This window comes from Poecile atricapillus, chromosome Z (assembly GCF_030490865.1).
Source record: "Poecile atricapillus isolate bPoeAtr1 chromosome Z, bPoeAtr1.hap1, whole genome shotgun sequence".
Taxonomy (NCBI): domain Eukaryota; kingdom Metazoa; phylum Chordata; class Aves; order Passeriformes; family Paridae; genus Poecile; species Poecile atricapillus.
In genome coordinates this window covers 51,823,491-52,043,437 of record NC_081289.1, presented here as the reverse complement: position 1 = coordinate 52,043,437, position 219,947 = coordinate 51,823,491, and the positions used below count along the sequence as shown (strand labels likewise).

At 40.0% G+C, this 219,947-nt stretch overlaps 3 protein-coding genes across 4 annotated transcripts; 2 read left to right on the top strand and 1 right to left on the bottom strand.

The window, feature by feature from the left end:
• Positions 1 to 8,556: 8,556 nt before the first annotated feature.
• LOC131572575 (ankyrin repeat, SAM and basic leucine zipper domain-containing protein 1-like) lies at positions 8,557 to 49,443 on the top strand. The gene is made up of 15 exons (XM_058825825.1): positions 8,557 to 8,684; positions 10,247 to 10,343; positions 13,265 to 13,387; positions 16,303 to 16,414; positions 23,792 to 23,903; positions 24,147 to 24,281; positions 26,646 to 26,758; positions 29,638 to 29,713; positions 30,094 to 30,150; positions 34,990 to 35,102; positions 40,295 to 40,400; positions 40,815 to 40,928; positions 42,710 to 42,851; positions 44,179 to 44,296; positions 48,846 to 49,443. The coding sequence occupies exons 1-15, from the start codon at positions 8,580 to 8,582 to the stop codon at positions 49,441 to 49,443; spliced, it is 2,121 nt and encodes a 706-aa protein (XP_058681808.1). The 5' UTR covers positions 8,557 to 8,579.
• A 524-nt stretch (positions 49,444 to 49,967) lies between these two features.
• On the top strand, positions 49,968 to 65,258 carry LOC131572840 (protein Wnt-2). Its single transcript, XM_058826229.1, has 5 exons — positions 49,968 to 50,047; positions 51,471 to 51,694; positions 54,665 to 54,942; positions 57,777 to 58,041; positions 64,951 to 65,258. The coding sequence occupies exons 1-5, from the start codon at positions 49,968 to 49,970 to the stop codon at positions 65,178 to 65,180; spliced, it is 1,077 nt and encodes a 358-aa protein (XP_058682212.1). The 3' UTR covers positions 65,181 to 65,258.
• Positions 65,259 to 71,269: 6,011 nt separating this feature from the next.
• LOC131573411 (suppressor of tumorigenicity 7 protein homolog) lies at positions 71,270 to 206,880 on the bottom strand. 2 transcript variants are annotated; one of them, XM_058827353.1, is made up of 15 exons: positions 206,694 to 206,880; positions 136,031 to 136,113; positions 126,744 to 126,903; positions 122,499 to 122,553; positions 121,790 to 121,905; positions 120,554 to 120,629; positions 118,624 to 118,778; positions 115,474 to 115,571; positions 103,877 to 103,991; positions 95,375 to 95,447; positions 93,714 to 93,816; positions 85,391 to 85,541; positions 79,442 to 79,534; positions 76,358 to 76,497; positions 71,270 to 71,586 (listed from the first exon to the last, which is right to left on the bottom strand). In XM_058827353.1, exons 1-15 carry the CDS (start codon positions 206,842 to 206,844, stop codon positions 71,491 to 71,493), a joined length of 1,665 nt encoding a protein of 554 aa, XP_058683336.1. In that variant the 5' UTR covers positions 206,845 to 206,880; the 3' UTR covers positions 71,270 to 71,490. The 2 variants fall into 2 exon arrangements, with proteins under 2 accessions (XP_058683336.1, XP_058683337.1); XM_058827354.1 differs by lacking the exon at positions 206,694 to 206,880 and adding an exon at positions 170,672 to 171,024.
• Between the last annotated feature and the right edge of the window lie 13,067 nt (positions 206,881 to 219,947).

The following is a 219,947-nucleotide window of genomic DNA, read 5'->3' as shown; positions in this document are numbered from 1 at the left end:
TTTAACACTTCTGTGAAAACCTGTTTTCCAATCATGTATTCTTTATACAGGACACCAAACATACATACAAAAAATTACAAATCTCAACTTAAACTAATCAAAAAGAGACCTGGAAAGACTTAAAGTTTATGGGAAAACAGAATTTTCCCATACTGGCCACACAAATCTATACACAATGTGCAATTTCAAGTGTTTCTTTCAGCACTAGCTCATTTCTGCTACAAAGAAATTATTAGCCCAAGACCATAACAAGTTCAATAACGTATTTACTTTCTCAGTATGTCTTCCCCTGCCTCTAAACAGGTACTTTGATGGTTTTAAGACCACTGCTCAATAGAACACATACTTAAGAACATGTGACAGACTAAGAGGCATGCAACATGCTCCGCTATTGTTTTTGGGTTTTTTTAAATCTGGCAGGTTAAAAAAGCAGCAGAAATATCACGAGCTGCTCTAAATAAATGAATGTAACATACTGCAGTGTTTCTTATGACTGAAGACAAGAAAACAATACAATCACATTACAAAGATTGAAGCTAAATCTCAGAACTGGAGTTCTTAACTACTGGAGTGCCATCTATTTCCATCTCCATGGCTGACAATCAAATTTCCACTGACTTCAGATCATGGCATTTTTTTTGTGCTAGGGGCTAATGAAATACTGTTGTAGTACAAGACAAAGCTACATCACACACCCTATGTGCTTCATGCACTAAAATTAGTGGCAAGCAGGCCTAAAACCAAATTATCTTATCAAGAAGTAAGCAAATATGTTGCCATTTCCTGGTACACTACACTTCAGGAGAAATCTATGTGACTTAGTAGAGTTTTAGCTATTACTTGTTAAAAAAATCAGTGCATTTAATTTAGTATCTTAGAATTCCACAGTTGTTTAATTTGAAGATCTCAAGCTGCTTTGCAAAAGTTACTAGACTAGGTAAAGTACACACAAGCATAATGGTGTGCTTAAATAATATTTAAATACTAAATACTGTTCCTAGGTGAGTACATAAATCTTAACAACAATATCCATCAATAACTGGTATTTGATGCTTTTCAGTCACTCCAGACTAGAATGCTTGTGTCTCTGACCACAACAGTACTAAACATACGACACTATAACTTCAGTATGAACTACATAATTTTTCTAAAAAAAGCTGTTACGGAATGATAGAAACATTTTTCAATATATTTAACCACCATGCAAACAGCTTTCTGTAAACATTTAAATCTCTACAAGTATTTGAAATAGAAAATAACTGTCTACTGTGACAGTCTCGGTTTCTATTTCCTTCTCCAGATTGCCATAATATTCCTACCATCACAATCTATTGAACATTTTTTAAATGTTTTTTCAATATTGTATTTCTTTTTGTGCTGGTTCCTGTAAAAGATTTGGTGTGTAAAGGCCTTCTCAGTTCAGCATAACAGCTTAGTAAAACATTAAAATTCCATTTTTAACATATTGATCTAATTTTATTTTAGCCAAAGCAAAGCCTAGAGAGGAGTGTTGCATTTTTAACAGTATTTTGTAAGTACTGATGCAACAGAGGGCTCAAGGAGAAAAGGTGATGACTTCTTAAGAAATGGACTCAAAGTCTCAAAGGTCTTCCAAACAAGCAGCACTACTGAGCTGCACGGTTTTCCTTGTCCACTGGCCTCCTCCTGACAAAGGGAACTTTCTCTGCCCTCAGTTTGGTAGAAATCAAATGTTTACCTACCTCCATGATGAGTGCAAAGAGTAACTTAGTTTCCTTCCCTACCCTGTCTTTTTTCCCCTTTGGATAAATCTTTGTGCAAACTGAACTGGTATTGAATGATCAACACAGCTTTCTTTCTTGCTGTGATACTTTTAGCTCCTGGTAAAACTAAGCAATATCAACTGTAGAAGCAGTAAAATCTCTCATGTAAAGGAGGGAGTGGAATAGTATGCCTTGTTCTTCAGAGCTGGAATGGAAAAAGGATGGTTAAAAGTGGGAATAAACAAGAAAACGGGCTAGGTAAAAGAGCAGCATATTTGTATCTCTGCTGAAGTCCTCTGATTTATTTTTACTATTTGCATATACAGTGCTTGACTGAAAAATCCAAAGCCTAGAAAGAACTATAATATAAACAATTCTAAAACCTATGTAGTAAATATGTGAACATTGCAAAGAAAAAGAAACAAACACACCAAATTCCTTGTTATTTTTTCCTCCACAGCATTATGATACTTTAATTGCATTGTCACTTCATCTAAATCTGTCCATCCCATTCCAGATAACAGAAGCCAAGTAAGTCTAACAAACAGAAAACCAAACCGAACAGACAATAAAAGATGCTAGCTAGAACCATTAGTTTCCCAAGGGCTCTGCTAAACTCAGAATCAGAGGTTAGATATCCTGACACCCAGATGAAATTTCCATGTACCAGGAAAATCTTATTTAAAGCACGCTGTCTTTTGTCTGCTCTTCTAGATGCTGACAATAATAAGAATCCCATCAGTGTCACTCCTGCAAGTTAATTCTATCACACCATGAATTATTTAAGTAGAGATACTAGCAAATTATGAAGCAGGTTTGTAGGAAAATTTGCCTGTCCTCTCCACTTGAAATGTCCAATAAGAGCTTGCTGCCAAAGGAGCATATGGAGATTTTGCAGGAAGTTAGCCAGAGGATTAACGGGAGGTTTGTTACAATTGGCTGATGTGGACAAGGAAACCTATGAGCATGACTCTTTAGTGCAAGCCATATGGTCCATTTTTCCCCCCATATACATCTGGATTTCAGATACATTCCATGATGAGTTTAGATGACCTGGTTAAAGAAATGGGTGTTTCAAGAAACACAGAAAATAACTATATGGAACAGAGGTAAATTCAATTATTGCAACGCCTCATAGGCAATTTGATTTCCAGAACTTTAGTGCAAGGTAAACTTTGCAGGAAAGCATTATGAGAAAGAAATCTAGATCAAACAGCTGGTGGCAGCTTATATTAAGAAAGAAGGAGCTACCTTCAGTAGCCTTGACAGTTCTGGTATATAGAGTTATATAGGACTCAGGGAATTTTACAGTATCAAAGTAGATAGAAAACCATTGGTAGAAAATGCTTAGTATTTTACTGCACCAGTTAGACAGAAGGTATAGTTTTTATTATACTAGTGCCTGTTGATTTCATGCACTGAAACTAATGAGGTTTTTGTAACAAGAGAACTGCTATATCTATGGCAACACCAACTTGAATCAAGAAGTTACGTCAGTGGTTAGAGACTTACGGAGAAAAAGCTGCAGATACATTTACAGAATCTTATGTGAAAACATGATTCTATATGAGCACACAGGAGGCTGGACTGTGGCCATTTAAATATTAGGGATTTACTAGAGGGAAGGAACCTTTTAATATAAGCTCAATAATCATTGCTTTAGAATCATAGAATTGTTACATTTGGAAAAGATCACCGAGTCCAACCATTAACATAGCACCACCGTGTTTACCACTAAACCATATTCCCAAATAGCACATCCACATGCCTTTTGAACACTACCAAAATGGTGTTTCTACCACTTCCCTGGGCAGCCTGTTCCAAAGATTTCCCACCTTTTCAGTGAAGAAATCTTTCCTAATATCTAATCTAAAGCTTCTCTGGTGCAACTTGAGGCTACTTCCTCTCATCCTATCACTTGTTACCAGGGCGAAGAGATTGAACCTCACCTCATTACAACATCTTGTGAAACAGTTGTAGAAAGCAACAAAGTCTCCCCTGAGCCTCCTTTCTGCCAGGCTAAGCAACCACAGTTCCTTCAGCCACTTCTTACAAGATTTCTGCCCCAGACCCTTCACCAGCTTTGTTGCCCTTAGCACCACAATGTCTTTCTTGTAGTGAGGGGCCAAGACCAAACATGGGATTTGAGGCCTCACCAGTGCCAAATACAGAGGGATAATCATTGCCCTGGTCCTGCTGGCCACATTATTTCTGATCCAAGCCAGAATTCCACTGGCTTCCTTGGCCACTGCTTGGTCATGTTCAGTCTGCTGTCAACCAAAGACAATCAGAGCATCCCCAGTGCATACCTGCTCCCACATGCTCAATAAGGAAGAGTTATGGTCTCCTGTTACTTGGACCAGCTGTGACAGAGTAGCTCAAATTATCATAAAAGTCTCTTCTATAGGTAGACACTTCCGCACTTAAGTTTGGAAAGTAGAATAATAATGCAAGTACAGGACAGCTAGAAAACAGCACAACATCTTAGAATGGTTTTCCCTCACAGCATGTTCTCATGATTCAACTATTGGCATTTGTAACAATTTTAGTTTATACCACTGGGGATGTGGACAGTATCACAATTACTCTTGAAGAGAAGATCTTAAAGCAGATGTAAAGGAGATGCTGACTTTGCTGGAAGAGATGGATGAGATTAAAGGAATTGGTAACAAAGTCCAGTTAGCAATCCTAGGAATTCAGTGAGGGGCTGAACAGTTTTTCTCAGAAGAGAAACTGAGATTTTAGGAGCTCTTACTTACTAGTATCACTTTGGAAAGCTAGAATCATAGATCATAATATAAAATACCTCCTAACTTAAAAAAACTCTAACAAAACAAGTCCAGAAGACAATATATGTGTGGGAGTTTCACAATGCCCAGAGACTACTGGTGAGCAGCCCCAGCAGCTGTAAGAGATAACCAAAGACTTAACATGCTGTGGGAAACCTATGATAGCAAGGCCATTCAGTATAAAAAAGTGACAATTAGATTGTATGCTTTGCTAACAGAAGAAAAAAGAAAACAACACAAACCACCAAACATGATAAAGCAAAACCAGCTTTTGATTCAAAATCAGTTCCTTTCCCAAGAAGCCATATTCCTTTTGAATTGGTTAAAGCAAAATAAGAATGTGGCAACCAATAAAAATATTACATATATGAATATACTGAAATATGTGGATAATCTTTCATCTTGATAAATGTGGTGAGTCAAAGTGAGATATCAGAATGAAAGGTGAATGGTGTAGAAAGCTCAAAGCAGCACTTGATCATTAAAAACTGCCTTTAGAAAATTCAAACATTTGAGTTTCTAAGAGACAGGCAATACTATTACAAGTGGTTGCCTGAGTACCAGCAGAGAGTCAACAGGCTGAAACAAGAAGGTACTCACCATGATAACGAAGTGGGAGTACTGCCAGCTAAGATTAAGGGGACGAAACAGCATAGAACAGACTAGAGATAGTGGAGGAATGAGGAATTTTTAATAGAGAGGTTGCATCTAGTAATATCAGGAATCATTCTGACATGGACGCAGACCAAAGCTTCTAGGTTATATGGAAAGAAGCTAAAAACAGTGCCTAAGTGACACTAAAAGCAAGTATCTTCAAAATCCTAATTCTTGTTCTAGGTTTTTTTATTCATTACTGTCATAGTAAGAGATATTTTCACAACAGGATTCAGGTTTACATCATATCCACTAAGTATGGGGAATTTTGACAATGGTTCAATGCTTTTACCAGAAAACAAATTTTACAAAGAGAAAACCGTTGGTATGCAATTTAAACTCGTGTTTGGCAGCAGGTTGAAAGTTCTACATCAGGTACCATCCAGATAGATTTGGTAAAGTGAACAGGAAGAAGAGTTATAAAAATGTTGTAAAAATGTATTATTATAAGCAGAACAGATAAAATGAAGTGCTTCCCATCTTTTTAAGACCATTAGAATGATGACTGAAATAATCATGAACAACTCAATTTGCTGCAGTGCAGCATCTCATAACAAAATTTCAGGATGGCAAAACTAAAACTGATTCAACACTAAGGGTGAATTCAGATCACAGAAAGAATATAGACCACTTCAGTGCTTTTTAGAGAATAAGTATCCATCTTTTTACTTGAAATACCTTAACTATAAGGGATGATACAGCTATTTACAAATCAGCTGAAAATTCATCCAGCACAATGTAAACTATTTTGTTTCCCATTTGTTTAAAGAATGTGACCTGTTGAATTACAATCACTTGTGCTACTTTATGGGACTTTTTTCAAATTATGCAAATTACTGGATGTACTGCTCTTAACCATGGAGCTCGTACAGCTGTTAGTTCACCATCTCCCAGCTGAATATTTACTGGTAATTTGTCAATTCTGTAGATCCAGAGTGGCTAAGCCTCTCTGAGAATGAGGATCTCTTACAATTTTCCCAGTTTGAGCCTTTCTATAATTACCTCTTGCATGTAAAATGAGCACTGCACAGCAACAAGGAAAAGATGTTGGGAAGTGTTCCTATAGTAGTAAGTAAAAACACACTGATATTTGGCAAATATGGATGACAGCCAGGACTTACCAAAATAAATCTGCCTAGCTGAAAAATGAAGACAGACTTCAAGGCCACAAAATAAACAGGAGTAAGAAGAATGCGAAAAATAATTAGGCGAGTCTACATCAACAATAATGTCTGATTTACAGTACCAAGCAAACACAAAAGGAAACATCACCTGCTATCAGCTTCTGCATGATTGTCTTCTTCAGATTTGAAACAGCTATTGGGTACACTGGCTGCAAGGCTCTTCTACACCGTGAGCCTTTGAAAGGAGTTGGGATTTTTTCTTTTAACAGTAGGTACTATCGGGCTTGTTACTGAAAATTACCTTCCTAGAGTGGTGCCCTTTGAGAATGCAACAGCATGCATGTTGCATTTCAAGCGTCTGTCGTGACATTTTAATTTGGATGGTTTATAATGCAGAGAAAAGGAAAAAAATCACAAACCAACCATGTCCAAATCAGAAACCTAAACCACTACAAATAAATCACATTTGTCAAATACGAAACAATTGGTAGTGTATTAAATGTAATGAATTTATTCAAAGTAGCAGCACCAGTTAGAAATAATTCTCTTGGAACATGTGATGTCAGTTGTAAAATGTCACACTCAGTTGTCTTTACAGTTTAGCCTCTGGAGATATAAGTTATACTAGAAATCCATCTTCTGTAACACAGCTAAGCCAAATGAATAATGATACGGAAGCTTGATTCTGGTTGTGGTTATTATAAAGTTGAGTACTGGTAGATTCAATACAGATACAGAGAAGCTACACAAAAAAAGGTATAAATACTACTTTTCCTCTGCAGAAAATAAGAAATATTCAGACCACTATTCAGACCAGAATAAAAGTTACAATTTTATAAGAACTGACATGGCTACAAAACCATTCGATTATTACACATAGTAAACATTATTTCTTCATTACCAAAATATTTTAAACAGAGATTTAGTGTATACAGGTAAATCCAAAATAAGCATATAAAGCTAAGCCTTTATATAGAAGCAGGTATTACAGTTGAGTCAGTTTTAGCAACCTTTGCTCTAAGGAGGCTGTGTGAAAAGAAGGAGGTTTGCATTTCTATCAAGTTTCCAGAAGTAGAAGTTTCTCTCATGGGAGTTCATTTAAAATGTTCACTTAGTTCTTACACCAGAGTTCCTTGTGGTTAATAATCTGATTTTCATTATACTTTAATGCAAACAGGCTGTTATATTTAACAGACAAGCAAATAAAATCCAGAAAATGCAGCTGTTATAAGTGTCAGGCAGGCACAATTGAAATATGCAGACTATGCAGTTTTCTTTTTTAATAAGTGCAACTTTTATAGCACTTAGTATGTTCTAAGCATAACTCTAGCTAACCCGCAAATCCCAACATAGAAAAAGTTGCCTTACACATTGCATTGCGTTAAGAAACAAAAGTTAAGCAAAAAATTCAAATAAATAAGAAAACCTTCATAGCCATCTTCTGATCGAGACGAGGGTAATTTTTTGTTAAAATTAACACGCCAAAATTACATTTTTACAGTGTGATGGGCATAAGGACTACACTTATCATTTTGTACTCTTCTCCAAACCAGAACTCCTCTTCTGTCAGCGGATGATCAATTTCATTTCAACCAGGGGAAAGATCTACGATGAGCTCAAGGAGCAATGAAGCCTGTGCATAAAATACAGAACGTCATTCCTCATTTGTTCTTCAGAGAGTTTCACACGAGCCTTGTGATGGATGAGACATTATTATCGGTCATTAAATAGAACTCTAACCACAGCTCTGAAATTTAAAGCAATGCCCTACGTAGCCAGGCTGGAGGTCGAAAGCCTGGCTCATTAAGTGCGGCTGCCGTTCAGCTTTCCCACCGCCGTGACCCTCTGTGACACTGCGTGTGACACAAGTGACGTCACTGGCTGCTGCTAGGGGAGGTGGCGCGGAAGCAGCATGCTCATGACGTCAGCAATTAAAGAGAGGAACTCGTATCTTTTACCTTGAATCCACACATACAAACCAGCCATAGATCTACAGACACAACTTCATACGCGGCTTTGCTGCGTCTCCTAGCACCCACAAAGCGGCGGTGTCGCAGTCCCACGTGCTTAGAGCACCGCTGTCACCGCTCCCTCGTACCCGGCCCGGAGCTGCCCGGCCTTTCCCCGGCTCCCGACGGAGCTCCCGCCCTTGGCGCTCCCCTCAGCGCCCGGGGGCGGGGCCGGGGGCGGAGCGCGGGAGCGCGGGAAAGCGGGCGCCTCAGCCACACGTGACCGCCTGCGCTGAGGCCACGCGCGCGCGGGAAGGCGCCATGGCCTCCGTGGTGTACTCGTCCCGCGTCGTGGCGGGCGGCGACGAGGGCAGCGACAGCGACGACGGCGATTGGGACATTGGCGTCGTGCGGCAGGAGCCGCTGGTGGGGCTGAGCCTCCCTGCACCTTGGGCCGCGCGGTCTCGGGCTGGGGGGCGGCCTCGGCCTGGAGCCGTGAGGGGGAGCGGAGCGCGGTGTGGCCCAGGGGAGGGTGTGGCTGGTGCGTCCTCTTAGGCTGTTTCCTACCATGGTCGTGCTGGTGTACCCTCAGTCCTGTAAATGAATCCTGAATTGTAGAAGTTTATCTCGTTACCTAAGTTTATCTTACTATCTAAGCTCTTAATGTTTATTTTAAAGCTTTTCCCTTAAGTAGCGGACTCTAGTCCTAATCAGCATGAGAGTAAATTTGAAAGTGGCCGGGGGCCTGTAAAGCTATTTCATATTGAGACTGTTCCTTGCTTACTGGATGATTTCAGTAGTTTTATTGTATCTAACAGGTGTGAAGGCAAATCAAAAAAAGGTATCTAGCTCATCGTTGTGAGGTAGATTCTGTGAGGGTTTTTAACTGGGTTTGTCTCATGACTAGAATTTAATAATGGAAGTACAACTGAATTCTAGAAGTCTTAGGCTGAAGGTTATAGCCAGTGTTTAAGAGGCCTTGATCTTTAAATAGGTGCTCCTATCCAAAGATGTGCATTGTTTGAAAATTGTTGTCTGAGTAGAATAAAAATAGGGCCAAATTGTTCTATTTCTATTTTTCTTTCTCCCCTTTGGTTCTCTAGATACTTTTGTTAGTTTTTACAAAAGTTACTGGAAAGATGGGCCACAGTGTGCTCTAAAAATTGTGTATGTCTAAGTTATAATGTTGGGAGTTAAAAACTTACGATAAAAGACAACTCTTTTTCATACCCACTTCTGTCTAAGGAAACTAGTGAATAATTAGTCCTCTGCTTCCCAGTGTATGTAAATGTTTTCTACACTTGGTACAGCTCCAGGAGCAGTCTTCAGCTGCTTCTTTAATGGAGAACAAATCTATGATGCTTTTGAAGGCAACTTAAATTGGGCAACTGTCTGATGCATAAGCTAGTCTTTTGGTCAGTGCTTTTTTCAGCCAGAACGTTTATGATGCAGCACTACAAATGCCTCTGCCACCACAGAATTAGGATGACAGTTCACAGCAGTGGACTTGTGCTGTTAGGCCAGACAGATAGTCACTGAAGTCCCTTGACTCAAGCTCAAACTTTCATCTCTGATAGCTGTACTTCACAACATGTGAAATGTAAAAAAAAAAAGTTAAAAGTACATAAATGCATTGCAAAGTTTTTCTAGTGTCATAAGATGAAAAAGAATCTTAATTGAAATCAAATTATGGTACGTAAAATTGAGAGCAGCGTGGGAGGATAGCAGGTCTGTTGAGAAAGAAGATATTTCCATTTTCAGAGAATGGAACTTCTCAGAAAAATTGATTTTAAAACTTAGGCTTTATAGTAGACCCTGAAAAGATCTACAGAGATGGAGGAACAAAAATTTTACCGTGCTTTTTACCCTCTTCTTCTGTGCTATGTCCTTTCAGAGGTTATTAATGCTCTTATACTAAAACCAAGCTATATTGTTTTTGCCTTGAAATATTCCCCAGATTTTGATTTAATTTTTCTTTGTTTATCTAGCAGTTGGATCAAATGTTGCAGGCAGAGAAGAATGAGGCATTAAAGAAGGCCCTATTTCGTGGTGATGTGTCATTAATTGAAGATCTCTTAAACTCAGGTGGGGAAAGTCAGTTACAGAGTTGAGTATTTTTTATGGAAGTCAAGAATACTAAACTTTCTCATTTAAAACAAGACATTATATCCTTTACTGATAACATTCACATGTTCCTACATGCACTCAACACATTTTGAAAGATTAAATTACTTTTTCAGTGACTCAGATTCACATTCCTTCTAATTTATGTTTCTTTTGTCAGTCAGGAGCCCTTGAAATTGAGAAAAATATAATGTTTGAACTATGAAATAAGGTGTTTCTTTGTTTTCAGATACATCTTTAACATGCAAATACCAATTACAAATACTGAATTAGGGGTGGTTTAAATTGAGGGGGAGAATTCAGTGGGTGGTCTTTGGTGTTGAAGGTTGTACAGCATGGGGTAAAAAGGGGAGGCTAGCCTTTTTTTATTTTAATGTTCCTCTGGTTTGGAAATTCCTTTTCTTTTTTTTCTTCTTTTTCTTTTTTTTTTTTTTTTTCCCCTCCTTCACAGCACTGTTAAGTGTCTGGTATGTGCCCTGTGTAATACTGCTGTCCTGGCAACATCAGCTGAACAAAGATTTTGTGATTCTAAAAGGTCTAACAGGCTTTTTGTGGCATTTCTCACTAAAAAGTAGTCTGTTTTAACACTGAAAGCCTTTTCCCCTGTTCTGTTACTCAGTATTTGTCTTTAATGTGTTTGTTAATCAGTGTTAGGAAGATTGGATCACTTATTGAAGCATCCAGGGCAATCAGAAACTGCATAGCTGAGTTGACTTGCCTAGTGATAATTGTCAGGAAGTTCTGCTTCAGCAAGCAAGGAGAATATAGTAACCAAGAGCTTGTTCTCTGAGGAAAATCTGTCTTAGGGAAGAAAGTAATTTCTTGGTTAGCAATGGGCTTTTCTGAGTTTTGAAACAATGACATTATTTGCCCTTTTAGAAGCCAACTGTTTCTCAACACAATAAGGGAATGGTTTTCTTTTTAAATTAAGCAAAACTACTGCGTGGACTGAAACAAGAAGTGCAGTACAAGCATGAAATACATCTGTCTTGCTTTGAGAAATTAAATTCTTATTTATGGGTAGATGTCTGTGCTTCAGATTTCTTAATTGTTTTGCTACACCACCCATTTTAAATTATTGTATTGTGGTCAAACAGCAATAGTTCTCTTTCTGTGCTGATGCCTGCTGTACAGAGAACAGTTTTGTGCTGTTGGAAGATGATAATAGGTTTCTGTAAGAGCAGAGGTTCAGGCTGAGGGTTCATGTAGTCTAGTTTCCTGTCTTCTGAAAGGAATAAGGCAGTATTATAAAATAATATATAATTTTCTTAAAATGGAAAACAGTAAATTCTGATCTATCCAGTCCTGTTCTGCAAAGCAGCAGAGCACAGTATCTATTATGATGACCTTTCTGAAGAAAGGTCACATTGTCCTTCAGGGGATCTGTGCTCACATTAAATCTTTGCCTCCAGAAGTACCTTTAGTATGTGTTTGGTAGAGCTTGTAGGAGGCTGAGTACCAGCAGTCAGCCAAACTCAAGGTTTGTGTTGGAAGTGGATTTCCTAGCAACAGTTGGGACTCTTCCTTCAGGTAGAGTGAGACTGTGTTGTCTTCTGGCTTGGTTAGATGTTACTGTAGTATTTTTGATGCCGAGGCAGTTTCACAGAACTTCTTTAGGAGATGGACAAACACAATGTTTTTCCTTACCACTTTGGTTAAATAGCAACATAGGAAAAAGTTCCCAAAGTACGTGTCACAAAAAGTAATGCAAGTAAGTAGCACCTTCAAAGATGATTTGGACATCTTGGTTTGCTTTAGGAGTAAAATACTTAACACTATATAATTCATGTGTTCTGTTTCCAAAAATGGAATTGAAAGTTATGACTTCATGACAGGTTAGGCTGATTAAAGATATAACTACAGTCAGATCTCCCATTTTCCTTCAACAGTTTGTTCCACTTGTATCTTTGAATGAGTGCTGGAGCTCACCTCATCTTTCATAAGCCAGTTCAGGGAATTTGAAGTAATAGTAAACAACAGGAGTGGGAGGGTGCCTAGTGTGTGAAAATAATTTTTAATAATAAATGTCACAAATTTCTTAGGATAATTTTGGGGGTTTTTTTTGAGCGATTTTTCCTAAAGAAGTATTTTTAATTATCTATGGTCACTGTAGGACTAACATGGAACCAAATGATGGAAACTTTTCTAGAGGAAGTAGTATTTGTTGAAGGATTGAAAAATGCATAAGAGGTTCTTATTAGAAGGTTGTCAGACAAGCATCTCAGTCTGGTACTTGGTTCTCAGTGCATTTGGGAGAGTTGGGCTTTCTGGCAGGTATGCTTTCTAGCCATTTTAGTCATTGTGGCTATTATAAAGAGTAACAAACAATTGTGGTGATCGTGTTTGAACCTTGCATAGTCTCCTATTTCTTCTTATTATAGTGATAATATTTTGGTAGTAATGAACACAGATCTGCTAGATAACTGTCTTGCAGGACAGAGAATAAAAGGAGCTGTGAAGCAGGAAACCCTAGATGTTGTGATCATAGTTGCCTGACAAGCAGTTTGCTTCTACAGCAGTCTTCTTGGTTTGGCAAGAGTCAAATTTCTTCATTTTGAGAACTAGAGAAAACTGATTCTGTGTGCTTATCAAAATTGCTTTTGCAGCTAAATGTTTGAGGTTTTTAATGTAGTCTTTCTGTGGTACTTAACTCCTTGGATTAAGAACTGGGCTACATTGATGTCAGTTTTGAAAGTTGTTTTCTGGTGTTCTAAATGAAGCTGTATTTAAAAAAAAAGAAAATGTCAAAAGAGATTCCTCTCCCTTGTACTAAATGCAAACCGGGTGTAACCTTTGTAAAGATACACATTGAGAATAAGTTTTATAAAAAGCATGTTTGTTGTGATGCAGTTTCTTGATTTTAATTTCTTTAATTTTGACAGGTATCAGCATAGAAACTAGCTTTCAGTTTGGATGGACTCCCCTGATGTGTGCAGCCAGCGTAGCTAACTTTGCAGTAGTACGTCTTCTTCTGGACAGAGGTGCTAATGCATGTTTTGAAATAGGTAAGATGGGAATGAAAAATACTGGCTGGTAATGCTCAGACATTGTCCCTATTCTTATTCTCATTTACAGGTGTAGGGAAAAAAAAATAAAAAGTTCACAGTGGAACTGAGACTCACTCTACCTCTCACAGTTCTGAAGGAAAAGCAGTAGTTTTAAAGTAAAAACTCTGTTGGAATTGATCTGGAATTGCTTGATGCATTTTCTTGTTCTTTCTCTCTCAATTCCATTTTCCCTCACACCTCCCAAATCCCAAGTATTTTTTTAAAAAGTGTTTGGAAAGTACTTGGCTCAAAAATTGTAGTATAAAGTTGTGTGGGTAAAACTTGCTGTATTTGATCCTGTTGTGAACTATGAATATGCAGAATCCAGGTAGCATCTCAAATAACATGAATAGCTTTCCAGTTCATGGGACACTAATGTAGAGTAATCTAAAACTAGAGTGCAATTTTTCTATTTTCTATTAAGAAAACTGTTCTTCAATGTGTTACTAGATCACCTTTTTCTGCAGGAGTTCAGTGTAGCTTCTAAGTAGTATCAGTTCCTCTGTCAATTTTTTGGCCTAATAATAACTTTTTTCCTACTGAAATTGTGGTTATTTTCAATCACTTCCATTGCACTGCAACACATATTTATCCCACAGTACTGCCAAGTACGTAAGAGCAGTCATCATACTTTCCAGTAACTTGCTAGTGTTTCCAGTAGTAGTAGTAGTAGACTGCAATGCAGGTACAAATCTGGCTCTGAAAATTTTTTTTAACACCTTAGCACTTGATCAGAGTGTGAGATTAGAGTAAATTGCCTACACCAAAACCAGTCATGACTTCTTCTATTCACTGTCCTTGTAGCCAGTTTCAGAGAACTTCTATGTGTCTGCCTACACCTCGTACCTGCTCCTTGTTTATGGCTGTAGAAAGCTATAAATGGGTCAGAAACTGCTATGGGCAGTAGTTTAGGCTGACCAGGTAACCAAATGCATGGCATTTTTTCATTTGTGTGATCAGCTGCCTTTGCCCAAAGTGGCACCTCGCTAGGATCAGATTTCTTGGTTTGCTTCCCTGTTAGACTGTGTAGGGAAACTGTAACTAGGGCATCTGGGCAGCAGAGCTCCTTACAAGCCAGGAGCAGTCTTGTAAGTCATTGATTTGGGTCAGACCACGTATGTTCAGTAAAGCTGTGCTATCCTAAGGGGGTGCTAAATCTCACCGCCCTCCTGCTATTTTTTACGTCAGCAGGCAATCATACAAGTGATCCTATAATAATTACCCTTTAACGCTTATAATTCTAATAAACAGCTATACTGTTAATCACCTTGAGTCACTCTTCAATCATTCTTTATGACTAGTTACTTAATTTTACCCTTTTTGGTAGTTGACAAGAGCTAATATATCATTCGCTGTGTGATAGGTTCAAAATGTTGCATCCTTGAGGAATAATTTCACCAGAATTACTGGAGTTTTTATCTAGCCTGAACATAAAGCTATCTCTTTTTACAATCTTTTAGCAGTTATTGTCTGTAAAAGAGAAGTCTAAGAATTCCAAGGTGTTTCTTCCCTTTTGTCTCTTGCTCATATGTATGAGCTATAGGTAGGCTAACAGAAATTAATTTCCCAGTCTTTATCACTGACTGACATAATGAATATAAATACAACTGTAGGTTCCTCCCAAATACCATTCCCAGACTGACAGTGCTTTAAAGTCCTACCCTCTCTCCAGTCATGTTCTAGTTGATAATCAGGTTTAACATCTTGGGTAAAAATTTGTCAACATATCAAATAATTTTTACATTGACAGTTGAAAATAAAAAGATGGTAGATTAAAAAAACAAGTGAATTTAAATGTAGAGCTAAGCTGTAGAGGTGAAGGACAAGAAGTGGTGAGAGCAGTGGGCATAGCATCCATAACAAACTTCATGTTTAAATATGGTGAAATCTGACCTCATTGAAGAATGAAGATGTTAATTATACACAGTCTTAAAATTTCTACAAGAAAGTGACAAAATATGTTGTAACACTTGGTAAGATGTGAAGTAGGTGCAGCTAATATACTTCTTAAATGGATAAAGGCATGTTGGAACTTGTGAACAAGTTTGTGCAATAAACAAAATGGGCAGTTACTCAAACGGCAGTCTTCTAAATGACACTGGGGCCAACTAACTAAGGTCTTTGAGGTGTTATGTTTCCCCTATGGAAACCATGGTAATCATGGGAAGGGAAGTCTGTTGTGGTTTGTGGGCAAACAGCAGTTGTAGTTTTGATTTGTGAGCTAAGGTGATATATAACACCCAGCTGGTTTCAGAGCTGGAGAAGTAAATATGCTGGTATTCCTTATGGACTGTGTAGATGCTCTTTAAATCCCCATCTAAACCAGTACTTTTAATACTTCTCCTGCCACTACTGGAGCGTAGTAAGTTAATAAATTTAATTCTTCCTCCTTGAGACCTATCATGAAGCTCTTTTGCTTCTAGTGTCTTTTGTATGGGCCTCTGTTCTCCCCAAAATCAGTGTCACTATGTATTCACAATACATTCCATTTTTCTGTCCATCACAGCCTTTACATCCATTTACTAGCAGGGAGTAACAGGGAGTGAATCTACTGGTGTGGGTTGTGTTTTGGGAAATAAGCATCTATAGTTAAGCTCCTATCGTAGCTTTGGAGTACTTTCAAGCTATTATAAACTTCATTAGGAATAGATGTTTATCTTTCGGAGTTTCTCCTCAGGTGCCTTTGTCTAAACTGGTCATTCTAGCGATTTTCACAGACAGGAGAACAAGATTACTAGCATTTTCCAAATATCATAGAGTATCACAGTTTCAGTAGCCACTCTAGCAAATATGAAGACTTTTAAAGGAACTTCTGGATTAGCATGGTATTTACATTTACATATGTAATTCTCTAACTACAAATTTCCAAACAGATAAATACACTGTGTTGATGGCAGCATGTACTGCACAAGCTTCAGAGGAGAACATCTTGAACACTGTCGAACTGCTTCTATCAAGGAATGCTGACCCTAACCTTACTTGCAGGTATAGAAAACTCCACATCTGTGAATACACTACAAAGTTTAATTATCTCTGTGTAATGTAATGTGTTTATAGACATAGCTGTTGACGGTGGTTAAGATGAAGCATACGTACTTCTTGTAATTTCACTGCTGTTTGTATAAGAAAAGATTAGTATCCTGACAGTTACATCTATTAGTACAATTGTTAGTCTGAATGAATAAGACTGTGATCAGCTTTATCAAGTTGTAAATATATTCTTCAGCTGAAAAAAATAAAAATCTTAATTTTTCATTTGACTGAAGTATAAGGGCAAGAAATATGTCCTCTGTCTTTCCTAAATTATATTGTTGCTTCCGCATAGGAATGGCAGTTAAATCAATTAATTTTTTAATTAAATTTATATCCTACTTTTGAAGTTTTTGTGGATATCTGGCTATATTCTTTTCACAGTGTTTCCTGTAGAAAACAAAATTCTGTGAATAAAATACATTTATTCCACTGCAGTCTAGAATAATTTTGATTAAAGAGATTAAGCTCCTTTTAGAAACAAGTAATAACATCCTTCTTCAGTTACAACTTTATGTCTTGGCAGTTTGAAGCAGTACATTGTGAGATGTCTGTAGTTATAAGTCCGATTAAATATTTTATTTTACATGAAAAAGAAATAAATTCTGGACTGACCCCTGGATAATCTGTCTTGCCTCTGCTGAAAAAAAAAATACTGTTTAGGTCAACTGGTTTTTCATCTAACAGAATTTTTTATCCCACACCTCTTTCATGACATTACCTGGGATATATAGACTGAGTAGAATAGAATTGAAGGCCTTTGGTTTACCCAAGTAGAATTCAATTACTCGAGGCCCGGAGCCTCACTATGAGTATAGTGCTGATAGATGGTAGGAGGAAGAGGAAGGAGGAAACAGAGTTCTGCTTAAATGCAACTGATGTCTGATACCAAATTTAAATACCATTCTTTTATTCTTATCAGACTAGAAACTGTTCATGAGAAAAGAGAAAGCTACGTACTCTGAAATAATTACATGTTGTTGTCAAATAGCTTGGTGTTAGAATAGACATCCTGTTTTAAAATATAGGGGAATCTGCATTATTAATGATGCAGAAAATCAAAGACCTAAAAATAGGTCTTTGCATTATTAACTTTGTCTTGGGTGTTGGAAATGTGAGTGAGAGTGCAGAGCTGCAGGTTTGCATTTGGACAGGCCTTTGGCTAAACTTTGGGGGAAAACAGTGTGAATGCTGACACAAGAGGTAGGAATTCTAATTTTTAAATTTTATTTGTAAAATTAGAGTATGTTTTGCATGGTTGATCTTTATATACAAATATTTATTTACTATCTTTTTTTGTTTTTAGACCTTGTGCTAACATGAGTTATTCATGCATCCAGCAGATATGGTTGTAAATTTTTCATTTTTGCAGTAGTAGTCTTTCTCAAATGAAGACATAAATTAAGTGACAATCAGAAATGTCATACTTGTGCTAAATAAAAGCAGAGGCTTGAAAAATCCAGACCTTGTTATCTCAGATCTTTGAGCTGCCTTTCCAGTATTTGGCATATGTGGATCCCATTGGGTCTGCTCAGGAAACAGCTGCTGTTTCTCATGGACTTCTTACTCTGTGTTCAGAAATGAGAATAAAACACAGTAAACTGCCTTATGTGATGATAAGGGATCAAGCAGCCTCTTTGTGGCACTGCAGTCCCATTTCACCTGTTTCATTAGAACAAGCAGGATGTCCTTGGGTGTGATTGGAACTGTCCGTGTATTGAGATTATTGTGAAAGTACTTCCTGTGTGATCATCTTAGCACAGGTGAAGAATTAAGGTTCTCATTACTTGGATTTCTCAGCATGTAAGAACCAGAATGATTCTGGGAAGCTTCTCTTTTGTCTACCACCCGCTGGAATGTGTGTGAATGCAAAACAGAATGCTTAACCTTCATGTAAGGCGGGGTTGAATGTTTATCCTTCCTCTGTTGCACCATCAGGGCAACCAGTAGGCTCTTTTATTTCAGGTCATCTGGAGGTGGTAATACCTGGAGGGAGTGGGTATAATTTGTAAAGCGTGTGTGGAGTGGGAAAGAAACTGATTTTTGAAATGCAGAGAAAGAAGGTGAGTGTACGAATGGGTACGGAGATGGTTTCTTTGCAAGGGGATATGGTTCTGAAAAATGTTCAGTAGCATAACTTCTGATATTTTTGCTAAATCAAAATTGGAAACTGAGTACTGGTGGCTGTAAAAACAGTTTTGTTGATGAGAATGTAATGTATCAAAGCGTAAGTGCTAGCTAAAGGGTTTTGAAAGTCAAACAAGCAGAGTAATGGCGAGGTGAAACAAGAAGGCATTGTGAGACCCGCTCTGAATAGCCATTGTAGAGCTACTATAGCCTGAATGCTTCATTTAAGCAAGTGCTACCTTGAGAAATTTGTTTTGCTTATCTCATGTCATTCACCTTCCTTTTGCTTCAAAATGTAAATTATATGCTTTATCCCTATCTAAGGCCTGGAAATCTTTAAGTAGTGTGTTTTAAAAACCTTTTTTAACCTGTAGTGCTTTCCTAAAATTTTACTAAAGTTTGTTCTTCCAATATTACTTGTTATATAGAGTTTCCCACTTCATCACTAAATCCCACTAAGCCAGAAAATGGGCAGATAGATTATCTTCTGTTGCTGTGAGCACACTGTTGCCACTTAATTTCTCAGTTCCAGACTTAATGGGCAGCAGTGCTGTGGGGAAACTGGCTCCAAAAGCTTCTGAAGATGCTTCCTGTTTATCTGAAGCATTGTACAGTTTACAGATTAATAGACTAAAATAGTGTCTTGCAGTATCATTTCCTTGCTTTGGGATCTCAAAAGATGGAGACTAAACTCTGGGTTAAATTGTTTTCTACCTGCTGTACTTTTTTTTAGTATTATTGATACACTGGTCTTGTTAATAAACACATATACAGTTATGAGACTTCACTTAAAACTTGTCAAGACCACCAACTTGAAATAGTGAATTTTCTATAGATGTCTCCCCAGTGGAAAGAAACCCGTGTATAAATAGGAGACATCTCTCCTTCCTCTATTGAAATTTTCCAGGAAGGTGAAGTTTGTCTTGCTTGAGATCATGATCCCAAACATAAGCATGTTTATTTGTCAAGTGCAGTGAATTCTGCACCACAGATTCAGTTTAACGATGGCTATTCATTCAGTACTTTTTTGAGTCATATGCTTGCCATCTAGGAGATAAAACTTTATCACCAGTTCTGTCATGTCTCCTGATCATCCAGGATAGGAGGCTTCGGGGTAGTAGGTCTGTTCTACTCAGCTTGTTTTGTGATGTAAATTTTTCCCTGTTTTTTCCACAAGGTGAAGTGAGCCTGTAAGAACTTCTGGTTGTATCTTTGTGTGCACATCACATACTAAGTCTTGAATGGCCCTAGAAACTGAAAAAGCTTCCATTTTTGTCTTTTTCTCCAGTCTTAATATAAAAGCAGGGAGATTTAGAGCGTGAAGCTGTGTTAAAGGATGTTTACATTGGATATTAGGAAAAGGTTCTTCTGCCAGAGGGTAGTTGGGCATGGGAACAGGCTGCTCAGGAAAATGGTCATAGCACCAAGATTGAAGCACCAAGCTCAAGAAGCATTTGGACAGTGCTCTCAACCATGTGGTGTGATTCTTGGGCATGTCCAAGTCCAGGAGTTGGACTCTGTAATCCTTGTGGGTCCCTTCCAACTCAAAATTTTCTGTGACTCTAAAGATAAAAACAAATAAACAAAAATCTCTCTTCATTTGCATGGAGCCCTGTTTTTAATATAGGTGCTGAAAAACTGGATGCAAACATAGATGTTTTATTAATAAATAGCTTACATACCTTTTAAGATTTTATTTATTTACTGACTATGACTTGAGTATCATATTCAATATGGAAAAATGTGGCAAATCGTACCATACAAAAGGACTTAATGGGTATTTGGACAAGAAGGTCATCTGCAAGCCAGACTGCTGAAACGCAGCAGTTCCTCAAAATGATGAAAGAATCCTTAAGATCTGTCTGGATGATTATCATAATACTCTATGAACATTTTTAGATTGCACTGAGATGTATCAATAAGCTTAGTTTCTCCTCAACTGAAGCAGGAAAGCGGATTTGCCATGTTAAAGCTTGCTGTTGTGGTTGTGGGGGTTCATTTCAGGGTTAGGAAAACAAGGTTTGTTTTCCCCAATGCTCTTGTCTCCCTCCTGTGGCCGTACATGTAAATGGACGCTGCTTTCATGGGGTGGTTCAGTGCCCACTCTTGCACATAGAGGTACAACTTTGTGCAGCAGTGTGTGTGTTTCCATCCTAAAACAGCTTGTATCCTTTGAAACTAAAAATCAAGCCCTGAAATTAAATGCTTGCAGTGCATTTGATGGACCTTTTAAATTTTGTATGTATTGAGTTTTACTTGTAAATGGAGCAATCCTTTTAGTAGCTTTAGTGTCATTGAGTTGTTGGGTTGATTTCTGGTACCATGTCTGCAGTACTATACAGCTGTTAACTACATCATATTCTTTGGAGAACAGACTATTCTGTAGCCTCAGGGCTTTTGTTTAGTATTTTTCCTTTGAAAAAGCAGAAGATAATTGTGAAGTAGTATCGAAATTAAAAAAAAAAAAAAGGTTGAGAGCAGGAGAAATGAAAATTAAATCGGGCATGATTGGACTGGTTTTGCATCAAAGGTGATGGCATGGGAAGTTTGTCAAAGGCTACCTATCGCAGAAAAGAAATAAGCGTGGGAGTGAGTGTCCATGTTAGGCAAACAAGTTTGAATTTTGTTGCTACAAATTATTAGGTTGTAATCGACTTCTGCTCGTACTTTAAAATATAGATATCTGTAAATGTCTCTGTATAGACATATCCATACAGACCTATAGAGATAGTGCAATGTGTAGATACCAATTACTAATTTGAAGATGAAGATTATAGTCTTTCTCCATTTTTGTAGTAATCTTCATAGGTTCACAGGGTAATTCAGGTCAGAAGTGATTTCAGAAAGTTTCTAGTCCAGCTTCTTCAAAGCTACATCTGCTGTAAAATTGGGCTGGGTTGCCATCTGGTCTTGAAATCCACTAAAGATGGAGACTAAAAAACTTCTCTGAGCAACCAGTTCCACTGACTGGCTGTGCTCCATGGTGAAATGTCTCCTCACATACAGTCAGAACTTCTGCTTTTGTAGTGTTGATAAACTAAGTTAGTTCTAGACTGATGCAAGTCTTTTTGCTTCATTACCAAGTTCCTTTATGTTGTTGGCTGTATGTCTTGAAGGTCTCATTATCTTTCATTTTGCCTATCTCTGTGTGATTGACTCTTTTCCCCTAGCATAAGGTTGTTTCAAATTTGTAGTGTTACTGGATTTCATTCAGTATGTTTTTAACTGTGTTTGCATAGGACAAAACATTATCCTTGTATGAATGATCAAAACCAAAGAAAAATGTCCAAAGCCTTAGTTCTAGAAAAGCTCTCTGGAAGGAGACAGAAATTCTAAGGCAGTTGCTTGAAGACATGAATTTGGGGATCCCTCTAGTGGTCAATGAACTTAGTATTAAGAAACACAGTATTGGGAAGTCCTCCCCCCTCTCAGGTATATCCTAGCAAAATAGAATAATCTTTATTGACCAGATTTTTGACATGGAGCTATACATTACAAGCAAAATCTAGTATTTTTTCATGTAAAACAGTTGCTTTTTAAAATACAATAGATTTTAATTAAAAAAACAGTAGTAAAATATTTTGGTTTAAATCTTATTACTTAGTAGCAACCAGAAACTCTACAATCTTTTTCCTCCAGTACTGCTTTTTTTTTTTCCTTAATTCTGCAATCTTGTTCCACCAAAGAATGTGTCATGGATCTGGGAAGATACTTTGCAAACAGAAGCTTTTGAGCTATATTTTACAATGGCTTCATCTTGTAAGCATATCTAGAACAATAAGATCATGGCTTGGTTTGAGACAGTTCAAAGGAGAACACTTTGGAATGAGTCATCTCCTTTAAGTATTCCAGCAATCTCTCTCCACCAATAAGAGATGAATAATAAGAGATGAAAGAGGAAAAAACATTGGTTTATTAATAAACAGAATGCTTTAACAGAAAGGCATGGGGAAAAAAACTAAGTGCTAGACCTCATACCCCACTGCAACAAAGAGAGACCTGAAATGCTGGAAACTACCTGTTCCCGAAATGAGTCTGGCAGGAGAGCTTCAGGCTTTGTAGGACCGAGTGACAGGATGGCATGAGAGCCTTCCCTGGAAGGCAGGAGCCTCACAGAGCTGTTTTAGCTGCAGACAAAGAGCTTCCCCATGGCAAGGCACGGCACAGTGGGCACAACAGGTGAAACAGCTGGGCTGGAGCCTCTTAGTGCATAAAAGCAACCTCCACACACACACACAAGGTCCCCTACTGCAAGATCTTAAAGATACTGTAATAATTATGGGGCACAGATGATTATGGGATATGATATGCTTAAGAAACACCCTAAGACAGATCAGTAGACTGCTGTCCTCATGGTTTTGGGATACAAAAAACCGAAGTAATGGGAAGGGTGGTGTCTTAAGTACTCTTTCAGCAGCTGTAGGAAACAGTAAGCTGTGTGGGAAAGAAGGTATCAACAGATACACTTCATAGAATCGTAGAATTGGCAAGATTGGAAGAGACTTTCAAGATCATGTTAGACTGACCAACAACCTGGCACCACCATAACCACCCCTAAACTATATGCCAGAGTGCCACATCCAGGCCCATTTTGAGCATTTCCTGAGACGGTAACTCTGCTGCCTCTCTGAGCAACTCTTCCAGTGCCTAACCACTTGTTCAATGGGGAAAACAAAAAAAATTAATATCTAATCTGAACTTTCTCTGGTGCAACTTCTGTGAGCAGAAGACAGAAATGGGATAAAGGGCAAAAATATTAAGATTGTGTTTAGTTTTAGTACTTGAAAAGTTAAGATCTTTAGTATTACCTGTACATGTAATTCACTTGGGCATACTTGGGGTTACTGTTAGTAATAGGTGTGCAGCCTCTGCTATTGCATCATGCCTCTGCACAGCAGTAAGAGCTGTATGATCTGTGATTCTTTTGCTTACACTGATTCTGCCAGAGAGGGTTTTGCATTTATGAACATAGTTGTTGTTTGCAATACTCGTTTTCTTGTGTATTCAGTTGTGATTTATATCTTGCCCTTGATGAAACTGCAGATTTTTCCAAACTTTGGATTGAAATTATTCTGCATGTAGAACACATCACTTAGACTGTGCCTTTTAAAAATATTTTTTTTAATGAAAATTGAAGTGTGGAACCTTTATTTTTCCTTTATGCATTTTGGTGTACTCTATTTTAACTGGCACCTTTTCTTTCAGGAAGCAAATGACTGCACTGATGTATGCAGCTAGAAAAGGCTATCCTCGGGTTGTTGCTTTTCTTGTTGCTCATGGATCACACATAAATGCCCAAGATGAAAATGGATATACAGTAAGTGATTTATTTTGTGTGTTGTATTTAATGATAAAGAATTTAAAAAGAGAGTATCCACTAGCTTGTTTTGAAGTACAGCTTTCTGAGAAACATTCCTCATAATTTTCTGCTTTAACACTACTTTGAGATCCTCTTGCATTAATTAAGTCTTTGTCTCCGTATTGCACCATGCTTTATTTATTGAAACTGTTGGTGTTTGCTTCATATGTAAAATTGGTAAAACAAAGTTGTTCTTTGCAGGCATTAATATGGGCAGCACAGCATGGACATAAAAGTGTAATTTTGAAGTTGCTTGAGCTAGGAGCTGACAAAAATCTACAGACCAAGGATGAAAAAACAGCAGCAGAGCTAGCAAAAATCAATAAACATTTAGAGGTATTTAATTTCTCTTAGAAATGCAAATTCTGTGTTTTGTGTCAAAAATCTGTTAATTGATTGTATAATTTTCAGTAGAAGTATTACTTCAATAACTACATTATAGCAGCTAGTTGAATACTATCGCTTTTATGTTTATAACAGACTATTTTTTGTGATATCACAGCTTTTCACAGTGCTGTAAAGGCTATACTGTAGTGTTTTGAAACCTTTTTTCTTTATTCTTTCAGAATCATTGACTTTAGACGTAGAATGCAAAACAAGGGATTATTCATGTTTGCCCTGTTGATATGAGAAGTAGAAAATTGTGTTGTTTTTTACCTATCTGCCAAAGTACATGAGAGAATGCTGATATCAAACTGATCTGTAGAGTATAGTTTCACATTGAGTTTGGAAGTGAAAAGCTAAAGCCAAAAAAAGTGAAGTTGGTATTAGCCATTTTCAAAATCTGTTCTCTGGAGGAAGGTGTAAAATAATGTAAATTTGCCCTCAGATCATGGAAAGAGCCGCTGCTAATTACCAATGTAGAGAGCTACTGAAGACAACATGTGTTCTCCTAAAATAAATACATTTACTGCTGTTATCAGATGATACATGGTAGATCAGTCAGACCATATTCCTGTGTATTTTGTTCTGAGTTGCTCTTACCAATGATGTGGCTTTTTACACTGGCTCTTCAAAAATGTATAATTCACTCTTAAGAATTGCAATTTACAGCTTTTTTTTTCTTACCTTTTCTTTCTTTTTTTTTTTTTTTTTCATTTCCCTGCCAGACTCAAGGGCTAGGCAGGAGCAAAAATGATAACTATGCGCAGAGCTGTCAGTGGAAGCCAACAAGATCTGTGTCTGAGGCTCAGTGATCTGCTAGCTCAGGTTACTGGAAAGGGTTACAAATGCTTTCTGCCTTTGATAAACAACTTGTTCAGCAAGTTGCAGCCATAGTCTTTATAACATGACTTTCTCTGACATGGAGGGAATACAGGCTTGTCACACTTGAGAGATGGCTCTTGCCTCTTGACCTGAAGTCCTGACTTTCACACAATTGGTGCAAAGTCTTGCAGATGGTATTGAGATATTTAATGGTCATGAGCTGCTTCTAGCTTCAGGGTCTGCTTTCAGGCTGTTGACAACCCATGGGGCTGTCATACAGATGATGTCTGCAGAAACTTTCTGGGACGAAAAATATTTTTCTTTTGTGTTATTCTGGATTTGTCTGGGAGTTACTTTTCTTCCAAACAGCCTGTAGGATGTTGTGGTTTAGGATTGTCACCAAAACAGTGTTGATAACTCAACAGTGTTTCAGCTATTGCTGAGCAGTGTTTGTGCAGAATCAAGGCCATCTTTGTTTCTCACTCTGCTCCCCATTTCTAGCAAGTAGACTGAGAGTGAGCAAGAGGTTGGGAGGGGGCACAGCCCTGGGCTGCTCACTCCAGCTGACACAAGGGGTATTCCATGCCCTCTAACATCATGCTCAGCAATAAAATTGGAGAGTGAGTGGCCATTCGTCTATTGGTGGGAGGTGGCAAGTTCCTGCTTTTGCATCACTTAGCTTTTGGGTTTGGGTTTTTCTTCGCCTTCACGTATCAAATTGTATTAGCTCAGTCCATGAAGTTTTCTCACTTTTCCATGTCTCATTCTCCCCATCATGCTGGCCTCAGTAGGGGTTTATTTGCCAGCCAGCATCAAGCCACATACTTGTGTGTCTGTATATAGAACTGGCTAGTCCAGTTTTAAATTTCTGGCAAGTGGTTTCACTATTCTTTCAGCTTTATTGAGGTTTTATTTCTTTTGCTGAATTTTCTTGTAACTATCTCAAAACCCACAGAGAGGCAGTTCAATGTCTGCAATCCATCACTACTGCATAGTGATGCCTAGCAGAAGGCTTCTTCTTTGATCAGTTAGAAGAATCCCTTTCTGTCAGATATGGTTAACTTAGATTGTCAGTTGTAAATTGATAAATGTTATGTTTATATATGCACTAGAAATGGAGACATTAAAAGAGTCATATGACTTGTGTTCTTTAGAGAACTTATTGTATTGAGTGTGTAGAATTCTTGCAAACAAGCAGCAAAAATTACTGTGTTGGTGTTTGGCTTTTTCTGTAGTGGCAGATGCTTTTTTTAGACCATATGATAGACACCACTCTGCTCTGTGTTCATCGTTGTGCTGGAATTTAGTTAATTCAGAAACACTATTGGTGAACTCCTAGTTTAGTCTTGTTACACCTTGTTATAGGTGTATGCTTTAGAGAAGTGGCAGATGTTTCATGTTCCCTGTAAGTAGTAATTGATTGTAATCTTACTCCTATATAATTTTTTTACATTTTGAGTTTTAATAATAATTAATTCATTTTGACTGTTCCAGATATTTAGTTTGCTCTCTTTGGCTGCAAATCACATGCAAGGGAGATACCATAAAACAGTTGAGCAAGAGGCTATCTGCAAATTTCTGACTGCTGTCTCTGACCACAGTGTTGGGTAAATACAGTTGTAGTGTAATTTTAGCTTATAAAAATTCCTAAGAGATTGTATTTGTTCATATCAATGCTTAAGTTGTTTTGATACATAATGTGTTTTGTTTGGAATACTACCAAGAGTCCACAGTAAGTATATTAATGTTCGATCAATTTTTCAAGATTACAAAGTTCCTTGGCAATATAAACAAAAAGCATGCTCTAGATTTTTCTTTCCTCTCATTTAGTGTAAAGTATAGGAGAGCCAGTGTCGCTTCATTTCAGCTCTGTTAAATTTGTATGCTCCCCTGTTGCATACTTCTTGTTCTGTGCTTAGATAAAATCTTCATTATCACGTTAAATTTTTGATGCTTTCACTGAATGTCTGTTCAGCTTCATTGCATCAAGAAGAGCTATGCCATTTTCTTTTTTCCTGAATCAATTGGAAAGTCATAATTAAGTATGAATACCAGTTGAGCTCTGGAAGTTTTGGCAGTGTGCCCCTGACACTGAGGATTGAAGGTGCCTTATGCCTGAAATCAGTACCTGCTTCAGCAACTTCAGAGATTCCTGATATGATTTTGTACAAGAGCATGGCTAAGAAGTCCTCAACAAACCAACCACTTGTGTCCTTCAGCTTGAGCTGCATGGTCTTAAAAAGACAGCTTGCAGTGCCCATAGTCTGTTCTGATTGGTCATAATGCCCCTGCTCAGCTAGTCCTGCTGAATTTGAAATGCTCCAGTTTTGTAGCATTAGGCTGATGGGAGTTCACAATGAGGTGGTCTCAGACAGAGTACTTCAGGCAAAGCCTCACCAGATTCTGTTTTTAGAATCATTTCGATTGGAAAACACCTCCACGAGGCCAACCCTTGACTAAACACTACCAGCCAACTGAACCTTAATACTAAGTACCATGTCCAGTCATTTCTTGAACTCTTCTAGGGATAGGGTGGCTCAACGACTTCCTGGGCAACCTGTTCCAATGCTTGACCGCCCATTCAGTGAGGAAATTCTTCCTGATATCCTGCCTGACCCTCCCTTGGGTCAGCTCTCATGTTCTGTTGCTGGTTGTCTGGGAGAAGAGGCCAATCCTCACCTGGCTACAGCCTTGTTTCAGGCAGCTGGGAGTGATAAGGTCTCCCCTGAGCCTCCTTTTCGCTGTGCCAAAGAACCCCAGCTCCCTCAGCCGCTCCTCGTACAACTCACTCTCCAGACCCTTCACCACCTTTGTTGCCCTTCTCTGGACACACTCCAGCGCCTCAATGTCTGTCTTGTAGGGAGGGGCCCAGAACTGGAAACAGAACTTGAGGTGTGGCTTCACCAGTGCTGAGTGCACAGGGGCAATCTCTTCCCTGGTCGTGCTGGCCACACAATTTCTGATCCAAGCCAGGATACTATTGGTCTTCTTGGCCACATGGGCACACACTGGCTCATATTCATCTGTCACTGAGCATGCCAAGGTCCTTTTCTGCTGGGCCACTTTCCAGACACTCTTCCCCCAGCCTGTAGCACTGCATGGGGTTGATATGATCAAAGGGCAGCACCCAACACTTTGCCTTATTGAACCTGATAGAGTTGGCCTTGGCTCGTTGATCCAGCCTGTCCAGGTCCCTCTGCAGAGCCTTGTAACCCTCCATCAGATCAACGTTCTCACCCTGCTTGGTGTCATGTGTGAACTTACTCAGGGTAACCTCGATCCCCTCATCTGGACCATCGATAAACTATTAAACAGGACTGGCCCCAACACGGAGCCCTGGGGAATACTACCAGTGACTGCCAGCTGAATGTAACTCCATTCACCACCACTCTCTGGGCCTGGGCATGCAGCCAGTTTTTAACCCAATGGGCTGCCAGCTTCTCCAGGAGAATGCTGTGGAAGACAGTATTGGAGGCTTTACTGAAGTCCAGATAGATAAGACAACATCCACAACCTTTCCCTCATCTACTAGCTGGGTCACCTTGTCTTCAGAGGAGGTCATGTTGGTCTAGCGGGACCCATCTTTCTTAAACCTATGCTGGCTGGGTCCCTTTCCTTGGCTGCCCTGTACGTGCCATGTGATGGCACTCAAGATGCTCCTTCAGTTTTTGAGGGGAAGAGGAGGCAATCCTTCATTTCAGGGCGTACAACAAGAGAGAGCAAAGTATTGTCGTAAGTCAGGATTTTGGATAGAGTTTGTTGTAGCAAATGCAGTAGTCCTTTCAGGATTTTGTAGGATTTGCTCTTCCATTTAATTAATTTCATTACAGTTTATCTGATTGTTTAGTTATTTTTCCTCATATACTTTTATATCCATTGGTAGAGTGGTGAACAACATTGATATTTTATATTTGTTTACAAGTGTTAAACTCTGAACCTATAGTTCAGTGTTAACTACTTTCTCAGTCTACCTTTGGAACATCAGTCTTCTGTCAAGTTTCTTGATGGAGTAATTTCCACTATTTTTAATTACAGACAGTCCTGTTTTCTTGTTAACATTTCTTGGCTTAAGTGGAACCAGAAGGGTATCAGTTGTGGACTGAATCCAATTAATATGAATGTTGTCTGATAAGAATACATAGTTACCTTCCTTAACCCCACTTCCACATTTTTCAGGCTTTTGTGACCCAACTTTAAGGTTCATTTGGAATGTTTTGTGACTTAAAATGACCTTTATGTACAAAAGTCATCTCCTTTGGGCTCAATTCAACTTCCTAGACAGAAAAGACATCTATAAATTTTTGATAGATTAAGTTATATGCTTATAAGGTACTTCTGTCGTCAGCAGATGTGTGTGCCAGCTTCAGGTTCCTCCCAAGTGCTATGTCTGGGAAGCTTTTCTGTAACATTTGTTACGGATTTATTGTTTTTTTCTTTTTTTAATTTCCACTGTTTCTAACTCCAATCTCATTAATTTTCTTTACAGTTCCTATTCAACTTTTCATGACATGGAAGTGTTTTTACATGGTCTTGGTCTAGAACACATTAGAGGATTATTGGAGGTAATTTTGTGGTATATTTGCTACCTGTGAAGTAATCTGTGAAGGCAAAATGCACCTACTGCATAATAAAAAAGTTATATTACCATTAATATATTAATTAAAGTAAATTCCTTAAACAGAAATTTATTTATAAAATGGGAGGTTAAACTGCAGTGGACTGAATTGGATTTCTTGATTATGTGCATTAGTCACAACAATTGATATTTCTAAACTAGACAGAACTTTCATTGCTTCAATACTGATGTTTTGTACCTAGTTTTGTTCCCAAAAACTGAAGTAAAAGAGGGAAGAAAATCAAGTTAAAACTGTTTTATTCTTTTTGAATATTTTGAATATGTTGAAATTCTTTTTGATGGCAGAAACCCCTTTTTTTTCTACAGGAACAAGGTATAACTTTAAGACAACTTCTGATCATGCAAAAAGATGACTTAATACAGGTCAGTTTGCTACTTTAGAATTTAATTTAATTTTGCCTCTTTTTTAAATGTTTTTAATGTCTTAACTTCTCATTATAAATGTCTAACCTTGCAAGAATTCTTTCAGCATCTTCTACAACTTTTTGAATTTTAATATTAGTATAGACAGGGTTTTTCTGAAGTGTGTAATCTCACAGACCAGTGAGTGATTGGGGTGAACTGGAAATAGTTCTAGTTTAAGTTTTAGTTGTTACCATTTTTAGGTTTTAATTGTGATTTCTCTGAAGGAAAATCAGTGCTAGGAATAGCAGTAGATAATACTAAACAACTAATTTAGATGTGCTCCTCCTTTGTGAGGTGGTAATTTTTGTTGGAGAAAAAAGAGCTCTTTTACATTTAAATTGTTTAAATTGTAGAATCTTATATCCCATGTAGGTTTGTAAAACCTTATGCCCCCCCAAAAAAGGGAGAAAAGAGAAGATTTTGTGTCTTACAGTTTACCGTAACTGGGAAGGTTGTTGTTTTGCTGTTTGCAAAGGTTAGTATTTTGGCTAAACAATGCATTATTACAAGGCTTCAGTTCTCAGTTGGGATGTGGTGGTTGCTTTTTTTTATTCTTTGTTGGAATTTTTCTTGTGAGACGTGAAAGGACTTCCTGTGCTTACAGGGGGGTGCTATAATAAAATCCAGTTATAGGAGTCTGATTGGAACAACTTAAGTACTTCAGGCTGCAGGATTCTTCTGAGCACCCTGCACTGGGGAGGTTTGGAATCTCTGGTCTGGGATTCCAAAGACACCTTGTAAAAACAGCAGCTTAAAGACTACTCCCTGCTACTGGAGCTAGGCATGTCTTAGTGTCAGCCTTATTTTCTCCTAATCCTGGTACCAAGGAGATGTGTGTTCTGGCAGCTGGATCCAACGTTGTATTCCTTTAGAGTGGACAAGTTACGAGGACAATCAACAAGGATTGTTTTTCTTGATGTTTTGTCTTGTAACTGAGTAATTCATTTTTCTGACAGAAGTCACAAGTAATTCTGTATTCTCAGGGGGTGTTCACATAGGGAGCTTTGTCAATGAAGAGATTTTTAGGAGTTGATCTAGGGCAAAATATTGTAAGACATGTCAGTATGTTTTCATGTTACTGCTTTTCTGAGGCCTCAGAATCATTGGACAGCATCCTGGTGTCCTGGAATTTTTAGAACTCTAAAGCCCCTATTGATAGTAGTTTTGTCATTTAAAGAGACTCTTGTGGATTTCTTCTCAATATTTTGTGAGCTGCTGTGTTGAGCATGATTGCGTTAAACTGGTCTGAGTGTATTATCATATTGATCACTTGCTTTAGTATTGTAGTTATCACTTGTTTTTGTTCAGGAAACATTGTGGGAAGAGGAGAGAATTGTGGACTTCAGTGAATGGCTAAGCTTTATGGTTCCCTCTGCAAAGACGTGTAATTTCATTCAAAATAATAACTCTGTTTCAGTGTTCTAAATTGTTTGAGGCTTGCTATTATGAAAGCAAACAAAGCTTTGAACAAATTGAAATAACTACATGGATCAGCTGCTTCTACACAGGAAGATAATATCTGTAAGAATTTAATTGCTTTGTCTGCTAGCTGTGCAACAGCAGGAAACAGGAAAAATAAGTCATGCTTTGTGCATGGACATAAATTAATTAGTGAGTCTTCAATTGAGGAGACATTAAAAAATGGCATAACACTCCTGGCTTATTAGCACTTCATAAGTTATCCTAAATTCTTTATGCAGTCTAGTTTTAGAGCTCTGCTAAGGGTTTCTCCCCGCACTGCTGATAGAACAAATCTAATCTGTTTCCTTGTAACTTCAGAGTTGAAAGTTTTTACTGTGATAGCAGACCTTCAGCTAACAGCCAGCTGTTTTAAAGAGCCTGGATCTTATTACTACAAAGATTAATGATGACCTCTGATGAATGCCTCTGAACCAAGCTGCTTTGTATCCAGAGAACTGGGGAGAAATCCTGTCATTAACATGATATGCTTTCCTCCATCAAACAATATAGGAAGATATTTTCTCTGTAAATATCTTTATCTGTGTTCCACAACAGAGCCTAAACAATGAGTCTATCAAGCTGAAATCCTTGCATTCCTTAACCTTATAAACTGTTCCATTCTGGAAAAAATGTGTTCAATATACTGGGACATGTCTATTCAACATTTGGAGGTTTTTGTCTGCACTACTAATGAGGCTCACATTTTTTATTTTGTTTTAAGCATTTTTCTCGTAAAATAACAAGAGAAGTAATTTTACTTCTGGATGCATTTAGGACTAATTTTTTTTTTCTTACATTTTATTTAGTTTAGAATAAGAGAAATTGGTGTCTTGTTTTGGATTTGAGAATGTGTAATGAAAACTTGACACATCAAAATTCAAAATATAATCCAGAACTTTAACTACATAATTGGATAATTATCTGGTCTATGTATGTCTATATCACAGTTCCAGGACTCATTCCTCTGTCCCCACTCTGAAAAAAGCATTTAATATTTGACAGAAATGTGTCAGATTATTAAAATTAGTGGTTACTTGGGCAAAGTGGCATTGATGTCAGGTTTGTGCATAGCTTGACTGGTTTTATCTGTGCAGTATATAATTTTTTAGGTGTTGAGGTAATCTTATTCACCTCTTGTCACATTCATGCTGGAGTGAACTTGGGACTTGGATTTCAAGGGGCTGCTTTGTATGTATTTAAGTAAAGAAAAAAAATAGGTGTTCCTAGAGTTGGTCTGGCTAAAATTGACAGTGCTTATAGTCTGTTTTACAGATGTAGCCAAATTATTGTACAGCACTTGTGCGTTCTTAAACATGGCTACTTCACAATAATACTTGCATAATTTGGACTGTAGAGCACAAGTGAACCAACACCAACCTAAAAATTCATTTAACCATCAAGAAGGGCTTATTGCACTTTGGTTGCTCCATGCATTCATTATTGCATGAACTGTCAGGTTCTGGCCCACTTCATGTTCTTGCAGAGATGCTCTAGAAATTGGGAAGTAGTTTGGACTGATCTATCAACCTTCCGTCTCTTAACATCTGCACCTTTTACCACTAAGTGCAGAATTACTATGGTGGTAGAAGGCTATAGTGACATTTATCACATTCTTTGCTTCCTGACATGTATTTTGAAGATGTGGTGGTGCTTAGTGATCCATTTGCAGAAGAACAAAATGATGTGTTATTTCTAGGGGAATTGTATCCTGACTTGCTGGTTTTGGGAATGAGGAGGTAGAGTCAAAAGCAAAGGCAGTCTTCACAATAGTTTCCTACGTTAAGCAAGACAGTTTTAATTCCTCAAGAATAACTGCTATTGTAGAAATCTGCTTACTTATTCATGATAAAATGACTGCTGTAATGCTTTGTAAGCCTTAAGAAAATATTAGTTCATACCAGATAGGGCTTCACAAGGCAAACCTGAGAACTAATGAATTGAGCAAACTTACAGCTCAAGACAAGTGAAGCAAATTATTTATTGGAAACCCAGATCTTTCTGTCTTAAGGCTGCTAGTGGTATTTGCTAAAAAGACTTCAGTACAATTTATTCAGGGACCCATGGAATCCTATTACAAACTCAAAAGTTCTTGACACCTGTAGTTAAATTCCCAATTAATCTTGTTGGGATTTTTCATTACTGAAGAACTTACTTGTCTATAAACCTAAGATGGTTTTGAAATGCTTAACAGTACACTGGTGAGCCCATACTTATTTGTTGCCTCTAATTGATGGAGAACCTGGAGGACAGTTTTTTGCAGTCACAATGAACAATGGGTGTCAGAACATTGTGTCTCAGATAAAAGCAAGCATTTCTCTAGGCACAATCTCTTCCCTAGAATGTCGATCTGATGTGGATTATCAGCTGTTCATTCAAAATTCTTTGTGACAGAAATTTGGGAGACTGCATCTTCCAGATTTCTGGGGGTGCAGAAGGTAACTTCAAGTCCTTAGAATATCAGTGAGGATCCCATATAGTCTAAGTTTGGAGACTCTGTGATTGTTGAGTCTCAAATACCAGAGTCGTCTACTCCTGTAGAGTCAGGTACTCCAGCTGGCACCTTAGGAGCAAAGTCAAGAGATTTTTCACTTGTGTGAAGGGGCATCTTAGGGCTGCTAACACCAGAAGTCCTGCATTGCACAGCAGCCTGTCAGAGGAGCAGGGGAAATACTGAATGTGTAACAGAAGCATTTCCCTTTTAACAAATGAGCTGTTCTTATTCTTTAAGTGTTCTACAAGAAAACTCTCAGCCTAGGATTTAAATATGACTTAAAATTTAATCTGAGATACTTGATGGATAGCACATCTGCCAGTGTTTTCTGCTCCAGGCATCACTTGGAGAATCTGTTACACAGTATATATCTTTTGTGTTTTCCTCCAGTTAAAAAAGATGTCTTCCTGTAAAATTCTCCATTTAATTCTGATTTGATAGTTTCTACTCTTTCTTTCTGAGTTAATTATTACCATCATGATATTTTGTTATATTGCTGTCAGAGATGACTCAGATCATTCTGAAATGGGGAGCCTAACAAGACTGGGGTAATACTTAGGCAAACTGCTATTATTTTTTTCAATCAGCTCTAAACCAATTTTCTGAGTAACCTGTGCAGTTTCAGTTTGGCAGTTCCTTATCTTTTGTCATTTTGTTCTGCACCATTGAATATTTTCTGTGGTTTTATTTTTTCCTTTGTCACTTACATACATTATAGCTGGTTGCAATAACTTAAAAAGAACTTTTAATTCTTAATATTTAGAAGCTAGCAAAATGTGTTACTGTACTGTTGTGTCTAGTAAAATTAAAAGTAAATAATATTTGGAATTGCTCTTTAAATTTAGATTGGCATTACAAATGCTGGAGATCAGCAGAAACTCCTAGATGCTATTAACGATCTGCAAACAGAAGAAAAAAAATTTGAAGACCTCTCTGAAGTGATGAAGCTGGAATTGAGGTATTAACAGTATATCTAAGGAAATGGAAGTGAAATATTAACTATTTAAGGTAACTGTGTTATTTTCTGTGGCTCAAAGGTAAAATTGTCTCACACCCTTATCTCTTAATGCAAAACATTCATGAAAATATGCAAATCAGTGGATTATGAGAGTTGGTGGTGGGTGTGTTTTGCACAAAGAAAGTTGGGAGCATAGACAAGGTGGGCTCTGTTAGTCTTCAAATCAAATCTGTCTGATTGTAAGATGCAATTAAAAAAAATGCAGGAGGGAGAGATGCATGCAACTTCTGCATAGGCCTTTAATTTTCAACTCATAAAATAATACCTTATACATGTATATCTTAAATCATAAATGCTACTTCTGTTTAGATTCCAGATTTTGTCATTGTTTTCCACTGGATGCAGTTTTAACTGCTTTTTAAAATATATCATCTTTTTATCTTACCAATTAAGCAGTTTAGAAGCTATTTTCCCTATCGTAGATTATATAATTCAGTAGGTTTATAAGGAAAAAATTTTTTAAGAAGGTGTTACTCCTTCAGACCCCCATTCCAGCTTGATATTTTTTCTCATTATACTATTAAGGCATCAACTCTGCAACACCTCTCATTCTTTAGTATAGTCTTGTGCAGCACCATGAAAGCCAGGCCATGGAGCTGAGAGGTACATTCCTCAGCAACCTTATTAAACTTAGTAAGTTCCCTAAGCACTGCTAGAGCTCTCCACATCCAGTACAAAATGAAAAATTAAGAATATGGTAAGGAGTCTTAAGGTTTCTGAAATCTCTTATCCTGGAAGTACTTTTTTTTTTCCTGGAAGATACACCTAGACCTGCATTTAAATCCCATGCCCATATCTTTCCTCTTCTAAGTTCCCAAACTTACAGAAGTATAGCTACTAAAAATGGATTAAATAGTAACAGTTCAGTTCCTCTTTGAAGTGTGTATATCCCTCTTGACTAGTGATTTGGCAGCTGTGCTGGAACTCTCAGATACCCCTTCCCTCTCCAAAGTACTGGGGAGAGCTGTCTGTACGATTTGAATGCTGTAAGGCTAGAGTCCCTGTTAGTTATGTTGTTCATCAGCCCAAAGAATGTGCTTGGGTTCAAATTCAGTCTGTGCATGTCTCCATGCTTTGGAGGGAACTGAATTGCACCGACACTGCATTAGCAGTCATGTTAATGATCCTGCCATTGTGTTGTTAGAGTCCCAGTTCCATGAGACTGTCCAGTACGTATTCCACTCCCAACCAGTCGTTCATACAGATTGCTCCCAGTGCTGGTGCTGTGCTGGTATTTTATCCATTACTTGGTTTATGAAAAAGAGACTTTGTGGCCTGCTTGAGGAACATTTTTGCAGCACAATGCAAAGTTTGAGCTGTTGGACTTGAGAGGATGTACAAGGCATTTGAGGAAGCTCTTGAAAAACTGAGATGGGCTGGGAGAGTGGAGAGTTCATGTCCTGATAGAGGACTTTGATGTTTCTTCTGGTCTGTGAAGAGATTTCATTCAGAGACCACTCAAAGATGAGGAATTGGTTGGATATTCACACTGGGCAAGAGCTGTAGGCAATGGCTCAATGTCCAGATGAAGACTAGTAACAAGTGACACTCCTCAGGGGTTGGTGTTGGGACTGGTGGTGTTTAACATCTCTGCTGTAGACATGGAGACTGGGACTGAGTACACCCTCAGTATGTGTACCAATAACACCAAGCTGTGTGGTGTGTTGGAGGGAAGGGATACCATCCAGGCAGACCTTGACAGGCTTGAGTGGTGGGTGCATGAAGTTCAGCAAGCCTGAGTACAGGCTGGACAGAGAATGGATTGAGAGCAGCCCTGAGGAGATGGACTTGGGGATATTGGTTGATGAGAATCATAGAAACACAGAATATCCTGAGCTGGAAGAGACCCGCAAGCATCATCAAATTCAACTGCTGGAAGAAGCTCAATGTGCCCCAACAAATGCACATTTGCAGCTCACAAGGCCAACCATATCCTGGGCTGCATCAAAAGAGGAGTGGCCAGCAGGTCGAGAGGGGATTCTCCCTGTTTGTTCCGCTCTTATGACATTCTACCTGGACTACTGCAACCACCTCCAAGACCCCCAGATGAGGACATCAGCCTGGAGGGAGTTCAGAGGAGGGCCATAAAGATGACCAAGAGGGCTGGAGCACCAGTCCTATGAAGACAGGCTGAGAGACTTGGAGATGTTCAGCCTGGAAGAGAGAGGACTGTGGGGACACCTTAGAGAGACCTAAAAGGGGCCTACCAGCAAGCTGAAGAAAGACTTTTTACAAGGGCATGTAGTGATAGGACAAGGGCGAATTGCTTCAAAATGATGGAGGACAGCTTTAAATGAGATGTAAGGAAGAAATTCTGTACTGTGAGGGTGGTGAGATACTAGAGTAAGTTGCCCAGAAAAGCTATGGGTGTTCCATTCGCAGAGGCGTTCAAGACCGGGTTGGATGAAAGCTTCAGCAATCTAGTCTAGTGAAAGCTGTCCCTGTCATAGCATTGGCAGAGGCATTGGAACTAAATAATCTGTAAGATCCCTTCCAACTCAGACTATTCTATGATTCTGTAATTCTCCATCAAAACACCTGTGTACTTTCAGAAGAGCTGCAAACATGTACATGTGCTGCAAGAACATCTGCATGTACTGCAAGAACTAAAGAACTAAAGTTCCAGCATACAGGAGGATATAAAGCAGTATGATATGGAAACAGTATATATACTTTAACACCATCTAGGCCGTTTGTATTAAAATGGAGACTTTGCTGCTGAGCTGAAGTGGTAGACCAGGAATCTGTTAGTGCCTTTGGAAACAGGTATTGACTCTTCAGCAAGCAAAAATTAGCTACAGTTTAAGGGGACTTTTCCCAGTTTAAGCTTTATGCATTTTTTTTTTTGTTAAAATATATGTTTTTTTCTGATTGTTCCACAGTAGTGTTTAGTACATTATATTCAAGCAGAGCAGCTTAAAAATTTGAATAGAGGGAGTAAGTAGAGAAATCCAAAAATTACCCATTCACTGTGTGTGGCCAAATACAGTGAAATACCCACGCAGTATGTGGTGCAGTCTCACACACCAGTGACATACCTTATTCCTAGTATAGTGTGGGTGTAGATCATATGTAGTTCTCAAAACCAGAAAATAATTGAAGATTGATATATGCAAAATATTCCAGCATTTCAGTCATGGCAAGCACTGCATAATTTTCTAGAAAATTGTCTGACATGTATTCTAGGTATCTGACCTTTAGACTAAAATCTTTGGCAATGTTTACATGCCATTATATAAAGATTTTACTTCTCACTTGTTCAAAGTCATTCTGTGAGAAGGAGAATCAGTCATTAAGTCATAGAAAAACTAACATAGTAGAAAATCTTGAACTGATTGATTATAAACTTATGGAGTGTCTAGCAGTGTTTAGCCACTGATGTTTTGACAGCCTTTAATTCTTTTTTAAAGTGATAATTTTTTGAAGACATTATTTCCATTTCTAAATATAAGAGCATGTCATTGCAACAGGTATAAAATTCTGTGTTAAGATGGGGAGTTTTTTAAGAGCTATGGTTTAGTGAAGTAGTATGATAGAATAAATGTTTTTTTCCCCCCATCCTAATTCAAGCCCATGACAGACTTTATATTTGCCAAGAATCCTTTCAGAATTCCAAAAGATAATTTCCTTTGTGATAAAACACAAAAGGTGCCATAACTGATCCCAGCCAGCTAAAAAGTTATCTCTCTAAGTAGAAGAAAATATTTGTAATTATGGCTTGGCTATAGTAATGTGGGAGAAGCTTTCGGACTATCTCCAGATGTTTAGTGTTTGGGTTCTTTACCTGAAATACTCAGTTTAATTACATTTTTCTGAAACAAGCAATAGTTTATTTTATAAAAACAAACCAATAGGCTTTTGTACTTCCCGATCTTCATGAAAACCACATGCAGTATTGGTTTTAAACCTCCAACATGCCTATTAATGCTTCTATATATTTCTGTTTTAAATGTTAAGTTTTAACAGTTCAGCACTATTGCAAATCACAGATGTCCTGAGCAGAGGCAGAAATTCTAATGATCCTGTGCCCAAAGTTGAAGGAAAGCACTCAGTTACACTCTATGGCCTAAATTCCATCTTCATTTAGATACTTGCACTGCATTGGCCTGTAGATTAATTTACCTGTTTCACAAATTTCCTGGATACCATTTTGCCCTCAGAAGCAAGAAGCCAGTGGTGTGAGTATGTTGCATTTAGGTTTAATAGCAGATTACCTGGACAATGGAGGAGAACGGAGTCTGAATTAGTTTATTAGATCCTATGAATCTTCAGAACAGGAAGTTCTGCAGTAAGAAGTGTAATTGTCTCTTGTTTTGGCCCTGCCTGTCATTCCCCCAAATAGCTTAGAGTCAGCAGAAACTTTCCTGCTGGAGATACAGACACTTCTCAGGAGTTTCAGGGTTTTGAGAGCTCACTCTGTAAAAGCAATTGGATGATCTTCCTTGCCTTTCTTCCCTCTTCTGGTGAGTGGCAACAAATTTCTGGCCAGCACCATGACTTATGACTGAAGTTCTCAGACATTACAGTAGAGTCAGTGTCATGTGGAAGCTCTAGAAACTTAAAGCTGAAAATAATCTGTTAATTTTTTCTATCCTTCATTCCACTTTTTGGAGACATGGGTCAAACTAATTTTGAGAGTTATCCTCCTGGTTTATATTTGAGTACCAAGTAAGAATTTTCTTCAAAATAGATAACATCAGGTATTTTAGGCTCTCAGTTACATGTTTCTGGATCCAAGGGCCAAGCCAGTATTACTGAATTCTTATTTTCTTCAATTCTGTTGGAGACTAAATGACCCTAAACCTAGTCATTTCAGTCCTAGCTCCAAAGTACAAACCAGACTTTTTCCCTCTCATCTACCTCAAAAATGTAAGCTGCAGATCAGAAATATTGTCCTTCCAAAGTAAGGCAGGGGAGGGAAGGGATGGGACCAACAAGAGGAAAGAAAAAACCGGCTGGCTAAGATGTTAAATATCTTTACCTGCTCACTTCTAAAATGATACTGGGTTTTTTGCATATTATGAAACTGCATGTCTAATTCACTAACCAGTGTTGGAAATCCATAGGTAATATTCAGATTGCATAAAGTTACAGCATTTGACAAATAACAAAATATAATTTTATTTTTCTAGTGAAGATGAATTGCTCAAGTTTCTTCGGAAGTTGAATAAAGAGTGTAGTAAGCTGATCATTCCTGTGCAGACCATGAATAACCATTTCCTCAAAAATTCCCACAAGGTATTAAAACAGAAGATTGATTTTGAGTTCATTGTTCCACCTTGTAAAAAAAAAAAACTATGAATGTTCGTCAACCATCTTGGTTATTATATAGTTACATAAAGCTGTCCAATGCTCTTTCTCTAAAGGACACTTCTTAAAAATAATTTATTTCAAAGAGTTGGGCCACACAACTAAAAGAGATAGATTTATTTCTTCATGTTTCTACTGATAGGAGAGTTAAGATGACAAAAGTTTCCAACAAAGGCTGCTAGGGAGTAGTAGCTTGTTATGCATAAATCATACAATTAAAACCCAGCATAAATGCAGTTATAAACCTTTTCTGGCACTGTCATTTGTGATACATTAAGTGTAGAATATTAAATTATAATCTACAATTATGTAATTATGGCAAATAACTGTAATTATTAACAGATGGTACTGCAGTGGGCACCAACTGAATGTTATATTGAAGTCTGCAAAGATGTGATTTGCAGTGTTAAAATGTTGGGAGAAGAAGTTGGCAGACTGAAGGACCTCGTGGTGGAGGTGGGTGTGTGTGAATGAGGCTGTTAAATACTGTGTATGCATTTCTGATGCAACCTCAGATGTGACATCTGTCAGGGAAATGTTTCATACCTTGTTCTGCCAAAGGCTGTTTAGCCTTAGCTTGGACAATGCATCGATCTCTCCCGCTTCCACCTTTCCATGGACAGAATGAGAAATAATCTCTAATATTCCATGGCAGTGTGGAGAATCTCCAAAAGAGAAAGCACAGTCTACCTTTTTCTTTCAACTGCATGAAAGAATTAATTGGAATGTATCCCTGTGCTCTTGGGCAACCACTGTGGGATAGATGCCATGCTGAATACTTACACTTGTACTTTTTAATTAAGGAATCTTTTGTTTGGAATTATTGACTCTCAAGGAAGATACTAAGGTTTTATGGATTGAATGGGAGGCATCCCAGATAACTCTGCAGAGTGACAAAAGAAGAGGGTGGGAGAGGTCAAGGCTAGATGTTAGCACCACATCAGTCATTCTCAGACCAACACAGTGACACTCTCTTGTCAGATGGGGTCATTTTAAGTAATAGGCTGGTAAAATGAACGGCTGCTGGGGTAGGGTAAATGGAGCATCAGTGTCAGAAAGGAATCTGTTGCTGAACGAAGCCATGTGGAACTCGGACCTTGAGTATAAATGCTACTAATGCAATTTCCTGTAGTTTAAGTAAATTTAATGTAATATAACAGCTTTCTCCCAATAAATCACTTAGCACCAAATATATTAACTAGAGACTGTGGCAAATAACTTATTAGCTATTTATTCATTTTTTGCATATGCAATCATCAATCGTGTATATATTTGCCTCTTAGATATGCAAGCCAATTATAAGGGCTGGGAGGGTTCCAGGTTTGGTGCCACTTGACTTTATCTGTATGAAAGTTTTTATAGCTGTCAAGACAAAGCATGGTGTCTTTGTTTCCTGTGTGAAACAGCCTTCTAATTACTTCAAAAATGTAAATCCTTCTTTTTAAAAATCCTGTTTTATGAATTTCACATATGAATACTTTAATACAAGATATTTTTGTGCTGGTTAATTTATGATGGAGCAGTTTTGAATGTAGAGCACCCAAGTGTTTATTATGAGCATGTGATTCTAAGTGAAACAGTTAAACCTCTTACATAAAATGTTTGTATAAATTCCCTGGAAGTCTTCTGTGCTGCTTTCTAAGCTTAGTCATGACAAGACTTTGCCAGCAGTACATGTCTGTAGCATGTAATTTTTGAAAGTACAGTAAATGAGATCGTCTTCCAGGTATTGTGAACTGAGGTAGGAAATCAGAACTAACCCTGGCAGTTATGACAAGGCTTCACTCAGGTTCAGCATGTATTGTCAGGTACTTTCCCCTCTCCCTTTAATTTCAAAAAAATCTGATCTGTTACATATTTAACTTCCTTTTTAAATAAACAGGTTTTTTAGTAATTAAATGGCAGAAGTTCTAGTTAAAGCATTTGATAGTCTGAGTTAAGTTGTTTCATTGTTGGATTTTTGTAGCATCTAATAATAACAGTGTTTTAGTCCTGAGTAATTAAGTTTGTAAATAAACAGTTGGTTTTTCTAATACACATTGCAGAATGGTTGAATGTCAGATAAGATGAACATTTATATACATTTATTTCAAATTAAGTAGGACAGAGACAGAAAGAAGTAATAGCAATCCTAGATGCATGCAGATTTGTAGGTCTGGGTACTTTATAATCTACTTAAGAAGCTTTCACACTAACTTTTTTTTTTTTTTCTTACATGGATTTAACATCTGTCTCAGTATGAGGAGAAGAATAAACCTAACCAAGTGAAACTTCCAGAAAAAGCAGCCACCTTGGAAAAAAGATTAATAAAAATGGGAGGGGTAACATTGCTTGGATTTGGTTTTTTCTTCTTTGTAATTAAATTAGTAGCAAAGAGAACCCGAATTTCAGTTTAGAGCTGTTTCTCATCATATCTGTAGTATTTGTGTCTAGTATGTACTTTGATCTAAAAATGAAGTTATTAAAAATTAAAACTGTTACTTAAGAGTATCTTAGGGTTTTATTTTGAAATTCATTGTTGGTATAGAATGTAAGTATAAAATCTTGTCAAAGCTGCTTTTTTTTTTTGGCATAAAACTGTGATTATTGCTTACTAATTACTAGTTTCAGTTTTTTACTTTTACCTGTTCAGAGCTGAAAATAAGCAAATTCTGGTTATATATCACGTTTGTGTATAATGCAGATAAGTTTTGGGGTTTGGGAGGGTTTAAAATATTCTAAGTATCACCTTCAGTTTTATGTTGATAAAGATCTTTTCTCTTGCAGAAAGATTCGCGTGGGTTTTTTCTTTTCAGAATCAAGAGAACTGTGGTGATCTTGTTACATATTGTCAAAAAAGTAATTTCCCACTGAACTGTGATACTTAAATTATTCCTGAAATCTGCTTCCATCAGAAAACTCACCTCTATTAAGAGTTTCACATCTATTAAAAGAATTATAGTAGTCCTTTGCTATAAGAACAGAGACAACTTAGAAGGCGTAACAGTTTGGTTTTTCTTGGTCTGGTCTTTCACTACATATTTTTTCTTAATATTTTCTCCGCTTAAAAATGTGTTTGTAATCCCACAGTGAAACATTTGTAACTGGTTTTGAACTGCTTATCAAACCAGCTGTTTTGGGAAAAAAGGAAATTGGTGTAAGTGAATTCAAACTAGTTATGTTTTTGCACGTTTCAGTAAACATCTGTAAAAATGCTGAATATTTGGGAAGGAACATTTTTCTTTCAAAACAAAATAAAAAGAGTAAAAAAAAAACCTGTAAACCTGGATGGGTGTGTGCAGCTTTTGGTCTTGTGAAACTTTTGGTCTCTGGGTTGTCAGAAATGTTGTGTGGAGTCAACCTTTGGTATTCTCTCTAGAGACTAGCAAGGAAAAGATAAAAACTTGAGTGCTATTCTGATTACTATTATTGCTATTTTCTGCTTCTTTTAGAGAATTGCACTGGGCATTAGTGTGTTTCCTTGTTACTGCAAGTGTTTTACCTCCTTTCATCCTTCAGTGCCAGGAATATCCCACAGAGTGATAAGGCCAGAGGCAAAATCAACATAAGTTGGGGAGGTTTTTTCTGGTTTTTTATGCTCCCAACCTGGTGTCAGAGGGGATAAGCTGTATTCAGCCCCACCATCTACCAGAAGTGAAAGTGAACATTCTATCAGCATGAACAAAGTATATAAAAGGAAATACTTAAAAAATAGTTCTATTTCTTCATATTACCTTAGAATTAATCCTAAACTATCAGGGTGCATATTGTGAAAGAAGAACCTTTTATATGCGCACCAGTCCTCCTATAATCAGCTCAAAATATGGTTCAAATGCAGCTGCTCCGTGATGGGTTGGCTCACAGGTACTGCTAGAACTTTGACACCTAATGTCCACTGTGAGTTTCTGTTGGGTGAAGCTGTTTGGGGTTTTTGGGGTTGGTAGTGGAGGGGGAGTGGCCAGGCATGTTGTTCAGACTGTTTCCTGCCTGTACTTTTGCATTAGTTAAGTGGAATTATTTCAACCCCTAGTAGGGTTTCTGCCCTTCAAAAGATTCTGCTTCTTAGTGCTTACTTCTCCACTTAAGTGACAATTTGCATTAACAAAGCCACTTCAAAGGACACTGAATATAGCTTTAATTTCAAGAGATGCATTTCCTGCCACTAGTAGAGCGTGACATTTGAGACAACAAAAATTTAAATTTTTTTTCCATCAATTTGAAGAAAAGATCTGGTCAGATGGAGGCCATTTAAGCTTAACTTGAAGCTCTTGTGGTTAAGCAGAAAATCTGCTCCAGAAAAGTTTTATCAGTATCTAACTAAATTATTATGCCTTTGGTGTATAATACTTAGGAGGGAAAAAGTAATGCATGATAGTTGCTGCTAATTTTTTTTCAAGTGTGAGAGTTATAATAAAGTGGTTTTTGCAGAAGTGAGTCAAAGGCCTGAACTTCAGGAGTTTACCTCCAAAATACATTTGGAAGAAGGTGGTCCTTTTGAATTACCTTATGGATCACCTGTTTCTGATGCAATAGTCACTATTGCAAACACATGTGTGAATGAACATCATTTGGGTTAAACATAGGCTTTGTGCCAGCAGAATCCTTGGTATCCTACACTGTTCAGGTATAGTGTTCAAAATTCCATGAGCCACTCACAAGAAGCAAGGGTCTTGGAGTAACCACTTTAAGCTGTTTTCATTAACTGGTCAATCAGAAACTGTGTTGCATTAGGAGGGCATTTTAAGAGCCAAATGAACAAAGATTTTAACATACCATATCATAAAAAAAAAATAAAAATTGCATTTACCTTCTTGGGTTCCAGACTCGGGCTTAGATTATGCATTTCAAGATCCTTTATTCACTTTCATATTGTTGCAGTGCCTCTTTCAAATTCTCTGGCAAGGTGTCACAGTATGGTAGTGATAGGGCAGGAAGCAAAGAAAAAGATTCCTTCAGCATCTGGCCCTTGAGCTACACTGTCAGAATTCTTACCCCACCAGCACCTCCTAAGGGGGCCTTCATATGAAAACATCCCTGCTGAGAGGCCTCCTTCTGCAAGTCATCAAATTGCAGTCATTATCCCAGAACAGTAAGAATACACTGATTTGCACATCTATGAGGGGATTGGAGGAGAATGCTAAAGAGCTTTGCATGTATTAAGCAGGTAAACTGGGAAACCCTGCTGCTGTTGTTCTCCTCCTACAGTAGTGCAAATTGAGATGCTGAGGATTGAGTGAACCGGACCTCGGGCCAAATCCTTCGGGATACCTGGTTGCTTAAAGATGCAGCGAGGTTCCTACTTGCAAGGTCATTGGATACCTAACTTTTCTTCATAGGGATGGCTATTCATACCGTGGCCTTTTCTGAATCTTCAGGCTGTTATGTAAAATTAGGATCACCTTGGGTGATCCTGTGGAGATCTGAAGGAACTGCAAGATTTTTTTTTAAATTTTCTTATCTAAGATATGTTATGGCTTGTGTGTCCTGTGTATCTCTTCCGTGCTTTGGTATTTGCCCTGTTCTTTAAATTTGACTTGTGCAGTACCTGGCCTTTCATAAGGCATTACCCTTAATTATTCTTGCTAGCCAATTACAAGTGATAAAGCTTGGGGTATGTGTATTCTTAAATTGAGAAAGAGTGAGCTTTTTTTTTCCATTATATTCTCCATTGATCTTAGTATATGTTTGGTTTCTCTTCTTTTATTTCATCCAAGTGCCTTATTGAGGACAAGACTTAAAAATTGTATTTTATTCTTCTTTATTTTGTTGTCTTCGAACCCTTCAAGGTGTTTCCCAAAGCTGTCACTTCCTCTTTAGTAGGTGATTGTTTGCACTTGCCTTCTCTGTTTCACCAGTTCTGCAAAAGCTAAAGGTTGTCTTTCCCAAATAAAACTTCTGTGTTACTACAAATGTAGTAATACACACTGTAAAGTGTAAAGCTACAAATGTTGCTTTGGATCTTTATGTAGAGAGACTACATACTAGTTCTGATACCTGTTAGTAGGTAGCAAGGCTATAAAGCCTTGAAGGTCTAACAGGTATTAGAACTGCAGATTTCTGCTTTTAAAGATGTGTGCTGTCATTTCTTTGTTCTGGAGGCAGGGGAAAAGTATGTGTTTGAAAATTTAAATTTCCCTATTCCAGAAATAGAAATTTTTAGGTAATGGGGCTGTATTGAGATATGAATGAGATATGACAGTAGGGTATTACTGATACAAAATGAATTGTTTGATCTCAACAGTTTTAATAGCTAATACATTGCTTCTAGTTTTTATCCTGATCCAAATACTGTAGTTTCATATAATGTAGAGCCATAATCCCTTGAAGTGGGACTTACAAAGATACCTCTGGGGAAGGATTTTCAGTTTTTTTAAGATGTGCTAGTGGCTGTAATATATATGGGAAGATATGTTCTACCTAAGATTTTGGTGGGGTTTTTCTTTAAAAAAAATTCAGATGAGACTTCCATGCTTTCAGCTCTCCTGAAAACAGTCTTTGTAGAAATACAGGTTTAACTACATTATTTTCATTATTGTATTGAAAAACCTCAGCTTGATTTCAGAAGGTATGGAGAAAATGGGGCTTTCAGTGCTCTGGCTACACCACTATTATCTGTATTGTACATTGGTGTGATTTCTTAACTGTATGAAAAAATGTACACTCTATACTCATTGAAGACACCTACAGGTTTCTAGATTCAGTCTGTTCTTGCAGCAAGGGAGGCCAGCAGCCTTTCCAGGCTGCGTCAGGAACCAGCACTTGCTCATGAGAGACAGTCCTTCATGAACTTCTTCAGCGTGCATGAGTCCTTTCCACAGGCTGCGGTTTTTCACGAACTGCTCCAGTGTGGGTCCCCCCTTTCCCCCCGATGGGGTGCTGTCCTTCAGTAATCAAAGACTGATCCATTGTGGGTCCCCTGTAGGGCACAAGTTCTGCTATGACCCTGCTCTAGCATGGGCTTCCCACAGGGTCACAACCTCCTTCAACCCACCATGGGATTCTCCACAAACTGCAGGTGGAGTTCGCTCCACCATGGACCTCTCTGGGCTGCAGGACAACCTGACTCACTGTGGTCTGCTTGGGAATCTCTGCCCAAGTGCTGGAGCACCTTCTCCCTCTTGTTCTTCACTGGGCTGGGTGTCTCCACTGTTCCTCTCACATGGTCTAACATTCTTAGGCACAATTGCTGTTGCAGAAGGGTTTTTTCACATTCTCAAATAGTGGTCCCATAGGTGCAACTACCATCACTGATGGGCTTGATCTTAGCCAGTGGCAGGTCCAGCTTTGAGCTGGCTGACATAGGCTCTGTCAAGACATGTGGGAAGCTTCTGACACCTTCTCACAGAAACCATCCTTATAGCCCCCCTAAACCTAAATCTGTCCATGCAAAACCAGTGTGGTCTCCCAGGTTCCTTTCCAAACTCACATGTCTTGTCATTCTCTATAAGGGGAGTGTGGTTGTTAGTAGAAGCAATGGATCCAAGGTGAACTTCTGTATGGGTGGCATGAAGTGGAGGGGTTGGAGAAAGAATCTGAATAGCAATAAAGCTGGAATGCAGATGGGGTAAATGACTTAAGGAGAAAAGGGTATCACTGATAAGCCACTCATGCAGTAGCCACAGGTAAAGGACCTCCTGTTAATACTGAAGGGCATGAGAAATTCTAAGTCAGCTTTTTACTGCAAACCTGAGAAAGATGGTAGCAGGGAGGATTGCAGCCTGTCTTTGTATGGGTCTAAAATACTGCTGGAATTTGCTGTCCTCTCACTGGTGTTTCTCTGCCCTGGTAATTGATCCAAAGTGTATTGTAAATGTAAGAAGTGAGTTGGCCAGAAGCTAAAAATTGGGAGTGTTTTTACACTGATTGCATTTTATCAAATAGATGAATGCTCATCTGTTGCTTTTAAGACCTGCTGGAGTTAGTAAGAGGAGCTGTAGTTACCTCTGGGCAAGTAGTACTGTTGTAGAATCATTCATGTGTCCCAAGCTTAAATTATTCTTACTCAGAAATCTTCACAGTCAAAAGATTTTGCCATTGGAATTGTGGGTGGGTGTTTGGTGTTGGTTTCTGAGGGTTGTTTGGGGTATTTCTTTCAAGTTAAGTTGGCAAGTGGGTGAATGTTACTACGTCAAAACTTTACATAATTCTACATTTTGCATTTTCTTTCTGAAATGGTGCTTATGTCTAGTTCTGTGTCTGTGATCTTGAGAAGTTATACCGAGAAACGGGAGAATAGCTTTAACATGCAGCCAGAACAGCGGCTCTTAAAGGGTGCTTCCTAGCTTGCTCTTCCAGGATTTTCACCTGGAGTTGACAGCTGCAGGCTTCTTTTAGTACCAAGAGCCGTGTAGTCCCTAACTCACTTAGCAACCTTGGGCATTTGTCTTTTTTCAGCCAACGAATGCTGTCTCGGAAATGGGACATCTCCAGCTTGATAATGAGGGTTCGTTGTTTGGAATACGCGTTAGCCTGTATTTGCTTTGCAGAGAGGACACGAAGTGAAAAAGTTGCTAAATCCCTTATTCTTGAGTTTGCTTCCAGCCCCGGCCGCATCGCCCCTCTCTCGGGCGGGGCCCGGCAGTCGCCTCTGGGGCCGGGTTGCGGCGGGTTCCCCCATGCCGGGCTGGGAGCGCGATGGGCCGCGCAGGCTGCCCCCAGTCGGAGCCCGTGGGCCGGGAGCTCCGCGGCGCGGGGCTGCGCCGGGACGCCCGGGGCGGAGGCGCCCTGGCGCCGGTGCCCGCGGAGAAGCCGGCCCGACTCTGCGGGGCCCGGGGCGAGGGGAGGCAGCCGGGCAGTGTCCACCCCATACCGGGACTGCTCTGGTTCTCTGCCTCTCCTCTGGCACCGGATCGCGGTTCCGGTCCGTGCTCGGTGTTCGCGGTTGCGAACCGAGCCATCAATTGCCGTCGTGCCAAACCCCGAGAAGTGCCAAGTGCTGCCGGTCTGTAACAGCCTGCCGGGGCCGCCGCCGGCTCCGCAGCAGGTCGTGTAGCATCTGCTGGCGGGTTTGAACTCACTGTCTGCTTGTAGGGTTACTGGAAAGCAACTGGCTCCTCGGGATTCCTTGCCTAATCAGAGGTGTTACCTCCTCCTCTTCCCCCAGTGTCTCTTGACATCATTTCATCCATCAGAGTTTCAGAGGAAAAAAAACACCAACCAAAGCAGAACCCACCCAGTCTGAGAGCAGCCCACACCAGCCCCTCAGTTTTGCCGTGACTGCAGGGAAGAGCTGGATCGGGGCAAAGATGAAGCATGGGAGCGGGGCTGAACTCCATGTCCTGAGGGATTTGGTGCAGGGCGAACCGAGAGGAATCCAGAGCGATGCACCAAGCGGCATGCCCCGTATCCCGGCAGGGGATCACTAAGCCCCGCGATCTCGTGTGGGGATGTGGAGGTGCTTGACCCACGGAAAAGAAGCAGCTCTCAAGGTGCGTTTGGCCCTGCTCGTCCTTCTTGCTCCATGGGATTTCTTCTGTCCCCCGCAACTGACCTGATGTGGACCGAAGCGTTTCTAACATGAACTTTCTCTCTGGGATCTGGTGGTCTCTTCCCTTGGTCTTGGTCTGGGCGACCCCACCAGTCACCTCTTCATGGTGGTAAGCTTACAATTCCAGAAATTTTTATTTGCTCTTGGGGAAGGTGGGGTCGGATTAATTGTGAATTAGGGGAGGTGGGGGAAGCCTCTCCTTCTTAGTCTCGCAGAAGCGGAGCTCGCTGCTGCCAGCTGCTCCGGTCCAGAAAGTCCTGCCTTAAAGCGAGCGGATTTAGACGGTCCCGGCACCTCCTCCCACACCCCGTCCCCGCTCTCCTCCTCCGCATAAGCACAGCGCAGCTGCGGGGGCTACCCGGGGCTTTGGGCAGCGGTGTGGGGGCACCGCCCGGCAGGGACAGCGGGCACCGCCCGGCCGGCGCTGCCCGGGGCCGCGGAGGGAGCGGGACGAGCGCAGGGGGGCGGGAGGGGAATACGCCCGAGGGGCGCGGGCGAAGCGCTGCTGCTGCTGCTGGCAGCCGCCCCTCCGCGCCCCGGCGGCGCTGGGAATTGGCTACAGCGGCGCTACTTTTTTTATTATTAATTTATTTTTTCCTTCTTCTTCGCCCTCCCCCGCCCCTCCCTCCTTTACAGTTTCTCCTCCCTGAACTGCAAGCTGCCAGGGCAGAGGGCTGAGAGCCCGGCGGGCAGCGCAGGGCCTGGCTTCAAGTGATAGTTGATGTCGGCGTGGGGCGTCTCAGGCAGCTCGCTGCAAAACGCGTTAGAATGGAAACATAAGTCTGCCCCTCCAACTGGGGACCCCAACCAAGCCCAGGCTGGAAAGTCTTGGTGTAGGAGAGGAGTTAAACCTCTTCTTGTAATTCTGGGGAACGTTTAACCTTGCCTCTGGCTGATGCGCGATCAAAGCCCGATTTATCAGACTGAGCATGTTTCAATAAAATGACTATCTGTGTCCTTAGTCGTATAAACGTTATTTATTGCGGTATCTTTTTGTCATGGTGTCTTCTAAATGCCACTTAACTATTTATTTTTTGGAAGTCACGGCTTTAACGATTTTATGATCGTATAAAATAATGAAAATTCAAGAAAAGGACGTTTTCTGTTTGATCCCTTCAAAAGACACCTATGGAAGTTTGGATTTTATGAAAGGTACCTTTCGAAACATTTCAGGACTAATAGAGACCATCTGGATACAGATGATGTAATTTAATTTTTTCAAGATTTGGTTTGTTGGTTGTTTTTTTGTTTTTTTTTAAAGTACTGCACGGATCTGCAATAGCGGGGCTTGGGGTTCTCCTGAATGCTCCACGTTATTAAAAAAAAACAAAACAAAACAAAACAAAAAAAAACCCAAAAACACAGGGTCGATGACTAATTGTAAAGGATTTCCACCAAAAAGGCAGAGGTAGCTGCGGCTCGGGACCCGCCGGAGGAAGGCTCCGGGGCGCTGAGGACCCTCCTTCCCTCGGAGTCGGTGCCCGGGGCTCGGCGCGGGCCCCCGGCGCTGCCCTGCCCCTTCCCTCCCGCAGGTACATGGGCGCCGTGGGCTCGTCGCGGGTGATGTGCGACAACGTGCCGGGCCTGGTGAGCCGGCAGCGGCAGCTGTGCCGCCGGCACCCCGAGGCGATGCTCTCCATCGGCCGCGGCGTGGCCGCCTGGACGGCCGAGTGCCAGCACCAGTTCCGCCGGCACCGCTGGGACTGCAACGCCCTGGAGCGGGGGCAGCGCCTCCTCGGCCGCGTCCTGCTGCGCAGTGAGTCCCGCGGGATGAGGGAGGGGCTTCCCGAGGGCTTGGGTGCGGCCTGCAGCCTCCGCGGGCCGAGGGAAAGGGGGTTTGCAGAGTCGGCCCGAGGGCAAAAGTGTTTCTCAAAAGGGTTTGAGAAACCTCAACAGGGGCTGTTCTGGGGCTGGCAACAGTGGGCAGTGTGCGGGAGTGATGCGAAGGGTGGCCATCCACCTGTATCCGTGGTCTTGGTTTTACATATCAGGAAGAAAGGAAGAGGACATGCCAAGTAATTTTAGGGTCTCAGGGACAGCAGAACAGCATATATGATAATGTGAAGGTCTGTATTGCTTAAAAACCTGTATCAAATCAGGGAGATAATGTGAGGTTTTGGCATATTCGGTGCTGGCTCTGCAGTTCTCGACTTTTCTCCTTTTTTTTTTTTTTTTTTTTTTTTTTTTGGTGTATAGTGGCTATCAAGCCCACATATTAAGGCCTACAGGGAAGTTGAGGCATCAGAATGTGGCAGCAGGACAGAAGTCTTTCCGTCACAGCCCAGCCTGAGGATACCAGTACTCGGGATGGGGCCTGCTGAAAGGGGCAGCTCAAGAGCGGACAGGAGCCCAGTGCATTGCGATGGCAGACGACAGACAGTCCCTCCTGCAGGCCGCCTCCCGCTGCAGCGTTTCGTGGGGAAAGCGCAGCAGCAGGGTGCAGTCGCCACAGGGCTGTGCTGTGTGCGGGGTGAGGGCTCTGTTCCCATGCCGGGGCAGCACTGCCGACCAAGGCACTGCGACATTTCAGGTCAGGCTCCGGGGGAGAAAGAGGCAGGGCACACACATCTGATTGAGGTGAACCAGGCTTGTGCAGACCCCGAGCAACTGAGGACTACATTGTGCTTCCCGCGCTGAGGGAGGATGGTTAAGCAGGGTGTCATCTGGTGGAGGTCGGAATTAGGCAGCCTAGTGAATCTTCAAATCTCAAACATGGCCCTTTCGACTCAAAGAAATGGCAGTATTTGTTCCTGTGTCAGAATGTCCTTACCCGGGGAATAAACGTGCTGAGGTTCTTGTTAACTGCAGCTCTTTCACCAAGTGCCACACCCTGTGCACATGGCCTTCCTTGGTGCGCAGCCAGTGGGGCTGGCCCTGCCCTGGCACTTGTGTCCCTGGAATGTCCCCGGCATCATTCTAAGCTGTGAGCAGCGTGGAGGGGAGTAGGAAAGTACCCTGGGACCATTGCCCCAGCGGTGGGGACAGAGAGGAGAATGGCAGATAGTGGTGCTGACCCAAGCAGGGGGATTTTCATTCCGCACTAGGTTCCACTGCTGGTTAGCCATTGGTTACCGTGACCAGCTTCATGTTCCCTCAGCAATTGTTTGTGAGTAACCAGTAACGTAAGCCATCGGCTGAAGTTTTCAATGAGGTTTTTCTGATATTCAGAAAAACATGTCTGGCAGAACATAGCCTAATAATGATGAGGCTATTTAAAAAAAAAAAGGAAACATGCAGTTTTTCCAAAAGTGAAGTTTTCACTGTTGGCTCATGTGAGAGAATGACAGCATCAGGCTTCTGAGCTCTGCAGTGAGCCTGATCAGGCTGTGAATGCTATGGAAATGTAGCAGGATGGTAGTCTATTAAAATTGATTAGTTCAGTAAACCCAAAAAAACCTTTTCCAACAGTATCAAGTGTTTCTTTTTAATTAACACTTTACAAATTTTTGATATTTCTGAAGAAGTTTTCTCAGAAATAAGTCTTCAAAAGAGCATGATTTGTAACAAGCCAGGGTAACTTGTGCCTGATTTTGAAGGCAGTGTGGGAAGCATGGATTTCCCAGTCCTTTTGTAAGCTTTTACTTGCCATTTGCGAAAGGCTTGCACAGCATGTGGAAGTTCAGTTCATTTGTAAGTTAAACATATTGGTGCTACTGCAATTGAAATGCTAAATAATAAGTTCTATGATGTAATTCTGCCTCTACAAAAAAATCACACTTAACATTTGTCTTTGGGGTCTTCTTTTACTGTGCTAACATTACTTAAGGCTAACAAGCCCTGCAAAGAGGCCCTTCTCACTGCGAGTCTTGTGCAAGATATTGCACAAAATTCTACTTGTCATTCTTCCTATGCTAAAAACCTTAAAAGTAGGAAAATATTCCATTTCCACAAATAGATTTGTGGTAGTGTAATGTAGCTTTGTATTGCAAACTACTAAATCTTAAAATAAAAGCAATTATTACATTGAAATATGTACCTAATCACCTATGAGTGGGCATAGTCTACAAATTCAGATAATCTTTGGTATAATAAAGTATCTTGATTAGGAGATGGGAAAGCTGCCAGAGCAGCTGGCATGAGGAAGTCACAGCTGCCAGACCAAATCCTGCCTCAAGTATGACACAAGCGCTGCCATTGATTTAATGGAACTTATTTGTGTGAATTATGGTCACGGGCTTGATTCTAGGCAGAAAACCTAATATTAACTTATTTTTCAGAAGATAACACCCAGGTTTTCTCCTTAGCATGTTTTAAGCAGGGAAGTCTATTTCAAGAGCTTCGGGAGAGGAAAATCTGGTTTCAGGAGTTACTTCCAGTATTTTGCAATGTACATGATGTTTCAGTTTCCCTATTTAATAATTTCCTAAACTTATCTCTCAAATAGCACTTAATATATTCGTCTAAATTCTTGAAACATGATAGGAATGCCAGCTGTCCTGTTCACATATCTGTATAAAACAACTGATCCATGAAAGTATATTAATCAATATCAGAAGCAAATCTTTAATATTTTCCAACTCTAACACTATATTGATGAAGTTTTACCAGGGAGGGGTCCAAGTTTAAGCCATGACTAATTCTGGCTCCAGGGAATGTGCATTTGTGTGATTTCAGCCTGTTTTATCTTTTACTCTGCAAAAAAGTCCAGACTAACTGTCTGGATATAGGACAGCCACTCAAAGTAGATACCCCAATGATATTTGAAGTGACTTTTTTTTTGTTTCAGGTAGTCGAGAATCTGCTTTTGTACACGCCATCTCCTCTGCTGGAGTTGTTTTTGCCATCACCAGGGCATGTAGCCAAGGGGAGCTGAAATCCTGCTCCTGTGATCCCAAGAAGAAAGGCTCTGCCAAGGACAGCAAGGGCCATTTTGACTGGGGTGGCTGCAGTGATAACATTGACTATGGCATTAAATTTGCCAGAGCCTTTGTGGATGCCAAGGAACGGAAAGGAAAAGATGCCAGGGCGCTGATGAACCTTCACAACAACAGAGCTGGAAGGAAGGTGGGTGTTCAGGAAGGTAGGAAGGAAAGTAGATGCCTAGAGACGTTCTAGGACAGCTCTCTTGTGTCTGGGGCAGTTAATGCTTAGCCCTTGCTGTCTGGGCTCAGCAGTTATGAAGAAATATGGGAAGAGCAGGAGCCTGAGCTGCTGTTTCTGTCTCCCTTGGAGGTTCTGTGCAACAGAGATCTACAAACAGACTGCCTAACAGTATTCCTGTTGGAGTCACTTCAGTCGCTCCTTGTGTGGAAAGTTAAGCAGGAGTCTAAGCTGCAGGACCAGTTTGGATGGAGGTCTTTTTTTGAGCCTAGTTCTTATATAAGCAGGAGTTTTATTTTTGGTTAATACAGAATACAAATTCCTAAGAGAGGCTGAAGATCACACTGAAGAGCAGGCTTGACAAAAAGCAAATTCAAAATAACTCTTGAGAAAAAAGTCCATTCTGCCCATTTATATATGTATATGGTAAACCTAATCACAAAGTGAGCAGAGATAAAAGCTAATTACTTCACTTTTTAAGAAAATAAATTCAAAATACATGTCCCTCCAAAAAAGCAATGTCCTTGGAGCATGACCTACAATCCCTTTTCTAAACTTTGTATGAAAATACCATTCCTGAATTGCCGCTAAAAGAGTCTTTACTTTCACATTGTAGATAAGTAGGAGTAGTTGCCAGGTGTGTTGCCCATCTCTGGTGCAAGGGCTGAGGAATATCTGCACTAACATTTTGTGGTGGTAGCTATAAAAAGTAAGAATAGTGCATGAGACTGGAATATGCTGTTTCATTATTTAAAACATGTTAAAAATTTGCTGCTCCCAGGACATCTGAAATAATAGAGAAAAAAGTTTTATTGTGTAGACTGAGCACTTCTGGAATAATTTGTATAGACTTTTTGTGTCTTATCTTTGATTTTCCTTAATGTATATTTAGTAGGAATTAAGTTGTTTGTATTCTGATCTTTCTTTGTACTGCAAGTAGATGATTTTCCTGAAAAATTTTTGTTCTTCAGCATCTTTCCTCCTTGCTGTTTATTGCCAGCAAGTGTAACTAATATTTAATGTAGGCAGATGAAGTTGTTCAGATCAGTGATTAGGCACACACAGTACTGTGGTCATGTTTATGTTACTGTCCAAAAGAGGCTGAAGTCTACAACACAAACAAAGATTTATTTTAGGGGTGAATAAGTTCCATGATGGGAAGTACTTTCTTTAGTATTTTAGCATCTTATAAAGTTTTAAAAAACACCTCTGCCAAATACTAAGGTAGTACTGGTAAGGTAGATTTTTAGAGAAAGGTCAAGAAATTTTAATAAATATATTCGATTAAAAATAATGAATATGTTCTCATATGCTCTGTGACGTGCTTTTTTGACAGAGACACTGTTTCATATTCACAGTGCAGTGTAGTGTAGGTTTAGCTTTGCAGGGATCTCACCACCTCAGCTGCCCACAAGCCTGGCATTTTGACCTGGGTAAGACCATCTGTGCCCTTTTTATTTTCTTGCCCCCAAAAGGGGTGTTGATAGATTTCTTTTAAAACAAGACTATTCCAGCTGTGTTAATTAAAAAATAAATAGAACAAATATTTATAATATTCCCATTTGTATAATAGAACATAATATGCTGTATATCAGTATAGGTACATCACTGACAAAAAGAGACCTGCATTCCTTATGTGTTTCTTCCACTATTCCAGCAAGTTGTTTTAAAAATACAAATAGTTACATTGATTTCTGTTCAGATAATGAAAACCAAACATCTGCTTAAATCCCAGATTTGTGATATGGCAATGAAGTGGGGCTGTGGGAATGCCAGTGACTTCTTTGAAGTAGTCATATCATTTACAAGTTGGAAAGAAAATTAAAAGTAATTTGGTTTTATAATACATTCTCACTTTATTACTAAGCGCTTGACTGAAAAAGGCTGCCCCACTGTGCATCAATCTCACATCTAATCATGGAGATTTCTTCTCTCTTACTTTCCTCCCATGATGACATGCCTCTTGGACAAACTCTAAAATGTTCATATTTCATGAACCCTTAAGGCATAATATTTATAAATCAAATATCCATATCTACATAATTGGGCATGAATTATTTACTGTCTATGAACCCGTGCATTGTTCTCCAACATCATACAGATAGCCTAAATGTCTGAGATGAAGCTGAAATGGCTTTAATGCTATCCAGATGTTAAATTAATTATAAGGGCGATCTCTCCAATACAAACTAATGAAGGTCTTATACTAAAATGTTTGTTAAAAGCTGTATAAGCATTTTAAGTATACAGTATTTTGGAATTTTGCATAGATCTGATGCCTACCACAGGTACAATGCTTTACACAGTCTTTTAAAAATAATTTAAATATGAAATGCCTATGAATTTCTGGGCAATATTTGAAATACTGTTCAGGGTAAAGGGCAACTTCATGAAGCTGCAGAGGGTCAGAGGGTCAGTGTGGCGATTCTGCGGCTGGAACAATGGGGAAAGGGGGCACCTTTGCCTCCTGAATGGTTCTGGCCGTTTCTGATAATTTCCTTCTGTCCAGTGTGTGTGTCCTAGCACTATAGACCACCTCGATCCTTGGGATGAGTGGCAGGAGCAGGAAGGTAAGCCCACCAGTGGGAGGATTGTGTGTAAGGTGAGTCAAGCAACCAGAGCAGACCAACCACATGGGGATGACTTGATGCTACCAGTGGGTGTCACTACAGACCGTAATTTGGAGACCCATCACACAGGCCTGGCACTACAGGATGGATGGAAAAGGGCTGAGAAGCAATTAATTACACTTTGTTTTACCTGTGTATATTTACATTTACCTGTGCATTTCTAAACAGGCTGTGAAGCGGTTTTTGAAACAGGAGTGCAAATGTCACGGTGTGAGTGGATCGTGCACTCTAAGGACCTGCTGGCTGGCCATGTCAGACTTTAGGAAAACAGGAGATTATCTGTGGAAGAAATACAATGGAGCAATTCAGGTGGTCATGAATCAAGATGGCACAGGTTTCACTGTGGCTAATAAGAAATTTAAGAAGCCAACTAAGAATGACCTGGTATACTTTGAGAGCTCTCCAGACTACTGTATCAGGGACAGGGATGTAGGTAAGCCTCTATCATTACATGTGAATGTTTTCATTTAAGACATTTGTACTTCAAAGGTCAAAAATTTTAATTTTACTGAGAGTGTGTGTATATGTGTATATACATATATATATTTATAAATAAATAAATAAATAAATTAAAAAAAATATATATGTATATATAAATATATAAATCCATGCATGTAACCATGGAAGAACTTTCAGGAAACATGAAAGATGTTTTGGAAGAACTCAGTACAAGCACAATAGTTCCTTGATGTCTCTAGGTGTACAACAGCCAGTTGTTCTAATATAATTCAGCAGTTTCTGCCAGATGCTATAGGGCCCTGGAGCTGCCGTAAGGCAAAGCTGCTTTCAGTACAAGTTTGAGTTGTGCTCTGGAGGCAGGTCCATACTGGGCACAGCCACACTCACTCTTGTGCCACGCAGCTCACTCCAGAGCTGCCCCAAGTTCCACGGTGTCCCTGTGATGCCACCTCCTGTTGCATTGCTTCCTTTCCACGTTGTTATGCTACCACAGTGGTGCCCTCCTTCACCTGCACGTTCCCACAGCTCTCTGTGACTGTGAACTGTGGGACTGGACTGTGTCCCCATCTAATGTGGGAGGTACAGCTTGTGCCAGCCCAGCCCTGCTTGCACCAGTCAAGGCAGCTGTGGGTAACGTGGGGTGAGGCAGCTGGAGGACTGCAGGTGGATGAAAGAGGAGAGGCCAGTGGGATGCAGCACACTCGGCTGGGTGACACAGCTGTTTATTCCTCTTTACGAGGCAGTGTTGGCTCTGTCCATGACAACCATCACGTTTTTTGAAGAGTTGTGCCAGACCCCGTGGGAAGAGATAAAGTATTGGTGCTGCTGTTAACACTGGATTTTCCTGCTTCAGAGATTCAATAGAGACAGACTTAGTGTTACAGAATTCAAGGCATTGCCAAGCACCAGGAACCCTGGTGACTGCTCTTGACCCATGTATAGTATTTCCTGCTGTGGAAATTAAAAACTAGCAACTAGAAAACCAGAAATTTGGAAAAGAGAGGCAGACTGAGTAATGTATGAGAGAAGTTGTGGAACTAATTAATAGGACCAGATTGCACCCCATATGACAAATCCTTAAGTATCTGGATAGCAGTGCCGCTCAACTCCTTTTGGCACTGCTGCATGTTTACAATCCAGGTTTGCTTGGAATAAACATTGCAAAACAGCTGTACTTAAATAAGAACAATATGTGAATTCCTTGTCATGTACTGTATTGACTTCAGTGAATCCAGAATTTCATCCAGTACAATTACATTGTACAGTGTTTCTGGTTAGTTAAGTTGTCAGCATAATTTTAAATGTTATTTATTCTTTTGGCAGGGGATATTTATTACCTGCATGAACACATAACCATTCCTTGAATAGTGACTGGTACTGTAAAGTCTAATCCATGTGAATAAATGGGCATGTTGTGGAATCATGCAGATATTAACTTTGCAGACTAGGTTTTTTTCATTGTAAAAAACATGATTTCCCCTGGAAGAAGAACTTTTACACTACCTAATTCTATATCAAAAATCCATTCAATAATATCTTTGTACTAAGCCTAATCTCTTCTGTCAGTCTTGTTATTGTGGAGGAGAGTGGGCACTTTTCATCATAGTGTACTATGTGCATTTGCCAGACACTGACAAGCCTGGCCAGAGATGGCAAAGTCTGACATGTTCTTTGGCTCAGCTCAATGTAAGGCTGCAGCTGAGGTGGTGTTTCTTTGCTGCCCAGAATTCAGAGAATGTGGCTGTTTGGAAGAGCATATTTTTAGAAAACTGCGGTAAACCTTTGATGGGCTGTGGGATGCTGCTTGCATGGAGCAAAGAAAGAACCACACAAACAACCTGATCTGTCTTTGAGTGAGATGATTTTGGTAGCTGCACAACATCTTTTTCATTTTTTGGTTTGCCTTGTTGAGGATTGCAGAGTGCCAGCCCTGTTAAATGACTGCAAATGAAATGAGATTATGGAAGTCTGAGTTTGGAAGTAGGTGGGGAGCATCTCAGTGTCAGCTGAATCTAACACCACAATGTATGTCCTTAAATACAGCTCTGCCTTTCATTCTCCAGGGAATTCAAGCAATTTAGTGATTCAAGAAAAAAAAAAAAATTATCTGGAGATTGGTTAGTATTGGAGCTGAATGAAGGATTCACAGAGTAAACCTTATGAAGCATCATGACTTGACCAGGAGACAACTTCACAAACTGTAAAATGTCCAAGCCAGTGTCCTCTGTGGCTTGATTGTGCTAGCACATAGGACATAGGAACCAGGGAGTTAAAAGTGCTCAAGGATTCTGCCATCAGCAGCCTACCCAGGAAAAAAGCAGATACCTTCTCTTTTCCCACTGGAGCTTCCACCCTGGGTCTCCCATTCTCTCTGAGGGTGCAGCTGGACATAAATACATGGAACACCCCAAAATGTGGTTTGTTTGTTTTTTCTCTAGAAAGGAAAAGAGGAGTAATTGACTTCAGGAGGGGTGTAATATGGGAAATCACTAATAGTAACTCAATAGCAAGATAAAGTAATAACCTGACCACCTCTTTTCTTGCCTTAAGATTTCACAAAGGACAAAATGGAGATTTTTCAGAACTGTTCAGAATTCATTTAACCATGCACACATAACTCTGCTGAAATAATTTTTGCTCATAATTTCATACTCAAAATTAGATAGAAACAGAGATAGAACATCCCAGAGGGGTTTTAAAAATAATCCTAGGTAAACTTCTGTTCTTATCAACACATGGCCATCTCTTCAGTGCTGGCCTGGGAAATCCCAGCCCCTCCAGACAAAGCTGCCTCCAATGTGTACTGCCTGTTCTCTCCAACCCTTCTGAACTGGGTGTTGTCCATAAGATCCAGTAGCTTCAGAGCTACTTTTATGTGAACATTTCCTTTAATTATTGTTTCCCCAAGAACACTTCTGAGGAAACTATTGTTGGGTATTTCACTGGTTTTGCACCTTTTTTTTGCTTTTGTTGCGTACGTTTGTGTGTGTGTGTGAAAGTCTAATAATTTATGTTATTGCTTGACACCAGATTTTAATCAGTAGAAGTTGAAGGGAAAAGCTCTCATTATATACTAATAAATACATTTTAGGGCTTTAAGAATGGAAAGAAAATATTTTTCAACATAACACATGTTGACTTCCAAAAATAACTGTGCAAACCAAGAAGAAAGGACTTGATGTACAGGCTGTGAAGTTGGCAGTATGAAAAGCTGTGGATGTTTTGGCAGGTAGAATGTGTGTAGGCATGGCAGTTCCAACATTTGAAATGAAAAGAAAGAGGTTGTACAAAAACTTTTTACAAGTTAGAACCTAGTCCTGCCTCGTAAATGCTGAGGAGGTGCATTGCAGGTAGCAGGCAGAAAACTCTGCCTTATTTTGTGCAGTGTCTTCTGCTGCCTTCATCACTTGGGCCTGCCAAGGAGCACAGTAACGTGTCTGGCTCCTCACTGCTAGTTATAGTTCATTTTCCTTCTCACTAGAGAAGCTGCAGAGATTCTGAAGATGCTGTTTGAACTTTGAAAAAAGCTTGGTTTTGCTCAAAAACTAAGCCTTCATATGAGCTTGTTTTCACTTCTGTCACAATCTGTGGATTAATCCTGAGTTAAGTCTCCTGTCCTAGCTGTGTAGTAAATGTTGATGTTTTGTGGTCAGCATCAGATGATACCAGTTTCTGACTGTCTGAAATAATTTTGTTTTTTAAGCTAGGACATAACTCCTGTTGAAAGCAGTGGATACGTCCTGCTTAGGTTGTCCTTTAGTGCTGTGTGATTTCCCCTTACATCTGGAAATAAGAACATTGGACTTGAAAACTAACTTGTGCCTGGGCTGTGGAATATGGTCAGACCTTTCTGAGCAGCTCCTGATGGATGTGGGGGAACATGGGGTCTTCCTTCACCTCCAGCAGCCAAATGACACAGCCCAACTCTGCTCCTGGTTGGGAGTTGTGCTGAGGTGGAGGGCAGCTTTGCTTTTCCTCCACTGGTGTGAATTTCTGATACAGAATGTTAATCACGTGGGTCACAAGCTTGGCCTTCGTACTGTTTCTTTGGTCTGAGCAGAGAGAGCAGGACAAGTGCCTTTAAAGGTTCTTCATGGAATTAATTAGGTTGAAAAAGACCTCTGAGATTATCAAATCCAACCTTTGAGCGAACACTATGTCAACTAGATCACGCACTAAGTGTGACACCAAGTCTTTCCTTAAGCATCTCCTGGGCCAGTGATTCCACCCCCTCTCTGGGAAATCCATACCAGTGTCTAATAACCCTTTCTGTGAATTTGGTTGTATTTTGCACAGCCTGGCCTGTGATGCATATTGCTGTGGGCTGACACAAACAGCAAAACTTACATTCAGGTATCCCAGCTGTTTGCTCAGCATCATGGATGGAGGAGAGTGTGATGGCTGGGAAGCAGGATCTGGCTTTTATTCTGCCACAGGCTTCCTGTGGGACCATAGGTGCATCATGTAGTTCTGCATGGCCAACTCCTCAGCCTCTGGGGGCACTGGGGGCCATTGGAAGCCTCTCTTCCCCCATAATGGAGTGATTCCTGAAAAAAAGATCTGGGAAAAGCTTCTTGGGATCACATATGCCATTAGTTGCCACGGTGCAGCTGGCTCTGCAGGGAGAAGTGCACAGCTGAGGGCTTGCTGGGAGTAGCATGTGCCCATGTGGGTCACTGCTGGGGGACCCTCTCCTCTCTGGGCCTTCCTGCAGGGGATCTGGCACCACCTATAGGGACAGTAGGCCAGGAGAAGGAGTTACTGCTGTTTTCCTGGTGCAGGGTGTCCCTGATACACCACATCACTGGTTGTTATAGCCAACTGAGATGCTCCCCCAAATACCAGGGGCTTATTTTAAAGCCCATCTCCCCAGGGGAGATGTTAGGCAGAGCATTGGTCCATAGGCAGCAGCATGAACATGCTCAGACCCCAGAGGAGACTGGGGATTTATTAGGCTGCAGGTGCCTGTTTCTGGCTCCATTCAGTGTGTTTTTTCTTCCCTCTGTCAGTTCCCTCTGGGGTGGCATGGCAGCACCTTTGCAGCTCAGGATCCTGAGCCAGGGCCAGGGGCTGGTGCGTGGCTCTGGGATGGGCAGCCGTGGGCACCTGTGCTGAGCTGGGGGGCTGGCAGCCACCAACACCCTTCTGCTCTGCCTGCAGCAGACATGAGCCAGCCACTGCATAGAGAAGCTCTCTGGGTGTATACCTCTACCCAATGAATATTTAAACATTTAAATAAATACAGGAATCTAGGCCATTGGAGGGAAGCTGAGACGTGTTCTAGGGGCTGAAGCACTTCTCCAGGGCAGCAGTTGAAGACTGTCCTAAAATTGGTGCAAAAAGAGGAAAATTTGCACCCCTCTGGCTGAGAGGCTGGGTGATGTGTCAGTCCCATGAAAAAACAGTTTGAGAAGATGACTTTGGTTGGATCCCTCATTGCATTCATTAGTGGTTTGGGGTCAGCCCCTATATAATATGGAGTCTTCCTGATGCTGGGGAGGCAGCCAGGGATGGAGACACAGTGAAGACTTGTATGTTATAAACTGCTTTGAGACAGCAGCATCAGTGCATACAACCATAAAACCACCATAGGGAAAAAAAAAGGAAAATTGGAATTTATTCAGCTTAAATTATTAATAATTACAATTTAACTGCACTTTACATTTTTATTAATTAAAATTAGTTTGCTATCCTAGCTCATGCAAATTTTAATTAATATTTGCATGTATTTGTATTCCTTAAGAATGTAAATTGTTCATGTTTGGTGTGCACCTGCAAATACACATTGTAAAATATTTTGTTAATTTACTGACCACAGCCTTTACTTAAGGAATATCACCTTGCCCAAGATGAGAATGGAGTTGTAATCAGGTCTATGGAAAATGTGAGAAGAATGTTAATTTTTTGGATATATCTGCATTTGATTCATAATAGCAATACATAGGAAATTAGATGAGCCAATCAATTTTTATAAAGTTTCCAGATTGGTGGTACTAACCTGTCAGCAGCTGTAGTATTGAGCTTAAAATGTACCTTAAAATCAGTTTGTGTTAGATGAACAGTGGCTCCTATGTGGTACAGTCACTGTTCAGACTAAGATATGCCTTACAGAGACATTTTACACCACGTGGATATATAGGCACAGGCATTTCAGCCACTCCTCCTGAGTGTTTCAAGAACGTGACAAGGTGTGGTATGGTTCCTCTCCTTCTTTTTGTCCACAGCAAGCTGTAATTTGTAATTACAAGTTTCTTGTAATCTCATGAAAGGAGGGAAGAACCCTTGGTATTACCCCACAGAGACCTGAATGGGTGGAATGGGGCCTGTGGGTGGACACAGCAGTGATGCCAAATGCTTCTGCACTCACTTCTGCGAGACTTTACTCATTGGCAGCACAGTTACTTTACCCATTGAGTCCCCCGCAACCACCAAACTTTGTGGTCCTCTCTTTCCTGCACACCCAGAGCTCCTCAGCGAAGCCCATGAGATCCCAAGCACCATGAGGATGCTCCACCTGGGCATCCCATTTCAGACAGTCCTGGGTGCAGGGAGCAGGACTGCCTTGGGAAGGATGTCTGCTCTCTGGAGGGGGAGAAAGTGCCAGGGAAAGATGAAGCAAAATGCGATGATATTAACAGAATCAGGCAGACCCTTTAAGTGTTTCACCCATTTTATTCCTCCTCATCTCCAGGCCTGATTCCTAGGGGAAATATGGGAGCAATTTTACATTTATAGGCATTTCTCTGGCTTGATATTGAAACCTGGGTGATATGATGTTAAAGGATCAAATACATCACAAATTATGTCTCCTATGCTTATTTTCATATGCTTACTGTCCTTCCTTAAAATCCACCTCCTGACCTTTGCTGCACTCCCTTTGCAGGGTCCCTTGGCACAGCTGGTCGGGTGTGCAACCAAACCTCGCGTGGCATGGACAGCTGTGAAGTGATGTGCTGCGGGAGAGGCTACGACACCTCCCGTGTCAGCAGGATGACAAAATGCGAGTGCAAATTCCACTGGTGTTGTGCTGTGCGCTGCCAGGACTGCCTGGAGGTGGTGGACATTCACACCTGCAAAGCGCCAAAGAGCGCTGGCTGGATTTCCCGGACATGACGCACAGGCTACTGATGCTGAGGACCACAGCCTTTGCCCTTCCTGGTCCATGCAGGGAATGCATCAGAGGTCGTTTTTACTTTTATGCCTGTTTTGCCTTTGTTGTTCATTGCACAGAAGCTGCTGAAAAATTGATATAAACCCTGCAGCATTTACTTCGCATTTCTACATGACAGTGTTGCTGCAGAGTTGTCTCCGCATGAACTGATGCAGCTCTGGAAGGATGTACTGATGCCAGGACTGTTCCACCCACCATGTAACTCTCCTCCAGAATCCAAGTGGCAATTCTTTCCTGCCATCAGGAACACAAGAAGATAGAAAATATGGCACTTTTACAAGATCACCACCACCAGCTGCATGGACTGGGCTTGCTCGAGCATCTTCTGAACAATCTTGGGCAGGTCACAGTTGAGTCCTGAATACCAAATGGCTCAGGAGTTTGAGCACTGCTTGGTGATTTCCCCATGAAAGAAAATTTGCAACCAGATTTGTGAAAAACTTTACTGGAAGGTGTTTGTTCATCCCTGGCGGACTGGAGTTTCCAGTAAGGTGGCCACCTGAGGCCACCCTGGCCACCATTAGCACACTGTGGCTTCCTGTGGGGCAGGAATTGGCCCATGGCCTAAAACAAAGGAAACCGCAGGAGATGTATTCAGCCACAACACTTGATGAACTATTGGAATCAAAGAAAATGTCATAGTTATGTTTGTGAAAACTTGCCTTAAAAGCTTTTAAAAGGTAATGAATATCAACTGCTGAGGATTTTTTGTTTCCTGACCTGAAGGATTGAAGAGAATGGTTTTTCACCCTAGTGAAATCTGGGTACAGGACACTTGACTACCTAAGGATAAGGTTTCCACTTTTTCACCTACACAATAGTGGAAAAATGTTTGCGAGCAGTGTTGGAGAAGGAAATGCCTTGCCTTAGTAATGACTTGGATTCTAAAACAGTTACCATCTTCTATGTTCTTTTAAAGTTAATAGATCTATTAAATGTGCTCAAAATTATACTTTCTACTCAGATGGCAAATTTGAATTAGATTTTTTCTGCATATTTTCTGCAAAGCTGCATGCCTATGATTTAGAGTGTATCAGCATATCAGCTTGCGATGGAGGCAATTACAGGTTGTGCCAGGTCCATATGCTGGGCTGGGATCAGCACAAAACAACAAGTTGCTGTAAAGATGTGCAGGCTTATGAGGCCCAGAAATTGCAGCCTTGGTGGAAAGGAACTGGGTCAGAGAGGGACCAGCTGTCTCTCCTCAGGGCAGAGATCAGCAACATGAACCAGAAGAAAAATGGGCTCTGTACCAGCAAGTATAAGGCTCTGAAAAAGAACCCATGAAAAGTAGAGACAGGCAAGGTAATGAAAAAATAACATAGGAAAAGGAGATTGAATGAGTGATAGAACACATTGTAGATGAAGGTGAAATTTCCATATGAAAACAAAATAGACTGGAAGAACCCTGCAGGTACAAACAGTGCAAGAAAAAATAATATCCAAGTAGCTAACCAGGGCAATAAAGTGAATACTCTGTGTATGTTCTGTTTTTGGAACTTTCTTAAAAGACTATTTAAAAAGAAAGAGGTTTGGCATTAAGTGGTCTTGAGGGAGCAGTCATTTACATCTGCAAGGCTTTAGAAAAAGTTTATATAATTAAAACGGGCAATTCATCTCCAGAAGGCACAGCTGGTGTTAAAAGATTAGGAGGCTCCAGAAAGTTCTTTTTTGGACAATAAGATAATGTTTCAGTTACTGTATATGGAAATGATCGTGGCTAGAGGTAACAATCATCACACTTCTGTCTAAAAACCAACTGCTGGTGGGAACAGCCCTGCCCACGTGTCCCTGCATGTGCAGTGTATGTATAATGTGTATTTATGTGCCCACAGGCAGCTCTGGGCTTATACTGCTGGCCTCTTCATTGCTGCCAATTCTGGCTCTGGGCTGGATAAGGAAAAATTCATATCTAATTGTATTTAAAGGTGAGCTCCAAGGAGAATTTTTATTGGGATTTCACTGTGAAATGAAATCCACATGTAGTTTGTAGCCTCAACAATATCATACTTTAAGCCTTAAGGAATTTAAAAGAAGTATAATAATTTTTAACCTTTTAGAGACTTTTTTTTTTTTTTAAAGATTCAGGGAGCCTGAGTGGTGTAGAAGAACCTATTTAATAAAACCGAAAATATTTCAATGTTTAGGAAAAAAGAAAAAAGGCTCATTCTTACAAGAGAACTTGTTCTAGGCAGTTGAATGAAGGGTAATGAAATCAGATCTCTTCTTAAATATTCCAGAAAAATCAACTCACCTGAATTCTGCAGTCCCAGATAAAGTGTTTTCGAGTCACTGTATTAAAAATGTATTAACTTTTATTCCCAAACCTGGTCCTCCTCCACTAAGGCACATCTTCCTGTTCCAAACCTTCCTCTGGATCAGAGACCTGTGGTTTCTGAAGGCTGGTCTTACCAGAAGGACCAGGACAATGGGGGCATTGAGTCCCTTGGCCTTTTCAGTGTCCTTTGTCACTCTGTCCAGCAGCAAGCCCACCCAGGTGTGCACAGCAGGCTGATGTTCCCATTCTGGGCACGTGATAAACCATGATGCAATGCCTGCATCAAAACCGCTTTACCAGAAGAAACCCAGAATGCTTCACAGCATAACAAGTGGGTAAATGCTAAGCTTGTCACTTTCTTGATGATGGTTTTTTCTGTATGTATGTTTTTTGGAGCTTTTAAGAGCTCAAGGTAACTTCTTACAGTTGTAGGCATTTCTGCTGCCTCTTCCACAAAGAAATGCACTCCCAGAAACTTCTGTTTCTTATTGGCAAAAGACACTCAAAGATGTAAATATCGCTAGAAAGGCCCCTCCATGATCTTAAGCAAATCCAACAAAGAATTTAAGCCCTAAACCAAGACAAGGGGAAATAAAAGAGGAAACAAAAAAAGAAGAAACAGAAATAGGCATGGCAAATGAAATAATACTGTAGTTTTGTTCTATGGAATAAATTTACTCATGTATTTAGTCATGAAGAGGAAACAGCTGTCTCTGGGTAGACATTTTAGTGTCAGAATAATGTTAGCTGAACTAAAGGTTGTAGGATTATTTTTTTAAATACACAGTCCAATTTTCTTGAGGGAGTTCCCTTTAATTTGCTGCATGAACTCAGGATCTAGCAGCGCCCTGAAAAGCCGTTAGCCTGCCAAGCATTTTGGGATTGCTCCCTCCCCACTATTTTCAGCAAACTTTACCCTAAAAAGTGTGTTTGGCTGTTATAGGTGAAATCTTGTAAAAAAAAAGTTTAATTTTCTTTTACTACATGGAAAATGAGGAATGACTTAGCAATGGTGGTGTATATTAGGGCATGTGGGCATTGAAGGTTGAGAGATTGCTTCTTTTTCTTTTCCTGGAAAAATAACAAAAATCAATTCATCCATCTCATCCTGTCCTCCCATCCCTGTGTGTATTTGTTTGCAGATGTGAATTAGAAATAAAAGGCTGCATTTCTGGTCCTGTGCTGCACAGCTGCCGAAGGGCATCCAGCCTGCATGCCCACACCACAGCTGTTGGTTGCTGCCTGCGGGCTTCATGTCCAGCTTGTTCAGTGTATGGTGGCAAGGGGAAGAGGAACGTGTGAGGATTAGTGAAGATCTGGATCTGGGGAGAGTGCTTTTGCTAAGAAAAACTAGCTCTTACTCCACTGTGGCAGCACAAATGTACCGATGCTTGCTCTTCTCCATGGCGTTTGTCCTGCACTCTTGGGAAGGGCTTTATGCAGGTGGTGGCTGCATCCAAGGGCAGAAGTGGTTTTGTGGTCACATGTCTCAGCCTGCAGGTTTTACCTGCCACTTCCAATGATAGAAATGAACTTATTATCAGAAAGACAGAGGCAGCGCATGGGCTGTAACCACAAACGTGATTTTGGATTGTTTCTTTTGTGTAACAGCTCATTTGCCTGGGGAAATGGATGCAACTTCATAAAGTTAAGATCTCTTGTGAGAAACGAGCAAATGCATATGAATCAATACATTGACAGCTCCCTCTGTGGTGGGAGCTGGGCAGGAGCCCTGCTGGAGGCTGGGTGGAGCCAGGGGCTACATTTTACAATCTGCTGTAACTACAGCCACTGAGGTTTTCAGGGCCACCACAGGGTGACAGCCAAGGGGTGTGTGCGGCGTGTGCAAGAGGGGCAGCTTCCTTTAGATGCTTAGCTTCTGCGGATTTCTTCAACGTGGCAAAACTCCTGATAATTTTCCTCCTTTCTGCTAGGGTAAGGACTTCCATGGTCTGGAAAAACAGTCCGTATGTTCAGCATACACACCAAATGATGAGAGGGAAAGCAGCAGCTCTCCCCTTGGTGTAGCACTCTGAGTGCAGTTCCTGCCAGGGAGCAGCTGTAAATCTATCCAGTGGGAGGAAGGGACAGAAGGGGACCAGATTGACTTGGCACTCCCAGGAAGGTCCTCTCCTTTTTTGTTCTATGCAGGTTATAGTGTAAAGAGAGAATGTGCATACAAATTCTATTAAGTTGTCTTTAAAGAAAAAAAAATCAGGAACTGCTAACATTTGAAGTTAAAAAGCTTCCTCCACCCCTAAATCTGAAGATGAATTATTATCTGAACCAGATTTCCACAAGGTTCATCTCTGCACTAAGCCAGAGGCTTTCCATCATTATAATCATGGGCTGTGTTTGCTTTTTCATCTAAGCCATACTGAACTTCACAGGAAACATGTCAGAGGCAGCAAAGCCTAAGGCAATAAACTCTGCCCAATGAAAAAGAAAATCCTTTGTCTGTTTTGCCTAGTCTTTCAGATGCCTAGAATTATAATTAGAGATTTTTCTAGATAAAAAATCCATGGCACATTACTGCTTATTAGGGAGACAGATACTAGAAATAGTAGAAATAAAACTGCATAAGGATATTTTTGAATTCTTAAATATTCCCCATAGTTTAAGGAAAGGATGTGATTCTTCCAGGAGATAAGCATTCCTATTTATCAGACTATTACAGATAGTAATTCCTACACAGATCATAGTATCTTTGAGCAGAAGGCCAAACTACTACCAGGTCTCACACAGCTGATTTCTTCTAGAATGGGGCTGCCTTTTTAAAATCTCATAGCACAGCAGTATTTACATGGTACTTATGCTCACTTTAACAAACATCTGTCTTCTACTAGACTAATGTGTCTGTGATCAAGGAAACAAAAAAAATAACATAATGCATCTTCTATTGTTGAGAAACACTTTCCTTTTATACCAGTTCTAGTACTGGGAGTTTTGTCTCTGCTCACTCATTTCCTCATTAATTAACAAACCTATCTGCTAGGGATCACAGTCCCTTAAACTGCTCAGCATTTTAAGAGCAACAGCAAAGTTGAAATGGTAAAGTGGCATTTTTGATCCTCTGCATCAGGGTTATGCTTCCTTATCTGGAAGGTCAGCTGGAAAACAAATTCTTGAGGCATCTGTAAGGATGCACTTTTAATTCTTGACGGAGGACTATTTGCTTCAATTTCCAGATCAAAATCTTCATTTCAGAGCTGGCCTTGGAAGTTTCCATGGACAGTGGCTATGTCATAAATGAATACTTAGTCTAAACAGTCACGGCACAAGGATAAGATTTCCTGAGGTGAGCACTAATAGTGAAACACCAGCCTCTCTATTAATTGTGCATGAACACCCATTTTGCTAATGAGCCTTCAGAAGGTACCTGAAACACCAGGGGTGTGAAAAAAATCTGTCAAGTACGTGGGCTTGAAAATTCAAACGAGGATACAGTGACCTCTGTGCAGCGAAGGGAATCGGAAGCCCAGTGTGCCATCCAAACTGCCTGGAGAGCCTAAAGCTGCTTTAAGCAGGAGCTTTAACTGTCTAGAAGCCTCCTCTAGACTGCAGAAGTGAGGGCCTCACCCTAACTGAACTCCAAAAGAAAAGGCAGTGACAATGTTGCTTAATTATAACATTATTAGTATGTTTCATTACCTGAATGTATAGCTACACCCTAGATACCTTGAAACAGATGCCACACGTTTAAAAAACAAAATGTAGAGTCTGTGTTCTGAAAAAGTCAAAAGACAGCAATGCTACAATACACAAAAGTTTATTTTTTTCTTTTCTGAAGGCAAAATATAATAGAACCTAACATCAATGTATTTTGTACAACAAAACAGTTTTTATATGAGAACAGACAATCCATGAAGAATTTTTAAGTCTTAGAACTGCTTCCCTTTTTATCATGCTTTCTTGTGGTCAACAAAAAGTTGGCACAGAAGATGTCATGGCAGTCAGTCAGCGGGCATGCTCCCTCAGATCCTTGTCAGCTGGTGCCACAGGCTGGAGGGCAGGATACTTTCTACTTTTTCCATCACAAAATTTAAAGGGGCAAAGAGGGTGCTGAGAAACTGCAAAGAAATCAGATACACATTCAGAACAAAATCCAGGAGACAACACATCTCAAGAGAAAGTTGTTCAATAAGATAAAATATTCTTGCTGTGTTCCTTGGTAAAGTCCTCCAGCATGATAAAATGACATAATTAATTCATAAAGATTTTTAAATTCTTGAGCCTTGCATATACAGAGATTTCTGGATTTTGCAGCAAAGAAAGCAAGAGCCTCATTTTTACAAAGATCAAAGTGATGAACTGTGAAAGTTTTCACACATCTCACATCCTAGATTGGAGCTCATACTGAAGCCACCAAAAGGTCAACCCAAAATCCACTGAAGAGAGGCTTTTTCATAACAGGGATCTGCCAGACCACCTCACAGAAACAAAAAACTTGTCTTGAGATTCAGGTTTAAAATGGTTCAGGGTTATCTACAGATCTGAGGCATCACTAACTGTAATTTGTCCTAACGTACTCTGCATCACTGACTAAAATTTATCTTAACATCCTCTCTCTATTACAGAACGCAACATTCAAAGAGACTTCAATATATTAGTGTTCAGACAGGCATATGAAAAAAATCAAGATGGAGAACATTTTATCTCAGCAAAAAAATACTGGCAGCTACATAGGCAGAACTCAGGTATTCAAAACAGTCGTGAAATATATATTGAAATACATATTAATTTTAATTAATTATTAAAACATTTGAGAAATACATATTAACTGTGATTTACATTGCCTGCAGTTCAACTCTAAACATTACATATGTCTATGCTGGCACCCTACATGTGTACGAGAGGGCACATCATTTATGAAGCTTATGCATTTTAAAGGCAATAGTAAGCACTCTAATTCTTTTTCCTCTTTGATGTGTTTGCCTACACTGCAGACACTACATCCTTGTGCATCATGGGAAAACCAGGTAAAACCAGGAAAACCACTGGTAATGTCATTTTGTCGTAAGCACAGGTCAAAAAAAAAACTAACTGAAGCAGAACAGTTATTTCAGTTCTGGTGCTGAAGGTCAAGCTGTATGGCATGAGCCACAGCTGAATCAATGAAACACTGACTTACCCAGTCCTAGAGACTGCTCTTTCTGTTGCAAGTGGCTTAGCCCAAGGAGAAACGTTCCCTCTGGTTGCAAGTACTGCAAATTACATACTTGTAAAATCAATGAAACAAGAATAATTTGCCTGACAGTGACTTTTATTGCAATTCATAGGAATTTTTTTTCTCAAATAATTGATTGTATTCTATAAGAAAGTCAGCAAATTATCAGCAGCTTAAAACAAGCCAAGTTTTTCTCCACCTGGAGAATCAATTTTCTACAAAATACATTTAAATTCATGGATACCAAAACCTGACTTCCGTAAAGTCCAAGCAAAACCTGTGTGGACAAGAAGCTGAGGATGCCACCTAATCTCTTGTGCAAGGTGATGTAACAGTACCTGTGCTGGGGCATTCTGGCCCTTGGAATGCTCCTGGTGCTCCTTTCCTCAGGAGCAGATGCTTATCCAGCTTGCTGGCAGCACCCAAGAGAGCTTAGTCAGCATGATACACACCAAGGTTTCTTCTTAGGGTTTGGTTCTTGGATTTTTTTAACTGCTTTGCATTTCCTTTTGACTCTGTCTTTTTGCACAGAGATCAAAAAAAGCAGCACCAGCAGAGTAAGAATTCAGGGTGGCAGAAGGGGTGGTCAGAGACCTGGTTTCTATTATTATTTTGTGTTTGAAAAGAAAACCATCAACCTGGCTATTTCAAAGCTGCTTTCTGGTAGCACCTTCTGAATAGCACCATTTGATTCAAATATGCATGTAGTCTCTTTTCAAGCTTTTCCATAGTGTGATTGGTGTTTTCATGGAGAAACTGACTATTCAGCACTCAGTCCCAGTGATCAGATCCATGTGTTCCCTATCTCAGCATCTGTAGAGGTCCAAGCAGATGAAATGCCTCCCAGGGCAAACCCACCTGCTGAACTGCGGTCTCATCCACCACACAGGAAATATTGAGACACACTATGTGAGTGATCTCAGGCAAACAAAGGAATGAAATCAGAAAAATTAGTCTTTCTGAAGTTTGCCTTATTTTAAAAATTTAACTAGGCAGTACACTTTTAGCTACATTTGTTGACTTGAATTATATAGTGACCTCTGTGTTAATACATCTCTCAATTTTAAGATAAACTGTTATTGTTACTAAAGACCCTGCACTTACATATTTTTAATGATTTCCCAGATTTTATTAAATTTCTGCATGTTAAAGAAATTTGATACTAGTAACTGTGGTCTGGCAATTTTATCCAAGCCATGCAATCAGAATTTTGCCTATATTTATTTCTTAATTGACTTCCATAAGCCTTTTGTTAGAAAGATCAGCAAAAACTAAAAGCACAAGCTATGAAAATGTTTTTTCCTAGCCAAGAGAAAATGCTAAAATCTGCTTTTAATTTAAGATTACTTAGTCTGACAAAATGTCAAGGTAGAACTGGATTTGATGGAAGAGTCAAACTTATTTCCAGGTACAACATAATGTGCATACATGCACAGTTTCACAATGTAATATAGCACCATCACAATGACTACCAAGCAGACAGGAATATGTAATTCCATGAACATAGCCACAGAAACAGCACTGTTTTTTCTTTGAGCTATTCATCTTTGAGCTATTTAGGGAATTAGTTACTTATGAAATGATCTTCCCTAAATCTGAAAGGGAAGAATCAGGGCTGGCCCAACCTGTTCTATTCTGACACAGCTGTATTTCAAAGAGATCTCTGCCACGATTTTCTTCAGTCTCATGCACCTGGGACACTTTTCCCAGAGCAGACAACAAACATGAGCCTTCTGAATTGAAGCCTTTCTATGAGCTACTAAGTCAATGTCCCAGGCTCTTAAATTCTGTCCTTCCCATGGAAAAACCTCAGTTGCTGCATGGTTTATGAAGATCAAGATATAGCTGAACCAAGCCATAATACATGTTAACTGACACAATAACTTCATCATACAAGTTTGAAGATCTTGAGTAATTTTGCCAGCTTTATGCACATAATGTAGCTCACTTTCAGTTCTTTGTGCTTACTAACTATAAGCTTTACTCGTTTTCATTCAGAGCCTTGGGGTATCTATCTTAATATTAACACCAATGGCAGCTGCACTTACACATCAGGGGAATAGATCCTTCTGGTCTGATTCTATTCACCAATTAGCTTTAGAACCTGCAAGCTCCAAACCATGGAGAAACAATTACCAACATGCCACCAGTTCCATTATCTCTCTGAAATCAAGTCAGCCACTAGAGACAGGTAATTTAAGCCCATGAAAAGAGTCTCCAATTTTCTCCAATTCCAGTAGCTCACTGCCTGTGGCAGCAGAACTAAGTAAAAAATCTCCTTGTGCTGCCAGCATATAGTCTTTGTTCAGGAAGGATACAAGGCTCATAAACACAGGAACAAGGAACAACAAACAAGATTTGGGATCTGCAACTGTGATAGTATCAGAAAACTAAAGATTTGATTGAAAGAGCTGAACAAGGGTCATACATTTCAGTAACTTCAGTAACTACAGAACAGAAAAAGACCCAACCACCAAATACAAGAAAAGCTTTACAGAGAAGTTTGTGATCATATGCCCAAGTTAAACACTTACTGTCTACCTAGCACCTATGTACAGACTAAAGAAACAAGAATGAGTAATAATATTTCAGCACTTTTTGCTGAGAGAAGAAGTATCTTCTGCTACAACTGATCTTATTTTCTGTCTTCTAGAGATAATGAGAGAAAATTCTTGTTGCATGAACCATCGCTGTACCAAACCTCCATCACTCACAGGCCTGGATTAACAGAACACCCGGCTCCCCTGCAAAGGGAGTCTCTTGCCCTTTGCAAAAGGGTTTGAAAGAGTACTGACAATCTGGAATTTGCCAAAACCTTTCAGCCTGGCCTCCTCCACCCCATTCCCTACACCCCCAAATCAAAAGTACCAAAGACATTAAAAACAAAGCCAGGAGGCCAGTTTGGAAAATGAGACCTAGAACAGAGACAAATATTTTTGAGAAAATATATTACAATGGAAGATATTCAGCTTTAATGGAAGATATTCCAGATTTACTGGAAAAGGAATTCTTTACTATCCTAGAGCTTTTCTCTTAGTGGATTTTTCATCTCCTAGCATGCTGGAGCAGTGGTGTTCTTGGTTTTGCAAAGAAAAAGTTTAGTTTAGGATAATTCATGGCTTTTCCCCCCTCATCCTCCAAAATTTATTAATCCTTGGTGGATTAAAAAAGCACAATTAGGAGAGACTTGTCTAAATCTGGTTCAGAAAAGTTATGAGGGAAATACTGAGACTACTTCCTCCTTGGCAGTTCAGGGGAAAAGGACAGAAATTTGTCCTGGTTAACAGTACACTCTATTTCTACCCATACTAAGAGTTTCTATTGCATTGGAAATCACAACAGCCATTATGACTCCACACAAAATAGAGGGATTCTGCAAGCTGTTACTAGTTTATTTAGGAGATGATATATGAAAACACACTTCTCCCACTAAGCCTGTTTTCTGGCAAAATCACAAGACATCAAACCTACCAAGAGAGCCATATAAACCAGAAAATACAAATAGCTGTGTCTTACTGATTAGCAACCTTGACAGCTGTGTATGAGTCTCCCCACTCAGATATGGACTGATGCTTCTGAATATGGAGATATTTAATACCTGGCAGTATTTAGCTCAGCTTTTCCTCATTGGTGTCTTTATTTACCAGAAGGGAGCAGCAGCAGAGAATACTCACAGCTTTTGCAAAGACCCCCATAAGCTCTGGGAACTGATGTGTCAGGAGGGCGAGCATGGCTGTGAAAGAACAGAGTCCAGCAGTGAAGAGGATGAAGAAGGGAAGCTCTTTCTTGGGATAAACTGAAACCTCATGAAATGCTGTAGAAAAAGATATGAGAAGGGGAAGGCATTATACATTGAAAAAAAAAATCAAATCACAACAGCAACCAAAACCAAACCAATGTTCTTACATAGTTTAAACAACCAGAGACACACAAAGATGCTTTTGAAGTAAGAAGAGGATGGAAGGTCTGATGCATCTAAGGATATTATTGTTGTGTCTTTTGTCTCTGCCAAGTAATTCTCTCTAAAGACCTGGTTTACTGGTTTACTCTGGCGCTATGTACTTTGTCTTCCTTCCTGTGTCAGCAGCTCTGCAACAGCTAATCCCAGAAAACAGACTTAGAAATAGAACACCAATTTTTTTAATGTACATCATTAACTAATCCCACGGCTGCATGTTTGCTAATGCTGATACACAGAGAGTGCAGCAACATGTGCCCAGGAGCAGCAGTGAGCCCAACCATATGGAAGCATTGCTGCAGAGCAGCTAAAGCAGGCTGTAAAACTACAGTCTTTGTAACTGTAAATTCTGAGTGTTTTATCTGCAGAGCAAGAAAAATTATCCTAAAAGCAGGACATATATGCATGTATTTTAAAACTTGGAAATTAAATAAACAGTGAATTTTTAAGATGTTTGTTGATATACACTGATAGGACTCTGGTATAAAAAAATCCCTTGACTCTGGTATAAAAAATCCTTCACTGGACTTTGGGAAAAGCAGCACTGAGATGACTAAAAGGGTTAGAAGAGGATAATGAATATTTTACCAGAAGGATATATCCCTTAAACTTTTATGGCAGCTCAGATTCAAGGTGAAAATTCCTCTGGGTTGGCAAAAGGTTGGGTGGACTCTTACCTGTCTGTTTCACTCCTTCAGTCTATAGTTTAGAGCTATAGTCAAGATAAATGCAAACTTTGAAACATTTTTTTTCTCATATAGGACCAATCACAAGGCTTTCCATATACTCAAATTCTATGGCTATTCATATATATGAAGCATTACTCTTCCATTTTGCCTACTTTCTTTGCTTCAGTGATCAGCTCCAATCTCTGTACTTACAAACAACATAAACACAGGGTAGCATGCAGGATAACATTCATGACTTCATTCATCCAGAATGGAGTGGTTCTCAAAACCAAAAGCAGGAATTAATGAGTTTAAATTAGAATATTAAAAACTAGAAATATGTATGACTCTTAAGTCTGCTGGTTTGACCAGTTAAAAAAACAGAAGTAGGGATAGATTTTGTCCTCTTTGACTTAAAATAGAGATAAGAAATACCAGAATGTGGACTTTGTAAGTCTAGGATCTTTTGTGCTTTTCTTGCACTGCCTTTTCACACAGACTCAACTCTGCTGTTCCAGTCTGTTATCCAGTCAGGGCAAAAGTTTTGTAATTGACATTTTTAATTCAGAAAGCCTGTCCAATTGTTGTGTTCTGATATAATTCCAGTTGACTCTCCCATAAAACATGCACAATTAAAGGGTGTGGACAAGTATGCAAAACCTCTCTAACCCACCTGCATCTGTCACGGTATGCTAAACCCTTCCCTCCTCTAACCCAGGAGATTTTGCAGTGAAAGGCATTTCCCATAACTGCCTGAGCAGAACACACTGCCTGCACACGCTGTTAAAGAGTCTCACTGTTAGCTTGTAACATTTGACAAGAATGATTAGTTTTGCATCTAAAAAGAGAATGCTGAGCTATTCTGCATGACTTCCGTCATTCCTAAATCTCCTGACACTTCACCCTCCCCAGCTCAGCATCCCTCTGAGTAAAGCAAGCAGAGCACTGTGAGAGGTGTTGTTATAATTAGGATGATTATAATGGGGTGGGGAGATACTGTCAGTTGCCAAGGATTTCTGCGTAATATCAGCAAGAATGTGCTGTAAAGGAGAGACTTGCAATGAGTGGATTTTCGCTGTATTATTCTCACCTAATGTTTACTCATGTAGGCTTATAAAAAGAGGCAACACATTTTTCAGCCCAAAACAGGGAGGTTCCAAATGAAAGACTACAAAGGGTTCAAATGCCCTCAAAAATAGCCTTCCCAGCAGAAGCAGGCTTCATTTTTACTGTTCAGAACAAATTTTTCTTTATTCCTTCTGAATAAAGGAGAAAAAAGGTGAGAGAAGAATCTTCTTCCTTGGATCAACTTTCATTTGCCCCCTCTGCCCTGACCCTGCAAACTTGTGTGTGTTCCACTTGTGCTCACACAAAGTCCCACAGAGAGAACACATGTGGGAATGAGGTGTAACTGCAAGACTGGCTGCTTTGGCTCTTCCTCTGCATTCTTGTGCTTCACTGAATGCACTGCAATGAGTCTCATTAGTTTGCACTGTAACACTTCTTGAGGGCTGGATCTCTCCTTATATCTGTATCTGGGAACACTGCTGGCACTTCCCTAATACACGCCATCAACCCACATAAAATTGACAGAGATGACTTCACCTCAATCTCTTCATAGCAGTACACATGCCATAACATGAATAAAACCCTTTCTTGCTATTTAAGACTGCTTCTTGGAAAACATGACACAGCCTGTCATGAGTACTAGCTGCAGTAATGATCCAGCTGTCCTCAAGCAAGTTGGATCCTGCCTCAGAATTTAAGTAGCCAGTGCGCGTACCAAAGATTAACAAGGCCTTGACACTGTACTTTTGGTTTGATGGGATGTTAACCTAGATGAAAGATTAGTGTCTTGGCAAGAGAGAATAGGAAGAACTAACTGATTTGGATTTCCTTGGTAATCTCTCTCCCTATCTGTAAGCTGTCAAAAATAATAAATACAGTGAATTGTAATGACCTATGCTGAGAAGCTGCCTCTGGAACCGTCACAGGAGCTCCAAGGCTCACTGTCAATCTGCTTATTCTAATCCAGTGTACTCAGTCTAAAAGGCATCAAAGGAGACCAGTGCCGCAAGACTCACGTAAACAATTCTTGAGTGTCAATCATAAGAAGAAAAAGTTGAACATACACGGTAGTAGTTCTCTGTCTGCAGTTTCTGTACAAATAGGGTAAGGGTAGAAAAGATGTCCTTTTTCCAGTGGATAGGGGATCATTCTGAAAGCTGAAAAGAAAACATGGTGCATAAGTCACTGTGAGTGTGGCAGTCATACTTACGAATACTTGCAATTCTGAAAAACAAACATAGACAAAACATTTATACTTGGTTGCAAACAACATATAAATTGCTTAATGAAGTGCCAAAATAGAAATCTACATTGAGCTTTTAATCACAAAACTCCTATGTTTATTTTTATTCTTGAGACGATGTTCATGCATGTCAGTTGCCATCACATTACAAGGGCATACAAAAATGTTTGCATAATCAAAGCCCATTATACTTCCAATTCCATAGGCAAATTTACACATTTTGTCTTAGGGTTTTAGGCTGCAGAATTTTTAAATCTATGGGGAAGGAAGTGCATCTGATATAACAGGTATAGCCTACAAAAATTACCAACCAAGTCTGTAGAGTCAGACCAATACAGTCTCTGTTCATAAAAAATAATAGAAGTTTTTCCTGGTAAAAATACACTACTCTTTTTCCATCACACTCTAGCAAGCCAGGTAACACTGATGACATGAGCTCTGAGGACCAGTTTTCCAACACAGTCATGTTTTCATTTTCTATTTGGCAATCAAAGATTAATACTAAATTATTAAATCCATGTTCCTCTCATGCATTCTTTCTAAATTCAGCAGATCAAGTCAGGTTTCCAATATAAATCTTCAGGTCATGGATTAAATAATACTTAATCTTACAAATTTTTAAAATTGAAAATAATAACAGAGAGGGAGGGAAATGGATTACTAAAACTTGATGGTGCTGATGTCATAGGCCATCTGAGTGTGGTTTATGGAAACATCAGAATACTTGACTGAAATACAGCTTGCAATCAAGGCATCCTTTTCCATTATCCTATATATTATTTTCACTGTTAAAATGTCATCAGCGTGTTATTCTCACTACTCCTATGAACATCAGTCACTGAAGCAATATTTTCCCCAACAGATGTCCTAGAAGCACTGTACACTTGAGTTGTTAGGTACAGCCCACTGCCACACAATAACACTCCATTATCTCTCGCTCACAAGGCAACTTAAGAATTTGTTTAAATACACAGTCCCCCAATATTTTCAGCTGTGCACACTGCATTTGAAATTATTAGCTGTATTTTTTTGTGAAATTATATTGTTGTATCTTTTCTTGATTGCTGCTTTTAAAGCAATAGTAAAGAAGGCAGAGATCTTGAAAGATTCTAAACTAACCTGGGCTGTAATGCTCTTCCAGCATTAACTACCCCTCTCCATAGCAACCCAAAAAGCCAAGTACAAATACAATAATCCAAGCTGTGTATGATCTTAACACGCAACAAATTGAGTGTCTGTACAAAAACATATGTTGAATGATGTTCAGTGCTCATTTCTTCAAAATCCCTAACACAAGTTTTACCTTTCAATTTGACTTAATATTGAAACAGAATCAAGCCTCTTCTGCCCTACCCTAAGCCACAGTAATATTAAGATTTTAATCAAAATAAAAAGGGAGGTAAAGATGTTGTTTTTACAAAACAAGTGAAAAATGTCTGGATAGATTTTACTCAGTTTAAGCAGTCATGGTTGACATGAGATCATGGGATATTTACAGCAAAACAGCTTTATTTAGCAACGTTATCAGCCATGGAAGGAAGTGCTGTGGTTCATCTGGATCAATTTGTGTCTATGTAGGTACTTCTCTGCCTTACTCCCTACAGTATTATCTGATCCTATTTTACATGAATTGACCCAGCACAGAGGCAGTTTGCCACTCACCCACGTACTTGCTGCAAGAGCTACTGGAGCATTTGGTAACCCCTAGGTTTCTCCATGCAAACAACAGGAATTTTGACACAAGCTTAGATATTGATGTGCAAAACACTCGCTCTCAGTGAGAGACTTCTCCAGGGTCAAGCTGTTCAAGTATAAGCAATTTATTATAAGGGTAAAGAGAGGGAGAGACCCGTGTCCGCCACCAGCCTCGGCGTTCACATGGTCGGGGGGAGGGGAGAGAGCGAGGAGAGCAGGAGAGAAGAGGTTAGAGATGAGGACGGAGGGGTCAAGAGAGCATGAGAGAGATTGGGGAGAACTAGGGAGGTTTAGGAGAGAGGAGGAGGACAAGAGAGGGGTAAGAGGGGGAAAAACCAAGAGGGTAAGAGTAAGAGAGGGAAAAACAAGAGTGAGAGGGTAGGGAAAAACAAGAGGGTAAGAGAGGGAAAAACTAAGAGGGTAAGAGTAGGGAAAACAAGAGGGGTAGGAGCAGGGAGGAAGTAAGAGCACAAAGTTCTTGTTACAATACATCATATGCTTTCCTATAGTGAATATTCTAATTCCCAGTAACCAATCACTACGAGATACACCCACTAAAGAATTTACATACAGCCTATGAGAATTACTACATTAACATACAGCGTTGCATTTTAAACTCTAAAAGCTTTACAAATTCTTCCCTTGCTTCTTGACCTTTGGATTCTCTATCAGCAGAAGGACATTGTTTCATCAACAGGGATTCTCCTTTAGCTGGCTAGGCTATTGTTCTTTGGTTATATAGTAACTAGTACTCAGCATCATGACTCAAAGCAGGCTTTAATTTCTACTTCGATTCTAGGCTTCATATTTTCAGAATCTTCTGCCAAACAATCACATTCATAAGGTTTCCCTGTTTCATCCTCCCCAACATTTAGAAACCAATCGTGACAAAACATCACGCCAGACACTTTTGAAACCTGGTTACACTTGAAACTACAGACTTCCTGCACAGAGAACCTGGCCCAAATGCAGTGGTGGCACTTGGGCTTTTATAGTTTTACTATGAATAAAATACCTACAAACACGTAGAAAGAAAGAGGGCAATTGACCATGTATTATATGTAGACGGTTAAAACTAATATTTAATTACATTTAACTTCCCTGGCATGTCTTCACTGGTTTTCACTTAGTTATGCAGAGATGCCAAGATATAGACCAAACATTACGATTACCACACTAGACACTGTGAAACCATTAGAACCCTTGGTTGTCTGCATGTCTGAGCAAAATTTGAACAAAAATTTTGAGGACTTGTGCACTGTTTGTATTTTTCTGAAATCACTGTACAAAATGAATTAGGGATTTTTCTGCAGAAGTTATGCAATGATATTCATTTACATCTTTACAGGCTATTAGACAGCTATTAGCTAATAAATTAAGTGTTCAGATTGCTGAATGTGGCAATAATAAGAAGGGGAATGTAGCTAGATGAGAATTCCCTATGTTGCCATCAGGCACAGATGACTCGCAGGAGGACTGCAGACTCCTGTGCCAAAACCTGGTCCTGGTACAAAGCTCTTTAGGGGCTCCCCAGCCTGACAAAGTAAATGAAGGTCTGTTCAGGATTCCCTGCAAAATACTGCTTTACTGATGGAATAATGAGCCCTGAGCTAAAGGACTTCTGCAATAATCCAGAAGAGAAGGAACACTGCGTAAAAAGCAAATCACTGAAAATAAGCCATTAGGAATGAACCTATGACAGAGAAAATAATAGACTGGGAGAAATAATGGGAGAAGAGCTAGCAGATGTGACAGAGAACAATGCAGCACAGCAAACCCCAGGCAGCACTGGTATGGATTACTGAGCAAGGTGTTCTCTACACCTAGAAACAAAACCAGTGCATCCTCAGGGAGCCTACATTGCAAATTAGGCAAGTTCAGGTCATTTCATACTGTAATTGAGACAGTAAATCACTTTTACACTGGAGGTATTAAGTGCATTTCTATAGGGATTATAATAGCAACAAAATATCTTTTCTATCAAAGCTAAATGAAGAAAAAAATGATGAAACACACACACAATAAAAAAATGGTATAATAACATATAGAGAGGATGAAAAAGAACAGAATAAAGCAGAGCAGAAACAGGGAACTAGATTACATAAAGGAAAAACTGCATCAGAAAATAGGCCAACAAAGGCTGATTTTAAATTGTACTTTTAAATTCTCTGAAACTTGGTAGAAAAACACATCACAAAGACAGGATAAAACATATTAGAAGATTTGGAAGTCATATACTCCAACCTCCCACTCAAAGCAGGGTCATTTCCAAGTTAGGTTGGATTGCCCAGAACTAAGTCAAGCTGAGCACTGAATATCTCTGGGGCTGGAGACCCCACAGATCCCTCTCACTATGAAAATATGTTTCTTAGGTCTGGATTAAATTTATCTGGTTTGAACTTGTGTGTATTGCTTCTTGTCTTTATTCTGGGCCATTCTGTGAAGACTGTGACTCTGTCTTCCATATCATCTCTCTATTGGGTGGTGGAAGACAGTAATTGGATCATCTCTTTGTAGCTTTTCTCTAAAAAATTCTTTTTCTGTTTCTCTGTTCTGTTGCATCTCTTCTGTATTTTTCTTTTTATTCTTGGATTTTTCAGCCTCCTTTGGACTGAATTCTTTTGGGATCCTCCCTCGTGGGGAGCCCTGCTTATCTCAGTTCTTATGATTCGAAGAAAACTCCCGAGCTCATTAGAATCTTGTTTCTCGTGTTTATTAAAAGGTCATCACAAAACTTGACAGGTCTCTCCAGGCTGGCTACACAAGGTTAATCTTTGTAATCTGGTACATTTCTTTCTTCTGATGGTACAAACAAGGCCTTGTGGCACACTTCATGTCTGATGCACAAAATGGCCCCAAAATATGCAGTTCTTTTATCTTTATACCTATTTTTACTCAATTAACAATAGACACGTATATTATTTTTCTTAATGACCCAATGACCCGTCACCTCTGTGATGCACTGCGGCATTCTCTGTCCAATCACTTACTACTACCCAAAAAACTCTAGGAGAAGAACATGAAGAAGAAAGAAGAAGGGACAAGAGACAGCACCCTAAATCCTCCATCTTGTCTCCTGTTCTCTAAACTAACTTTTTCACCCAGTGATTTAAAAAAACTTTCTAATCTACACACTTACACTTTTAGCTTTTTCCCTCTAACTTCAATATTTGTTTTCATGTATCACCATGAAAATGTGCTCATGAATTTCATATTATATGAAATTCAGTGTTTTTCTGGATCTTATAACTAAGTATCAAGGGCACTAATTCAACTAAGAAACAAGGGCACACACTCTGTATTCCAGACTCCAACACTCTTCACCCACCTTAAGGTTTCTCCAAGTTGAACAAAACCAGCTTCCTCAGCATTTTGTCCATATTCCTTTGTCCACAGATTCCAGTTCCCTATGCATCCCAGTAACCCTTCATTGAATTCACTCCAGTTTGTCAGTTGAAAAAAATCCATAATAAAATACAGTATTGCTTTATACTACACATTAATATATACCTCTCTATAAGGCACACTCATCAGTTCCAAATATCAAAGCATTCACAGAATCACAAAGTGGTGTGGGTTGGAAGTGATCTTTAAGATAATCTAGTTCCAACTCCACTGCCATGAACAGGGACACCTTTCACCAGACCAAGCTGCTGGAAGCCCCACGCAACCTGGTCTTGAACACTTGGAGGGATCGCACATCCACAGCTTCACTGGGCAACCTGTTCCAGTGCCTCACCATCCCTATTGCAAAATATTTTTTGTTTATGTCCAATCTGAATATACTCTCACTTTGAAACTATTCATTCAAATAATGACAAATCTCTACAATCCTGGAATGAAATAAGTTAATAATTTATCTCCTTATCCATGAACAAGAAAATACGTCTCAAAGAAGTTGGGAAATTTTGTTCAGTATTACACAGCAAACACAATACTCATTATTTTACTCATTAAATGGTTTGTGTTTTCAGTTCAAATTTCAAATATTTCAACTGACAAAAACTATTACTTTTTTCATGACATTCAATAAAAATATTTGATTAGCTCCTTTGTAAGAAAAAGGATTACTTACTGCCTTCCCATGTACAGTGTAAGAGGTTCAATGCCCCCTCTACTCTTTTCCAGTGTTGAAGATGAAAGAAAGCATATGCTATTGCTTCACTGTCCCCTCTCTTCAGAATATGTTCAGGGGGCAGAATTAGGCTTTTCATTTCTAGTAGGTACTGAAAAAAAAACAGAGCACAATTATTGCAGAGGTAATGCAAAACATAGAAAGCTGACTGCAATTCTGTAATGCACACTGGAAGGTCTATTTCCCTAAAGTACTTTTTCTCATAAGGTTTCATCAAATGTGTAACATCACCAGCTTGAAGACAACTACTGAATTATTCCCAAACACTAAGATATGCTGTCAGATGCTTTACAGCAGTAGTATGGGGACTACAGAGACATTTAAAACTAAACATCTCTTTTATTGAAGGAGATGAAAAAAAGGGCTCAAAGCAGAAAATGGAATTTAATTAAAAGAGCTTTTTAATTAAAAATGTTTATAATAAAATGAAGAAGACTTTAAGCATTTTGATGCACAAAGTCTTTCTATAAGGAAACATATAGCACTCATAGTTTGCACACAGGTTGCTGCATTTACTGCACTGCCATTAACTGGTTGTGAGGTTTATGAATATGCAAGCTTGGCAGCCAACAAAGTAGCTAAGAACAAGTTACAAAGTAAAAATATTACATAATTTAACAACCGCCTCATTTCCCAGGATGGGATGGGGGTAAAAGTATAAGACCTTTAAACTTGCTACTAGAAATAGCTGTTGAATGTATCATTAAAATGAAAAGTACCACTGACTGAACACACAAGCAATTTTCACAGAAAATTTCCTGGTAACTGGCTCCCCCCACCCAGCAGAAGCAGATGAAACACACAGAGGGTTCATGACACAGGAAAAGACAGATGATTCAAGCAGGTGATTTTTCCTCCCTCCTCAATCCATGAGCTAGACTAACAGTTAACTAGACAGACAACTAACAGCAGCTCAGCAGATATCACTGGTGTTACTGCATTCCAGCTAGTGGAGGGGGAAGAAACAGCAGAGGGTAAAGATGGCATCCTTTACAGGAGAAGGAGTAACAGACAGAAAACAAGTTGCTGAATCAGGTCCTGTCAGCTCTCCTGAGGAGTGTAACATTTCCCAGCTGTGTGCTGACTGCTCACCACAGCACAGGGAAGCTGTCGCTCTCTTCCAGGATGCCCAAGATCAAATGTTCTCCCCACCAGACTGTTCAAGCCAACACAAAATGCAGCAGGTGAGCCAGGCCCTAGCATGAGGCTGGGAAAGGAAAGGTATGGGTGATCACTGGCAATGAAGGAGGGAGTGCACAGCCCCTCCATTTCACCCTGTGCTACAGCCCGGTCTGGAAGGAGGAGACCGCAGGACCTAGGGACTGACAACTTCCCAGAGCAGGCACCTGGGAGGAGAAAGGGAGGCATGGGTGGTGTCAGCCTTGCACAACCCATGATAAATGCTGACTTTTGTGAACAGGATGTGCTGATGCAGAAACGAAGGCAAAAGAAAGGAATGAGGACTGGAAGTCAGCCTTGTGGAAAGGAAAAGGACAGAGGGAAATGAGCACCAATGAGGATGTCCTAGAGCATGTCACCCCTTTGTCTTAAAGAGTTGTCAAGCAGGTAAAAGATTTGGAGAGCTCATGATCAAAACACAGAACTGTCAATCCTGGAGAATAAATAAACACCTCAAAGAGAAATCACATTTCTGACATGGGTCACTATTAAAGGAGGAAAAACTGAATTAGCAGTGGGAGTAGTTGACTGTGATACCTGGATTTTCTCTAAAGCCTTTCAGAAAAATCTGAGAGAGTTGCAGAGCAGGTGGATTAATGGAGGAAGTTGCAATTTAGTAGGCAATCCAGGGAATTAAGGATGATAGAACAGAAAAAAGAGCTGACAAGAGGGAGGGAGCTGTCAGGCTTACATGGATACAGCAAACATTCACTGCCCTAATGAATGCCTCACCCTTTTAAAAACACATATCTGTTGAGCAGAATGGAATACAGCTGCAAGAGCTGCAGGTTTCTACTTGTCTTATTAATTTAGAACATTAAACTCTTATCTCCATATTTTCTGCAAAATTAAATGAGAAAATAAATTCTCAATATTCAAATGTTCCAAGCAAAGGAAAAATCATCAAGAAACCCAATGACATGTCACTATTAGTAGGGACAGAAAAACCAGGAAGGAATGTTGTATTTCTAGGAGCATTAAAAGTAAATGTGTTATTTTGATTCTTATGTATTGCTTGTTATCAGCAATTAAAAAGAAACCAAGAGGAAATACCAGATGGAAGGATATATATATATATATATCTTGACACTTGCAATCAAGCTTAGTCCTCACTCAGTTAAGTTGACTTTTCAGTCTGCATTTTTCTCAGTTTCAGAAAGAAATTATTTTTAGAAGTGCCTCAGATGAAAAATGTGAAACCCTCCTCCCTTGTTACTGTATCACAGCTACCTTCCCAAACAAAAATCCATAACCTGCATTGGTGATACTCAATAAGACTCGCACACAAAGTTGATAGGTGGCTCAAGACTCATTTGTGACTCATAGATGTTTTTATTTTATGCATAAATGTCAGCCACACCTCTTGGGCATATGAACTGTCAATTAATTTATTCTGGAAGCATTTCCAGCAGGAACACTGACTGTTCACAGCCCCAGAGAGACCCTGTCTGGAACACTTTGTACAGTTCTCATCAGGCACTTCCCAAAACAAAGAAGATTAAATTTCTCAAGTACACCAAGAAATGGTTTTTGGAGATGGTACCTGAAGGCCTCCATCTACTTAAGTTCTCTAAACATCAGTAAAGGGTACCAAAAAGCTGCCTAGACGTAAGTAGGGCTTGATTATTATGGAAGGATAGATATGACTGTCCATGAAAATTAGGATGGTCTTGATGTCCTAGAATATCATATCCATTGGTGCACTGCAGTATTTTCAAGGAGACTTCAGGAGCCCAGAGGGCATTTGAGTTCCTGGAGGTTTTGCTGGCAGGGCTCAGGGAGACAGCCAAGGGCAGCCCTCTTTTTGGTAACTACAGGCTACTGGTCGGGTCTTTCAGAGGCAGGACTGAGCCCCAGCAATCTGCTGGGTTTCTAGCAGATTGTCTGTGAAACCAACACAGTCCCCCTAAAACATTTTGTATTGAACCAGCAGACAAATTCCAATCAAATGAACTAAATAATAAAAAAATTAAAATCTTTCCCTAAAAACCATCCAATGAGCTGTAGTCATCATGCTGCCCATATAATGCGTGAACTACAGTCCTGATGATCTTCTGCATGCAACAAACATCTTCGGCTCTTGGGAAAAATCAGTCAAAGACATCTGACTGTAGTTTCCAAGAGGCTGCTGCTGCACTTGATCAAAGGCTAGACAGGTGCACTGTACTCTTGAGCCACCAAAGGCTTCAGGTGGGAATCTGACTACTCATATCTCAAAATTTCCAAAGGCCTTATTCCAGAGCACAGCCCTTGTTGTCACAGAACTAACAGGGACACAAAATCCAGTCATAACACTAAAATTCATACTAGTAACCTACATCTGTTGACAGACTCCCTATTAACTCTAACCCCTGATACACTGGCATCCACCCAGACTGAATCACAACCTTCACAATTTAAGTGACAATTTACTTTATCAGTCCTTTGAACACACAGGGAAGAGGGGACCCCTCTGTCATCCTGACAGAACTCTGAACCCAAGCATGATTCCACTTCAGAGGGAGAATCAAAAAACAGGCTAAATAAGAAACCTAGCTAAGAGCTAGGCATTCATGGAGGAAATCTAGATGGTAAGACCAACACATCTCCAACTGCATTTGTTTTTCAGGAACAAATGAAGAAGTTTAACTAGAACAAGAAATAAAACGCCATCACCATCTGGGCTTATCATGTTCCTTCAAAAAATGAGCCAGCTCAGAAACAAACAGCCAGAATGATCTCTTCATTCTTGTGGCCAGTTGCAGGACTTCTTGAGCACTGGAACAGGCTCCCCAGGAAAGTGGTCACAGCACCAAGCCTGACAGAATAAGCTTTTGGTATCTTATGTCACATGGTATCTTGGGAATGGCGCTGGGCAGGGCCAGGAGTTGGACATGATGATCCTTGTGGGTCCCTTCCAACCCTGGCATTTTCTTGGATTTGATGATTCTATGACCCATCCTCAATAAAGTTAGAAGGAAATACTGGAATTGCACAATGATTTCTGCCACCATGAGGTAACTCAATTAGCCCTTTGTCACTGCGGGCTCGGATTACTTTTTTGGGTTGTCCTTTTTTAGCTTTGCCTGATCTCTCTCTTCTCAACCTCTAATCTAACCTTTTCTTTTGTCAAATACCTATGTTTAGGAGTTACAAATGTAACAGTAGTTTTCATGTACCTTTACAGAGGGCTTCTGGGCCAGGTACACACCGCTGTGATAGATGCAGCTCAGCTACAGCCAGTCTGTACACATACAGGAAAGTGTTTTAATGAGCATGTTGAGAATGACAATGCACCTTGCACACATGAAGTGCAACAGGGTGGAATTTATACTTCTCTTGCTTAACTCAATCGAGTATACATTATCTATTTCACAATATTGACAGCTCTTTGGCTCCTAATTATCTCCTGCTGGGAGTGCTTTTAGCATTCCACATTACTTCAGTGACCTTTTATAAAATAAATCAACCTAACTCAGGCAGGTTTCCTTTTTTTCCTCAATCGTGCAATTTGACTCTGAAATTACAGGTCAGGTTGCAAACAGGCAACAGTCACTCCTGCACCTGTGACAACATCCTTCCAGGCCAGAATATGAGAATTTAACATTGTCTGAACAGGAACTCTCCTCCTCCCAGTGGGATGAACAGCATAAGCTTAAGAAAGTTCCAAAATACTGGTTTCTACATGCCCAGGGAGGCCACTTTTAGATCACCTTTCAAATTCTCACTGAATTGATGTTAATTAAGAAGTTTGGCCTTTCTGCTGGAAATACAGCAACAAATGACTGTCTCACTGAAGAGTTAAAAACTCTCTGAAACATATCTCACATAGTTTCTCTGTAATATCATGGGGTGTGTGGAACAGATTAATTTCCCATCTGGTCTATGAATTTGTTTGCATTATTTGTTTCTATTAGCAACTACAACTTACTAGAAACCACACAAGCATACGGACAGACACAGTTCTTACCAAGAAAATCAAAATAAATAAGAAAAAAATGAGAAGGGATGCAACAGAGAACAGATGAATCTTTTGAAAGTGTTTAAGTCAATGGTTTATGACATCCTTTTAAGAGACCGTTTATGGACAAAATTATTATTTCTTAAAGCAGTATCAATATTTAAGTTGTCTGACTGAAATGCAGCATACTTCAGCAGAGACTCTCTTCAACTCAGCTCCTGGCTTACATACAAACCCATACAACTGTGCGCAGGACATACTTTTGACTCACTTCTAACAATCAGATATATGGACCATGATCTGTTTACTCTTTAATGAATACCTTTAGTCTCACACATCACAGAAAGGATGGGGATGCTTTTCAGGAGGAGTTTGAATGAAGGGAAAGAACTCTGCAAATCAGTTCAGGAAGGGTGTTCCACAACTGAGAAATGTCCAAGAGACAGCTGTGGTAGCTTATCAGCATTAGTTTTTTCTAGTCCTGTTACATACAAGTAGGGAAGCCCCAAACACATATATAAATAATATTGATGAAATCATGTCTGAGTATACATATACCTTTTCCCCCAACTACTCCACAAATTATGTACTCTTCCTGATACCCCTTCCTCTGGAATTACAGCTTCAGTGGAAACACAACCCTCTCTGTTTAACTCCTAAATTTTTGTGCAGTATGTTAAATAATTTGTCACATTTTTAGTTTATTTGTTCCTCACTCTGAATAAAAGACTCATTAACATTTAAATCCTAGAGAAGCTCTGAACACACGTTAGTTTTGTGGCCCTGTAAGATTTTTTTGTGATGCTGCTTGCTAAAACTTATCCTCATTTCATTAAAAACAAATGGGATATGACTTCAATAACAACTGAGTGGAAACTGAGGTGTAATATCCACACAGTAAAACTGTGTAAAACTGTAACCAAAATGAACTTTCACACCTTAATATCCTTTAGCTAATAGCAGCAGGAATGAGTGTGAAATCAGCACTGCTGTATAACTGTTTTAGGCTATTCTGGTTTAAAGTTAAAATGTGAACTATAAAAACCTCTGGAGTCTGCTCCTATTACTACCTTGTCATCCTGGTAATTTATGTTTCACAAAGGTTTTCAATTTCAGAGTGTCAGACTTTGAAAAAATAGAGGGAATAAATTAACAATATGAATTTAAGGAGGAAGAGGACTGGAATTTCTTTAAACCAAAAGTAGAGAAAATAATATAGAACCCGCATTTCACACACAGGCATACTTGTGAGAGGAAATTTGGCCTCTTATTGAACAGCCACCTAACCAGAAGCTGCCTAAAAAGAAGGAGGTGATAAAGGATGAATGAAAGTACTGATCTACAAGAAAAGCAGGATTTTGGAGGTCTGGAAGTGCAGAGATTATGGAGCAAATGCCACAACTTACAGTAAAGTGGATTTTGAAGAGGAGGCCAAACCAAAGAACATCAAGGTCTTAAGTAGAAATAGAAACAGAAAAAGCAAAAAGGTAGTAAATGAAGATTTGATCTCAGTTTTATGGCAGCACAGAGCCTGGAGACAATAGCAGGATGGACATTAGGAGCATGCAAAGAAGTAGAGGCCAGTGCACTATCTCTGTCTCTGAACAGTGAATAAACCAGTCCCAGAAACAGTCTAACAGTCCCAGAAACAGACCTAAGGCAAAAGATCCCCACTCAGGTAACTGATGAAAGACATAAATGCAAAGCCATTAATTTATAGGGGATGGAAACACTGTGTGTTAATATGGGAACGTTAGTATGCAAATTGCTAAAAGTGATTGTAATGGAAACATTTATCAGTAGCATGGAGATAAGTGAGGAAAATGGAACAGGCTCCCAAGGATTGCACATGACAGGCTAAACTGGTACTTTTCCTTGGCAAGATCTCCAACTGGGTTTCATTAAAACATGAAGGTTCACCCAGAGAGTTAAACTGGCAGCTGGGCAGAAGAGAAATACCAGTGGTTGTGCTGTTGCAAGAGCCATTGGGATGGAAGAAAGTAAACAGGGAAGGCCTGGAATCAAGCTTTATATTATATTTTCCTTTTATAGTAGGGCACATAAATAGAAGCTCAGCTAATATTACAAAAGGGCTCATTCACACCTAAACTTTGTTGTCTAAAAATCAGGCCTTTACTGGAAAAGAGTTACTCCTTTCATAGTCAATGTAGAAACATTGAGGAGGAAAAGTGTGTCTAAAGATGTCCAAGACAGTTCATTCTTTCCAGTGCCTGTAGAGGAAGTCTAGATGATTTTATTAAGCAAACAGTGTAACTTTCAGACAGCTACACCATGCTATTTAGTGGCTGGATTAAGAGACAAAGATCACAGAGAAAACATTTAATTCCTGCAATACAAGAGAATTAACTTTCTGCAATCCATGTATACACATGGAAGAGGGTTTGGGTTTATCTTGACCAGACCTGGTATTCAAGTGTACCTAATAAATAGGATCTCTCTATTAACACATCCCAGTTTTCTGCTGCCTACTTTCAAAGAGCAATGCTAGCCTAAAGGTTTGTGGGGTGAAGTTCAGAGGCCAAAAAGGTCCAATTACCAAAAAACATCTGCCTTTAGCCTTCGGCAACCTCTCAGCAACTTTCTTACTGCTGAGATACAAACCTCAGAGAGCAGGTATGGGAATTAGAACACAAATCAATTTTTTTTTACTTTTCAGTTCTCAGCAATTCTTCATCTCTGAGCTTTGCACTCTCAGAACTTAATGACAGGTTGCTGCATAAGGAATTACTAATGCAACTTATATGAAGCACACCATGAAATCCAAAGGTAAGTTCTTTTGTACAGCATGCCAAAACCATTTTCTTACATATAATCATCGAAACAAATAAAATATGCTACTTTGAACTAGAAGATCTTTAATGACTATTTTGCAAATAATAATGTATCTTTATGCATGATCTGCCTGCAACACAGCATTTGGTGAAATCCATGTCAGCTAAAATTTCAAGCTGCACAGTCCTGAATGTGACATCGCAAATGAAAAAACTGTGCATACTATCAGTTTTTTTCCCCTTCCATTGCTTGCTCTCTTTTCCACAACATCACTCCTTTATTCAAACACAAAAATCAGGAGTTATATCCTCAGCAGTGTTAGTGCTACAATAATGTTTTCTCAATACTCACTTTTGGCACATGTGGATTAAATTCTACTGCTCTGTGTATAGCTTCTACTGCATTCATCTCTGCAGTACTCAGCCCTCGCCTTGAGGCAGCCTCTGGAGAAAATCTACAAAAGCAAAGAAACAAACAACATTAGGTCAGAAATGCTAGTAAGAAAAAGTTAGAAAAGGAATCTAGAACATGGGCCCATGTAACCAAACTGAGTAATTTTCCTATGCTCTCCAAACTTCCATAGCAAGTGGAATCTCTGAGTGATCTATTGCATCAAGGCCAATAAAAATCCAGCAGAAGCGGAAAGCATGTTTGTATCTAATCATGGCAGAAAGTCAGTTCAAACAGTCCCTTCTCTGTCACTAATCTAAATTTGCTCTAGGTACCTTGCTAGGGGCATATTCAAGGCTAATATTGCAGGAAAAAAAAAAAAAAGGAAAGAAAAGGAAAAATAACAAGACCAAAAAAACCCCCAAAAAACCAATGCCAAATTATTGTTGGAGGGTTTCTATTAAAAAGAGGTTTGGGGAAGTTTTAGGAAGGTTCCCAACCCAATGCCCCTGGGTCAGGTTGAGATGGAAGCACGATGCAGCAGCAGTAGCAGGTGGTCTACTGGCTGCAGCACCATTGAGGGTAGCATGCCCAAACTGTGGGCAAATCATCTGCCCCAGTGAATAAAAAACCAGACCATGCAATCTCTTTCTCACCTCACACCCCACGGCTAACTCCAGAGCTGTACTTGGCAGGCAGACACCACAGGGAAAGCTGTGACAACCTTAGCCCTGCCCTCCCAAGCTGGAGTCGCTGTGTAGGGAGGAAAGATGTTGCAGTAGGTACTGGCGATCTACAGGATAAAAAGAATGAAAGAAAATTACTTAGATCTTGATGTGTACATACACTTTAAAAGCAAAAACTGTCAGGATGTCAGTCAAGAAAATGGCTTTCCACTCCACTTGCTTTTCAACTTTAGGGGGCATTCGACCCTCAGGTGCACAGACACAACTCTGCCTGGGATTTGTGTGAAGGCATCTGAGAGCAGAACGGGGATTTTTGAGCTCCATCTCACAAGGAGCTGAGCACCCTTTCAGACTGGGCCAGTGCTCTCAAGTCCACAGGCATCAAAGAGATGTGCTCAGCACCTTGGAAGGTTGAGACCCAAGAGAAAAACATAAAAGGAATGAACAGATATTTGTGTCTCTAAAAATATGAACGTCATCTACCTCTCAGAATCCCTGACATAATAATGCTAAATCTACCTGCTGCTATTTAGTCTGCTGACAGTACTTGTAAAAAGACATTGTTACCAGTGCATCCACATTTAGTTGTTACCTTTTTGTGCTCAGGTTTACACAAAGTTGAAGAGCTTCAGCCACACAACCCTTTTCTGTTGCATCTTCACTATACTATCTAGGAAGCCAAAGCTCACCCAGACAGTATATATAAAACTGAAACAAGAACTTAATTTATGCTATTTCTCTTCTTTTCTTCTTCCTTAGTATCTCAAGTGCAATGTTTGATCACTACAATTTTTTTATATATAAGGTAATTTTATCAATGTACCGCAGGTCTTAATTTTCCTGCTAAATCAGCAGATTGTTAGGGTGTGGGCTCAGCTAAGAAAAGTCTTACATTAGATCAGGAATTTCGCTGGACAGTGGTTCTTAAGCACTTACTTGTCAGAGACAGCTCTGGCTTTGAGCAATGCAGCTGTGTAACATATTGTTGCTGATTTTGGTAAACTTATATCTGTTGAAAAGAAAGGAAAAAAGTAAACATTTGAAAACTTAAAAGCATGCAGAAAGAAAAGTGTTTGATACTTATGAGTAAGCATGACATACAAAAAATTAGTATGTGAACTCAGAATACTTTCTCATCTTGGGACTTACTCTGCCACATCACATGGATTTTTAAATTTTCACCTGATATACAGGCTTTAAAATGTGTGTTAATGACCTCTGGAATTGCTATTTAAACAGCAACTAGTTTCATTAGAGGACTAATTCAAAGAGTGACATGATAGAGACATAATGAAAGAATTTGTTACTTCATATAGAAATGTATAGATAACTTGGAATACCTGAATTTTACCATAGTTTATAAAATATTTAAGTAATAGGTAAGGGCTATCTTACTCTTCATGTTTTCACTGAGAAGCAGTTGTCTAATATGAGTATGTGGCAGCTATACAAGTTAAGACAGCTATTCAAGTAATAACGAATTTGATTTGCAACCAACCAACCAGTAGATTGATTGAAATTAAAGATCAACAGTAAAATAAGGTGTTTTGCCTCTTAAGAAAATATTGGATCAAAACACACATTCACCAGACACTCTCAGGCCATTTTATCCTGTTCCAGAGACACGCAGGAACCATAAACCCAGCTTAACCCATTAGTTAATTTATAAGTGTTTTCTACCAGCAAATTGGCACAATGCATTCAAAAGGTAGAGAGAAATGCTGTTTAACAGACTTGAGTGATATACTTGTTCTCACTGTTACAGAGAATTCACTTCCACATTTTTAAACTCATGATGTGACCCCTGGAGATGTCCTGCGCAGGACTAAGAGTTGAACTTGATGATCCTTGTGGGTCCCTTCCAACTCAGCTTATTCTGTGATTCTGTGATCTACCCAGCAGTCACATATTGAGACTGAAATATTCTAGAATTAAAAATTTAAAGACTACAGCTACATGAAAAAACCCCAAACCACAACAAACCAAACCCACTAAAGGCTGGATTCTGGAAACCCTTCTGTACATGCTGATAATTTCCTATAGGGAACAGAAAACACAGCACAGCAAAACACAAGGCACTGAAGTAGGTCCACTGTAGAAGTGAGGAGCAGCTGATTTGACTGTTGCTCTAAGAAACTCTCTGTCCCTTGGTTTGTCATTAAACTTGATTAGAAAAAAAAAATTATCATAACTTGGTTACTTTAGGATTAACAGACACTTTTTATTCCCTGAACTCATGTGCCTAGCAAGATAAGGCTCCAGAAGGGAGTTAAATAGGACAAGCAAGTCATATCTCAGCAGTCACCATCCTTCTCTTATTAATAACCAAGCAACCAGGCATAATGTTATTCTATGAGACAGAAAATATTGCCAGAACAACTGAAACACTTTGAAATGGCTACCTGTTAAATCATATAATCTTTTTATGCACTTGTACTTCAAGCATGAGATGCACAGATCCTGCTGGATGTTTCCTTATAATATATTGCAGCTATAATTTCACTGGAGTATGCAGCTGTAGTGACTAAAGTAATTAAAATCAACAGCATGCTGAGCAGTTTGGATGACAGATATGTTAATTACTCCACTAATAGAAGACAGCTACAGACACAGGCATGAACAGACCTTCAAGGACAGGAAGAGAAAATATTTCTGAACACATCCAGTAATCCTCTTTATACCAAGTTATCAGGAGTTACAAGTTATTTCCAGTAAAAATAAATGCCTTTTAAATACATTAAAACAAAATACAGTATCACAAAACACTTTCTTCTAGTAGACAATAAGTGTTCCTGAGTTGGAAACATCTGTGCATATAGATTGCAAGATGATTCACAGTGAACAGCTGGCATCTGCAAGGAAGAGGAATGTGGTGAGATGAGCTAAGGCTCAGATACACCATGTGAGTCCTTTCTGCAAATGAAATGAGATTTCTCAGAGAATGTTGTGTTTGCATCTGATCACCCATGGTCAAGAACAACAAAAGCAAACAGAAGGACTGGACTGTTTTTGTATCAAACCGAATGAAATAAAGACAGAGAGAAGATCCAACTGTTTCCTATGCAGACCCACACAGAACACCAGGAGAGAAGGATTGCTTAAGTAAAGGACAACATTGGCACAAGAATAAAGAGTTCAGAATTAAATTTAGGCCACAGATTAAAAGGAAGTTTCTGTGAAATGAACATTTGAGGGAGATTTCCAGATAGCACAGTGGGGCAGAACCAACTAATTCTACGATGGAGCTTGCTCAGCTCATGGAATGGCAGCATCATGCAGGGAATGCAACAGCAGGGGCCCTGATTCACCCAGAAGGCTTCTTCCAGTACTATGCTCCTGGAGAGCAATCAGCATTTGTATGAGGATAATACCTATAGACCCCTAGCAATGGAAGAAATAGATAAAAATGTTTATCACAGAATCACAAAGTGGTTGGAATTGGAAGTGAGCTCAGGACATCATCTAGTCCAACTGAGTCAACCCTAATAGGTCCATGCCAGCTTACTTTCAAAAGTGTTTTTCTTTTTGTTTAATACTTTTGTTTAAGTATTTGGTCCTGCTATATGCTGGTCTATGACTACGATACTTTTAAATCTTCATATAATTTTGGCTTCATCTCCAAAACTGCACCCTGATATTTTAGAGAGAGGTATAAACAAGTATGTCTGGTAACAACTTGAATTTAGCAAGAGAATCGTATCCAAACCAGCCCTAGGAGATATGTACTCTGTCAGGAACCAAAGCAAAGTTTTAATAAATGACTGTGTCCAGCTCTGTGAGCCATCTGGCAAAATATCTTCACATACACTGTTTCCCACCCTCCTGTGATTTCTTGGGGAGCTCCCACAATGTGCTGAAAGATGTGACTGCTATTCTGCTGTCAAATCCATAAGAACATTTTTGTCTAATAGAAACTGATGTGTCAATCTAGAAAAGGCTCTCCTTCTTTCCTATTGCTTATATAATTAAACAGAATACAAAAATCTAGACTAAATTTATTAGCATTTTCTTTCAGTAAGCCCCAGTCATGTATGGTGAGGGTTGGGAAAGTGTATTCTTACTATTAATTTGCTTCTTTAGCAGTTGCTTATGAGACTGAACCAATGGAAAGATGCTATGGATATGCAGAGTATGCCATGTATTATCTAAAATGGTCACAGGATCTATTGTTCTTATCAATAGCAACTAAACCAAGAAGTTATGAATCTGGATACAGAATGATGGAACATTCCCTACTAAGTCAGCAGAAGGCTCTAAACATGAAGAGACAGGCATGTTGCAATTGCTTTAGTCATTAATAAATGCAAAAATATAAGTCACTATTCACAAAGTATTCCCTATTTTGCACAGGTGGTAGGAAGAACTCCTTATCGATTGAAAGCACTCTAGCAAATAAATATGTGCAGGCTGGATCAGTGATGACAGAATAGAGATGCAGTCATCTATAAAGACACAAGCATTTAGAAAGGAAGTGAATTAAGCTGATACAAATGGTTAAAAACAAGAGTAGTGTGATGGAAATCATTAAAGAAAAGTATGAGCTGAACAGCAGGGGAAAAATACTATGAGAAACATTTAATATCCCATTAGAACACTGATCCCATTTTCCCACAAAATGTAGTAGAAAACATGCTGGAGGGAGCACAACTATGCTTATGAAAACCAGTTCCGACTCTCTGTACTTTTGGCATTCTTTCTCAGTAGAGGGAAACACCCCAGTCAAACATACATAACCACCATGTTAGAATGGGAAAACCATTGCAGCACATACAAGGAGTCTTTATTTTGCCATGACCACAACTAAAACTTACACTCTTCAGATATGGAAAGATATACAACTGCTGATTTTAAACATTTCATATGCCACTCTTGTTGACATGCCTATCAGTGACCAAGCAAGTGTCAGCCACTATAACTTGACTGAGTTCAATCCTAAATGCCTGTAGGGGGGAAGGAATAATTTCTGCCAAATTAAGTTGAAGAGAGCAAGACTAGTACAGATACTTTATATTTCTTGTGCTTTCGCACAAATAGGAAAAAACAAAAAATGCCCTAGAATCATACGTCAAAAAAAAGAAACCAGATGGTATGAACAGACACAGAACTGATGCTGAAACCTAGCTGAAGGGACAAGTGATTTTGATATGGAGAAAAGAAATCAGTTCTTGCAGGCAGAAGCTGGAAAAGATGTGATAGGAACAAAGACAAACTATTCTCTGTTTCTATTACTGTTACACAAACTGGAGGTCTTGATTTGTGTCTCTTGGAAAAGGTAGATTAGGTTTTGGTATAACCACAATTAAAAGGAGCATTCTCTTAAGATGCCTCTTTCAAAGAAATAAATGTGTTATAAAATACAGTGTATGAGGGAATGCCTGTTTCCATACTGCCACTTGCTACATCTTGGAAGAAAACTCTTCATTGCACTTAGAACACCTACCCAGTTAGCTCCACCAGGTAGAATATCTCCAAAATGTCAAATATAAATATGGCAAGTAATGAAACTATCTACAAAACCCCTGGAGACCATAGCTAACCATAACTGAAGTCTGCATGCAATTGATTCATCTGCAACTCTCTACAAAAGGATTGCCTTCCTTATAAATAGAATTTACGTGCATAATCTGTAAGAACAAGAAGAAATTGGACAGAAGAGCGAAGAGAAAAGAGAGTAGCCCTGAATAGGATTCATTTTAGAAAAATCACTTCTCTGTGGTAACTGTTTGGATTTCACCAAGTTAAAAGTATTCCAGAAAAAGAAATCTCTATTTCTAAAGTGTTTCTTCGACGGCCTGCGTTTTGATATAACACTAATTTAAGCAGGATTCTGCTCGAGCAAGCTGTTACCAAATAAAGAAGTGTCAAAGCATAGAGCAGAATGAGATCTTCTAGAGCAGAATGAGATGAGACATCCACATTCGGACTCTGGCAAGGTAACATGGTCTTTCTCCTTCTCTGCAAAGCGGTATGTGAGAGAAGAATCTGTCTAAGGTGTTCATCCTGCAAACCAGGCAGCTTATAGTCTCACTGGAAAACACTGTACTTTTAAAAAATGAAAGCAAAGACAGATTTAGAGAGGAACCATTGCATCACTAAGATTAAATACAGAGGCATCCATTCTTTCTAAACCTGACTTTAAATTGCCAGAAAAGTCTTGAGTTTTCACACAGTGCCCAGATATCACTAAATATCTATCAAAGCAACAGGCTGCCCAAGGAAATTAATAAATCAGTTGCTCTAAGCATCACTACAAGCAGACCAACTTCTGCAGCCATAACTATTTCTGCTGTAAATAACATGGATATGTGTTAAATCAGAGCCAAAAATATTTTCAGAATTCAACAGTATTTAGGTCATCCTCACTCTATTGACAGACACTGAACTCTGAAACCATAATGATGTAGCTCAGCAACAGTGCATGCTGTTCCATTAATGAGACTCTTTTTCCATGAATAATGAGTATGGACATCAGCTCTGTTGCCAGGTACATAATATAAACACAATTTAACACATGGCTTTTGGTAAAGCAGTGCATCTGCTAGCATAGGCTGAGGTTTCACATTATGTGGTCCAACATTTTAGCCCAGGGTGGGAGCAGACTGCAAGGAAATAATTTGTTCATATGTTATCAAAATACAATAAATCAGGTTTGGTCTTAGTCAAAAAAAAGCAGTGGAGTGGGACCAACAGAAACTGCAGATAGGAAAGTATAAATGAGTTCAGTGTTTTATTTTCCAATAAATCTTACAACACATGAAGCTGATGAGTTCTAAAATGAGCTGAGACTCCCTGAGACAGGCCTTCTGAGACTTATGAACTGTAAGGGTTATACTGGTTAAGCCTGTGTTTGCTGAGTCCTTTCGCAAACCTAGTGCATACGCACACCATACCAAAGTGTGAGCTGAAACTGCCTGTATTCAAACAGCCAAAGTAAGAGCTTGATTTTTAAAAGTCTCATTTGTTCTGACTCTATCAGATGCTTTTGAGAAAATGAAACACACTTTCAAGTTTTATTGGCTTCTATGACATAAACTGCTGCCATGGTATTGTTTAAAATCAGGGATCAGTGCTTTTAGTATGCCAGAGTAGACCTTGCACTGGAATTTAGTCTTGAGATTTGAGAATACCCTGTTCTGTCACAGTTCTGCTATTTCCTAGGACTATTACCTCGTAACTACATTGCATACTAGAAGGTGCCAACATACTGTGATGCCTGGGGAAGAAAAACCAGCATTTCTACTCACTTGCTTTTTAACATGGCAAAATAAAGAACACAGAAATCTCTCCCAGTGTCACAGGAATTACTGAAATACAAGGAGCTACTAGAAAGACTCTGATGTTACTTTAACTGCCAATTTCTTCAACCAGACTAAGTACAACAAAGATCTCTCCCCGAGTCATTACTGCTACTGAATGGCAGTACTCAAGGGCCTGGGTGACATTTTGAGTTCAGCTTAGAATGATTCGACTCCAAAAAGAGTTGAAAACATTCCAAACTGGAACTGGTAGGAGTGATTATCACTAACTTTGCTTGTAATCAGCTGCTTATTTATCTTTTTCTTAAATAGCCTCAAGTCTGCCACAGTCTACACAGGAGTCTGAAATCTGGCAGGGTGATTGTGTTAGTACCAAGCCAGTGTTCTATTATGAGCCTCATTTAAATTTATCTTAACTTCCTAAGTTATAAGATGTTAGAAGAAAGCGGTTAGCACATATTCAGTGGGAGCTACTGCATTTTTTTTGGCTATACCATCCAAAGATTCATTGCTCAACAAGTACCAGTCTCAGTACTCCAGTGAATGTTCTCTGTCCCTTTACCATGGCTCTGTGTGATGATATGGGCCCAAGTACTGGGGCTGACAGCGAGAGGCCTCTGCGTGAGCTCTTACTGCTCTGCTTTTTGGCGACCAGACAATGCAACAGGGAATAACAAACACAGAGGAGGCAGAAGCCACAGAGAAAAGGGCAGACGGAAAAGATATTAAGGCAGAAGTTGGAAAGTGGAGGGCAATGTATCTTGACCATCACTGCCCTGAAGAGAAGATTTGGATAGGTAGCTAGGAAAAACAGAAGAATGGAACTGAGAATGTGCGGTAATGGCTGAACAAAGAGCCTCTGGTAGGAAGTGGGAGTAATTAAAAGCTAAAACTAAGCATGCAGAAGAGAAGACAATTCAGTAAGCAAATGAGACAAAAGACCAGCTAATTCCTTAAACGAATCCACGAGAAAGAGAAATGAGCACTGTGGATATAGGTTCCAGTGTCCATAATGGTAGACATTTATGTAACAGTAGCTTAAATAATGTCCATCTATCCTTTCCAAAACTGTGGATGTTTCAAGCTTTAAAATCTTTGTTCAAAGAACATCAGAGATAGTAAGACCTAGCAGTTAATAACATTTTAAAAGCTACAAGATCAACCTGGCAAAAGAGTTAAGAAACATCAAATTAAGGCTACATAGGTTTCACTTAAGTCAGTTAGTTGATCCATGCAGTTTATGATCTTATTTCTAGTTATATCATTATGTAATATTCCTTTCATAAACTCCCATAAGCCAGTGCATAGAATGACACTTTTCTGAGGATGAATGAAGACTGTGTAGTAACACAATAGGAAACTGACAGCTGTAGGCTCCCTCCCTGACCTGGTGCAGAACTTGGAAAGTGGCTACTGAGTAAGCCAGGGACTGCAGTAAGAGGAGGAAGAGTGGCACTGTGCAGGCTGAGCAATGCTGCTCTGGAGAACTGAATTGTATTCCTGCTTTTGTCACCAAGTTTTTATGCAATAGGAGGAAAACCCAGTTAATTTGAACTAAACAAAGTGTGCCAGTTTGTGCTTCTACCTCTGCCTCTCTGAAACCCTGGTATCTTCAAGTTTAAAGAGCTAGAACTCCAGCAGCTGTGATTTGAACATCAAGAGTTGCAATGCTGCATAAACCAATGTTTACTGAAAAACAAAACAAAATAATTAAATGTCCACCTAGTCTTCAGAGCTTTCCAAGGTTTCCTTATAAGACATGAAGTCTGCTACTCTCTAGACTGCTATGTAGTTAAATCAGTGTCTTCTTCTATGCTACCAAGTCAACATTCACAGGTAAGTCCACGGGGGAACTGATAATTTTTTCTTCAGAATAGGTTTGAATAGTATGCAATAAAAATTCTGCAGAACCTAAACAGTCATTCTTTAAACATCAACAGAAAACAAAGAAAGCACAGGGAAGCTGCTAGAGTACAATCACCCTCTATGATGATTTCAGCATGCCTTGGCAGAAAAAAATGCACAGTATTTAATCTTTGGATAAAAGATTGTGTAAGGGCATGTATGAAGCTCATGCCTAACAACTTAATTACAATGTTTCCTAAATTTTAGGAGCTTGACTTACATATATTTTATCTGTGTGTATCACCTACAGAAAATAGGAATAGGTATTTGAACTTACCATCATACTTTGCTAAGACTGCCTGGACATCTGCATATGCTTGCAGTTCCAACAAAGCCTCTAGCAGGTTTTCGTGGATGTTGAACATGCTGAGCAGGGGAAACTCCTTCATCAACTACAATCAATAAGATATGAAAGGGTTAGATTAATAAATGGAGAAAGGTTTCTTGTTCAAAATGCATTGAAATAGACAACACCAAGTTAAAACTCCTCAGCTCCCCTTGCTTTTAATTAATTCCCTGAGTTCACTATTACCTCAAATTTCTGAGCTCATAATGGATACTAGGTCAGGTTCTTGTCAAGACATGCTTCTATAGGATGTAATTAGTCAAATCCAACAACGTAGCTATCTAAACACATAACTCTCCTTCAATCAACAGGTTTATTCAAAGTGAAAAAAAGTTATTGTTCTGGGAAAGAATCCTCACCAATGTAGCTTCAGTCTATCAGTAGTACATAATCCAGCACCTTTCTGGTATATTAGTGGAAAAACCACAATAACATCAAATGAGAGAAATTTACATATATGCAACCATATTATCAAGCATGTGATACTTGATATGATTTGATTTGTAATTGTAAAAACTTTAGAACACAATTGCAATTGTGGGAAACAAAAAAGAGAAAAGGGAGGGGAAGGGAGGGGAAGGGAGGGGAAGGGAGGGGAAGGGAGGGGAAGGGAGGGGAAGGGAGGGGAAGGGAGGGGAAGGGAGGGGAAGGGAGGGGAAGGGAGGGGAAGGGAGGGGAAGGGAGGGGAAGGGAGGGGAAGGGAGGGGAAGGGAGGGGAAGGGAGGGGAAGGGAGGGGAAGGGAGGGGAAGGGAGGGGAAGGGAGGGGAAGGGAGGGGAAGGGAGGGGAAGGGAGGGGAAGGGAGGGGAAGGGAGGGGAAGGGAGGGGAAGGGAGGGGAAGGGAGGGGAAGGGAGGGGAAGGGAGGGGAAGGGAGGGGAAGGGAGGGGAAGGGAGGGGAAGGGAGGGGAAGGGAGGGGAAGGGAGGGGAAGGGAGGGGAAGGGAGGGGAAGGGAGGGGAAGGGAGGGGAAGGGAGGGGAAGGGAGGGGAAGGGAGGGGAAGGGAGGGGAAGGGAAGGGAAGGGAAGGGAAGGGAAGGGAAGGGAAGGGAAGGGAAGGGAAGGGAAGGGAAGGGAAGGGAAGGGAAGGGAAGGGAAGGGAAGGGAAGGGAAGGGAAGGGAAGGGAAGGGAAGGGAAGGGAAGGGAAGGGAAGGGAAGGGAAGGGAAGGGAAGGGAAGGGAAGGGAAGGGAAGGGAAGGGAAGGGAAGGGAAGGGGAAAAAAGAAAGGACAGCAACAATAGGGAAGGTAAAGCTTATGCAAATCAAACACGGTAACTAAGGAATACAGTTTACATGACAAACTGAATATAATATGGAATTCAAATATCTAATCTTTTCACCTGTAAATGCTTTTACTTTATGAACAAAGCCATTGAGAGATACCAGGGTTTTGGTTTCAGATATCCTCAGTTTCAATATCTTTATAGACTCAAATGGCTCAAGCTGATACTCCAATTGCATCTCTTTTTTTTAAGTCACGCTTATAAGAAGCATCAATGTTTTTTACAGCAGAATTGATGAAACAATATTTTTTGTTGTCAGAGTGATTCTCTAAAGAACTGAAGTGTTAAAAGATCCTTACTTCCTTGTGTCCCCTTCATGGTTGTTTAACTGCTTTTGTGATGTAGATTCAGCACAAAAAGATCCCTGACAGTGAAGAACTGAGGTAGCTGATATTACCACTGCTTCTCAGGAACTTGCAGGGAAATACTAAACTTTGCAGTCTCTCTGATAGGATTTATGAGAACAGAAATACTGTAACATGCCAAGTAAATGATAAAAAGTATGATTCAACATCAGCCTTGCTCTATTTGAAGATAGTAAGCCAGATCTGAAAACTCTGATACTTAATAAACCTACCTTTCAAGATGTAAACGGCAAAACTAATGAGAACCAGCAAATCTTAATCTCTCAGATGAGATAAAAGTAAAAAGGACTGAAACAAGAGGGATGGATATTCACCAAGAACTTAAAAAAATGAGAAACAAGTAATGCACTGGAGCTTCTTCACTCTGTTAAGAAAGAGACTTTAACAGGTAAACAGAGAAGAACCGCACAAAGAATTTATTTCTTGTGAAATGGTCTGGTATAAACTAATGAAAGAACTATTCTGACTTTAAGACTCTACATTTGTCTGCCTGGAATAGCATTGACTTCACTGCAGTTTCAGGATTATTAGAAGATGAAAGGCATGAATGGCAGTGTTTTGTTTAATTGATTATATAAATTTCTGGTGAGAATCAGGATCACTGAGAGAGCAGCTGAAAGAGGCCACTGAACTTTTAATGTTAATGGCATGGGGATGACCATAACTCCTGGTTTCATTGTTAGGAGCTGAACCTGTGAAAAAGAGCACAAACAAAACTGCATAGTTTGCAAGCTTTTCTCCCCCATTTAAAAAAAAGAAAAAAAAAAAAGACTACAGATCTTGAGATCATGATGCTCATGTAGGTTAAGTGGAATGGTTTGAGAATAAAAGAAAAAGTTTAAGTTGCTCGTGAAGAGACGTAAGTGCAGGTGAAAATTCACATAGCTGGATTCATTACTTAAAGATCCAACACTAAGTCTACTTTTCTTCATTCTTGTCCTTACTCACTATTGCATTTTTAAGAGAGGAAGCTACTATTTGGCAGGAAAGAGCATGACAGAATCTGGCTCTACATAAATGTGATTTAAAGTTCAGAATGAACATCTTGCAAAGAAACCCCTCTAAAGGATTAAGAAAGATTATCCCTGCTCATTGAGAATGAATAACGGCTGGCAAAATAACATTCCCTCCATCAGTGAAGAAAAGGGAAGAGCTGCAGCTAGTTATAGATGTACTCTGGCCAATAAAAGTTCTTACTCTGGTTCTCCACCTCTCACTGACATCACTCAGTGATTATTTTTTTTTCCTATTTTGATTAGGTTCTGTCAAAGTGATAAAGCCTGTCTCAGACAGCAGAGGAATAAAGGTCACTGTCTGGACTGCCAGGTCTCCAAACTGGAAAGTGTTAATAAAGGTTTCATCTGGGAAAGGTCAAGTGTTAACAAGTCCAAGTCAGTAATATTGAGCTCAACTAATACTCCAGCCTCAAAAAAACCCCACTTCTAAGTGGCCACTCAGCTACTTGAACACTGACTGTGCATAAATGACAGCATGTTTGCTATTAAAAAAAAAGAAAAAGAAGACATGAACTCATTTCTCTGTCATATCTGGATGTAGAGTTTCTAGTACTCACTGCAAATAATTTCCAGCCACAGTAAAAATTTGTTTACTGATAAATTTACCAGAAAGTAAAGACACTTGGATGGAAGGATATTATGACAGGTCATCTTTCAGGTCTCATAGGGAAAGCAAACACTGGGGAAGAAAAAAACTGCCACACAGGTCTGGTGACTGGTCAGGGCAGGCCACATACTGAGTCATGCTGAGGAGCAATGGGGAGCAGACTGAGCTTGCTCCCCTCCCTAGCAGATGGAAGGGGAGCTGGCTCATACTCCTCACAGAGACGTAAAGATGGGCACATTATTCCTGAACACAAGATGAAAAACACACCCTTGAGTTCCCCAGATCTGTACATCATTGAGCTCTAATCTGGACTCCAGTTCAAGAGATACAGACATCCCTTTGCACCCAAGGATTTACTTTCTGTAAAGTTACAGACCAGTATTTGCCAAATCATTTGGCTTATAATTTTTAATTATTTTTACTTCTTTACTGTAACCTGAGAAATAATTCTATTTGAGTGGCATGCACTGCACTTGAAGACAAGATGAAGGCTCTGCTATCATCTTTCTCCACACCTTCAGACCTCAAGAGACAGCCATCAAATTCAGGAGTCAAGATTTTCTGAGCCACAGAGCCACTACGGCATTTCACATATACACTACTTAGGTGTAAAAATGCCCCTGTGAAATTCCAGTTAGTTTGTTTCTTGGCTGGCATTAAAGAGAAGTGTTCCACTGAGCTAAACTAATTTTCACACTGTGTGAAAACAGACACCACATGGCTATAAATGTATTCCCTCCTTACGACATGAGGATATTCTAACGGCTGTTGAACATATCACGCCAAATCTATGTTCTCAAGGGTTTTACTTTGAGCTTATATTGGTCAAAATACTTTCTAGCAGTCAAAGTCAGACCTGGAGCTGGGTTAGGACATATTCTGTTCCAATTCCTCTGTGTGTTTGGGGGCAAATAGGTACAGGTGTAGAAAGTGGAGCTGCTTTTCTTTGAAAGAGTCATTAGGTATACTGCAAAATATTTTGGGAATATAAGTTTGCAGAAAAATTCTAGAAGTCTGATACAATCCAAACATATCTGAACACTAGTCCCAGAAGCAGCCCATTACCAGATTCACTTCAATTCACATTACAAGGTGTAGGTTCACTGATTTTGTGATGGATATGAAAAAAATGATGATCAGAAAAAATGCCTTATGGTACAAAGAATTCCACATCGAATTTCTTGGATGTGGAACAAGTTTTATCTCCCAAAGGACTTTTATTGAAGAAGATTCCCTAACTGACAGTAATTCAGTTATTGGCATTTTCATTTAGTTCTAATTTTTTAAACATTTTCAAGAAATGTAGCTTTAATGTCTGCATCCATTATTCTCCCTGTGACAACTTTAACATCATGAATCAATTAACCAAGAAACATTATTTATGTAGAAACCCACTATAACCTGCAGCTTATGCCTACAATTAGACCCCAGGACTCAAGGGAAAGGTGGATAAGTGGACAAATGAATAATGGTATATATAACCTGCTGTTGATACATTTATTCTCCATTTGCACTAGGGTTGTATGCATGGTCACAGATTTTATGGGCAGGGCATGCAATCGTTCATTGCTGCTTGTACTCCTATCTTCTCCACAAACAAACAGGAACATTTGCCCGACCAATGTATTCAACTGAATGCATTCAGAAAAAGGAAGTGTGAATTTATCTCAAAATAAAGAAACAACAAGAGAACAAGGGAAATTCAATGAAAACAGTTAAACTGTTACAACCTTAATGCATATGTTCCTGCAGTGGGTATCTGAAATGGAAAACTGTCTCCTAAAAAAAGAATGACCGAGGCTACCATCTTTCAGGTGCAAGTGTCCACCAAAACTGAAGGACCAAGCACACAGTATGGATAGCATTGGCATTTTCATTTTGTGCTTTGCATAAACTGCTTTCTGGTATATGCAATCTGTTAACTGAACAAGGCAGAAAAGATAAAACTTCAAGCCATTTCTGAGTAGAAAAACAGAAGCCTCAATTTCTGTGGGCTTCATTGTCTCTGCAGGTGACCTTCCAGATGTCTAAGATCTGACTGAAGCTCACCCTGGGCTTGAGGCATTTGCAACATGTCACTCCATATTGACCTTCTGATATCTAATTAGATACACTAATTCTTAAGTTGTTCTCCTGGCCAGCTCACCTGGCAAGAATAGAAGGGCAGAAACACTGTCAGTAGACTAAAGTTAGCACACAAAAAGGCCCTCTTACCAATGTCAGATGCTTAAAAATTAGTCTAATTCCTGGTCCTAAAGGTACAACTCATTCCACCACTTTCTCATGGTGAGTGGGATTCATGTGATGCAAGAACATCACAGCTCTTGGAGCTCTTCTTTTTTTTTTTAAACACAAAAATTTTTCCACTTTTCTCCAAGGAAATCTTTTCCTGAACCAGCTGGGGGAGGGGCCACTTGAATCTGCTTTCTAGAGGGACTCCATTTGGAGGTTTCCTCCCAAATTTTCCCTAAACCAGGACAACAAGTCTCTGAATATGGAGTGATGTAAGATGGTGGACAAAAAGGAATCCAGTTACCAGGGCTCCCACCAAGACTATGTGACTACATTCTATCTTAATAGAATGACAATGCTGGAAGCCTGTAATTTATATGAGAAACATTATTGTCAGTTTAGGTAGCAGTCACCAAATTTCTATCTTTTGAGAATTCTGGGCAGAATCACAATCATGACTAAAAGTGAGTGGTCTGAGTCATATGAAGATAAAGGAAGGGATAAACATCACTAGGGCAATCACGGAAGTCTCCATTTTAAGACCCACTGAAATGAGGGATATTCCAACCTGCTCTACCCACTTGCCACACCATGTGAATCTGTGACCAAACAAACTGTATTTGAATATACAGATATATGAAAATGTTAAAATTAGCATTTATCACTTGCCATTATTGCAGTGCTTGTGTATCAGAAAAAGGATTAACTGAAGATATCAAATATCACTCTGTGGTGAAGATTGGCAAATGTCACCATTCACAAGAGTAGCAAAATTTATGTACAAGTACAGTAGTAGTAAAGAAGAGTAAAATCTATGAGATAACATTTCATCTCATTGAACTAAGTACCTTCCCTTCAAATTTTAACTAATGGTACTTTTAACAACTGCTACAGATATTAATAAAACTAGAATCCCACTCAAGACAGAGCAGCCTGCCTAACCTGACCTGTGTAACACAAGCCAAAGAGTCTGACTCACTAATCCTTGCCTCAAGCACAGAAGCATTTGGGAGAGACAGACAGCAGCTGACGATGCAAGTAGCTGCAGAAATTGTGTTGTTAAGTTGCTAGGGATCATAACATCTTTATTAGGAATAAGTACTCTCTTTGTTCACACAACTTGATAATTTGAGGTGCAGAACACTGTTCTGGCTATGTATTTGTCTTATTCAAGAAGCAATCAGCAATGCACACAAGAATATAGAATTCAATAGAATATTGAATAGAAATCCTCATTCAAAGCTCAGCAAAAGAAGTTGCCAAAAAATTATGCTAGGTTTGCAGAACTATCACACCAGCAAAAATCTCTAATACAACTGATCAGAAGGAGATAAAAACCCAACCTACCCATATCATTAAAATTGATTTAGTGTGGTTGAGTACCCTTTCAAACAAGTGACATAACCTCTTAAACTATTTCAGATGATTAGGGCAGCCCAACTGTTTACAGAACTTTTCATGCAGTCAATGGATAATCACGCAGCACTCTTGACAATACTAGCTGCTTAGGTGTCTTCTGTGGCATAAAATATGCATATAATGACTGCAGGTGAGCACCAAGATGAACACACAAGCCCATTCAACTGAAATATCCTTAGCAAGGTTCTCAGACCTAAAGATGTAGAAGCAGACTTCTAGATCCTTTATTGTGATCTGGAGAATAATTTCTCAGCTGATATGACTAATACTAGAAATAAAATACGCTTTTCTGACCCTGTATAACTGTTTTTCTTTCTATCCTTCTCCAGACTTAAGGAAGACCTGGAGACCGTCTTCTCTCCATAGACCTCACTCAATTCTGAACAAAGTTGCTGAGCACAGAGCAAGCTGCAATTCCACTGTGTCTCAGAAATATATACTTAATAAGAACACAAAGCAATCTTAAAGAGAATGCATGCCCATGGGGCAGGAGATAAATACACTCTAGAATTAGTTTCTTTCATCTTCCTGAAGGAGGAAGCAATTATGAACTTCCACTTGCTTTGACTACTAGCATACCTTTTGCCTGCCACCCTTCTCTTCTAGAAACACACATCTCCCTTCAATTAAAGCTTGTTCCACCAAATGTTGTCCATAACAATCCCAAGAAGCTCCAATTAATTTGACAATTCATTTTCTTTCATGGTACTTTTTCATCTGGATATTCCAGTAGACCCAGTTAAGAAAAAATGACTGTATTGGCCTGCTCCTGAATTCAGTGGTGCAGTCACTGATTCAGTTGCCCACAAAGCAGAGAGGGAAGTGCCTTTGTGATACCCTCCACATCCTCTCTGTTTTCAATCAATGAAAAACACAAAATGCAAATCTAGCACATTCCAGTTTTCTTCCACTGTAATGGTGAGGGAATCTGAAAAGAGCAGATGGAAAGCAGGTGGCACAAAAGGCTACCCTTGCTCATCACCACTACTGGCTTGCAACATTGTCCAAGAAGAAGATTCAACATGAAGGGATACTAAAGATTACTCACAGCCACCATTATGGCCTTTCGCCTCTGCACATACTAAATTCTCTAACATCATTTAGAACAAACTACCTAAAATCCTCCTAACATAATCAGCACAACAAATAAAACAACCAACACTGTAGCCTTTCTCCTCGGGGGCAGTAAAAGCAATCTAGTTCCCTCACAGACCATATCATGCTCTGTATAAACAATAATAAAACTGGAATAATTCTGTTGACTACATTGGAGTTATTCCAACAATACACTAATCAAAATGAGATCACAAGTTAACTCAGTATATACAAATAGTGACAGCTGCTGGTTTCTATAGCAAAATATAGTAAATAATTATCATCAGAAATACAAGCAAAAGCAACACCTATGTATGACTCCATCACATGCCTCCATGGAAACAACAGGTTTGTAATTCTCATTAATTCAACTCAACTGAAAGAATTACATCCAAGCAGCAAAGCCAGAAAAAAATACCATCTCAAAATCAATCATAAAAGCAACAGAAATTCCCACCTAGTTTTTTAAAATTAAAGCACCCTTGATTTTAAACAGTTTTTAGAAACAGTTTTAAAAAAAGCCCCAGGTTTTAAATACCTTCAATATAATATTAAGAAATATGATTTTCCTATCAGCAGTGTATATAACCATAAAATCAAACTCTTATTTAAGAGTCTTATTTATTTAACTCTCATCACCAGCAGCTCAACTTCCTTCCATTAATGTGCTTTAAGTAGAATCTCAGTCTTTTCTTACACAAATTCAAGCAAGACAATCTAATCCGTCAGTAATGTCCTCAAGATGGCCTCATATATGCGATAAATTAAACACTCTCAAAATATTTTATTTTTTCGAAGTGGCAAAGACTCACTACATCCCAATCATATTTCCCAGATGGTGTCATGAACCTCTTAACACTTCATTTCCATCATGTTCCATGTCTTGAGAAACCTGTTTTCAATCTTTCAAACACAAACAGGACCTCCGCCCTCTGTTCCCTAATGTTAGATTCAGCAGTCCCTAGCCAACATATTCTTCATATTCTTTTTAGGATGAATAAATTCATCTCCTTCCTCATCAATCACAAAGAAACCTTCAATGACAGATTCATGTTCTTCAAACCTCTCTGTAAGTGTACTATTTATGACTTCTATGAAGATATGGAGAATATGCCTTCATCAGAAATAAGTAGCTCCAAGCCAGTCTAAGAGAAGCATATGCAAAGCTGACTTGACCCTAATCTTGCTCCCAGTGTACTGGAGCTGTGACCTAGAGTTACTACTGCTTTAATATTACATCTAGAGACTTGATAATTCTCACCTCTGCTTGCTTAAAATGAAGAGCTCTAGAGGCATCTAAATTCAGTTCTGAGGATTTGGCTCAGTGCCTGTATGTGGAAAAACACAGAATGCATTGATCTGAGTTGAAACTCTCTAAGATGAAATTCCATCTTTATACTTTCTTCGTCTTGCATCCAGTCCTTTTATTTTAACAAAGCATTCCTGTGTTTTCACAAGACTCAAAACATTGAGTGTTTTCTGTTCTTCAAGTGTCTAATAATTGATGACTTTGGGTCTCCCTGTTATTGCTGCTTCTTGAGATCCACACTGTACTTAATTTCAACAATTTTCTATTTTGCTTATTAATTTCAGACAGTTTTATCTCTAGTGAAACAATAAGTCATTCACTAATCAAAACTGTTTCTCACTTTGCAGAAGAAATCTAGGACTAGACAGACCACCCAAGTCCCTAAACTAAGTGTTCTGCATACACAACTATCCATACATATTGACATCAGCAGAAGAATGCTTCACAGAGTATCCAATCCCCATAGCCCTATCTACAAATCACAAAACACATTCAGCAGCCCAGAGTAAGCTCCAGAATTTGCCATAATTATGATGTGTGATATTTGAATGGGTAATTCAAAATTTTATCTTTCTTGTGTATTAATGCCAGAACTTAGAATTCCAATGTCTGTCCCAAAAACATTTCAGTATTCATCCCACAGTGCTTGTGTAACAAAATTCATAAAGAATAGGCGGAGCTGGCTGGACTGAAAACAATGTTTTTGAAATCAACATTCTCCCAGCTGACCAGAAGACTGCTAAACCAGGTCCTTCTTCCTCATCCCTCTTTCTCACACTCCTAGCTGTACAATGGCTGTTTTTTTGACAAGCTCTTTTTCAATACCTCTGTCTGGGTTTCCAGTGATTCTGGAGATTGAGAGTTGTGTGCCTGAAGAGTCCCAGCAAGAGTCAGAAAACAAAGTTACTCACCACTTGCCATCTGTAGATATTTAGGATGAAAACCTGCATTATCATGGTGAACTCTGCTCAGTGTTTTCAAAAACTACTCATGAGTGCTCCAGCTGCAGGAGGAGGAGTAATGGATTCCAAGCTGGCAAACACACTTGCCCTATTGCCCCTGATGCAAGTGCCTCAGCTCCAGAGAAAGTCACTTTCCTTTTTACATAAAAATTCCCACTGACGTGTAACAAGAATTTCTCTTTTCACTAGGCAGGTTCCTGGACCATTCATCCGAGCTGCCTAAAGAACACGTTACAGGTGCTTCATTCAGATCTGGGATTTCATTTTGTCCATTTAAAATTTAACACCTGAATCCTAATTTACAGAACTATGTATCTTGCTGGATTAATCTCTTCTGTTTTGTTTGTTTGTTTTTTTTTTTGTGGGAGCTGGAATATGAAGTGTAAGAAACAAAGGAAACTGGGAGGCAGTTTTACCATCATTGCCCAGAGCTGCAGGGCTCCATTCCTCCTTCTGTCACAGGCTTGCTACCTCTGGTGATATAAGTCATCTTCTCAAAGAACTGTGATCCTAATCTGCATCCTGGGAATATCACTGAAAGAAATGCTTGGCATTCACTGCTACATCTAAACTTGAGCATTTTACATATTTCAAACATGTACATTGCCTAATGTGAACTGCTGCCCCTTCTGCCATCTCCAAAATAGCTCCTGTTCAGTGTTTCAAGTCTGTAGTGTTGCAGCTTTCTGACTGGAAATTGGTAGCTCCCCTGCCTACAGAGACAGAATAGTCAGCCCCCATCTCAGAGGGGGTTCAGCTAATTACAGATTCATTACTTGGGGCTTGACTTTTCAGTGATAGGTTTTGCATTAATAAATAACACTGTCCTCAGAGCTGAATAGTGTGACACAAACAGAGCCAAACTGCAGCTTTGAAGGAGAAAACAGAATACTTAAGACCCGCTTATGAAGTCAGCAGCATTCACCACATGGCCCAGAAAAAAAAATATTACTAACTTAGTGATCAAACAATTAAAGACCGCACTTCATTGCACATGTACCAGGATGGGAAATTCAGTCTGCATGGGTAACCATCCATCTGGTATCTGATGTTGCTTTCATAACCTTATAATTAAATGATCACTTAAGTTAGTGTTTATGAACATTACACATACAAAAGAACTATCAGCAGTGCTAAATGAAGCAGGAATGCTTGCTTGTTAATTCTTGCTAACTAATATAAAATGTATCATTTCTATACTACTATTATGTAAATCACATGTGCAAAAGAAATCCAAACTCACATCTCTCATCATTTTCACTGCTTCCCTGGTCCTTCCCAGCTTCCTTGCACACATTGCCAGCCTTCTTTTAATATATACTAACACATTGGTGTCCCTTCCTGTGCAAGAGGAAAAAGAAACAGCATTAAGACAAAAAAGATAAAACAAAGGTTCATTTAGTATTCCAACACAGAAGGAAACACAGTTTACTTTCAATCTTTTTCTTACTACCATCAATGCCTTCACAAGAATTTTAATAAAACATTACCAAATTCTGAAGATGTAGATGTACCATAATAGCACTAAAATCAGTGGAAATAATTCAGATATACAGTGGTATAAATAGGTACTCTTAGGTTGACCTTGCACTAGTGAAATATAAGCAGATCTGAAGGTACAGTTATGTACATGTTTATTAACAAGAAGTATTAAAGCAAATCTTCATCCTCCTAACAATCTTCTTCTTAATGATTAGAAGAAAAGTATACTCTGAACTTTTTGTTTACAGCCTTTACCCATTACCCAATTATCATCTTCAAATTCCTCACACCACTAATTACAGATGGCAAATTAACATATTTCAGATATGATAGTCCTGTGTGCCAGAAGATTCCTCAACAGCAAAGATGACAGAAACTAAACAACAGTTATAATTATTCTCTTGGAGAATTCCTATTCCTTTCACTTCTCTTTCATTTGCTTCGAATGCGAGCTCTTAAAATACTTCTTGACCAACAGGAAATGAATAGACAGATAATCATCTATAAAATTACTGAATCATGAAAATGTAAGACACCTGCTACAAATTATCTCTGTGTATATAGCATGTGGTTTGTAACGATTTTAGCCTATTCCTAGTATTTTCAAGCCTTTCATAATAAGAACAACATGTGTGCTGAAAACATTCCAAATACCTACAAATCGTTTTTAAGCTGTGATTAAAATTTTTAAATAGATTAAGCAGCAGCTCGAAAGGACTTAATTTAGAGGAAAAAATAAATAAGGAGAGAAGAATTTCTTTAGCTGTATTCTATATTACCTAATTCCTTATCTCTTTATTGATTCTTATATATTCAATACACAATTTTATTAGTTACATCTGTTTTGACATGTTTATGTAGTGTGCTATGAGGTATACATTTCAGTTTAAGCTTCTTTTCAGGATTTTAAACAGGAATGGTCAAAAGGCATCTATTTACTATGATATCAAGATAATTTTTTGGGCCAAAATTCTCTGAGGTTGCTAATGATGTGGGATGCCTAACATGAGCAACCTTAAAAATAAAATTGCCCTTGCTTCCTATGATCTATCACCATTTGAAAGATGGCAAGTTGGGTACTCAAAGTCATTATTTATTCTTAAAAGTCATTATTTACTGTTTATGGTCTAACAAAATATTTTATGAAGGAGGTGAAATATATGAATAAACAGAAACATAGAACAATATGTTGTTGTTCAAGACATTACAGTGTATTTCACCTTTAAAAGATGAAATGCCCACTTTTCATCCCAGAATTAACTCTGAAGACCAGAAATGGAATGCAAGACTTCTCAGAACCATGGAACTGCAGCACATGTCTCTCCTCCACAGTCCCTCCTCTCCACCTTCATAAACCATGCCGAAATCCAGCATACAATTGTAAATATTCTACAAGAAGCCCCTGTGTCCAAGGCAACATCTGATGCTGGAGATTCTCTAATTTCTGGGGGTGCACACTGACATTTTCAAGGGCAGACCAATTGGTACAGAACAGTGGGATGACCTAGCCCCTCCTGAAGACACAGTCAGAGCTGGCAGTCACTTTTCAGCCTCCCTGCTCTGTGACAATGCACTTAGTTTTGTGATTCAATGGGTTACTTCCTCTGCTGCAGTACTGAAGGTTCAGGGTGTCGAATCTGATGATGACAGCAGCCACCTAGTACACATGGGTTACAGAAATACCATACTTGTGTCTGCCTGCACAAACTTTCCCAGGTTACCTTGGACAAAAACACTGTGACATTGCTCAATAACTACTTATTGTGTACTTTTCATAGAATTGCTGCACTCAGGATGGATTGAGTGCACAAATTAAGGTTTCACATGGAACCATAAACCTGCTCAGCTTATAGAGCCCAAAAATTGCTTCAAGGGCTCAGCTGCCCTATATTTTTACTTTCACCAAAAATGAACAAATCAGCCTAAATGTGATTTCACAACCAACAAATGTTTAAAATACTACCCCCCCCAAGCTTTAGGAAACCTTGGGTTTTCAGGTATAGACTTACATACACTTTTAAAACCAGACAATTTTACTATGTACAGTTTTTATCAGTAATCTTCAAATTATGTAAGATAGCCAGAGCCTGTGAAATCAGGTCCTCAGAAACCTGAAGATGCCCAAAAGTATCCTAGTGCTTGTATTTATGTAATTAATTTGAGTTATTTTTGCCTAAGGTATCCATTGTAGTCTAGAAATAACCTTGACTGTTTGCTTTATTATCTTTTGGTCGTTTACTGTCAGTGAATGTATTTTCTTAGATTTAAGAAGTATCTAATAAATAGCACAGCAGCTAAATCTGCTTATTCAAGACTTTTAAGAAAGTAACAAAAATCTAGACTTTCAATTAAAACACATTATTATTCCAGTTATTAAATTTAATGTTTCTGTGACCTTTCTTAATAAATGCAACTAACTTCAAATGTCCCACTGGCTAATGGGTCTCATTAACTTTTACACAGAACAACACAGTGTAAGCATTTACCCCCAGAGCTGATGGAAAAAAGCTCTGGCAAAGCATCACTTCACCCCTGTTTTCACCATTCTATACTGCCTTTTCACAATATGAGCCCAGGTTTGCAAAATGGCTAAAGGCAATTTCTTTAAAGGGTGCTCAGCTTTTTCTGAATGTCATATTTCTTTGGCTCTGACACCTTTTCTTTTCTTTTAAGTACAAGCTGAATTATCTTCTGCCATAACAAAATAAAGGCACATCCGTAATCTGAAAATTGACAGCTCAGCAACAGAATCAAGCAAAAAGACTAAAACAGAATAGTCTGGCTCAAGGGCCACATTCCAGCCAATGTCAAACACTGAGTGTATAGTTCTTAGGGGGAAAACAAAAAAAAAATCCCAAAATCCCAAATCCAAAGAACTCTTTGGAAGATCTCTCCCTCCTGTAAAACTTACTGTGTTGGGCTTCATATTGGGCACCATGGTGCTGTAGCTGCTGACTGCGCCTGTAACAGCCCTCTCCAGCTTTCAGAGCCTGCTTGAACAGTTTCTCTGCCTCTACAATTGTTGTTGCTTCCTCTTCAGCTAAGAGAATATAAGCAGTAGCACACCTGTAAATATATCAGAGGAAATACCATGAGAAAGGTACATGAGTAAAAACTATATGAAGACTTGCAGACTGGCAAGGATGTTCTAAATACAGAAGTAAGGAAATTTTGTCCATGTACCTTTCTGATGAACTATTCTGATGAATAAATATTCTGTCAACAACACCATAACTCATTTTTAGATATTGTCTCACTCAGCCCTTGAGTACACTGTACATCTACAACTGTCCCAGAAAGGAAAGCACTGTCTCACTGAGCCTGTATCTCTAAAACTCCTTCTGGAAATCAAGACTAGTTTTATGCACTAGTGTTTTAATATAAACCATATCCCTTAGTGTAATGATATAGAAAGAATCAATAGAACTGTATCACCTGCTATATAAATATAATGGATTATAAATTTAGTTGTAAAAATAAAACAACAATAATAATAGCAAAGAAAACCCACCCCAGACCAAGCAAAAACCAAAACAGCAATGTGCTCTTGCAGCAGAGCTGTACTAGAGTGTTTCCACTCCAGTTGGGGGAGTTGATCCTTTCTCTAGAGAGGAAGGATCATCTCTCTAGTCAGCCATGATGACGCCACATGTGGGTGTGCTATGTCCACTTCTGGGCTCCCCAGTACAAGGGGGACATGGATGTACTGCAGAGAGTTCAATGAAGGGCCACGAAGATGATTAGTGGCATCTCACATATGAGAAAAGGCTCAGAGAGCTGGGACTTTTCAGTCTGGAGAAGAAAAGGCCTGGGGGGGAATTTGTCAAAGTTTGCAAATACCTGCAGTGAGGGGGAAAAGAGGAAAGTGACAGGCTCTTTTTAGTGGCTTCCAGTGACAGGACCAGAGGCAATGGGCACAAAATGAGACACAGGAGGTTTCCCCTGAACATCAGAAACAACTTTTTTTATTGTAAAGGTGACTGAGCACTGGTACAAGGAAGTTGTCAAGCCTGCTGGACATGGTCCTTTGCAATGCACTGTAGGTGGCCCTGTTTGAAGGGTGGGGTTAGATACTGACCTCCAGAGATCCCTGCTAATCTCAACCATTCTGTAATTCTGTGAAATGTGAGAAGGACAGACTTATAGCTCACTTTCCCCTTTCATGCTGCATGTTAAATCATTAACAAGAAAAAACAATTCTTTTTCTTCTTCTGATGAAACACATGAAGGACAATCTGTAAAGCACCAGTTTATGGAATTTTAGAAGGTAGAAATCTCAGTTCAGCAACCTAAGGGATTCCCTTTATGCATGTTAGCAACATTTATACAGTTTGCCATACCAGTAAATCATCACAGCACTGAGTTTATTGTGGGATCTCAAAATACACTTCTCATTGAAAAAATAACAGACTCAAGAACCAAAAGTCACAGCAAATTACATCATATTCTCTCATACTATGAAATAAGTATTTCAGAATGTGTTTATGAGTCTCTTCTTTCCTGCTTCTGTTCTTGACAACTGAGAAATCCAAAAGGGAACTCTCCATCTTGTAAATGCATATTTCATATGTTCATCAGGAGGTAACTTAAGTACCATTTTTCTATGCTGTTCCAAAGCTTGCTGACATCAATGGGAAGACTCCCATTGTCATCACTACTGTAAGGATCTTCTGGATAGCTAGCACAACATGCAGCCGTGCTGTTTTCTTTCTGTTGTAGGTTTTCCTTTTATAGGCCTGTAATTGTGGCTAAAAATTACTATAGTAAACCCCTGGCCTTAAAATATCATCAAATGGATTTTTAAAAGACAGGAAATAAATGTTAATGTTATTGTCACTCACTCATTTAATTCCAAAGCTTCATGTGCTGCAGAAATTCGGGCTTGAGGGTTTCTCTCTCTCCAGGCTTTTTGCATTACTATTCAATAAACAAAGGAGAAGAGAATAATATGAGTTATTACAGGATTAACAAGGAGAATCTACTGCACTGTAATAACAGAATTTATTGATCTCAGCCTAACTCACTATAGAGTATTTCATACAGCTCAGTGATCATTCAAAAAGACACATAACAAACAGGAGCTTTTGTCCCAAACACTCAGTGTTTCTTATTCTTCCATTTAATTAAACTTCTTTCCAGAGAAAGTCTGGCTGAGAGATCAGGCTGTCTGCACTGACAAGTATAGAGGTGACAAGCAGCTACTTCGTCTTGGTGTAGTAGATTCCACAGGGAACAAAACAATAAAGGGATAGTTGGGATTCTTATTCTAGCTCCTTATTGTGCTACTGCTTTATGTGAATGCTAAATGGAAAGAACTTCCAGGCTAATATTACCACCTCATAATTACACCACTGCATTCAGAAAATAGGATTAATGTTTATCAAGCGTCAAAAAACCACAATATGCTCTCCTACCTTACTATGCCTTCAGAATGGAGCACCCAACTATTACTATCTCTCCCTTCCTAAGAGACAAAGATTTATCTCTTCAGAGGCAAATTCTAACGACTGAAATAATTGTTGCACATTTTTAGTAGAATCAAAGTCTGTGTGTGGACTTCCCAGTACAGGCTCAACACAACTAAAGCTGCTTATACAAATTCAGTTGTAAATGTGCTGTTCCCATTTTTTACAGACCTAACTACATCAGGGAATGAAACACAGGTCTCAAACTTTGTATCAGCTCTCTCTCTTCTGTCAGTGTAAGCTAAATGGAACCTGAATAATGTAACTCAACCTACTACACTGCAACTGGAGGCAAATTAAGGTATACATGTCTGAAGCCACTGCAAGATAGAGGAGAAAAGGAACAAGCCTTTGCACTTTTAAATGGTATTTTGAATGACTCCAGCAGCACAGCAAAACAACACAGCAACATAAATTAGATTGTTTACATATATAGACACTTGTTCAGACCTAGAATTCTATAAATTCAACAACAGTGGTTCCCCAGCATGATCAAACTTTTGTCTTTTCTTATCTACGCAAAAGAACTGATGTCTCACTGCATTTTCCTTGCATCAGATTAAATCAGTTGTTAATCTATTAGCAAAAGCATTTGTTCACAAGGTCTCTTACTAGCATCTGCAGGCCGTAAATGATCTGTGTCACACGTAAAGAATGTCTGATGGTCCTGTGCCGAAAGATTCATATCGTAGTAAGTCAAAGGCTCCCTTCCTGTCACCCATGTATACCTGCAAACGTGCCAACAAGGAGACATTTTGGTTAATGAGGTAACACTTGGCAAAACAAATCCAGAAAATAATTCTAGACCTTTGAGATGGGCATAGCCAAGTAAGTACACCTGGCCAACCTTCCACCCCATATACACTGCATTTCACAGTACTGTGATGGAGCAACAGTAGCTGAGCCTAAGGAAGTAAGGATGTGGGAAAGTACACAAAGGAACGTGGTAACACATATATTCAAATATTAGGACTCCATGAAACCTATATGGAATTCATTAGGTTTTTTTGCTATAATGGATTTGAACAGAATTGCTGCATTAACACCAGGTACAACACACTTAGGTTACTCCATCTTTTTTTAATAAGGTTGCCAAAAATTGGAGAAATAACAAATATTAGACAAATAAGAAAATGCATCAGCATGAATTTAAATTCCTTTTTAATTCAGAAACATTTTATGAATTACAGAAAAACCTGACATGAGTGCATGTATCCACAGTTGATTTTGTTTTTTCATCTCTTAAGTTAGATTAAAGGAAAAGCAGTTAAGCTCCTTAAGCCAGTACTATGCCTGAAAAATGTAATTTTGCAGCACCTACCGATTATATTCAGCTCCTCTGAACAGATTTAAAGGATTTCGCCAGACTTTGCATTCTGGAAGAAGCAGACATACACATAATGAATCTCTCCCAAATTACAATGGTACTTGAGGTTTATAAAAAACATCAGTTACCATACGATGAGCCTTATTGAATGGCTTATTTTTTATAGGTGCAAATGAAAAAACCATCAAGAGCACTGAGATGGAAGTAATCAGACTGTTCCTTCTTTCTTAAATAATAATTTAATTATAAATTAGTGTCAACAAATGCAATCATTCCAGACAAATAACCACTAACAAAGCCCCAAATGCCACATGAAAAGATAATACTGATTAGTTCCAGGACTCACATTTACCATAATGCAGAATTGAAGAGGGATCCCACTGGGTTATTGCACTGAAAAATAGCAATTAACTCAGTCCCTATGGACTTGTTATTTCTCCAGAAAAACATCACTGTCCAGTTAATGCTGTAAATCACCATGAATCTCAGCTACAGTTGCCAAATTTAATTCCTCTTTAGTTTGTGAAATAAAATCCATGGAAATATCTGCTGATCTTACTTAAGATAGAAGCAGATGCTGAAATTGATCGGCAGAGGACAGTTGATTGCATTGCAAAGGTTTCAGAATATTAAAAACATTTTACAAATTTTCCTTGGGGGAAAAACTGTGAATTTTTCACACTACAAGAAGTAAGAGATATGGAAATCAACAGTGTAATTTAAAGCAAAAATTTTAAAAATATAGTCAAATTGTACAGCCTTTGAAACAGTGAGGTCTTGATTCTGGACTTTCCTTTAATTTAACACCAGATTTATTCTCTTAATTTTAACAAAGACAATTCACTCCAGTGAAGGTGAGACCAGAATAAACCCCACTATTTGCACAAAGACTCACTGAGAGGCAGCATGTCACTCCATCTCAGATCTGCAACTGGATGACCACTCACATGGTGCTCTGCAGAAACTCATCAGCAGCACTGGCCCTCCAGCATTTCACTGGGTGCTTTCCACTAAAAATGTTAACCAGCACATTTCTCCCTAGAAATTTTTGTTACATCATTTCTAAAGAGATCAAACCAACAGTTTTCTGGCAGAAGATTGAGTCTGAAGGGTGTCCTTATGGCAACAATATGCCTGTTTCCTTTATGCCTGTTCTGTTACAAAAAGAAGTACTGAACAGCAAGTCAAAGCCTCCTCTTTTCTCATGGACATAGCTCCCACATCTGAGTATGGGGCTACAGTGGCATGGACAGAAAACATTTGACATAAATTATTCCCAGTAACAGAAGGACACCCTCAGCAACACAGAAACTAGTGAAGGGGAATAGAAGGTGGGCCCTCAGTTTGCTGCCTACCCAGCAAGTGCACGGAACAGACACAGGAACAGGCGCGCTTTAGGGAAGAGTGTATCTTTCAAGTACCCATTTCAGCAGGCAGCTAATATTAGAAAGTTCCACTGGTTTACTCAGCAGAAGTGCTTGACTGACGTTCAGCTGCTCTGTTGTGCAGCCAGAAGGTATGGCTGTTTGACAAGCTTTAATCTGACAGCTTTTACATAATATGACTTTCAAACCATTGTAAATATTAAATCAACATCAGACTCTTCAGTTCCAAAGGTATAATTCAATGTGCTGACTTACTCTGTTTGCAACCAATGAGATTGGTAACAACTATGTGATTGCAGTGACACTTTTTGTTCTTATTTGAACTCAAGTGGTTATGCTTTATTATTTATTATGAAATATTTTGGCACTGTAGCTGGGAAAGGTTGAACTGGAGAACAAAAAGGAGAGGTAAAGAGGGCCTTTCATTACCACCTTCATGTGATGTTTTGGCTGTGTGGCTAATTAAATATGGTATTCTGTAGTTCCTTTTGTCTTGGTATCTGCAAACACCATGGTCTCAGTACAACATCATTTTTCTTACCTTTCTAAAGACAAAGGTATCTACTGCAACATTCTACCATAGTCAAACATCTACATAGGAACACGTGGTGAGCCAAGAGAAAAAGCCATCTCCATCTTGTTGAATAGCAAAAGAACTATCCCAGTGTTAATGCATGGAAAACCAAAAAGGTTGCCTTTTCTGCTACATTACAAACTAATAACATCACTATGTTCTTATTTTAACCTTTCAGAGGCTTTTTCCATGATCACTTTTTGAGCACTGATACTTTTCTGAAGGCACAAATAACAGGCTATCCATTAAGACACACTGTCCAGAGACATCGAGTCCCAGCTCAGTGTCAATGCACTGAAAGCAAACACAATCCTTGATTATTTCTTTGTATCAAAATTGTCAAGATGCTTGTGTGAACCTCATTAGTCAAAATATTGTGCCTTCAGCTTTAAAATGACAGGAGTTATTTCAGAGCTACTGAAGTGACTGAGCACACTGATGAGTGCACACAGGTGTTCCTAAGCCATCCCATGCTTTCTGCCAGTTCACCCAAATCTGATATCCCTGGCCATGCAGTGCTGCTATTCACAGCCTCCCTTCAGATGAGAGTGACAACAGCTGAATTTGCTGTGCTATATGGAGGCTTCCTTGACTAGACTTAGTCAGTAAATAACAGGTTTTGTGAGGCCACCTACATTATTTAACATGTAAGTTCAGAGCTAACTTTTGTTTGTCTGTTGTCATGCACACTGAGGAGCAGAGAGAAAAATTTCTCAGGCACAGACAAAGGCAGCTCTGTTGTAGAACAACGTATTCTCCATAAATGAATTTTTTTCCTTTCATTCACTTTTCTTCACTTGTAAATTCTGATATATTCTGAAGGCCTGGTGATGAAATAAATTTAATACAATTGTAGTTGATTCTAGGGGCACATCCCTAATTGATTTCCAATATTAAGATTATGGCCTGTAAGCCAATGTAGGGCATTGACAGATAACCTTCGTTTTACAGATGAGGAATGCAAACCCAGATGTTCCTGCCCTGACTTTTACAGGGAGTATCTCCCACTCAAGCCAGAAGCAATAGCGTAACAGCATTTTCATCACTTATGGGCTAATTTTTCAATTCATTCTCCCCAGGCAGCTAAGACACCCAACTAGGGACACAAGTTCCCCTGTGGCTCCTTCAGTCCACAGATTTCAGTGCTTGGGGGGGCTGATTCATTTTAGGCAGGCTGGTCTGTCTCTCAGAGGAAACATCGCCCAGGCAACCAGGCACCTGACTAGTGCCTCAGGCTTGAATGACTTCGGGTCAGACACCTTCACTCCTTGCACTGAAACTTGTAGGAGCTGTGAGTGCCTGGAAGCTTGTAAAAATCAGGCCACAAATGCCTGAAATCATGCCTCCTAAACTGGAGGCCTTTTAAAAACGCTTGACTATGTTAGGACTTGCCCAAAGTCACAGATCAAATCCATAGCAGAGTCAGGAACATAACAAGCCTTTAAGCTGTTAAAAGTCACCATGCTTCCACTTACTAAGGTGGAATCCCAGTGTTGTTTACATACTACTTACAGTATCTAAAAAAAAAAAAAAAAAAAAAAGTGATGCAAAACCAGATGAACATTTCTGACTTCTTTGTCTGATTTTTGTTTTTTTTTTTTAATAACTTTGTTATTACTTATTATTTCAGCAAAAATACTACCTGCCTTTTGAATGACAGAATCAGAAAATTGGTTGAGCTGGAAGGGACCACAGTGGCTCACCTTATCCAGCCTCCCTGCTCAAACAGGGTCAACCCCAGAGCACATGGCACAGAATTGCATCCAGACAGTGCTGGAATATCTCCAGGGAGGGAGACTCCACAGCTTCTCTGGGCAACCTGCTCCAGTGCAAGTTCATCTGCACAGTAAAGAAGTTCTTCCTCATATTCAGGTGAAAGCTCCTGTGCATCAGGTTTTGCCCACTGCCTTTTGTCCTATTGCTCGGCATCACTGAGCTCCATCCCTTTGACACCCTCTCTTCACATAGATACCGATGAAGTCCCCTCTCATCTGTCTTTTCTCCAGGCTGAACAGGCTCAGCTCCCTCAGCCTTTCCTCGTAAGAGATGCTCCAGCCCTTTAATCTCTTTGCGGCCCCTCCGCTGGACAAAGGACACTGCAGAAAGGCCACGTCAAATTTCGCGGGGCTTTCAGAACAAGGAGAAAACAAATGCATGAACCGCGCAGCCCGAGCAAGACACAGTGCGTGAACTCGGAAGGGCGCAGTTCGCGATGAATGAGGCAGCTCAGCCTTTTGGTGGGCCGGAGCAGGAGCCCGAAGGCAGCGCGGCGCCGCTCACCTGAGACGCTCTGGCGGTTCGAGTCCGCGTCCCCGCCGGCGGCGCTGGCGGCGCTGGGCGCGCTGTTGTCCACCCCGCCCAGCAGGGGGCGCAGGTGGCTCACCGAGACCTGCTCGATGAAGGAGGTGCCGTACTTGCGGAAGTACCACCACTCGAAGATCTGCAAAGCACACACGCCGTCAGGGCTGCCGGCCTCCGCCCCGACTCCCTCCCGACTCCAGCCCCCGACTCCAGCCCGCTGCCCGCTCCCAGCCCCGACCCCAGCCCGCTCCCGCCTCAGCCCGGCAAGCGAGGGGGCAGCTCCGGCGGGCCCGCGGCCTCCTCCCCGCGCACCCCGGCTCCCCGCCCGGAGTTAACACGGGGGAAGTTAAATGTGACCCGACTTTAGGTGGAGAATCTCAAATCTTCTTGTCAACGCAATTATTTTCAATTTGTTTTTTTAAAAAAAAAAAACCTCAAATTATTTCAGCTGTTAGGCCTCTTTCTTTAAATTGCCTTCGAGAACAGCCCCCACCTTCCCCCCACAGCCCCTCACTCGGCCCGCTATCAGCCACGCCGATAGGATGCTGCAGTCACGGATGAATCCGCCTCGCCTTGCCTCAGCTCCCTCTACAGGGAATGTGAGGAAAAGCAGATCTGCTTGTTTCCCCATTAAATGCTTCCAAAGACATTCACCAAGGTTAATTAAAAAAAAAAAAAAAAAAAAAAGTTAAAAATTCCAAACAGACTCCAGGAAGTTGAATCCTGTTCCTTTTAGCAATTTTTTCCCCCTAGCTGAACTATGTTTTATTTTTTTTGACTGACTCCAAATTAATTTTATTTTCAGGCATTTGTTTGAGCTAGCAAATAATAAAAAAACCCCTATTATTTACAGAGCTCTACTTGGAAAATTATTTCACAGCCTAAGAGAACACCTTGTAATTGAAGTTATAAACATATATCTGTGGTATTTTCACCACAAAATATATTACTCAGTAAGAGTAATTCAGGATATTTCATATTTCAGGAAACCACATAAACCTGGAAATGAAGACTATTTCATATAAATATGGAAAAGGTTTAGACTGTAAAAATTGTAAAAAAACACATGCTTATAATGAATAATAACTTAAGTTGCACTTGAATCATCACCCAAACATCTACATATCATGGGAAACAAAAGCAAATCTAAGGAGTTAGAGAAATTTGGCAGGACTTTGTAATACTGATTGCACTAATAATTGGGAACGAACAATCTCCCCCGTTTCCATTTTCCTCGGTATCTCCATGTGTTACACCAGTACTGAAAGCTTTGATAAAATCTCTTCCTACTAGGCACAATCAACAGTAAGGGGAAGGATTGTGGTCACATCTTTGCCACCATCAGTGTGCTGTTGGGCAGGTTTTGGTGGGTCAGACTATAGACAGCAAGCTCTGGAAGGCCTCTTCAGGGTCTACCTGCTCCAGGAAAGCTCAGGCCAGGCTTCACACACTTCCTCCTTCAATATTTTTTTTTACTTTTAAGTTCTCTTGACTTCTTTATATAGTTGAAATTACTTCTGTCTCCATGAGATTGGATTGTCTGTAGACAAGACATACTTTTTACTGCACCCCCTTTAAAGTGGGGGGGAAATAAATTTTCTGACATAGAAGGAAAATGTTTCTCTCCAAAAAATGCTCCCAATGCATTCTGCACTGGGACTTCCCCTAAATTCCAATGTGTTGTTAAAGCATCTAGAGGATTCACATCGAAGGACTCTATCTGCACAGGAGTGAAAGGGAATTAAGCTGGCATCTATTTGAGATGAGTTGACACAAGATTTCATGGCAGCTCTGGAGGTCATTCCCCAAAACAATCTAATGCAGTTTCTGGGAGACATCAACAAGAATGAATGGAGCAGTTTGATGGGGAGAAGATAGAAGGACTATGTGAACAAATAGCATTTGGGAAGATAAACAGATGGTCACAGAGAAACCAGAGCATCAACATATTCCTATCTTTGTGAGCTCTTTCCTACTCAAGTCATCAAAAACCCACACAACCTGGACAGTTCCTCCTTACGCAGATTCTGAAGTGCATTTGTCACTGTTCTGGTTCCACCGGCATGTGCCTGCAGCAGCACCCAGGTGCGAATGGCAAGTGCCAAGGACAGAATGCTGCTGCAGTGTCACTGAACACTTGTTCCACACTGCTGATAGGCTTCACCTGGCATGCACCACTGCCTCTGAATGCTGGAGATGGTGGATAGGGAGCTGGCACAGGTTTTAGCTGTTCTCAAGCTCTTAGGCACACCACACTTTTTAAAGGGGTTAAAGTTTATATCTTATGATTTAAGAGAGCATCATAAGCATGTGCCTGACCATAAGAGAAAGGCCATAAAATACCGTCATAGATCTGCTGTTCTATCTTTCAAAACCCTGGAACAAATCAAGGTAGAAAAGCCACAGTTCTACCTGTCCAAAGTCTCAGAGGTAGAGGGTGTAAATGGTAGGAATGAAATGGTGTAAGAAGTAGGAATGAAAGATTATGATATTGCACTGAGGCAAGGGACACTCAGAATTTCACTACAGCCTAAGTCAGGGACTCAAGCACAGCTGCCAGTCTGGCCATGCAAAACTCAGACCACATCTAACAAGCTTCATACTTTCTCTAAGAGAGGGGAAAAAAAAGGCTTTGCAAAATGTGCTAACAAATTCCTGCTCATTATTTCAACCATGATCAGCTTTTAGATGAGGTCAGTAAAACCCAGAGAGGGAGTGCACAGCACAAAAGCACACTTGAGCCCACTTGTCCTGCACAAATATATACCAGCTGGAAAGCTGTCACACTGAATATCAATGAAACTGAGGGGACAATCACAAAGAATGTACATATATATAAATGTAGTCTTTGCTGCAGTTCAGCTGAGTGACAGAAACACACATGTGACACAGCTCTAAGTCTGCCTCCTTAGACTTACAAATACATTATTTATTTTTAAAAATGCCATTAAAGCTCTTAAATTGTTTAAAGCAGCTTTAAAAAATATTTGCTATGTTGAATGAATCCAATGCCAAGAAACATCAGCCAGGTTTCAATCCATATAGTCTCTTAGAAATTAAAGCCATAAATCATCATGATCATCATCAGCCTTTGCTTGGAGTGATTTGTTCAGCATGTATGAGGAAGTAATCTGTAATTTGGTACTTAAGTCAAAACAATAAATTCTCTTTAGAGAATTTTTGCATCTTTCTCAGACAGCATCATCTGGTTTGAAACCTGATTTCTATAAATCTAATTTCACTTCTAACTGCATCATCCATTTGAAAGCCATGCAAAGTAAACAATCTTTTGACAGTTCAGCAGATGAGAGATCATCTGATAGAATAAATTACTCTTAGGATTAATTACCCATTGGCAGAGATCTGAAGTAGACAGGAAATTAATCAGAAAGGTAATTTCTGCACCACTTCTGAAAGAAAAAGCCACCTCATTTCTGTCATATACATACAGTGAGAGGGGAGCTCCCCTAGTGATCTCCCCTTCACAGCAGTGGCAAACTTCTTGGGGGTCTTTCTAGTTGTTTCCTGTGCTTTCAAACTGAATCAGATGAAAACATCTCCAAACCCTCAAGGGATTTTTGGGACCATAGTATTAACAAGTTAAAACCCTGTTCTGAACATGTCCAGTGTCGCATGTTAAGAAATGCAAATTAGAATTTTTATTTTTTAATCTGGTATAGGTATTGCTTAATATAGGAGTATTTGATTTTGGACATGTTTTCTTCTTAATGCACTTCTCTTCCCCTGTGCAATGAAAATGTTATAGCCATCTCTTATCTCTGCTCTCACATACAAACAATCCCAGATAATTTTACAGTATTATCTCTGTAGTAATGAATATATTCTGCATCACTTGTCTAACAGATCTGATCTTCCTTCACAGTTTTTCAGAACAGATATTCCATTATATATGCATTAATTCACAAGGGATGGTTTTGGTGCAATGGCTATCAATGATTTGAATTGTGCTTTCCTGTTTCTCATATCTGAGACGCCATCCTCTCTTAGAGCAAACACTCTGTCATTCCCTCCTAGTGTTTGTGTATGGAGTCTTCAACAGAAGCAGTGAGGGATTTCATTTGCCAGCAACTTCCACAGGTCAGATTTCTCTTTCAGCCTTGTAATGAGACTTTCAGGTCTCAGAGGGGTAAATCTGGAGTACTCTTCAACCAATCTAATGGGTTTAAAGGAAACTTACTCTCTGGAGGAACAGCATAGTGATAGTAAGACTTGATTCTATGGTTAAGCCTATTTTATAAATAAAAGGGACCACAGCACAGGTTTAGCTCAAGTAATCCATGCTGTTGGTTTGCTAGCACCTGTGTCAACTCTCCCAGGCAATGACTGCAAATGTTCTAGGTGTATTACAGCCCAGGGGCTATTTCCAGTAGACAGTATGGAAAAGGTCATCCATGTTTTGGGAGGCAAGAATGTTTATTCATATGAGTGCGACTATACAATGCTACTTGCCTTTCAACAAAGCAAGATGCTGGTCTGTTTTATTTAGCTGTTTGAAGTAGCCAGTGACTCCAGGAGATCCTCCAGTCCTGCCCATCTTGGATTTAGGAAACAGCATGCCTCTGACCATGCTGACTGTCCTTAATGACAGCCTTGAAGGATAAGCACCCCCATTCCTTCTGGATTAAATACACCCACTCAGCATCGTCTTAGACTCTGCTCCTGGTTACTGAACCCCCATTTGTCTTATCTCAAAGAGTCAGCAGGAGAACATACATGCAGTGCTAGTGGGCATCATATTCAAAATAAATAGCTATTTACTTCATCCACCTCTGGAAATACAGAAACGCAAAAGAAAATAATTTATTGCCTGCATTAAGTGTATTACTTCTCTCCACACTGTGTAGACCCCACCTAGTTATAATACCATTTTCTTGTTTGTGGTCTGGGTTACAGCCTACTTTCCAATAGATCCTTCCTCTCTCATCTGCTCCTTGGCAAGGGTTTTCAATTTCTTAGGAACTCTCTACATGATATGTGAGCCTTCTCTAAGCAGAGCAGAAACTTTGAATGGTTACCATGTATTGCTTTTCTGCCCACAAAGACTGTCCCTGCACAACTGTCAGACTTTCACAGAGTCTGTGGCAGCACCCAGAACTCAAGCCACCCTTCTGCCCCTCTGCAGCAGACTACACAAAGGTAGTGAAACAAGCAGAAGACCAGTTACTATCTACAGGAAATAAGACAAGCCCTTCTGTGTTACTCAGGTCCTATACTGGTACCATTGGCTACAACAGGCTGTGACTCTGACAGTATGCTATGTACTTGGGTAGTAGCAAACAGCCTAGCTGCTCAGTGCTAGGAAGGGTGTAGACTCATGCTCTGCCTCTGTAGGCTGGCTTTCTAATTCTTGCATCTGAAAGGGCTGGTATTTGTTCATTGCAGAATGTTTTTCATTGTATAGAAGAGGACACTTACTACTGTCCCAAGCTCAGAAGTAGAATAACGAGGAATTCTTGGTGGAGATTTAAGTCTGAGGTTCACTTCTACCTGTGCTTTGTTAGAACTGAGACTCCATAAGTTTGCAGTGCAAGTGCCTCACATGCTTGCTGAGCAACTTTGGCGATAACTGCACATTAAATATGTGGCTTTATTTAGAAATCTCAGTGGCATTTACACAGTTCTAGTTCACAGCATTTATTGGAAGTCAGGTGTGTTTCGTGACCATTTTATTACCCTACCTGTGGAAAACCTCAGCCTCCCAGACATCGAATACAGTGCAGCTCATTGTATTCTGTGAGACAGCACATTGTATTTTACTTGATTAAAAGTAACTGTGGTGGAACCAAGTGTCCAACACAGTATTTCTAATGCAACTGTGGATTAAATCTTGTTCTTATTTTTGATGCCTACAACAGTGCATGGATGAAGTGAATATTTCAACTTTTCAGCTTTCAACTATGTTCTGTAGTCAAGTAATGGTTAAGGAAAATGCATGCTATAGAAAAGTATTTTCTGTACAGTTCTGATCTATAAGAAAAAAGGTCTGAAATCCTTGCTTTAGTTAAGTCACGTTGCCTACAGCAAGGATACAATTTTACCTAAAGAATTAAAACGAAGTAAGAGACAAAATAAGACAGGAGTGTAGTGTTTTGCGAAGGAGTAATGTAGTATTTAATTGCCAAAACTTTGCAGTCATTGTTTCATGAGTTAGTAGCATGAGTTAGGAAAAGAAATCACTTTCCCATCAGTTACCACACTTATGAAATGATGGAATTTTCCATTCTTTCATAACCTGTGGTGCTGTGATTTCTCCTTCTGATTAGGAACTGCAGCCAACTGATAATGGAAAGAAATCTGCCAGCCCATATGGTGGAAAATTCCAAGCAGTAATAGTACATCTAGTCTAAAAAGTACCCCAGTGATGTAGATTTGACAAGGGAATGTTTATTTTATAAAGGAACTTCACTTTATACCATTAACAGGACTAAGAATCCTTTAGAACTGATGGTGCTGTGTAGTCTGATGTAAGGCAGGCACTTCATCATGTTCCTAGTGATGGTAAACAGCATGTAAAACTGGGCCACTAGTAAACAGCAAGATTAAGAAATAATTAAGCTGAAGCACATTTGGGCTAATGAGAGGCTAGCACTACCTCACTAGAACTTAATCAGCTGTCTTTTCTGCTGTGTGATCTGTTCAACTTGCAGTTTCTTCTTTCCATGACCACATCTGCTTAGTTCTTTTTCCATTATCAAATTTAGAGAAAACATGTTCTTCTCAGCACTGGTCACTACAATCTGGGGTTCCTGGCTGTTACCTGCCTGTTACACATATACCTTTTCCACATTTAGGAAGGTGAACAGCAAACAACAACTGATAGCAGTAGTGAAGATTAAAAAAAAAAAAAAAAAGGCTTTCAGTCTGTTTTCTGATTTCTGTGTCTACACCTCCATTACCTCACTGTTTCTTCAATTTGTTCATAACAGACTTCTTCGTGCAATACTAAGGGATTTCTTTTGGTTAAGGCTCAATCTTATTTCTTTGTGAAATGTTTTGATTGGTGTCCTTTTGCCCCTTCTGCATATCTTAGTCTTGAGTACTTCTTGTCACTTCCTTCTTGTACTTCCCATCAAAATACAGCACTTAGAAATTTCTTGCTCACAAGTTGCCTGCTGAGCTCATTCCTCAGAAATTGCCTTCATGACTACAGGATAAAATGTACCTAGATTCACAATGATGAATTTAGTTCCACATAAATTAGTCACTCTTCAAAGTTCTTATTCCTGTTTGATTCTGTAATGTAATTCAATAGGGCAAAAAGTAAACTGTCTTTGTCTTGCCACCTCCTCCTGCTGTCTTCGCCTTCTAGCAACAAACACGTAACTGTGTCTGAGAAAACCAAGGTATTTCTCTCCATCCTTCTCATCTTGGTGGTGGGGCCCAGCATTTTCTTCTTTCTGAGTGACAGTGCTGAATGTAACATTGTTTTCCTCCTATACATTTAAGTGAGTTCTGCTGAACTGAATCCAAGTCTTACAGGTCTGGCTCCTGCTCATATTCTGAAAGTTCTGTTGATTTCTCTGGAACTCTGTCCTGTGCTTTGGGGCTCAATCTATACAAGACTGATGAATGCCCAAGGTGCAGACATTAGGTAATTGCCTTCTGCTATGAGGAAACTCAGAGCAAGCACAGCAGCAGTGCACCTGCTGCTTTATACCTGAAATCATCTAAGTGATGAGAGTCTCACAGGCATTAAGTAGTCAAGGATGCCATTTGTTTATCTACATCAGCTAGAAGCGATGTGGAAGTGAGAGGTGTGGATTTCCATAACCAAACTGACAGTGTTCAGGATCCTAGTTGCTTTCAGTTTTCTCTGAGATTAGTAGATCTGATGTGAACCAGCCTCCAGCCATGTTTCTCTCTCTCTCTCCTCTTTCCACTTATCACTGCAGTAGCTTCCACATGGTCTCACTGGTGCCCCAGTTACATGCCTAGTTTGGTGTGGTGAAGGAGGGTCTATAGCTTGTGTACAACAGATTTTAAAAGCGTACAACTTGAAGAACAAGACTAAGACAAAGGCAATGATTCCCTGAGGAGGGGAAGTGGAGAGGGAGGGGGTGATCTCTTCTTCCGGCTATCTAGAGACAGGTCTCATGGGAATAGTTCAAAGCTGTGACAGGGGAGGATCAGACTGGACATCAGGAAGAATATCTTACTGAGAAAGTGATGAAACACTAGAACAGGATTCCTTGAGAGCTGGAGGATACCCCAAGCCTGTCAGTGCTTAAGAGGTGTTTGCAGAATGCCCTCAAAAACATGTTTTAACTTTTGGTCAGCCCTGAAGTTGTCAGGCAGCTGGCCTGCTGATGACCACTCTGTTATATTCTGTGTTATGCTATACTATTAATTTGTGTAAGCAGTAAGCCAACTCTCAGCAGTGAGGAAACAAGAACAGGCCACATACAATAATATACATGCACACCCTGTTAGTTCTTATATTTTTAATCTCCATTTGTTTCTAAGAAGATATTTAATAAAATTCAAAGCAAATGCTCTGCTTTGGACTCCTGCATTGTGATAGTATTGTGATTCACTCCACTGCATCCATTTACATAAAGAAGCCCTCAAGAATTACATATGGGAGGAGGGCTTTTTAAATGGTTTAAAAGTACAGACATGTAAGCAAAAAGGCAGATATGTACTGGGAAAGACTTTAGAAGTGAAGATCTGAAATAATTATCCCTTGGAATCCTGGCACCAAAACTGGTGTTTGTCTAGTAAGTCCTGCTGTATGTTTCTGAAAGGGCTGAGATAGTTGGTACTTTTCCTCCTCTTCCTTTTATTGGCCTTTATAATTTCTGTAGTACTTGTCAAGGAAGGCACTTAATGTGCAAACATTTGTTAAGAATTACTGTAGGGCTGTTAGTGAGTCATATTGTTCTTCAAGAATTTTATCTTCAAAGATAAAAAGCACTGAAACTTCTTTCTCTTTCATTCCCACAGAAAGAGACAAATCTTATGTGCTGCAGAATTGTAAGTTAACAGAAGAAAAAAAGATACCTATTAATCTGCATGAAGCCCAAAATACAATTCTGGATATCAAAATCAAATTCTAAAGTGATACTAATAGTTAATATATTAATGATATTTAATATAGATATAGATATAGATATAGATTAGATATAGATATAGATATAGATATAGATATAGATATAGATATAGATATAGATATAGATATAGATATAGATATAGATATAGATATAGATATAGATATAGATATAGATAATTAATGATGTAGTACTTACCAAAATAAGTCCCGAGATTAATGAGGATGTGCCTGTCAGGGCAACATAGAACTTGGGGGTTAATGTGTTCAAAAACATACTCACTGAAAAAGAAAAGAGAGGAAACCATGAGTACAAGAGCATGTTCTCCATGTGTCCCTTCCTCCTCCCAACTGCAGGTAAGTTATTACCTTAGCTTTGACAAAAAAGACAGCTAAAATAACATCCTGTTCCATCTGCCTAACATGTGATAAAGTCGAGCATTAGACTGTCACATGCAGAATTTTGTCTTCACAACAAAGCCAATCACAAGGCATTGGAAAACAGTTGCACACATGTCTGGGACTTTTCTATTTCAGTCAGTGATCCACTGACATAGAGTTTAGTATTTTCATGATATATGGAAAACATTTTATTATATGCCTTTGCTACTCAACTGCAGTTAGAAGTCAGGGAAGTCTATCTCAATGTCCTGCATTCAAAATTGTCTCAACATCCTGTAGATCTTGATGAAGTTTTTTTAAGCTTTCTACTTCTCACTACCTTGGTTCCTCATTTACAAAGTAGAACATAATGACATTTTCCTAATTCATTCGACTGCTCCAAAGTTGGTAAACCACTCAGTATGACAAGAGTGAATAAATGATTAGAAAAAGACCTAACTAGCCTTCTGTTAGTAAGAATATTCTGTTAATACCAGAAAATCATGATAGTTGCCTGGATTATCTGAAATCTAGGGCAGAAGAGAAGTCAGATGAGCAATTCCACCTGTATGGGCTTCTGGAAATCCAAAGGGCTTTTCTAGTCATATCCCACCTTGAGAGCTGCCGAGCAAATCATCAGGTGATCATGCTCATCTCCCACAAAAAATCCATGTGGCTGGCCTTAAGAGAATAAAATATTCTAGGGTTTTGATGACTCTATGGAAGCTACTAGAGAGAACTGGAGTTCTACTAAATTCTAGATGTTTAAAGAAAACACAACTTTCCATCACTTCCATCTTCCACAAATGAAAACATTCCGTTAAAGCACATAAAGGGTTAGAATACCTTCTGTAAACAACCCTACTGGTCTCATCCTTAACCACTGCCAAAGAATTTCTCATACATATATACATTTATATGTATACACACACACATGTATTTGTATATGTACATCCATCCAGGACTGCAGAGGGAACTGACAATAGTTTAGCAGGTAAATTTAAAAGGCTTGTAGCAAAATACTAGTCATTAAAAAATATTGCTAAAAGGCCTGGATATGTAGATGTGAGGCCCTCAGTTCATTCTATTCTCTTTATAAATAATACCTAACAGAAATTAAATAATATAAAGCCAAAAAATGAAGAGGAGACAACAATAGCAGAATACAAACAATCAAACATATGATTCACTTTCCATGACCAGTAAAAAAAAAATGTTTTTAAAAAATGCATCACTAAAAGAGATTAAACTCTGTAATTCATCTGCTTTGTTTGGGTTTTGGCTGCTTATTTTCTGAGCTGTTTTTTTTTTCCTTTGAAGAAGCTTAAAGTGTTAAAATGGAACTGTCCTTTCCTAGTCCACTGGAGTGGCATTAAGCACCAAGCTGATATAGTAAAGAATAAATCTGGTGGTTTGTAATATCATTATATATTTTCTTTCCCAAATGCATTGGATGCCAGATTCTCAGCTAGAGTAAATCAGTACCACACTCTCAAAACTGCTGTGTGCAACACAGGTACCTACCCTATGCCTGAGAGAGAATATGCTATGATGGGATATAGATGCCTGTGTTCCACCTTGTAACATAGCGCTACTGTAGTGCCAACAATAACATGAAAAGCCAGGCAGCAAGAGACTTTACAGAGGAGGTTTCTCTTCCACTCTCCCACCAAGCTTATGGCATGCTGGAATTTTTTCTAGTAAATTTCCCATTACCCTGGAGGTAACTTGATTTCCAAAGTCATGAGCCATCTAAGTCTACTGTGAAGATTCCACACGAGCATTGAATAATGATATAGTCTATTTGCTTTAAATATTATTACTGACTTCCATCCATAAAAATTGGTTTGGGAAATACATCCCCACTTGGAAAAGCCCTCTCAACAAATTAGCTCTAGGAGCTCATCAGTGGAGTACATTGAATTAGGCTCATAGGAAATATTAGCTTTCCTCTGTCACCACTCTTTTACAAGCAATATATACTGGTTTATAGAGAAGCTCTCAGATGTGAATGGAGATTGGATTTTATTTATCTGTAATTTCCACAAGTATTACTGCTTTCTTCTTTGCACATATACTGATGTTCCTTTTATAGGCTGCCGCAATTCTTCGCTTTTACAGCTTAGTCACAGGAACTCAAAAGGTGAGCAGATATGGTGCTGGATGCTTTTAGATTTTATGGGCCAGACTCACAGATAATGGAAATAACTCAGTAGTTTTGATACACGCCCACTCAATGACCAGAGCTGTTTATCTGGACTGTATTTCTCTAATCCTTTGGCCATTCTTTTTTCCACTCATTAAATATAAGAATCTTCATTATGAAAAATATCACCTTTAGCCAGTTATTAGCTACTCTCCCAGTTCCTTTGTCTCCATAAATACTATTAACAAAAGGTAATACTTTCGAGTAAGAAACGTATCTCCAAAACAGTAAAATTAAGCATGTCTGGTCCAACTATTTTTGTTCTGAAGTCAATGAGAATTCAATCATCATTTCAGTGGAAACTACATCAAGGCCTAGTTCTTATAATAATTAATCTCAAGAGTAAAAATCAATCCACTTTTGCATTGTGATAATATATCATTATCCAAAAGGGAGCATTTCTTTACAGTCAGCATTCTGACATTGAAGAAATCACTATAATATCCAACATCTCCATCTCCCAGTGGAATTAGGGTTCCTGAGGTTGCAGTAAACTAGAGCCATTAGATAATGCTACCTGTTCATCTGCCTAAATTTGGATAGCAGTATTTTTCTTCTGTATTTCCACTTGATGATGCAGCAGGATTGAGGAGCAGAGATATATTTCTGAGAAATGTGAGCTGAAGACAATAGCAGATGACTGCAGAATAAAGAAGCAAGGTAGAATTACCACCAAAAAGTAGTGCTGTATGTAATTTCTTCTGAATTCCAGTGTACGCCTAATTATTTCTGTTCACAAAGGGAAGATGTTGCAGCTATTCAGTTCAGAATACAATCTCCTGTCTGTAACTTGGTAGGACTTAAAAAGGGCAAGTAATGAGTATCTAGACAAAGAAACTTGCCTGATGTTCCTACAGTGGCAGCTTGTTTGAAATTACAGTTCAATCCAAATTATTTGGCTTTTGACAGTGAATGATCTATTTTAGGTGTGTTAGTACAGCTTGTTCTGTATTTTTCTAAAGAAAAACAGCATGACCTAATAAATATAAATTCTGTCTAAAAAAGCCAAACATGTCTACTTATGAGAGACTCCTGGCCTTAGAAATATCCATCCCCTCTTTCTTCCATTCTCTTTATTGCTTTCATTTTAGTAATATTTGAGACATCTAGACAAAGGCATATTTACATTTTCAGAAGTACCTAAGTTACACTGCTAAGTCATTTCATCATTCTGTATACTATCTAGGGAAGGACTGTTATTTCTTTGTTAACTGTGCACGATCACAGAGATGAATTTACATCCTATTCAATTCACAGCAGACAAGTTACAAAAGTCATATCTAACATTCTCAGCTGAGACTAACCAAAAGAGGTAACTGAAATGTTTTTGAAAGCAGATGCCATTTCATTCCTGTTACATACTTTATTTGCAATAGTTGTGTTTCATTCTGAACCTGGGAATAAACACAAGAGGAAAATCTGGGTATTTTTCAAGTAAAAAAATCCTTGAAACATGTAAAATGTATCACTCAAGATGATACAAACACTGTTGCTTTATAAATTTCTTCAAGGTCTTGAGGCATTCAGAATTCAAGCATGTGAGGAACCACAGTAGAAAATACTGGGGTTGAACTGCTGAAAGTATCATATTAACTGCTGCAACAGTTAATTACATTAGAAGGTCACTAGGGGAGGGAGCACTGCAAACTACCAACTATTCCCACATGCAGATCTACTAAAATGACAGCCCCATTACCTACATCTGAATGTGAGGTGATATAAGTGTACAGTAACGTGCAAATAAAAATTTAATAGTAATGTAACATAAATCATATACACAAAGAGATCAAGCAAAGATGGGATGGTATCATATATGGCACTTCTTTGTTACCTCAAAATGCAGGTAAAATTATATATATCTCAATAACCTTGTTAAATAAAAAATATTATGCATAAATAAATAATATATAAATTAACTTACATAAATAAAGATATAACTAGGTACAACAGTTAATTTTGTAAGAGAAAATTGTCAGAAAACATATAAAAGTTTACAGTACATAGCCCTTCTTGTGCATTACCAGTCCTTAAGTCATCATGGCTATATTTGAGTCTCTAAGAAATTCTGCTGCACTTTCTGCCTCTGTAATATTTGCTTGGTATGCAAACTGATTTAAACTCTTTTAACACCAGTGCCAAGAGCCCCAAATCCCTTAGACAGATGACATGCTAAGAAACCTATCATTGGAGACCTTTGACACAGCTATTTAATTTCTTTTCACTGCAGCCAGCCATTCAGGCTGCTATTCCAACAGGGTACAGAAGACAGGGCAGTGACTGGCTTGTTTCACAGGGGCCTCTGCTTGGATTAATGAAGCTCCTCAATTCAGTGGTAGCAGCAATGAAGAACTCATCTACTACCAACATGTCAGCAAAGAGGGCAAAATTAAGTTCAATAAACTTCTTTTACTAAATGTATAAACTTTCCCTCTCTGAGTATGAAATGCTGTGTATTCTTTACTTTAATTGAACAATTTGTACATAAACTTTCTGAACTCTCAACCCCTCCCTCATAAGAATGTTGCCTATAATTTACTTTTCAGAAAACACACTAGGACCAGGCTGAATTACGCATTATATACTAAGATGGTCTCCAGCTAAATATAAATACAAACCCCATCAGATTTAAAGCTAGCACAGAGTATTGTCTCAGAAAAACCAAAGCACTTTTACCAATTACCAGGACTTTCCCTGGGAAGCTACCAAGATTTTTTTAACTTTTTCAGACTTCTTAAAGACATTACCAAAGAAGTAAGCATTCAAAAGTTTCAAAATGCTGCAGAGAGGTTTTCCATTTACTTGTTGCAGATGCTATGTAGTTTCCTTCTTTTGTCTAGATCTGTTTTCAAAACTTGAAAATATTTCTCAGGCAGAGACAGCTGGTGTCTTACCTGTGCACAAGGAAATCCAGATCGACCACTCACTTTGTTCAAACATCCAGTCCTGTCCTAAAGGCATGAGACTGAATGTGAGTCACATTCAGATGCCTGGAGCCTGTGCTAATGGCCAGGGGTCTGTAGCTCTCAGTTAGGGCTGGATCAGAACCCAGGTGAGAGAAGATGGTGATGTACCAGAACCCTCCTGTTACTTCAGCTCTGATTAACTGCATAATCAAAGTTCTGCCCATACAGACATTTCAAATGAGTGAAATAAAACTTTTTGGACTGAAGACCACCATACTCTTTCTTCCATGTTTCCACATCTTAAATGCAGGTTTTTCCTTTCAATAGAGTAACACAATAAAAAGGGAAAGTGAGTGGGAACAGTCTTCTGGAGAAAATTTGGGTACGATGGGAGAGGCTTTCAGCCACAAAGCATAGCCCAAAGAGAAAAAGCAGATGGCAGTAAACACAGGACCAGTTACGTGTCAAAAACTTTCAGGTTCATTTACTTATAACTGAAAAATAAAGAGTTTTGAAAATGGTGACTAATATTCTTTCCACTTCGCAACCCAATGCCCACTGAGCAAATTATACCCACCACAGAAAACTGAAACAAATCTTACTAAATTCAGTCCATCTCTTCCCAAAAAAATTGTTGCCTGAGGATTGCAAACAAGTTTGGTTTAATCATTCTTCCCAGCATGCTAACATGTTAAATATCTGAAGGCCAAAGTGACACAATGATCTGTGCTGGCTTGCTTTTCAGTGCCAAGTCTATATTCATATTATGATGTCCAGAAGTTACTGGATTGATCAAAACTATTGTCTCACTCCTAGCAGGACTTAGTCTGTGCTGGCTGCAGAGCTTTTGGGACCTAACCTTCTGCAACCTTCAGAGTGCATTAACCATTCAGCCTGTTACAGTAAGTTTGCTCATCCCCACTGTGAGTAGTATACAGGGAAATGTAACTGATAAGAGATAAGAACCAACACAGAGCTGAGGGCAGAAGGGCATACAGGTGCATCAAGGAAACCAGATCTGTGAGACAAAAAAGCACTTAAGACCCTATTGTGACTTGGGAAGGGAAAAAGAAAAGAAAACCGGGTTAGAGGTAGACTAATGAAATACAGAGATGGGTTAAAAGAAAAATTAAAAAATGGAATGGCAATAAATATTATCAGGCATAGAAAGAAGACGATAGAGGCAAGAACAGCAAAAGAAAAAAAAGACACAAGAAATGACTAATGCAACATGAATGTAAACAAAGGCTATTTTTACTTCAGCAAGAGATGCTTTGCATGTTAGAAGTACCTTTTCACTGTGAGAAATAAGACTGCTAACAATAACAGCTTTGGTCATTTGGGAAGAGATGGTGTCCAGAAGTTATTCCTTGCTATCAAATACACCCCAAAGCCTTTTCTCACAAACTACTAAACCCTTAACAAAAGGTGCTACTAAAGGTTCCCATTCCCAGCTCTATTTTCCCAGAATGTCCTGCTATGGTCAACAGCTACACTGTGTCTCAGGAACAGAGAGGTTAGACAGACAAAAAATGCACTGTAACTATACCCCAAAGAAGACATTCTGTCTTGGGAGTTTAAATATTAAAGCCAACTTAGTATAACTAGACCCAAGCACAGTATTTTGCTATTCCATTTGTCTGAGATCATAAACTCCCTACCCTGGATTTGGGGAGAGTAAAACTATGAAGAAAAGAAGATCAACTTTCCTGAATGCAAGCCACTATTATAATGCAAATTTTCTGTCACATAGTTACCCCTGCCAAGGGACAGGGACATTTGCTCTTGCTTTCACAATGCAGTGGTGACATGAGTTAATTACACAGCTTCTGTTAATTGCAGAGCATGCTGCATGAACACCAAGATTTGCTGATAGTTGGCAGCAGAAACCCTTCTAAAAAAACCCACCCACCTCCTCCCCCCAAACCAACAGAACCCCCACAGCATTTTAATTTAAAGAAAACAAGGGAGAAGCCACTTCCCTTGCAGCCCTTAGCTATCAGGGACTGAACTACTGTGCATTTCTTTATGACCATCACTGTGTCCTAATGCTAAAAGCAGACTAGTGATATTAATAATGTACAAGCGGAAAGGAAAAACTTGGTCAAATAAAAATGATGCATCAAGGATGAGCAATGATGCACTGAGTAGATTTTTACAGATGTAGATGCATAAAGTCATGCTGTTGCTTGGTTGTTAGTCAAAGTCTCTTACAACGCTTTCAGCTTTAATTCTTCTAAAATCAGGTTCTTGCAAATTGATTTGAAACACTGTCATTATACACATCTCCCCTGCAGATTTAGTTTCAAGAATCATGAATCCTTGTCTTAATTTTTACTTCAGCATTGCAATGCATGAGGAAGCGCTCTCAGATTTGTGATGGATGTCTTTGTAGGCAGAACCAGTCCAGATACTGGAGAGAGCACCTTCACAATTAGGTTGAGGTTTCCTCTTCGAATCACACACATACCAGCATGTGTATCACCGAATTCCGCAACACAAAAGCAAAGGAAATCCTGACGGGATGCAACAGCCAAATGAGGATGAATTCCCCAGAGGTCTCTCAGATGACTGCAGAGTATCACCATGCAGAGACATCTTCTACCTTCTCTTGGATACACACTTGTAAGAGAAAGCAGGAGCAGGGCAAGAGTATGTATGGCTGTTGCACAGTTTATCAGGTAGATGTTTTAAAGTCTTTTAGGTCTTCAATTTAGGGTGCACAGCAATTGGGCTCTATTGAAAATCAAAAGTAATGTATTTCATTGCAAAACTGTACTTAAACACTACAAAAAAAATACCTTATTTACCACTCTGCAGCCCAAAGTGTTCAAAGAAATCCCTATTTCAAGATTACTCTTAACATCAACTAACCATTCATGTAACTGAACTGACAGATCTTTATCCAGTTTGGACAGGCACTCTTTGCAAAGTTAAACACACCTGTTACCTTAACTGCTGATTATTCTGAGGCATTACACAGATTTATGTGGTTTAGCCTTTCAAAGCTGTATTAAAACAAAAACCAACTACTAAACCTGATTATCTAGAGTAATTTAAGAAAATTAAGGGCTTTTGTTCCAAGTACCAGATCCGTACAGCTCTCTCAATGGAAAGGGTATGTTTTGCCCTCTTCTTTCATGCAACACTCAGGGAGGTAACTGTACCATTAAATCTTTTTGATGTTAGTTCATTAGCTATGTAAAGAATACCCTAAACTAAAAGTTTGCCACAGTGATTAATTCCAATGCCACAGATAACAAGGGCTAATCTACTCTAGAGAGACAAACCATACAAAGTTTTTACCAGCATTCCACAAAAGAGAAAATATCCCATGGGTTCCCATTGTCCAGGAACCTCTCTTGGAAGAGCTATTCCCATGCTAAGACTAAAGAGACACATGAACAAAACACCCTCAGCTGCCCTGCAGCCTCCTTTTGTGCCTCCTTTTGTTCAAGGCAGGATTTGATAGAGCACTAAACCAACAAATGAGCAGTGCTACACTTTCCATCCTTGCTTGTGTGTTGCATTCCTAGGCATGCAGACAGGAGCACCATGATTTTTGCAACAAATGAAATTGTCTCAGCAATGAAAAAAAAATCAGAAAACTGGACTGAAATTTGCATATTGAAGAAACTTTTTTTAAAAAAGCATTTTTTTTTTCATTTTTCTAATTCTGGAGAAATATTCTATTCCAGACATTTCTGTTCTAACCTTGGCAGCCTGACTCTATATAGTAAATCTATTTTGAGAGTCTCTAAGATGCTGATCTCTTCGCATGCAAGAAACTGCAAGGTGCTTCTTGGAATAGAGGTAACTAGAAAACACTTCCATAATTAGAGCCAGCTATGTCATGAACATTCCCTGGAGATCCACAATAGCTGATATCATTATCCTGTCATTGAAAACTCATCTACTTACAAAATCAGTAAGATGTTTGTGCTGTTTTTCTCCTATAAGAAATTTCAACCTATGTTAAATTTCTATATGAGGCAGGGATTTATATTTTTTTCCAGCAATTGATGGCCTGGGTAATGTGGCACAAAAATAAAGGGAAAATGATTTTTCCATCAAGTGTTACTCATTATTGCTATGTATCTAACAATCAGCTTTCCACTTCAAAATATTCTTAACACTGTGTGACTCACACAGTAATTGTACCAAAAGAAAAAGAAGACAAGGCAAGTGGAAAAATTTTACCTCTTTGCCTCCATTTTGGGGTATTTCAAAGAAAGCACAGCAGCAAGTTTGACAAGTACTGTATAATCTCCATTGTTTACCAGTCTCTTGGGATACCCAACCTTATTAAAATGGAAAAGGCTCTACAGTAACTCTGCAGACAGAACTCCAATCTGCATTCAGGACCTGACTGATGATGAGACAAATGTATGGGGAGGAATTTTGCATAATAAAGATTTTCAGTAGAATGAGCTCCAGAGAAAGAATTTCCAACCAAATGCAGAGCAAATGATGAAGTGGGGTTTGAGGGACCACCCCTCTCACACAGACTTATGGACATATAGCATGAAGTTAGACTTTTAAAAAATTATCATCTTGTGGCTGGGGTGGTCTTCCTGTCCCCCATAGGCAATGAGTCTCCCCAGTGCATTTTCTCTAAAGGTCCTGTGTGTCTGCTAGACAAAACCAGACTGTCCACCGTTTTAAAGTTTGCTTTGTTTCATGAGAAGACAAATTAAATGCCACTTAGTCTATCTCATTAACAATAATGATATTATTTGGTTTAGCCTTTGATGAAATCCCATGAGAAAAGGCAGTGCAAGACACCCACTATTTTTCTTACTGAATATTTGATGGTTTTAATTCCAAACATGACCGTGGCTGAATTGGCTGAAAATAACTGAAGCAGCATTCAGTCCAAAAGTCTTCTTTAATTTTCCTTTCTTCTGTTTAAAATTAGTGAATCTTTTCAGAGGTGATTCTCCTCATACAGGTAGGAGGAACCACAGAAGGGGTGGGGGGAAGGACTTGCAGGTAGGACTCAAACTCAGGAGTTCAGTTTTCCATTCTCTAGGGCTGATAAAACCTGAGCACATGTGGTGGTCACTGCTTCTGCTGATTTCCAAACATGACTGAGTGCTACTTCCTCACTGCACCTGGTGACGACCAGAGAAGGTCATTGTGATGGGCTGTGTGCAAACAGAGCCCATCAAAATGCTGTGGTTTCCTTGCATCTGCTTATTCCTCCTCTGGTCACATTGGCGTATCTAGGACTAGTGACCATGGCTATGCTAATCCTGAAATGCTGGTGGCTAATTATGATAATCACTGCATTGGAATTTTTGCTGCTGTCCATTAATTTGACCTATATAGATCACCCTGGAAAAACTGTCTCTAAAGCTGAAACTTGCAGTGTTTTCTCTAAATGAAGTACCAAAAGTTTCTAGGGTTTTTTTGGGTAGGGGAATGCCATGCAAAAGGATTCAACAGCTGGGGGACTTCCCATCCACTCCCAGTTGCCCCTACACCTGTGGTCAGGAACCAACTTTCTGTCTGGCTTTTGAGGGAGAGTAGGAGGAAAGTGACCTCCAAGTGTGTGGCACGTGGAGCCAATTCCCCTCTGAACACAGATCTGAATGAGCAACTGCTTCAACAGAAAAATCCAGAACAAAACTTTGAGAGTGGCAGAATACCAAAATCAATACAGCAATACATTCAAAGTGGGCTCTGGCACAGAAAGCTCAAAGAGGGAATGCAAAATTATTGTAGGAGGCTACTTAACTTAATGCTTTTCAAAATGCCACTTGGCTCAGAAACAGAGAGATTCAGAACCTGTTAAGTGTGTTTAAGCACTTGGAACTGTAGCATTTAAATGACCAACAAAACCCCTATTGCTCATTATTCAAAGCACGAAATACCACTGAGAGGGCAGCTGACTTTCTGGCTAGAATTGCCCATTAGAGACATGTGTTTAGGGATATATAATACTGGAGCAACATGGAACTTGCAGTAGATCTTGGCTTCTGCTCCCAGCTTCATGGCTGGCTTACCTGCAGTCTTTCAATGCAGTGCTTTGGGGCCTTGGATCCTTGACTGTGCTTTGGGAAGAGACCAAAGTAACCTTTTGTGCGCAAAAGCAGCAGAGATCATTGCTCTAATTTCTGGCCCCCCTACTGGACTCTTCACTTGCACGTAGCAACTTCCTAAACTCCAGCAAAGTGAACTGCTGTGGCCTTTTCCAAGGATTGATCCTGGTGGTGTCACCGTCTGAAATAGCTGACTGTATCCAGTACTTTCCAGCAGACCTGATCTAGGTCCAGTCTGTCCCAGGACACCATGGTGGTCTGTGAAGCAGACTTGCTTGCTTTTCACTGTATATAAAGGGGTTGGGAGATAAAATAGAGCATGAGAGAGTATGTAAAGGAGATTAGAAAAAAAACTAATACAGCCTTGCAGACTAAAAACCTCATTTTTAGCAGAAAAAGTGAAGACTACATATAACCTACTGTGTCGGGTTTGGGTCTCCCTGTATTTGGCTCTGATCTCCCTCTTTTCTTTGTTACTTCATAAAAAGAAAAACAGCTCCCCAAAGGAGGTTTCTCTGAGCCCAAACAACACTGGCACTATTAAAGAATGGGCCCCTTGAAAGAGCTCTTGTTCATATTATACAATTAATCCTTCCCATGGTGAAGAGCTTCCACTGCGCAAGAAGATCCCAAACTTTGAAAATAGGAAACATCATCATTTAGGGGAATTAAAGAAAACCATCTGGGCTTGTTAAGGCTTTACTGCCCAAAGGAAACAGCACACCACAGCTTGCCAAGCAAAGCCAAGCTCAGAGTCTATATTGGTAGCAGAAGCCAAAGGCAGGAAATTCCATAGGTGTGTGAGCTTGAAATGATATCAAGAGATGTTACCACCTTGTAGCTGTATTAAAAAATGTACTTGTCTGACACGGAGTGGGGCAAGATTTGTTTATTGTTGCATGAATACTTCAAGAAAGATATAAACCCTTTCCCAAAAACATTCACAATTTTCTCAGCGAAACGTAACACTGAAAAAAATACTTAACTGTTTTTCAAAACCCTTTTTTTTCCCCATTAACAAGTTCTTTGTCCTAAGGACACTTAATTTTTAGACTAAATAAATAAATCCAGTCTTATTTACCTTATGAGTTATGAACATGGCTTTGTGGGAAAATGCACCTCCTGAAATGGAAATATTATAATAACTTTCTAGAGTTCGCCAAAATGGTGGTTGCCTTTTTCTGAAAAGTAAACCTTCTGAGGAAACTATTCCAGGTTTGTTGCTCATGAAATACAATCAGTTTTTTTGATAATTAACTAAATAGCACAGAATCATTATCTTTTCCCTAAAGCTGTTGTTTTGGTTTTTTTCCTGTAGGAGTTTTCATAATTTAATTGAATATTGCCAGTTTTCCCAAGTTAAATTAATACCACCAAATAGGTAAATCCTTCAGAGATTAGTTAGTCTCAAACCAGAGCTGAGCAGACAACTTGCAGCTGTTTTTGCAGCAGTTTTAAGTATGTTGCTCTTACCGGTTTTGAAAAACAAGGAAACATTTTTAATCCTATGCTTGATTGTTCCTCTGAGGTAAATGAAGGAAAAAAAGGGCAAGAGAACATTGTTTAGAAAACTAAAGCTCTCTTTGCCCCATCTGCCAGTCGCACTGCCATCAATGCTGCTTGGCTGTGAAAAAATGCTGACTACATGGGTATGTATGAGGAGAACTGAAGTGCCATGGAAAGCCACTGACATTTTTCCCATACTCAAGTTTTGGGAAATTCTGGAAAATTAGGCAAGCTGAGCATCACTGAAGCAAAATTACATGTAAATATGTAGCACAGATATTCAAGTGAGTAATTAAAGCAAATTCTCCTGGGTTACAGCCTGCTGCTTGGATGTTTGAAAACAAGCTCCTGAGGAGTGGTTACAAAAGACCTCCTCACTGAAGTGCACAAGGACTCAGGAGCTGGAGAACCTCCTTCCATGCAGACTGCACTGGAACCAAGCAGCACAGCTTGCCTTGTGCTCAGCTACAAAGTGAAAATAGAGCTTTTATCCTGCAGTTTCACACTTATTTCATATGGAGCCAAGCAATTTCTGACAAATCCTCACTGATAAGATTGAATAAGCAGAAAAAAGGAAAGCAAAATTGACAAATAAAATGAAATGTCTGGATTCTCTACTGACAGTCTTGAAATGTATAATTTTATTTCTGAGTAGAGCACTACCGATTCTCCTGTTTTGCTCTGAGCAGACATAACTTTTTCACCACAGTTATACTCCCTTTCTTTAGAATTGTTTATCACCAGGAGCCCTGGACAAAGCTGCCAGGGAAAGCAGAGCCTCTGCTGGCAGATGGGCACATTAAGATCTTTTGCTTGAGGCCAGCATGAGTGGAACCAAAGTGCTGTCTGTACATCAGATGACCTGAAGTGGTCACATGTATTAAAAGGACTGAGTTATTTGCTCCTCCATCTCTTCAGGGCACACCTGCACTTTACAAGTTAATTTCCCCAGCACACCAGTGTCCAGTTCACAAGGCCATTTTTATTTTCTTCCATGCTGCAGCAGTTTAAAAGCCTCTTCTTGCATCCACTTCCTTACCTTCACTGCAGTTCCCTCTTCTTTGACTTGTAAATTATTCATTCTATCAGTTAGCTCAATTTAGTTTCAATTTGCAATGTCATTCAAACATAGCACAGTAGATTTATCCTCTCCTCTTTCCCCTCCCATTCCAATGCATTGGAGGCGGTCTCAAAAGGAGAAGGAGCCAAAGTGCAAAACCTCTGTTTGTGTCTTTTCTGACAGGAACAGAGGAGAGCATCCATTCCTGAAGAATTCAGCAGCAGATGCCACCTCTAAAATCCAACTGTATGGTGAACAATGAGGGGCCAAATGTATAATGAATGCTGACGGGCAAAACTCTAGTCGAAGTTACCACTGACACATAACAATTTCCCAGTAAATTATTTTGCAAAGCTTTCCCTGAAATCAGATGTCCCTGTAGTTCAGCTAAAAAAGCTGGGAAGAAATACAAAGAAGTGGTTGATGAACAGCATTTAAGGACAAAGGGATCTAATCAGGAAATACAGATGTTTACTTTATTTAAAGGATGAATAAAATATTCCTTCACCTTGAAGGAAAATAACCCTGTTAAAGAAAAGGAAACCATCACTGCCAATGCTCTATTGCAAGAATGAAGTCTGTAATTGATTTTTGTATTGCCTGGTGGGATGAAGGCAGTGGGATTCCTGGAGGGGTGCTAGTTCATGGGGAGAACCTGGAGATGCAGCAGCAGCTGGTTCTTTTGATTTGAGGCAGGGCAGCCTCTGTACTACTGAACCTTTGCTTTGAAAGGGAGCCCTTAAACCTGATGGATGCTGAAATCAGAGTTTGCCTTGTGTTTGTCCTCACTTCTGTCTGTTAGAAAATCCACATGCCTCATTCTTGCCTACTCTTCCTAGATTTTGTGTTAAAATCCTCTGGGCACTGTCATTTCCTACACATCCCAACAGACTCAGCTACTCAGCTGCATTCCCAGGGAATCAGAGAGCCACATCACTCCCTCCTTTAGAAAGAGCTTAGAAAGAGGCTAAAACCAGTTCAGTGACAAAGGGCTTGAGGTCTGACTCTGCTCCTCTACCACAGACCACAGAGAATCTTGCCTGGGCACAACAGCCTTCATGGGAGGGCTGCCTGGAGCAGAGATGTAGCTGCAGGTGTCAGTATCCACCACTCAGGGTAAACACAACTGCACGGTGAGAGCTCATCTCACCAATCACATGTGCTGCACCTTATGTAACTTCTGACTCACAATTCAAAGAGTGACACAGTAGGATTTATTAGAACCCACCTTCTAATGCCAAAAGAGTACTTGTTAAAATATACCTTAGAAAAAAAATACAAGAAGTGAATTTTGGCTTTTCTTTCTTCAGCTTTCTGTCCTCCTCCTTCACTTTCATGTGATGCTAAGCCACAGATTCTCCAGGCAGTTTCTCAAATAATCTATGCTTAAGATGGACTCCAAGGAGCAGATTTCCAGCCCAGGGTTTTAGCTTTCCATCTCTAACTAAGAGTACCAGCAGCTCAGCAGCTAAACCTTTGTGCACAGCACCAAGCATTTGCCTGTACTATTATTTAAACTGAGGGGTTTAATGAGATTTTGGTTGTTGGATTTAGTTCAAGAACTGCTCCAAAGCTGTTTGCTCCAATAGCAAAAGCTTCAGTACAGCTCTGTGCCCAGTAATACATACAAGTCATTGAGTGCAGTCACTTAGTGGTTTTTTAGGTTCATGGCCTTCAGCAGTATTTTCACATCTCTTTTTCTGAATCATAAAAAATGGGATAATTTACTGTCTTGTTTCACAGTAAAAGGACATTGTCAGCCTAAAATAAGGCCTTAACAGGCATGTGTTTCTTCACAGTGAAGTGAAAAAGACTGTGTTGAGAACTTCTCATATTAAATGGAAAAGATAACCTATGTTACAGATGGGATTTTTTTTCCCCCAATCTGTTTGTCTGTCTTCTCTTCTGGAGAAAAGTTTTCAGTAATGTGCTTGCTATATTTTGGCCTTTCATACAACAATAAATAAAAAAATCTTCCAACAAACTAGGCTTGTATTATCTATTTTGATACAGATATTACTTTCAATTTATAAGTTACAACACTGTAAAAGCCTGTAACAAATGAGGACAGTCATAATTTTGATTAGGATTTTATTAAAATTTAATAAATACTGTCCTCTGGACTTGCATCTTTTGTCTCAATGCTCAGAACACCTAACAAACAGAAATTAAAACTCTTTCTAATCCTGCACAAATAGCCTATTATTATGTCCATTTTCATACTGAAACAATCAGAGTTAAAGGGACAGAAGTGCACCCCAAAACTTTGGCTCTCTTTTTCTTTATGCTCATCCTGTGCTCTACTTCTAGATTTCTAGTCTGGTCTGAAGCCACTTTCTAAAGTGGGATTAAGTGCAGTGCTAGACTGAAGTTTAATAATGGTGCTTTCTAATATAAAACTAATAGAAGAATAACTTCTGAATATCTAATAAAGGAGGCTTTATTAATGAAGTCATATATGCACACTGCAGGGAGAACTGGGACTCCAGGAAATGACCAGAACATCCCAGTTGCTATTTTTTGGTTTTGTTTTTTTTAGTCACATTAGCATAGAACATGAAAAACTGATGAAAAGACAGCATGCAGAGCATGTTGCCTGTATCTGCAGTACATGGAACTGGTGCTTGCCTATCATGAGACAGGACTAAAAGGAGGTATATAAGGAAATTGATAGAACTCAGCAGCTCTTGCCGACCAAAATCGCCCAGTCTTTGCCTAAATACTCATTTTGCTCATTCTAAGCATGTTTACAAATCTTTGCAATTTGCCATTGTACTTCAATATTTGGTATGTTATTTTGCCCAAAAAAAAAAAAAGGACAGATCCAGGAAAATCTAAACAAATTTCAGTATCTGAACAGACGAAATGACATCTGGTAAAGAATTAGTGAAGTGACTGTAATCTCTTTCTTAATCTCATTTCTGTCTTCAGGCCATCACAATCATAAAAGCTCTGCAGCCACAACATGAAACATACCAAAACTTGATGTCCAAAAGGAAGGCTCTATGACTCAGAAGAAACAGGAGCCAGTGACATGACTTCTGTTTCAGAAAGGCTTGCAGGTTGGAAATACACTTGTGTTTTTTTCAACTGTAACAAGTGATCTGAAGAGATTATCTCTTCTAATAAATTTTGCTTATCACTTCCATGTCCTTTCCATTGTAGATCTCAAAATGCATTGCTGAACAGTGGGCAATAAATTCACCTTTTTGAAGGGAAAACTTATATAGAGAGAATCACTGATGAACACTGAGTCTGTGTTTGATCTTAGACAGGAATCAAAGGGGAAAGCCACCTGCTCATCTTGAAGCCAGGGAATTTTGCAACTGACGCTAACAGCACTAGGGTTTCACCCTAACAATCTGCCAACTCCACCAATTCCCTGATAGGGTTAACAATTCCAAAAAACTCACATCCAGGTAAAGCTATGTTGCTAGTTTTGCCTCCAGAAGGTGGTCACCATAATGGTGGTAAGCTATGCAGGGGGATCATTACATGCATGCAAACAGTTCTTGGGTACCTCTGCCCTTGCATGTTGGTAAATAGTCATATACATTAAACACAAGAAAGCATCATCTAGGCCCTATTTCCAGGCAAAGACAGGCCTGATAGACAAAACCCATCTGTTTCAGACCCAATTTCTTTATTTTGCACATCTGCTCATTTAATTTCATTTGGTGTTAATATACTTCACAAGAATCTTTACTAATGAAACAGTTGTTAAGGAATAATAATTTGCTTGATTGACTACTGTTCTCTGTATTTCTGCCTTTTCTGGATCTCTCTCACAGTGCAGATGCTGGGAATAAGCCAGTCACTCTGATGCCTGAAGATTTTTAGCTTTTTTTAATATTTATTGTAGATTTTTAATACATAGCTGTATGGCTTCTAACATTTTCTTACACTTTAGAATATTACCCTTTCTCACACATTATGCCATCTTCTTGAAATTATGGTTAGCATTATTTTCAAGAAAAAAATTTCTAACGAGAACACCCTGTTTTGCACCCTGGAGACATAACAAAATTAAAGGCTAAGAACCACTGGAGAAAAGTAAATTTAAATTCATGCTATAAAAATATAATCTGATAAGGAAATGGATGTATTTTCTGACAGCAGCTAGTTCAATTTTTCCCCACTAAGGATGGACTTAGAATTTCTATGCAGTCAATACAGGGTGGAGAAAGAGTAATTTTTTTTTCTGGTCTAAGGGAAATAAATTATGAGGGTATCTAGATGTATCATTATATTAATACATGGTAATCATTAATACATGAAAATCTATAGGGGAGGCACAGGCAGTTGTTTCACTCAGTGTCTCCCCTTCTCCCAGTGCCAAGTGTAATTACAGACAGCAGCAACACGTTGACAAAAAGCTTAGAAGACGAAAGGAAGGTGGTGGGAAAGAAATGCATTGTCATATAGGGAAAAAAAAACAACAGGAGAACCACCTGAAAAAGCAGTGAGCTTCTCTCCCCAAAGACAGGCCCGTGGCAGCAGTACTTTATCCCCACTGCAGCTAAACAGATGGCAGCAAAGGCTGTAGCGGTACAAAGAGCACAGAATATCCTGCAAAGCCATAGAAGGAAGGAAACCAGTAGCATTGCTTAATAGTCTGCTTATTTTACAGTCAAGTGGATTGCCAAGCAACTAAGCTGTAACAAGCTCCATATTTAGGGGAAGAAATGTTTGTCTTCTGTCTGTCCCTGCTTGCAAATGGCAAGTGGAGGGCATTTCTAAGCCAGATAATTTGAGTACAGCATGTTCCACAAGTCCTGAGCCTGGCTGCTGAGCAGCCACTGTTAATCACGGCAACAGTTGACACACACGCCTTGCCAGAGTCCAAGTTTGTCACCATCACTGTGACTTTCACTCTCTGCTGTTCAAAACAAAACACAAACAAATGACCCCCAAAAACCTGCAGTTACTCAGGAATCTGAGATTCCCACATTGCTTAACATGACTGGATCTCTTTAGAATACAAAAATGACAACCCTTGATGACAAAGAGAGCTCAATTTGGTTGTCTAAGCAGGTTCATCCAAAGCTGTTTGAGATGCATAGGGTAGCTGACACACTGACACAAAGCACACACAGAATACCCCAGAGACTAACAGCTGGTGGCCAGGTGAAATTTCCACAGCATCTGAAATGGCTGTAGTTGCCTCATTTAGGTAACTGGTCTGAGCCCCAAATGACCCTTTTATATCTTGCATTCTTCAACTGTGTCACCACCCACAAATAAAAATGAGTTAGCATTGCTATTTAAAAGCACCTGTATAAAAGTACGAATACACTAAGTATGTACATTTGGGAGCACACCTGAAATAATTTGCAAAGACTAAAAATGTAGTATTCCTTCTGACACGCACATACTGAAGACGCTCAGCCAAGGGAATCATCTTGTAAACACAATGCTCAAATGCTGAAGAAAGATGTGATTAGGACAAATGACAGAAGACTCAAAAGGGTAACACTTCAAGATCCAGGTAGTCCAGTCCCTGTCCCACTCCTGCAGCTGGAGAAGGACAGTGCAGGAACAGGACAAGCCTAGGTCATTCACATATGTGGGACAAAATGACCCCAGCCTGGGTGACTGACACCCGCAACAGTATTTCAAGGATAAATGTATTTGGTTAAACTCAGCACTCCCAGCCCACAGGAGAAGGCAATTATCTGAATGATTATCTGATTTGTGGCTTCTCAGAAAGCACCTGACTACCTTTATTCAGAAGACACATTTTTTTCCCTGACTCAGCTCTCTGCCATCCAGGATCCTGCCTAATGCTGACAGAATAACATTTATGTATGATGAAAAACTATAAACTAAGTGTACAAATGGCACCTCAACCAAGGTATCTCACACGGTATTTTTCCAAGGTATATTACATTAACACCCAGCTAAAATATTGATGAATGAAAAATAATTGCTAAAAAGTAATGATTTAAAATAATCAGCCAATTTTGAAACGGATTCTTTTTGTAATTCACTGTTTAACTTCAAATAACAGGATCAAATTAATGACAAAATCACTGTTTTCCTGCAATCTGAAATTAAACTAAGAATCAAAGTAGGATTCAGCAATGGAACCATCTACTGGCCGATCAGAACTAAATTTGATTGGAAAATTACTAAAATGTCTTTGCTTGGGAAATTATTGTATCTAAAGTCACTGTTTTCAGTTCCAGCTTTGTGTTGTGCAGAGATTTATTGGGGTGAAAGTGCTTCCAGCTGTGAAGCTGTAGCTTAAGAACCAAATTCCCTTCCTTACCCATTAAAGAGGGCTGTTGTCGGTCCACTCAGAGACCAGAAAATCTCACTTAGGAGAAAGCTTAACTACCTAACAAGACTTGATGAGAAGTCAAAATGAAGTGCTTAACAAACTAACACACCAATTTCCTGGAACATGTCATGAACTCTAAGTGCACAAACCAGAGTGGCCATAGCATGGAGCTTGCAGACCAGTCAGATGTGTTTGTAGTGAACAAAATAAGTAACTCTGGTGTCTAAGAAATGCTCTGCATCAGATTGAGCCTGACCAGCCAAATCAAATGCAGTGCTGGGAGTCAGTCATGAGCGACAAATAAATAAGTGACAGGTATGGGACAAAAATACAATAGACTGCTCCAAGCCAAATAACTGAAGGCCATGTTATAGATAGCAGTAACTATTTTCTGTACATGTCTGTTTGCTTCCCATTGCCAAGAGGATAGGCTTGTTTTGATCTTACTTATCTTTCTTACCATTTCAGGGATTGTATCAAAAAAGATTAAGCCTTTTAGCTTCAGAGGAAATTTACATCTACTTTCAAAATATTCAATCCCTATCTTTTAATTGAAAATACATACTGTCTTCTGGCTACCTATACTTTGGACACTTTGACTCATTCATGCCAGACACCTAGATAAGCCCTTTCTGTAGCAAATTATGCTGCTTTTCTGTGCTCAGATCTGTCCACCAGAAACTGATAAATATATTTTTATAGATTTACTGAATTAATTTAGTGCACCCTTTTATGCTCAGGCAACCTCTCTGGCATGCTCTATGGACTGTAATAGAAAGGAGGGCATTGTGTTTTGTACAGCTGAGGACTGTAAAGACTAAATGCCCAGGAAGAACCCGAAACACCAGATGCTGAAAGTGATCATACAGCACATGAAACATAGCATCCTTGGTCATTTTCAGAGCATCACTGTCATCTTCAGAGTTCTGAAAAATAGGCAAGAAAATTGAGGAAAATAGAAATATTTGAGAAAATAGCTCCTCAGGAAGTTTGTAATACACATTCTGAAAATAATAGACTTTGCAGAGTAAATAGTCTTCTATGCAGTAGGAAAATCTATATGGGGCCATACTAGTGATGGTGAATAAGTGAATAAGCCTATGCCCAAAAATCCAAGTTCTGAATAAAAATGCCAGTGGTGCAGCTGGAAGCTGCAGGAAATCTTGTTAATAAGCAGCGACTTTCAGTTATTTTCCCTAACTACAAGGTGCTAGACCTAAAGGAAGCAATGGACTGAAAGGGATCTTACCATAGATGGAGCTAAAAGAAGGGGAGGCATTACTACATAGGGCATAAATGCATCTCGTTTGTTTATTAGAGAAAGGAAAAAAATGGAAATACCTCATTTTCATAGCAGCTGAAAGTAGCATGGCAGCCCATGGGAAAGCACAGCTGGTACTCCAGCTTATTGCCACCATCAAGGCTGAACAGCCAGCAGGATTAGGAACAAGCCAGGCTCACACAAAACAGCATCAGGCGGTTTCTCTTGTGCCCAGCTCCCACCTGGCCCCAGTCCTGCTCTTTCTCACTACGCTGCTAATGCACATCCCACTACTAATGCAGCTTCAAACAGCAGGCTGAGCGAGATGGGAGCAAGAACACAGCCTGCGCCCCTGCCCGCTCTCCTACACCGCAGATCGCTTCCCGTATTGAAGAGGGAACCATCTGGGAAGAAAAGCAAATACTCAGCCACTTAATTGGCACTTTCAGTAAAACAGACCACAGTCAGGACTGACAGACCTAGAGAAAATCACAGAAGAAACCATCAGCCGTCATCAGGGAAGGAAAACAGAACTTGCCTCCTCCAAACTCTGAAAGATTTGAAAATAAAGTACGAGCTGTGTCAACCCCTCCAAGCCTGGATCATCTCAGTCACTGCAGTTTCTAGCACCACCCCAGTCCTAGAGACTCTGCCCCATCTTCCTACCCCAAGCAGAGGCAGGGCTCTATGGACATGATGAATCCACGCTCCTATGGCAGTCAAAAACAATGTGATAGCATTTAGTAAGGCAAATCATCTGCCACCCACCTCCTCATCTAGATACTGGAATAAAGGGAGACTGATGTCTTGTTTTTAATTTCTAAAATGGCCTGATTCACTAAAATCACTTAAATAGCATTTCCAGCATTTTCAACCATTTCTATTTTACATTTTAGGGATGTCTCTTGGTTTCTTCATGGGAATGGCATCCTTTAAAGGATGGGCAGGATTAAGAAATCCACCATCAAACCTGCTCATATCTGCCCCCCTCACCCTTCCTTTCTCCCATCCTCCCCCCTCTTTTACACATATACAGTACGTGTGTCTATTTGGCATATGAGATTTTAGCTCTTACACTTGCCAAATCACCCACAATTTGAGAATTTACTATTCCAGGATCTTCCATGTTGCCGACTTCCTGGAAAAAGCTCTTCTAGCTCATCACACTTCAATTTTCTTGTTGTTCAAGAAAATTGATGATCAGGCCTCTTCCTTCAGGTTTCCAACCACTCTCTTCAGTTTATTTCAGACTCCCCAGATCAGCCACCTGTGACTGATTTTGCAACAGCTTGCAAAATATATTTTGTGCTCAGTTCCTGTTTTTGTCAGAATCTCGTAAATTTTAAAACCAGCTCAAGTTTAGTATTTAGCTTCTGAAGAGTACATAAACAGTAGGCTGTTCCATATAAAGAGTAACTTTCATACTACCTTGGACAATGGCTTAAGTGCTGACTATTACAGATAACATCCTCAAAAATTTAAGGCGGCTTTTCTCATCTTATGTTCTCAGAACTGTTGATGCCCTGCCACTATGGATCAAGAGAGACATCTCAAGGCCTTCCCACCAGCAAGGTGGTACCATCTAAGGTCAGGATGGCCCTATCCACAAGATGGGCAATTAACACTTCCTAGTACCCATTTTCTTGGCATCCTTCAAATATGTATGATTGGCTTTGCAGAAATACCACCAAAGGGCTGAGTGCACAGCAGCAAGATGAAAGAAAACAAAGCTATTTATTTGTTATGCTTAGAAACTGCAGTTCATCTTTGGCAGATGTGAACTTGAAACCCTTTACTAGAGGTCATTCCTGCTTGTTAAGAAACCTGAGAACACAGGAAACAAGGTGATATTTCATCTTGAATTTCTGAAAACTACAAGGAGTCTCATGAAAGGCATTATAAACAAAAACAATAAAACACATTGACATTTTTACTCTAATACTACTACATTTTTACTCTAATATTACTACTAGTAAATTGACCTGCCTGCACGCATGTTTTGATGCAGTATGTATATTCTTGTACAGTAGTTCATGTGCATTCTTATTTTACCTAAGAAATTTTACTTCAATTAACCTTAAACGCACACCCTGTTAACTCAGTCTAGTCCTAATTGAGAATCTGTAGGGTTTTTATGCCATCTTAATTAAACTTCTTTTAAAAAGTCACACTTTTATTTAAACCTAAGTTTAAATAAAGTTAAACTTAAAAAGTTAAATAAAGTTAAATAAAGTTAAAAATAAATTAAGTTAAACACATCCAGACAAACCTTGTAAGAGATAATGTACTATTTCTGAGAATAGAAATCACAGAAAAGATTGATCTCATGAATCATCCAAAGCTCTTAAGAACCCAGCACAAATATTTTCAACACTAATTAAGTACAATTTTCTCACTGCTCAAACCCACCTTGATATGCTGTCCCCAAAGGAAAGGTGACTGTCCTGGGTTGACACGTAAAACACAACCGCTGTTCTTGAATTTTTTTGCACATTAGCATCCTATTAGCTGGTGTGAAATCATTTGCAAAGATAAAACTTAAGTCCATGAAGGCTTTTTTTTACCTTGGACTCATTTATAAGGCCCTGGAAAAAGCAACTTTATGAAGAACAAAGGAAGTTGCCTCTACTTTTGCTCATAGCCATCTCTCTATTCTTCTTGCAAAGAATAAAAGCAAATGAAATGTTGGAAAATAAGGTGATTTTTATAATGTTTCAATTATTTCTCCACAGAATCATTTAGGTTAGAAAAGGCCTCCAAGATCACAGAGTCCAACCTTTGGCCAATCTCCACCTTGTCAACTAAACCATGGCACTAAGTGCCATGTCCAGACATTTCTTGAACCCCTCCAGGCATGGTGACTCCACTGTCTCCATAGGTAGCCCATTCCAATGCTTTCCATGAAGAAATTCTCCCTGATGTCCAATTTGAACCTCCCGTGGCCCAGCTTATGACCATTCCCTCTTATCCTGTCACTGCTTGCCTGAGAAGCTGACCCCCACCTAACCACACCTTCCTTTCAGGGAGTTGTAGAGAGTGATAAGGTCTTCCCTAAGCCTCCTTTTCTCCAGGTTAAAAAACTCCAGCTTCCTCAGTTGTTCCTGATATGAATTTTGCTCTCAACTTTCCACCAGTTTCATTGCCCTTCTCTGGACAACTCCTCAATGACTTTTTTGGAGTGGACCAGAACTGGACTTGAGGACACAAGTTGTGGCCTCACCATTGCCGAGTACAGAGGGACAAAGAGCGCACCTGTCATGTTCTTGCCCTATCATGATTATCTCATTCATCAATCTTTCATGGATTAATATTAGTCTTAGATTACTGTTTAGAAGTTTATTCTGATTAGATTTCATTCTGGCTATAATCACTAATAACTTTAGCTATTATTTGACTGGCTGTTCTAATTTTCTTCTTCAAAATTATCTAATCAGACCAATCCTGTGAGTTTGGATGCTAGAAAGCAAAAGAACAGCCCTGCCCTTGACAGACAACTGTGATTCAGTTTTAGAATTTAATTGTTGAAACAGCTGTGCAACTTTTCCTTTGAAAGGTATTTTCTGACTGAACGTCAGAAATAAAGACAGAACTAATGACCAGATTTTTAACCAATTAAAAAAAAAAAACAACCAATCAACCAACCAAAAATCCCTAGAAAGCAACTGGCTACATGCAGCAGATGATTTTCAGAGACAAAATTCCAGTTTCTGAAAGCCAGCTCGGCAGTATGATCTTCCCTGACCTGCACATAAGGCAGCAAGCACCTAAGTCAGCTGCAATGCAGGCTTCCCCATGGCGTCTCTGATACACCTCCACCGCTGCTGTGTCAGTGTGTCTGAAATGCTTCTGGAAATGAAAGCATAGTCCACTTTTGCATTTATGTAAACTTTTGGCATACCCATCTACAATAATAACAAGACTTACTGCCTGCCAGGGTACTGCACTCCCTGTCAAGAAGCAGGAAGACCACAGTTTCTCATCAGCAGTGTTATGCTATATAGTGAGACAGCTTCAAGATTTCCTTCACTGGTAAAAAAATGTTCTAATTTTGCTAAACTAGTCTGTTAAAAACAAGGCAGTTATAGTTTTAACTAACTACAGCTGTCAAAGTGAAATAAATAAGCAAATAAATAAATGTACACACATATTACATACATAAACAAAAACTGGCAGATTTTATTTTTTAACTCCTTTGTCCATAGTTAGATTGTACAATGACATAAAGACACTTCTTTCTTCCTTTGTAAACCAAACCAAATCAGGAGCACATACAAAGCCGTGGCCTAGGGGAGAATAACTGAAAATGCAGACACCCATATTTGCTGCCAGCCTGCAGACAGCAGCTGCTGCCTGCAGCGCCTCATTCGACAGTGACAGCGGCTGCACTGACGTTCCACATTAGAGAGTCAGATTGCTTTGTTCCCCCAGGGGAGCCTCTCTGTTTAAGGGGATACTATTAAGGATGGCAAGCCCAAACATAAGCCCTCTTTTTTGTCTTTTTTGTCTTTTTTGTATAACTCTTTGTGAATATTTATCTGTATTTTACAGAAGAATTAATTGAATGTCACTATAGACTCACAAACAAGACATAACCTAACTAAATGCCAGGCACGTAGTTCACCAAACTGCTGCAGTACAGAGCACTGGTTTGAAATCTACAGCTTCATTAAATCTACAGCTTCATTCCTCTCTGACAGGCAGCCAAGCCCCACAGAGACTCTAAGTCATTAGCATATATGCAATGCTCCAGAGCAACCAAATGAATGTCCCTCTGCATCCAGACAGTCACTGTGATGCAATGGCCACAGCAGTGCCACCTCCCTGCTGTGGAGGTGTCACACAGCAAGGATCCCAGTTGTGAAAATAATCATACCTATAAAGGTACATTTAGAAAAGGTCCTGTGTAAAGGCCTTTGAATGCCCATTCTCTGTGGGACCTCCCCTGCTGTGACAGACCACTAGTGCTTTCTCCTGAGCAGGCAACTTAACCTGTTATTCTAGCTGTTGTATCCCTGTGGGCTAGGGCAGCACCCCCTAGTCCCACTGTGATGTGGTAACTGCAAATGATATTAAAGATGATGTAGTGTGTCTTATTTAACACACCTGAGAAATCCTACATCCCACTGCTATCCCCTCACCCTATCAGAAATATCACATTCCAAAGCCTCAGAAAGACATCTCTAGCAGGTCAGCAGTTGCAGAGGAATCTGCTCCTGTTGGTACTAGCACAGAACTGCTCTTCTGTCCTGTGACCAAGGACACTGTATCCTCCTGTGTGATGTTCCTGCATCAGGCCTCTCACACTTGGGTGGATTCCTGGAGGAACTTCCACTCTTGATTGTGATGCTTCCAGTTCAGATCTTGATACTTTTTATCTGGCTGCTCACTTCCATCATTTGGAACTTTTCTCCATCCAATCACACAGGCAGCCTGATTATCACCCTCTTTGCTCTGTACAGCTTATATGGAGCTATCACTGCAGACCATGTAAGCAGCAGAGGATGCAGAGAATAGCCAGGCTGATATATGTTCCAGAGTCAGAGGAATGCTTTCTCTGGCTCACTTAACCCTTAGCAGACCTTTGCCTCCACCTACAGCCTATAAAACAGATGGACTGCCTGGCCTCATGTCCTTGTGGATGCCAAAGCACGTGGGATCTTCACACAAAATTTGCCATGTTTCTTTGCCAGCTAATCTGACATTTCTCAGCTACTGTATTCTCTTTGATAACCTAAACAGTCTGAGAGTATTTTATTAGCAGATGGTTTGAATGACTCATGATTACCTATCCCAATGAAAATACACTGGCACAATTTACTGTTGCCACTGCAACAGTCCTCGATACCTTACTAATGACAGCAATGAATGCAGCTGACAGGAAAAAAGGTTAGTGGTGCCAATGTTTTCCACATTCAGCTCCTTTAGTACATGTTAAATGTATCTTTTTAGCATCTTTCAGCATTCCTAATCGGGATGCTTTTCTTTTGTGACCAGCACTATTTTCATTGTGCTATGTCAGCTCAGAATCAGTGTGACTCTTGCTAGGTATCTGTAAACCAGTGATTTATGCAATTGAGGTTCTCCCTGAGATGGTATCTTCTTACAGAAGTTTTTCCTTCTCTTGTAGCAGAGGTATTACAAGTGGAGTCTGCTGCCATTTTCTGACCTCCCTGGAGCTGTAATAGGTGCCCTTCCTCTCAGAACTTGCTTTCTAGTGCTGTCCTCATCACAGAAGCCCTTACTTCATTGTAAAAAAGTGCAGTTAACACATGAAGTAAAAAAATATCTGGTCTCCTTTTTCTACTCCCATCCAGGAACTTTTAAAATATGCAGTTGAGAACATTTTCCTTTTGCTGCATTTGCACAACCACAACTCATCAACATCAAGACTGAGTCCTCTTAAAACTTGTTCGTGTACTACCATATGGGTACTTCCACACTCAAGAGAGTGCAGCAGGAAATCCAAATACACAACAGCTTTCCAAGACTAGTTCCCAGTGGTAATGTGAAAGCTAGCATTTGCTGGAGTGATGACATATATTAAATCATATCACCACTGCAAATTGCAAAATCACTGGGCTAATGAGTGGCACAGTAAACAGGAGAGGTTAAGGGAGATGGATAATCTTTCCACTGACCATCTTCAAAATCTCCTCATGGCTTTTTAGGCTACAGACCTTTTGAGTACAAGGCACTTTCTTCTAGAGCTCATTCTTACTCTCTCTCATCCTTCTTCCCTGCTCATACAAACCTTTAAAAGAGCTACCTAAAGGCTATACAAGTGTGGAAAACCCCCAGTATAGCTGTGTATATATATATATATATATATATATATATATATTTTCTCTGACAAACTCACCAACTTTGTGTCATTTTCTCCTTAGACTCCTGCTCTAGGCTGAAACATGATCAAGTACGTTTTAAGGGTCTGCTCAACATCTCTCAAAGCATGCACAGAAGAAGACCTTCCCAGCCACTCTGTTTCTCAAAGGAGGTCCAAAATATCATAATTTAATTTTGTATCACTGCCATGTAGTTTCACAAGAATTTCCCTTCTCCTGTACTTATCAAAACACCTCAAGATACCATTTTCAAATGAAATTTTTGAGAGCCCTAAGAAGTTCTAAAATACTTTCCATCTAGTTCTGGGAAGCAATGTCACATTTCTTGGTCTAGGCAGAATATGGGTTCTCTTCCACTCCCAGATTCTAGGCATCTTATATTGATGTCTAAGTTCACCTTGACCAAACACACCAAAGTCAGACAATTCTTCACTGAGCTCCACCAGACTGTGGGAAGCAAGTGCTTCTCTCTGTAGTTGTCCAGCTTGTTTGTTTAATATAGCATCTTATCCTTTTCAATAGGGAACATATTGTCATTTTTAAGATCCTTTAATTTCATATTATACACAGTCATCTTCATATACAAGGGTCTAAACAATGATGTCATATCAAAGTGATTTTCTCCACAAGGGAAAGAAATCCATTATCAAGAAAATTTGGAATACTCTGTCTCTGTATTGCACATGCTCTTCTCATAGCACTTCACAGCCCTTTTCCTGGTGCTTCAGTGATCAAGCAGGGCATTTTAGCTCAGATGAAAAGAGATGGCTTAGATTCTTCTGTGAATAAAATTTTTTGTTAGGCATACCCATTAATTATCCCCAAATTACATGGAACACTACTGCTTCTTACCCCAGCCCAAATAATATGACAGAGTCTTCACTGCATGTACTGCTCTTCCTATCTGGGTCACACAGCCCAAAGGGACTCTAATAATCTTTCAGGCGTCCTTGGTCATAAAGATCTTTCCCTATTTCTGGTTCTGTAAATTACCCTGGTCAAAGCTGAAGCTTGGTTTGATCTCACACCATTTTGCAAGCATGCAGATTGATTGAGCTCATCTCTATCACTGGCTCTAGCTTGGAGATTGGTCCTGCTTTGAGGGAGGTGTTGGTCCCTTCATATCTCAACTATTCTATGATTTTTGTTTGAAATCTGAAAGACCTTTTGTCATCTTTGATCAATCGCAGACTTCTCCACTAATTATAGCTCATGCTTTTAGCTAATGGCAAGGACCAAAAATATCACAAGCTGAAGAAAAGCTGGTCAAATTCCCTTCATGTATCTTCAGATTTCTTCCTCATTCCAGAAACTGTGTGGACACAGCTACCCGAGAAATTATCACTGTATTCAGTAACTTTACATCAGATCCTTGCAACTTCTAAGCTGATGAGATAGGAAAGGTGATCCAGGGCTGCAAGAGACAAACCACCAAAGACCGTCAAATTCACGAGTCATATCCAGCCTGTGAGATGTCTCAGCTCACTTTTTGTTTTTGGAGAAAAAAAGGCCAAGGTGCACTTAAACTCTCAGGACAGCTGCCTGCTTGTGAACAGCTCAACACAGGTTCAACAATTCACAAGTTCAAATTGCCATTGGTGCTGCCTGAGTAGCAGGCGTGGGCTTCAAGCCCCTGTCCTCCTGAGCATGCAGTCAAGCCTTTGGCAACCATATCTCAGGCACCTAACAAAAGTGTTTAAAACAAAGGTTTCTTATCTCAGGTTTCTATTTTTAAAAAATGCATTCATTTAGAAAGTAACACTACTAGCTTGCAATCAATCCTCAAGATCGACCTCAAGATGTAAGAGTGATGTAAGGCTACATTTTCTCTCCAAGTATCTTAAAGTTTCACTGATGAATTTGTGAAGTTATTAGAGCTCCTGTAACCTCAACCCCTTTCATAATCCAGGTTTATTCTGGCATTTGACAGTGGTATAGCTAAGCCTTTGACCTGGTTCTGCAATATTTTCAACAGCCCTGACTCAATGGGGTGCAATAGGAACTTCAGCAGCTACATATATTGGTTTAAAGTTGCAATTTCTGGTATTTTCTGTAACCTCTCTTTGGCATACTGTTGCCTGAGAAACCAACATCATTGAGGAACTGCCACTGTAGTTAACTGCTCTCAGCCTTTTAGGATGGGAGTGGGCTAGTTATGTCCAAAAAAAGGAGCATTTTGGTCATCTGCTGGCTCAGTGGAGCTCAGTCTCACCAAGGCTGTTATCCCACCAGAATTTCAACAGTCATGCCTCACCCTTCTTTGTGCCACTGCTCATCTAACCACCCCATGAAGAAGCCGGGAGAGCCAACGTTCAAAACCAACTCCCTGCAGGAGTGGTCAGGTCTTGGTTGGTTCTCCCACAGCTGGGATGAGTTAACGGTGCTGGGAACAGAGGAGGCAGGCACATCACCCAGGACAGTGTGATCAGATTGTCCTTCATCTCCATGTTTGATGCCAAGATCTCCCATTTCTCTACTGCTTTCACAAGAGTTTACAAGACTACTTCTCTGATGCCATAAGATCATGTAACCTTTCCCATTTGTTGCATTTTGGCTGGAAGATAGTTTGGGGACAAAAGTGTCTAGGAACAAAAGCACTTCCTGAACAGACAGAGCAGAAGACAGTATAGTGAGCCTGGTACAAGCACAGAAGCTTTTCCTGGCACATTTAAGCGAGCAAGGTTTCCCAATCCCCACAACAGTCCTCAGCCTTCCCACAGAGAGCAGCCTTCTGGCATTAACCTTGCAGCAGAGGAACGCTCCACTTGCCCTTTGGGTTTGTATTTCTCTGGCCCTTTGGTCAGGTCTCCTCTGTTTCAGAATCCTTCTGCTTTCCAGAGTGCAGCTGCTGATCTACCAGACAGGGACCACCATGAGCATCTCCCAAACAGCCCATGCTGGAAGAGCATTTCCCAGACTACCACCCTACAACAGTTTAGTACTGCTGCTAGGTTAAAAAGCCCCAGCATGAAGAAATGCAGCAGTGCTGAGAACATCACCTGGGACTTTGACAGCACACATCTGGAGCTTTGTAACAGCACTGGGGAAGCACCATGGACATACATGTGCGATTCCCTTCCTCACAGCTTCCTACTGAGTTTCTCTGGGTAACTGAAGCACACATGGTGCATATTCTCAGACATGCATGAAATGGCTATCTGAGCCTCTTTAGTTGCTTTACAGGCTCTAAACTGCATCCTGTCCCGTTCCTTACCAATGCAGTCAGATGTGGTGGGGCTGCATTTCCCTGACCTCTCCCAGCCCCACTGGCTGTGGCTCTCACAGTTCAGTTTAATTTGTGCCTCTGTTGTCTTTCCTAGAGGCCTGCAACTGCCAGTATTCTTAATTAGACAAGGGATGCTTGCTGGTTATTTCTGCTAGGCTCTTCTGCCTGAGACGAAGGTGCTCTATTTGTGGGGACCACTTCACCATTTGTTCAGAGGTCCACCACTTCTCTGCTTTGGTGCAGCCCTACACCATTTCACCTTAAAAAAGACTTAATTCTCAATTTTTATCAAACCAGAGTACCTCTTACAGAATGTGAAACTATTATGGTGAGCAGACAAGTCTTTCAGGTCAGCAGGAACGGTGGCATGGGATGGAAAGCTGCTCCCCATGCACACAGCCCCCCACACCCCCCTGACAGTGTGTCTAACAGTGGATCAGCACAAAAGCACTGAAGATGAAGTGTCTCTGGCACATATGTTTCCTGTGATGATCACAGAAAGGACCAATGGGAAATACTGACCACAACCCAATGGCAATTACCCCACCCTCCCACAGTGCCCTTGCACGGACACTTCTAGGGGATTTTTGCTTTACACGTATTTGCACACACCTTGCTCATCATGCACTGGGAGTGTCAGCAGCTGTTTGTGCATTGCCTGCTGCCTTATCCCCCTTTATGAGCTATTGTCACCAGCTGCTTTTCTTTCCCTGCATTCAGGAGGTGATAAGCCTGCTCCTACAAAGACTCTCAGACTATCTTTTACTGCCCTTCTAACTGCTGCTAAAAGCAAAAAGAATAAAACAGGGTTGCCAAAGAAGAGTTGTTTTGACATTTGAAATATTTTGATACTGAGAGAGACTAAAGGTTCTGAACCAGTATTTGCTTCTAACCATTTTTCTTGGCTTTCTGATCAGAGCAGAGAGAAAAAAAATCCTAAATGCTAAGTGTAAACAGCAGGATTAAAAAAACTGTAATCTGCTCATTTCATGCTTTTTGGACAGCAACAGCAGCAATGGCTTTTGTTATATTTCCAACGTCCAAATAATGTTGACTCTTTTTTATTTTGTCCTGTTTGATGTTCTAGCCAGACAGAAACATTAACAATTAGTAGCACTATTATCATTTGACAGCCTGGAAATACGAAGAAGACAGGAGGGGAGGAACCTCTTAGCATTTTGACTGAAGTAATTTTGATTCTTTCTCTGAAAGCAAAGCCGCTGTTCCTCCGGCAGTGCTGTGGGCAGGGCTGGTTACAGGAGCACTGCCCTGCACAGGCAGGTGAGCGGGGCAGCACCAGTGACCCCACTCTCCCCCCGCCTGCCAGCACCTGGCAGCAGCAGGCAATGGGACAGCCTGTCCAGCCTGAACAGGAACTCTTGGGTTGGAGGTTCAGGCCTGAGCAGAGGCACAGGGGAGATGGCCACCACACTGTATTGCTTGTCATCTGGCCAGAGAGTTCAGGCAGACTGACCAAAGCCTCTGCTTGAATTGATGGCAATGAGACATGTTCTGCTTAATCCCATTTTTAAATGCAATAAATGTTTCTAGACCCTTCTGGGAAACTGGTAGTGGCTGTTATGGAAGCTCCCATTGCCCTTTTCTAAATTGTGGGAACCATGGAAACAAAAGCAGCCACAGCTGCTGGTGCATAACCCCTGTGACTTTAGCCAAAGCACCTTGTAAACCAAGAAAGGACCACAAAAATGAACAAGACTGAACAATCTGAGCACATTTCTGCAAGAGGGCAGGTAGGGAACAGATTTTATCTCAAAGCCTGTTCTCGTGCATTTTGCAGAAGCAGAGCTCATGGACACAGACGCTGGGGCTCACAGATCTGTCAGGGTGAAATAGATGCAGCTACAACATTTGGCATCTCTGTTCATGCTCTGATGACCCAGAGCTGCAGACATGTTTACAACTGTGCATGAAAAATGCGTCCCTAAACAAAAGAAATCTAAAAGCAAATTTTGTTTTTATGCTGCTTGACCTTGACTGGGTATTGTGGCAGAGGAGGCGGGAGCTGCCAGAGCCTGGCCACAGGACTAATTAACCCTTTGGGAGCGAGGGGTTCTATGGCCAGGAAGGCATAACTGTGATGTATCCCAATACTCTTATCACTTCCTAGGAAGAGATGAGATGCAGAACAGGTCCCAGCCCACAAGTGTGGAGACATTACACCATGCTGGAGGTGACAATGCTCTCCAAAAGCCATTGCTTCATATCCAAATGAGAAAGGTTTTCAACACACAGTATTGTTTTGTGCACAAAATACAGCATGAACCAACTGTTTTCTATTTTTCGGTCACCTGATAATCACTGGATCAGACTGGTCTCCACACAGCCACACTGTCACCAGCAACATTATTTATACATAAACCCCCAGCCTTCCTCCGCAGCCAGATTTGCCAGGCAGGTAATTGTTGTTCCCATTGAAGCAAAACTGGCTTGCTTTCAATGACATGCATCTGCACTGCTATTGTACAGCAGACTGCCTCAGTTAAGATTTTCCAGCACAAAGATGAGGAACGAAAAAAAATTATCCTTTTATTTTGCATTTTTCACCTCATATTTAGAATTCCACCTAATTTAATTGCGGATTCTGCAGTCATGGGGCGGGGGGGGGAGGGGATTGCAGAGAAGCCTCCTTTTTCCCAGAAACAAAAATGAAGTAAATGAGATAGACATGAGACAGCAGTCCTTTCCTGCTGGTTAAATCACTTTCCCCCAGCTCTTGCCCATCTAATACTGCAGCATTCTCAGTCCCCAAATGTACCATCTGAGTAGTGCATTCATTAGAGTCTTTGCAACTCCTGATCACTGACAGATGCGATCTTATCAAGTGACACATTCAAGCAAAACTGCCTTTTCCCCCCAGTCTTCCAGTGGCCTGAATTCAGCAGCGCTGACAGCCCTACGCTGCCTTGCTGCTTGCATCGAGGATGCACCCGCACTTGGAGGTAGATGCTTCCCCTCCAGCATCTTTAATCCCTTCATAAACATGCAAGGACCACAGCTTTTAGCCAACGACCTACGGCAGAGACAATGCAAGTGCGGCGGGTACAGCAAGGATATAACAAGCCCTGCTCTCAACAGAAAAAGGATGTAAATGGGATGCATTTACTTACATGACGATTCAGTGCCAAACATGGCTCGCCCCAGATGCTGCTGTTTCAAAAAGGAGAGAAGAAAAAAAGAGTGGAAGACAGAAGGAGCGTATGAGAGAAGGGATGAGACTGCTACACAGCAGGGGTCATGAAGCCAGACAATGCAGTCCAGGCTATCCAAGCTGCCAGATTTTCCTCCTCTCCTCAACACCGCAGACAGCTTTTCCTTGCAACCGCAGTGAAGGTCCTTCTTCAGGAAGCAAAAAGCAGGAGCTCCTGTTTTAAATCCGAATGCTAAGGGCAGGCCGGCGTCCTTTCAGCGCTGCCGGCAGGCAGGAGAGGTAGCAGGCAGCAGATACTGCAATCGGCAGCCCCTGCCCGCCCTAAGACAATAGCGGAGCTCAGGCACACACGGGATGACGTCAGGACACTGCAAAGACTGACTGCTGCTAACACAGAGCCTCGGAGGGGGCTTGGACACGGCACAGCCATTCAGATGGGAATTCCTTTGTCACAAAAAGCACAGGACAAAGAGCCAGACATCTATGTCCCTCTGTGATGCTAAAGCTCCCGTCCGAGACTGTAAAGCTAGCAGGAAAATATCTGTCTTGAATTCATGCTCCTTTTCTCAGCTGCACAAAAAGCAAAGTGTCTCTGTGCAAACAAAATAAATTTCAGGGACAAATATCCCAGTATATACCACTTATAGCGTTCTCAGTAAAGAATAACCCCAAATTTCCATCGCTAACTCTATTATTTTTCTTTCAAAGAAATACTAAACTCCTGGGCCAGTCTACACTCCACACCTAATCTTCACATCAAAGTGTTAGCCAGCTATCTCATTTACTTAATTCCATTGTCAGAACACACCGTAACAATGCTCTAACCACAATAAATGAGTCACACATCTAAATAAAAATAAAAACCCCAAAGCACACTGAATTCAATGATAAAAAAGCATCCTAGCAACCAAAGAAATATTGTCCCTAATTTTTCTTTATTCTTCAAAACCAACTAGATCTAATGTGCATCTGCAAGTGCGATTTTCAGTGCACTGAGACTATTTTTTTTCCTGACATTTAGTAATTGAAAAATGTTCAAACATAGAAACAAAGCCCTAATCTTGCTCCTTCAGTCCTCTCATAGACAAAAGAAATCGCCTGTCTCATGCTGGTGAGAGCAGCCAAGCAGCAAGCCGATGGCTGGAGGCTACCAGACATTAAGGCCATCCATAGAATGGCTGTCCAGAGGGGACAAAACCAAGAAAAGTTTCTGGGAAGTCTCACTGAACATGTACATGCAGTTCCCAAGATGTCAGACACTGAAAAGTACTGCTAGTGGATGAGGAGAAAGGAGATAGGTGCAGGTCCATTAAGGGAAGCACTCAGAGGCAAGCAACCATTCCTCCTCCTTTTCTCAGTTTTTGTGGGTTAACCATTCCCAAACACTCCTGCTGCTCTGCAGGGGGGTTTGTGCTGTTTGCAGAATAGCCAAAGCCACCATGAGCAGCAGGCCTGTAAAACAAGTACTACTGAAGGCTGGCAGCCACCTGAGGAGCTCAGCATGCTGAAACCATAGGGAACCGGGGAGGTGCTGGCTGGGACCACTGCACCCTGAAGGACAGACTGGAAAGCAACATATAGGGCTCAGAGCCACAGCAGGTCACTGCCAGGCCAGTCCCTCTGGTCCTGGGGATGGGGAATATGGTCCCAAGCTCACAGAGTGTGTATGCCCACAAACGTCCTTATGCACCCTGCACAGCCCTGTGCTGCGAGACAGGAAAGAGTGCAAGAGGCTGTACAGAGCTTGATCTTGTGCTTCCCACAGCAGGGGGGGCACCTACAAGGCACACCAAGCTACTCTCCTGGTAACGTGCTGGCACAAAATGCTTTTCAGCCATTTCCCTGCTTTCCATTCCACACATTGAACAGTGACTTTGTGTTCTGCACACACCATAAGAATAGTTAGGGCCACCAAGCTCATGGCCACATTTACCTGTATTTCATTGCTGGAAGAAAGTCACGAGTGAGGCCATATCTTGTGGTGAGATGTCTCACAACACACTTTCTAAGCAGATTTTAGTCTCTGTCAGCAGACAGGACATCAGTGCTCATAACCATAGTGACTCAAATCAACCCACAGACATCTTAAATTAACCAGATGTTCTCAAATCTGTACTTAAGCACCTGAATTATTAGCCTGGCTTGTTCAATTGTCATGATTATTTGCAATCACATGCACGGATGCACAACAGCATGAAGCCATGTCCGAACTGGTTTTGACCGTGACAGTGGCACAAATTCTCTGACAAGGTTTTGCTGTTCCCAGAACTGAATTAGTTATTTTGACTATTTAGAGCAGTGAACACCTCCTTCAGTCAAAACAGGTTGATAAGAAGCTTCAGTGCATCAAACAAACTAAACTCTGGCTGGACTTTCTAGCAACTGAGGCAAGTTCACAGAAGAAATGTGTCTATTATGTATCTGTAAGCCTCCAAGCATCTTTAAAAACAGGTCTCTGGAACAAAATCCCAAGTGCACTCATGCAATGGCTGAAGAATAAGTTCTGCTCTGATGAGCAGATCTGACCTTCCCACAGCATTGTTTCCAAGGAAGAGACAAAACCTCAGGGCATTTCCAACAACATCCTTGAAGGTGTCACAGAGCCCAGGCCCTCTGCCAAGTTCTCATTACACTGACGCATATAGGTAGTTGAAAAGTCCAAACAAACCATGCAGTATCTCTGGAAGGATTTCATAATAATTTATTTTGTTAGTTTTAGGCTTGGCAGGTCAGTACGTTGCCTTGTGGGAAAGGTGACCCACTAAAAGCCACTGAAGGACTTTCTCTGAAATTATTTCAAATTTACCTAATACATTTTGTCAAATGACCTTGAGAAAGTGTTAAAATGTGTTTCTGACCTACTGCTCTTTTAAGACCATAACCTTTCAGTTTACTAGCAGAATTATGGATTTCTGTTTCCAATGCTGAATGTTGCTATTGGTCTATTCTACAAAGAAGGGTCAACAAAAGGATTTTCTTTCTTATGCAGCAGTGAAGATAATGTGTACAGAAAAGGTCAAAGGAAATCTTCAGCCAGCATTGCTGTGATTTGCTTACAATGTGCACAAGACATTACTCAAGTATTAGATTAATTTACAATGTACTTCCATACATTCTGCTATAAATCAGCATGAAATATTTAAATCAGCAGCAAGTTGTCTCCTGTACATTTGCATTTTCCAGAGAAAGGGATATGCTTCTCAATCACTGCTGCTCTTGGAGCAGATATTCTTTATTCCTTACTTTATCAGTGTAGAAAAATAATACTCCTATTTTACTTTGTTTTGTAAGGACACATGTGTCTAAGCCCTAAAGCATAGTTTCAGTTTTAATAATGAAGCTGGATAATGAAATGTTGAAATTTTTATACTGATGTAAATTTCTGCTTTAGAGTAATTTCTCTCTATAAAAACAGTGCAAGCAGGAAATCTGAGCTACCAACAGAGGCAGCTTTGTACACGTGCCTTATGCTGATCCATTAAAGCATAAATCTTTATTCTCTCTTGTCACTAGAAAAAACATTTCATTTTGCATTTAACCTCCTTTTCCACAGGAAGTTCCTCTGGAAGCAGGATATCAGTCCACCTGTGATGTTCTCCTGTCCTACTGCCCTGAGCAGCAAGGGAATTCTCATCTGTGTCCTCCCCAGGGCAAGGGAACAGGTCCCACACCTTCAAGTCTCTAGACAGGAAGTACAGGATAATCTCAATAAGCCTCAAAGGTAGGTAAGAATTTTTATTAGTTAAATTTGCCTTTCCTTACCAAGGTCCCCTGTTCTGTAAGCTTTTTCATGCCTGAAAACTGATTTTTTTTTTAAGACATTGAAAAACTTAATCCATTTAATGTGCTGTGGGAAACCTCTGAGTGACTACAATGAGTTGAGACCATTCTGTAACCTCCAAAAGGAATTGTTTTTGCCAGTAGTAATGTTAGTTAGCTCCCTCCTAAAAAATGCAGTGAGACCCCCAGCAACCCACATTGTGACAGTCTCCAGCTTCTGTAGGTATTGTCAGTTCTGGCAACAGCTGCCACACTGATCACTGATTAACACGGTACCCACAAAATACTGCAAGGTGGTTTCTTATGCTCCAGAAAAAAATTAAATCCAACAGCAGCATGTATTACAGAACTGCAGCTCCTTGGCTTTATGCTTTGCTCAACTTTGCTGACCCTAATAATCTTTAACAAACATCTTTGGTGAAAAAGTTGACATCATGATTACACCAATGTAATCCAGTGTGGTGCAACAACTTCAGCTTCTCATCTCACAGGGGCATGTATTTAAGGTACAAACAACCCCCCAAGCAACCAAAACAAATACCCTGCACTGATGCTGTACCATCAGTACCCCAGTGCAAAGGTGTTTTCCAGTACCTCCATCACTAAATGAAGCCAGTGTCTCAGAAATGGTAATTTTGGAGCTGTGGCAACAGGGAGAGGGACCATGGCCAGCTGGGATGGAGGACAGCCCTGACAAGCCCTTCCCAGCAGCAAAGCTGGCAGCAGGGCACAGGTCCAGTGGGGTCTGCCAGCTTGGACTACAGAGCATTCAGAGCCAAATGGAGCCAAGAAAGGTATGTTCCACTGGAATGAAATCTCTCAAGTGCTACATCTGTGCAAATGCCAGCAAGTTTCCACAGGGAGCTGTGCTGGACAACCAGGAGCAGCTCAGGGAGTAAGGAAGGCTGACACAGGACCACACCAGGCAGCTGAGACAGGGAGAGACAAAGGGATTGGCTAGCCAGACAGTGGAAAATATCTTTGAACATCTGAACTGTCTGAAGTCCTTGGTGTTCTCCTCATAGCCTGGTCTTATCACATTTTGTTTGAGGTTTTCCACCCGCATTCTCTCTTTGCAACATACCATTCCCTTGTTATGTTGGCACAGAAAGGAAGGAGACTGCTGGCAGGAAAGAAGTTAAGATGTTTGTCCTGTTCAACATAGACAAAGGATTTTATACCAGACTGATTCACAGACTGCAGGGATGTTTTTCTCTTAGTTGTTCTTGTGCTGATTTTTAAAATAATTCTGTGCAGTCCATATTGCATTACTGAACCCCTTTTCACGTAAAAATTCTTTTTCTTCACAATTTTTAAGCAATTAATGCCTAGAAAAATTTGGCTTTCTGAGTGAACATATGCATGCATACACACACAAATAACAAGACAGACTGAAGAACAAGTACTTTTTGTCACCAAAAATATTTTTATGTCTGCATTGGTCCTTACCTGAGAGATGAAGTTCAAAAGAGAGAATGCTTTTCAAAAAAGAGATACAATGAACCATAATAATCAATTATTACATTACTGTCATGCCTTTCAACATCTCTTTTAGTGAAGATCTTCACCTCACCACAGCTCTGTACATGATTACTGCAAGCCATTCACCAGGGGCAGCCAGAGGCAGCACCCAGTAGATGCTCAGCCATTAAAAGAGTAATCTCTCCCAGGCCACCCAGCCATCGAGGCACATCTAATGGACAGAAAGTTCCAGTATTTATGAAATGGTAGAGTATTACACACAGAAAACTGTATGGAAAGAATATAAGAATATTCATATATATACATTTATGCATATAAGAAAGAAAAAACAAAATCTATGAGCCGAGCTTAAGCACCTAAATCTAGAGTACAACTGAGATTGTGGGTCATGGGCAGGTGTCTACCTGGATTTCTTTGCATATCTGGCACCTAGCATCAGGGAGTAACTGAACAGAATGGTATTCCCATTCCCTGCAGCAGAGGATACAGAATGAATTGCCACATTTCAACAAGTTCCCTTACATCATTCAGTGTGAGACTGGCAAAAAAGGCTAAAATCATTTTGTAAATGGCAGAGTACAGTTCACCTTTTGTATAATATTGTCAAGAGATTAGGATGGTGATTCTCATCTTTTTTTTTTGTTTGTTTGGTTGGTTTGATTTTCAGTTTGGTTAGTTTCCTTTTAAACACAGAACTGTTAACCCATAAATATCTAAGACAGTTACCAACACAGTGTGACAATCTACTCCCAGTGTGCAAATGACATATCAAACCCAAATGAAATATGCTATTTTTTCAGTAACATCAAACCTCATGGCTCTTCAGAGCATGTTAATGTCTTGTTAAATTCTGAGAGTAGTTTATTGTCCCAAATGCATGCAACTGTGTGATGAAATGGGGCTGCTACTGCATCTGACAAATGTTCCAGCAGAACACACTACCTTCCAGTATGATCCAAAGAGAACTTAGAAACAAAGGAAGCAAATAAATCTTCAGTATTATTTGTTAAATTAATTTAAATCACCAGTTATTTAGATAGCTTTCTATAAGAATATAATATTAGAAGAAAAACAAGGTGTTTATTTTCTGCACTGAGGGGAATACTTGAAATATTTTGGTGGGTTTTTGGTTTTGTTTGTTTTGTTTTGTTTTTGATCCTGATTTCAGGTCATTTCCAAGGATCTATGCCACAGGTCTGCTCATGAGGTAGACATGAAAGTTTCTAATGTCAGAGCAAACAGAGGTGGATAACAAATTTTAAAAAAGGATTATAAACAAACTGTCATGATTTTTATGTGACTCTGAGGGATCAAAAATTAGGATTAAGGCCAACTTATAATAAATCACTTGCAAACTGGCATCAGAGGGAACATGTGTGCCCCACATAAACACAAATATCTAATTTATAGGTATAAAAATGAGTCAGAGAGACTTAGAAAAGTAACAAGTATTGTCAACATTGCATTAAAATCTGCATTAATAATGTCTGATCTAATGTAAAATCTTCATGTCATGCAGAATGTTTGATTGAGAGAGGAAGATCAAATTTAGATTACTTCTCAGCCTGAGTAAGCACAGTGTGAACATTTAATCCGACATTATAAATAGCCATGATTTCACCATAAATGCAGAAAAAATGATGGACTTCTAAGCCTACAAGGGAATACCCACGAAACAAGGTAATCACGTCCCTGCTGGATGGGTGAGTGCTGTGTTAAGCATACTTCCTAGCAGATATAAAGGAATCCATAATAGAGCCATGGGAAAAAATTCAGTTGTGAGTTTTATTTCTATTTTCCTATATGGATACTCCTGTGCATAACAGCGAACGAGCTGATACTGCAGCCATAAATATAACACAATTGCAGAGTCAGTAGGGAAACCAAGTCCACTGGAAGCTGTTTGACTAGCTGCACTGCACATTTAAGGATTTCAGTTTTCCCACGATGCAGCATTTTGGTGGTGTCTCACCCCCTCACTCCAGAGGTTCCACTCTACTTCCATTCAGTGCCAACCCCAGACTGGAGATCTAAAATACTTTTCTCAGAATAAAAAAAGATTAACGACAAAACTAATAAATGCTTGGATAACTTGATTATCATAGCTTTTCTTGACAAAGACTTGGTTCCTTGAGTCAGCAAAGCAACCAAAGCAAGAGGCCCTCCTGATCCTGCACTGTGATCGGTGTGAGGTTGCAGCAGCACTGAGGTCCATCCATCAGGCTCCGACTGCAGGCTCACCAAGCAGCACAGCACCCTCCTCTGCTGAACACCCAACAACAGAATAAACCCCTCCTGGAAAAGCAACATTCTACAAGTTATAAGAAGACTTATGTAGGTAGGTGCTAGCCTGAGGAACAAATGTATGGTGAAGAGGAAGCCCCAGCAATGCACTTAAGTGTTGTATCTCTGGCTGTTAGGAGAAGAAGGCTCTTGAACTGAACAGACATCCCGGAAAAGCTCTCCTGAACAAAGCACTAGACAAAATGTTAGGCTTTTAGTCATGGTATTAGAAACCTTATGAAGACAATTAGAGGAAAATTAGATGGAAAGGGTGGTGAATTGTACCAGCAGCCACCTCACCTGGCACAAAGGAAAAATGCACAGACTGCCGAGTCTAACTCCATGTGGAAACTCATCTTAGCACACAAAAAGCAGACCTTTACTAGGAGCTCACAGCACTAACTGGCTCACAGGATTCCTCTCACATCACACCACGGTGCTGCCAAAGCATAATGAAGCACCAGTAACCACAGCTTATTCCCCCTGCCTGGAGATGATCAGTGAATGAACACCGCAAGACAGGCAAGACGGGAAGTGACACGCAATTTAATGACAACTACATGATCTGACATTTCAATATTCAAGTTTCTCAGAACTTTGGCACTAATAGTGGGTCTATCTCTGAGCAGATCACACTGCCAGGGTGCTGGTATCACCCTTTCTGGCCTCTGCCCTGGAGTGGTGGAACCCTCAGAGCTGCTGTATTTCACAGCATAACAGAGGGAGGAGACACGGAGGCTACAGCTCCCAATCTTCACAACATTCATCCCCAAGACACTCCTGGCCATCACCATTAGAGAGCACTGATTTTCTAAATTAGTTTTGTTCTCAGTTCAGCAGCTGTCAACTTCAGCAGTGCCCATTTCTCTCCACTGACTACAGAGAGAGCACACTCAGAGTAAGGTTTGAGCAGCTCAGGTATCACAGAAGTGCCTCCTGTGCACCTGGGAGTTTAGGGGAACCACTGGAAAAAGAGATAGTTATGCCAATGTCAGGGGCCCCATAATTCAAGGAAGAAAATGTAGATCCCTGCACTCCAAACCTGCTTTAAACTGTGGCCTCTTCTATGGGTGCTCCCCTTGAACAGATCCCAGAATGATGAGGTCATCTAAAGAGCAGCTTTTCAGCTGAGAGAGACACCTTTTTGCCCCCTGCAGCTGCAGAGATCTCCATTACACCAGTGATCTCCTGATACTTCAAAGCACTGTGACACTTCTCTTCCCTCAGTGCCATGAAAGATTCAAGGGCTTCTGTCCAGAACCAGGTGGCACACTGAGTTTATCAACTTCATCATCCCAGGCAGGAAGGTCATGCTGAGCACAATTTGCAGATACAAGATGTTGTTAGAATCAGCAGGCATCACTTCACCAGAGTAAGTCTTCCTTGTTATCGGAAACATGCTACCTCCTAACAAATTCAAGCATGGACACGCATTTTTTTCTTCAAGTAGAAGTGTTTGTGGCCCTTCCTACATACCTGATTTGTTTACTTAACACCACCTAATCAGTTATCAAACCAGACAGAGCCATTGAGGAGCTTCACCTTGCAGCAAAGCAGGAGCATATGGTTCTGCTCAGTCTGCAGGGCGGGGAGACTCCCTCCAAACATCCCTCCTTGATGCTTCCTGAAACCCATCAGCCTTTAGATGGCCACCAACTCTGGTTACTGCTGTTTGTTGTCAGTGTTATTTACCCACCTGAGCCTCTGGCTCTGTTTACACTACAGCAAGTACTGTTTGATACCACTTATCCTTCCCAGAAGATGGTTTGGTGACTGGCCAAAGCACAAACTCAAGCACAAGGATTGACTTGCCTCCTGTATTCAGTGGGCTAAGGCTGCCCCTATGGGCACCCCAAGGGCAGAGGCTTGTGGGTCCCTTACACTTCAGTCAAACAGCATGAGAATCACATCTTGTGAAAACCTTTTTACACAAAAATTCTCAAGAAAATATACTGCAAAATAAAACACAGATTACTGTGTATTTACCTCACACCAAACATCACTGGAAACTGTACACTGGATGAATGCAGTCCAGTACAGCACCTTTTCAGACCTCAACCTTCACATCTCCTTATAAACTGGTACAAACAAGACTTACAGGCTTTGTTACTTTTGTTGCTAACAATGCATTTGACTGAAATTGATACAACACACTACAGACAGGGAAAAGCAAAGGGTTGGTTATGTGAATAAGAAAAGGCTATGTATTATCAAGTGACCAGCCAGACACATACAGACTCCCCTGGCATGAAGTCAGGTCCCGTGGAAAAGACCTCAGTGAGCAGTACCACTGTGTTTTAATCATGTGTTTAACATGTCCCTTATTCCAACTATCTTCCTCATGTCTGTGCAGAGAGAATTAAGACTCTTCTAGAACACTGGCGTTTTTTGTATTAAATAATTGCTTCTTATCAGAGCAATTATTCTTATACAATATAGTCTATGAAAAAAAATAGCTCGCTCGGTTCTACTCTATCCCTGCACTACAGATGGAACTGAAAGCAACACATATGTGAATTTGTATTTCACCAGGAAACTAATCCTTTGCAGACTTTTCAGTGTCATTTACTATCTTGAATTAACATTAATTTAAATGTGGTTAGGTAGATAACCATTACTCAAAGAAATGCCAAAAACTTTTATTTTCCTGTGACATAACATTAAATAGCTTAAAATCCTCCTTGCTGAAATGTCCCTTACGTGTCTTTTGGCAAGGGCCCACCCTGGCTCAGGCAGTAGGCAGACACAACGCTGCATGTTCACTGTGGAAGCCAGAAAGGAACTGGAATGTCTTGCTGCAATAGCCAGTCACAGCTCAGCTCTGCTGCAAAGTGCACTAGAATTACGTGTACTGTTACAGAGCCAGATGTCTCCAGGGCAGGAGCTTTCTAAAGGGGTAATTTCTGGCTAGAAAGCTGCAGGAAAAGCACTTTTTTTCTCTAAATCTTTTACATTTTTCTTGGTTTTTATTGCTATTAAAATTTAAACCAGTGCTTCACTAGTTCATAACAGACAAGGACTACTATGCTATTGGATGAAAAGAAGGCTACAACAATGTGCATATTTATTTCAATAATGGTACTTAAAGCAGATAGATATACAACTGGGTTCTGTCTTCCTTTTTCCTAAAATCTGAATATCAAGTTTTCTGCATGTCTTTGGAATTAACCTCAAACTGAAACTCAGCCTTAAGGGCTAAGTATTTTTCAGGCTTCTGAAAATTTGTGAAAATTCTAATTTGTCCAAGACTATTAATGTCAGAAAAGTATTCTGTCCATCTCTGCATTTGAGGCAAGGTAATTTGCATTTGAGGCAAAAGGACAAAGTCAGCAAGTTTTTATATACAGATATAAAAAATATAAAAAACATATATAAAAAATAATAATAAAAATGACAGCAAGAAGAAGAAGAAGAAATGTACTCTACGTATTGTATATATTATAATATATAATAATATTTTATGTATGATAAAGGAGCAGGAAGCCTTGATCTAAAAGCACAACATTGTGCCTTTCCCTAATGCAGAAGCAAAAATATACATCTCTGTGAGGAACATTCTACAGTGAAAATTTTAACTAACAATTCCTGACTTTTGCCAAATTAAGACCAAAATAATACTTAGATTGAACTAGTTTTGAGAGTGCATAATAAAGAGATTTTAATATATTAATACTAGCTGTAAGCCAGAGGAAGTGTCTGCTTTCCCCCTTTTAGCATCTTTAAAAATATATATATAAATATATAAAATACAAATATTTATATTATGTATAAATATTTATATTATATATAAATATATAAAATATATATAAATATATAAAAATTGCAATAGTAACAGGACACTTTTGCAGACCTAAGAGTATAGAAGTAACCCTTTCAACTGCAGTCTAAGGAAAAAAAAAACATGATTAAATATTTCCATGTCATCAAGCCAATGAAACAGATTGTGTCAGGGACTTCTGAAGTTTCTGAAGATAAACAAAGATGATAAGAACCTTTGATTTTCCAAACCAATGACTTTTCCATAATGTACTCTGAGGAATTGCACAGTAAATGGGACAGATAATTGTTCAGAACCAAATAATGGTTTATACATCTTTTTTAAATTACAGTATTTTTATTGTTTCTTCAATCGTAAAATTTCTTCAATTTCTTCATCAGACAACTGTTTAAATTGGTTATTTACCTTTGTTGTGAAACAACTGAGAGTTTCTGAATTTCCTTAGTTTAAGGCACCACTGACCTCAGAGAAAATATGATCTTAATCACACTCTTGTTCTTTTCTTCCAATTGACAGATGAATTAATATGCTGTTGGTAATGAACAAAACTTTTAATCCTCTTAAGATGCAGCATATTTTAGCTCAGGGTAAATATTAAAACCTCACCTGTTTTATTTTTTTCCATAATCAGACAGATCCAGACTTCTGAAAACACTGTGGCATCATTTTGTTGCTTCTGCAGCAACAAAATGTATTTTTGTATATCTCACCATCAAAATTCCACTAAACCATGCTTTTAGAAGCTCTACGGAGCAGTTTTATGATCCCCTGCATGCACTGCTACCTAGCTTTCAGCTGCCAGGTGCTCCCTGAACGCAGCCATGTGAACCCATGCCCCACACACCCACCTTTTGGCACTCCCTCTCCTGAGCAGCCTGCGGGCAATCAGCTCTTGGGACAGACTTGGTAGAGCACAATTTGGGGAAGAGTACACAGCAAGACAGGCTGCCCCCACACAACAAACTGCTCAACTCACTACTGACCCTCAGCCATCTCTGTCACCTTTACCCGTCCCACTACCTGAGATGTTCTTACTGCAGCAAAAAACGTGGCAACGAGTAAATACAGCCCTGGTCACCTTGTACTCCTACATACCAGACCACTATTCTGGAACTAACAGAACTAACATGCTGTTCTCCAAACAGGCAGAATCCAGCCTTTGGATAAAATAGTCTTTAGACACCAACAGAGTGTATTTATAAGCTACTTTTTCAAAGAGAGTATAGTTCTTATGGGAAATATAAACAATTCTTTTTTGTTTCAATGATGGTTGAAGTAATTTCTGAATGAAACCTTTAAAAAAATTTCCTTGATTTAAAGATGCTGCTTAAATATAAACCTGAATGCTGGATCTTAAATGACAGCTGCTAGTCTCAAGGCACAAAGGTAGTTCAGGGAAATGAAGCACAGTCCCACAAAGGTGGATCTGGTGCAGCCTCTGGATTCCCACTGCTGACGGAGAGCTCAACAGGCATCTTCCACACATTTTATTTTGTTCTTTTATTTGTTTGTTTGTTTATTTGTTGCATAGACTTTACTGTCTTCAAGATGCCAGCAGGACCTTAAGAAGGCTTCTGTCTTTCTGAAGTCTCACTACTTCTTCCCACACTCAAAGAGAAACCATTTCTCTTTCTACTTCCATCCCACAATTCTCAAGCCACCCTTCTATAACTTGCATAACTGATTAGGAAGTGCTGACAGCAGAGTGCAGTGAGCTTCCCAGCACATCCCTCACCTCCAGACCCTTCCCCTAGGGAACAGCTTCCCAAGAGGTCCAGAGCAGTTCCTATTTAAAAGCTTCAGACCCTGCCAGAAGAAGCTGGCTTGTCAAATTTCAAATCTGCGCTCTATACACAGTACTCAGATGTGTTTCTGCAGCAGTAAATGTTAGCTCTCCCTTGTGGAATGCACTTACCTTTTACACAGCCATGACCAAAGCCTTACACAAGTCTCCTCCTCTCTGCTCCTATTCCCCACTTCTAGTCCAGACACAGTCTCCTTCTAAGACAAGGAATAGTGACCACTTGAGGAATGGGGGGACAAGTGACCCAGATGGGGTCCAGAGCTCCTCATCAGTCACCATCACTCACTCTGCCCCCAAAAAATGGTCACATCATGAGCCTCCCTGCATGCTCTGGAGCCCACCTTCACCATCCCAGGATGGACTTGGCTATCCCAGTTTTCTCAAATCCCTGATTTTGCTTTCACAGGGAGCTAAACCACATATCTATACATTGTTCTTATTAAAAACCATGGAGTCTTCACAGACCAATGGACAGCAAAGGTCTTGCGTGAGAAATAACAGGCTAAGGAAAGTACTATGGAAGAGACTGTCTGGTGCCATTACAACAGTGCAATACAGAGCCCTTTCCAGCAAATACTGAAGAATCCAAATTAAACACCGCTGTATTGCTGTGTGGCAGCAATCCACACAGCAGACTGGGTTCATTTCCCAGGTCAGCAAAGGTTTTCCCTGCTACGGGCATGTACTTGAATTTGCAACACCATTTTATCTCAAATCTTCATGAGACTGCAGTGGAGAGCTTCAGGGAACAGGCTGTGCTGAAAAGCCAGAGACCTGGCAATCAAAGTGCACTGCAGGGAAGGGACAGACAAAGTCAGGGCAGACTGAGGTGTGAGCAGAAAAGAATGTCAAGAGATGGCAGAAGGTTAACAGAGTAATATGGCAGGGAGCATCAGCCACCCCTCTGTGCTCAGCCAGCTGCCTGAGCCACGTCCTGTGACAGAGGAGAGCATCTACAACAAACCTCCTCTGAACCAGCACGGCTGTCGGAGGAATTTTCCCACAGTAAAGATCACATTCATCACTCTGTGTCAGGAACAATATTGCATTGTAACATCCCTGGGATTCCAGCAGATGGAAGAACACATTCGACCTCAACCACGAACAAACTCTGAGAAGCAGCAAAAATGGTGAGGATCAGTGCTCCTTTGGCTGCACTATGGCATGGCAGATTTTATACGTGTTAACCACATGGCCAGCACAGTGGCATGAACTCAAATGAAGAATGGAGACTAAATCTTAACAAACCTGAAGAAAGGACAGAAACTCCCAAGCATCAGATAAAAACAAGTGTCTGAATGTTATGGATGTATATGACCAAAACAAAATTTTAAAAAGAAAAAATAAATAAAGAAGAAAAAGAAGAAAAAAGAAACACTGAATAAGAATTTGAAGTGCTTTCTTTACTTCTACAATCTCACAGATCTGTCTGGGGAAGGGAATATGGTGATGGCCATGCAGACAATACTGCAAATGTCACTGCTTTAAAAAAAATAAACATTTTCAAATATTTTTTCAGGGTTGCTACTTTTTTTTTCCCCGAAGTTTCCCTAACACGTGGCAAAACTTACATCCTCTTAAGAACTAGACAATTCTTCTTATACGTGATAGTCACTGTTATTTTATTTTCTACATATTTTTAAAGTCATCTTTCTCAGCATTCATATGAGTACAAGATTTCACAGACACTCTTGGTTTTTTTCAGCCTGGGACCACTCTCTGTCTTCTCACAATCTTTACAGCAGGAAAGCTGTAGCCTGTACAGAGAGGAAAGCATAAATTACACTATGACAGGTTTATAAGACTAATTCTAATAAATACCTCTCAGTAGCCTCCTATTTATTGTCTCCCTAGAAGAGCAAGGAGGGATTTTTCTGCTGGCAGCATTTTCAACTGCATCAACATATTTCAGGAAAGTGCATGAACTTCAGCAACACTTTGTCAAGGAAGCCCACACAGGCTTGCAAACCAGGAGGCATGAGGAGGACCCCTCAGAGCCCCTGGTAGAGCATTAGCCTGGGCTAAGACAGACTAGAGACTGCACCCTATTTCATGACCAGATACATTCAATCTACCTTTTTTTTAGCTCAGATCACTGCAGATCAGCCTTGGATCAAAGCTTCTTCCCCTGCAAGGCACTGCTCTGGCCAATTCAACTGACCAGTGCCAGGCAAGGCAGAGATCATGGATGTGAAGCAGGCATCCATGTTTCAGGATGCAGCCACCAGCACCTGCAAATCAGCCGAGCCTAACTCACTTCCCAAAGGCACCCCGTGTTTTCTTGCATTGTTTTGTGCTGTTTTGATTGGGTATTCAGAAAATCCACAACTCTGCTTGAAGATCTTTTCATTTCAGAAGGACCTTTAGACATATCTTTGTTTCACTCTAACTACTGCCACTAGATTTTTATTGAGAAAAAAAATGTATTGCAGACAGACAGAAATTGCAGCCTGGAAAGAAGCAGTGTCAAAGAAACTGGAAACACCTGGAAAGAATGGTGTCAAAACCAGCTATGCCATGTGCTCTTCATGGAGTACATACATTTTTCTTTCAGTCATTCTTCCATGATTGTTAAATTCCCTGCTATTACTGTTTCAGAAAACATTTCATATCTTACCTACATGTATTTATTTGAATATTGTTTCAGCTGTGCCACTGAAATGCTTAGAAACCCAAACACATTTTCCAAAAGTTATTAAGGAACTTCTTTATTTAAGTACCATTGGCTTTTCTTGAAAACCACAAGGCTTCTGAAAATGGGATTCAGATGCATGATGACATAGAACGAATTTGAGAATATCTTCATTTTGGAGACATTAACCAATCCAACACTGACCCACATGCACATCATTTGTTAGTGAAGCCTTTCATTGCTGATATTCAAGAGAATGCTGAAGAGAACAGAGAGGTGTTGTGTTCATCCTTAAATCACACAAACCATGAAAGTCTGGGATTAAAACCAGAAGCTGAAGGATGATGTCCAAAGGCTTGAAGCTTTAAGTACTAGAAAGAGTTTCTTCCCGTGCTACATTTGACATGGAACATACCAAATTATGGCCTTTTACCCTTAGACAAACTCAATTCTCTGTATCACAGCCTGAATACACAAAATAAATAAAACTCAAATGAGCAACATTAAAAAAGAAAGTTAAATGAAAATGAAAATTGATCTGGTGATGGAGCTCTTGCCACTCCATCTGTTGACTCTCCTTTTCTTATGATAGTGAGAGTTGCACAGACTTTCATAAATACTGAGAAAGTCTTTTAAGCTTGTCCCTTATGTGAGACATACAGCTGGACTTCTTTGGTCTCCATGAAATGCCTGTACCCAGTGTCTCTGCTCTTTTCCTTTTCAGCATAAGTACAGAGTATCTAACCCCACCCCCGCTTTTTGTTGTGAAATTGGAACATGCCCAACATTTTTTCCTCAGTAGACAATTTATTTTTAAATCCACGGCTAAGAATGCAGCATAATATATTTTAAAACAAATGTTCTTAGTCATCATTTCCATAATATTTCAACCCCTTCATGGGAAATATTATTCACAACACCAACAGAATAAAAACCAATGGGTTTCTATTAGCAAGTGTCCAAAAGGTCTTCATTTCAAATCTCAACAATAGTAAAAAACTACTGTAACAAAAACTTATATAAAGACTGATTCTTTGCATTAGCACTAATCAACAGCTGGAGATCTGTCTGGAAGGCACACCCTATTTCAGTGTGATATGGTTGATCAGCTACTGAAATGAATGCTTAAATTACATTGTCCATGTTAGGAGCAATACAGATCTAGGTCTTCAGACAAGTAAAGTTTAATATTTATTAGGTCTAAAACTCAATTGTCTTTCTGAAACAAATTCTCACTCATGGCAACTGGTCTGTTACCGTAAAGAAGGTTTTTTTATCTCAGATGAGGAGGGATAAGATCTTCTATACTATCAGTATGTATGCCATCACCTGTTCCTAAAACCATAGCAAACATGCACAGAAAATGAGGTTACATGAGGTGCTTCTACCGAACTTGTTTGTTCTCCTTTTTTTTCCACATAGAACTGGTAAATAAAGATGTATTTTGTAGGAAGGGAGAATATATGTCAGTTCTGAAGTGTCAGGTTCAAATTGTAAGGTTTTGCAAATTAGGTTTTTAGAAATGCCAAAGCCATGGAGCTGCACCATGAATCTGGGTAGGCACTTTCAGTCATCAACAGGAAATATTTCTTCGTTCCCTGACTACTGCATTACAATTTGGTACAAAAGTGCTTCTGCCATATAATACAAAGGCAGATGAAAATCTTCATTGCACTTAGGGATTTTGTAGGAAATTAGATACATTGACTAGATGTATCTTACTGTGCACAGCTGGGGAAAAAATAAGTCGCAAATTACTGCAAATAAAATTTCATTTAATTGCTGCATTTTTTCTTTCCTTTAGTTGAATTATGATTTTAACTTTGCTTACTGTGATGACTTTTTATTTTTAGGTTCTTTCAAAAGTAGCAATAGGCTGTATGTGAAATGTTGCTATTATTCCTACAAAATTATTCCAAAACACACAAAACTTAGGCAGAAACCACAAATTCATGACCAATCAGAACACATATTTTTAATTCATGTTGCTGTTGACATCACTGTGAGCAGGTCAGACCATTCAGACAAAAATGTAACAGAATAGTACCCTATGGAATTTAAAAACTAAATGGCAGTCAAAATATAAAGTGGTCTGACCTGTATTAAGCATTTTCTCTCAACTCCATGAAGAGGTTAAAGGCAGTTATAAGCACACTGTTTTCTAAAATTTGCTTAACAGAGGCAACACGGGCAGAATCATGAAGCATGTCTGCATCATGCCTTAGAAATGGTATTCTCCAATTTAGTACTCCAGCTAAAACCAAGCTGCCTCTCACTCCCCCCACCTCCAGCTGGAAGAACTAAAGGCATAGATCACGGTTGGAGATAAAAAAATATTAACTGGAAACAGCAATGAGATTAATCAACAACAACAGCAACAATATTAGTAACAATTAATTACAATTAGTTACAACTATGAGTAATAATTAGTAACAATTAATTAATAACAAAAGGTATAAAAGAAAGAAACAATTTACACCTCTGCACTTTTTCTGGATAGAAAGTAACCCCTTCTCTCCTTAAGAGCAAGAGAGTCTGCTCTGGCAGACTCAAGAGAGGGTGCTGAATAACATTTGGGCCTGGCCACACCCTACCCCAACTATTGCAAAACATAAATCCTGTTCCTGTCCAGAACCAGGACAGTCTGATGTTGAAAAGATACAGCTTTTGTTGTCCTGCTAACACTGTGTTTTAGTGAGTGTAAAGGAAAGGATTAGAAAATAAAGCACATGTATTTGCAATAAAGAGGATCCATGCCTTTGGGTAAACCTTGCACATTCACAGACCAGAGCCTGTTTGAGTACCTGCTGAAAGAAGGGCATTCACCTCCATGGCCACAGAGCTCCCAAGGATACCTACATTCCATGGCAGTATTAATTAGACATTAAATAAGAAAAACAATTCTATCCCCGCAGTTACCTACAATTAGATTAATTCAGAAAACCTATTTATAATCAATTTGCATTATTTGTATCTGATGAACAAGCTCTCATCTCATATTCCTGCTGGAGTCCAGTGGTTTCAGACCCAGAGCTAAAAAACTAGCTTCCTGCAGCCCTGTGTATTTAAGGCAGATGTCTCCCAGAGAACGAGTATGGATGTGCCACTGACCTACTTGCACTTACATGGGGCAATCTAGCCAAAGGAACTGGCTAAACAGAACGATGTTTCTAGTCACAAATGTCTTACCTTGAAAAACAACATGAATCTAATGCACCCTACAAGCTGGACCTCATCTCATCCTAGAGCTTTGGGCTTACCCAAAACCCAAAATCCCAGCAGTCCTCTTGCCTCTTGACATTTTTGTCTGTTAGGATGAAAGACCTAATCTGTATGGGATCTCCTATTTCTCTTACTGTTCATACAGTTCATAGAGCAGAAGTCCAACTTGGCTCATAAGCATGGCTGGCTTCCACCAAGGAGACATTCTAAAGTCATGGGTCTTGCTGGCAGAAAACAACGGCTGGCTTCCTGTGCCAGAAAATCTCTGGCCCTGGCTGTCTACAAAGTATCACATCTGTGCTGAGACAGAAATGCTGTGAACCAGAACAGGAGTTACAACTATCAATGGTTTTCATACAGCAGATGGAATTCATAACTTCATAGAGGGATATATCACACATGCTTATAAATACACCTAAAAGCTCCTGAGATCCTCACTTATTTGCAAATAACAAAAAAGTTACAGTGATTCCTTAGGTTTATGCTCCTGTTTAATGCTGAAGATTAAAAACTTTAAGATCAAGTACAGAAAGAAGAAAGAAGACAAATATCTGGTAAAAACCTGTTAACCTAAAATAAAGCCCTATGTAGTAATTTGAGATAGAGAAGCAGGATTTTTCAAACACACCTACTGTTTGAAATGTCTTCCAAGATTATGGACTCTTTTGAGTCCATAGAAGGAGTAGCAAGTATTGCATACTTCTTTTGTGGCTTTAGAGAAAATGAGTAATGGAAAAATTCATCAAATATCTACATCATACAAATTAGTCAAACCACAACACACAGTCAAGATATTGTTATGGGTGAAACATTCCTGTGTATTACTTTACAACATTAAATATCCACCACTATTTGTCATTTCCCAAACTGTAAAACACTTTGGTACCTTGTTTGTGAAGATTTTTCAAGGAGTCCACCACCTTGCCACAGGCAGGGACCCCTCCCACTAAACCATGTTGCTCAAAAGCCCACCCAACATGGCCTTGAACACTTAGAGGGATGGGGAATCCACAGCTTCTCTGGGGAGCCTTGTTCCAATACCTCCAACACTCACAGTAAAAATGTCATCCTTATATTCAATCTAAACTTACCATGTTTCAAGTTAAAATTACTGCCCCTTCTCCTGTCACTACAGGCCCTGGTAAAAAGTCTGTCCCCATCTTTCTTATAAGCCCCCCTCATGAGGTCCCCCTGGGAGACTTCTCCAGGTTGAACAACCCCAGCCTTTTCAGCCTTTCCTCACAGGACAGGTGTTCCGGCCCCAGAATGAGACATCAGAAGTGACACCCAAATCCATCATGTTTATTAGTCAGACACTGGAAGGAGTTTTGTTTCCATCTCACAGATGTTAAAACTCACATAACACGCACACAAAAACAGATGACACACGGTACACAGAGGAAAGCAAACAGGCTCTTAGAAGGCAAAAATACCCCCCGGAACATCAAACCACTGGTTTGCTCCTGTTCAGCTACACCAGTAACTTCAGCTCAATGACCCTCCTGTCTGCCACATGTTATCCCCTAATTTCATAAATCTTGACAGAAATACATAAAAAGAAGCAAGATATGCAAGATTCTCAAGCAATTTAAGTAACCTGTACAGATAGTTGAGTCCGTGGAAGTAAATACATTCTGACAGATACAAAAACAATGATCAGATTTAGGTTTTTTGCCTGAAAATCTCTCCTTACTTCAAATAACCACCAAGCTACTCATCAAACTTTGCAGCCTTTGCCTAGGAGTTTGAGCAAGGAAGACATTGAACTCCTGAGACTTTGCTTTCAATGACTTGAAATCATAGTCATAGTATATCTTTGGTTGGATGGAATGCCCAAGGATCATTGAAGTCCAGTTCCTGAACTCCTCAAATTGTCTTTGCAACAACCCATGGTTATCCTCAAGTGTCTGCCAGCTTGGCCTTGGTCTCCCAGTGAAAGTGATGTTCGGTTATCTCTTCTGCTTGGCCCAGAGGACTCCAATACCTACTCACATCCAGCTTTTAGTGCTCCCCAGGCTGCCAAATGAGCTACAGATGGCAGGGCTTGCCACCTTCCACTACCTACAGACCTCTAGGAGAACCTCCAAAGCATGACAAACTAAATCTGACAGGATTTTCAGTATATAATGTTTTACATTAGCTAGAGGAGCTATAGAATTAAAGCTTCTGGTCAGTCAATGCCCTTCTGTTTCCATTTATGGTTAAGAATGCAAAAACTCGATGGTAATTTCTTTCCCAAACTCTCCTCAGCCTGCTCCAATTTTGGGACATAATTCAGTCTAGTCAAAAATATTTTAGACAATGTGGTTTATTTATAATCGGAAAAGGCATCTTAGTAATCATCAAAATTACTAGAAGTTGCTAAATTTAAAACACAATGACTGCATTTTCTTCTGTCCCCATACAGAGCAACAGACTGAGCACAAAATCTAAGCACTGCTGTACACAGTTCAACAGAATTCTCTCCCTCCAGGAACAGCTACAGCCAGAGCCAGAAAAAGAAACCTTACTAGGGTTGCTAACCAACCAAAATGTGATATTAGGAATGGCAAGGAATATGAAACAAGTAATCTATTTTATGTATTGTATTGTAGTTCACTTATGAGTACTACCACCTATCCAAAAACACGACTGTGGAGGGAGATGTAGCCATGTCAATACTGATTAAAAAAATCAGTATTGCTTATGCCACAGAAGAGTTAAAAGAGAAAGGATACTGTAAGTGTCTGTAGAATAAAGCATCAGAATTGCAAAAAAGTAGCTATTCAATAAGATAAGGGACAAACTGAGAACTGTACAAGAAGACAGGCATTCACTAAACACATCATTTAATTGCAGCAGTCAGTATGGCAAGATGCTGCTCAAGTCAAGAACTATGAAAACACAAAAATGGAATTACAGTAAGACTATCCATAAGAGTATAAAAAGGCAACCCAAGCAGCAAACTCACACGAGAAAGTAAACTAGAAATGAATGAAGGAGGGGCAGATGACAGCTGTCACCTGCTAATTGAAAGTTATTTTCCACAACTGCTTTTTACCCACTGTTTAGCTTATTTTGTGGCAGTCACTTCAGGAAGACAAATGAGACACCTTCAGTCAACAACCAGTCCTACATTTTCCATTCTTTGTCCTACCTAAAATAATCCAGCTTTATGACAGCCTTCATAGTTCCTTCAGCTTTCTGTAGCCTGAGATCTACACGTCATGTGTGGAGGCTAGCTTTGGAGCAAGCTGCAGGCCCCATGGCCTGCCAGGCCTGCCTGAGAAGCTAGCCTGGGAATTTCATGGGAGGATTCAAAACAATCCTCAAAGATAGAAAACAGCCTGCAGGTGCTGTTTGCCTGTCTTCTTGTTTTCCTTGCAGGAGAAAGTCAGGGGGTGGTGAACCCCACTGACCAATGATGATAATGTAGCACTTTACTAACCAATAAGAGTTTCCTTTCTGTACTTTCCATAAACTAGTCTATATAACATGGCTGTAGCAATAAACTAGAGATTCTCTCCTGATTGTCTCCCTTGAGTCGTGTCGTTCTTCCTGCCGTTCCCAATTAGAACAACAGTCATGAACCTCATCTTTCATCCAACCTTGTAGAAGCCATCTACAGGACCCCCTCCCAAGCAGACTTCCGAAGCTCAAGGCTGGGACTTTGCCATACAACTACATCAGTTGTGGGATGGTCCTGCAGCTTTATTTCTCACCTATCATGGGACTGTGTCCAAGGCAGTGGGTTACTCTGTGGGTAACACGCAATACAGTGAGTTTAGGGTCCCCGCTGGCAGAGGGAGGGGCTCCCCCACACTCGTTTAATGTTTGGGGCTGTGTCCATGTGTGCTGCTTATGGAAACTGGTGCAGACCCAGGTTTGTGTCAGGCTTCACTTCCCACAGGCCACAGCTGCCTCTCCCTGTCCCGGCATGACTCCCATGTCTCTAAAAGGATGCCCTCTAGTGCGAAAACTGCTCAAGGCCTTTTCTTCTTCTGCCACGTTACAGACTGTCAAATGCAAATTCTACTTACAGCAGCTGAGGCAAGACACGGTGAAGGGCTGGCTCATGCACTCAGGAAAGGACTGGAAGGCCACCACCAAAGACAAGGGGGAAAAAAAACTTGCACAAACCAACAGCACAGAACAAAAATCTGATCTCACTGTTCCCAGATGAATAGCAGCCACTAGGAAATGGGAATGACTCAAATGCCGGTGCACTGGCTTCTAGTTAGTTTCTGCATGATAAACACCTTGCGTATCAAAACTACAGTTTCAAATTCAATGAATCCTTTCTACTAAACTTAAAACTGCAGTATGCCAAACAGTAATGTTAACTGTCTCTGTAAGTAAATATGCCATTTATTTTGTTCGCTACAAACTAAGAGCAGTATTCAAACCTCAGACATTTCCCCTCTACTGCCATGCAGTGCTTGGCGATCATCAGACCACAGGGACTTGTATTTTAAGAACAGCACTGAGGACCCGAGTCAGTCAATGCTGCTCTTGCTGAACTACAGCATTCACAGAAAGCAAACACCATAACCAGATTTGTTTGAACTGGCGCATATTTTAGGTTTATTATTATTTTACAGTATTCTCACATCTCTCATTAATATTAACTTTTATTCCAAACTGACAGCATAACTTCTGCAAAGGCAATGGCTGGGATGTACAGAATTACACTAGCATACGAATAAAAGAATACTGTGCCATTATAGATGCACCTAATATATTGTGTATCAGACATTAAATACTTTTCTTTCAGTTAGAAAAACATTGTTTGGTTTATTACTATGCTTAGAATAAAGAGTGCATGAATAAGTACACGTTAATAAGTAAACTAATGGCTGACTAAAGCACAGGTAATTAAATACCCTGGGCACTTCTGAAAACATTGCCTTGCAGATATAATACCAGTCTGTTTAAAATACATATCCCAAATAAACTAATGTTGCAAACTGCAATAGAAAAAATACTTTTAATGAGAATTTATCTTCACCTTAAAGACCAAAGGCAGATAAAACCTACTTTCTGTATATAAATGAAAACACATCCTGAGAATTGCAGAGCCCACCCCAAACCAGACATGTCCCTGACTACTGCATCAACACCATGGGTTTTTAATGCTTACACAAGGAGAGAGTTTCTGAGTGACTAAGCCCAGGAGCCCACGGCTGTAGCCTGCAGCAAAAGGCTTTGCAAGGGAATGTCGGCCACCATGGGTACCACCAAGTTCCCTGGCTCCTAAAACAAAGGCATTTGTACGAAAAGGCTTTATAAAATTTCATCATTCCCAGCATCCTTTTCCCTTAAATGCTTCTCTGTCTCATTAGATTAGAAAAGGAAAACAAACATGAAGGCAAACGAGAGATTTTGGTTGGCAGGCTCCTCGTTATTCATTTACTGTTTATTATTGATTTTTGTGCCCATGCAGAAGGATCACGTGTGCACTGCAAAGAGGACGATGGCAATGTACACAGGGCTGTGTCTGCCAGGGAGCTCGTGGCCAGAGCAGCTGTCTGTGGGCTCTCTGTGGCTGGTTTTTGGATTGTTAGTTGTTTATTTTAGACTAAGAAAGTCTCCAGTGTTCAGCCTGGAGTAAACCACAAACTCCAGCTCTAAGGGATCCATTGCCAAGATGCAAAGGGATTATAACCCGGGGTGGAAGAGCTGAGATCTTAGGTGATCCCCAGGGTGGGAGCTGTCCTCCCAGTGACCCAGACTGGGTCGGCATTCCCAGCCACCACAAGCGAGGGGTGGCTGCTCTCACTCTCACTGACAGACACCATGGGCCAGCAGGGCCCAGCAGCACAGCCAGAGCACGGCAGCACCCGGACCCACACGCTGCTGCCATCTGGCAACAGGAACTCCACCGCACCTAGGGAAGAACAGACTTGCAAGGAAGATTTTGTAGGATATTTATTTATTTATTTATTTATTTACTTACTTATTACTAGCTCACCTAGGGAAAGGAGCAAACAATGCCAATTAGTCCTGCACATCACTGACTCTGTACCGCAAATGATAAAGGTGTAACCTCAAACACAAGGGGAAAGCCACGTATGTATTTCATTACATATATGTTACTAACATGAATAATTTATATAATGTAATATATATCAATATATTTTTAGTCTATATCATAGAACATATTTTGTATATTGCTGTATATATTACTCAGAAACAAAAATAAAAACTATCACCCAATAACAGTATTATTCCATAATCAGTCATTGCCAGTTTGAATCTGGCTTGAAGAACAATTGGGATTTCTAGATCTACCTGACTTACATAAGAGTAGAATAGTACTTGAAGCACACAAAGTTTTCAGTGAGTGATTTATTAATTAATGGGTTTGGCTTATGTCGTGCAAAATTCATCACACCATCAGAAGTTCTATGATACCTTGTAAAACTGAAAATTTATATTGCAACTTCAAGAGTTATAAAAGCATGTGGCAAGAGAACAGCTTAAAAAGTTTTAAACATAAAAGCAGCTAAGAAATTTTGCAGATTAGGTTTAGACAGGTCAACTTCTTTTCATGCTAAATGCCTTTATTTAACCTGCACTGCTATCAGTTCTCAGTGTCTTGATACCTGTCATGTTTCAAATCCAGGAAGACAGCAAATGTGCAAACTTCTTTCAAATTGCAGGAAGGTGTATGGGAGTCATTCATGCTATATACCCTCCTCTATCGAGACTAATGTAAAAAAAACTCTTGGGGCAACATTATAATTTCCTTAACTCAGTAGCAGCTTTAGCAACTGCTTCATGGAGACCAGATTCGCAACACAGACTTTCTCAAAATAATAATGGAAATTTAATTTCAGTTTCTACCTTTTACCAGTCTACCAGCTAAGGTCTTCAAATAAAGAAATAGACTGTTCAAACCACCCAATTTATGCCAGAGTTTTTCTTATTTCTGTTTTTAAAATGCAGACGCAAGGTACTGAGAATTTTTAGGATAACAGTAAATTGAGCAATGGAGGTACATGAAAAAATAGAATAAAACACAAAATAAATAAATCATGCCAGACCAATCAGATGCGCCCCTTTAGAAAAAATATTCACTTCTCTTACCAAGAAAAATGTGTAGCTCTAAAACGTCTGGATTTTGGTAAAGTACTGACAGTGGTGTAGAAAGTTGGTTAAAACAGGAGATGGAGAAACCTGCAGCCAGCCTGGGAGCACTGGACAGTGTGGAGAGCACATGGAGCTGCCAACTGAGCCTTACAGAGTATTTTCATTACCAAAACCAAGGGGTGCAGAAGGCATCTGGCATGAGCTGCCAGCGACACCATATCAAAGTTAATGGGGAAAAAGGCAAGGAACCAGCAAGGAAAACTATTTTCCCTGGAAGGTGAGATGGATTAATGACACTATATAAGGCAGTTAGTGAAGCCTTACCTTGGCACGATGGAGAGTGTACAAACCCAGTTAGGAAATGGCCAGAAAACTGAAAGAATAAAGTACTACCAGCAGAATCAAGGGCATCCAGCAAGGAGAACTGAATTGACTCAATCAAGTCAGGAAAACATGCAAGGACAACCCAATTGACTCAATCTTATAAGGGATGGACAGGCAGGAAAGACCCCACATAAATGCACTGGGAACCAGTCTTCACAGTGGTGCTGCTGCTTCTGCAGGCAAAGGAGAGACTGTCACCAGCACAAACATGTGCAAGCCAGCCGCAAATACATCCAAGCCAGAGTGAGAGCAAAGCTTCTGTCCATGAGAATTATCATGTTCTGGAAAAAAATCTTTCAGTGCAGCAGTTTATGGGAAGATAATGTAAAATATGACTGTTGGAGCAGGGGACCCAGAGAGGCCTATGCACCTCTCCAGGGCCAGAGAGCATTGCCCCTACATACTCCTCACAGGAGGACATCAAGGGTGGAAACTCCACCGTCTGTGGAGCCACTGACAGAACCCAGCAGTAACACAGGCCAAACCCTCCTGGCCAGGTCTGAGGAAATCCTGCAGCTCAGACACCCTCAGAAATCCTGAAGCTAATTAGAGCTCCTTGGGACTTGTGTCCACCACAAGACTATGTGGCTTTTGGGGTGACTGCTAACACAGCTGTCATCAGCACTTTTAAACTGTAAACTCTTGACAAGAATTTCTGGGAGAATATAGGACAATATTAACTGCTAAATTGATTCACTTGTGCTTGTATCAAGCCTCCTTTGTCCTGACCCAAGAAGCAGGACAGTCAGACACAGGGACCAGAAGGCACTTTTATAACAATGCAGCACAATACAGGAGCCTACTCTGAGCAGGCAGATAAATGCATCAACTCAATCACTATAGAGAAGACACCTTTGGCTTCTAAGATCAGTAACTGTGCATCAGTGCAGCCCTGAACAAGACCTCCTCAGGTCCTTCTCTTCACAGGGAGAGCTCATCAGCTCAGCTGCAGCATCCTGCTGCTGCACAAAGTTGGCTTCTGCTCAAGAAGTATCTTGAGGCTCACACCAGGACTCTGTGTCCCCTTGTCCCCTGCTCAGGGTGCAGAAGGTCAGCTGCAAGCCTTCTCTGACAGGCTCTGGTTTAACCTTCTCTCTGAAAACTGAGGAAATGACTAGCCTGGGACTCTAAGCTGAGATTTGTGTAAAACATACCAGATGGGTGCACTGCTATCAAGTTAACTTCAGTATTAAAAATAGCAAAAGAAATTTCACATGGAAGATTAAGTGCATTAGCGGATCATATAACCTTGCTTCAGACCAAGCCACGCTGTAAACAATTTTCAGCCCTCAGCACAAACATACAGGACATGTCATGAAAACATTTAGTTATGTGAAGTTCAACATCTATGACACTCTCGGGTTACAAGCATATTTTCTTGAGAAATAAATGGCTGCCTTACAAAATAAGATGATGATGATGATGATAACATTTCTTATGCTTTAAATTTGATTTCTTATGCTTTAAGTTCTGAGTGTCTTGCCACTGTGCACAAGACCCTACATATTTCAACCTAACAGCCCTGACATTTAATAAGCCAAGTTTATTTGTAGAAAGTGAGCTGGAAATTAGTTCTCATGGTTGCAGTTGGCACACTACACAGAATAGGAATCTTAAAGATGACTGCATTGCATTTTTGCCCTATAGCTTTCATCCTTCTAATTGGTATATTTAAGTGCACTTAATCGCTTAAGCAGTGAGTCTACCACAGTGACAAATCTCCATTTTAGACTCCACAATAATAAATCTTTGTCTTCTCTCAGCAGCTGGCGAGGTTTGATTTGGACTTTGAATTTAGGCCCTTTCCTCAGGCTTAACAGTTACAACTTGTTTGTTCTGTCTGCTGAAAGCATGACATTAACTCTTGTCCTTAAATGCATTATCGTTGTTTCAGCTTAGTGCTCTTGGTGTTAAAATTGGTTGCCCTTCTGCAGTGCCCGACTAAGACACACACAAAATAATTCCAATTAGTCTGTGCTGGGATTTCACAAAGCAACTTTCACTCATTAGTATTTACACAGCATCACTGGTCCACATGACACTTCACAGACATGAGGACAAACTGGAGTTTATAACACAATCTTTCAATAGATGCCTTCAGTGCCACAAAGAGCTAATTTAAAAACAGGTGGAAGGAGCCTTCAGCCACCCCCTTTAACAGCCAACAGTGGAGTAACATCCCCACAAGCACCTCATAGTCTGTCCACAGGACTAGGATAGGTGTTACTCTAAATTCTATGACAGATGCCTTAAGTATGTTCCTGAAACAGCTCTGATAAAAAAAAAAGCAAAACTTCGGTGCGATCATCAAACCACAAGAGGAAAAACTACCTTCAGGCAGAAAGGACTGGGGACTCTATCCCCCATAATGCTACAGGCTCACTGCAGTACTTTAGTAAAATATTTAGGCCCAAGTCTTTGAGAATTCATGTATATTAATTACCTGTGCAGTAAAGCCCTGGGCCTGTGCACTGAAGGTTTGCAGGATCAAGGTCTCATTTCCCTTTGCCTGAGTTCTCCCTATACAGTTCAATAGAACTCTCAGTTGTATTCAACATTCTGACAGGTATCCAGAGCAGGGCCAGATTTTGCTAAATATAAAATATCTTCTTAAATAACTAATCTTGGATAAAAAAAGGTGAATCCTGACTTCTTGTGACAGCCACACAAAAGACTTCATGAGCTTCTGACAGCAATGTCATTACTTCAATCCAGAAGAAACTGCTTTGGCCCTCCAACCTAAGTCACCACTTCAATGGTTTTATTTGCTTTAGCACTTGCCAACAAGACAAATAACTCTCCCTTAAGCAGAGGGCTTGCCAACTGACTGAACAACACACAGAAACCTTGGACTCAGTGGGAACTACTCTGGCATGCACACAAAAGTCCTGGCACATCTGGGACTGTCAGAGCCTCTGCGCACAACATACCTGCACACTATCAGCAAGAGTTTTTAGCTGGGCATGGGGGTTTTTAAACCTCAGCATGATGTGTTTTAACTAGTCAGCTATCCTGTGGGCCATTAGATTTCACTCCCAGTTTCCCCACTGAAGAGCCTGGCAATCCTCATTACACTGAGGGTCTCAGCACTATGAGAGCCAAAGATGAAGAGGGGTAATATCCCATGCCTTATTAGCTGGGTCCAAAAACACATCTTCAAAAATCTCTTATAAAAAATATTTAGCATGTGCATTCCTCTGGTTCAGTTGGCAGCCACCCCTTTTTTAAGATCTGTCTTCTCTATATTAAAGGCTATTTTAGTACCTACTACTTTCTTCCCACTAGAGTTTACAGCATAAGCAAGCACCTCTCCACTAAAGCAAGGGCACTGCACACAGCACATCTCACAGCTAGGCTGCTTCTTCACTGATGATTTGGGCCCCAATTCTGACAACTTAACATGATTTTTACTTCCAAATATTTAGGAAGATCACTATATGTCTGTCAACTAGATTAAAACTCTTACACCTCCTTAGCTACTGTCAAGAAGCCTCTCTGTGATTAGAGGGACAGCTTGAGCTTCCTTGGACTAACAGTGTGGTTTTGCTATATCCTCCATAGCTCCTCTCAGAGAATCCATTGTAAAACACAGGCAGGTCATTCCCTCCAAAATCCATTTTTTATCAAACATCATCTTCCTAATTCCTGCCAGGTGCTGCTCTCAGGCAGGCATCATGACCTTCTATTTTTCATTTAATGTTCAGCCTTGGCTCAGAATTATGTACTTTTCTCTCTCTTTTCAGTCCTTGAGGCAATGACATCAGTTAGCACTTCTTTAGTCCTTCACAAATGCGAATTTATGATCTAGATTTTTGCATTTTCTTTGCAAAATAACCACAAAAAATGTATCTATTTTAAGTTCTTTCTTTAATTTAGAATGGTGATATTTTCACAGCCACTCATACAATTAGGACCTATGACCCCTGTGAATGATGAGGGGCTTACGTCCTATTGGGCTAAATTTGTCCAGGCATTCAGCAGATGCTTTGGGAAAATCCCAATACACATATGCAGTTTTAGGAGCATTTCCACAGATTTTCATCAGCACACAGAGGACATTAAACTTCAGTTAGAAGCTGGCAGTACACCTCCATGGTTGTGTATCAGTCAGCGTTACAGTAAGCTCACTCAAGATGTTATCAAATATTATTTTGAAGGCTCTGGCTTCCACATTTCCCCTGAAATACTGACTGCAAGTCTTCCAGAGCTTTTGCAGTAAGAAAGTCTATTTCTTAAAACAGTACTTTCTAAAAACCTTGCATTTCCTACAAACTTCACTCTGTTTCCAGCATCTGACACTGACTGAAAAATTTAGCTCAACCAAAAATTCAAACTGGTGAAGAAATGTCAAAATTCCCAGAAAATGAGTATCATTGTATACTGCATCCATTGTGCATTGATTCAGTAAGTTTTGATATGGCTTTTCCCCTAAGAATCTCCAGGCTAATCTACAAAGATTTGTCTACCTTTTGTCAAAAGTAACATACTACTTTCATGAACATCATAATCTCTTCCGTAAAAAATTAAAGGGAGAGTTTCCAGGAGTACCATGATGAAAACACATGCTTAAAACAGTTAAAACCTGTTTTATAATAACCTCTGGAATATTGGCCTACAGCAGTAAAAACTAATTTTTGCAAAACCCAAAAAGGCAGGTGAAAAAAAAACCATCTAACATCCAAATCCGGTCCAGAGGCTCAGCAGCAACTACAAATGCTTTGTGGTGCTGCAACTGATACAATTGAAGAAAGGGGTCAACAGTTAAGAAAACACTGTTTGATTCCACTAAGTAGAAAATAAGATCAATATTTAGTAAATATTTAATTTACATTCTAAGAAAAGCAAAAATTAATGCAAGTGATTTTAGGTCAGTGAGCAAACTATCTGTCTGTAACTGATTCTGTGAATTTCATATGCAGGATTGATGCTGCCTTTGACAGAAGTGGTCAAGCATTTGAAATTTTACTTCCAACAGTCAAGTTGTTACAAATAGCCCAAACAAATCTACATGGCACTTGCATGGATTTAAGAATTCTTCCATCTCCTTTGGTGGCATGAGAGTTTTTCTCCAGGTTTTCTGTTGACTCACCCACTACCACACTCACTTCTGTAGCTCACACAGCAGATGCTTACAGGAAAACCCATCGCAAGGATGGCAGATTGCTTTGAAGGAAAACCGAACAATTACCAGCAAGTCTGTAAAAGTAAACTAACTGTCCTTCATTTAACAGAAAGAATCTGTTCACTGGTTTTCAAACTATTTGAAACTCCCTGGCCTTTGTCAGGTTAATGTTTTCCAACCCTCATGATTAACTGCATTAGCTTAAATTTATGAAGGGGAACAATGCCTCCTGACCGGCTGTCAAGATGCTATCACAGCAAATGCACCTGGACACGGTGGCCTCAAAGGCTGAGCAGGCGCTGGCCCCAGCAGCTGCAGCCATGCCCCCCTGCCCAGGGCAGACACACTCCAGGTGTCCAGTCCCCAAAAAACCCTTCTGTCCTAAGGGGGCTTTGTTACCGCAGCTTGCACACATGCAGCCCCACATGGCCAAATCAGCAGCAGCAGGAAAAGAGTCAAATTAGTTAAATTTTAATAACAGGCAACAGGTTTTCTGCTGCTACTTGAATTTGAGACCACGGGAATGAAAAGTGACTTTTTTCTCACACTGCAGCTTATTGGGGCACATTGTACCAGTACACAGTATAGATCTGCAGTCGGGAAGCCCAGAAAGGGAGGTTCAGAAAGATGAGATGAGCTTTGCCAACAGCAGCCACCACCCTAAGACAGCATAGCCCTAACCTGAGAAGCAGGCTCCATCTCTCCATCTTCCACAGTATTTCTGCTAATGAAATCACCCTCAGCTTTCTTGCATGGTTTAACACGAGATAGTTTCATAAGATGGGTCATTTCAAAGTGCTTTGCTTCCTGGTGCACACACTGGTGAACACATCTGAGGTGGGCCAGGCTGACTAAAAAAACCTCTCCGTTTTGTGCCTTCTGAGAGATTCTTGGACAAAGAGAAAGTGCTGTTGTCCTAAATTTACAGGACTTTGAACATGTTCACTTCATGCCCTGGCCACACAAACCACAGGGGTGAGTGATGGTGATGGCCAGTGCTGCCAGCCCTGCTCCACGCCAGCCTCTTCCCTCTCCAAATGGCCAACACCAATGCTGTGCACAGCGTTTCAGGTACCGGACTTTAAGAAGTCTACTACCTGATCACAAATCCCACATTAATTAAAATTTTAGCTATTTATTTCAGAAGGAACGTAATAATAATATTTTTTTAAAAAATCATAATGAAGAAATATACCATGTTCCTCAGATAACAACTCTGTCCTAGCTACCACAAGGTGATGTAGTCTTGCTATTCCAACCATGGTTACCCTGGGCCTGCTGACCTCAGGGGCCTGGCAGGACAACTTACTTGTTTTTCTTCCATTCTGCAGGCTTCTACAGCTCCCCTCTCTAGCAGCTCAGCTGGTAACACCACAGGGCCTTGCTCCAGCACAGCTGAATAATAATACTCCACAGACAGAAACAGAGCCAGACTCAGCCCAGAGCTCATACCCCTATATTTATTTTTCACACTTTTAGGAAATCAGTTTATCTGATTTCTCTACCCTCGGCAAGCCAGAGGTTTCCTCCTGTCTGCCTTGTCACAAGCCAGTCGCTTATCGCTCTGGTCATTAAATCTGTCTTTCTGCTGCACTTTGAAAGGATAAATAAATTCATCAGAAACTGTTTAGAGCCTCTTTCCTTCTTAGGATTTGACTAGAAATCCAAATTCTTATGTCAGGAAAAACAAGCACATTTTTAGAAGAGGTGTGTCTTAGTTCAGATTAGTGTGGCATTCAGAAGTTCTGCAAGTGCCAACACGGGAAGAAAATACAGCATATTATATAAAATAGGCATGTTTAAGTATTTTGGAATAAGATGATAACATTCACTTCCTCAACTGTTTATTCTGTATTTAATATTCTAGCCTGGCATATTAAGTGTCCTCTCTTGCTTCCTGGCTAATGGAATGGTACAATAGTTCAAACTCTCCCATTCATAATTCTATTATTTGATCTGGACATCAAACTAAAAAAATGAAAAAAAAAAGCCCACACGAAACACCACAATCAGACTTAACATTAATATTTTTATATGACAGACCTAGATTTCCCTTTGGGTATATCACAGTAATGTACTCCACTGAGGACACTGAAATTATGCTTGGCCAAACTGAGGACCCTCAAGCCTGGGAGCTCACACTGGATGACCAACATGCACTAATGCTCAGGTGTGCACATCTGTAGAACACTGAAAGACGGAAAAAAGACCCCGCTCTTCTTCTAACTCAGACTTTCTGATACAAGTGACCAACCACCCGTCTATTTGGTGAAACCATCTGCAATGACTCTGACTGCCAGTGATGCACAGCTTGCTCCCCTGTCCTTGCCAAAAAGCAATTTAGGGCAGTGTGAACACTAATGATTCCTATTTCACTGTCAGATTTGAAGACTTTCCGACATGCAAATCCAAAAGGTTCCTTTATCAACTGATCCAAGTTTGCTAAAAATCAATGCCTGATTATGACGAAATTAAGTTTGCCCTCTCCTTCTAGTCATCAATTCTTATAATTCTTTTCATTATTAAAAGGCCATTTCTTTCTCTCTCTCTCCATGACAATACCACCTTACTGTAATCTTATTCTGATGCTTCTCTCCAGCCCTGGAATCATTTTTCCACTATCTCCTCCAGCTCTTCCATTTCCTTTTAAAAATACTGACACTAGGCACGGAAAAACAAAGTCATACAGCAGTAGCAAGCACCAGGGCCTTGTGGCAGGTGCCCTCCCATACATGCCACACTAGTCATTCATATCACAGCAGTCCATAGTGGACTCTGTTTTAGTTGATCTAAACCTCTAAAACCTTTCCAAATAGCTATTTCATGAAGAACAAATTGCACCTGTGGAACTGCAGTTTTTTAACTGGCTGCCTGCCGTTTGTTTGACCTCAACTCACCAACAGACCCAACTTGTTCTGGGAAAATACCAGTCACTGTTTTTAATCACTCTACTATTTCTTTATGTCACACAGAAGTTTTAGTAGCAACATTTACACATTTACTTTCACATAACTGAAATAAATATGATTGGAATCACATCATCAGTTGCTGTAATACTTCACAATCAACCTTAAACTAATGGCAGTAGAATCCAACTGTAATCAGCTGGGTGGGCTAGCGGGGAAAGATGATCCACAATAAATTAAATCTGTTTTCATTAATTCACAAAAACTTTTAAAAACTAAACAAAACAAAGAACGATCACGTAATTACCAGTACTAATTTTTTAATAAATTCCATTTAGGATCAGACAATGCATAAAGGCCATACTGTGCCTATTGCTCTCCCTCGTAACACATTTTCATCAGGCACTCATGGACTTTCTCCAGCCTTTTTTAAACTCCTCAAAGATTTCATACTGTCATTTTACTTGCATTTTGAGACATTTCAGTAAACCCCAAGATGACTCAGCTGGAGTAACATTTCAAATGAGAAAGTACATCAAGAATTAGTTTGTTCAAACTCGGGAAGAAATCAGAGGGGGTTGATTAGGTCTCAGATGGATGCCTGTGATTTTTTGCAATAGTTCAAGTTATAACATAAAGCATTCTGACACTTCTGCTTGACAAGTGTGGCCTGCAATGTTTACCTGGGATGTATGTGTTACATAAATTATTAAGAATCGAGCAACAAGAATTACTTCCTGTTCTAATCAGCATGTGGCAATGTCAAAAGAAACAAGATATTGTCCAGACATATTGTGAAAATTTGACCAAAATTGCATTTAAAGTATATAACTTATAAAAGCAATTTATAATTGTGTTTATTGTTAAAGTGAAAGCTGCCATATGCTGAATTGTATTTTTTTTTTTAATTCTTCTTTGATGCTGGAATTGCCAGAGGCTTATCAAATGAGAACAGGCCAGAGGGATGGGTGAAAAACGCTCAGATAACGTTTGACTTCCCAGCAGCAGGGATGCCACACGGGTTACATCTCATCTGCCCCATAAATAATTTGTCTTCCCCAGCATGGGGGTGGGAGAGTGGGGAGCCCAGAAATTAAATTATCAAAGCAGATGGGTAGGAGAAATAAGCAGTTTCAAGATAAAGACCTAAGTGCTCAGTCCAGACCGGCTAACAGTAGCTAAGTTCCTGCTGTTTCAGTACAGCAGTGGCACACTACCTCAGCGAGTCTGAGCACCCAAAGCAAAGTCCATTGCAACGGCGGTAATCTTCCAGCGAACTTGCACACTTATTATTTACTTATCATTCGGGAAAAAGTAGCAGAGATTTAATTTTTATCAGCGGCACAATTAAAGTTTTAATCCCGGCTAATAAAAACGCTCGAGTGCAATAGGAGCAGTGCAAGCAGCTGAAGGCAGCGCTGGAACAGCCGAGGGGGCGGCGCTGGGCGCTCCCCCACCGGCACCGCCGGCTGAGCCGCCCCCGGGGCAGGGCACGGGGGCAGCGGATCGCAGCCTACCTGAGCTCAAATTGTCATTGATCTTCAGCGGCACCCTTAAGATGTAGACGAGGAAGAGCATGATGAAGAACCACAGCGTCCAGAGATAAGTCCAGGACCAGACGATGCAAGACTTGAGCTGTTCCAAAAAGCCCGTCCCAGCTTCAGCCATGTTTTTTGGAGAGAAAAGAGGGGGAAAAAAAAAGGGGGGGGGTGGTGGGGGGAAAGGGGGGACGGAGTGTGGGGGGAAACCAAGGCAAACGCTGCTCTCTGCTGCCACGAGCTCTCAGCGTGTGTCTGCGGGATGGTTCACCCCCTCTCGCTGGCCGGGCCGCCTCTCCCCCGCCCGCCGCTCGCACCGCCCGCCGGGCGCTGCGGCTGCCCCCGGGCGCTGCCGCCTCTGCCCCCGCCCGCCGCGGCGAGGTCTGGCCCGCTAAAATGGACTCCTGCGAGCTCCGCTCCGGCCGAGCTGCTGCGGACGTGCTGCGGTGGCAGCGGCGGACCTGCCCCCAGCCGCGCTCGGCCGCGCCCCGCGGCTCGGCCCCTGCGCTCGCCCCGGCCCCGGCCCCGGCCCCGGCCCTGGCCGCGCCCGCCCCGCCGCGGGAACAGCGGGGGCTGCGGGGCACGGGGGGCGGAAAGGCCGTGCAACTTCCCCCACACACATCTCCGCGATCTTGAACAATGCTTTCTGGCGGCATTTTCACCGCGCAACGGGACTTTAAGCCTAAAAAGGGCTCGCCTAGGATTTTTTTTTTTTTGCTGTTGACTCGTCTGAGCTTCTTGCTGGGATAATGAAACGGGCGTAGAAGTCCCTGGGTGCGTGTGTTGTGTGCAGTACCCAGCAGAGTCCCGAAGTGCAAAGCTCTCCTCCCTGGAAGATAACTGTAGGGCGCAATAAATGGGTGGGAAGGGACCCATACGTTGTTCCAGCCCCCTGCCAAGGGCAGGGAAGACACCCACTAGAGATGTATCTCATTCAAATAGTGTCGGTGAAGCATAAACTTCAAGTCATTGAATTGTACTTTTGAGAAATGCATTTGGCTTCTTCCATGAATGAGGTATTTATTCATGAAACAAGATTTGACAGCAGAATGTGATAAAAATTCAGGTCGGTAAACAAGGCTGATCTCTGCTTTTTTGGTGTCACACAGCTTATAAACATTTAAGTAAATATGCACCACATACTGCAATTTGTTTGGATCTCTCTCTCTCCTGTGTTTCCACAGTCTGTATCAAGTAGGATAACACTCTCCAGCATCTTAAGAAACAGGTACTATTTATAAAGTATTACCAAAAGAACAAAAAATCCTTGAAAATGTCTCCAACTGGTAGTAAGCACTCCGACTGAGATTTTCTAGTCTGCCAAAGAAATAGTCATCACAGAGAAAAACATAGTAGCTTTCCTAGAATGTTTATAATACCCAATGGCATTAAACCAAAATAAATCTGTAACTGTACAAATCAATGCCTTCTCATGATAGCAAAGGCACAAAATTTGTTCTTCCAGACTACTGCAGGACTTGAAGCTGGATGGAGTACACTGCCTGTGTCTTCTGCATTTGATGGTGACAGGATCTTCTGATTAAGGGATCACGGTCTTCATATAAGAATATTGGTGCAGGACTGACAGAAGATTTTCTTGCTAATAAATCACAAAACTTTTAAAATTAGAATATACAGATTAACTACATAAAAGGTCATTTGTAATTTAATTACATACCAACAAAAACTGCATTTCAAATTTTTCAGCTTCCCCTTCCAGTTATAAAAGGAAGAAATTCTTCATACATTAGGTCACATCTGAAAAATCTTAACCTTATTCAATCATGCAGTTATTTATAAATCAAAATATTCCTCTCACATTTTCTCATGTATTAGCAAAAAGGCCAAGGCAGTAGGCAATTTTTCACTTTTATAAATTTTCCTCTACATATTTTAATTTTCAGTATATTAGTGGTTATCCTAAAAAACTGACCTATGCCCAATTTCTTTTATGTATGAAACATACAGATGGTGTATAGGGTTTTTCCAAAGTTTCTTATTATAAATAACTTTTCATTCTATTGTATTTTATATGAAGACACAAGTGAATTGTGTTGGTTCCTCCAGCTCTGCTTTCTTTATATCTCTTGTATTACCAGAAGCTCAAAACACTATGAACTGTGCCCACTTAAAGCAGAGTTATTAATTTTATGCCTTCCTTCCTCTAAGCACCACTGCTTCTTATTCCCCTGAAATTACAGAAGTTATTAATGCTTTGCAGTAATGTTACGCGTTTCACTTCCAGATCTCCAGTGTTTTTACAGGGAGAATAAAGTATTTAATAAAATAAGGATTTCTTATTGGGTGCTATACAAAGAAAAAAACAACAAAAAAACCCCAAGCAAGCAAATGAACACAACAGCAAAAAACAGTGGCACAAACCAAAGCAAAAAAACAGTCAAACAAAACAAACAAACAAAAACACCAACCCCCAAAACCCCCAAAAAGCAACCCAACAAAAAACCCAAATAAACCCCCCCAAAAAATCAGGAAATAAAAAGCTTGTGTCCAAATCCAAATGTTTGTGTGAGGTGGCAAGCAATTATGTGCTGGATATCTTGACTCATGACTAGCTTTGTGCATTCATATGACAAATTACATTTCTGCTGTTCGTGTTAAAGAAGCACCTAAGCTGACACTCAAGGCAAGTTCACTCTTCAGGCTCTATTTAACACAAATTATCTCTTGTCTCTCAGTTCTCTTGGAATTAAGTTCCAAGTAAATACAAAGCCTTGAAATATGCATTTCACAAGTCAGAAGCAAACTGTTCAGTACTATGAAAAGACACCCTTTTGAGTGTCATCTGGCTTCAGGCACTCATTTGCTAAGTCAATATATGAGAGAATACAGCTGAAGTGAATCATTGGACAAAAATAATTTTGAAAATAGTGTTTTACCTTTCTGCTAAAATTTTCCACTCAGTTATCTCACTTGTTTAGAGTTTTCTCACACAAGGCCTCAGTTCCTATCTCAAAATAATACCTGTAACTGCAAATACTACTAATTTGTTGGCCATAAACCCAGTTCAGAGTTTCTCATATGACTGTTGATGACTTTGCTAAATGAAATCAGGAAGCAGAAACTATGACAGTTACTATACATGAGGTACAGTGAAGTTTTGTTTCTTTTCAGAAGAGAGACATTTTCTTGAGCTTGGGTCCTGGCAAATAAGAAAGAAGAGATGGGACCACTGTGCAGCAAAAGTCCAGTTTGAAAATTTTGCTCACTCCATCTTTGTATGGGTCCAAAGTAGTCCAAGATCCAAAGCAGTGGGAGTTTTAATGTTTGGGTGTTCTAGTAAACTTTAAAATATCTTTTATCTGATAATTTCAGAGATCGGAATGAGAGACCTTTTCTAGGCCCATAATGTGGAACCTTCTTGGAACCTGGCTATAAAATAAGATTGCAATGGGGTCTTGGCAGCCAAAAGATGACCAGGCACACTAGTCAAGGACATTCATCAATGGCAGAAATGAGATCTACACGAGCTCCACATACATATATGAGCACTGGGAAACACTGTCAGCTTGGTTCAAAGGAGCCAGACATCCCCCTCGCCTCCAGCTCATTAGTAACTGAATCCATTAAACATAATCCAAACACTTTTAAATCTAGATATACATTAAACAACAACATACTTATGCACATGTATGCATGCCTATATCCAGGTGTGAGCTTACATCCATATAAATAATAAGCATATAGTGCACCTATTTAGATATATTTAGAAGCTGCATTTTAAACAATATCAGGGTTGAACTGGAGATGGCAGTATAAGCTGGAACCAGCAGTGGTTGAGAAGCAGTGTGCCAGTGTGAGTGAAAGCAGTGGAGAGTTCATGGGATCCCATACATAGCACTTTACCAAAGTCTGCATAAAATGCCTTAATCAAAATGCCTTAATCACAGGCCAAAAATCTGTTTTCAACTAAAGTACACACAACCCTTAGTCACAATCCAGAGAACTGAAAATATGCTAAGAAACACTGAAATAAAAAATTGTGCTTAATTTACAATTTAATCAATGTATTTTTATTAAAACAAAGATGTTGCAAAAGTATGCAACTACAGACTTCTGAACAGCGTGCTCAGGCTGAAGTTTCTGTTCCCCATTCTAAAAGTGGGATATTACAGTATTACAGGAATATTATTTAGCTTAAAGACCATAATATTTAAAAGCACACGATGAATACTAATGAGAAAAAGTCAAATATGCCTTGAGCACCACTTGTCCAAAAGCTTAAAAAAATTGTTTCCATTATTAACAAAAATGTTGTCCATGGCTATGGGTACACTTCCAGAAAACAGGGTTGTATAATGCGTCAGGGTAGTTGCATGGGAAGGAGGGAAGCCGGCCTGAAAGTTGTTTTAAGATCTTTACTGACAAAAATTTCAACCAACCCGCTGCAGTAATTGCAAGACAAGTAACAAAATCCAGGTTAGAAGTGGCTCAGTTGAGAATCAGATGTCAGTGCAAAGAGAGGGCAAAGGAAGGTGCTGGTAGATAGCTAGTGCAACTGAGAGCAGAGTTTCAGTATTTTTGGGTAGTGTTCAAAATATTTCATAACCAGAAAGAAAACCCAAACCAAATTCCAAAAAGAGCAAAAAGAAAAAAAACAACCAAAAAAACCCCCCCAAACCAAACCAAATCCAAACCTGTTTTCTTCTGCTACTTTTTTGCCTAATTACTTTTTTTCCCTGAAAATGAGATGGGAGTTTTACCCTGACTGTCACCACACTTAGGCATCAAGGTGGGGAAGTGCCCCACCCTAATCACACACATTTGATAAAGCAAATTGTTTGGGGTTATTTTAAATCCATGGAAATATCCCCAGGAGCACCTAGGTATTTTGTGAAGTGGACACACACATTCACTGAGGCATTTCATTAAGCTTCTTTGCAAAAAGCTGGTGGATCGAGACACGTCAGTATTTGTACAAGATGGTACGTGCTTAGGATTCATAAAGGAATCATGCGAGCTGCGAGGCTGGCCCCTGGTCAAAAGAGAGCTCTCCACAAGTCAGGATCTGGCATCTGCATCCACACATGTTCTGTACGTCACGGGAGGCTGTGGGAGAAACAGGGAGGCAGAGACAGATGGCGAAAAGCCCAGAGGGAATCAGCACTGGCTTCTCTCTCCCCTACTGAGGTCGAGGAAAAGGACAAGAGCTCTGCTCCCCAAATCCACGCCTTGGACTGAAGCCAAACAGTAAATCTACTTTTTTTGGTTTTGTTTTGTTTTTCTTTGTTTTTTACGGAGATGCATTTGTGGGAGATATGAAAGACATGGCCTTTTTTCACTAATTGCTATCTTAACCTTTTTTTTTTAAGGAAAAATATGTTCAGTGTGATCTTCAATTTAGTAAGTGTTCGTATCATATTTAATGAAAAGACATTTTAAAGTGAGAAAAAGGTCTCAACTCCTCCCATCTGAAATCTGCAATTAGCAGAGTGTAGCTTATTTTTCCTTTAGCATTTGCAACATGGCATCTTTACCTGCTATGCATTGGTAGAAGCACAGAAATCCACTGGCAGTTACATTCTACTTAATCTCCAGAAATTCAGAGGAAGGAAACTGAGCAGTCACCTTGCTGGATCATGTACAGGTAATTATTGCTGATTGAGGCTAGCAACGATTACAGAGAACAGCTCTGCCTGTAGGCAGGAAGGGATTGAGCGAGCCATGGAAACAGGTAGCATCTAAATGGCACGTCATCTACTCAGATCACATCTAGATTTGGCTCCGAGCCAAATCTTGTTAAACCTTTGCAAAATCAAGAACAAAAATATCCTTTTGCCTTGTCTGATGCAATTCTTTTCTCTTTTGCTTGCTTGTCTTGCCTCCCACCCCCATCCAGTATACCATTGCTGAGAAAACCTCCCTCATAGAGCTTCTTCTTACCCTTTCCACAGATGAAGGTGCCTATGAGCTTGTCTTTAAATTTAGAGACTATAGAACAATTGTCCATCTTACATGTTGGCTTCATCATATTCTACTTTCTTGCCTCCTTTGCTCTTCAGTTTTTCTTGGTCTGTTCTTGCTGGTCACAGCATTCTTTCTTCTGTACTCAGCAGTCATTCTTCAGATCCAAATACCTTTCCCACAGCATCCTTTAATTCAGTCCATCCTGCCTCTCCTTTTAGTAGTGATGCAATCATTGTACCAGATTACATTTTAGAAAGCCTTATTGATGATCCTGATGTAGTCTGTTAAGGAGAAAGTTCTGGAAAGGAAAAATCATGGTGGCCATTTCTCAAGTAAGAGTCTCCTGGCTGCAAAAGTGGCATTTCAGAGCAAGCCCTTGTCTTTGAAATATTTTTATTCCATTAGAAGTATCTGACAGACCTTGCAGCTTGTCTCAGGCCCTATGTGGGCAGGTGATGGGTCCAGGAAAGAGAGAATGTAGCTTCCACTAGTACAGAGCCCTGGGTTGACCAACAACCCACAACAAAACTTAGTGTTAATTGTTGTTGCCAATGGCATATCTTACATTGCAGTGGGATGTTCATATTCATTACCTGAAATAATTTCAAGAAGAAATTTCATGGAACATCATATAATAGAATTTGGGTTGGAAGGGTCCTTTAATATAATCTAGTTCAAACCCACTGTCCCATCTTCCACTAGACGAGGATGCTCAAAGCCCTCTTCAACTTGGCCTTGGACACTGCCATGAAATGAATGGGGCATCCACAGCTTCTCTGGGAAACCTCTTCCAGTGCCTCACCACCCTCCCAGTGAAGAATTTCTTCCTAAGATCTAATCTAATCACTAATTTTGGTGATTTCACAGTAGGCCTTCCATCCCCTCTTAATCTTAACAGTTTGCATCTCTTTTCTTCTACATTTTTCAAATAAAGTGTGTGTTCTTTGGCCGAAGTGAATTCTACATATCTATGCTTTTATATAAAAATTTTGTAGTTCAGCCTCCTTCCAATTGTGAAGAACACAGAAGGGAAGGTGATGAGGTCACCTGGTTGACGATTTTCTTCCTTCTCACGCCTGCTACTGTTGGTAAGCACAATATAAAATTACTTTCTCCGTCATAACATACTGCTATCTGGTAGCCTACTTGTTATCTCTTACCATGCAACTCTGAATTTACTACACAGCTGAGTGTGATTGGCTTTAGCCAAGACTGTCACAGATGTAGGAGTGAGGTGGGTGCCTGCACCCCAGGAAACGATGGCATTTCTCACATATGCCACCCACTTGTTGAGAACAAGGTTGTTTGTACTCCAATCACCAGTGGATATCTGCAGTTCCATTTTTCTGTATATATCCCTGGCCCCATTTACTATTTATTACTGAAATCTGCTATAGATGTGGCATTACTCATTCCCTGATGGTTTCTTTCATGACACTTGCCACTACAGTACCATAGACTGTGTAAGGACTTTGTCCATATTCTCTTTTGCAAACAGAAAGCTGTGATAGAGAAGGAAGAACACTAAATGTAGTCACTAATGTGGGATCTCAGGCATCACTGGATAACATTACTCATAACATCACATTTGTTGAACTCCAGTCTGACAACAGTTTGAAAGAGCAAGTGCTTCTATATATCTGGGTTTCTCTGGGCTTGCATAAGGTAGTAGTTCTCAACGTAGCCTTCAATTCTTTCCCTTCTCAGTATACCCTGCCCTTCCCAGACATCTTTCCTTAGAAACAAGACTTATTTTCATTCCTGCTTCTGCTATTCAGCCATTTTCAGAAAGGAAGTAAATACTTTCTTTGGCTTCATTTACTAGAGATATTTGTGTATTTTTCTTGTGCTCTCACCCTCCTGAAAAATTAGCTGTTAGACCTTTCCTATCATGAGATACAGACTATTCCCCAAGTTTTTATCTTTTCTATTTTACACTTTTATCTTCTGCACTTGAGATTGGAAATCCTTAGGAATGCCTCTTCTACAGGCAATCCCAAGTTTGCTCTGGCTAATTGGTTTTAATGGTGTATCTTCCTCTTGGTTGTTCCATCAGAAATTTTTTGGTTCCTGTTTCGGTTCCTGACAAACACACATCTGATCATTTGAGGGATGCTGATTTATGTTTGACTCCAGTCTTGGCTCACTTCACTTTCTGTTTAGACACCATCAGTGCAGGTAAAGAAACCACTTGGTCTTCGTGTTGCTGACTGAATCAGTTGCTCTGCATGGCAGCAGGGAAGACTAACAAGATGAAAACCCTGGCAGGCAAGCAGGGAGCTTCACCATACACTTCTGTTCTATTCCACTCAGCATTTCCTAACCTTGCTGGCAAGGCACAAATAGCTGTACTGAAGGGGCTTTTCCTTACTTCAAAAAACTAGGATTCTGAGAAAAGGATATAGTAATGGTTGCTGCTCACCTTCTGTGGTGATCTCCACCACAGGTCTGCCACATGGTTGGAGCAAACCCATCAGCTGCATTGAAAACCCACTGTTACAGATAACCTGGAAACCTCTTTTACTGGGTGTTAATTTGTTGGTAGCTTTCATGATTCCTAGAACAATAATCCTTGATCGTGAGATTCCCCAGATTGCATCTGCTACTGTCCTGTTTCTCATTGTTGTCATCACCTGTTTTGACACCAGGCACTGGGTTACCACTCTCTGTCAGCAGCTACAACCTGGGTAGCAACTTCACTATATCCAAAAGGACCTTACCAAGAGGGTGAAGGGTGGCTGGATTTATTCCTTGGGAATTTATATACTGGCACACTCCCCCCTTCTTCATTTGCATTCAGATGGAATAACTCGGACCATATCAACTGCTGGTAGGACTGCAAGACACACTGTTTCTAGCTGAAAGAGCTAAGGAGAGGTAGACAAGCTCTTAAAGGGAAGATGATGGCTCAAGAAGCTTAGTAATGAACTGGGAAAAGACACACACTAATTACTGATTAACAGATTTTGCTACACCCAGAGAATCAGTCATGCAGAAACCATTTCCTTGCAGCAAAGCCTTGGAACAGGAGCAGCACTTCAATTCTTCATGAGCATATGGCATTTATTTTCTTAGCATCACTCAGGTCTAGCCTTTTGTAATTGAGCCAGCTCCTGGCACCAAGGACAGCTGATAAACCTTTCATACTCAGCACACGCCTACAGGAACTTTAAACAGGCTCTTGAATGATTCACACTTTTCTGATACTCCAGAAGTAATTCTGGCCAATTGGTGGAGGAGAGCTGTCCCATACACATAGAGACATACAGAATGTGCTTGCACGGATGTTACAACAGCTACCATCCAGTTTCCACCAGATGAGATGCACCTCAGAGCTTGTCAGCTGACTGATCATTGATTCCTGTTCCTTTCCGTAGAAAAAAGGTAGGAAAGCAGCATATTAAGTGCTTCCTAGCACAAAACAGGGTGGTGCATTTCGACTCCCCAGTTTTAACTGACATCAGTACCTACTGAAAAACAAGTTGCCCGTTGTTGGGACAATATCCTAGATAACAGGGATTCAGTTCATTGCCCTGGAAAAGTCCAAAGCAGCCCATCTTTTCATTCCAAGATGCTCTCAGTTCAGAATTCATGTGCTGACTGGTCCACATTATTAAGATACATTATTAAGATGGTTTCATTTTTTGTACACTCCCAGTACCTGCTTTGTCAGTAGAGAAGGATAACATCAGATACAAATACCTAGAAGTGTCTGATTGGTTGGTTTTACCTCCTTTATTTAGCATTATTATAAAAATTCCTAATAGCTGATGAAAATAATACTAGAGAATATTATTGCAATCAAGATCAGATTCTAGCAAAAGGAAATCCAAGTACCAGCTTACCATCATGATAGCCTGCAGTATCATCAGGGCTGAAATGAACAATATGCAGGGAAAAACAAGCATTTCAGAATAAGCAGAAACCAAAAAGCAGGATGTAAGGAAATTACTTACGAGTATTGGATTTCGTGTAGAAATTGGAGTTGCAGTATTCAATCTTTAATCGAACAGCTAGTCTGGAGATGCTCTTCAAATACATAAACTATGTTGCAAAAAGAATGGAAAAAAGCCTTTCTTTATGTCCACAGCTAATATCAAAAAGGTCAAGATCTGGTAGATGGTTGATTTATCTTTTCCTACTATCTACCTTAATACTAGTAATACCAAAACCTACAAGAACTTGGAGAGGAAGGATCATCTTTAGCAATTTATTTCAGAGCAGACGAGCCTGTCCTGCCACATACAGTCAAGATGCAGCTGATGGTGTCACACTCTGGAAAAAAAAATCAAGATAAGCTTTTGCATTCCATCGAAGGATTTCTCACACCACTGTTTTTCAGAAACCATCCAACTGAATATTCAGCTTTGGAATCTGTAATCAAAACTGCCTTTTGGCTAAGTTTTTGCTACCTATTGTTTCAGTTGTTACAGTGAAGTTACAGACTTGCAAAGCTTTCCAGCTTTACAGCATCTGAAAGCTGGTTTGACAATCACCTGTCACATAAAAGGAAAGAATAAAGCAGATTTTTGTTCCTGCTACTTAGTTTAAAACTGCTAATGACTCCTGAAAGCACCAATTTCTACTCCGGTGTGCATGCAGATATTAACCGTGTCACAGCAAAGTTGAAAATGTATATATTTTTAAAATCTGTTCCTATTTTGAATATTGATTTATTTAGTAATTACCTTGCTTCTTTTCCAAGTCTGTTTCCCTAATTTCCAAATTATGTGGAAGTTCTTACTGCATGATTAGACCCAGGTCACTGTCCAAATAGCAGGTTATTGACAGAAGGGCACCAGGGGATTTGGGACAGCAGCCTTAGTTGTGCCTGGGTTAAGACAGACTGTGCCAGGACAGGGAGAACAGCTCAATCCACACTTGCAGCACATTTGCCCAGACAAGTGGATAGCAGAGGCTGCAGCTCATAGGCACTGTACAATGCAGATTTGGCTACAAATGCTGTGCCAGCCTCCATCAAACCTGTGCTCCTGGAGTGCAACTTTAATTGAACTGCCCCTTTCCTTGGAGCTGCAGCATCAGGCTTCCTGTCACAGGCTGAGCAGGAACTGTGGCTGAATGGAAACACATGGCACCTTTCTTCCTTACAGAAAATCATAATTGATCGCAGCCTTCTACCTTTTATCATCTTACTGACACATCTTGTGTTACAACTGGATGTGCTGCCTCACCTGGGAAAAGGCAGCATGACAGCACTCCATGAGAGCATTCCAAATCCCAGGGCTTGTCTGTGGGCCCCTTACTGCACAGTTCTATCTTCTGGCACCTCCACAGAAAAGCAACAATTTCAATGTTTTTGCCTTTGGGCATCTAAATTTTAGTATCCAGCCTCTGCAACAGATGCAACACCACCACCCACCACCCAAGAAACCCAGCACACCAGGCAAGGAGGCTGCTCAAGCAGACACAAAGAAACACTTTCAATCCACAGCAGCCTAAGAGAATGAAAGACATGTATTTTTCCTGCACTCAAGAGCTTATGGCTGTAATTTTCAATTAGGTTCATAAACACTTCACCTGCAAAAGAGGAGATAGCCTCATTTTCTTTTAGCCAGTTATTTAGTACATTTGCTCCAGGGAAGCTGGATCCCTTCCTTACCTCAGGGGACTAAAACTCAGATCTCTGTGCTTGAAGAAAGTACCTTAGGTTCCAGATACACACACAAGCACAAGCACACTGCTGAACAAGGCCTCTGGGGGCACTTTTACTTCCTAAGAAAGAGATAGTGCGCATATTTTTCTGAACACTTTTTCAGAACACTGCTTGTTTGGTACTTGCAATGGCAAAGCTGCAGCTCAGCCTTCCTTCTATACTACTATTTTTAAGTAGATTCTGAAATTATCTTGAACGGTAACTCAAACTGAGCTGCATACTGGGAAGCTACTTATTAAAGGAAGCACTCTCATTTCTTTCACTGATGCTTAAAACAGCTGTACTCACTGTACACTTGAAACTGAAAATTATTAAGCACATTTAAAGGCAAACATGAAATTACTACAAATCATTATTGGCATATGGTAGTAGCCTCCCAAACCATCCAACCAACTACAACATACCTGCTTTAAGCAGGTGTATTTACAACCCATAAGCTTGAAGTTGTTTCTGATCTGACATTATTTCAAACTGCAGCTAGTCAGGCAAAGAAGACCCTACATGCTCCTCTTGACTGAAGAGGAACAAACATGATAGATTTGCCCCTGCACAACTTTATTGATAAGCAAAGAAAAGATGCACAGCAGTCTAAATGTATCCTTTAAGACTTAATGTATCATTCTGCCCCTTTTTTCTGATGAACACATGGCTGACATCATGCTGAGCAATACCTGTTACAGGTAAGTAAGTCACAGTAGCAGAGGAAAATATTGCTAATGAGAACCTAGCAAGTATTAAACATTCATTTTCACAGAAGGAATAAAGTGCCTATTCACAGTTCCTTTTTCTTAGCTGTAAAAGAAAAAAATGACCTTTTTAGATAAGATCTGATGCCAATTTTCCCCTTAAAAAGAAAAAGAGTTCAGAGTTGACAATGTCACACAAAAATTGACACTTCAAGGTTATGAACAAACTAAGTTTAATCTAAACCTAGTTTACAGTTGCATCAGATGAAGAACAGTTTCAGTCTTTCCAGTCAACAAATGCAGCAGAAGCTGTGTCTGTGTCAGCAAGTAATTCAATATGATAGGAATGAAATCCACAGAATTGAACAGTTGATGAAACTTCTATACCTACAGTATTTACAGTCTGGAAATGTGAAGGCCCAGTTTTGTCTGAAGCTCCAGACACCCTCAACACATAGGTAGGTGGTTTCAAGCTGCCAGAAAGAAACCACTGGTATGGATTTGGGTCACCATTCAGAGCTGGAGGGCATCTGGTGCACACTCAGAGCCCAGGTCCCAGTTCTGAGTTCTCCAAAAGGAAATGAACTCAAGAGCACCAAAACAGCTTTGACAGCCAAACCAGTCTGTGGGATGTGGGAATGAGAGGGATTTCCAAACTGCACAAACCACATTGCTGCCACAGATGCAGCTGAAGACATCCCCTAAAGAGAACATATCTCTTAGGATGTTCAGCCTCACAATGCTTTTAACCCTGGCTGAGTCACCATCTCCTAATGAACTGTGTTGCACTGTTCCCAGGAACCAGATGGCAGAACTGTTATCAGTATATAGAGGGGTAAGCAGCATAGCCATGTAATGAAAATTACAATGATTTTAAAGTTTCATTTTACCCACAGTACGAATTTTAAGACAGACATATAAAAAGGGGCTGCTCGGGAGAACCTGAAA

Bases quoted from the DNA above. Each gene is read 5' to 3' on its own strand.
- LOC131572575 (XM_058825825.1), top strand. From the start codon at position 8,580: ATGGCCTCCGTGGTGTACTCGTCCCGCGTCGTGGCGGGCGGCGACGAG. The intron at 16,415-23,791 runs GTATAGAAAACT...CTTTTCTTTCAG, and splicing joins GACCCTAACCTTACTTGCAG to GAAGCAAATGACTGCACTGA. The intron at 40,929-42,709 runs GTGGGTGTGTGT...CATCTGTCTCAG, and splicing joins TGAAGGACCTCGTGGTGGAG to TATGAGGAGAAGAATAAACC.
- LOC131572840 (XM_058826229.1), top strand. From the start codon at position 49,968: ATGAACTTTCTCTCTGGGATCTGGTGGTCTCTTCCCTTGGTCTTGGTC. The intron at 51,695-54,664 runs GTGAGTCCCGCG...TTTTTGTTTCAG, and splicing joins CGGCCGCGTCCTGCTGCGCA to GTAGTCGAGAATCTGCTTTT. The intron at 58,042-64,950 runs GTAAGCCTCTAT...CTCCCTTTGCAG, and splicing joins TATCAGGGACAGGGATGTAG to GGTCCCTTGGCACAGCTGGT.
- LOC131573411 (XM_058827353.1), bottom strand. From the start codon at position 206,844: ATGGCTGAAGCTGGGACGGGCTTTTTGGAACAGCTCAAGTCTTGCATC. The intron at 136,114-206,693 runs GTAGGCTGCGAT...TTTCTTTTTCAG, and splicing joins CAATGACAATTTGAGCTCAG to TGAGTATGTTTTTGAACACA. The intron at 121,906-122,498 runs GTAGGTGCTGCA...GCACGTTTGCAG, and splicing joins AGAGGAGCTGAATATAATCG to GTATACATGGGTGACAGGAA.